Genomic DNA, 288,358 nt, shown 5'->3' on the forward strand with positions numbered 1-288,358 from the left:
GACGTCCATGGCTAGGTCCATCTTTGCAACCACGACGCCATGCAGCTCGGTAAAGATGGGCCCAACAACATGCCGAATGTACCGTTCAGGATTGGCATCACGTTCTTTTCACTGATGACTATCGCATATGCCTTCAACCAGACAATCGTCGGAGACGTGTTTGGAGGCAACCCGGTCAGGCTGAACGCCTTAGACATACTGTCCAGCAAGGTCGAGTTTCACTGCTGTTTTGGGGTGGCATTATGTGGGATCGACGTACGCCGCTGGTGGTCATGGAAGTAGCCGTAACGGCTGTACGATATGAATGCCATCCTCCAACCGATAGTGCAACCATGTCGGTAGCATATTAGCGACACATTCGCCTTCATGGACGACAATTCGCGACCCCATCGTACACATCTTGTGAATGACTTTCTTCAGGATAACAACATCGCTCGACTAGAGTGGCCAGTATGTTCTCCAGACATGAACCCTATCGAACATGCCTGGGATCGATTGAAAAGGGCTGTTTATGGACGACGTGAGCCACTAACCACTCTGAGGGACCTATGTCGAATCGCCGTTGGGACAACGTGGACCAACAGTGCCTTGATGAACTTGTGGATAGTACGCTATGACGAATACAGGCATTCATCAATGGAAGACGACGCGCTACTGGATATTAGAGGTACCGGTGTGTACAGAAATCTGGACCACCACCTCTGAAGGTCTCACTGTATGGTGGTACAACATGCATGTGTGGTTTTCATGAGCAATAAAAAGGGCGGAAATGATTCCAATTTTCTGTATAGGTTCCGGAACTCTCGGAATTGAGGTGATGCAAAAATTCTTTTGATGAGTATTTAACAGACTAAACAGTCCTTACTGAATCGATGGAGAAAGAAGGCAACATTTCGTTACCAAATTTTGCGTTTCCTAACAGGAAGAGGACTTCAAATTTATTTTTACAATGATGCAGTTTCAACCCTCAGGGCACAAATTCTCTGACTGGCCCCGTACACATTTAAGACAGGACTAAAAAAAAAAAGGAAAGGTACATTATAAAAGATGCAAAACATAAACTCCTAAGGCCAGCCAGAATCTGCAACGAATAAACTTGATAGTGAAGTTCTAAGGATTTCTTTTAAAAACTGACCAACAAGACGTTGAATAATGAAACCTTTAGGTTTAGCGTAAGATAACTGAAAAGGTTTTTAAAACAAGGAACCTTAAAAGAACTCAGGAACCAGTAATTTTTTAATTAGCTTTAGATAAGTAATAAATCTATGAAACAAGGAACCTTAAAAAATCATCAGCAAGTAAAATTCAAGACTTTTGGGTTTATCTGTAGTTAATGAACTGGACTGATAAGTTAAGGAATGAGGAGGTTCTGCGCAGAATCGGTGAGGAAAGGAATATGTGGAAAACACTGGCAAGGAGAAGGGACAGGTTGATAGAACATCTGTTAACAGATGAGGGAATGACTTCCATGGTAATAGAGGGAACTCCAGAGGGCAAAAACTGTAGGGGAAGACAGAGATTGGGATACATCCAGCAAATAACTGAGGATGTAGGTTGCAAGTGCAACTCTGAGATGAAGAGGTTGGCACAGGAGAAGAATTCGTGACGGGTTGCATCAAACCAGTCAGAAGACAGATAACCCAAAAGAAAAAAAAAAAAGAAAAAAAGAATTCCTTACGAACACTTCAGTAACACTGACCTGCTGGAAAACTTCAGCTTCATGAATTTAACTGCAGTAAACTTCACAGCAAACTCAGCTATTCCGCAGCTACACCACAGCAGAGAAATGATTTGTAGCAAACAGCACTCGCGGTAGAGTACAGCACTTCACAATGAGGTAAACAAGAAATTTGAATTCCACAACGTACAGTTCGTGGTAAGATTAATGTACAAATTAGAAGTTAAGCAGAGAGCAAATGACCATCAGAAACCGATAATTAAAACCACAATAAAATATACAAATGGTATTCAAGGTGAATGGTTAGAACAATAACACGCAGAGAAATCAGTCAAGGAAAACAGCTCGTTTTCAACGGAACAGCTCATGCATCAGACACAAGCGATGCTCGCCTTTTCCAAACAGCACCCTGCCAAACGATGCGCCGAGCGGTTTGGGTAAACAGTTTCCGCAAACATTTTCCGCACCTGCGGCCACGATACACAGAGTGTACCAGTTGACACCTCGTCCCAAAATAACCAAGAACTTTCGACGTCCAACAAGTGACTCAGCTCCAAGACACCATCGCATCTCGTAACCCACTAGTGGTGGCCGGCACGAGGAGACACAGGCTGCCCGTAGCCCAGTGAGAGTGGGCTTTGCACCATGCAGACTCGGACGTCAGTGCTTCCACGGCTGCGCCTTCATTCCTTACGAACTCTGCGCGCAACTCCATTGACTCCTGCCGACGAGAAGCCACAGCCATGAGGCAGAACTTCACTGTGTCGCTTCCTGGGCCTGCTCTACCCAAGTGCGTCAGCTCACCGCTAGAGGAAGCCTCGTGAGGACCATGGCACCGCGCCGCCACAGGAGCGAGCGCTGCTAACTTTAGGAGAATGACAGAACACTTAAAATCAAATCGAGCTATCGCACTCCAAATCGAGCCAGCACCAAACCAGCTCATCCTTCTCCGCTTAAACAAGGTCACGGGGAAGGGGGAGGGGCGAGAATATTCAGCTCTGAGCTGCCACTACCTCACCTTGGGGCCCCGCAGCCTTCATCTGGCTTGCATGAACCCGCGCTTGCTGCCCTGTAGCCACATTCTCAACCGCAAACGAGACTGGGGTGGGCATCCCAACAATTCGGAATGTCGCAAAAAATCTCTGGAGCATCTTACCCGTAATTTTGTCTGCGGCCCTACTAAACCTTTTAAAGTTTTTAACGAGGACCAAGTACCGTTTTGCTTGCCGGCTGTGAGCCAATTTAACGTTGTTAAGAGCCCTCTTCCAATTACTTCTGATGGTGGCGAATTTCATCTTCTCAGGGAGAAGGTCGATTATTTTCCACAAGTTGGAAATGGGAGAGTTAACGAGACAGGTTAAATCCAAGCTGGATGAGTGGCTTGATGTGCTTCGAGCACTGCCGTATTGGACGCAAAAGTTACGGAGTTAAGTGACTCATTGCATTTCTTTGGGATCTTTACTATGATAAACTATAAGGGACACCTTTAAGTTGCGATTGACTAGCTCGGGAAAGGAACGCTGTGGATAATATGGAACAATGGTGACATGTTTAACAGTATTCTGGAAGCAGAAATGCCTGAATTTCGTAGGATCAAAATCAGGTGAGTTATCACTAACTAAAACTCTTGGTAGACCAAAACGTGTAAATGCTCTTCCCAAATGGTGAGTCGTGACGCCCGAATTCATAGCCTTACTGAGTATCAGCCATGAAAAACGACTGAATGCATCGACGTCCACAAACACGCCCTTTGAAAAATGTGAGCATTGCTGTTCCCTTTAAAACGAGCTGTTTAACTGGGCCACAACACACAATTCATGTTATGTGTAAAGCTGTATCATCATCATCATCATCATTTAAGACTGATTATGCCTTTCAGCGTTCAGTCTGGAGCATAGCCCCCCCTTATACAGTTCCTCCATGATCCCCTATTCAGTGCTAACATTGGTGCCTCTTCTGATGTTAAACCTATTACTTCAAAATCATTCTTAACCGAATCCAGGTACCTTCTCCTCGGTCTGCCCCGACTCCTCCTATCCTCTACTGCTGAATCCATGAGTCTCTTGGGTAACCTTGCTTCTCCCATGCGTGTAACATGACCCCACCATCTAAGCCTGTTCGCCCTGACTGCTACATCTATAGAGTTCATTCCCAGTTTTTCTTTGATTTCCTCATTGTGGACACCCTCCTGCCATTGTTCCCATCTACTAGTACCTGCAATCATCCTAGCTACTTTCATATCCGTAACGTCAACCTTGTTGATAAGGTAACCTGAATCCACCCAGCTTTCGCTCCCATACAACAAAGTTGGTCGAAAGATGGAACGGTGCACAGATAACTTAGTCTTGGTACTGACTTCCTTCTTGCAGAAGAGAGTAGATCGTAGCTGAGCGCTCACTGCATTAGCTTTGCTACACCTCGCTTCCAGTTCTTTCACTATGTTGCCATCCTGTGAGAATATGCATCCTAAGTACTTGAAACCGTCCACCTGTTCTAACTTTGTTCCTCCTATTTGGCACTCAATCCGTTAATATTTCTTTCCCACTGTATGAAAGAGCAAATTACTCTTGAGGTAACAAATCCACGTCTATGTGATAGGACAATGAAACAGTGTAATCAGCCAAAAATGATAGGTGCGTGGCTGATCGCAATAATTCAGAGGGCAAGTACTTGAACATATATTTTATTCTCCCTTTTTGTGGTAATTATTATGGTCGAAATACTGTAAAATTACAGTTGTGATGTGCAACAATGACGCTTCAGTTTCCAAAAGTTGGTATTTAGTATGTAATGTATGTTCCTTTGGGTCTCCAGGCACTAAATACTGCTTCACGGTACATTAAATACATGTCTGAAAGCAAATAGTGTTCCATAATTGAAAACCGGTCATGAACTGCAAGCAATAGTGAATACCATATACGGTACCACAGACGATGACTGGGCATTATACAATGAACAGGGCAGTAATAATGCTAAGTGCAGTGAAGCAGCCTGGAAACTGGTTTGCGAAAGCGGAAAACTGTACAAGAATACGAGTAAAACTTACGTGAGCGCTTCTAGAGTTACATAACACAATAAACATTACACTGAAACGTTTCTCGTAATGACGTAAACTACTTAATTGACTGACATCTACAATAATCAAGGCAAAAAAAAAGAATGGTACAAGAAGGCGTATTGTAAAACTAAAAATCTCATCTCAGTGGGCGTAGACTACCAAATACAAGAAAGCGCAAAAGATGGCATTTGCTGACGTTTGTTGCTCAAATATACGTTCCAGCGATGTCCCAATTCACGTCTAGTTTGGGAGGGAACTGTTCTGTGAGCAAACCTAGTTATATATGACACACTACATTAATATAGATGTGTGACGGAAATGCGTTGACAGTGACAGAGAAACGAAATGTAATTTAAAGGTAGTATACAGCTGGACTTGAACATAATATAACATAAGCAATAACCAACTGTCTTCAAAACATTCAGCATTTCATAATTTACATTCAGAAGAAATAAATGTCTACTGAGGATGCCACATCCGTTGTGAAACATGTTTCGGTCAACACAAATATTTAATTTCATTTTCCTTGAAGGTAGATCCCGTTGACCATATATTACGCCAGTATGCACAAAGAGATGAAAAGCTTCAATAAGCTTGTGTATTTTTTTAAGGGGAGCCACCAACGTCGATGAGACCGGCAGTTGTTTGTTATGGAAAACAGGCAGCTTACAAACAAGTGCCTCACACGCATTGCTCATTCAGACCACGCACCTCCTGAATTATTCATTTCTGACCGTTGGACCCTAATCTTAGACCACGTAACTTCTGAATTATTAGTTCTCGATTATTGGTACCTGATGTGTAAGTACTCTCTTTCAGATCTTCTGCCCTGTGTGTGTAATTTCGATCCTTAAGCTTTGGCACATTTGGCATGTACTGTCATTTATAAATTGATTAATATTGATGACACTTAAAATATTAGCCCACCACTATTATTATTATTATTATTATTAGTTGCAAAGTTCCCAGAGCGTAAGACACTAAGTAAAGAAGACACTAAGTTGTTCTTCTGGTTCTTTTTATTTGCCCACCAGTTTTTCATTGTTTGCAAAAATCTAGCACACCTTTCTTCACTCCGTTTTGTTCCGTTTCTTCGAGCTTTTGTCTCTGGTGTAACCTTCGCTTTTTCTACTTTTATTCTAAAATTGTTCCTTATGTCTATTTCTTCTTTGTTAATTTTGGCTAATTCCAAGTCTTTTTTAACATTTTGGATCCATTCTCCTCCATCAGCGAGGGAATCTATGTATTTTACTATTCTTTTTATTAGTCTGTGTTCGGGCGTCTTTTCCTCATGTCTGTCTCTATGTTAGAATATTCTTCAATTTTGGACGTTTTCTGTAGTCTATATCCATTCTCGGTCCATCTTGGTTCCAAAATTTTCCAAGTTAATTTTGGCATTTAAAGATAAGCAGTTTTTATTATAGAGGTTTTGCACTAATCTTAACCTTTTACGAGCTTTATTGTTATTATTATCATTATTTTTAGTAGTAGTAGTAGGAAATTTGCTTTTACTTTCTACATTTAGAGGTTCACCTGCGATTATATCTATGTATAATGAACTATCAGAGACATTACGAGAATTCGAAATGTAGAAAAAGATCTTAATAGTTTTAAATATGGAGATTCAAAATAGGGAAGGCGTGAAGGGCTTTACCACCCTTGCCCTTTTGTCGGTGGTTTACAACTTCTTACCAATATTCTATATAACTGTTCCGAAAGCGGATATTAGACTTAAGACATATAAAATAAGCTTTTTGCAGAAGAAATGTTGTTACAGAGAGGAGGGAACTCTGCGGCCTCCATCTCTGTATGTGACGTACCTGTCTGGAGAAAGTTTTTCACTCCTTTTTTAAGGAATGTATTCAGACATCTCACATGAAACAAGGAATCGAAATTCTGTGTATTTTGTTAAAATTGTCTACTGTAAATCATTCCTTCAATGGAATTAACTGCCTGACAAAAAATGTGAAGCACCTGCAGGAGCAAGAGGAAAGGAAATGAAACTTTTCGGATTATTTCAGTGATACACAAAATTGAATTAAATTTACAAAGAAACTTAATTGTCAGCCCCTAATCAGTATGATGATGCACCCTCTCTGGCTTCGATGCATGCACTGATGCTGTTGGGAAGGCGTCATAAATCCTTTCTTGAGGCAATCTGTCCCACAACTGTTGTATCTGGTCCTTGGTATCCTGGATACTGGCAATTAGGGCAGAGTTGTCCCTGGTGGCCCCACATGCGCTCTATCAGGAACAGACCTGGGGATCTCACTGGACACGGGAGTATTCAGTATCATGCAAACAGTTAATTGTCACGTGACGTGTGTGAACGAGCATTGTCCTGTTGAAAATTTTTGCCACGATGCTTTGCCTGAGATGTAACGCATAACGATGATGTTTGGTTTATGGGTCGCTCAACTGCGCGCTCATCAGCGCCCGTACAATGTCCCAATTGTTACACAGTCCATCTTTTTACACAGTCGAATCAGGCCACTGTCATGAATGATTACAATGATGATGATGATGATGATGAAGTGAGGAGGAAACACAAACACCCAGTCCCCGGGCAGAGAAAATTCCTAATCCGGCCGGGAATCGAAGCTGGGACCCCGTGATCCAGAGGCAGCAACGCTAGCCGCTAGATGACGAGCTGCGGACAAGTAACGCATGAGGATGCAGCATATCCATGAGGTAGTGTTGTGCCATCAGAGATCCCTCAGTCGTGGCCTCGAGGGGCTGATGTCAGCAGCTTTTAATGCAACTGAGCGCTCGCTTCTGAACTAGGTTATATACATCTAGTTTGTGTTATAAATAGCATACGTGTGGAACAGTTATGTTCCCATAACTATCACGTTTTCTTCTTTCAGTTAGTAATCTGGACCTTTGAACCCCCCCCCCCCCCCCCCCCCCCTCCCTGCTGTGCCTCTTCTAAACATTGGAAGAATGGGCTATCTCCCAAAGTAATCGCCATAGTCGCTAGAGATTGTTGGTTGTTGCTACTTATCTGGATCACTGAGAAAGGATAAAGATTGTTGCAGGTAGTCCATTACTTCGTTTCGGATATTAGGCGCAGATGTGAAGCAGTTTCCATGTACTTGGTGCACAGTATGGCGATGCTCCCTTGTAGTTGTCAGACGTGGTCGACCGGAACTTTGACAAGTACAGCTGCCCACACGCAGGCATGCAGTCCGACATCGGGCCACTGTCACATCCAAATGCACCACAAATCTGGGTGCAACTCGGCCATCTGGTCAAATGGACACCGAGAACGGAGCCTCTTTCAGATTCCGTCAGGCGCTGATAACGCTGTCTCACTGAAGTACGTGGCCTCTCCACGTCCCTCGCATTGAACACACTACTTCTGATCCTGTTCATGCCACTTGTATACCCTGGCAGGCCTAGTAAGAGCAATAAACGCAAACAACACCGGTGAACTCTGGTAGCCATTCCACTTGTCATAGATAACTGCAGCTCTTATACATTACATACTCGTCGATGGCATGGAACGAAGCTACACTGACGTCCACCCATGGCTTCTGGATTGTTCACTTGTCTTTTATTAGGCAGTGTATATTAAGAGAATGGAAAATTCAGAATTGATGAGTGAAGTCTTATAGAAACTATTTACAATAATCTCGAAAGATGTTTTTAAAATAACTTATTTATTCCTGTCAAAAGTACAGGTTATAAAACAACAGAAGAAAAAGTACAAGTTAGGGAATATAATTGTTCTACTCGTATGCTATTTATAATACAATGTAACAATGTAACAGTGATGAAGAGCAGTCCAATGGAACCCTCCCACCTGTTGAAGATTTCCAGCGGATTTGGAATCCCTCTGGCCGCAAGAGCGAATGGTTCGTTACTGTTGCCGGTAGAGGACAGGTCGGAGGAGAAGGTAGTTAATGGCTGTGGCGACCTGGAGAAGAGGAGATTGTGACACGGGTGGCGTAGAGAGCCTGTATAGGGAGAGAGTGGCCAACGGGACGATACGGCTGCCATTTTTCTGCAAAACTGCGGGCGGGACTTTTGAATGGCCAGTAGTGGAGTAGTGCAGTACACACTCACCGAATCAAAAGCACAAGACAATATGGCGAAATCATTCGTTAAATCCATTTCTTTACAACTATAATATACTCATAGTAGCCTACTGCGTGCAGCACAGGAAAATTTGATACAGTGGCTGTAAAGATTATTCGTTACTTGCATTTATCTCCTTTGAAGTTCGTTTACTAGACATATTGCAATGAAAGTAACGTAAATAAAAAAAAAAGTGTATAGAATTTATTTTGTATCGGAAGTGCATAACGCTAAAGATTTAACGTACCTGTATTACGTCAGATGAATGAAAGTCGTAAGCAGTTCTTTACTTGTGACATGCAAAAAGTGTGTGACATATTAGTAGTTCTTGTCACGTCTTCAAACTTTTTGCATGTCACAAATAAACAACTGCTTATGACTTTCTTTCTTCATTGCTTGGAAATGCTAACATGCGAAATCCACCTCCGGCTCTATTGGAAAAACCAAATGCAGCACAACCTGGCATCGTTTACGAACGTCTGCAGAACGAATTACAGATGTCAAAAATAATACTGTACAGTTACTAATGTGTTTACTTCAAACATGTAGGCCTACCGACTTCATCACAAAACGCTTCATTATTTCAACTCGTATTTAAAATCACAAACGCTAATTACGCACTAAAAACGATATGCAACTAAATCGAACATGCATGCACAACGCATAACAAGTCTCTGAATAATTCAAATACCTTTTAGTCGTTTCCAAAAGTCCTCTGAACTTCAACTCAAAAGCACGGCGAACACAGGAAGCAAGAGAGACGTTTGGCAGAAAAATGGCGCCAAAGCTAATCAACCAATCACGGGCAATTTCACCTATGGCCACTCTCTCTGTATACAGGCTCTGTAGGGCGGCGAGGAGGGCAAGTGAGGTGGCGTGTTGTGGCCAAGCGACTGCCGTGGCCCTTTGGCAAGAGTGGTGCCTTTGGTGACTGCGGATTTGGCGGGGCATAGCGTTGGTCGCAGCCGTGAACGTGGCTCGTTAAAAGCTACTTTAGCAGGACGCACAGTATTCGGCGTGTCCACTGCTATTGAAGTTGCAAGCCGTTTGTGTCCGTTGTGGTGCCGGGTTGGAATCCAGTCTGATTTTTGCAAGTACAGGAAGCGGTGGCGTCTGCTGTATGACGCACGTGGGTTTACGACTACGAGTAATCTTGCCTCGGCGTCCTCTCAACAAGCGTTTGTCAATGGGCGCTGAATTTTATGAGAAATCACAGTGAGCATCCGATTAGTGTGCAAGTCACTTGGTGTCGCGTGGTGACTCCGTATCCTGGTTGCCCGTTGTTATGTATGTGTGTGTTATGAAGGTTTTGCCTGGTACTACTTGAGTTCAGTTCTGTTGGCTAGTACCACGAGCTCGAGCTGTTTACTAAATGGTCTGCATCTACAAAAGAAAACTGAAGAAGAATTCCTGTATTTGTTGTATGTTTAATTTTTACTAAATAACTAACGAGTTTTCTCTGAGTTACAGACAGGAGATTGTATCTCTTGTTAACTGTAGTCTTGTTAAAGATGCCTGAGTACCATAACTGAAATTTTTAATGAATGCGGTAGCGCCAACCACCGTCCTACGTTAGTGGAGAAGGAGGAATTGTTGCTACTGGCGTCGCCTCTGCCACCGCATCTATCCTAACCACTTTTGTCAGTCATTTTGGCTACTTAGAAAGCAATTCTTGGATTTTTGCTTTCTATCAACACTAATGAATTTATTTTTAAAAAGTAAAAATCCAAGAAATTAAAACGTTGGCTCCACAACTGTAAAGACTGAATTTCAGTAACACAACTATAGCAAACACCTCAAAACGGCAACAGTAAAAAATCACTTCCTTTTACTAAAGAATATTACATGAAGTAAAAATACTTATACATTACAAACAGCAAAACATATGATCAAATGAATATGTCATAAATATCGACCATCGGCTATTGCCAGTAATTATCAAAACGCCATTGCCTTCGAAGTTAACAAAAGTAACACAGAGACAACTCGTTGAATACTTGGTAAAAATTAAACATACTATAAATGCAGAAAAGCACGAACGCTACACAGGAAACTTTGACTTGACTACTGAGGCTAAAATTTTTCTTTAGTTTTTCTTTTTATCTTTTTTAGTGGATGCAAATAATTTAATAAACAGCTCGACCTCCTGATACTAGCCAACAGGTAACTAACTATAGACACGCCTCAGAAATAAGGTAGCTAGATTAAACAATTTTCACTGACTATAAAGTACAATTCGTAAAACATAAGAATTTCATCTGCATTTATACCCTTAGATTCTAAAATCAGTTTGGAACAGATACAGCCACACGCCCACACACACTGACTGAACTGAACTCAAGTAGTACCAGCCAAAACCCTCATAAATAACACATTTATACATGTAACAACGGGCAATCAGGATACGGAGTCAAAATAGCCACCACACGACACCAAGTGATCGGATGCTCGCCGTGATTTCTCGTAAAATCCAGCGCCCATTGACAAACACTTGCTTAGAGAGCGCCGACAGAAGGATGTAACGCAGATTACTCATAGTCGGAAACCCACGGGTATCATCCAGCAAACGCCACCGCTTCCTGTACTTGCAAAGATCAGACTGGACTCCAACCCGGCACCACAACGGACACAAACGGCTTCCAACTTCATTAGCAGAGGACACGCCGAATACTGTGCGTCCTGTCGAAGTAGCTTTTAACGAGCAGTGTTCACGGATGCGACCAACACTCGGCCCCGCCAAACCCGCAGTCACCAAAGGGACCACTCTTGCCAAAGGGCCACGGTAGACGCTTGGCCACAACAGCACGCCACGTCACTTGCACTCCTCGCCGTCCGTGTCACACTTTCCTCTTCTCCAGGTCGCCGCAGCCTTTAACTACCTTCTCCTCCGAACTGACCTCTACCGGCCACAGTAACGCTCCATGCGCTCTTGCGGCCAGAGGGATTCCAAAACCGCGGGAAATACGCGAAATTAAACGCGGGCGCACAGCACAAGTAGGCTCAAGTTTAAGAGATTAGCCAGGAAGAATCAGTACGCAAAAAACTGGGATATGGAACTACTAAGGAATGACTAGATACACTTGATGTGCTCTAAGGCTATAGGTACAGGAATAAGGAATAGCTTGAAAGGTGGCTACACTGAGTCACAGCGCCAGGGATCGCGCCAAAGAGTTTTATTCTGTCGCCTCCACTGGCAGTGCTTGTTCAGAAGTTGTGGTGGTTAGTGCTTTGCTGAGTGGATGTCGATAGCTGTACTAGTTGAGGCCATGTCGTATGCAGTTGTTTTGATGGGCTAGACAGCAGATGTTGTTCGAATGGAGATGTTGTAATGATCAGAGTGTATTTTTAGTCAATATACACTCCTGGAAATGGAAAAAAGAACACATTGACACCGGTGTGTCAGACCCACCATACTTGCTCCGGACACTGCGAGAGGGCTGTACAAGCAATGATCACACGCACGGCACAGCGGACACACCAGGAACCGCGGTGTTGGCCGTCGAATGGCGCTAGCTGCGCAGCATTTGTGCACCGCCGCCGTCAGTGTCAGCCAGTTTGCCGTGGCATACGGAGCTCCATCGCAGTCTTTAACACTGGGAGCATGCCGCGACAGCGTGGACGTGAACCGTATGTGCAGTTGACGGACTTTGAGCGAGGGCGTATAGTGGGCATGCGGGAGGCCGGGTGGACGTACCGCCGAATTGCTCAACACGTGGGGCGTGAGGTCTCCACAGTACATCGATGTTGTCGCCAGTGGTCGGCGGAAGGTGCACGTGCCCGTCGACCTGGGACCGGACCGCAGCGACGCACGGATGCACGCCAAGACCGTAGGATCCTACGCAGTGCCGTAGGGGACCGCACCGCCACTTCCCAGCAAATTAGGGACACTGTTGCTCCTGGGGTATCGGCGAGGACCATTCGCAACCGTCTCCATGAAGCTGGGCTACGGTCCCGCACACCGTTAGGCCGTCTTCCGCTCACGCCCCAACATCGTGCAGCCCGCCTCCAGTGGTGTCGCGACAGGCGTGAATGGAGGGACGAATGGAGACGTGTCGTCTTCAGCGATGAGAGTCGCTTCTGCCTTGGTGCCAATGATGGTCGTATGCGTGTTTGGCGCCTTGCAGGTGAGCGCCACAATCAGGACTGCATACGACCGAGGCACACAGGGCCAACACCCGGCATCATGGTGTGGGGAGCGATCTCCTACACTGGCCGTACACCACTGGTGATCGTCGAGGGGACACTGAATAGTGCACGGTACATCCAAACCGTCATCGAACCCATCGTTCTACCATTCCTAGACCGGCAAGGGAACTTGCTGTTCCAACAGGACAATGCACGTCCGCATGTATCCCGTGCCACCCAACGTGCTCTAGAAGTTGTAAGTCAACTACCCTGGCCAGCAAGATCTCCGGATCTGTCCCCCATTGAGCATGTTTGGGACTGGATGAAGCGTCGTCTCACGCGGTCTGCACGTCCAGCACGAACGCTGGTCCAACTGAGGCGCCAGGTGGAAATGGCATGGCAAGCCGTTCCACAGGACTACATCCAGCATCTCTACGATCGTCTCCATGGGAGAATAGCAGCCTGCATTGCTGCGAAAGGTGGATATACACTGTACTAGTGCCGACATTGTGCATGCTCTGTTGCCTGTGTCTATGTGCCTGTGGTTCTGTCAGTGTGATCATGTGATGTATCTGACCCCAGGAATGTGTCAATAAAGTTTCCCCTTCCTGGGACAATGAATTCACGGTGTTCTTATTTCAATTTCCAGGAGTGTATATGAAGGTAAGAAACATTTTTTTTTTTAATTTCCTAACTAACAGTGCCTCTTGGTCACAGGTTTAGTCAACAAAGCATCTGGCTTGTGTTCATGTATTAGATTGTAATTCGGGTTTCTATGTGCAATTATAGTATTTCAGTTTTATTTAATTAATTCAGTGTAAATGGTATTTAAAATATCTTGTCTTATTGAGGAAGATGTGTACGTTGAATCACACTTCCACACACAGCACAGTTACACTTGTGCTTTGCTGTTCCGTAGTTTTTGTTTCGTAGCTTTTATAGTTGCTGGGGACTTAATTAATTAATTGCGGTAACGGAAATTTCCTTTCATTCTTTGTTGTTATTCTATGCAGTCAGATTGCGTACTAATACTTGTCAGGGCCAACCGGTTACGAGACTTCGTAGCCGGACATACAGCGACTAAAATTAAAAAATATTTGCATTAAAAAAAATTAAGCCCCCACGCAAGCTCTCTAAAAAGGACAATCCAGCAAACGCCACCGCTTCCTGTACTTGCAAAGATCAGACTCGACTCCAACCCGGCACCACAATGGACGCAAACGACTTCCAACTTCATTAGCAGAGGAAAGAAAAACATAGCTACAAATCATCATCATCAGTTATCTGATATATTAGCAGGTCCTTTGCCTCTCCATTTTCTTTTGGAAATTTTGAGTAAAGACGAAGAGGTAGTGTACAAAGATCGTGACGATGTCCTCCAGAGATGGGAAGAATATATAAAAGAGCTATATGACACAAACAGCAAACCAGAAACTCTGGAACTTGAATCACACAACAGTGTAAGTGCTGAAGAGAAAGGACCGACCATCATAATGGAAGAAGTAAAGTCTGCCATTGCTGCAATGAAAAATGGCAAAGCAGTAGGTACAGATACAATACCGGGAGAAATACTAAAATGCTTGAACCACAATGGAATAAGAGAAATATTGAGGTTATGTAATAAAATATATGACAGTGGTGAATGGCCTGAGGACTTTTTGACAACAGTAATGATTCCATTACCGAAAAAACAAGGAACCAAGAAATGCAGCGAGCACAGGACAATCAGCCTCATTTCACATGCAAACAAAGTGATGTTAAGAATAATTAATAAAAGACTTGAAAAAGTAATAGAGGAGAATCTCGGCGAGGAGCAGTTTGGCTTTAGACGGAATACGGGCACCAGAGATGCAATAGGGCTCCTACGAATCTTGAGAGAAAGGTTTATTGAAAAAGGAAGAGACCTATATATGTGCTTCATCGATTTAGAAAAGGCATTTGACAATGTGGTTTGGGACAAGCTGGCGACTATTATGAGGGAAAAGAGAGTGGACTGGAAAACCAGAAGACTTATAAACTCATTATACCTTAATCAAAAAGTTTCAGCTAAAGTGAGAGGAGAAAGTACAAACTGGATCAGACTAGGGAAAGGAGTAAGACAAGGATGCTGTTTATCACCTACTCTTTTCAACCTGTACTTGGAAAATATGATTGACCAATGCTCATTAGATGACAAAGGAGTAGAAATTGGAGGAAGAAGAGTAGGGTGCTTGAGATTTGCTGATGACATGGTCCTTCTAGCCACAGGGGAAAAATGAATTACAGGATATGGTGGACACCATTGCAACTAACGGAAAAAATATGGAATGAAAATTAACACAAATAAAACAAAAGTATTGACAATAGGAGGAAATAAGGAAATAAAAATTGTGCTGAATGGAGAAACACTAGAACAGGTGCAATTTTTAAGTATCTTGGAAGCAGGATAGACACCGACTGGAAGTGCACCACAGAAATTAAAACAAGGATAGCAATGGCTAAAGAGGCGTTTTATAAGAAAACGCGGTCTGGACAGAGAACTCATAAAATGTCTTGTATGGAGTGTTCTTCTATATGGCGCTGAAACATGGACTATGAGGAAAAAAGACAGAGAAAGGCTGGAGGCTTTTGAGATCTGGACATGGCGGAAGATGGAAAGAATAAGTTGGATGGACAGAGTAAAAAATGAAGAGGTACTGAGAAGAGTGGGAGAGAAAAGACAGTTACTAGATGTAATAAAGAGAAGAAAAAGAAATTGGATTGGGCATATATTAAGAAAGAATGACGGACTGATAAAAACAGTTTTAGAAGGTTATGTAGAAGGGAAAAGGAAGCGAGGAAGGAAGAGATTCCAGATACTGGATGACATGATGGACGGTACAACATACAGCAGCCTTAAGAAGGAAGCAATGGATCGCAGAAAATGGAGAGGCAAAGCTACAAATAAGGCAACTGAAAAGAAACCAGGGGTAATAGAAGAAATGTTTCAGCTGTTCGCTGAAAGAAGGAATTACAAAAAATTTCAGGGAAATTCATAATTACAGAAATACAAGTTGCTGAGGAATGAAACAAATAGGAAGGGCAGGGAAGCTAAGACAAAATGGATGCATAAAAAATGAGAAGAAATAGAAAAAGAAATGATTGTCGGAATGAGTGACTCACCTTATAGGAAAGTCAAAATAACCGCAGGCGGCGGTGGCCTAGCGGTTCTAGGCACTTCTGTCTGGAACCGCGCGACTGCTACGGTCGCAGGTTCGAACCCTGCCTCAGGCACGGATGTGTTTGATGTCCTTAGGTTAGTTAGGTTCAAGTAGTTCTAAGTTCTAGGGGACTGATGACCTCAGACGTTTAGTCCCATAGTGCTCAGAGCCATTTGAATCATTTTTTTCAAAATAACCTTCGATGAAATTAAAAGCAATGGTGGTAACATTAAGAGCGGAACGGGAATTCTACTGTTAAGTGCAGAGGAGAGATCGGATAGGTGGAAAGACTGCGTTGAGGGCCTCTATGAAGGGAAATATATATGTGATGTGATAGAAGAAGAAACAGGAGTCGGCTTAGAAGAGATATAAGCATCCAGTATTAGAATCAGAATTTAAGAGAACTTTAGAGGACTTAAGATCGAACACTGCAGAAGGTATAGATAACATTCCATCAGAATTTCTAAAATAATTTGAGGAAATGGCAACATAACGACTTTTCAAGTTAGTTCAAAAATGGTTCAAATGGCTCTGAGCACTATGGGACTTATCGTCTGAGGTCATCAGTCCCCTAGAACTTAGAACTACTTAAACCTAACTAACCTAAGGACGTCACACACATCCATGCCCGAGGCAGGATTCGAACCTGCGACCGTAGCGATCGCACGGTTTCAGACTGTAGCGCCTAGAACCGCTCGGCCACCCCGGCCGGCTTCAAGTTTGTGTGTAGAATGTATGAGTCTGCGAGCATACCATCTGACTCTCGGAAAAATATCATCTGCACAATTCCGAAGACTGCAAGAGCTGACAAGTGCGAGAATTATCGCACAATCAGCTTAACAGCTCAAGTTGCTTACAAGAATAACATTACGAAGTATGGAAAACAAAATTGAGAATGTGTCAGATGACAATCAGTTTGGCTTTAGGAAAGGTAAAGGCACCAGAGAGACAATTTGACGTTGCGGTTGACAATATAAGCAAGACTAAAGAAAAATCAAGATATGTTCATAGGATTTGTCGACCAGGAAAAAGCATTCGATAACGTAAAATGGCGCAAGATATTCGCAATTCAAAAAATAGGGGTAAGCCATAGGGAGAGACGTGTAATGTACAATTTGTACAAGAGCCAAGTGGTAATAACGAGAATGGACGACCGAGAACGAAGTGCTCAGATTAAAAAGGGTGTAAAACAAGGGTGTAGTCTTTCGCCCCTACTATTTAATCTGGATATCGAATAAGCAATGATAGATATAAAAGAAAGTTTCGGGAGTGGGATCGAAATTGGAGGTGAAAGGGTATCAGTGACACGATTCGCTAATGACATTGCTATCCTGAGTGAAAGCGAAGAAGAGTTACAGGATCTGCTGAATAAAATGAACAGTGTAATGAGTACAGAACCTGAATTGAGAGTAAATCGAAGAAACACGAAAGTAATGAGAACAGCGAGAAATTTAACACCAGGACTGATGATCACAAAGTAGATGAAGTTAAGGAATTCTGCTACCTGGGAAGCTAAAAACCAATGATGGATGGAGCAAGGGGGACATCAGAAGCAGAATAGCACTGGCACAAAGGGCATTAGTGGCCAAGAGAAGTCTACTAGTATCAAACTTAGGCCTTGATTTGAGGAAGAGAATGTACGTTGGGAGTACAGCATTATATGGATGTGGAACATGGAGTGTGGGAAAGCCAGAAAAGAAGTGATTCGAAGCACTAGAGATGTGGTGCCTTAAACGAATGTTGAAAATTAGGTAAGGAATGAGGAGGTTCTACGCAGAATCGGAGAGGAAAGGAATATGTGGAAAACACTGACAAGCAGAAGGGACAGGATGATAGAACAGCTGTTAAGACATCAGGGAATAACTTCCATGGTACTAGAGGGCAAAAACTGTAGAGGAAGACAGAGATTAGAATACGTCCAGCAAATAATTGAGGACGTAGGTTGCAAATGCTACTCTGAGATGAGGATGTTGGCACAGGAGAGAAATACGGGGTGGGTCGCATCAAACCAGACATAAGACTGATGACTCAAGGAAGAAAAAAAAAAGCTGATGCAATGTGTCAAGCCTAATTAACTATTTGTAAAAGTGGTCTCATTACGTTGATAAAGGTAGGATTGTAGCCTATTGCGATTGCGGTTTATCGTATCGCGACATTGCTGCGCGCGTTGGTCGAGATCCAATGACTGTTAGCAGAATATGGTATCGGTGGGTTCAGGATGGTAATACGGAACGCTGTGCTGGATCCCAACGGCCTCGTATCACTAGTAGTCGAGATGATAGGCATCTTATCCGCATGGCTGTAACGGATTCTGTAGCCACGTCTCGATCCCTGAGTCAACAGATGGGGACCTTTGCAAGACAACAACCATCTGCACGAACAGTTCGACGACGTTTGCAGCAGCATGGACTATCAGCTCAGAGACCATGGCTGCGGTTATCCTTGACGCTGTATCACAGACAGGAGCGCCTGCGATGGTGTACTCAACGACGAACCTGGGTGCACAAATGGCAATTTTTTCGGATGGATTCAGGTCCTGTTTACAGCATCAAGATGCTCGGATCCGTGTTTGGCGACATCGCGGTGAACGAACATTGGAAGCGTGTATTCGTCATCGTCATACTGGCGTATCAACCGGCGTGATGGTATGGGGTGCCATTGGTTACACGTCTCGGGCACCTCTTGTTCGTATTGACGCCACTTTGAACAGTGGACGTTACATTTGAGATGTGTTACGACTCGTGGCTCTACCCTTCATTCGATCCTGCGAAACCCTACATTTCAGCAGGATAATGCACGACCGCATGTTGCAGGTCCTGTACGGGCCTTTCTGGATACAGAAAATGTTCGACTGCTGCCCTGGACAGCACCTTCTCCAGATCTCTCACCAATTGAAAACGTCTGGTCAATGATGGACGAGCAACTAGGTCGTCACAATACGCCAGTCACTACTCTTGATGAACTGTGATATCATGTAGAAGCTGCATGGGCAGCTGTACCTGTACACGCCGTCCAAGCTCTGTTTGACTCAACGCCCAGGCGTATCAAGGCCGTTATTACGGCCAGAGGTGGTTGTTCTGGGTACTGATTTCTCAGGATCTATGCACCCACATTGCGTGAAAATGTAATAACATGTCAGTTCTAGTATAATATATATGTCCAATGAATACCCGTTTATCATCTGCATTTCTTCTTGGTGTAGCAATTTTAATGGCCAGTAGTGTAGAATATGCTCAAGAATAATGCAGCCAACCGATTTTAAGGATATTCGCCTGTAATTCTGCAGGTAGACTCTGTTACCCTTCTTATATACAGGTCTTGAAGTATATTGGCCTGTAATTTTGCGGGTCCGCCCTCTTACGCTTCCTAGACAGGTGTCATCTGCGTTTGGGACTTATCGCTGGGCAGAGATTTGCGATAAATGCAAGTAAAATTAGGGGCCAGTACTAACGAGTATTCTGTGTAAAATGTAACTGGGATTCCAGCTGAACCCGGGACTTTCAGTTGCTTTTCAACGCAAGGAGTTTGTTCGATGGTCAAAAAGGAGGGGGACTAATGGCAGGACGTATCGTAAGGCATCAAGGAAACGTAATTTCACAATGTATGAAAACGAGAGGTCTAAGAAATGTTGAAAGAGACCATGGCATGGCTGTAGTACGCAGTGGCATGTGGACCTAGGTTTAAGTAGTTATACAGAGATGAAGAGGCCTGAGTGGGATAGACTAACAAGGAGAGGTGCATCAAAGTAATGTTTTGTCTGACGATCACAACAACAACGCAGGCCGTTTCAGTACATATGTCAGGAAATGGAAAGTGAAAACAGGCCGAAATATTAGCAAACAGTGGCATTCACACAAATGCAACGTCAACTTACCTTCACTTCGAGTGCTACAAGAATGTTCGAACGTTAAACTGACGAAACGATGGTCCCAAGTGATCTGATTTAGTGCAGGCCAATTCTCTCTCGCTATATAATGTATTCTCTTCGCTCTTGACTATTAATGGTCATTTTTACTACTTGCCATTCTCACACAATGTTTCGATGTAGCAGGTCCTGTACGGGCCTTTCTGGATACAGAAAATGTTCGACTGCTGCCCTGGACAGAACCTTCTCCAGATCTCTCACCAATTGAAAACGTCTGGTCAATGGTGGCCGAGCAACTGGCTCGTCACAATACGCCAGTCACTACTCTTGATGAACTGTGGTATCGTGTTGAAGCTGCAATATCTAAAAGAGAAATAATAATTGAACTTCACTGTAATCGAAATTCGTAAATACGTACACTGTGACATGTAAATAACGCACATAGGCTCGTGCAAAAGTTTAATGAATAGTCTCAGAAATGAAGCAGTTGCCATTTCTGTGATTTTCTGGTGTAGTTTTTAGATTTTAAAGGAAACTAGAGGCAAAAGTATGTATGTATGAAACTTCCTGGCAGATTAAAACTGTGCGTCGGACTGAGATTCGAACTCGAGACCTTTGCTTTTCGCGGGCAAGTGCTCTACCAACTGAGCTACCCAAGCACGACTCACGCCCCCTCCTCACAGCTTTACTTCTGCCAGTACCTCGTCTCCTACTTTCCAAACTTTACGGAAGCTCTCCTGGGCACCTTGCAGAACTAGCACTCCTGAAAGAAAGGAAATTGCGGAGACATGGCTTAGCCACAGCCTGGTGGATGTTTCCAGAATGAGATTTTCACTCTGCAGCGGAGTGTGCGCTGTTGTGAAACTTCCTGGCAGATTAAAACTGTGTGTCGGACCGAGACTCGAACTCGGGACCTTTGTCTTTCGCAGGCAAGTGCTCTACCTACTGAGTTTCACATCAGCGCACACTCCGCTGCAGAGTGAAAAATCTCATTATGTATGTGTGTCTTGCCTTCTGAATCGTCGTTCTCTGTGTTTCCAAATATTTTCTGGAGCTTATAAGGCACTGTCCTTTATACTCCGTGTCAGGTTGTATATTATTCTCCGTGGCAGTTTTGTCACAGACATAGATAAAGAATTTTTCTGCAGCCCTTAATAAATGCTGCTAACTACTACGATTCCTTTCATGCTTGGGCTAAATACGACCTTCCAGCTTGACATTCATTCATTCGTACAGTACTGAGGTATACGACGTGACGTATCCCTGACGTGGCTTTGCCGCTCAGTTGCATGACGATCCGTTGTCGCTCTTCATGAATCGACCTTAGGCATTTAATAGGTCGGAAGCAAGCCGCTGCCAGTGACACAATGCTCCCCATAATACTGCTGTGTTCAATCAAGCGCTCACCTTGCTGACAGCTTTCAAAGGCTAAAAATAGTCATGTGCTTGACGCTGTTTTTTGCCCTGTGGGGAGTAGGATGGGCATGCGTAACGTGAGGACAGGAAGTTGTGGTGTCGGTGCGATGCTGTTTAAAGGGGCACCTCGTCGCCACAGTGGCGTGTCGCCCGGGTAACCGCTTCCTGGCTGTTGCTGTTGCGTAACCTGCCGGAGCCGTGGGGGGAGAGCTGCTGTTGCAGCGGTAAGGGGAGCCCGTGTGGCTGGTCGCCATCTGGCTCATGCTGCCACGGGAACCCCCGTATTTCGAACGCACGGCACCAGGTTATCTGTGACGTGGTGCCACAAATACGGGATGCGACGTCATTTTCTTTAACCTGGAAAGTTTTCTCTTCTTGCTAACTTCTTGTTCGAGGAAATTCTCTGCAACATGTCTCTATAACTTACACTGAGTTGCAGGTAATAGCACAAAAACTAAGAACGTGAATGTTATGCAACTACTAGCATTACCATAATTCCAAACGGAAAAACCAGGGTGTATCGCAAACAATTCTTACATGAACCAAACCGTGTTACTTTTCCTACAAAATCTACACTGACGGGATAAAATCGCCGTACCAAAAAATAATTATTGTAGAGAATGAAATTTCGGGAATACATTTGTCTAGGTAACCTATGTACAGTAATGGAAATAAGTATTCATACACTAGAGCGTGGAAAAGTAAACTGCCTTTATTGACAATACGAAACCAAAAACACTAATTGGATATGCACTATACACATTGGCCAGTCGCCAATGCAGCTATGCTGGTATATAGAACGAGAATGAACAAGCCTTTACAAAACAAAATACAAAAACGTCTGCCAAGTTCTCTACTGCTCCGGGAATTAAGTAGTCATACACCAACAGAAAATGACTCTTCTAACAAAGCCAGGACATGTTTAATACTTCGTATGCATACCCTCCGATGTATTACTTCTCGCAACCTCTGTGGCATGGAATGGACCAGTTTTCTTGTACTTTCCGACGTGATACCTTCCCATTATCGAAGGAGAGCCTCTTTCAAAGAGGTCTTACTACGGATGTCGTGTTTTCTCACTCGTGTTTCCTTCTCACTCCACAAGTGTTCGATGGGATTCAGGTCCGGACTCTGCTCTGGTGTTTTAAGAATGTGTGGAGTGTTGCAGAGCAACCACAGCCGGACAGTTTGTGCCGTAAGTTTGGGATTATTGTCCTGTTGGAAGTAATAATTTCTAGGAAGACCCAAGGCGTCAACACTCTGTTGTAAGTTCTGTTTGAGAATGTTCATATACACAAGTCTGCCCATGGTACCTTCCACAAACACTAATTTTCCGACACCGGAGGCTGACATACTGCCCCATACCATCACTCCACCACCTCCGTGCTTCACCGTGGGTTAAATGTTGTTTCGGTCGAGGTCTATATTCGGTCTTCCCCAGACCAAGATCCTACCATCATTGTGCACGATGTTAAATTTACTTTCATCACTAAACAATACAGTATCCCAGGAGTCTGTTGTCTTGGATACATGATGTTTTATCGATTCCCATCCGCCATTTCGTGTTCTTTTTGCTGCTGTAGGGATTTCGTCTCGGGACCCTGGCTCTGTAGCCCGAACGATTGTGAATGGTACGAACTGCCCTTGGAGTGATGTCCTTTCGGTAGTGGTCATGTACATATGCGGACAGTGCCGACGCTGTCGTTTTCGGGTTTTTCTTGATGATTCTTAGTAGCATTCTAGTCTCTCTTGTTGTAAGGCTTCTGTGGACGACCGTGTCGTTCAGTGTTTATTACTACATGTCTATCCTTATATCGCTTGCCAGCTGGTGTGGCCGAGCGGTTCTAGGCGCTTCAGTGTGGAACCGCGCACCGCTACGGTCGCAGGTTCGAATCCTGCCTCGGGTATGGATGTGTGTGATATCCTTAGAGTAGTTAGGTTTAAGTAGTCCTAAGTTCTAGGGGACTGATGACCTCAGATGTTAAGTCCCATAGTGCTCACAACCATTTGAAGCTTATATCGATTAATGATAGAACATCGCTCGGTTTCGTCCTATGATGTTGGCAATTTCGGCATACCACTTGTGTTGAGGATATTGGGCGACAACGATGTTTCGTTCCTCAGTGGTCGTTTCCTTCCCCTTGCGGCCCATTCTGCTGTTCCATGGTACCCACGTCCGACGTGCTGTTGCTTCACGGCCGCCACATGACTACACAAGTGTGGCATGCACTCCGGGGCTGCGTCAGCCGTTTGTTTGGTTGAAAGTAGTCCGCTGTATGAATACATTTTGCCCTGTCGTTGACGGTGCGGAGTGTAACATATTTTATTTTCCCAGTATAGATTCATGGCATACGGGAAGCTTCATTACCAAGAACATGGTTATCCGACGCTATATCATCGTACTTATTCGTATCGGCGCTGTGTGTGATTTACTATCCCAACACACCATCGTAGTTCGTCTCCACCTACTGTATCAATACTTAATTCCATGACTGTAAGTAATTAAAATTGCATGATCACAGGTTAATGTAAGCAGGAGACAAGCCATTGCAAATGCGAAATGCTGCCCAATAATAACCTGCGCAACCGTCATACTGTTGAATGCAAGTATGCAAACATGCATGCATGGTGTTGCAAAAGTGCTGGATGTCGTTTTTGGGATTGAGTTCCATGCCTGTTGCACTTGGTCGGTCGGTACAGGGACGGTTAATGCTGTTAATGGATGATGCTGCTGTTGTCGTTCGATGATGTCCCACGTGTGCTCGATTGGAGACAGATCTGGTGATTGGACAGGCCGAGGTAACATGACCAAGCTTTGTAGAGCATGTCGGGTTACAACAGCAGCATGTGAGCGACCGTTCTCCTGTTGGAAAACATTCCCTGGAATGCTGTTCATGAGTGGCAGGACAACGGTTCCAGACACCAGACTGTCGGGGTGCTTGGGATAACGACGAGACTGCTCCTGCGGTCATACGAAATCCCATCCCAGACCATAATTTCAGGCATTGGTCCAATGGGTTTAGCACGCAGACAGGTTAGTTGCAAGTCCTCAACTGGTCTCGTTCTGACAAGCACACGGCCATCATTGAGGCAAATCCAGCTTTCATCAGAAAACATAACAAACCTCCACCATGCCCTCCAATGAGCTTTCGCTTGACTCCTCTGAAGTCGCAAATGACGGTGGTTTGGGGTCAGTGGAATGCATGCTACAGGGTGTCTGGCCCGGAACTGTGCTGGGAAAGTTCATTGTGTAACATGGTGCCAACTGCTGCTGAAATTGCTGTTGCGGATGCAGTACGATGCGACAGAGCAATATGCCGAACACAATGGTCTCTCTCGGTAGTGCTACCTGACCTTCCAGGGTATGGTCTTCTTGTAACCGTACATTCTCGTGATCACCGCTGCGAGCAGTCATGTACAGTGGATACATTCCTGCCAAGTCTTCCTGCAAAATAGCAGAAGGAACATCCAACGTCTCGTCATGCTATTGTTCAAATGTGTGTGAAATCTTATGGGATTTAACTGCTAAGGTCATCAGTCCCTAAGCTTACACACTACTTAACCTAAATTATCCTAACTGCAAACACACACACCCATGCCCGAGGGAGGACTCGAACCTCCGCCGGGACCAGGCGCACAGTCCATGACTGCAGCGCCTGAGACCGCTCGGCTAATCCCGCGTGGCTCCTGCTATTACACAACGTTATTCAAACTCAGTGAGGTGTTGATTATGGCATCTTTTCCGCCTTAAAGGAATTCTTCACTAACATCAACTCACCACGTCCACTCTCAAAGGTAACTGACGCTCACGACCGCTGCAGCGTGTAATTAAACCAAACCTGATTTGCCATCATCATAGTGGCGCTACTAGCGCCACTCTTATGCGACTGGCACGAAATTAGAGTAGACCATCATGTTTCAGATGTAGAAACCCGCCTACCAACTTTAGTTTATGCCGCACAACTCCTTGTCGTTGTGTTCCTCCCATCTACGAAACTTCTTAAGTAATCCTTTCTTGGATTTGATGTTATCACAGTATTGAGAACAAGTGAGATCTTTATACGTACACCAGGGCGTACTGAAAAGTAATGCCTCCGAATGGACGATTGCGTATGGTAACCGACGAGACTCGTCGGAATTGGTTGGTGACCTCATGACAGGGAATCGAGGCAGCCACCGTGCAATTTTCTGCAACGCAGCTCTGCAATGATGGCCTGTACAGGCTCTCATGATGTGCCACACTCACCTGAGATTTGCGTATGTGTCAGCCGAAGATTTCCTCTGATGAGTTCGTTAACACGAGTCTCGTCGGTTGCCGAGCTCGGTCGTCCACTCCTAGATCTGTCACATACGTTGAGGTTAGCACCATAGTTTCCTTCATTACCAGCACGAACAACCCAACGTCGAACTGTTACTGATATCGATACAATCATCGACGTACGCAGTTTTCATTCTTCTATCGATTCAGTTGGTGGTAGGCTTTGTGCGGTCAGAAACTAGATTACAGCACTCTGTTTCTCACGCACCTACATAGTTACGTTACACACCGCTATGTTGCACGCTACAATTTTGAGTCCTCTAAAGGCAGATGGTTGCAGCTTGGCTCAGTGAAGAGGAAAAGTCAACCGAGTAATATGCATGACATGAAATGCGACAACCGTAATTGAAAGCAGAATGAAAACTCGGAGGCATTACTTGTGAGCATGCCGTTCTATTTAGCCAGACGTTTTGCCCTAAAGGCCTATCTACTTTAAATAGAAATAGAGGACGCTATAAAGGTAATTGCTTACAGTGGTCAGATAACTGTAGCAAACATCTTGGGCCTTCGGCTGTACACGTGCAATATTATTTCTTCAATGGTTTCACTTATTACAATCATCATCACTGGATGAATTGCTGTACGATGAAAAATCAAAACGACGTTAACGTCAAATAAGGAAACTATCCTACGTTCTATATAAATAAATGTCATGACGAAGTGCATATGAACAAACAATAAAACTTCAGTGCGATTCATATCGGTAGTGTCACTCTTTTTTGGTGTTAGTGTCGTTTTGATTTTTCACTATACAGCTCGTCCTGGAGTGTCGATGCCTATAATAAGCTTTACATCAAAGAAATGAAGGCAGTGGGTATTTTCCGTCGTTTACGAATAATCAATTACACTCAGTGTTTTGCGGGATCAAACTTAAACATGCTTTAACTACAAATAAACGCGAATTAAACAGTCTATAACTTGACAATTTTGTTAACAAGTAAGTGCTCATTTTTCTTAATTGTTTAATCTTCTTCCTAAGATAATCTTTGTCAAAATAAACTGAAAGTTCTTCATTAAACAAATAAACAATTATCTATTCTTCTGGGACGGAAAACGAAAAGATTTCCAACAAGTGTTGTCATTTAAGTTAGACTTACAAAGAAATAACAGTAATTCGTTGTTAAGTATTACTGTTTCTTATGTGAACCCGCCTTATAAAGAATGTAATTTTTCTTGTAAATCATTTTCTGGAACTCTTGACAGGATAACTTGAAACTACATATCATCATCATCTCTGTCGATTTGGAATTTGTTTCATTCCTTTACCCATTGGGCGTTCATGAAAGAAGAGAACACCCTTTCGATGTTGGCATTAAGGCCTAGAATTGCTTAGTAATTATTCAGCGAATTTAAGTAATTCCGAATAAAATTCTTCGCCATGCTGCAATATGATATAAACTATCTACTTTTCATGTGCCAAAAGCTTTTTAAAGGCATGGTCGTCTTTGTTTGATACCTTGAGTACGAAAAATTTTGCCACTAATCAAACTTTACGTTTTTTCTAGACGAAATACCTATAACCTCTCCTCCTTGTTCCGAGATTGGAACATGAACGAATGTCATTCACTAAAACTGGTGTAACTGCGTTTTCAGTTTCCATATCCAAGATTTAAGTACCTTTGAAGTTATGCACACAGTTTTCATATTTTCTCTAAATTCTTCCACTTGATTCTGATGTACGGGGTGGTTATAATTAAAGTTGAACTTTCAAACCGCTGTAGAAATAACAGCACTGGTCACAATGACGTCAAATTGCAACGGAATATTATCGGAGAATGGGGAAAACGTACGGCTGGTTCAAATGGCTCTGAGCACTATGGGACTCAACTTCTGAGGTCATTAGTCCCCTAGAACTTAGAACTAGTTAAACCTAACTAACCTAAGGACATCACAAACATCCATGCTCGAGGCAGGATTCGAACCTGCGACCGTAGCAGTCTTGCATTTCCAGACTGCAGCGCTTTTAACCGCACGACCACTTCGGCCGGCAAAACGTACGGCAGAAGAAAAATAAATAGTTACAAAATATAGCAATAGATGGCGCTATAAGCATCATAATTTAATAGTGGTCGACTACAAATGACAAAGGAATCATCCAACAATGCCTAAGGTGTACGTTTGACGTTAAACAAACTGTACTACTCATATCACATCGGATTGTAAAAATCAGTTTTTAATTGTCCTGAGGCCAAAAACTGCGTAAAAAGCATCTATCAAAATCAAATCGAATGATTAATATCCGTGTGACTGGCGCAAAACATGTTCAATATGCTGTCCACCGTTTTCTGCAACAAGTTGAAATCGAAAAACAGCATGTTTCAGAACTGATGGAAGTGTTTCCAGGGTCATGTTCAGAATGTATTGCGCTATGCATGCCTTCAATGCAGCTAAGTTTGCAATCAGAACACTGAGTACAGCATCTTTCACATAGCCACCACAGCCAGAAGCCACACGGATTAAAATCAGGTGATCAGGGCGGCCAGGCTGTAGGGAAATGGCGGCTGATAATTCTAGCATTTCCGAAATGGCACTTCAGCAGTTGGTTAACTGGATTTGCAATGTGCGGAGGTGCGCCATCTTGCATAAAAATGATCCCATCCATTTGTCCACGCTATTAGAGAGCCGGAATGACGTGGTTGCGCAAATACACTAACAAGGTTACCAGTGACGGTTCAAGTAACGGTACTGGAAGCACCTGTCTCTTTGAAAGAATATGGCTCTATGATAAATGATTGCGTAAGCCCGCACCACACAGTGGGCTTTTCAGGATGAAATGGTACTGGTTGATTTGCGTGTGTATTTTCCGTTGCCCATATTCGATAATTCTGTGTATTGACATATCCTGTCAGATGGAAGTGGGCTTTGTCTGTCCACAAAATCTACGATGGCCAATCATAGTCCACTTCAACGTGAGCAAGGAATACTAAACCAAAGGTCTCTCTTGCTGCCAGGTCAACAAGAAGCAACTCGTGCTCATGGTCAATTTTGAATGGATAGCATAGAAGGATGTTTCGTACGATTTTACGCACCGTGCTCAAGGTTATGTCCAATATTCAGGCAATTCTCAGTGCACTACACGTTTTGCACACCACCACTCGTCTCCTCCTGCATTGCTGTGACCACTGCTTCCACTGACGTCGAATCAGTTCGTTTCTTCCCTCTACCAAGTTGCACACCAAAAGAACCGGTCTTTTCGAATTACCGAATCATTTTCTCCAGACCCGCGGCAGTCATCGGGCCAACGCTTTTTTCCAAACCTTTCAGTGTCCAGAACTTCTGCAGAGCGACATGTGCACAGTCATCATTCTTGTATACAGCTTTAGAAGCAGAGCGCTATCCTGCAGTGAGACAGTCATGGCGAACGTTGTAGACGCGAAAGGAGAAAAAGCCGTGTACTCGGCGTGTTTATATCAACTTCAATATTTCATGCACATGACAGGTGTTTTCATGTACGTAATCGTACAGCGCCATGTATTGATCAATTTTCACACTATTTTTTTCTTCTGCCATACATTTTCCTCCTTCTCCGATAATATTCCGTTGCAATTTGACATCATTCTGACCAGTGGTATTTTATCTACAGCGTTTTGAAAGTTTAATCGTAATCACCCTGTATATGTCGTAAGTTGTGTGTTCTGTCCTTCATAACTAAAAAACCTAAGAAAAGCGAGACTGGTCAGACATGTACATATTTGGCCACAGATGATCATAGAAATCCGGCCAGCACCTATCCCTCCCAGATGATGAGCTTCGCCCTGACGTCTACCCTTCCTACCAACTCTAACCCCACCTTCCTCCTGCCTGTTTCTCAGGGTTCTCCCTCCTCCCCCTCCTTTCTCCTGAGCAGCTTTCTCCTCCTACGCCCCCTCCCTCTCCTGTGCTCCCCTTCAATGTCTCTGCACTTCCTCCTGCCTTGTCTTCCCTCTTTATCTCCCATTCCACCCGTCTCCTGCCTCTTGGTGCACCCCCTGACGCTCCTACTCTTTTCATCCCGCCCCCTCCCCTGCTGCACCTTGCTCTCCCCTCCTTTTCCATCCTCTGAGACCTCTCCCTAGGCAGGTCCCTCCTGTAAGTTTTATTCTTCGTTGTGTGTGCTTCATCTCTTCAAGTGATTTTGATGTATCTTGTTCTGGAGTGTTTTGAATACCGTGGCCAACTTTTAACCTGTGCGTGTGACTTCAGTGCCCTGCCCTTTTCGTGCTCTACGAATCGCCAACTGTGTTTTTTTAACTTTATGTCGACTTTTTTAATTGTACCTCCATGAACGTCTCCATGTCAGTGTATTTTTACCCCCATTATCTCCCCTTACTCTGTTCTTATGTCCCCCTTTTTACCGTCTTTATATGTATAATTTTCTTCTTGTATTAGCTGTCATGTCACTTGGCTGAAGAGCGGCGGATTGTGCCGCTGACAGCCTTCCCCTGCCCATATGGAGCAGGGGAATGAAATCACAATAAAGGAAAAAAATCGTAGATATCAGGACATGTCTGGCTAAAGCTGGATAATGAGAGTTGGCAGCCTGCTGTCAGTCAGAGCGCCGTCGATGTGGATACAGGGCGTTAGAAACTAATTTCTAGTGGGACTGTACAGAGGCGAATGAATCTCATAGGTTTTGACAGTCGACGACTGACAGTGCCTTATTATTTCAAAGGATGTATTACTTTAGCTAATTTTATAATTAGAACGACTTGTTCCAACTGCTCTAACCAAACTGCGTGCCTATGGAGTATTACCTCAGTTGTGTGACTGAATCCGTGATTTCCTGTCAGAAAGGTCACAGTTCGTAGTAATAGACGGAAAGTCATCGAGTAAAACAGAAGTAATATCCGGCATTCCCCAAGGTAGTGTTATAGGACCTCTGTTTTTTCTGACCTATATTAACGACATAGGAGACAATCTGAGTAGCCGTCTTAGATTGTCTGCAGATGATGTTGTCATTTACCGTCTTGTAAAGTCATCAGGTGACCAAAACGAATTGAAAAATGATTTAGATAAGATATCTGCATGGTGCGGAAAAGTGGCAGTTGACCCTGAATAAAGAAAAGTGTGAAGTTATTCACATGAGTACTAAAAGAAATTCGCTAAATTTCGAATACGCGATAAGTCACACAAGTCTAAAGGCTGTAAATTCAACTAAATACTTAGGGATTACAATTACAAATAACCTAAATCGGAACGATCACATAGATAATATTGTGCGTAGAGCAAACCAAAGACTGCGATTCATTGGCAGAACACTTAGAAGGTGCAACAGGTTTACCAAAGAGACTGCTTACACTACGATTATCCGCCCTATTCTGGAGTATTGTTGTGCGGTGTGGGATTCGTATTAGTTGGGACTGACAAATGAAGTACAAAGAAGGGCAGCTCGTCTTGTATTATTACAAAATAAAGGAGATAGTGTCACAGACATGATACGTGATTTGGAGTGGTAATCGTTAAAACAAAGGCGTTTTTCGTTGCGACGGGATCTTCTCATGAAATTTCAATCACCAGTTTTCTCCTCCGATTGCGAAAACATTCTGTTGGCACCCACCTACATAGGGAGAAATGATCATCACGATAAAATAAGAGAAATCAGGGCTCGCACAGAAAAATTTAAGTGTTTGTTTTTCCCGCGTGCCGTTGGAGAGTGGTACGGTAAAGAGACAGCACGAAGGTGGTTCATTGAACCCTCTGGCAGGCACTTTACTGTGAATAGCAGAGTAATCACGTAGATGTAGATGTTATCAATTATTTGGCCCAGGCACAGCTAGAGCTATGTCGCAGAGCCCTGTAACACTTAAGCCACCACGTTATCAAAGTAGATCCTATTCAGCACCATTGTCCCGAGTACATAGTATAAATTCTCAGTGGCCATACACTTTTCATAAAGAATCAGGAGGTCACACGTATCCCTTGTGCTTTAGATTCGCTCAGTACAATCTCCATGACCTTTGATACCCAGTCGACTGCCTCTAATTCGACTTACTCAGAGAACTGTGCCATAACGCGTTAGCTGGTATGGACGAGCGTGCATTCTTTTTAAATTGCGTCATATCTAGTGGATATTTTGGGGTTTTAACGACAGACCTACACACAAAAGATTGTTCGCGTATCAATATTGGCTTATTTGGCGTAACACATGACATACAATAATGATGATTTAGAATAACAGAGATCCAAGAATAATCACCTCATCGGTATTGTACGAGCTACCGCTGAGAACTCCTTGTGTGTGTGCCACACATCCGGCGGCGTGTTTCAACTTAACACCAGTGACGAAATGGACCGGCGAAAGCACAATTGATACTGAACCCGAAAGGAATGGACGAATGTGTTTGATAGATGACTTTCACTACAATTTGTAGAATGATGCCTGTCACACATATTCCTGGTTGGGAGCCAAAACAATCACAGGGACATCATTTAACGATATACTGATCAGCCAGAACATTATGACCACTTGCCTAATTGCCGGTATGTTCACCTTCGGCCCGGATAACAGCGGTGATGCGTCTTGGAACGGGAGCAGCAAGGCCTTGGTAGGTCGTTGGAGGAAGTTGGTACCACATCTGCACACACAAGTCGCCTAGTTCCCGAAAAGTCCGGGGAGGGGGGCGATGAGCTCTGACGCCACGTTCAATCACATCCCAAAAGTGTTTGATCGGATTCAGATCTGGAGAGTTCGGGGGCCAGCACGTGAATAGGACCTCGCCAAGGTGTTGTGACATGGCACATTATATGGTTGAAACACATAACTGACGTTGGGAAACATAATGGTAGTCTGCAGGCAGTGCACGATATTCCTTGGTCGTCATGCTGCCTAGCACTAACTCCATTGGACCCATGGATGCCCTTGTGAATGCTCCCCAGAGCACAATGGAGACGTCGCCAGCTTGTCTCCATCCCGCAATACAGGTGCCAAGAAGCTGTTCCCCTGGAAGACGTCGGATTCGCGCTCTCCTATTGGCGTGACGAAGAAGGGATCCGTCACAGCATCCAGCGCTCTGCCACTGCGCCAGCGGCCAGTGCCGATAGTCATGTGCCCATTTCAGTCGTAGTGTTAACATTAGCACATGCATGGGTTGTCGGCCATGTAGGCCATCGTAGGAGCCGGCCGGAGTGGCCGAGCGGTGCTACAGTCTGGAACCGCGCGGCCACTATGGTTGCAGGTTCGAATCCTGCCTCGGCCATGGATGTGTGTGATGTCCTTAGGTTAGTTAGGTTGAAGTAGTTCTAAGTTCTAGGGGACTGATGACCTCAGCAGTTAAGTCCCATAGTGCTCAGAGCCATTTGAACCATTTTGAACCATCGTAGGAAGTGTTTGTAGCACTGTGTGGTCACACACACCTTTGCTCTGTCCAGCATTGAAGTCTGATGTTAGATCCGTCACAGTTCGCCTCCTGTCTTGCCCAGCCTACAATGTCTGACACATGTAATGAGGGGTGGCCGCCCAACCTCACAACATTTGGACCTGCTTTCACCTTGGTTTCTCCACATGTTGAAGACACTCACCACAGAACTCGTCGAACACCCAACATGTTTTACAGTTTCCAAAATGCTCGTGCCGAGCATCTGGGCCATCACAATTTACCTTTGGTCAAACTCTGATAGATCGCGCTCTTCCCCAGTCTACACACGGACAGCATGCTCACTGACAGTGAGCGCAGAGTAACGTGGTCGGTAGGTGCGCAAATGGCAGGACACATATGGGAAGTGGTAGGGGTTATGGGCAGGCGCTGTAGGGAAAATGCCGAGCTCTGGAGGGGAAGTGCCGTACTAAACTGAAGGCTATGCTTATATTTTCTGTAAATATTAAGTGGGGGCTTCGACACCCGCACTTGCATGGTGGCCATTCATAAAAATCTCTTGACACGTATGCTCTGGTTTGTGTGTAGAAAGAATTTCACCGAAAATGGAGCGATTTATTTTCGCCTGGCTTGTTAAACATTTCTAACTTCCAGAGAATCGTCATGAGTGGCGAGTTCGGCGTTTCTCATGTTAAAATTTTCCTCGTTTGCTAAAACGCAGCGTAGTTTACACAGTCTCACCTCACTAACATGTTGTGGAGATGCAGTTGCAAAAGAATTCTGAAAAAGTGGTTTATTAAGTTTATTAAGTGATGTACCAAGAAAAAGTGGAATCAGTGCCTTATGAAAAAGCATCACTCTTGGTACGTAATGAAAGTGTAATGTCTCCATTTTTGTTGTTCCTAAACCTACAGCATTTCTTGTTTCACCAGCTATCGATTGTTCTTAAAAATTGCATTCCTTAATCGAAAAAGTCTGTAGTCACTGGAGTAACATAGTGAATAACGAAGTTTTGCATAATAACCATATGGCAAAATACTGTCCTCTTTGCGTGCTATCATTTCCAAAATCTAATTTCGGTATCTCAAAACCTTTATGAAACACGTGGAATGTTTTGGATATTTCACTGTGGCTTTATCGCTGGCGCGGTGCGTTCGCTAATGAGTGTGCTACGTCAAATGAATTTTGTCGAGATTAGTGGCAGATAGAGACCTTCAACCAAGTCTAAAGAAAAATTCAGTATGCCACTAAATTTCATATGCTGCAGCACATTATGTAATATGCACCAAACACAAAGTTATAGCGACCTCTATTCTTCTTCGCAAAATTTTTCGAATTTCTCGCAATGTCTTACTTCCACATAAATCGCAAGAACTATGACCATTAACGAAATGATTGGCATGTCATGATGAGCCTGACATGTAAAGCTTAAGCGAAGCAATTTTTTTAACCGAATAGTTCCTGTAAAATTGTTTGAGAAACATTATAGAGCGTGCGCATCAATTCTCTCTCTCCGACCAGCTGGAAGGCTTTAGACACTGTCGGCCTCCCCTCCCGAACAAACGAATGAACTCGCCCAGCGCTTTGGACGAAAATTGGTCACTGTTCATCGGCCATCGCATCCTTCGCGGGCCATAGTACATCCACCGTGCATGTAGGTGACGCAGTCATTCCTCGCCAGGCGTCGCTGTTATTTGTATCGGTAGCAGGCCTTTGGTCATACTGTTCTGATTGATCACTGTGCCAGTTTAACCGTGATGAAGTCCCGGCGCAGACATACATTTTGCTGTATACGCGTGCAGAGTTACACATTTGATGTCGCAGGCTTACTGTTAAAACCGGAAAGTATTACAAACGCATGTGTGACATTTTAGAGGGGAAATTGGTCCTGGTTTCCTCTTCTATGACGATTTGAATCAATCACGCCACATTTTCGTCTGTCTTCATTATTTGTGGTTTGTCTCATTCCTCCTTTCTCTTCAATACCTTTTGTTATATCGCTTCTGCTACCGCTGACAGTTAAAATCTACTGCCTGTAATTTGTCTATATTGATGTGTAGTAATTTACAAATGCTGTGTTCTCCATTGTACGTAACTTATAACATGTGTATCGTAATGAATGTAAAGCACATAGAATTCCCGGCTAAATGTTAGAGAGAGAGCCTGATAGCTCCAACATCGCCAGATTAAATGAACGAAATACGAGTACATAAGCCTAAATACCAGATGGGTCCGCCCGCGATAGCTGAGTGGTCAGCGCTACAGAATGTCAATCCCAAAGGCCCGGGTTCGATTTCCGGCTGGGTCGGAGATTTTCTGCGTGTTGCGTTGTCCTAATCATCATCATTTCATCCCCATCGACGCGTAAGTCGCCGAAGTGGCATCAAATCGAAAGACTTGCACCCAGCGAACGATCTACCCGACGGGAGGCTCTAGTCACACGACATTTACAATACCAGTCGGCATAGAGGTGCTCTTTCTGCTCAAGATATCTCGCGTGACCACTAGCCAGCAGGGCTTCTATTTGAGCCCTACAGAGTTCATACTGGTGTAGGGGATATGTAATTCTTCGCGCTTTCCCAGCGATTTGTTAACACTCTTGAGGCTCCTGACGAAAGTGACGAGTCACATCACGGAAATAGTGTGCAAGACGACGGTCCTCAGCAGTACACCCGAAAAAACTATGTGCAGAATACATTTTGGAGATAAGTTGCTACGTATCAGTTGTCACAAGGACTCGTCTAGATGCATCCACAGATTTTTTTTTTTTTAACTGAATCAGTTAGTGGCGGGGTTCTCAGGATACTTCTCAGACACCATGCCATATATTTAAGTACAACTTTTTCAGCCTTTTTTCTTGTTAAGAAAAGACATGTCACGAAGGAACTATCCCAATGTGACGTGAATCGGTAGATGTGATGTACACGTTCAGAAAAACAAATGATGACAATTTCAGGAGAAGGAGCTTAACAAATTGAGCACGTCAATAAACGCATTAGTCCACGTCTGCCAATCATGCAAGCAGTTATTCGGCCTGGATTTGTTAGACAGAGTGGTTAGATGTCCTCGGTTCAATTGGCACGTTAGGTTGTCAACATCCCGAATTGGTTGGAGGGCCCTGGCCATAATATTCCAAACGTCCTCAATTAGGCAGAGATCCGGCGGCCTTTCTGGTCAAGGTACAGTTTGACAAGCACGAAGGAAAGTAAGAGAAACCATTGCCGTGTGCGGCCGGGCATTATCTTGCTGAAATGTAAGCTCAGGATGGCTTGACATGGAGGGCAACAAAACTGGGCGTAGAATGTCATGGACGTACTGTTGCTCTGTAAGGGTGCCTTGGATGACAACCAAAGGGGTCTTGATATGAAAAGAAATGGCGCCCCAGACCGAGGCGCATTTAATCCTAGGCAGACTACGCACCTGTCTAGGGCGGCGGATTTTAACGGCGATTTATAAGCTGTTATTGTTTTCTTAAAAAACATTTTATTTACAACCCTTAAAAAGAGAACGCGAGTTTACCTCACAATGAAACGGGTATGAACATGATAACAATCAGCTCAAATTTCATGAACGGTCTGGTCAGCCAACGGAAAAATGAAAGGTTTTTGTTTTAGTAATGACATTACTTCGTACAATGTGATCATTAGAGTCACTTTGTCCAGCGTCGTGCCTTCTCATGTGGTTTGCCTTAGGAAGGAAATCCTCATTGCTCGCAGTAAAGCTTTGTGATGGGAGGCGCAGATAACACTGTCATAGGAGCAGCTGGTGTTGACACTCAATAATGACAATTCAGATTGAAAGAAAACGCCTTCAATCATTCTAACAGCCGGCCGCTTGGCTGGGTGTTCAGTTCAATATGAAACGGTGAAGTGTGCAGCTGTTTAGTGTTGAGTCTATGATTTTTATTTATATCAGTTAAAGAAGTGACAGTCGGAGAAGAGAAAGTGGTTCTCGGTAACGGAATGTCGCGAAAGCTTAAGGCAATGAAGAAAGAGGAAATTATGAGAAAGAGCGCAAAAATCGATGACATTTAAAAATTAAGCAAACCATTTCCATCTCGAGTCTATAAACATCAGAGTGTAATAATGTGGACAGTAATAATGTGGCGAACAGTATCAAAAATAGTGCAACGTATGGTTTATCTGCGTCAGACGTTTCTGATATTAGAAATCATAACAATAATGACGCAAAACCTATCATTTCAGCTGACCCAAATGACGCATTTACAGCGAATGATTATAGTGATTCAGTATCTGACGATCCTGCGAACTGGATAATAAATGAATTCCTATGTGAGCATGTCGCTGATCAAGAGGTATTTAAAGGTTTGTTTTTTAGAACCATGACCAATGGCGAGAAACAACAAAGATTGCTTTTAGTATAACCTCAAAAAGTGTTCCATGTTTACTGTTATCGCAAAATTACTGTTTGCAGTACCTAATGAGGGCTTCGATGACTGGAAAAGCGGGCAATCTCTATTGATTGTGTACGAAAATCCAGCTGAACATAGGAAATGTTTGTTACCTCTAGAAGCTAGAGGACAAAAATCTCAGTTTGAGACGGAAGTAAAACATTGGAGGGATGTGTTGCAACGATTTGTTTCTGTGGCCAAAAGCTTTTCCGTGAAAGACCTATCTTTCAGGTGTCGCAACTATGACTTTGGCTCAACACATTGCGGAAATTTCGAGATCACACTACAGCTGACAGCAGGATTCTATCCTTTTCTAGCTAAACATATAGAATTTCATAGGGAAAAGAAAGAGACCACACCATATCCTTCTTTTCAAACGTGTTGAGAGTTCATATCAGTTCCGGCAGAAAGAGTGAACAAGTAGTGTACTGTAGGCGAAGTGAAGGAAACTACTTACTTTTCCACCATATTAGACGCCAGCTTCTATATTACACATGTGGGTCAGATGTCTTTTGCTACAGAGTATTTATCTAAAGGCGGATTTCTTGATCGAAGATTTATCTGTTTTGCCACAAACTCAGGCATAAATCCGAAGACTTACCTGACTCGTTAGTAAATTTATTAAGTAAATATGATTTAGACATTCTCTTACGCAGGGGTCTGCTTGCTCTGGCGTCCAAGTTAGAATGAAACAAATCAGCCCTCTTGCTGTGTACTTAGCGTGTGCAGCTCTCTCCCTTAACGTTGTTGGATCGTGTGCAACAGATTGTTGTCCTCAAGCTGTTTCATTTTTCCCTTTGTTACAGCAAATTTACACATTTCATCTCTGCTTCGACGAGCCATTTCAGTATTTTGCAATCAAAATTAAACAATTCAGTCTCCCGTAAAACGACCTTCTGAAGTATGTTGGTCTGGGCGTCACGATGCGTACTATAGTCTCAATGTTAGAAATAATATCAGCTTTGCAAGTTATTCAGGAAGCTAAAACTCAAAAGGCTTCACAAAGATGTGAGGCGACTGGAATTCTGAGCAGTCTGCAGAGTCCGTAGACTGCGATAATAACAACTTAATGGTCAGCGATACTGAAGCGATTTAATGTTACCAATAAATCGTTGCGAAGTGTTGATAGCGATATTGGGACTGTAATAAAGTTGTACACTTCTGTACTTGAATACCTTCGAGAGAATCGTTCTTTTTACGACGCACATGAAAACGCTGGCACTGGAAAGAGTAAGATAAATATTAACAAAACCGTCACAGAATGGAAAAAGTCAAGAAAACTGAAAGCGGACGAAACAGCCGAATTTGATACTGCTTCTGAAGGAAAGGAAGATTTTCGGGCGAATACATTTCTGGTTATTATAGACAGATTGATATCTGAATTGCAGGAAAGGAAAAAGTCATTGGAAGAGTTTTATAGCATTTTTGCGTTCCTAAGTAATTTTCCCTGACGAGACAACGCCGAATAATTGAAGTATGCTAGAAAACTGCAAGAGTGGTACAGAGAAGACATGCAAGAATCTTTGAGTGATGAGTTGCTCGTGCGGGCTCGGCCTTCTGTCGATTTCGCCCCTCTTTGACGATCTTTGTCTGGATAACTTTGTAGCTACGCCGGGGGCGCCATCGGTACGGACAACAGCCGCGAAGCGGGAAGTTTTTGGGCTGTGAGCCTGAACATGCGAAACGAGCCACTTGGCACAGCGGTTCACACAACTGTACAGATTAGTCTGGCATGCCGCCGGGTTCTGTACCCGGCCTCGGTATAAATTTTCACTTGGAGCTTCGGTCTGTATACATAAAATACCTCATAAACGTCCTTTTGTCAGGCACACGTCATGACACATACAAACGTATGAAAAACGTCAACATGTAATTGTGACCAATATTACCATTGAATGGTGCGTATGACCAATTCCTGTACCGAAAACTGGAAGTGCTATTCAGATTCTGATCTGTCACTGTAGCACCTAACACAGTAATAGACTATCAAGGGTCAGGATGGTCTGAGCATTAAGGACCACGTAATGAGTAGAGATTCCATTGCAAGGTGGTTGACAGAGCAGCAGGTAAGAGAAAGCAGTTCTTCGGCCGTCGTAAAACCACAAAAATAGTGGTAACAGTAACAGCTGTATTTAGTGTAGTTCATTCAGACGATATAGCCAGCATCCCAGTGGCGCTTGCTGGTCCTGGGCGGCAGCGTTAACTGTAGGAAAATTAGGTGGTGTGTGGCTGCGGCGTTAGTAGCTTCACTCAGCAGGGCATGGCAGTGGCTGACCTTGTGTGGTAAACATGTCGCTTCAGCTCTAAGTCATATGCTGATGCAGCACAGTGGGTCCAGCACACTGGTAGCGCTTCGGCAGTGTCAAGTGCTGACCGGTGTACCCTGGACCGTCAGGGATAGTGTGGAAATTAGGTGGAATTCGGCCTGGACGTGGGACGCTGGCAGAGAATGCAGCATCAGTAGCCCATGGACACGAGTCTGCGAGTGGAGGGACACCAGACGGCGCCCTAGACTTTGTTGATGTCAGTCAGCAGTAGGCCCCAGCTAAAGGGTCCCAGTTCAGTGGGATCAGGACTAGATGCAGCTCATAGACCAGCAGCTAGCAGAGTGGATGGCCAGCATTTATACTGACTCGACTCAGATTCAGTGCGGGGATGTGCCACTTACCCGCACCTACGAGGCCTAGACAGCAGATGGTAGGGCCTAACGTATGGTAAATATGCTCACTTCAGTGCCAGAGTGGAGGTTTTCGCAATGCCAGTTCAGCGCCAATCTGGCTGTGGCAGGCTGTGGTAGGCACACTGACAGCTCGCCTGCCACAGGTTGAGGAGCCGACTTGTGTCCAGTGGCCAGTATGCTTAATGGCTATCTCCTTTCTAAGGGTGAACCACTGGGTCGCTGTAGGTACATAGTGGGTGCACAAATGAGAAGCAGGATGAAGATAATACCTGAAGTTGAGACTCCTGTCACTATGTTTCTGCACTGGATATTACTGAGACGCCGTTGCACATGCTGAAGCATTTGCTCCGCGCTAATATTCCCATCATGTGCTGCTATCAACTCATCCTATGTGCTAAGTAGCTTGGAATGTAAGGAATTGTTCAGAAAGGTCAGGGTTTGGGGAGGTAGGATATCTAGAGATTTGTGAGGATCATACAGGAGAGGATATGTCATGTTCATAAATTTAGCCACTGTTACAGTTTCTGGCAGCAACGTGTACGATGGTAAACTCGTTGTACTGTTTATAAATATACAGTTACCTAGCAACTCCAGCTGTTCTCTACCCTTAGATCGCCCCTGACTGTAACAATTCACGAAAAGCAACAATGGGACATATTTGGAATATATCCGAAGTGGACCTCCTGGAAACAGAGTTGCAGAGCAAGGATGTACTGCAGGTACACTTCCACTTCTCTACCTTCTAAAACTAGTTCTACTTCAGTAGGGCAATCTGGATCTCTTAGGATGGGAATATTGTCACTTGCCCTCGTTGGCAGTGATGCAGGTTGTCTGCTGTCATCAGTGCATGTGTTTTCCCTTTTGGCTCAACCAGTAGTACTTCTTTTGTTCTGATTGGCATAAACTCTCCCAAAGCCTTCCCTCCATCCTCCCAGTCAGGGTGCTCATTCCGGGCATTTATACCCATACATGCTAACCTATACTGACGTGAAGTGGTAAAACTGTGAGAGAATTTTCGCCTATTGAGGAATATCTCCAACGTAGCTGTTAGTTCATCACATGCCTGACGTAAGCCAGCCAGAAACTGCGACGCTTGCAACAAAAGATAGAGGTTAATTGCTGATGCACCGCGCTGTGAATGGCTTCCTGCAACTCCTTTGTCTTAATGTGGCCATCTCTTACACTATCAGCAAACATTCACAGCCGACTGGGTAGACAATAGGTGCAGCTGGGGCTATTCTATACTCAAACATCAATTTACAGAGCTCTTTGCCGTTTTCACAAAAGTCGCTAGCTATGCCGTTAACCCCTGCAGCATTCTAATATTATTCAATATTGCTTCTTCTAGATTTGTTAGTTGTGTAATGTGCCATTCGATCAGGGTAGTGGTATCTTCTGCCTCCTTCTGCACATATACTAATATGCCTTTGAGGTTCCCAGTGTCATCGGTATTTGCCGTTCCAAATACCGCTTTCAGCAATTTGCAAATTGCCTCTGTCCATTCTCACCTCCACCGTTTTTTAACATGTGAAGTACCGTCCTCAGGTCTACGTCTTCCTGGAGACGCTCATACGAGAGATACAACACACAGAACTCCTCTCGTATCTCGCTTTCCCTGCTTCCAGGTATATCTCTGAGAAATCCTCATTTAGCCTTCACACTTCATTTTTTACCCGCTACGCAGTATAAATTAATCTCAGCATCTACTGGTTATTCGTCAAGATAATGTCCTCCTGCTTGGAGAGCACCATTCCCTTCAGTGGTCGTCCCTGGAACGCGATCAGCCGTTTGCAGCTGTAGAGGTGCACCATTGCAGTACTATGATGCACCCCTTTGTCATTGTCGCTAGTGGCATCACCTGGAGAAAGGAAAGTCGCTGTTACTTTCCCCTCCTTGATCGAAGTCCACCATCTAAGAATAATACCCACAATTACAGTCCCTGTTCAATAAACTAACTCCATCCTAGTCGTCCAACATTCTCCTGCAAACAGAATAAACCCCCAGATTACTACAAAAACGCTGCGCGGAGTGGCCGCGCGGTTTGATGTGCCATGTCACTAATTGCTCTGCCCATCCCGCCGGGCCGACCGCGGTGGCCGTGCGGTTCTGGCGCTGCAGTCCGGAACCGCGGGACTGCTACGGTCGCAGGTTCGAATCCCGCCTCGGGCATGGGTGTGTGTGATGTCCTTAGGTTAGTTAGGTTTCAGTAGTTCTAAGTTCTAGGGGACTTATGACCTGAGATGTTGAGTCCCATAGTGCTCAGAGCCATTTGAACCATTTGAACCTCCCGCCGGAGATTCGAGTTCTCCTTCGGGCATGTGTGTGTGTGTGTGTGTGTGTGTGTGTGTTGTTCTTAGCATAAGGTGGTTTAAGTAGTGTGTAAGTCTAGGGACCGATGACCTCAACAGTTGGTCTCTTAGGAATTCACACACATTTGAACATTTGAACTACAAAAACATGATTAATCAGGTGAACAACATACTCAGTATTCCCCAAGTTAATCATTAACCTATCACAACATAAAACTTACCCACAGATTATCATCCGCAACTAATATCTCAAAATTCTGCAACAATTTCCTTCACTATTTCTACAAAATTCAAATCTCTTTGTTAGTGTCACACATGAAACAACAAAAACGTCCAGTACATTGAGGTGACAAAAGTCACACATACTGATGGCGGTAGTGTCGCGTACGCAAGATATAAAACGGCAGCTGTCATTTGTACGCAGGTGATAAATGTGGAAAGGTGTCCGACGTGATTATGGCCGCACTACGGCAATTAATAGACTTTGAACGTGGAATGGTAGTTGGCGCTAAGCACATGGGACTTTCCATGACAGAAATCCTTATGAAATTCAATATTGCAAGATCCATTGTGTCAAGAATGTGCGGAGATTACCAAATTTCTGGAAGTATCTCTCACCATGGCCAACGCAGTGGCCGACGGCTTCACTTGACATCCGAGAGCAGTGCCGTTTGTGTAGATTTTCCATGTTAACAGGCAAACAGCACTGCGTGAAATAACTGAAGAAATTAATGTGGTACATGCGACGAATGTATCCATTAGGACAGTGCAGCGAAATTTGACGTTAAAAGGCTATGACTGCAGAGGACGGACGTGAGTGCCTTTGCTAACTGCACGACATCGCATATAGCGCCTCCCTTGGGTTCGTTCAAATGGTTCAAATGGCTCTGAGCACTATGGGACTTAACATCTATGGTCATCAGTCCCCTAGAACTTCGAACTACTTAAACCTAACAAACCTAAGGACAGTACACAACACCCAGCCATCACGAGGCAGAGAAAATCCCTGACCCCGCCGGGAATCGAACCCTGGAACCCGGGCGTGGGAAGCGAGAACGCTACCGCACGGCCACGAGATGCGGGCCCTTGGGTTCGTGACCACATCGATTGGATCCTAGACTGGAAAACCGTTGCCTATTCCGATGAGTCCAGATATCAGCTAAGAGGCGAAGACTCCATGAAGCCATGGACCCAAGTTGTCAACAAGGCACTGAGCAAGCTGATGGTGACCTTGTAATAGTGTGTACTATGTTTACATGGAAGGGACTGGGTCTTCTGGTCAAACTGAACTGATTATTGACTTGAAATGGTTGTGTTCGGCTACTTGGAGACCATTTGCAGCCGTTCATGGACTTCATGTTCCCAAATAGTTATGGAATGTTACTGGCTCACAGTTATTCGTGATTGATTTAAAGAATATTCTGGACAATTTGATCGAATGACTTGGCCACCCAGATCACTCGACAAGAATCCCATAGAACATTTGTTGAATATAATCGAGAGGTCACTTTGTGCACAAAATCTTTCACAGGCAACACTTTCGCGAATTATGGACGACTGTAGGGACAGCATGGCTCAATACTTCTGCAGGGGACTCGCGACTTGCCGAGTCCACACCGCATCGTGTTGCTGCACCACGCTGGCAAAAGAAGGTCCAACACGATGTTAGGAGGTATCCCATGACTTTTGTCACTTCAGTGTAACGCACCAATATATTAATACATTACTACTCCTGTGGCCTCAGTTCATACGGTAATGTGCGTGTAGGTTGCATGGGCGCAGCGTGTCTCTACTTCTTTCAATCATCCTCTACCTCTTTCGTTGGGAGTGCTGCTGCACCAGTGGCAATGCACCTGGGGCATCCTGAAGAGGACATGTACATCCGATACGTCCAAGCAATGTATGTGTCGGAAGCTGCAGTCTGATTTTCACTGGTGAGGTAACCTCAGTTACTTGGTATGGACCCTGGAAGTGGTTGAGGAATTTCTTTATTTTTCCCTTTCGTGTGCCTGCCAACATTACACACTGACCCCCCCACGATTCTCTGTAGTTTAGCATTACGCTGCCCCATTTGTTCCTATCGTTCAAGTACTATGCAGTCTTTTGCAGTTACTTTCACATCTCTCTCAACGTTTTCCCAAAATTTCGCAGTGGCTCATCTTTTTTTCACACCATAGGTTTGATTACTTCAAATGGTGATCGCACTTTGTGACCTCGTATGGCGTTAGGTCTCTGGTTTCATGACTTTTAAAAGCCACAACTACACATGACAGTAATGCACGCCAATCATTGTGACAGCTATTTAGATAGTGGCCTAACATTTTCCTTATCATTCTTTGTATACACACTGTTCTTCTGCTGGGTTGAAGATGTAATAGACTTGTTCTTAGCATAATAATATGCAGTAAATGGCACAGCTGCTGCACCAATTCTGACATCAAGTGGGTGTCCTGACGCGTGATTATCCTTTCTGGAACTCTTAATTTTAGTAACTAATTATTCACCATTGTATGTGCTGCTCTGTCATTTCTAGAACAATGCAGTTTAGTAACTAATTATTCACTTTTTTTATGTTCTACCACGTCAACTTGCTGATTCATTATAACGACCACTCCCATATAGTGTGAGAAATGATCTATTATGGTATTCTACTGATACCTGGTTAAAAGGTCCCAAATTGTCCATCAGTCATTCCAAAAGGTTTACTGGCTTTCTGGCAACGTTTGAAGAGTGTACATTGATGGCTTAAATCTACTCATTGGGCACATGGCATACAGATTGTCACACACTGCTTTACAACTTGTCTATGCATATGCTACCAGTAATGTAGCATGGTTCCATGCCCTTCATGACTGGTTAACACAACACGTCAGAGCAATATATTGAGTGCAACCTGTAGTCATAGCCCATGGTGATGCCTGTGGCCTTGTGCAGGGGAGAGTGGTTGTAGGTATATCCCCATAGCCCAGTGTGACAGTGACCAACGCCAAAGTCTCAGAACTCGCATTGAGCACAGTTACCCTTAGGCTTGCCCCAGAAATCTGTATACCCTGGATGGTGGTTTTTGTGATAAAGAGTAGACAGAAGTCCCAACAGCAACATGGAGGGTAGGCTAAGCAGCAGTCCCAGCATACAGCCAGTACAGAGGTACACACACTGCCAAGGAGTGGCGCCACCAGGTGCCAAGTTCCCAGGTCGAACAGCTTGCAGTCAGATAAATTAGTTCCTCTTCTAAAGAAGATCGGTCCAGGTTTCATCTTCAGTAAGTCACCATTGTGACCGGCAGGAATGGCAGCTCACAGAGTTGAAGTTTCCCCCCCACAACCGGATACCTATGGACTCTGAGAAGCAGACTTCAGACTGGCAGTGGCAGGCAGCCGTCATATGTCACCAGGTCATATGACAGCCAATGGAGCTGGCCTTCCGTTGGAATCAGTGATGCAGGCAGAACGATCAGACTCTGAGCCCTGAATGGAATGAAGGGAAGGGTCATATAGTGATTATTATGTGACTTTCCCAGACAGGAGACCAGATGTGCTCCAGTTTTTTGAATCTTTCAGTGTTCTCCACTGAACTAATGTTTAGTTCCAGAGTTTCAAGGCGTCCTTTTATGTAAGGTTTGCTACCTGAAAGGCTTTCTTGCATAGTCTTTAGGCAAAGTTACACCTCCTTTGCAGTAATGTCATGGTGCTGACTCAGGTCTTCTGGCGCTCTCTCTCGCACTGTCTTTGGCAATGTGCTCCTTGCTTGTTTGTGTTCCAGTGCCCCTGAGTGTTTATTTTGCAAAAGATTGTGTATCGGGCAGGCACACTACTTTTGGACATCATTCTAGACAGCTCAAAAATTTTATTCTTCTATCTAAAATTAATTTTCTGTGTTGTATGTAAGAGACTTCTTCTTGCAGCCTGACAGGAGTCAAACACCTGGCCCAAGTTTTGTCCTCTTGTATTTTGCACCATCACGTGTAATGGACTGTAGTTGCATTGCAAATAGTATGCATCCTGTGTAAGAGCCTTTCTCTCTTTGCCACTATGCAATTGTGTAATCTGCTGTCTATAACACAGCTATAATCTCACTGAGGCCATTTGCGTTGCCATGCTTTTGGTAAATCTGGGAGAGGCGCTGCATGTGGTATAGAATGTGCACCCCCCATAGTTTCGGTAAATGCCAACAAAGCGTGCGTGTATTGGCAAAACAGTTGCTCAGTAGACGCCAGCCTATAATAAAAGGATTTGCGTTTAGATTGCGTACGTTTTACATAAGCTCTGGAGCAATAACTGAAGTAAGTCTATAAACATCCCTTCGAAGCTTCTGAGCTTCTTAATTACTCTTTAGTCTATGATAAAGGGTCAAACATTTCCAAATGTTTGAGTAGTGTTAACAGCGAGTTCTATTGGGCGTGGTTCGATTCTAGCTTGGCCATCTTGGCTATCAAGGATCGGAATTTATAAGGTGCTGCATATCTCCTATATAGGTCAGGATATATGCTGCAACAAAATCTAGTACAAACGCTGTACTTTTTTCGCTAGGGATACTTCCCACACAACAACATTTCTGTTTTGTTTGTATTTGCGTTCAAATAACTTAGCATGCATTTTTGGGGTGTTCGCATATCTCATGAAGGTCAATGCGCAATATTATTCAATATGCCTGAATATATACATTAGCCAATTACTTACAATTTCTTCGCCAGGTACTGACAAAATAAGTATACTCAATTTGTAAATAAAATTATATTTTTAATTTTTAGAGTAAAACACTTATTCAACGTTTGTAAATATTACTTCTGTCTTTGATTTAATATTTCACTTGGAATTTTTCATTGTGTTGACTAAACATAACATATGCCTTAGTTTTAATGTTTTCAACTATCAATAAGTGCACTAGTTATCCAAACCAGTGAACTACTTAGATGCAGACATAAGATATTATTAAAATAACTACTGTTAACACTTCGTTGTCTTCTCTTCACCACACAACATATTTATAAGCATATATATATAGGTTTTCACTTAAAAAACGGGGTAGTTTTGCGGTTTTATAGGGTGTTGCATATCACCCACAACATAAGGGATAGACGCTGCAATGTAAAGATGTTTTCATTGTCAAATATTATGTTTAAATATTACAATGAAAAAAATGAAAAAAGTCGTATGTCATACACAACTGTTGTGTTCTGTAGTACAAAAAAATTACTGCAAGTGCACTACGGGACTTCATATAAGCGATTTTGAAGATATGCACCATCTCTACCGAATTTATACTATGGATTATTTTGAAATCAAAATCTCTTAATTTCAGCACCCAACATGTAAATCTACTTGACGGATCTGCTAACCCCAACAGTGTTAGGGCAAAACGGTTTCTGGCACACTGTGCATTGTTGCCAGATGTATCCAAGATGGCAGCGATGATGTCATCCATGATGGCGCCGTGTAGACCTGGCCACAGTGCATGACAACATCCAAGATGAGGGATGCAGATCCACAATATGCCATGCACTGGATAGGGTTTGAAGGTGGATCTGCCATGCACAATGTACTAAGTGGATCTGGGAAGCAGATCCACAATACACCACATCCAAGTTAGTGTTAGAGTGTGGATCTGCTGCGCAATATATCTGGACTGATGTTCGGAGGTGGATTCACCACATGACACATCTGTGATAGGATCTTCGGGTGGACCAACCACACGTTGTGTCTGTACAGGTATTCTATGTTCGAAGTTTGGTCCGCCAGAGGAGGGGACTAGGTCCTGGGAGCTGTCTGCGACACACACATATCCACTGACATACAGAAAACAGAGCAAATGCTCTCTAAATGCGACTGGACGCAATCGAGTACAGTGCTATACTACACCTCCCAAGCTGTGCATTTGGGCTAGGTGTTGGCAGCTGTGCTACATTTACAAACAGTTTTAGAATACAGAATGAGAGGTTATGTCACCATCGAGTGAATAGAACTGACATAGAAAAATCGATGGAATTGGGAAACATGGCGGGCGAATAGCTATAAATTGAGCAAATATACACCAAAATGTGGGGAACTTGAGGAAGTACTTGCACATCTTCTGGTTCGCACAGAACAGTTTGTATATGGGGACGAGTGATCCGAGAAAACGTCAACATGGAAACCAAGGGAATCGAGGGAGCATTCGATTTTTTCTTTGTCGAGGCAGCATTATACTGTATGTCTATTGAGGTAGCAGTGACACCCGTTGACTACTGTATCTGATGCTTTTCAGGAAGATCGAGAACCATCTGCCTCTAAACTAAAAGGATAATTCTCTCTTACCAATACCTTCCACGTACCGATTCTAGACCCCAGAACAATACTTTAGAGTTGATAGCTTGGTTGATTTAGGTATAAATGCATCGAACTCCATCAGTCTGGAGCAGTTGTAAGATGTATGGGGGCTGACTAAAATCAGATTGGAATTTTACTGTAGCAGACAGGTTCGAGAAAGGTGACTCGTTTCGAGATGTGGGAGTGCCAAAATATGATTGAGTAGTGGTTGTAAGGAATTGTCAATAGGATCCAATGCAGGTATGTGCTTGAATGGAAAGACCTGAGTCCAAATCATAGACATCATTTCTAGCGGATGGCGTAACACTAGAGATCTGAAAAGCTATTGTACTTTTTCTTACAACCTCAATCAGCACACCATCTACTACTGTTTGTGATCCTTCTCAGTCAACCATCGCCTATAGCTTATAGCCCAGTCTGACATGGGATCAAGAAAGAATGCACTGCAAATGCTCTAGAAATATTTAGCTGCGATGGTGTGAGGGATTCGAAAATACTGGTTTCATACCATGTTCCTTAGCCAAATCACTTTCTAAATTGGGTAATTTTATTATGAGGTTGCACCATCGGCGATGTGTAAGCGCACTGTTGGTCTGATACCGTATACTCCTGCAATCGCCGTCGTGGTATTTGTCTGGACAAAAAACCACCTCATTCAGAGGTAATGTCGTACCCCAATTTGTGAAGCAGGTATTGCTTTTAACGTGGATGCTTGTATGCATCTGGAGAACCAAGACCACTTGTGGCAGTAACATACAGTAGTTGTTGGGATCGCGTTTTTTTTTTAACATCTGGCGCTTTGTAAGACTGTTAAACCTCTCTTTCTAAGACAAAGTGGTAGCATTCGCTAGAAAAACTTATGAGACATGTCCACGCATGGTTCATTTTCTCTCAGTATTATATCTTATCGCCAGCGATCAGTTACTGACGAAGTATTATACTTAGTAGTAGGGGGTGCATGATATGTTCGCATTTGAACATCAGGCTTGTAAAATATGTGTTTGTGTTCTGACATGTGCAAAGGAAATGACTATGTCCAATCGTAAGAAAGGTATGTATTTGACGGGGGGGTACTGTGATAGCATGGGAAGAGTATGTCAAGTCATAAGAATGGGTACCAATATTTCTATTTCCAGAGGCACAGCCGTTAGCATGGTATATTTCCGATACTTCGCTCACTGTCGAGTGTCATTCAACTGAGACCGCAATGGTACCGTTTAGTTATAAGTACAGGGACAAAATATATATGTGAACGATTTCATAGGAGCATTCTCTCTATGCGCACTTGGCCTGTAGCACCAGTGACCTGTGCGAGAGTGATTCACGTTTCTGGCCACCCGTCAGGGATGGATGACTGCCGACCTCGCAGGGGACATCTATTGCTGTGAGGAGTATATACTGTGCTGTCTGTCATCGTGGTATATGTATGAATGATGTAAAAGGGGCGATTTTGTATGATTACTACATCGATATGGTACGCAATGATATATTGCTGGGTTGGAGTTCAGTTTCACTTGCTAATATTCAAGGTCCTGTTATCAGTCGGAGAGCAGTGTAAGCGAGTAAGAGTCTTTCCGTATTTGACGATATGTAGGGCTACTTCGAAGGGTTTAATTGTCGATGCAATATGCCTGTGTAAAATAGTTTCTTTCCCGCTGAATGTCTCGTCTGCAGAAAGAAAGAAAAGGTGGATGGTGCTTCCACAATAGTCCCGTCAGTAATTCAGAGGGTAAATTCGGTAAGAGCCAATCATATTGCTCGATTCATTCACAAGACATTCTTTTGTGCTGGGATATAGGAATCTCTATATAGTGGTGGGAATATTTGTGTGTGTTCAAAGCAGAAAGGGTAATACATGATGGACGAGGTACCATGTTCGGGCTGTGAGGAAGACTGCATTCAGTGTTATTCTGTGCTATTTTCGTAAACAGGTTCTGTTAGGGCAAGATTTCCGTGCATACAAGCTTAGACATCAAGAAAGCGAGCGTTAACTATTTCTGGGACACTATAAAATTTACGAGAGGTCGACTCGGTTGTTATTTTTTCACATAGCCATGTGACATCAGTATAAGACTGAGAACCTTGTTAGAAGTGCTTGTAATGATTTGTAGCTACGTGCATGCATTTTGCAGCATTGCGTCAGTCCCACTGGGTAGTTAAGCATGGTTAGACGAGTCTCGCATGTCGTGCTAGGAACAATGCACCCTGTGCTATTCAGTGATGTCAGTATCCCCAGGTATTGCATCAGCAACACGTGCTGCCCAGAGGTGTTTCGCATATGGGACTGGTGTGAGGGTGCATTGGAGATCTGTGACATTAGTCTAACACTCAGAGAACTCTAACTGTATACTCGAAAATAGAAGCAACTTTCACCATGTCACTGCAGGCAGCAGCGGTGTGAGAGCGATGGATCACACTGGCATGCGTCTGGCGGTGGCTCACGGCGGCTTTGGCATGCTTGGAAAATAGGTCTTCATTCCTGTCCATTCGCGTCAGCAACGGTGCATAGGTAAACACGTATTTCAAGAGGAATTTCTCAGGTAACAAGTATGAAAGGGATGTCGCCACCACATTCTTGCGGGACCCAAACGGGCACTTGTGCAAGGTCTGACAGCTGATGGCCGTGTCACTTAATGTGGGCTGCCTGCAGCTCCCTGTGCGCATTGATTGCGTGTCTGTTGCATTATTTTACGAGCAGGTCTGTAGGCTGTGCTATGCACTATTTGGACAGTTTACGAGTTGATTTCGTGTCTGGACATATGTGTACTGCAGTATTTAGGAAGAGTGTGCATGTCTTCACTGAAATTATTTTTGTAATTTAGGAGTTGTTTGAGTGTCTGCAGAGCATTATTTAGGTGTAGTTTACAGGTCTGTGGGCTGTGTGGCGTGACCTCAAACATGTCAGTGCGTGTGTTCTGTATCAGTGTGATAAATATACTCCATCCCTAAATATATTGTTTCAAAATAAAGAAAGTACACTCCTTCCTTACTCTCTCCAGAAGCCCAGCACAGGCTGAGTCATTTTCACAACATTTTCCCCATCCAGACCACCATCTTGGATTACATCACAGGAGGGACGACAAAGCACCATATGGTGGCAGTACTGTGTACTAGGTTAGTTGGACTCTAGATCTCATGGTGGAGACACTGCTTGCAAAATAAAGACTTATGTTCAGCACAGGCAGAGTCCTTTTCCTGCCATTTCCCCCCAGCCCAGACCATTATCTTGGATTATGTCACACAATGGACAACAGCACCCTCTGGTGGTGGTACTGTGTACTAGGCTCAGACCTTGTCATGAACACAAGGTTTCCCGCCATTTTGGATAACGGTATTTGCATCATCATCTGATGTCAAGGCAGCCATCTTTGATTATGTCATGGATGAAAGTGCCCTCTGGTGGTGGTACTGTGTACTAGGTCAGTTAGAGTCTGGACCCCTTGGTGACCACACTGGATGATGGTAGTGCCCCTAGTCTTTTAAATAAAATAGTGCATGCAAAATAATAAAGACTTACGTCAAACACAGGTCAAATCCTCTCCCCACCTACCCCTAGGGAGAGGTGGCAGTTGGATGACTTAGGTTAGTGGAGCTGGCCCAACTGCCCTTTCTTTTCTGCCATTTTCTTATGTTAGTAGAGATAACCATGGTGTGATGTATTATCCTGTTGGAATTTGAACTTCACGTCATTATCTGGGTGAAAGTAGGGGAGGGGTTAGATTAGTGGAGGTTGCCCAATTGACCTATCTTACCGCCAAAATCCGCCATCTTGAATGATGTCATAGCCGCCATCTTGAATGATGTCATGCCCGCCATCTTAGATTATGTCATACACTGTGGTCAAGTATACACGTCGCCATCTTGGATACATCTGGAAACAATGCAGAGTGCACCAGAAACCACTTTGTTCCAATACTCCCAACAGTTACTTTGACACTGTGCGATCCATTATCACACCAAATACATGAGGCTCAGCATCTCCTTTTGTATAACAGAATATTTCCCCTCTGCTTTGGTCAGTTGTTGTGGCGTGTAAGGGACCAGATGATCCTTATCTTGTACCTCTGGTCGTAAAACACAGCGTAATGCATGAAATGAAAGTGGTATGCAAAAGCAAACTTGCTCTTTGACTTTTGTCTTTGACAAAGATAAGACAGGTAGTGTGTTAAAAAAACTCTCTTTTGAATTTTTTTTTTTTTTTTTTTTGCCTAGATGCATTCATTATAAAATTTTTACCTGTCTAATACAAACAATCCGTGAAAAAAATTGACTATAGATGAATGTGTTTTCTTCGTGGTTGCTGTAAGGAGAGAACGGTTTAGGTACAGGATGATTTGGCGGTCAGAAGTTTCTGTTTCTCCAATTCTCAGAGAACGTCAGTCAAAGTCGGAAAAAACTGCTACAACCCGCGATGAGGACGCTGTCTCCCTTAGCAGCTACAATGTTGACAGTCGCCATAAGATTTTATTTTCTGGGAGCCCTTTCAGAATGATAAGGTTGAGCAACATTGGCAGTATGATATCTTCTGACTAACAAACTGGTCGCTTAGGGAACGTCTTGAACATACAAGCCGACGACGAAATATTGCGCGTAGTTCGGACCGTGATAGTAGCAGATTCGCCCAGTACTGTTAAATCGCGAAGAAATCACTGTGCACCGTGTTGCTAAACACACTAACAGTTTTTATGAAGGTCCGAGGATCCAACATCGAATAAAGGCTCGTAAAGATATTTACCTTCTTTTTTTCCACAAATTCAATTTATATTCTTGATAATCGCGATTAAATGTTGACCTTTGCACTTCACATTACTTCCATGTGCAAAACGTATCCGACCTCAAAAAGGCACAATGTCCAACCAGCGTTTCTTATCTCCAACAATTACAAGAAAACATAGATGCTCCTCTTTTTTTCAGCAAAGAGCGTTGTTGTCAGAGCAAAGAGCATTGTCGTATCAAATTACGGTAGCGCATCATCGCTGGTACTCGCAGCCAGAATATTACAATCATTTACATTATGCAGGGACAATATTTAACACTCTAATCTAAAATGTTTATACCCACTAGCAACATCATAGATTCGTCGTGAAGCCTTTAAAGATGGCACTGCGTTCTAGTCGCGCGGTTGGCCATGCGCGCTCCGCCTTTATCCAAGCGCAAGGCAGTTGCCATCAGTGAGACATTTATGCTTCAGGCGGACACTTTACGTAGACATGGGTAAATGTAAGGACGTGACAAGTATCAAGAAGGGCAAACGTGTTTGGTAGTGTCGATGGTCACAAATTGTGTGAAGTTGTTGGATTTGTTGGTGTTTCACAATGGACTGTTCAGCGTGTTTACAAGCAGTGGTGTAAAACACGTGGCCGAGAAATACAACGTCAGAGTTGTGGTTGGAAAAAGATCCAGACTGTGAGGGACCAGAGAAGCGTTGGACGGCTTATGAATCAAAATCACTTCCAAACCCAACAGGAATTACTGCATGTAGTGAATGAAACTTCATCCCAAGCTATTATCGAGAGAACGTTGCGACGGAAACTGCGTGCAGTGAACATGTGGAGTCGGTCACCTCGCAAGAGGCCATTGTTCACACACGCACATAAAGACGACAACAGCAAAGTTTGTCGGACTGAAAGAACATGTGACAGGTTTTCTGAACAATATTACATCTAGATTAACCTGAAAAATCATCTGACTTGAACCCCATAGAAAATCTGTGGGACATGTAGGAACAGCGTGTAAAACGCCGACAGCAGCATTTCCACAGTTTGGTGTAACTGCGTGGTCAAATCCTCAGCGAGTGGCTTTAACCAGCACAACCTTGTGGACTCACTTCCTAACCGAATCCAGGCGTAATTACAAGGTACTAAATGATGCTTGTAATGATTTCTCTATGGGTGTTTAATTGTTTGTCCGGTGAGCTTGCCAAGAAAGGGTAGGGAACAGTGACAAGTTGGCGCTGGTAGCACGAACAGGAGCCCTGGCGTAACGGGTAGCGCACTGCTAGTGAACCGATGTTAATCGATATTAGAAATAATTAGCTTTGCCTAAGTTTATGTGAGTTTCTAAATTAGCGTTGATAGGAATTACATCCAATGAAAGACTGAAGAAAATGAAATACTTTCCTGAAACAATTATGGCTTCTCTAATATAACTGTGCACTTTATGTACCCGTTTTCGGGAAGACAATAACATAAAAGCTGTTCATATTAGCAGCAAGCCTTTAAGTAAGATCGCTGCGTTATAAAATCAAGAAGATATTGCAGACCATTGCGGTTATCGCCCCATCGCAAAAATACATCCTTGTATCAAATTAATTGCAGCCTCTCAGTTTATTCGACACGTAAAACTACAACACAGATAACATTCTGTTTCCAATGAGAACCGAAACAGTGTTTTCCTTTGAGGTTGGGCATGCTATGAGAACATTCCTTTAGCAGTCACTAAGACGAAACTGAAATGTCTTCAGAAATAACATACAAAAGAAGGCAACTGGCGAATCTTAGTGCATACATTCGGCAGACGCTCGTTGAGCCTTTTTCGGGCAAACAGTGCCCTGCAGACGCCATATAAATTTTAGTTTGTCACTGTTTTATTATAGATGAGCTGAAACGATATGTATGCCTTCGGGGGACAGCCAACTCACCTAGGCACATATCAGGGGACTTAAGAAATATCTGAAGTTGGAGCCATGGCGTCATTAATCGCTTATTACAGTACTATTCGGCATTGCCACAAATATTCTAGGGCCCGTTACAGATTGATGTCTGGACGTAACGATTACGATCATCAAGGTTACGAACCGACACGTTCCAGGAGGAACGGGGCATAGTTCCATGTCAGCTGTCTCTTACCTTGGGCTAGCAAACCATTTCACTCGAACGCGCACATCAATTACTCTTCGCAGAATGTTGTAGGCTTTTCTGTGTCGGAGGACACATTTGTATTGACTTCGTTGCAGATGGCGTGATTAATCTTAACAAAAGAAAATTTATTCCGTTACTTTACGAGGAAAACATTTTAGCTCGTGACATTTAGATGGCTAAAAACTGAATGACAAGATGTGAAGAGAAAAAGTATATTGAGAGAAGCGTTACGTAAAAAGATTAGGAGCTATGTTATATAATGTGTGTAGCACGCTCACCCGAGCAGACCGGTACATTTTGTGCTACAGGTTCTGCTCACCTTGGTCAGGTTCATTTTCGAGCTCTATATCTCTTCTTTAAGTAGCGCCACTGGTGGTTGTGCGACAGGAAAGTAATCCAACTAAAATTGTTATCACTGTGGTACGAGATACTCGGCTACAGGCGGAAGCCATCCGAGTCAATAAACTGGGCGTCTTTACACGTTCCCATGAAAGGGCGCTAAGCCTGCTGGGAATTCGCCTAATGGCACGGTCATTTTAGACTGTAGAAGTGTGGTTGTGAAGCAAAAACCTTTTCAGAGTCGTCACACCAGCTGCAGACGCTTTCCACAGGCGCTGCTTTGAGATCTTTGGCACAGTGTCAGGGCCACGGCTTTGACGGCACCATCTGATACCGACGTACTGCTCGAGCTAGTTATGCAGTGTGTAAACCACAGAGGTAATACATGCAAGGTGGAGCGGAGGTGCTAACACCGTTCGGCCACCCCGAGCTCTAGAATTTCGTTCAATCACGTCCTGTTGAAAAGAAGATGCTTCCTATAAATATTCTACAACTGCTTATTCGTCCCATCCTTCATAAATTTAGTGCTCTGTCTCCATGAACCTCGATATCCATAGAATGGCAAGCTAAAAACACAGAGCAGCATCTTACAAATTGTACACCCGGTTTAGTTAGATTATTACGCGGGTTGGTTAACGTTCAGTTGACACCAATAAGCACTACACATCTTTATAAATGGTCGAACAGTTCACTGTAAGAATTGAATTAGAACCTAAGAAAATTACCATCATTCTGAACTGAAGTCATACGACTTGATAGTCCCTGTTACGAAATTGAAATGGTGTACTGAGAACAGCTTGCAGAGAAACAAAATGAAAAATGTACCAAGGAAATGACGGTATGGATTATATCATATCCTTGTTGGATTTCCAGCCGGATCAAACTGTCGTATGAGAACAATATTTCCGCGGTCCACCTGACCGCCATCATCAGGTGAGGAAAGCTACGCTACTCTCGTCTTTAACTGATTCTACTCGCAAATGACTGCACCTTTATATGCATCGGAAGTACAACAGCGCATGCGCTAGATACAGTACGCACGCGCTCAATCATTCCTGCTGCCCCCTGGCGCCAAAAAGAGTTGCAGCGCCTCCGGTGGTGAATACTGTCGAAAACGATATATCGTTACAAATGATTATTCATAGTCGGCCGGTTCAGATGCCGTTTCTTCATATCTGATGAAACAGGATTCCACGTTTTACTTAGCGGGTATCCATTATGACGATTAATGCTATTATCTGCTAGTCTGATTTCGACAGCTTCTTTTAGGACACAATCCCAGTACCGCGAAGCATTTGCAACTACTTGCGTCTCATTTTATAGTATCCCTCTGTAAGCAATACTCAGCCACCGCAGATTTATCTGGTTGTAATAATCACGTATGGCGATGATGTTCAATACACCTGTCTTTGACGGTACGAATAGTTTGACCAATGTAAATTTTCCCGCACTCACACGGTATTTTGTAAACGCCAGACTTCCTCAAACCTAAATCATCTTTGACGGAGCCAAGAAGTGCTCGAATCTTAGCTGGTGGACGAAAATCACATCTGATCTCATACTTCTTCAAAAGTCTACCTATCTTGGCGAACACATTCCCAGCATACGGAAGAAAAGCCACAGACCTAAAGGTGTCTTCAGAAGGTTCAGGTAGAGGTCCAAATCCAAAAGCACGTCAAATTTGTCGGTCTGTATAGCCGTTATTTTTGGACACTTCCTTAAGATGTTGCAGCTACTGTGGTAAATTTTCAACATCCGAAACAGCATATGCTCGTTTAACCAAGGTCCGAAGGACTCCTGTACGTTGAAAAGGTGGATGGCAACTGGTAGCATGTGAATACCTGTCGGTATGAGTCGGTTTCCTATAAACCCAGTGTCCGAGAGTCCCGTCTTCTTTTCTATAAACTAGTACATCCAAAAAAGGTAACTTTCCTTCCTTTACAATTTCCATCGTGAATTTGATGTTTGGATGAAGACAATTAAAATGGTCCAATAACTGGTGCAAAGAGTCTATTCCATGTGGCCAAACAAGATACATATCGTCAACATATCTCAGGAAACACGAAGGCTTCAAACAAGGTTTTCAAGACCATATCCTCAAAGTCTTCCAGTATGGATTCTTCGTGATAAGAAACGACTTAATGGAGGACGGTGAGAGACATAAGCAGGTACCCGCCAGGTTAGGCTAGAGTGCTAATGCGTTGCTTTCTGGACTCGGGTAGGCACGCCGGCCCCGGATCGTATCCGCCCGCCGGATTAACGGCGAGTGCCGATGTCCCAGCCAGCCTGGATGTTGTTTTTAGGCGGTTTACCACATCCCTCTAGGTGAATACCGGGCTGGTCCCCACATCCCGCCTCTGTTACACGACTCACAGACATTTGCAACACATCCGCACTTTTCCATGATTTACACTAGACGCAGACAGATGGGGTACTCTGATTCCGTCCTGGGGGGTACGGGGTGGCGGCAGGAATGGCATCCGGCCACCCCTTCCTATTAACATGCCACATCTGATTTAACCACGCCATCCCCGCGCTAAATGCGGGACAAAGGCACAAGCGATAGAAAAGTGAGGGACATAAGCAGGACAAACTTGGGAGCGAAAAACTCAAGATCGTAATTTATGGAGTACTCTGGAAGAGGCCTATATCCAGCATTGCATACTGTTCCCGAGATGAATTACGAACCCTGCAACAATCATCCACACTCAAAACAAGCTAAACAATCAAAAGAAATAATGATGTTGGCACATCGCTCGCAGCATAAATGAATTTATGAAGAATTGCTTTGAACTTTGAGGTCTAGATCGAATTGCTTCACGAGAACGATAAACAATGTACCGTTCCCTTCTGAGTACCACCATCGCCTGGGTTTAGCTAGACTAGGTGTGACATGACACGAACCTGGAATAACTACGAGACAATACCGGTAAATTTTGGGTTTTCTAAAATGGTTCAAATGGCTCTGAGCACTATGGGACTTAACAGCTGAGGTCATCAGTCCCCTAGAACATAGAACTAGTTAAACCTAACTAACCTAAGGACATCACACACATCCATGCCCAAGGCAGGATTCGAAAGTGCGACCGTAGCGGTCGCGCGGTTCCAGAGTGAAGTGTCTAGAACCACTCGGCCACACCGGCCGGCGGTTTTCTAAAGTTTTCCCAACATGTCTGATGGAAGCTAAACTTTAAAGTTAGCTGTTCCATTTCCCTACATTGACGACTGGCTTATAATGTTAGGCACTGTGGCAGCACGTGACTCTGAGGGATACTCAAGGCCCTAATTTCAACCTAAATGTGTTAGACATTCTGAGACAGCTATTTTTATGCCGGCGGAATTCACCTTCTCCAATTAGATTAAAGTGATGAGATATCTGAAAGATCTTCCTGCTATCAACCAAAGCAGTGACAAGCGCACAAGCTTTCTGCGTGAAATATTACCCGACCGGTGGCTGCGGCAAGGTCAAATCGTGTCTGGCCTAACACCACGTTTTATTCTTAAAAGCGCATAAAAGCAACTTTCGTGGTCGTCATAACCTTCGCTCGTCGTTGGCTGAACGTGAAGTTGTAAATTGTGAACGGTGTGAGCTACAAAAGGAAGCACTCGACCACCTGCAACTACAGTCGGTCACTGCATCTTTCTCGTTATTCCCCCAACTGATAGTGGCTCCCCCACGCGACCGAGCTGGAAATACTTCCCTGCCCAGCCCTCATTCACAGCACGAATTGTCGTTATCATACAGCTGTCTGTTGTATGTCGATTTTGCAAGCGCAGAGATGTTATCCTATCGCATCTGCGTAGCAAAACACAAATTTCATGTAAATTTCTCTACATTTGTATTATTGCTTTTGCTATTCTTCTCCATATCATAGAAATACGTTGAGTACTGTGGTTAATCTCTGTCATCACATAACGAAAATGTATAGTGAACAACATACGTGATTGTCCCATTCGTAGAAGCTTAGTGACACCGCTAATATTTGCATCACATAGGAAACGATGTCTCAGATAAAGTTGCCAATGGAATTCTAACTCTACTTCTACAGTCCGCTAGCCAACATACAGTGTGTGGTGGAGAGTACTTCCGCAACCACGTTCCTGTTGCGTTCTCGAATGGGGCGTGGGAAGAATGACTGTTGTTTAAGCTCTGTGTGACTAATTTCTCTGATTTTCTCGTTGTGATCATCTCATGACAAGTATGTGGGAGAAAGTAATATATTGCTCTATTCTCCTTGAAATGCACATTCTCGAAGTTTCTGCAGTAAAGCTCTCCGTGATGCGTAATGCCCCTCTTGTAGCGTCTGCCATTGAAGTTTGTTGAACATATCCGTAATGTTCTCGTGCCGAGGAAACGAGCCCGAATGAAACGCTTCGCTCTTGGTTGGATCTGCTCAACCTGTTCTATTAATCCTGTTTGATAAGGATACCAAGCTGATGTTGTCAAGAATCGGTCAAACGAGTGTTTTGTAAGGCACTTCTTGGTTAACGTTCTCCCACTGATTCTCGTCTGGCATCTGCTTTTCCAGTAATTTCCAAGAACGCTTGCAAGTGATATGTATCGAAAGCGCGACTGTCGCGGAGCAAGATATCGATTTTTGTGCAGCGATCGAAACTACTACGTTGAGATTAGATTAGATTAGATCAGTACTTGTTCCATAGATCATGAATACGACACTTCGTAATGATGTGGAACGTGTCAGGTTAATAAAAGGTGTCTATACAAGATATTACATTACACAAAATTTCACATGACACTTAATATTTTTAATTTTTTGTGGGTGTTGGGGAAATTACCCACTTACTATATCCAAAAATTCATCTAATGAGTAGAAGGAGTTGCCATTAAGAAATTCTTTTAATTTTCTTTTAAGTGCAGTATGGCTATCTGTCAGACTTTTGATGTTATAAGGTAAGTGACCAAAGACTCTTGTGGCAGCATAATTTACCACCTTCTGAGCCAAAGTTAGATATAACCTTGAGCAGTGAAGATCATCCGATCACCCTTTCTCCTAGTGTTGTAGCCATGTAGACTACTATTACTTTTGAATTCGTTCGGATTGTTAATAACAAATTTCATAAGTGAATAGGCTACAGTGAATATTTCTAGCTCTTTAAATAAGTGTCTGCAGGATGATCTTGGATGAGCTCTAGCAATTATTCTGATTACACACTTTTGTGCAATGAACACTCTTTTACTCAATGATGAGTAATCCCAGAATGTGATGCCATACGAAAGCAGAGAATGAAAATAGGCGTGGTAAGCTAATTTACTGAGACGTATATCGCCAAAATTTGCGATGACCCTAATAGCATAAGTAACTGAACTCAAACGTTTCAGCAGATCTGCAGTGTGTTTTTCCAGTTCAACCCCTCATCAATGCATACACCTAGAAATTTTGAATATTCTACCTTAGCTACCGATTTCTGATCGAAGTCTATAATTATTAATGGTGTCATTCCATTTACTGTGTGGAACTGTATGTACTGTGTTTTGTCAAAGTTTAATGAGAGCCCATTTGCAGAGAGCCACTTAATGATTTTCTGAAAAACATCGTTTACAATTTCACCAGTTAATTCTTGTCTGCTGGGTGTGATAGCTGTACTTGTATCATCGGCAAAAAGTACCCGCTTTGCATCTTCGTGAATATAGAATGGCAAGTCATTAACATATATTAAGAGCAGCAGAGGAACAAAGGCCGAACCTTGCAGCACCCCATTCTTGATTGTTCCCCAGTTTGAGAAATCACCAGTTTTTTGCATATTATGTGAACTGCTTATTGCAACTTTCTGCGCTCTTCCATTTAAGTATAATTTAAACCATTTGAACGCTGTCCCATTCACACCGCAGTACTTGAGCTTATCTAGTAGTATTCCATGATTTAAACAATCAAAAGCCTTTGAGAGATCACAAAAAGTCCCGACGGGTGACTTCCGGTTACTCAGAGCATTTAATATTTCGTTAGTGAAAGTATATACAGCATTTTCCGTTTAAAAACTTTTCTGAAAACCAAACTGACATTTTGTTAAAACTTTATTTTTGCAAAGGTGTGAAGCTACTCTACAATACATAAATTTTTCAAGAATTTTGGATAAGGCAGTCAAAAGAGAGATTGGACGGTAGTTGTTGACATCAGACGTATCTCCTTTTTTCATGCAGTAGTTTAACAATGGCATACTTCAATCTATGTAGATAAATACCCTGCTTCAGAGAGCTATTACAAATGTGGCTAAGAATCCCACTCATATCTTGGGAACATGCTTTTATTATCCTGCTTGAAATGCCATCAATTCCATGTGAGCTTTTATTCTTGAGAGAGTTTATTATCTTCCAAATCTCAGAAGGAGAGGTGGGCGGAATTTCAATTCTATCAAATGGTGTGGGTAAGGCCTCTTCCATTAACTGCCTTGCTTCTTCTAATGAACATTTAGATCCTATTTTCTCTACAACATTTAAAAAATGATTATTCAAAATGTTTTCGACTTCCGGCTTGTTGTTTGTCAAGTTTCCATTCGCTTTGATGCTAATGCCATCATCCTGTACTCTTGGTCGCCCTGTCTCCCTTATAATAATATTCCAAACTGTTTTGATTTTGTTATCAGAGGTATTAATGTCAGACATTATGCACATGCTTCTGACTTTTTAATAACTTTTCTTAATGTAGCACAGTAGTTTTTATAATATTTGGCTGTTTCTGGGTCATTACTCTTTCTTGTTGTTTGATACAGTTCCCTTTTGTGGTTACAAGATATTTTTATTCCTTTAGTAAGCCAAGATTTTAGCACGGTTTCTTATAATGAAATTTAACTGCTTTCTTGGGGAAACAGTTTTGAAATTCTCTTACAAGTGTATCATGAAATAAGTTGTATTTTAAATTAGCATCGGGTTCCTTGTATACGTCATCCCAGTCTAACTGCTGAAGATTTTCTCTGAAATTTCTAATTGTTGAGTCATTAATTGAACGCACAACTTTGGAGGGTAGTTTTAAATTACTGAATGGAGCTATGTCATATACTGTAACTAGCTGAGCACCATGATCAGAAATGCCATTCTCAACAAGATAAGAATTTATGTTTTTAAACTTATCTTGGTCTATAAAAGTGTTATCCATCAATGTGCTGCTGTCCTTTACTACTCGTGCAGGAAAATTAATGACAGATGTCAAATTGAAAGAACCGAGCAAACCTTCCAGGTCATTTCTTCCTATTGCCCTCTTTCAGTGAATCAACATTGAAGTCCCCACAAATAATAATTTGCTTTCCGCTATCTGACAGATAGCACAACATGGCATCCAAGTTAAAAGATCGACGATGTGGGTTTCGGTTATAGCATCGGAAACGACAAAAATAATAAATGAAAATTGTTCAATAAAGACATTAAATGTTATTTCACGTATCTTATCTTCGTCCTGTACAATTCCGCGTAATGTGTTTGCTGCTGCCGCTAGAGGTCCTTTTTCCAAAGCCGGGGTATATTCTGGCAATATCTCTTTAAAAAATTAGCAGTCTCACAGGGACGTTTTATACCAGGTAAGCGCAAATTGTGGAAGTAGATGTATTTAACATTTTTCGGTTCATCCCAGTCTCCCGGTCGTCGTCGTTCGCTTTCGATGGATGATTTCATTCCACAATCGCTCGATGTTCCGTGTGTGCACAGATGGATCATCAGAAGACACGAATTCGACAGAATGGTTTACAGACTTGTGGTGAAATCTCTCTTCCTTCAAAGTGTTCCACGGTTTCCATCCATTTGTAATGAGTTTGGTGCCAGGCAAGCTGAAGTTCTTAATAAGAGGTACTAAAGTTTGTTTGGTCGTGGAATACGTTTTCGGAATGTAACATTTTCCTGAATTTCTTTCTATGCCTCCGAATACCCAAATCTGATCAGTTGGGTTCTTGGGAAGTCATTCTTTCCCATATTTTAGCGTTATGTGTGACGAATCTATTTCCACAATATTCCCGTTGGACCACTGTCATTAGTCACAATTACGTAACACACGGAAGCCGTAATCGTCACAAACAGTATTAATCGACAGTGCAGTTTTCGACACTGTGTTTTCCACTATGTAATCTTTAATCCAGCAGGAAACCAAGATGATGCTCTGCTGTATTGTCAGTTTAGAACTATCAAACCATGTGCTTTTCCTTGTACTTGTTTCTTTCCGACTTTTTATACAACTGTAATGGGTACTCACAATCGCTACTTTTTGAACCAAGTTTGACGCAGTTCTCCCCATAACAATCCACGCAATTTCAGGTGTTATGATTCGACGGCAGATGGTACTCCCAACAGAAGTCCAAATAATTTTCAACGGTACTCAACTTAGGAATCAAATCACGCCACGTTAGACAAACACAACTAGGAACTGTAGATGCTCGGTTATTTCTATGAGACTACTGAAAATAAGTATTCTTTGCTACGTATTACGTGTCAGTGCTGTTGCTCGAACTAAGATTCTTTGCCGCAGATTACGTGTCATAGCTGTAAACAAAATCGATATCTCTCTCTGCGACAGTCGCGCGTTCGATATTTATTGCTTGCATGCATTCTTGAAAATAACAGCTTTTGCTACTATATATTTTATGTGGCCACTTCACTTTAGGGAGACAACAGAGAGTTTTTTGCTCTGTTTGGTACTCTCAGTACTCGCATAACTGCGTACACTAGGGGCGAATTTTTGCTGATAGTTACCGTCTGAAAGTTCCTTGTGAGTACTTTCTGTGGTAGTCCTCCACACAGCAGTGTGAGAGTGTCTGTCAAGGCTGAGAGTTCACTGTCTGCGATATTTTTCTGCCGTAATTTTGTGCATGAAAGAAGAGGTTGCGATGCAAGAGGATCAGGCTGCAGCTACATTTTTGGTGCTTTGAATGGCAAAGAAAAAACGTAAACGTCTTTGTTCCTGTTGGTAGGATACAAGAATGTCACGATCATATTTGTAACAATATCAAAATTTTACGGGAATGATCAAAGATGGAGGAGGAAGAAATACTATTTATAACTGGACACAATATTGCCGATCTATAGTCTGACTAAAATTACTTGATATTTGACACTTCACATATTCGAGGTGTCTTCCTCCGATCAGAGCGCTCATCGTCAAGCCCGATCTGTTCGTCCTTGCCAAACTGCCACAGCAAACTGCCAGTTCACTTCCATTTCCGTGTCTAGCTTTTTTTCTTGGTGTGTTTGGATCCTTCTATTTCGAGTTTCATCACACATTATAAACGCACCCAAGACAACACTTACAATAGGATGGAAACGAAATCACGCACGTTTCTGTCACATAACTAGCCAAAGACTACTGTATTCTTTCGTACGAGAGGCGATTGGGCTTCATATATTCGAATATTATCTTCGCAGAGATCAGCTTCAGAAGGTAAACTTCACACCACATGGTGTGAAACCGAACTTTTTGAAGGCAGCGAAAGATTGTCGTAACTGGTTCTAGAGATACATAAATGTAAGATCACAATTCCATGGTCTTTCGTAGCGCAATGTTGTTTGATTTAGAGAAGGTTTAGGGTTCGAATCCTGTTAGGTGACGACATTCTTTCATGAAAATGATTCTGATTATTACTATTTTCAGTCAATTGGTTTCAATGTAACTTTTTATTTTTAATCTTTTGTCACATAATTTTCGTCATCGTACTCGACTCTTTTTATAGGCTCTTATTTTTCTTCCTATCACCCTTTCTTCATTTGGAATCTGCCTTTGTCGCCTATAACTTGTAAATGATTTCTAACCAGTACTACTCATATGTCGGTATCGCATCAGCTCGCGTAGCAGAAGAGGGATGTTGCAGTTCGCTTTTAGCGCCGAAACTGAATTTTTTCTCTTGGGTTTCTTCGCACAGGTCAGTTTTAATCGCTGTGAGCAAAGCGGGCGTCATTGATAGCTTTGCCACAGGTTGGTGACCGCCGTTTTTCGCATATACTGCACATCAAGAGGTTGTAGTTGGGTTAGGACACGAATGATAAATTCAAGGCTACGAAACACGTTGTCAGCCGCAGTTCAGTCATTAGTTTTTTAAAATCAGTTGTGGACAGAGCATCTCCCGTACCCGCTGTACCTAATGGCAGCAGCTTCCACCATCGCTCATCGTTACGTGAACAGCATTTCAGCACTTCTCAAGCGATGCGTTGTGTTTGCATGTCGCCTTTAACTGAGTGGTAGGCGAAGTGGAAACACTGCAGCACCAGGTGACAGACGTCAACCATCAAGTAATTTTAAACGGATTATAGATACTATAATACTATCTGACTATAGATATTATAATACTATGTGTAAATCATTAGTTTTGAAGACAGATTTTTTACTTGTATTGACTTCAGGAACCACTCGTAAGTTCCTCAAGGTCTGTTCTTCAACATCCAATATGACAATATAATCAATAAATACCATGTCATATAAAATTTCAGATAGATCTATATTATATTGTATTGTATTGTATGTTAACCGGGCACCTAGAAACGACGGAGAGGCTCCGTCCCCGCCGCAGCCGCAGTGGTCCACAACCCCACAACCACAGTCCACTTCACCCCTCCGCCACCCCACACCGAATCCAGGGTTATTGTGCGGTTCCGCCCCCGGTGGACCCCCCAGAGAGCGTCTCACACCAGACAAGTGTAGCCCCTATGTTTGCGTGGTTGAGTAAAGGTGGTGCACGCATACGTGGAGAACTTGTTTGCTCAGCAATCGCCGACATGGTGTAACTGAGGCAGAATAAGGGAAACCAGCCCGAATTCGCCGAGGCAGATGGAAAACCGCCTAAAAACCATCTACAGACTTGTTAGTTCACCGTACCTCGACACAAATCCGCCGGGCGGATTCGTGCCGGGGATCAGGCGCTCCTTCCCGCCCGGAAAGTTGTACGTTAGACTGCACGGCCAACCGGGCGGGCTTACATCTATGTTACTTGAAGTTACATAACAATTTTCCAAGTTCCAAAACGATTACATTCAAACATAACTTCATTTTCGTACGTTAATCAATCCAAGTTATAAAACTGGTTTGCTGATTGCGTGAGTTGCAGGTATTCTGCTAAATTTCTTCTATCGATGAGCTGATAAACTATAGCCATTTCAGCCAACAAACATTGTTTCTGACTTCAGTTCCTTTCGTCCAGTAAGCGTACATTCACAATGCTCGTCTTTCCCAGTACAAAGTAATGAAATGCACATTTCGTACTGCGTCAATTTCCTGGTAGCTTTCTTCATTACTTTTTTGCGGAGATGTCAATAACATTCACTCACCGCGAAAATAGCAACCGTCCCGACAATGACGGTACACGTTGATAGAGCGACATGATGCAGAGTTGACGCCGCGCTGTAGGTAGCACGTTAATCTTCTATTAATATTTCCGAGTTAAGGCATCATAGAGTTTCTTCAGTAACAAAACTTTTATTTTCGTTTGTGACACTGGCTTTAGCGGCTACCCAGAGAGCACCTGTCGTAATTCAGATTACGGAGCGTGTGAGCTAGTGACTTAGAAGGGAAAGTCCCCAGCGCACTTCCCTTAGATTAAATAGTAAGATGGGTAGCCTGTCAAAAACTGAACACAGATCAAGCATGAGGAAGGGTACTGAACTGTGGAAAAAAAGCAAAAATAGAAATGGTCCTAGATTAACAAGTGCAATACTTAGCGTACACAATGAACTTGAGTGAGTGTCATGGGACGTCCGCCCAAACAAGTGTCACTAACAATAACGAACAAAATGAGATAAAAAGGTGGTCACTATGTTGGAAGAAAAATAGGTAGCTTTGAGAGATGAAACAGTGAAGGCAGCAGAGGATGAAGTAGGTAAAAAAGCCGAGGGCTAGTAGAAATCTTTGGGTAACAGAAGAGATACTGAATTTAATTCATGAAAGGAGAAAATATAAAAACGCAGTAAATGAAGCACACAAAAAGGAATACATACGTCTCAAAAATGAGATCGACAGGAAGTACAAAACGGCTAAGCAGGGATAGCAAGAGGACAGATGTAAGGATGTAGAGGCATATATCACTAGGGGTAATATAGATACTGCCTACAGGAGAAATAAAGAGACCTTTGGAGAAAAGAGTACCACTTGAATGAATATCAAGAGCTCAGATGGAAAACCAGTTCTAAGCAAAGAAGGGAAAGTAGAAATGGAAGGAGTACATAGAGGGTCTATACAAGGGCGACGTACTTGAGGACAATGTTATGGAAATGGAAGGGGACGTAAGTGATGATGAAATGGGAGATGTGAAACTGCATGAAGGATTTGACAGAGCACTGAAAGACCTAAGTCGAAACAAGGCCCCGGGAGTAGACAACATTCCATTAGTACTATTGATAGCCTTGGGAGAGCTAGCTATGACAAAACTCTACCATCTGGTGAGCAAGATGTATGAGACAGGCGAAATACCCTCAGGCTTCAAGACGGATATAATAATTCCAATCCCGAAGAAAACAGATGTTGAAACGTGTGCAAATTAACGGACCATTAGTTTAATAAGTCACCTTTGCAAAATACTTATACGAATTCCTTACAACTCTGCGATCATGGCAAATAAGATCAGAATATCGACATCACTAGAGTGCGATTTTCACTCTGCAGCGGAGTGTGCGCTGATATGAAACTTCCTGGCCGATTAGAGCTGTGTGCCGAGCCGAGATTCGAACTCGGGACCCTTTGCCTTTCGCGTGCAAGTGCTTCTGTGAAGTCTGGAAGGTAGGAGAGGAGGTACTGGCAGAACTGAAGCTGTGAGGCCGGTCGTGAGTCGTGCTTGGGTAGCTCAGTTGGTAGAGCACTTGCCCGTGAAAAGCAAAGGTCTCGAGTTCGAGTCTCGGTCGGGCATACAGTTTTAATCTGCCAGGAAGTTTCAATTGACATTACGTATCAACTTTTGTCCGGAATGTGCACGACCAAAAGCCTTATATGTGGTTTGTCTTCTCCGTGAGTAGCCGAAGGCCGCGCGGGATTAGCCGAGCGTCTCAGGCGCTGCAGTCGTGGACTGTGCGGCTGGCCCCGGCGGAGGTTCGAGTCCTCCCTCGGGCATGGGTGTGTGTGTTTGTACTTAGGATAATTTAGGTTAAGGAGTGTGTAAGCTTAGGGACTGATGACCTTAGAAGTTAAGTCCCATAAGATGTTTGAACATTTGAAGTAGCCGAAGATTCCACCATCGAAACTTCTGGCTGTCCATCTCGATTCTCAGTAACACCGTTTATATTAAAACGATTAATGACGCTACACTCCAGCGCGTTTTAAACGCGACCAAATAGGGACCCTGTGTCCGTCACGCTAACGGTAACGTCGGTGTAGTCGAACTGGAACATGTGAAATTAGGCATTAAAACTATTTGCGAGTTCGAACTGCGATTCGAAGTACCTGCTGTGGAGTTCATAGCGGCATTCCGCATATAATGTGTTTTTAATGGGGTTCGTCAGATCAATGTTGATCTATGCAGCTGTATTCCGTCTTATCTGACGATCGGTGGATGTTCGACCGTAATCATCTATGATGGACAGCCGTGTACTTCTTCTGGGTGTTGAAAAGAGGGCCACATAAGATCTGAATGTCTGCAGCGAAAGATAACGCAACAACCGGTTGGAGGATCGGTTCTTCCCTCGTCGTCTATGATGCATCCCATCACATAAGCGACGGCATTTAAGACGACGCCGCCTGCCTGCCCAGCGGCTCTCGGAATCATGTGAACAGCTGATGGGCAGTGTTCCGATCCTTTCTGAACAGGTTGTGGACGCGGTGACTGACAATGTGACTTCAGCCATGCCCTCAGTTCCGATGGTTGTTTCGGCTGCGCCCGTGGCCGACGCAGACGTCGAACGTGATTCCTTGATGGACTCGCTGGTTGCGTGACCGGCGCGACTCCCATTTTTGAACACGAGAGGACTGAACCGTGATTTATTTTCAAAGAATATTCATAAGAATTTATTTTATTTACTAGCGATTCATTAAGAACATTAACACATTTAATCACACTATGTAAGCATGGAAGAAGTTTCCAGGGAGTAACTGATGAAATCATAACCAAATTCCTTTTAACAAATGGGAATTTTATTCACTTTAATAGTGCCTTAAAGCATTATAATCAGAAAGCACCCTCTAAATACCAAAGTTACAATTTATTCAGAGGCAGAAAGAAACAAGTTTTGACTGTATGAGCTTCCGGGCAGAGAACTTTGCCGCTCCCTTTTGACATGGCCGTAGTTACGACCGCTCACAACAGCCTCTGAAAGACTACACTGGTGCAAATCTGCAACACACCAGATAACTTTAAACTAAGAGTTTTAACAATTTACACAAGCACACAAACTGTGCACCCCCCGTAGGAGGGATGGAAATGGTACAAAACACTAACAATTAAAATATTAACCTTGCCACCGATGGTGGAAGTTGATTGGAACTTCTAAGAAAAGTCTTACGGTGAAAGGGTGGCAACTTTATGTACTAAAATGATCATTTAAATAAAAGCCCATGAAATGCAAGCTTATATAAAATTCTACAAGGTTGGCCAAACAATAGTTAAGATGCTCTACAGTGCACAGATACCGCTTCTCAAAATCATAGGCAATAATATCAAAGTTTCCAAAGATCAAAACATATTTCAGGTATTAGGCCGTTATACTCCAAGTAATAAATTCGTTAACACACCGAATCCGACAAACATGACAGAGGCAGCTACTAACGTACGGTAGATTGATAGGGAGATTACCGAACAACCCGAACCGCAGGTTGCTCTAACCCGCCCCTACTCCACAAGGGAAAAACGGACCACCCAATTTATAAACAACCACCTTCCCGCGGGTGGGCAAACGGAGAAGAATGGTGGGACGACCCCAAAGCAAAACGGCTGGTGACCTCACCAAGAAAACAAGTAGAATTTAACAAGAGTAAATCAAACAAGATATCAACAATCACTTAACTTCTAATAAACTGCGATTTCTCGAGAAGACCTGGCGCAGCACCCCCAAATCGCTCTCCCGAGCCGTCCGCTGCCAGCCGCTTCAACGGACGCAGGAAGGCGCGCCGATCTGCAGTCTCACGGCGTCGCAGCTCGCGCTGGCCAGACCGATGTCGTAGGTTGACTCCTGTTGCTCTCGTGTCGACCGCGAAGCCACTACCCCTCGCTATACGCTGCGGCCCACTGGACTCATGTGGCGACCTCAGATGCGCCGACGCTCAAGACGGAGAAGTCATCATGTGTCTCAGTGCGCAACCGACCAACCGGTCGATCCAACCGCCAATGACCATTGGCTGAGCAAACTCGAGCAGACCGGCGGCCTAACGCGCAGACTCAGATGCGGGAAGTAAGCCCGACCGGACGACCACTCGCTGAGTTCTCTTCCTGTCGGAGTGGAAAGGCTCTCATTCTGCCGGCTTTAAAGGTTGATCCGAACGACTGACATACTAGCACTCCGAAGATAGACAGACACTAACTGCCTAACAAATGCGGACGAGAGACAGACTAGCAAGCTGGGGACGAGAGACTGAACCAGACCGACTGGCGAGATTTTTTTTTTTATTGTGATTTTTATCACCTTACACAAGGCGGGCTGTCAGCAGCTGAGTACGCCGCTCTTCAGCCTTGAGATTTACAGTAAGTAATGAATAGAGGGGGCACAAAGAATACAATCAAAACGGCGGGCAAAACAATGTAGACACTAAGAAACAAAAAACAGGAAGCTGTTCACGCCTGACGAGAAAACATCATTGACACTAGTTGACACGGCGCACAAAACATGGATGATGGCGACGGTACACGTGAACAGTGGCGGTGTGACGGCGAACAAACACTAAACACAAACGAAGGCACACACACGAGACACTGATGGCGATGACCTCCGGCGCGCGAATGTTCACTGTGCGTGTGCGAGTCTGGGGAGGAGGAGGAAGGGGAGTGGGAGAGCGAGAGGGGAGAGCAGAGATGCCACGGGCAGGGGAGATAGGGGGAGGGAGGAAGGGGGAGGGAAAACCCGGGGGAAGAGGGGTGGAGGGAGAGGACGGGGGAAAAGGAAAGAGAAGGGAAGGGAAGAGAAGGGAGGGAGGGTGCCTAAAGGAAAGGACACCGGAAGTGGGGGGGGGGCAGGGTCAAAGTTGATAGGAGGGGTAGATGGAGGGGAGGAGGACATCATCAGGGAGGGGGAGCTGGTGGAAGCCACCTTGGGAGAGGGTAAGGGGGGTGGAGAGATGGAGACTGGGTGGGACGTGGGAATACAGGCGCGGCAGTGGGCGGGGGTGGGAGAGGATCGAGGAGACGAGCGGGTGAGGAGGATCGAGTTTACGGGAGGTGTACAGGATCCGTATCCTTTCAAGGAAAAGGAGGAGGTGGGGGAAGGGGATGAGATCGTACAGGATCCGCGTGGGGGAGGGGAGACAGATGCGATAGGCGAGGCGGAGAGCATGGCGTTCAAGGATTTGGAGGGATTTATAAAAGGTAGCGGGGGCGGAGATCCAAGCCGGATGGGCATAACAAAGGAGACTGGCGAGCTCAAAGCGCCCCTTAAATGCACGTGAACAGGCAACCTTTCCCACCAGAGGGAGACACCAAAGCTGCGATTGCCATAGCGGCGCCACCGCCAGAAACGGAGGGCGACTGCTTCACACTACGCGCTGCGGAGCGCTCTTCAAAACAGCAATTTTTAACACGGCTCAAGGACGATTGCGTGAACAATACTCCCCTAAACGGCGCGAAACGAGAACCGTACGTGATACCACGGTGATGGAGTCACCGCTGACGCGGAGGGTGAGGATTTTGAAGAAACAGCAGATCCCGTACAGGAGTCCCCGTCGTAAGGGGAGGCTACTTGCTAATGTCACCTTCTGCGCCGTACGATGAGTGGCTGCAGCGCTTGCCACCGAGTACCTTCGCATCTTCACATGAGCGACCTATAGCCATCCACACCGGTAGGAAGTGAATTAAAACTGAACAAAGAGGGGGTGCAGCACAGCCATATGGGTGGGCCTCGGGATTCTGCACCTTTCTACCCTGTCTCCTCCAACCTGAAAAAAATAGAGCGAGAGAGAGAGAGAGAGAGAGAGAGAGAGAGAGACAGAGAGAACTTGTTTTACTTGTTTCAACGCACTGAGAAATTATAGTTAGTTTTCCACTTGAAACACTTGAAAATGGTTCAAATGGCTCTGAGCACTATGGGACCTAACTTCTGAGGTCATCAGTCCCCTAGAACTTAGAACTACTTAAACCTAACTAACCTAAAGACATCACACACATCCATGCCCGAGGCAGGATTCGAACCTGCGACCGTAGCGGTCGCGCGCTTCCAGACTGAAGCGCCTAGAACCGCACGGTCACTACGGCCGGCTGAAACGCTTGAAAACCGCTCTCGAAGTTAAAAGAAAGCAAAAGAAGGAAGTTGGTAGAGCACTTGACAAAAAAAAAAAGAAAAAAAAGTTGATAAAGCAAGTGTCTAGAGAACCAAAGATTTCAGGTAAAAAAAAAGTGGAGCTGTGGATAGCGCGTTAGCCCTTCATTCATGTTTGAAATTAACGAGTGATCGAGTCTCTTCGGAGACAATTTTTTTATTTTCGTTTGTTAATTGTATGTAATATAGGTATTAAGTTATTGTATGTTATTTGTCATACAAAACTGTTTATGTCCAAAACTTTTCAATCAGGCTACAGGCTAGTGCTGTGCGTCGGAGGTAAAACGGGAGATTTCTTCTCTCAGAAAAGTGCTACGGCCACAAATTACGGTCAAAACACCCAGATTCGTGAGTAATTTTATTTAATGAGTGCAGGAGTACGGCGATGTCGTGGTGCACAAACTGTGAAACACGGCATAAATCTTGGGACTCAGTAGGGCCGCTCAGCACTCTCCAAGTACACTCAGCTCTCCTGACAATGCAGGTATAGTTTTTCGTGCCTGCAACATACGCGAGCAGCTTACGAGAGGTAGATTCTGCCATCTACACGACAGGTCTAAACTCGCAGAGTGTGACTATCTGAGACCTTAACCCACTCTCGGACACTGCCGCTCAGATGATTCTCAGCATTGTTTACACGGCACATATTACTCACCTAAGCTCTCTGAGAGTGAAAAAACTCTCGCGTGTATACCTAGCTTTACGCGGTTCCTAGGTATTTTAGGCTGTTTACTTTTTCGAGATATCTGTCGTTAATAGTGTAATCGAAGAGCAGGTGATCTCTTCGCCTGATTATGCGTAGTACGTTACATTTATTTACTTTCAGGATGAATTGCCAGTCTCTGCACCAACTGTCGGTCCTCTGCAACCTTCCTATAATCAACAGCGTCGTCCACGTGGAGCCCTTCGGAGCCTCCAGTGACATCCAATAGGCCATTACCATGAATTGTAACCAGTAGCGCCTCCATAACATTCCCGAAAATATCTTTAGATTTTGTTCCGTTAAGAATGACGTGTCGAGTTCTATCTGCAATGAAACCCTGTGCCGAAACACAATTCCGATTCGATACTCGGTAAGGCCGTATTTTCTTCACTAAACGACAATGCGGAACCGTTAATACGAGTACATTTATCCCACTGTGAGACAAGACGGTCAACGTTTCACAGAATTTGTTCGCGTTTGCCTACCGAACGTTGGTTGCAACCTGACTTGTACCGCCTCGTCCGAAGCAAATCGACAGCCACGAATGTCTTCCTGCAGGGCTCCAAAAATATAGAAGTGGCATTGGGAGGGATCGGACTGCATTTAGGATGTGTAAGAGCTTCCCAGTAAAACTTCAGCAGCGTATTTCAAACAACCTTGGTAACACGTGAGTGGAAATTACCTGTAACAGAATGATGTCGTCCGTCAACATTCCTAGGCGTCTGGACTTGATGGCGCTCTTCAGTCAAGTTTCGCTGGGAGAAATGCCAAAGATATACTGGTCATGTGTAAAATACACTAGCGGTAAGACCCAATAAATCGGTTCTCTGTGCTACAGTAATGGTAATGTTACCGATGACAGTGCCATTAAAATGCAGTTACCAAACACGGTCTTTCGAAATTCCTTCACCAGAGAAGACAAAGTAAATTTTCCAGAATTCGGATCACGAACAACTGCCAACGTGAGTAGCTTAGAAGTTGATACCCAAGGTGTAGCAAAGCAAATTGAGTCACCTAATAAGGACAAGTCTTTCGGTCCAGCCTGCATACCGGTCAGTTCCTTTCAGAGTATGCTGAGGTAATAGCCCCATACTTAGCTATCTTATACAACCGCTCGCTCGACGAAAGGTTCGTACCTAAGGATAGGTAAGCTGCACTCGTTACACCAATACACAGTAAAGAAAATAGAAATTAACCGCTGAATTACAGACGCATATCACCGACGCCGATGTGGAGTAGCATTTTGGAACATGTGCTGTGTTCTAACACCATGAATTACCTCGAAGGAAACGATCTTTTGTCACACAGCACGGATTCAGAAATATCTTTCCTCTGCAACAGAACTGGCTTTTTATTCATACGAAGTAATGAGTGCTATCGAAAGGGGGTCGCAAAATGATTCCATATTTCTGGGTTTACAGGAGGCTTTTGGCACCATTCCTCACAACTGACTTCTAATCAGATTTAGTGCCTATGGAGTAACGTCGCGGTTATGCGACTCGATTCGCGATTTCCTTTCAGGAAGGTCACAGTTCGTAGCAACTGACGGAAAGTCATCGAGTGAAATAGAAGTGATACCTGGCATTCGCGAAACAAGTATTAAGTACTTTCTGCTGTTTCAGACCTGTATAAACGGCTTAGGGGACAACCAGAGAAGCCCTCTTAGATTTTTTGTAGATGACGCTGTCATTTACGGTCTAATAAAGGCATCAGCAGGTCAAGACAACTTTGCAAAACTATGTAGACAAGATACCTGTATGGTGCGAAACGTGCCAATTCACTCCCAACAATAAAAAGTGTGAGGTCATCCACCCGAGTACTAAAAGGAATCCTTCACATTTGGATTATACGATAAACCACATAAATCTGAAAGCTTTCAATTGAATTAAATACCTAGGGATTACAATTACGAACTACTCGAAACTGGAACTGTGACCAAGAAAATCTTCTGAGGAAGGCGAACCAACGGTAGCATTTTATTGGTAGAACACTTACATAACGCAACGGATCTACTAAAGAATCTGTCTGCATTATGCTTATCTGGAGTATTATTACGCGGATGGGATCCTTACTAGGTACGATGGACGAAGAATATTGGAAAAGTTCAAAAAACGGCACCTCTCTTTGCATTATCGCTGAATGGGGGAGAGAGGCTACTGTTTATGATACGAGATTGGAGTGGCAGTCATTAAATCAGAGACCTTATTTCGTTGTGGCGAATGTAGTGGGACGCGAAATTGAAGCGTCACCAATCCACCAATGTCAGCCCAGTTGCAGGTGAATACAGGTTTAATTTAGTTTTTGTTTATGTATTTTTTGTAATATTTGTAATGGTTGTGAATTGTCTAAAGTTTTGTATTTATTTTTTATGTTTCATGTACGGAGAGGGCGGCGCAACGAACGTCGTGCTTCTAAAAATCAAATAATCGAGAATTTGTAATGTTTTGCACAACAATGATATCATAGGAAGTTTAATCTTATTGAAAATGTTAGTTTTGTCTCGTCAAGGCTCAGGTTCACGTCTGTATGTAGGAAGATAATAAACTAGAGAAATCTTCGCTGCCGGGACCAGAGAGAAAATTGCTGGCCACTATACGTCGCTGGTCGACAGCCAAAGAGCAACAGAAGATCCTGAAACCGAGTTGTTGCGTCGTGCTTCTAAAAATCAAATAATCGAGAATTTGTAATGTTTTGTACAACAATGATATCATAGGAAGTTTAATCTTATTGAAAATGTTAGTTTTGTCTCGTCAAGGCTCAGGTTCACGTCTGTATGTAGGAAGATAATAAACTAGTGGATGCTACTAAAGTTGAAATACGTGTTCCGAGGATTTATTTATGAAGAATTATGTGAATGAATTAATAATATATTTGACAAGATTATTGAATTTTGACAGCGTTCATCGCGACTTTGAATCTCAAAAGGTTTATTCAATGTGGTTCTAATATTGATTAAATCAGATAACGTGTATCAATATAATTTCTGAGGAGAAACAAACGACATCTAAAATTGAAAAAGTTTACGCAAACCAATTGGACCGAGTGACGTAATTCTGCACATACGACTCAAATGATGTTTTACAGTTTCGTTCAAGAACCATTCTGAGACAATTTAAAAAGAATATAAATAATTTTTAAGTGGGTTGTAACTGACGTAGGTGACGAAGTCTACACATGGTCATATGTCGAAAGAAAATCATTTATAAGAAACTTACGTCGTTACACTACACCGTGGCGACCGTGACAGGACTTGTGTGCATCTAAGGCACACAGGTACGAAACAAAACATCAAGAGTCCTTCGGAAGTCAACGCGAGTCTTCGTGGAGCCTTCACCAGCCAGCGGCGACTTCGCGGTTGTGGGCAGCTGACGGAGCGCAGCCAAGCAGTACGGTCACGCAGTTATTCTACGAGAAGGCGCATCTGTTGGGCAGCAGCTGAACGCTGCAAACCCCGACAACCTTTTTCTCCTAAACTAACAGGCCCAGTACGTCAGCAGAGGGGCGTTCCTCCGGCTGGTATTAGATGTGTTGCTGAGGGCTTCGCCTGTCAACGGTGGGCCGGGCGTGGTTGCAGCCAGTGACGTCTCCGGTGTTCGACTCAGCGTCCTGCCGGTTGCGGAAGCGGGGTCGCAGCATCTCAGCGGCTGCATCGACGGCTGTTACATCTGCAGCCCACAGCAGCACACTGACCATCGAGAACTACAAATTACAATACTAGTGTCCGGTGAGTCTGTTTCAAGTTGGAAGTGGAGTGTTGTACATAGGGAGTGTGCTTTTACAGGATTGTTGATTACAAGTCAGCGTCTGTAACTAGTTAATATCTTACAATAATGTCGGGAAGTGAAATGTCAGACGAAGAGCAGTCCATGTCCGATAGGAGCATGAGATCCCTTTTTAGGGCGATCGCTAAATTAAAACAATCTAACGGGGATTTTCTAGCTGAATTAAAACAGTGTAACGAAGAATCTGCTGCTAGATTAAAAGAGGAACTAAAACAGGAATTAAAACAGTCTAACGAAGAATGTATGGCTAGATTAAAACAGTCTAACGAAGAATCTATTACTAGATTAAAACAATCTAACGACGAATCTACGGCTAGATTAAAAGAGGAACTTAAAGGGGAGCTAACAGAATTGATAGACAGGTTACAGGAACATCTTAATGAAACCAGTCGAGAATTAAGTGATAAAATAGAGGCTTCTAAAGTTGAAATGCAGGAAAAACTAGTAGGACTTAGTAATAAGATTGCTGGTAATTGTAAAAGGTTAGAAGAACATATCCAGGAATCACGTGAGGAAAAAGCTCGCATGCGAAATGATATTACTGACTTAACCGAGAGACTAGATAATGTCAATATCTTAGTTGTAAATGAAATACAGAAAAATAACGATAAGTTACGAGATCAATTTTCTATGCAAACAGAAACTGTTCGTAGAGAATTATTAGAATCTATTAAAGAGGTTTCTACCAAACCTGTAGAGATTTCTTCAATAGATAATGTGGAATTAGAGATATTAACTCATCGAGTAGAAAAAGATCATACCGAAATAGAAAACATGAAATTTTTAATTACTGAAATATGCAGTAACCTTGAGACTGCCAAAGATAATAACATTGACGAAGGTACAGAGCGTTCACATCGTGAACACAGTGAAGATTCGATATTAGCTAATCGCGTATCCAATACAGAAAAGCGAATACAGGAAATTACTAAACGGTTATCGGAATTAGATAATAATGAAAACATTTCAAGTGGTAGAAGTAATAACGTAATCAGAGACAAAAGTCGCATCGAGTTTGCTAGCTCGGACGACAACAATACGAATAAAGAAATCACGGCAAGCCAATCCGATGCAACTCCGTCTCTGCAATCTAAACAAAATCCAACTATGTCTCTCGCAGAATGTTTGGATGATATAACGTCAAATTCAAATGTAGCAAGTCGATTTCCTGTATTCAAACCAGGAGGCGAACTTCACCCTATAATCATTATAAAAGCTTTTGAAACATCATTATCTCCTTAATGGAGTAATGAAAAACGGATTCAATTTGTAATAGGACATTTAGAAGCAGAAGCTGCGGAATGGACAGTACTGCATAGAACTGAATTTAGGGACTGGGATGATTTTGTTAAGCAGTTTAAACAAAATTATTGGTCAAGAGGAAAACAACAACACTTAACTTTAGAGTTGTTAGACCCTCCTCCATATTTTAAACGGTGGGGAGGTTATAGGAATTATTTCGAATGGCATTTAAACCGTGCTAAATTAATTGAAGAACCAATTATTGAAAGTCACCTAATACGAGTCCTAATTAGTAGGTTACCGTATTATGTAAAGGAAAGAAAAATGTTATTCTACGAATTGTCCATCCGAACGAGAAAAGGAAGATCTTGTGTTAGTACGATCTCATCCTAAAAGTTCGAAGATCAATAAGGAATGTAGAAAATTCTTCTTTATCTTTGAAGGTCCATATTTTGTACATAAGATTGTACATCCCAAAGCGTAACTTCTTATGGAACCTTCATCAGGTGTAATTAAAGGATTATATAGTGTTGATCAAATGAAAACCTTCATTCCTAAATAAGTTAATATTTAATATATGTTACATACGGAAGAGCGTTCATAGTTTATTCATGTGAAGTTTTTCGTGATAGTTACGTGTTATTTTAAAGAAATGACAGGAAGTTTAAACAAGTGCTCTACAATAATCTACCGGTACTTCAACAGGAGAAAGATAAATAAAAGGGGATTTATATGGAAGAAATACTGTTAGTAGGTCAGAAGGAATTTTGTATATTTTATATTTACTGGGATAGTAGGAACCAAAGGGGATGGTTAATAATTTTAGGGACCATGGGCGTCCAAAGCTATATGGCTCACGAGAACATAGCAGAGTGCCTTTAATAGAGATTTGTAATAGTGTTATATAGAACACACCAAACGGGGCTCTCTCGCTTGTTTCTCCTAAATAAATTGCCATTACCCAACAGAGTGTCCGAAGGTAAAGAAGGCCGTGCCGAGATTCTAAAGAAAGGTTTGCTTGATTTCTTCTTGACCTCAGGCATAAATAGGGCACTAGGGAAAAGAATGACGTAAAGTAAATAGTACTATTAGTTATTGTGAGAAACTTATTAGTAATAACATTTTTGGAAAGAATAACTCTAGTAAATGAATAAAACTGAAACTAATCTATCACAATTTGAACGCTCTGTCCTAATGTAACAACGTTAAAGAACGTACTAAATTAAATGAAAAGGAGTAATCTCCATATATTCGGATATGAATTACCATAATAGCACAATTAAGAGTAAATGACAAATAGTCACCACAATATCGTAGTAAAAGGATTAAATCTATCTAAGAGCAAGGACTCTAGATTACGTAAAATGTGAGGAAAATGTATTAACAGTAAAATATTGTATACAGAAAAAGCTTTATTTTCGGTTAAAACCTGACAAACTGCGCTTGTGGGTGGGGTATGTAGTGGGACGCGAAATTGAAGCGTCACCCATCCACCAATGTCAGCCCAGTTGCAGGTGAATATAGGTTTAATTTAGTTTTTGTTTATGTATTTTTTGTAATATTTGTAATGGTTGTGAATTGTCTAAAGTTTTGTATTTATTTTTTATGTTTCATGTACGGAGAGGGCGGCGCAACGAACGGAGACAGCATCTTCGCTGCCGGGACCAGAGAGAAAATTGCTGGCCACTATACGTCGCTGGTCGACAGCCAAAGAGCAACAGAAGATCCTGAAACCGAGTTGTTGCGTCGTGCTTCTAAAAATCAAATAATCGAGAATTTGTAATGTTTTGTACAACAATGATATCATAGGAAGTTTATTCTTATTGAAAATGTTAGTTTTGTCTCGTCAAGGCTCAGGTTCACGTCTGTATGTAGGAAGATAATAAACTAGTGGATGCTACTAAAGTTGAAATACGTGTTCCGAGGATTTATTTATGAAGAATTATGTGAATGAATTAATAATATATTTGACAAGATTATTGAATTTTGACAGCGTTCATCGCGACTTTGAATCTCAAAAGGTTTATTCAATGTGGTTCTAATATCGATTAAATCAGATAACGTGTATCAATATAATTTCTGAGGAGAAACAAACGACATCTAAAATTGAAAAAGTTTACCCAAACCAATTGGCCCGAGTGACGTAATTCTGCGCATACGACTCAAATGATGTTTTATAGTTTCGTTCAAGAACCATTCTGAGACAATTTAAAAAGAATATAAATAATTTTTAAGTGGGTTGTAACTGACGCAGGTGACGAAGTCTACACATGGTCATATGTCGAAAGAAAATCATTTATAAGAAACTTACGTCGTTACACTACACGAAGTATTTTAGAAATTTCAAACTTTTTCCTCAGAATGCGAACATATTTTGTTGACGGTCAGCTACATAAGGATAAATGATCATAACACTAAAACAGAGAAATCAGTGCCCGCATGGAAAGGTTTAAGCGTTCGTTTTTCGCAAGTGCTATCCGAGAATGGAACGGTAGAGAAGTGGAAAGGCAAGGCAGTAACTCAGAGAAAGAAAACAGCAGAATAAAATTAAATGTCAGTGATAAAACTTCCACAGTGAAAGTTTACAACAGCAATCCCACGAACCCTCTGTGAAGCACTGAAGTGTGAATTGCGTAGTAGTCATGTAGATATATATACGCAGAAATATGATTAGTAGTACATATGAGCGCCTCCACTCGCCTTCTTCCCAAGTCAGTCGTGATACTGAAACAGTAAGGTATAGTCAGAGATTTTGAAATATTGTTCCCAGTTTCAATATGCACTAAGAACAAGAAGCTGCAAGAGAGTATCAATATGCCTACAACAGCAAACAACAGAGATCGGAGGGCGAGAAATCGGCAAGAACTTGTACGCTGGACATTGTAGGTCATCATTCAGTTCACAAGAATCCATATCAACCAAGAGCTCAGAAATGAATCAACACTTACAGTGTAGCCGGCCGGTGTGGTCGAGTGGTTCTAGGCACTTCAGTCTGGAACCGCGCGACCGCTACGGTCGCAGGTTCGAATCCTGCCTCGGGCATGGTTGCGTTTGATGCCCTTAGGTTAGTTACGTTTAAGTAGTTCTAAGTTATAGGGGACTGATGACCTCAGATGTTAAGTCCCATAGCGCACAGAGCCCTTTCTGAACACTTTCAGTGTAATATTAAAGCAGTTGACCAAGGTCCTTGGTATATAGGTGAAACACGTCTGGCTGTAGTCAGCCTGATGTTTCATTCTCAGTAAGCACTTCAATTAATTCTGTAATGTCATATGCAGTTTTTCTGTCGTTAAAGTGATGCAGGCACAATGTAGATTTGATTCGTATATGGGGTACAAATGATGACGGATGAGGTCACTCTTTCCTATTTTGTAATGTTTCATGCTGAGCTACTATTTAGTTACTGATCGTAGCGGCTGATGAAGGTGATTCCATTATGCCACCCACGCACAGACCAACGAGCTGGCCAATCCTCCCGCCGAGCAGGTCGCCAATCAGTCTGATTGTGTGTGAGCACATTGCGACTATGGGGCAAATCATATCTGCCCCCAGACGTGTGGGAGCTTTCTCCATACCAAAACATAAGGGGAAAAAGCGGGGGGGGGGGGGGGGGGGGGGGAGAGTGCGGGCTGGCATGTAGCGATCGGGGATTGCAGGTAGCAATGCAGTGGTGGAGCCATTATAATAGTAAGAGGGACACTTGGGACTGGGGAGCCCGAAAAGGGCTGAGACCTGGGTGCTGTGTGGTAGTTGCCCACTCAAGTGGGCTGTTAGCAAGCTGCATTTGAGGGGATTAATGTTTTCGGCGATATTGGGACGTCTAGTTAGCGCAGTTCTCTTAAGCTGCCTATTCAAGACCTCTAACAAGTGTGTCTGCCCCAACATGTTCACCTTTGTGTGGGCGATTTTTTAGCAATTGGATGTGTAGTCTGGGTGTGTCGGCTTCACTGGCACACTGTTACCTGCTGGCCATGACTACTATCTGGTACCGCAGATTGCGCCCTACGTTCTCTTTTGGCACGATGATGCCACATGACCGGATGCAAGCAGGGTTCGCCACACAATCATAGTGGGCCTACAAACAGTGAGACAGATCGGCGACCCGCTCAGTGGGGAGCGGGGAGGGGACTGGCCGACTCATCGGCCGGTGATTGGTTTCACAGTCAAAAGCACGTCCATCAGTTTATGACATTTATCAGTGGTACGCCTCATGATTGCAGACCACCACACGCAAGTTGTGTAGGGCATCAAGAATCTGGCAGTGAACAGCGAGCGCCTGTAGCCTGCCCAGCATGGTAAGTATGGTTCAAAATATGGGAAATGCATAGCGCCACTGTTAAAGAACAGCTTTGTAGTCTGCTGACACGTTGCTGGCGTCGCTATTTAGGGACTGTCCACATGTAGTTCTGGACACAAACCAGGCCGCATTGTGCTTAATCGGCATTCGCAAACTTTAGAACCAGAGTTCTGTCATTTGCTTGATCTCGCAAGTTTCCGAAACAGTAGTCTCCCACCACTTGGTTTTTCTTCTTTCTTCTGAGCTATAAATTCTGCGTAATGGAGAGAAACATTAGAGTCATAGACTCTATTCGCCAGGGTTGTGACATTCCTTCGGACTTGCTTAAGTGCAATTTTGGCAGCATCGCGAGCCGAGGTACTACAGAGTGCAAGTTCTAGCCTCATTGTTGGTTCTCGAATCTAGTTTCATTCATGATTCTTGACTCACGATTTTCGCTTTCTACATAAATTCACAATTTGTGTTAGAGTGTTGGGCTTGGTGGCTGGTACGGCTTCCACGTCCGACATTAGAGAGATGCATGACAACTAGGTATGTCATGAGTTTATTATCAGAGTTTCTCCCATTTCTTCCTGGGGTATCCATTCTGATCAAATATCATAACAAACTAATTTACATGGATTAATATTCCATCTCTCACTCATCTCCATTTAGTAATTTTATGCCTGTGTTGTTTTGCATGTGGTCATACTTTGTCAATAAGTCATGATTGTAATGAATTCCACTTTAATTTCAGTAATGAACGTACCCTCCCATACAAAAACAATATTATTAATTTAGTCAAGACCCAAAGCCGAGATTCATTTGTCACGGCCACCGACCTGTTCGCTTCTTGCGCATACCTCATTATCACACATCTGAATTGTAGTGGGCCAGCAACATACTGATAGCGGATACTCGATACAGAACACTGATTTAATATGTACATGTTTTCCCACAACGCCAGTGGCATCTTGCATTAAAATGGCGACCCTTGTCGACTGGTTGTCTTCCGATCAAGTTAGAAAACGACTTTTTTTATTTTGATGATCATTCCTACCTATGTAGGTTGGGCTCAACAAAATGTTTTCGCATTCGGAAGAAAAGTTGGCGACTGAAATTTCGTAAACAGATCTCGTCGCGACGAGAAACGTCTTTGCTTTAATGACTTCCATCCCAACTCGCGTATCATATCTGCCACACTCGCCCCCCTATTACGTGATAATACAAAACGAGCTGCCCTTTTTTGCACCCTTTCGATGTCCTTTGTCAATCCCACCTGGTAAGGATCCCACACCGCGCAGCAATATTCTAACAGAGGACGAACGAGTGTAGTGTAAGCTGTCTCTTTAGTGGACTTGTTGCATCTTCTAAGTGGCCTGCCAATGAAACGCAACCTTTGGCTCACATTCCCTAGAATATTATCTATGTGGTCTTTCCAACTGAAGTTTTTCGTAATTTTAACACCCAGGTACTTAGTTGAACTGACAGCCTTGAGAATTGTACTATTTATCGAGTAATCGAATTCCAACGGATTTCTTTTGGAACTCATGTGGATCACCTCACACTTTTCGTTATTTAGCGTCAACTGCCACCTGCCACACCATACAGCAATCTTTTCTAAATCGCTTTGCAACTGATACTGGTCTTCGGATGACCTTGCTAGACGGTAAATTACAGCATCATCTGCGAACAACCTGAGAGAACTGCTCGGATTGTCACCAAGGTCATTTATATAGATCAGGAACAGCAGAGGTCCCAGGACGCTTCCCTGGGGAACACCTGATATCACTTCAGTTTTACTCGATGATTTTCCGTCTATTACTACGAACTGCGACCTTCCTGACAGGAAATCACGAATCCAGTCGCACAACTGAGACGATACCCCATAGGCCCGCAGCTTGATTAGAAGTCGCTCGTGAGGAACGGTGTCAAAAGCTTTCCGGAAATCCAGAAATACGGAATCAACTTGAGATCCCATGTCGATAGCGGCCATTACTTCGTGCGAATAAACAGCTAGCTGCGTTGCACAAGAACGATGTTTTCTGAAACCATGCTGATTACGTATCAATAGATCGTTCCCTTCGAGGTGGTTCATAATGTTTGAATACAGTACATGCTACAAAACCCTACTGCAAACCGACGTCAATGATATAGGTCTGTAGTTCGATGGATTACTCCTACTACCCTTCTTAAACACTGGTGCGACCTGCGCAATTTTCCAGTCTGTAGGTATAGATCTATCGGTGAGCGAGCGGTTGTATATGATTGCTAAGTAGGGAGCTATTGTATCAGCGTAATCTGAAAGGAACCTAATCAGTATACAATCTGGACCTGAAGGCTTGCCCGTATCAAGCGATTTGAGTTGCTTCGCAACCCCTAAGGTATCTACTTCTAAGAAACTCATGCTAGCAGCTGTTCGTGTTACAAGTTCTGGAACATTCCATTCGTCGTCCCTGGTGAAGGAATTTCGGAAAACTGCGTTCAATAACTCAGCTTTAGCGGCACAGTCGTCGGTAACAGTACTATCGGACTGCGCAGCGAAGGTATTGACTGCGTCTTGCCGCTTGTGTACTTTACATACGACCAGAATTTCTTCGGATTTTCTACCAAATTTCGAGACAATGTTTCGTTGTGGAACCTATTAAAGGCATCTCGCATTGAAGTCTGTGCCAAATTTCGCGCGTCTGTAAATTTTAGCCAATCTTGGGGATTTCGCGTTCTTCTGAACTTCGCATCCTTTTTCCGTTGCCTCTGCAACAGCGTTCGGACCTGTTTTGTGTGCCATGGGGGATCAGATCCATCTATTACCAATTTATGAGGTATTAATCTCTCAATTGCTGTTGTTACTATATCTTTGAATTGGAGCCACATCTCGTCTACATTTGCATAGTCAGTTCGGAAGGAATGGAGATTGTCTCTTAGGAAGGCTTCTAGTGACACTTTATCTTCTTTTTTAAATAAAATTATTTTGCGTTTGTTTCTGGTGGATTTGGAAGAAACGGTATTGAGTCTAGCTACAACGACCTTGTGATCACTAATCCCTGTATCAGTCATGATGCTCTCTATTAGCTCTGGATTGTTTGTGGTTGAAGGTAAGCTTTGGTTTTGTCAGCTTGCGAGCAGCCGAAATATTAGGTTGTCATGGTATCACTACGAGTCTTAATTTGTGTACCAATTAGCAGAATGTGTAAGTGCGAAATAGGGCGTGATAAGCAAGCACCTGCTGATAGAAGCCCTAGGTTATCAACTGCAAGCAGAAACAATATTGGGAATGCTCAGATTACAGCGATCAAAAATTTCCTTGGATATAGAACAGTTTGACCACAAGTGCTACTTGCCAGATAGAAAGTTTCAAACATTCAAGGACAGTGGAAACACGATGCATCCAAATGCTTGGCTTGAACAATTAAATCGATGTTTTTTACCAATGTGGTTGTTAATGCATTGATTAGAATCTTTCTGCAGACTTCTGGGGGGAGAGACTGCCCCGAGAATGTGAATGACCATGCAGCAGTGCTTGACGTACAGAGTGCCAAGATGAATTTTTAGGCAGCTATTGATTGAAAACTGTACAAGAGAGGGTGGAGGTGGGGATAATTATGGGATGTGACTTCGAGAGATGTGGAGCACGTAGCCCATGAAATTCCTGGAAGGAAAATCGGTTCCTAGAATTGTCTCACAGTCCCTCAGAAATAATCAGGTTTTGCTACCAAACGTTATCACCACACTTTCAGCAGATTCTTGCAGGACATAGAGCGGAATTCGTGCAGCTAGGAAACTATAGTTGAAATCGGCCCTATGATTCAGGACGCAATTCTGAAGATCCACAACGACCATATAATGAAAGTAAGAAGGAATGGATTCAAATGAATGGAGGCGACAATTTCCAACAGCCTCAACTGCACCACAACGGATGGAATCGAACTCCACAGCAACAGATTTAGACCAGGAGAACCGCCGCAACCGTCAACGGAAGGTCGCTGAAATACGTCCACCCAACCCACCATTTAATCCTGTTGCTGGCTCGTCGTTAAGACACTGATGATCAGCTTGCACAAGTCAAGCAGAAGAAGCTGCCATGCCAGGTGTTTTAGAAAATAAGGATTTACAACGCGCTGAGAAGAACAGATAGGAGTGACCCAGTAGGAATGGAAATTGGCGACAAGATCATGTGGCCAGAAGGTGCTTATCAAGTAGCTTAAGCGGTCCAAAAAGTAAAGAGATTTATGCCATAAGTTTTTAACACTGTATTATGGGCCATTATGCATTCATCGATTCATGCATGCTGATGTCTTTGAGGTTGAATCTCTAAAGTGTTGTCATAGCTCTGTAGATGCCTACTGCTTTCGCCTGCAGCCATAAGCACTTCACAGTCGAAAGCTGGCAACAATACTGCAAGCTGTCATGGATCTTGCTATGCCTTCTTGACAGTAGGTATCGTACAGATGCACTGGGGAAAACTATTTTACTGAGGGAGACAAGGTGAGGCAAGCGAGTCCATAAATTACTTCTTCAGCAAGCATTCAGATGGTTACATACTTGCCTCATGTTGCAGTTTCCACTAACGATGTCTCTAGCAGTCGTGGCCGTATCGTGCTCTAAACCAATAAAGTGTGACTTCTATAGGATTGTGGGTAGCCACCATTAATCAACGCAGAAATTTGGATGCCATCATGGTGTATTTACTGTAAATAAACCACACTAATAAGCTTCCGATATTAATAAACATATTTAAATTGGAAAAGACTACGCTTCTAGCCAAACTGGGGTGTCGACTGATTCCCACCTCATTAACCTCTGACTCGGTGCACTGTAAAATTTGTTACGTAACTTTGTACTACTCCGTACTTCCTCGTATACTCTCAGATGTGACTGCTCCAATCATTGGAAGAGACTTAGCCTGATATTTTCATATAAAAATTTATTGTGACATCCAGTCGCTTAGAAGAATTTCGAGTCCAGAAAGCCTGCCATTTATACCATTACCCAAAATATTAAGTGCCATGTTTGATATACCTCGGAGAGTAAGCCACAGCAAGAGGGCCACAGGATGTTAACCAGCAAACCTAAAGCAGTAACATTTATCGACTTCAAGAAAACAGTTGATTCGGTAAATAGAGAAACAGTAAATTAAATCATTAGAGAATTTGGTTGTAAAGCAAAAGTACGAAAAACTCTAATAAATACGGTATCTGATGTTAAATTTTTGTGGGAGAAGCATCTCGGTATCTTGTGGAACCCATCATTTAAGTGGAATAAATATGTTAGAATTAAGCGACGAGCATTTAAGGTGCTTTGTTCCTGTGGGTGAATGGGGGTTAATTAGTGTAAATGCTGATTGAAGTTGGTGGTGTGTGTGGTAAAGTATATGTTCTTCTGATTGAGTTAGGTGACGAGTTTTCAAGAGTATTTCGACTGACTTCTGTTGCTGGCATAGGCGGTGAAACCGACAGCAATTGTCCAGTCTCGGATGACGTATGGATATTAAAGTTGTGGTGTACATGTCACAAAGTGATGTAAGTAGTAAACTGAGAAGTGTTCAAGTCGCACAATGTGCGGTTTTAATTCAGTTTTAGAATGTCGCAAAATCGCGGTCATTCTTTGTCAGAGGTGACTAGGAGGTGTGCTCGAAAAGGTTAACGGAACGAGAGTTTAGCATTGGTGTTCTTCGTGGAACAGGGTAGTCTTCGCTGGCATGATAGCGCTTTTAGTATTTGGATCTCATCAGTTTATTAAGTTTCCTTTAATTTATGTCTATGGTCACAATCTTTTCTGTTTAACAGATTACCGGTTTCGGTCTTTAATGACCATCATCAGATCTGCAGCAAAAATGGGAAAAATATAAATACACTCGCAAACTGTATTCAGCTTAAGAACAATACATAGAGCATATTGAAAAGTAGTACTGAGGAACTAACAAAATTTACATTTGTGAGCTTTAAAGAGGCATAAAAACAAAGTCCTAATGCACTGCAGCCATAGTGGCATAGTCAACTGTTAAATGCGGAATCAGCACCAGCATCGTCAAATACATATAAATCACATCACGTGCACGAGTCATGTAGTCAGTAAAACTACTGTTTAAAACAAGCTGCCGTACAGTAGGCACAAGATGTTTGTGTGGTAAGTTGACCAGATGTCGCTAATGCACTAATTTTCAATAATTAATTGAAACAGCGAAAATAAAAGGGGGATACAATGGTTAAAGTCTGTATGAAGCTTATAAAGTATAAAAAGTGTTACAGTAATAAAAAGCTATAAAAAGAAGAACATGACAGAAGTAATATTGTTAAAAAGACGAAGAGTTAAAAAACAGTGGTTGGCATATGCTCTAGTGCCAATATTCTAGGCAATGACATAAATATTAAACACCGTTGATATCATCAGTTTATGTCCCTGAAGTATTAGAATTGGATGCGTAAGTTAAAAGTTCGCCCTACGTTATTATCTTCTTTCACGTATAAGATAAATTATTGAAATAGGTCGAATTTTGGTGAAACACCTTGTAATATGAGCAAGCTTTCTGCCTTTATTCTGGCAACACGGTACTATTCGCGCCTCTCGCCCTTACGTAACCGTCGCGAGTGAACAGAACACGCAGCTCCTGCAGGAACTTGTCTGCAGCTGCAGAGGGACTGCTTCGGCGTGGACCGGTACTGGTTCTGGGTGTCGCGAGGAGAGCCATTTATAGCGCCCGGTGTCGGCCGCTGGCATCGACGTGGAACAACTCCGCGGGAGGATGTGGCTACCGCCTAGCTGATAACGTGAAGCACGGTTCCTGTTGCGGGAGGGAGCTGTTGTGGAATCTCCAGAGTCCGGACCCGGGGCCGCTGCTGCGGTGGCGTCACATCTGAGGTAGCTGGCCGCAGCTGCGGTGAGCGGCCGATGTAGTACCATCAAGAAGAAAAGGGACACGCTCTGAAAGCGAGCGGGTTTCAAATCCCCATGCGGTAATTGTGATATAGGTCTCCCTTCGTTTCCCTATATTGGACAAGCTGAAGGTCGGAATTATTCTGTTGAGAAGTGAACGACCAATTTCCCGAGCTTGTACAGCGCCTCTGATGGTCGTGTCGCCAGCGGGACTTGAATCTTCATATACCGGAATATTTATATGGTGAAATTGTTTACCTCAAGGCCTGGGGGGAGTGGGGGGGGGGGGTTTGGGGAGGAGACCAAACTGCGAGGTCATCGGTCTCATCGGATTAGGGAAGGATGGGGAAGGAAGCCGGCCGTGCCCTTTCAAAGGAACCATCCCGACATTTGCCTGGAGCGATTTAGGGAAATCACGGAAAACATAAATCAGGATGGCCGGACACGTGATTGAACCGTCGTCTTCCCGAATGCGAGTCCAGTGTGCTAACCACTGGTCACCTTGCTCGGTCAAGGACTGGGCTTCACAGTAAACGTGCTCCGCGAGCAGTCAGTGAGAGCGGACCTGCGAGCAGCGAGTACTGTGCATTCCCTTCATCGTCACAGCGAACAGGTTGGGGAGACTACTGGAGACTCGTGTGAAGGACGAAATCGACCCTGAGGGAAATGCTTGGAGAAATCTAGGTGTATGCACACTCACTGTTGCCTTACAAATCAGTTACTTCAAGCTGCAGACCAGCGCTAGCTGGTTACTGGTTAGCTGCTCGATTATCCCAACCAGTTGTGCTACGAATCCTGATCTTTTTTCCTCACTATTGCTAATGGTCCGTCTGTAGACACATATACCAATAAATTCCGTGGCAAACCTACATCTTTTACTCTTTCTGCTTTGCTACTAAGAACGTCACATCAAGCTGTGTGCATCTAATATCTACACCTTCATAAAGCGCTAAACAATATCCAACAAACTCTTTATAACGATTTTGCAACTAACTCTGAACGTAGCCTGCCGTAATCTGGGTGAGACGTATGATTATCATTTCTGATAACGACACCAAGCGAAATTGGTCTACCGGAAGTGGACATAAATCTTCAGCTGCAAGTACCAAATACACTACTGGCCATTAAAATTGCTACACCACAAAGATGACGTGCTACAGACGCGAAATTTAAGCAAGAGGAAGAAGATGCTGTGATATGCAAATGATTAGATTTTCAGAGCATTCAGACAAGGTTGGCGCCGGTGGCGACACCTACAACGTGCTGACATGGGGAAAGTTTCCAACCGATTTCTCATACACAAACAGCAGTTGACCGGCGTTGCCTGGTGAAACGTTGTTGTGATGCCTCGTGTAAGGAGCAGAAATGCGTACCATCACGTTTCCGACTTTGATAAAGATCGGATTGTAGCATATCGCGATTGCGGTTTATCGTATGGCGACATTGCTGCTCGCGTTGGTCGAGATCCAATGACTGTTAACAGAATATGGAATCGGTGGGTTCAGGAGGGTAATACGGAACGCCGTGCTGGATCCCAGCGGCCTCGTATCACTAGCAGTCGAGATGACAGGCATCTTATCCGCATGGCTGTAACGGATCGTGCAGCCACGTCTCGATCCCTGAGTCAAAAGACAGCACAACAACCACAACAACCACCTGCACGAACAGTTCGACGACGTTTGCAGCAGCATGGACTATCAGCTCGGATACCATGGCTGCGGTTACCCTTGACGCTGCATCACAGAGAGGAGCGCCTGCGACGGCGTACTCAACGACGAACCTGAGTGCACGAGTGGCAAAACGTCATTTTTCCGGATGAATCCAGGTTCTGTTTACAGCATCATGATGGTCGCATCCGTGTTTGGCGACATCGCGGTGAACGCACATTGGAAGCGTGTATTCGTCATCGCCATACTGACGTATCACCCGGCGTGATGGTATGGTGTGCCATTGGTTACACGTCTCGGTCACATATTGTCCGCATTGACGGCACTTTGAACAGTGGCTCTGCTCTTCATTCGATCCCTGCGAAACCCCACATTTCAGCAGGATAATGCACGACCGCATGTTGCAGGTCTTGTACGGACCTTTCTGGATACAGAAAATGTTCGACTGCTGCCCTGGCCAGCACATTCTCCAGATATCTCTCCAATTGAAAACGTCTGGTCAATGGTGGCCGAGCAACTGGCTCGTCAAAATACACCCGTCACTACTGCTGATGAATTGTGGTATCGTGTTGAAGCTGCATGAGCAGCTGTGCCTGTACACGCCATCCAAGCTCTGTTTGACTCAATGCCCAGGCGTACCAAGGCAGTTTTTACGGCCAGATATAGTTGTTCTGGGCACTGGTTTCTCAGGAACTGTGCACCCAAATTCCGTGAAAATGTAATCACATGTCAGTTCTAGTATAATGTATTAGTCCAATGAATATCCGTTTATCATCTGCATTTCTTCTTGGTGTAACAATTTTAATGGCCAGTAGTGTCTTCTTTCAATAAATTACCATCCGTGAAAGGGTTCAAGGACTTTGCTAAAAATAGTGCAGTTTTGTAACCCATCCCAAAGGCATTTGATATTTCTTTCTTCCCTTCTTCCTCGTCAACTCTTGCACACGTTTTGAAGTTGTAAGGGTTGTGCGTCTTACACCACACTAAAGATTTTTGTGTGTAAAATGATAAAGTTCGTCGCACGCCAGATTGAAGAGCAATGATACTGTCGCTGTTACACAATGCCGGCAGTCCAATCTGACCCTCCGTTATTCCACAGTTGGCACCTCTCTCCTACTGCCGCGACAGCAAGATACGCGCGCATTTCCTCAGTCCCCACCGCGCCGCAACTGGTCTGCTCGCGAGCAAGAGCGTGAGTGGGCGCGAGTACTGATGCTCAAAATCAGCGAGTTGTTGATCACTGCCTTGGGAAGTGTATTTCCCTGGTAATGGAAGCAATGCTTCGTTATCAGGCAGTGCGCCAGCGGTAAAAATAAAACCTCAAATCGCTCCGCAGAGAATAAGGGAGCGGTAGTCTGTAACACTTACGATGGTTATCTGTCTGCAGATCGGGATGTTAAAGCTTGGAGGTCTCTGCGTGATCTAGCGGTATGGAGATCTAGTAGTTTACGTAGTAAGCTGCCACTCATTTTGCAACTACATGTATGTGTTCATACAAGATTCTGATCACAGTTTTATGCCCTGAAATATACCCAGAGACATTGAATATGATGCACTGAACCGCACTCTGACTTTTAGCTAGCAACTGGAGACGGCAAGCTTACGAAAAATGGGGAATACCACAGAATGTTGGGCATGTACATGTCCAAAGTAAAATAAATCACACCTTACCGGTCCGATTTGTGCAAGAATAAATGTCTTTTCGTCTTTTATCTACATTACCTAATAAACCTAAAACATTGAGGTTGTGTGGTGAATGTGATGAACTGGAATTACGCCACCTCGGTGGCAGATTAGCTTGGGGGACTACATCAGCATCAACTTACATGGATTGCTTTAAAACATATTTCAAAACAATAAATACTAGCGGGGCACGCATGTGCAATGTATCCCGTGTCCAAATGAAACGTAAGAGTAAGAAACACGTTTCCTTTCCAAAACAAATTAACGTGGATGCAAATACATGAGCTGGAAATGGTACTACTTTGAAATATAGAAAGGTCTTGATAGCCCAATTCATTATTAAGGTTTTCGCGTTTCAAACTTTCGTCCTCAGACTGAAGCTGCGGAATAAAGCGTGCAAGAAAATTAACGATAACAAATATGTACATAATAACATAAGTATGCCATCTTAGCATTCCATGTACAGAAATTTCAATCAGTATCGTACTTACATGAAATCAAACTTTGGCACAAAGCTCACGAAAGTGAGCGCATCGACTTAATACAATACAGCTCTCAACTCTTGTAGGCATATTTGACATTGCCGTTGTCTATTCGAGTAGAACCAGTGCCGAACTAGGTGTGGCGATTAAGATATAAAAGAAATAAACAAAGGCCGGTGGGTACCGCTAGCATTAACCATAAAAAGCAAATCAAAGAGTAACTTTACAAAGAACTATACATTGCGATTAAGTCACGTCAGGACCTCATAAAACAACTTGCCAAAGGTACATTTATGCTACTTTTATGGAGAAGAAATTTATATACTGACAGCATGAGATGTTCGTCGTTAGATAGCACCGTGAACGACGGTACAGTAATCAGAACAGAAGACAATTTGCAACAAATAACAGATAAGGTACAATATAAACATTGATGGTTACCATATGGACCTATAGCTGTACGGAATGCACTGCGAACATATATAACAGTATGGAAATGTAGAACTATATGTAATAAAGTAACTTCTTTAAATCGGTAGCGAAACACAAACGTTCAACTTTCGTAAGGTTAACCACAATATAATGTACATGTAATGCAGCTATATTCGATACGAGAAGTTAAATTTGCTGTACGCACAATGGGGAACGCATGGCGAAAATATTTGTTGGCTTCTGTCCTGCATCATACCTTTATCGCCTGCGTAAGTTACCTCTGGTCTTAAACGAAACATTGATATTAGCCTTTTTCAACCTTTCGTAATTTTGTCACAGTGGGGGCCATTGTAGTTCAGACCAACGAAAAGACCTTTTTTATTCTCTTTTTTGACTATCTTGTATTTTCTCTTCTGTACAGTATAAAACAACTTACGAATACGTCAGTTTTAATAGTGCAATCAAGATCTTTCTTTGTACCAAATCTGAATGAATGGTCGCCTGCCTCTACCATGGATGTATTTCTCCATAAACTAATGGAGTTTGTGCCTCGTTGCCTGTAAATGAGGTGAAGAGGTGGTATCTTTTTAGGCTGAAGGCATCGAAGGCCTTCATATAAGTGCGATTTAATAAGAAATGTTTATCTTATAGTATCACACCTAACTATGCAAAAATTAAGCTTAAAGATCGTTCAGGAAATTTTCCTAAGATAATACGTAGGCCTCAAGTCAAAAGTTATCTTCGTGATGCAGATAGGATAAAAGCCATTATGATTCAGAAAGCGTTCGCTCTTCAGTGTTATCTAACCGACTCTGGGAGAGATTTTGGAATGCAGATTTAACGAACCACATTCAAAGTTCGTACCAAAAATTAAAATATATCATTTGATGTAGATGGCATATTGCTATTGTATGAGGGGTGTGATTAAGATATTACTAACTTTTGCGCCATTTTAGTACTGTGCTCCCTAATATTAAAAATTCACTTTCCAAGTGGAAGTTAACGAGTCACTAAATTATTTAGGTATTTCTACTACAAGGAAATATAATAATCTGACTTCCCGATTGTTTCACAAACCCACTTGCACCGATGATGTAATAGACAAAGATCCATGTCATCCGAACACCTGCAAATGGGCTATTTTTTCTCCATGATGCACGGAATTTTGAGGTTAGATATAAATGAGGAAGCAAGGTATAATAAATTGCAGACGATTATTTAAGTATTTGTAGAAAATGGATAAAATACTAAAAGTATTCATAAGTTGTTTTATTCTATACAGAAGAAGAAATTTAAGATAGTCAAAAAGAGGATGAAAGAAGTCGTTTCGTTAGTCCAACCTACAATGGCCCCGTGAGAAAAATTGCAAAAGTTTTGAAAATGGCTAATGTCCATGTTTCGTTTAAAACGAGAGGTAGTTTACACAAGCAATTAAGGGGACCTGGACATGAAAGAACTGAAATTTTCGAAAACATTTTTGTCACCATCTGAAAGACAATTTCATCCCGTTTCAAAAATTTATTTTTTATCTACTTTTCAGTTGTTGATCTAGTCTTAAACGCTCGTTTAACAAATGTCTGCAAACCAGCCACACCCATGCAACAGGCAAGGAATATCACCATAAACATTTCTTCCCTGCCACAGTAATGGAAACGATGAAGCCAATACACAGGGACCTTGCAGATACAAAATTACTTAGCAAATGTCTACATAGCCGTACATAAAATTCTAATGAGAGTTTCAACAGCTGCTCGTGGCAACGAGTACCAAAAACAGTGTTTGTTGGATGGACAGTACTCAAAATGGGTGTGATTGATGCTGTCAAATGTTTCAATGATGGTGTAATCAGCGGCACAAAAGTAATGGACAAATTAGGCATCCAGCCAAGAAATAATAGATGCTCTGACTGCCATAGATCGTCAGTGGATAGTTGAAGCTGAAACAGCTGTGGAAGCCACCACTAAAGAGTCCAGAGTAAGGATAAGGCTCCTGAAGAAGTCTACAGAGGATAGAGAAGCAGCTGGCCAGCAAGATTATGCTGCTGGAATGTTCTGAAAGAGGCATACAGTGAGTCAAAAACACTGTGAACATTCTTTTCCCATTTTCTCGAAACTACATTTTCAGAACATTAGGTACATATAACTTCACAATGGTTTTATCCATGTTCACCAAATTTCTCTCAAATGAAGAATGGGATAGTATCTTTGTATTATGCCTAATACATCGCAGAAGTCATCTATGTTTGCCATTTTGTATATAATTTTAGCGGTATTTTTTAGATAAAATAGTAATGTGGTATAATAAGGGTTTTTCTATTCCCTCAGATATACTTCAAACCACAAAACGAGAGACATAATGTGTTCCTATGAATGTTAACAGCACCCTGCCACAGTTTGAATGCTATTAGACTGATGATTGTCCAGAAAATGGCACCAGAATGGGAACGCGTATTATAGAAACATCTATTAGGCAAAATACATATTTCTTAAACTATAACAGATATTTCAATAAATTTCCTTTTACAGCTTGAGTTAATGTCATTCATTGTTAGTAAAAAATGACAACTTCCTCCGCATTGTAGATCAAGAGTAATGTGCACTGAGAGAGAGGTATAAAAATACAGCCCGTTCACGTCCAGGTCCCCATAAGGCATGAGGTAGGACAGAAACCAAGAAATATTTTTAGTAAACAAGGTGTATATAAAAACAATGTGAAGAATGCGATAACTTATACGTTGGTAAGACGGGGAGAGATTTCAGTACTAGATACAGGGAGACTAATATACCAATAATGCCAGTGCTTTTCAAAAGTATAGCTTGTTGGCTATAGTCTAAGGACTTGAGGTATTGCACGTCGCCCCTCATAATCGTCTCGTAGTTGAACCTGGTAGTCAAGGGAAGGCAGGATACGGTTACGTTTGTGGACGGGGCCGTAATCAGTTAGTATTGGTTGCCTTTTACAGTGACACACAATTTATTTTAAACCAGTAATTCCAGACACAACAATAAATAAAAAATACCACGCGTTATTAATGAAGGAATAAACAATTGCGTAAATGAGAGTGATTTCAGTAAGTTACAATTTAGAAAATCACCATTAAATACAGCTACAGCAGATAATGTTTTAAAGCAAGCCACTGTGATGGCAGTAAATTAAGAATTGTTCAAAACTTGCTGCAATTTACAAATTAGGTATTGAAATATTAAAGGCAAGTCGCCACAAACAGAACAGAAGGAATCAGACGCCAGGAATGGCAGTAAATAAGGTTTTAAAGGCTTACTACATAAATACAAATACCAAATTAGAATTTTAAGGCAAGTGACCACAATCACGGCTGAAGGTCTTACACGCCAAGAATGATAGCAAATTAATAATTGTTTAAGAACCCGCTGCAATTAACAGCTTACAGGTGCTGAAATATTAAAGGCAAGTCGCGACAAACACAGCAGAAGGCATCAGACGCTGGCAGTGGCAGTATATAAGGTTTTAAGGCTTATTGCTTAAATAGAAATACCAAATTTGAATTTTAAATCAAAAGACCACAATCACGGCTGAAGGCCTTACACGCTAGGAACGGCAATAATATAAAAAATTTAGAAACCCGCTGTAAAAACAGCAAATACAATAGCAAAGGTTAACTAAAAAAACAAGCAACTGATCATCAAACGAGTGAAATAAGATTGATGGTAAACTTTGTAACACAACCCTGAACACTACACTGCTATATTTACTCCAGAAGGCGACCAGAACTACTAACTAGACATATATAACAATTAATGTAGGCATTACAAGGTATTGTAATAAATAATACAATAAAACACAAAGACCAGTACATAAGTTCCTTAAAGGGTACTGAGGCAGATTATACCCGCAGAAGGCGTGGACTGAAGGAGCGTTACACTGAAGTACTGGCCGAGACCTACTTGGATTGAAATGAACTCATCTTTAAGCTTGCTGGATCCTGTTTATGACGAGGTCATGCACCCTCGTAACCACAGCCCTCCCATCCGGCAGTCCACGAGTGCCGCCAGCGGTCCCGGCGTGTTGCCGCACTGCGAGGACCTGGCTCCTCCTGAGTCGCCAACCGAACTCGCCCACTCACACGACCCGGAAAAACAATAACGTCGCCCCAAAGACAGGGCAACCGATAACCACCGCTGCTGCCACTAGCGGACAGGACACGCTTGCGAAACTGAGGGGCGCCAGTCAACACGAGAAGACAGATACCAACAGGTGCCAACCTAACGAGACTGTCTGGCCTCCAAGAGAGGGCGGAAACCTACAAACAGCACCAACGTGAGCTGCAGCTGTAGACTTTTTTTTCTTAAGGGAATATACACATTTTGGCGCTAACACACAAATATGAAGACATAATGACAATGATTTTAAAATAATGATGAAATTTGAGGGTTGTGGAAGACTAACATAATAAGGCTGGCTGAACAGTTTAAAAGTGATAAATACTTGGCAGGATGGCACAGTTAAAAAACCACGTGAGGTACATTAAAATACTCGACAATGCACTGGAACGACACCGAACATCACAGACGAGACACTGGCTGTTAGAAACGGAGCACTGCACACTTTTACTAAAACTCGAAAGACCTGCCGTGGGATGGTAGACGAAAGGAAAAGTAGTTACGAAGGAAGAGAGGAGAGTGACAGGGACGGGAACTGAGAGCTAGTGAGAGATGGCAATGACAGTGAGATAGGGATAGCTGCTTGTGTGACAGGTGAGAGGGGTAGCTGGCATTGGTATCTGTCAAAAAGGGAACGACTGGGAGGGGGGAAGAGGAGGAGGTGTGGGACGGGGAAGAGGATGAGGAGGGAGCTCTGGGGGGGGGGGGAATGGAGGGGAGGATTCAGAGTTGGTAGGAAGGGTATATTTTGGGTCGGAGTTCATGATCTTGCAGAGGGAGACGATTGGAATTTCTTTGGGAGAGGATGTGGAGGGCGTGCTGATGGAGCGTTGGTGGGATGTGTAGGTAGAGGCATGGCTGCACCCTAGGATTGGAGAGGAGAGTGGACACAATAGGATTGTTGGAGTCGAGTTTGCAGGTAGTGTAGAAAACCGAAGGTGTCATATGTAAGTGAGAAGAGGAAGAAATGTGACGAATTGGAACAGTTTCCTTCTACATCTACATTTATACTCCGCAAGCCACCCAACGATGTGTGGCGGAGGTCACTTTACGTGCCACTGTCATTACCTCCCTTTCCTGTTCCAGTCACGTATGGTTCGCGGGAAGAACGACTGCCGGAAAGACTCCGTGCGCGCTCGAATCTCTCTAATATTACATTCGTGATCGCCTCGGGAGGTATAAGTAGGGGGAAGCAATATATTCGACGCCTCATCCAGAAACGCACCCTCTCGAAAGCTGGACAGCAAGCTACAACGCGATGCAGAGCGTCTCTCTTGCAGAGTCTGCCACTTTTGTTTGCTAAACATCTCCGTAACGCTATCACGTTTACCAAATAACCCTATGACGAAACGTGCCGCTCTTCTTTGAATCTTCTGTATCTCCTCTGTCAACCCGATCTGGTACGAATCCCACACTGATGAGCAATACTCAAGTATAGGTCGAGCTTGTGTTTTGTAAGCCACCTCCTTCGTTGATGGATACATTTTCTAAGGACTCTCCCAATGAATCTCAATCTGGTACCCGCCTTACCAACAATTAATTTTATATGATCATTCCACTTCAAATCGTTCTGCACGCATACTCCCAGATATTTTACAGAAGTAACTGCTACCGTTCCGTTATCATATAATCATACAATAAAGTATCCTTATTTCTATGTATTCGCAATAAATTACATTTGTCTGTGTTAAGGGTCAGTTGCCACTCCCTGCACCAAGTGCCTATCCGCTGCAGATCTTCCTGCATTTTCCTGCAATTTTCTAATGACGCAACTTCTCTGTATACTACAGCATCATCCGCGAAAAGCCGCATGGGACTTCCGACACTATCTACTAGGTCATTTATATATATTGTGAAAAGCAATGATCCCATAACACTCCCCTGTGGCACGCCAGACGTTACTGTAACGTTTCTAGGCGTCTCTCCATTGAGAACAACATGCTGTGTTCTGTTTACTAAAAACTCTTCAATCCAGCCACACAGCTGGTCTGATATTCTGTAGGCTCTTACTTTGTTTAGCAGGCGACAGTGCGGAACTGTATCGAACGCCTTCCGGAAGTCAATGAAAATGGCATCTACCTGGGAGCCTGTATCTAATATTTTCTGGGTATCATGAACAAATAAAGCGAGTTGGGTGTCACACGATCGCTGTTTCCGGAATCCATGTTGATTCCTACAGAGTAGATTCTGGATTTCCAGAAACGACATGATACTCGAGCAAAAAACATGTTCTAAAAATATATAACAGATCGACGTCAGAGATGTAGGTGTACAGTTTTGCACATCTGCTCGACAACCCTTCTTGAAGACTGGGACTACCTGTGCTCTTTTCCAATCATTTGGAACCTTCCATTCCTCTAGAGACTTGCGGTACACGGCTGTTAGAAGGGGGGGGGGGGGGGGGAGGGCAAGTTCTTTCGTGTACTCTGTGTAGAATCGAATTGGTATCCCATCAGGTCCAGTGGACTTTCCTCTGTTGAGTGATTCCAGTTGCTTTTCTATTTCTTGGACACTTATTTCGATGTCAGCCATTTTTTCGTTTGTGCGAGGATTTAGAGAAGGAACTGCAGTGCGGTATTCCTCTGTGAAACAGCTTTGGTAAAATGTGTTTAGTATTTCAGCTTTACGCGTGTCATCCTCTGTTTCAATGCCATCATCATCCCGGAGTGTCTGGATATGCTGTTTAGAGCCACTTTCTGGTTTAACGTAAGACCAGTACTTCCTAGGATTTTCTGTCAAGTCGGTATATAAAATTTTACTTTCGAATTCACTGAACGCTTCACGCATAGCCCTCCTCACGCTAACTTTGACATCGTTTAGCTGCTGTTTGTCTGAGAGGTTTTTGCTGCGTTTAAACTTGCAGTGAAGCTCTCTTTGCTTTCGCAGTAGTTTCCAAACTTTGTTGTTGAACCAGGGTGGGTTTTTCCCGTCCCTCAAAGTTTTACTCGGCACGTACCTGTCTAAAACGCATTTTACTATTGCCTTGAACTTTTACCATAAACACTCAACACTGTCAGTGTCGGAACAGAAATTTCCTTGAGGGGGACGTAAGCGGACGCAGAAGGCGAGTCAGAAAGCATGGCGTTCAAGGATCTGGAGGAACTTAACAGAACTTGGGGGCGTTGGGGACAGATATCCAGGCAACATTGACGCAGCAACGAATGAGGCGGATCAGGAATTTGTATCTGTGAACGATAGTGGAGGGGTGTAGCCTCCTTCTTCGACCAATTAGTAGTTTTAGTCTATTATGGGCTTCCTGTTGAATGGTTAGTAAGTGAGGTTTCCCTGTTATTTGCCGCTCAAAGGTTAGTACAAGGTATTTTAATATGTTAGTGCGCTGGATAGGATGAAGAATAAGTCATAGAGACAGAAGGTGTATGTGGTACGTCCTGTAACAATAGCTGGGTGGTGCGTTCTATAACTATTGCCTGGGTTGTGGAGAGGTTAATCTTGAGGAGCTATTGGTTACACCAGGGGGTAAACTGATTAAGGTGGAGTTGGAGGGATATTTGGGAGTCTTGGAGCGCATTATAGAAAAAAAAGCAGTGTCACAACGTATACTGAAGAAGGTGGACAGAAGGAGGTGGTTTTCGCCCGTCGACAGTATATAATAGGTCAAGGAGAGGGGAGAGAACAGAATCTTGTGGCACTCCTGCGGTGGGGTGGAAAGTACAGGAAACAGTGTTGTTAACAGTGACGATAGGCAAGTGGGGAGAAAGGATGCTTTAATGTGATGTAGTTGACTGGAAGCGCATACACTATGTGATAAAAAGTATGTGGACACCCGCAAAAACATACGTTTTTCATATTAGGTGCAGTGTGCTGCTATCTACTGCCAGGTATTCCATATCAGCGACCTCAGTAGTCATTAGACATCTTGAGAGAGCAGAATCGGTCGCTTTGTAGAACTCATGGACTACGAACCTGATCAGTTGATTGGGCGTCACTTGTGTCATATATCTGTACACTTCTAAACATCCCTAGGTCCACTGTTTCCGATGTGATAGTGAAGTGGAAACGTGAATAGACACGTACAGCACAAAAACGTACAAGCCGACCACATCTGTTGACTGATAGAGACCACCGACAGCTGAAAAGTGTCGTAATGTGTGATAGGCAGACATCTATCCAGTCAATCACACAGTAATTCCAAACTGCATCAGAACCCACTGCAAGTACTATGGCAGTTAGGCAGGAGGTGAGAAAACTTTGATTTCGTGGTTGAACGGCTGCTCATAAGCCACACATCTCGCCGGTATATCCCTTGGTGTAAGGAGCATAAACATTGGACGATTGAACAGTGGAAAAACGTTGTGTGGAGTGACGAATCACGGTACACAATGCGGCGTTCCGGTGGCAGGATGTGGGTATGGCGAATGCCCGGTGAACGTCATCTGCCAGCGTGTGTAGTGCCAACAGTAAAATTCAGAGGCAATGGTGTTACAGTGTGGTAGTGTTTTCCATTGGGGGGGGGGGGGGGGGTAGGGCTTGCACCACTTGGTGTTTCGCACTATCACAGCACAGGCCTACATTGATGTTTTTAGCACCTTCTTGCTTCCCACTGTTGAAGGACAATTCGGGGATGGCGATGCATCTGTCAACAGGATCGAGCACCTGCTCATAGTGCACAGCCTGTGGCGGAGTGGTTACACGACAATAACATGTCTGTAATGGACTAACCTACACAGAGTCCAGACCTGGATCCTATAGAACACCTTTGGGATGTTTTGGGACACCGACTTTGTGCCGAACCTCGCCGACCGACATTGATACCTCTCGTCAGGGTAGCACTCCATGAAGAATAGGCAGCCACTCCCCAAAAAACCTACCAGCATCTGATTGAAAGTATGCCCGTGAGAGAGGAAGTTGTCATCAGGGCTAAGGGTAGGCCAACACCATACTGAATTCCAGCATTACCGATGGAGGGCGCCACGAACTTGAGAGTCATTTTCAGCCAGGTATCCGGATACTTTTGATCACATAGTGTAAGTCTGGAGCTTGAAAATGAGTCCAGAGTGCGACATGCGGTCATATGCTTTCTCTAGGTCAAGGGAGACAAAGATGGGGTTTTATGATTGTTGAGCTGTGGGGATAGGAAATGGGTGAGTTGGTCATCAGTAGAAAAGGAGGGACGAAATAGGAAGCAGATGTGTTGGTGCAAATGGCAGTAGATACGTTGGATGTGAATGGATTCCAAGACCTTGGTAAACACTGAACTTGGTGTATCACTGAACCAAGAACTAAACTGTAGTTGGTTGGCAATAGACTAGGGAACCTAACTGGAATTTACGTGTAAATGAGACTGGCTGCTGTGATTGGAAGAAAGCCAATTTAGGCAAGTGCCCTCTGCTGTATCGTTCCATTGATTGGTCTCTCGTGTCAAAATATAATTCAGTATGCAATGGATTGCGAGTACAAGGCTGCTATGAAAAACGATGGTCATGAAAACGATTGATAGGCTTCTGAATTTGGCGAAGCTGGGCAACGTTGCCAATATAGCCAGTGAAAAATGAGATGCTGTTGTCTGCGTGCTGGTGCTGCCAAAGTGTCGTACTGCAGGAGATGACCCCACGTCCCCCGTTATTTGTCTCATGTTCACGAAAATATGAAGTTTCGCCTGGGTATCCGGACGTGTTTATAACTAACTACCCTCTCTGAAGAAACGTAAGAGCCATAACAATTGTACTCTGCGACGATCGAGAAGCAAATATATGATATCATGGCCCAGCAATGGTTACCGTGCCAATAGTGTTTTCTAGCAAGAGACTTCTGTTCTCAAAAAAAAAAAAAAAAAATGCCTGGAAGTCCTGCAGCCAAACCCCTGTCTCATTTCACAAGATGAGGGAACCTTCCTAGTGAAAATAAGCTCCGTCTCGTCCATAAAACGATTTAGTGGGCGCTCTTTAGGCGGCCCACGGCGGCGCCTAAGAAATGCGACATTCGAAGAAATTCGTCGCCCCGTCTCACAAGGTACACTGTTCTTGTAACAAACACATTAGCTTGGCTCCAGCCCAACGCAGCTTTACCTAGACCCGCTCATGGGATAAGGAGACCAGACACATCCACTAATTAATAAAGCGGTTAGGCTGGCGCCAGAATGCCCAGCGCCGCCAGTTTTTAAGAGTCATTTTGCATTCAGCCACGGTGTTCCCACCCTCTTACTTGGCCGCTAGCGGAACAAGGCCGTCCGCCAAATGGTGGCCCATAAACCACTGCCCTCCAGGGCCCACGGCCAGCTTTGGTGACTACAAAGGAATCCATGAACTTGCTTGCTGCTCGGGGAAAGTTCTAATGCTGCCCCTAATGCAGTGATCTCCTCCAGCGTTCAAAAATATGTCTCTATAATCGAGTCTAATTCTACTACTGCCACTCAAGTCTTGCAAGTATTGTGAGATCGGTCAGTGGTTTACCATAACCCTAATAGTTCATCAGGTTAATATCAATCAGGGAAAATTTAGATTCATCAAAGGTGAATAAAACTGTATGATAATCACCAAAACAAAATTAAAGGGGAAGTGCGTGACAGACAGATATTACCACGGCAGTGGCCTGCCCGGAAAGCAACGCCATCTTTCAGAGGTATCAGTGGCTTACCCACTTAATTGTACTGGTCACGTGGCAGTGCTTAAGGAGCAGCCAGCTGGCTTAGAAAATAACAAGTTTCTTCTATAACACAGCAACCAAACTCTTAGAACATGTCCCATTAAACGCCAACTGTAAAGCCAGACAACCTTTTGCATACAAGATGTCAAATCAGATATTAAAGTACAGTCTTGCAAGTAGCCAATAAGCCCAAAGTTAGAAAGCAAATTTCAATGCTTTAAAGCATGTAAGACTTTTCATTGTAACTTTAACGATCAAATGATTTAAGTAGGAAGCTTACTGAATACTCTAGCAGAGCGCAAAGCAGTAAAAGCACAGCTCTTTATAGGGTTAAAATTACACCTTTAGAATATAACTAATGGGGCATTGTATAATCTGAGCTGCTTGCCCACCCAGTTGATCAGAAGTAACCAGTACGTAATCAAGTACTGCAAGAACAACCTTTACCAGTAATTTGGTTGACTCACAATTGAGTCTTAAATAAACGAATATTATTCCAGAAAAATTTCTGGGATGCAAGCTCTACACAGTGTGAACACTACACACGGCCGGCCGCGGTGGTCTAGCGGTTCTAGGCGCACAGTCCGGAACCGCGTGACTGCTACGGTCGCAGGTTCGAATCCTGCCTCGGGCATGGATGTGTGTGATGTCCTTAGGTTAGTTAGGTTTAAGTAGTTCTAAGTTCTAGGGGACTGATGACCACAGATGTTAAGTCCCATAGTGCTCAGAGCCAGCCAATACACACGGCTTTCGTAAGGTAGAGAAAGTAAATTACGCAGTAGACAAAGGTAGTATTTTTAAGAACAACGGCGCTCACAGGGCGAGGGACTCCCACACACAAACGCGACAGCACATTTGAGGTACCACTGCTCAACGCAAAAGTCGTAAAGGGCCACCCAGCAGTTGATCGTACAAGAACGATCCTGAATGCGAAAAGATCTTACCCATCAGAATTCACACAGTTGAAGGTGGCAGCGCCCGATAGGATTCTTGTCACTGTGATAGGATGCAGACCGTCGTATTCAGGCCTCTGCACTGTCCTCTAGACGTAGCACTGTCCTCTAGACGTAGCAAAGTGAAGTCTCACGCCACGTCGCCCACTCGGGAGCATTGCTTCCGTACTCGGCCAAAATGAACTGCGGGCTCTCACGGCCTACCACCGACCACGACACGACCAGTAGTGCAAGGCCGATGACTGACAGGGTCGCTGCCCTCTGGTGCCAGCGTAACTTCCACTGCGTCTCACTGCTGCGTCGACTGCGCCTAAATAGATGATCGAAGTTATGACTAATGGATTGGAGAAGATGTTCGATAGGACGCCAAGTGATTGACTTTCCTCAGCTTATCAGGTAAGGAAAGATTGTCTTGAAGGATCGGTTAGTGAGGGACGGTGTGAGAGTCAGTAAGTCGGTGAAATGCTTTCCAGTACTTGGAAGAGTTAATGGGGAGTGTAGCATTGAGACTGGTGCATGCCTGTCACCGGCCCCGGCGTTTCTTGGCATTGAGTAAAGTGTCGCTGTAGCTGCCGGTGGCGTGTGTTTCCCGGTCTCGAGGCCATAGGAAGGAGCGACATAAGCAACGGGATTCATGGAGGAGGAGTACAACCTGTGGTGAGAGAGAGGCGCGATGAGTATATATGACTTTAGCGGGGATATGTGCGAAGATAGCATCTGGCAAGATCTGCTGCAGGGAGGCTGTGGCATGCGTTAGATAATTGGGTTGCTGGAAGTGGTTTCCTATCTGGGGATATCCAGTAGGCATTCCATTTGGTATGGGAATAGTCATGGACAAGTTCTGCATGGAGACTGCGGTGCGATTCATAGATTCATGGGGGGGGGGGGGGGGGGGTAGGATATGGTGAGGAGGACGAGTAGGTGGTCATTTCCAGTTGGGTCGAGGACTTCTGCAGTGATGTGTCCAAGGAGGTTGGGAGAAGCTAGGTAGCACGACATCCAGGGTGGTGTTGCGTTCAGGACGGGTGTACTGTGGATTGGGAACAACATCACCTTGGATGCAGTCCACAAACTGATGCCACTAAGGGAGTTTTGCGGGGGGTTCGACCTTGGAGGTCGGCGACGATAATATACACTACTGGCCATTAAAATTGCTACACCACAAAGATGACGTGCTACAGACGCGAAATTTAACAGACATGAAGAAGATGCTGTGATATGCAAATAATTAGCTTTTTAGAGCATTAACACAAGGCTGGCGCCGGTGGCGAAACCTACAATGTACTGACATGAGGGAAGTTTCCATCCGATTTCTCATACACAAACAGCAGTTGATCGGCGTTGCCTGGTGAAACGTTGTGATGCCTCGTGTAAGGAGGAGAAATGCGTACCATCACGTTTCCGACTTTGATAAAGGTCGGATTGTAGCCTATCGCCATTGCGGTTTATCGTGTGGCGACATTGCTGCTCGCGTTGGTCGAGATCCAATGACTGTTAGCAGAATATGGAATCGGTGGGTTCATAAGGGTAATACGGAACGCCGTACTGGATCCCTACGGCCTCGTATCACTAGCAGTCGAGATGACAGGCATCTTATCCGCATGGCTGTAATGGATCGTGCAGCCACGTCTCGATCCCTGAGTCAACAGATGGGCACGTTTGCAAGACAACAACCATATGCACGAACAGTTCGATGACGTTTGCAACAGAATGGACTATCAGCTCGGAGACCATGGCTGCGGTTACCCTTGATGCTGCATCACAGACAGAAGCGCCTGCGATGGTGTACTCAATGACGAACCTGGGCGCACGAAAGGCAAAACGTCATTTTTTTTGTATGAATCCAGGTTCTGTTTATAGCATCATGATGGTCGCATCCGTGTTTGGTGACATCGCGGTGAACGCACATTGGAAGCGTGTATTCGTCATCGCCATACCGGCGTATCACCCGGCGTGATGGTATGGGGTGTCATTGGTTACACGTTTCGGTTACCTCTTGTTCGCATTGACGGCACTTTGAACAGTGGACGTTGCACTTCAGATGTGTTACGACCCGTGGCCCTACCCTTCATTCGATCCCTGCGAAACCCTACATTTCAGTAGGATAATGCAGGTCCTGTACGGGACTTTCTGGATACAGAAAATGATCGACTGCTGCCCTGGCCAGCACATTCTCCAGATCTCTCAGCAACTGAAACTGTCTGGCCAATAGTGGCCGAGCAACTGGCTCGTCACAATACGCCAGTCACTACTCTTGATGAACTGTGGTATCGTGTTGAAGCTGCATGGGCAGCTGTACCTGTACACGCCATCCAAGCTCTGTTTGACTCAATGCCCAGGCGTATCAAAGCCGTTATTACGGCCCCGGGTGGTTGTTCTGGGTACTGATTCCTCAGGACCTATGCACCCAAATTGCGTGAAAATGTAACAACATTTAGGTTCTAGTATAATATATTTGTCCAATGAATACCCGTTTATCATCTGCATTTCTTCTTTGTGTAGCAATTTTAATGGCCAGTAGTGTAGGTGGAAAAGGTATGGACAGTGTGGGTGACGAAATTATGGGCGATTGGATTATTAGGTCGGATGTAGATGATGGCACAGGTAATGGTTAGGGTTTTTGAAAAAGAGGCTGAGGATCAGATATTGGTGGGATTATGGAGTAAAGGTTGTGGCTGAACGTGGATATTCTTGTGATGGCCTAATCCGCCCAGGGCCATGAGGAGGGGGTTATCACTGCAGTGAAGGAGATCAAACGTTTTGGAATAATACAATTACCGTTAAACTTTCAAAACGCTCTAGAAATGACACCACTGGTCTGAATGACGTCAAATTGCAACGGATTGTTGTCGGAGAATGGCGAAAACGTATGGCAGAAGAAAAAAAATAGTGAAAAAATTGATCAATAGACGATGCTATATGTGTCAGAATACGTAAATGAAAACACGTGTCATGCGGACGACCCACTGAAGTTGGTACAAACTCGCTGGGTGCATGGCTCTTCCTCCTCCCGCATCTGCGACGTTCGCCGTGGCTGTATCAATGCAGGATCGCGCTCTGCTTGTAAAGCTGTATTACCTGAATGATATTGCACACACGTTGCTCTGCAGAAGTTCCGGACACTGAAGGGTTTGAAAAAAGGCGTTGGTCCGATGACTGCCTGGGTCTGGAGAAAATGATTTGGAAATTCGAAAAGACGGGTTCTTTTGGTGTGCAACCTGGTAGATGGAGGAAACGAATTGACTCGACGTCAGTGGAAGCAGTGGCAACAGTAATGCAGGAGGAGACGAGTGGTGGTGTGAAAACTTGTAGTGCACGGGGAATGTCCGGAATACGCTGCGTAACATCCTACGAAACATCCTTCTTTGCTACCCATTCAAAATTAACCATGTGTACGAGCTGCTTCCTGTCGACCTGCCAGCAAGAATTTCTTGCTCGCATGAAAGTGGACAACGATTGCCAGTGGAAGAATTTGTGGACAGGCGAAGCCCATTTCCATCTGAGAGGATATGTCAATACACAGAATTGTCGAATAGTGGTAATGGAAAATCCGCACGCAAACCTACCAGTACCACTTCATCCTGAAAAGGTCACTGCGCGGTGCGGGTTTACGGCATCATTTACCATATGGCCTTAGTTTTTCGAAGAGACAGGTGCTTCCGGTCCTGTTACTTGTACCGTCAGAGGTAACCTTTATGGGTGTCTTTTGCGCAACCACGTCATTCCAGCTCTCCAACAGCGTGGATGTATGAACATGTTTTGCGTCAGTCACATGGAAATTAATAATCTGATTTGATTTTGATTGGTGCTTTTTATGCGGTTTTTGGCCTCAGGACAATTAAAAACCGATGTGAATGATGCTTCTTATGCGATTTTTGGCCTCACGACAATTAAAAATCAATTTTTCCCATCTGATATGATTGGGCCTTGCCATCGTGGATAGGCGTACGTAACTAACAGTATCACACCTGTACTACACTCATGCGTACTGAGTATAACAGTTTGTTTAACGTCAGACGTACACCTTTGGTATTGTTGTATGATTCATTTGTCATTTGTAGCTGACCACTATTAAAGTATGATGTTTACAGAACCATATATTGCTACATTTTGTAACTATTTATTTTTCTTCTACCATTTGTTTTCCCCCTTCTCCGATAATATTCTGTTGCAATTTGACGCCATTCTGACGAGTAGTGTTGTTTCTACAGCGGTTTGAAAGTTTAACTTTAATTATAATCACCCTGTGTATACAAATCGAATCTATCAATCTATCGGTTACTTAATGAGCAGAAGTTTATCAGTAGGAACTGATTCTTAGATTTATTTGAAAACGCTATACGAAATGTATCTCAGATTTGACCCACTTGACCTAGGGTTGCTTAGATTAACCATTATCATCTAGAATTTGTGAGCCGTATGCGATGCGACCATTATAGCTGAATGTACGTTAATATCTCCCGCCCTGTTAAATGGTGCCACCATTTTCGTTGGAAGATCTGATGTGGCTGTCTTGCCAGGCTTCACCTATAGATTTCCTAGACCCCAAGAGGGGCAGCCACTTCTCCCAGGCCGCCGCCAATGCAACGTACCTGCTTCGATGTGTAGCTCCTTTAATTACAGACGATACACTGCTTTGTTCTTTGTATTTCGCCAACATTAATACTTCATGCTATTCATTTGACTTACTTCATAATTTTATCGCGATACGCGCATGCTTCCTCGCCATGCTTTCCGCATTACGGGTATAGTAAATTTAACTTCTCATGTCGAGTATAGTTGCATTACATGTACATTACATTGTGGTTAACCTTACGAAAGTTTAACGTTTGGGTTTAGCTACCAGTTCAAAGAGGTTATTTTGTTGTGTATAGTTCTACATTTCCATACTTTTATACGCGTTCACATTGTATTCCGTACAACTACATGTCTAAGCGGAATCCATCAGTTCCGAAATATTATGACCACTATTTCAGCATTACGATTGTCTAGGCAACAGTTTTTGACAACCAATGACCCTAGCTTTAAATCCTCAACCACAATATACTAAGGTGTACTTTGGATGTTGTCATGCATCTACTTCAAGCCGAGCTGTTATACATTCTGATATTATACATTTATATTTTCTGACATAAAACAAAGAAAAAATTGTTATGTTAGCTTCTGTTTCATTTCAAACCATTGCCACTCATCTAGGCTCACCTAAGTGGTCTTATTGTATGTCAACCATTGTTAGTTTGACTGTTGTAATAATTACAGTTGGTCATACTGATGTAACATTTCATTTTGAGGTGGCTGTAAACTGATAACAGCAGGACAGTTGTACCATCTAACACTACACCATTGAGTTGAAAAAATTACAAAAATCCCTTTTATTGATATAATGGTTCCTTTTTATTTCAAGCTGTTGGCACTAATTTGGGCTTACCTAAATGATACCGTTATATGTCATTGATTATATTTTTGTCATTTGTAATATGACTATTCTTGGTGATAATTAGTAACATTTTATTTTGTGATGGTTGTGAACTTATTTCTACACAACTCATATTTTATTTTTTATCTATGGCGATTGTAGATATGTATTGAACAGTATCAGTTATTGGGTGCAAATACATCTTCTGTTCTATTAGTGACTAACTACCCTCTCTGTAGCGTCGTCAACGATGCTAACCTATTGACCAAAATTATGAGTTTCTCCCCCATAAAAGTAGCATAAATGTATACTCATGCTCATAAATTAAGGATAATTCTGATACATGCTGAAACAACGCTCTGGTGGGCATTTTGCGGGCTTAAATCACCTCGGGGTATGAACATGCGGCGCTTTTGACCTGCGGTCGTCGCACGGTGGCGCTGGCAGCAGTCCACATACGCAGAGGTGTGTTGGTGCGTGTCAGAGTACGGTGCAGCGAGTAAGTGTGCAGACGTTTTCAGACGTGGTAATGGTGACTGTGTGTTGAAAATGGCTCAAAGAACACATATTGATGACGTTATGAGGGGTAGAATACTAGGGTTTCTGGAGGCTGGTCAAACACAGTAGGTCGTAGCACAGGCCCTCCGTGTGCCACAATCTCAAGGCTATGGCAACGATTCCAGCAGACAGGAAACGTGTCCAGGCGCTACAGTACAGGATGTCCACAGTGTACAACACCACAAGAAGACCGATATCTCACCATCAATGCCTGCAGACGGTCACGGAGTACTGCAGGTACTCTTTCTCGGTAGCTTACCGCAGCCACTGGAACAGTTTTTCCAGACACAGAGTCTACAGACGACTGAACAGACATGGTTTATTTGCCCGGAGACCTACAAGGTCATAGGAGAGCCCGTAAAGCCTGGTGTCAAGAACACAGTCCATGGTCATTGGAACAGTGGTCCCAGGTTACGTTCACGGAAGAGTCCAGGTACAGTCTGAACAGTAATTCTCGCCGGGTTTTCGTCTGGCGTGAACCAGAAACCAGATACTAACCCCTTAATGTCCTTGAAAGGAACATGTATGGAGGTCGTGGTTTGGTGGTGTGGGGTGGGATTATGATTGGTGCACGTACACCCCTGCATGTCTTTGACAGAGGTACTGTAACAGGTCAGGCGTATCGGGACGTCTTTTTGCACCAGTATGTCCGCCTTTTCAGGGTTGGATGATAACGCACAGCGCCACCGAGCTGCCATCGTGGAGGAGTACCTTTAAACAGGAGATATCAGACGAATGGCGGGCCTGCCTGTTCTCCAGACCTAAACCCCATCGAGCACATCTGGGATGCTCTCGGTCGACGTATCGCTGCACGTCTTTAAACCCCGACGACATTTCAGGAGCTCCGACAGGCACTGGTGGAAGTGTAGGTTATACCCCAGCAGCTGCTCGACCACCTGATCCAGAGTATGCCAACCCGTTGTGCGGCCTGTGTACGTGGGCACGGTGATCATATCCCATATTGATGTCGAGGTACATGCGCAGGAAACAGTGGCCTTTTGTAGCACACATGTTTCGGGACGGTTTTCTCAACTGATCAAGAATACCATGGACTTACAGATCTGTGTCGTGTGTGTTCCCTACGTGCCTATGCTATTAGCGCTAGTTTTGTGTAGTGCCTCGATGTGTGGCACCACATTCTGCAGAGTGTATATTTGGCAAGTTGTTTTACGAAGTTCTGACGTGTACTTAATCGCGATGCATAGTTGTTTGTAAAGTTACTCTTTGACTTGCTTTCTATAGTTAAAGCATGCACCACCTACTGTCCTTCTTTATCTTCTTTTATATCTTAACCGCCGCATTCAGTTTGGCACTGGTCCTATTCGGACAGACAACGGCATTATAAATACGCCTACACGAGATGAGATTTGTAGTGTATTCAGTTTATATACCCACTTCCGTGAGCGTTGTACTATGATTTCAATGTAAGTACGATGCTGATTGAAATTTCTGTATATGGAATACTAAGATGCTTCATTACATTATTATGTACATGTTTGCTATCGTTAATTTTCTTGTAGACTTCATTAAACAGCTTTAGTCTGATGTGAAATTTTGTGACGCTTAACGCTCCATAATGAATGGAGCGATCAAGACTTTCCTGTACTTCAAAGGTGTGCCGAATCTGAATGATCACTTGTCTCTAGCATGGATGTGTTTCTCCATCAAGTAATGGAAATGGTGTTTCCAGCAAAAAAGTATAAGATGATAAATTCACGAAGTCTTATCAGAAAACCAATATGATTTTCAAGCAGGTTAGAAATAAACTGAGGTGACAAAAGTTATTTGATACCTCTTAATAGGCCGGCCGGTGTGGCCGTGCGGTTCTAGGCGCTTCAGTCTGGAACCGCGTGACCGCAACGGTCGCAGGTTCGAATCCTGCCTCGGGCATGGATGTGTGTGATGTCCTTAGGTTAGTTAGGTTTAAGTAGTTCTAAGTTCTAAGGGACTGGTGACCACAGATGTTAAGTCTCATAGTGCTCAGAGCCATTTGAACCATTTGAACCTCTTAATATCGTGTCGGATCTCCTTTTGCCCAGCGTAGCGCAGTAGCTCGAAGTGGGATAGACTCAACAAGTCTTTGCAGGTCACCTGCAGAAATACTCGTATTCAGCCATGGTGTCTCTATAGCCGTCCATAATTACGAAAGCGTTTTCGATGGAGCATTTTGTGCACAAACTGACCCTCGATTATGTCACATAAATGTTCAATGGGATTCACATCTATCGATCTGGGTGACCAAATCACTCGGTCGAATTGTTCACAATGCTCTTCAAACCAATTACGAATAAATGTGGCCTCGTGGCAGGGCATTTCCACTGAAATTCCATCGTTGTTTGGGAACATGAAGTACATCGATGGCTGTAGATGGCCTCCAAGTAGCCGAACATAACCATTTCTCGTCAATGATCGGTTCAGTTGGACCAGAGTACCTAGTCCATTCTATGTAAAGACAGCCCACCCCATTATGGAACCATCAGCAGGTTCACAGTGTCTAGTTGACATAGCTTCGTGCGGACAGTGCCACACTCGAAACCGACCATCAGCTCTTACCAACTGAAATCGAGACTCATCTGACCAGGCAATGGTTTTCCAGTCATCTAGGGTTCAACCAATATGGTCACGAGCCCAGGAGAAGCGCCGCAGATGATTTCGTGCTGCTAGCAAAGGCACTATCGCCTGTTTTCTGCAGCCATAGCCTATTAACGCCAAATTTCGCCACGCTGTCCTAACGGATACGTTCGTCGGACGTTTCACATTGATTTCTGTCGTTATTTCAGGCAGCGTTGCTTGTCGGTTAGCACTGACAATTGTAAGGTAATGCCTGAAATTTGGTATTCTCGACACCCTCTAGACACTGTGGACCTCGGAATATTGAATTCCGTGACGATTTCCGAAATGGAATATCGCAGGCGTCTAGCTCGTACTACCATTCCGCGTTCAAACTCTATTGACTCCCGTCGTGCGTCCATAATCACGTAAGACACCTCCTCACATGAATTACTTGAATACAAATGACGGTATCGCCAACGCATTGTCCTTTTGTACCTTGTGTACGCAAACTATCGCCATCTGCATATCCGGATGCCAGCTCAGTGTACAGTTTTAGTATGGTGGCGGTGAACAAACAGTGAATCGGAGTGTGACTCCCTTCCGAACAACATCACAGAAAGACAAAACGGTAACGCCACAAGTCGCTTCGAAACACTATCACGAGTGAGAGAAGCTGCTTGCAAGTCAGTTGACCTTACAGAAGCCAAGCGCACTGACAGATTCAGATCGCCATATGTTCTTAAGTAACTGAAAGTGAGAACAAAGACAACGCGAAAAACACACATCTTTACCTAACTTGAATGTTAGCATAGATCCCATCCATTTGAATACTACTAAAGTGCTCGTGGTTTGCTGTGGTGCCACTATTACATCGAAGCATGCTGGTTGAATGCGTCCACATCCAAACGTAAATCATGTGTCTGAAATATGAAATGAAACTGTATGGTTTTTCAGATCTTATCAAGTCTCAAACACCTATGATGTATATATACAGACTGAAGCGACTAATGAAAGTTTGTACCAAGGCCAGGATTCGAACCCAGGTCTCCTGCTCTCTAGCAGATGCGCTAACCACTACGCCACCCTGGCACAGTGCCTTTGTAGAGCTACATGGACTACCCTATCATGTCTCTCTCCTCAGTTCAAATTCCCATTCACACCTGGACCCACTTGGTATTCCCACTAAACTCGAGCACCATTGCAGAGGCTCCCCATCTGAGTAGTACCTCACCATATAATGAAACGGGGAACCCTGCTTGTACCCCAGGCATAGGTGCTTTGATAAAATCAAACTATGTGGTTCCAAAGACCTTATCAAGTCTCAAACATATGTAACGTATAGTAGGAGACTGAAGAGCGGAATGAAAATTTGCACCAAGGCTGGGATTGAGACCCAGGTCTTCTGCTCACTAGGCAGATTACAAACCACTACACCACCCTGGCACAGTAGTTTTGCATAGCTGAATGGACTACTCTAGCACGCATCCTTCCTCAATCCAAATTTATTCACGCTTCAGTTCACTTTGTATTTCCACTACAAGCGAACAACTTGGAATCTGGATTGAGGAGGGAGGCATGTTAGGGTAGTCCGCGCAGGTGTGAAAAGCCACTGTGCCAGGGTGGCGTGGTCGTTAGTGCATCTACCTAGAGAAAAGCAATCCCGGGTTCGAATCCTGGCATGGGTACAAATTTTCATTCGTCGATTCAGTCTGCACATATACATGTTTGAAATACTGCTTGCTACAGGGAGATGACGAGGGCGAAGGACGAGACAGGACAGTTGGAAAGCTTGATAGCACTGAAACGAACTCTGCTGCCTAATGTTCACATTGGCTGTATCCGGTCAGAGTTTTTGGCCTTGTAGTAAGGTAAACCAGCACTTACTTGCATTTCGCAAAGTGTCCTTCATGCGGTAAGGTCGGTTTGTGACTGACTGTGTGTTGATCAACAAGAGACTTAACTGAGCACTGTTCACTTCTGCGATGCACAAAAGATGCAACTAAGGAAACAGTTCCATTTGAACTTCATTATAATTTTCATGAGTTACATTTTATGACGTTAACGATTTAATTCGTTCAAGAGTACGCTAATTAAGCTTTGTAATCGTCCGCACTACCCTCAATGAAGGTGCGTGGGTAAGAGCTATTCAGTGTTCAGCAGGGTCGAAAATAACTCACTGAGTGAAACAGAAAAGGAGTTTTATGCCATCTTGGAGAGCGATCGCCGCAAAAAGAAAAACTTCATGCAGTTTCAAATAAACTGAAAGAAAAGCTAATATCACGTTATATTGCAAGAGAATCGTAAATCTTTTGTACCGGCTTCTCCGTGCATTTAGAATTTGCCGCTGGGCCTATACTCTCGGCTGGCCGGAATGGTCGTGCGGTTCTAGGCGCTACAGTCTGGAACCGAGCGACCGCTACGGTCGTAGGTTCGAATCCTGCCTCGGGCATGGATGTGTGTGATGTCCTTAGGTTAGTTAGGTTTAATTAGTTCTAAGTTCTAGGCGACTGATGACCTCAGAAGTCGCATAGTGCTCAGAGCCTATACTCTGAGGGAATCGCCATCTGCCGACAAGTCTCGTCAATGTACGGTGGACTGACGTAAGATGGTACAAAACACTTAACAGTGACTTTAGTCTTCAAAATTATATTCTCCTTCACAACTTACGACAGTTTGCCAACGCTGCGGTAAATTTTCGATTCCGCGAAAGTAGAAATCGTGTGATTTTGAGGCGAAGAACTCGTCTAACCATGTTCAGAGCGCATTTTCATCCGGAAAGGATGTTCCTCGAACACGAGCGGGAAGGCGTGCCGGTCCCCGGCACGAATCCGCCCTGCGGATTGGTGTCGAGGTCCGATGTGCCGGGCAGCCTGTGGATGGCTTTTAAGGCGGTTTCCATCTACCCCGGCGAATGCGGGCTGGATCCCCTTATTCCATCTCAGTTACACTATGGAGGCAATTGCTGCGCAAACACTTTCCCTACGTACGCGTACACCACAATTACTCTACCACGCAAACATTTTGGATTACACTTGTCTGGTATGAGGCGTTCCTGGGAGAGAGGCGGGGGGGGGGGGGGGGGAGGGTGTTCAATGGGGGCCGAACCGCACAACAGCCCTGGGTTCAGTGTGGAGCGGCGGTGGGATGGACTGTTGTGGCCTGTTGTGGGGTTGTGAACCACTGAGGGCTACGGAGGGACGAAGCCTCTCTCTGTCGTTTCTAGGTTCCTGGTTTAAGTGCACAATACAATGTTCCTTGAAGGTTGGCCGGACGGTGTGGCCGACCGGTTCTAGGCGCTACAGTCTGGAACTGCGCCACCTCTACGGTCGCAGGTTGGAATCCTGCCTCGGGCATGGATGTGTGTGACGTCCTTAGATTAGTTAGGTTTAAGTCGTTCTAAGTTCTAGGGGACTGATGACCTCAGTAGTTAAGTCCCATAGTGCTCAGAGCCATTTTGAACCTTGAAGGTTGTTCGATACAGAGTGGAAAAAATCTGAGGGCGCAAAACCAGGTGAATAATGTGCGTGCGGAATGACTCTCAAACTAAAATCCTGTATAGTGTTTTTTGTCTTTAGCAGAATGTGGGCAGGCGTTATAGTGGAGTGGCGTCATTTCACGCAGTCTTCCTACTCGTTATTCTGCTAGACATCTCAGTAGTTAATAATAAATGTCAGCAGCGATTGTTACATTTCGGCGAAGCAATTCGCTATGCACCACACTGTCACTTTTCCAACATAACATTATCTTTTGTGGATGCACGCAGGTCTCTGTATGGGGAATTGCTGCTTTATTTTGGCTCAATCATTCCTTTCTTTTCCGTATGTTAGCATAAAGAGACGATTTCTCTTCACCAGTAACGATTCAGGATAGGAATGGTCGACATTGTTCACGAGTCAATTGACGACGAGGAAGCATAGATGCACATATAGCCACCTGCTGATTTGTGTGATTTTCGCTTCGAGCATACATCCGATTTTTCAACCCTCAGCATCACATGCAGATGTCGCACGATGGTGGAATGATCGCAGAACATAAAATTTGTCGGTTTTGGATTACAGTAACGTGGATTATTGTGGAGTAATGCGTTTAAACGATCTTCACCAAATCCCGAAGGTCTTCCTGAACCTGAAGAGTGATGTCAAAACGATATTCCTTAAAACAAGAAAAGCATTTTCTTTCCGTGCTCGGTCCAGTGGCATTATTCCCATACAGGGCGCAAATCTTTCTGGCTGCCTCCCCTGCTGCCACCCCTCAATTGAATCCAAACAGAAGAATATATCAGAAATATTCGGATTTCTCACCTTGGCATACCATTTTCTAAAGTCCACAGCTCCACTTATTATCTTCAAATGACAATATGTAAACTCAAACAGCAACAGTGAACAAAAAATAAAAAGTGAAAATCGATAAGTAAACCTACAGCCACCGGAATACCAACATGCGTCCGCAGCTCGTGGTCGTGCGGTAGCGTTATCGCTTCCGACACCCGGGTTCGATTCCCGGCGGGGTCAGGGATTTTCTCTGCCTCGTGATGACTGGGTGTTGTGTGCTGTTCTTAGGTTCATTAGATTTAAGTAGTTCTAAGTTCTAGGGGACTGATGACCATAGATGTTAAGTCCCATAGTGCTCAGAGCCATTTGAACCATTTGAATACCAACATGCAAAACAAAAACAAACTAATAGTGGACGTCGTTTGCGGAGGGGTGACAGTTTGGCTGTAGGCCACTACGCATCTCCGTTTGGAAACTTCCTGTGGTTGTAACCTACGTTCGTACTGGAGAGAATGAGCGCGGCGAACGCATGGACGTAGAAGCTTTTAGTCGCATTGCATCGAACGGATGATTGATTGTATTCGAAGCCGGAGTAATATTTTGTGGAGGTTCGTTCTAGGAGGAGAAGGAGGAGGAGGAGATTAGTGTTTAACGTCCCGTCGACAACGAGGTCATTAGAGACGGAGCAGAAACTCGTATTAGGGAAGGATAGGGACGGAAATCGATCGTGCTCTTTGTCAAAGGAACCATCCCAGCATTTGCCCGAAGCGATTTAAGGAAACCACGGAGGACCTAATCAGGATGGTCAGACGCGGATTTGAACCGTCGTCCTCCCCAGAGCGAGTCCAGTGTGCTAACTACTGCACCGCCTCTCTCGGTGAGGCCCGTGCTGATGGCGGCTGCTGTCTTAAGGACGTTGGGGCACGTTCTGTGCTCGGTGTCTATGAATTACAATACCCTGAACTGCAGCTCTACTCTGCTTTCCTTAAGTGAGATCTGCTATTGGATTTATATTCAGAGTTCGGATGTTGATGGCTGCGATAGTGAAACCTATTACAGACTTTGCAATGTTTTATTTGGATTTTCTGGTTGCCTCCCCTTCCGCAAAATAACGTAAGCCACAGCCATACCGTGAGTCACATTTTGCACAGCATGTTATTTTTGGACGGCTACTGCGCACTTCCTGTTTGCCGAATACGTTCGCCTTTACCTACAGCGCGAGCTGTATGTGCAGCCGTCAGGCATTACGGACGTGTGGGCGCTCTGGTTATTTCGCATATTAGAGGGGGACCTCCTCGGGTTAATTTCAAGCAAAGATGCAGATTGTAAGCTATTGGCTTAAGTGGAGTTTGGCACCTAAGTTATTAAATCTTAATGCGGGTTATTAATGCTAGTTAATGTCCAGACTTCCGTGTAATTGTTAACCTGCTTTACCTTTGTCAGAGATGAATAAGGTAACTGAATACCATGGAAGGTTTGTCACCGTGTGTGCCAGTGGTCAGAATTGTTTATATTGGTTTCGTGGAGGCCACATGTCTGAGATGTATTTGTTTTAAATTTGTACTTCTACAAGATTTCTATATCTGTATTCATCAGGATATTTACATTTGTTCTCCTACAATATTTTAATAACCGTATTCATCTGGACGCTTTAGAGAATAACTAATTGTTGTGATAAATTTGCAGGAACTTTTTACGTTTAAATTACTTGCGGTTTGGTAACTGTTTCTTAATTGGGAATGGATTTTAATTCTGAGGACTTTACCATTTAAATTATTGCATTGTGCTGTTATTCAGAAATAAAAGTGTAATGAAAAGTGCAACCAGTATGTAAATTAGCTCAGTAACCACTTCATTTTCGCCGGCCGTTATGGCCGAGTGGTTCTAGGCGCTTCATTCTCGAACCGCGCGACCGCTACGGTCGCAGGTTCGAATCCTGCCTCGGGCATGGATGTGTGTGATGTCCTCCGGTTAGTTAGGTTTAAGTAGTTCTAAGTTCTAGGGGATTGATGACCTCAGATGCTAAGTCCCATAGAGCTCAGAGCCATTTGAACCATTTGAACCACTCCATTTTCCCCTAGTAAGCTCGATGTTCTGAGTTGGTGTTTTGCAGGAGAGGTCAGTATCTCGAGGTCCAGTGAGTTGTGCGTATTTTTTAAATACCACATCAATATCGAGGACCTACTAATTGACTTACACAGACAACAAAATAGCAGAGCATCAGTAAAGAATTAGGCATTCCCATGATTAAGCAGGAGAAGAGAGAGGTATGAGAGGGGTAGAGTTGGGCTGATGCGGAGTTTCTCTGTTTATTTCCGTTGTCATCCACAGCACCACACATACAGTCCCATACCGTAGAAACTCTGAGCGTAGAACAATGAATAAAATGCATGATTCCGAAAGAGATTATCAAATGGAGTGTCACCACGTAGTTGAAGGTAAGTACTGTTGTTCCGTGCAGAAAAATACTGAATCGTTAGTGTGATGATCATGAGTGCAATTGTCGGAGCGGCGTTGGTAGCGGTACAGCAGTTGCTGATAATGGTGGTGTGACAATGTTTCGTCACTTTACCTCATTACTCAAAAGTGCAAAGTATGTTGAGATGTACTGGCGCAATTAAAAATAATGAACTTCCTGATACCAAAATTATGAACTCTACAATGTCAACACTGTATCGTGCTTTTCTTGTCTTTCCTTGTAAAGTAGCCTACTGTGTCTGTATATGTATGCAATAAACACGAATATCCTTTAAAACACGAACATTACTTGTTGGATTTGCTCGGAACTACGAAATTTTATAGCCAATAATGTTGCACTTATAATTTATAATAAATTGTTTAAAGACATGAACTCTTAAATGAAAATACTATTTGGTAAAACAAATTTTTAATTAAACAAAACAATGTTAATCAAAACTATGTAAATCTTAACAACTATGGTAAGTCTGAGTACAACCATTATTCCTTAGTAAACCACAGACATTTTTCCATGAAGGTGTTCACCAAAGTGTCTCACAGTGGGATAAATATGAGAGTCACAACCGATGCAAAAGAGTTACGTGTTTGCACCGTTCCTGTCCTTCAAAGTAGTCATTAGCGTTGTGTAGAACCCGTTGCCAGCGATGTGGAAGGCGTAGTATACCGTTAGCAGAGCCTGTTCTATTGATGGTGCAAATAGAGCGATCTACTGCCTGTCAAATCTCTGGGACAGTTCTGAAGCGAATGCCACGAAGTGGTTCCTTCATCTTCGGAATCAAATCAAAGTCACAAGGTCTTAAGTCCGGGGAGTATGGTGGATGGTACAGTACTTCCCAGTCCCATCGACCGAACAGAGCAGCAACAGTTTGCGCTGTATGCGCCCTCACATTGTCGGGCAAAACGATGGGTGGGTTGCGCAGAAAGTGTCGCCGCTACTTTCGCAATGCTGGTCGCAGCTGATGCTCCAAAAACGAACAGTAATACGACTTAAGTCTTTGTGACTTTGATTTGATTCCGAAGATGAAGGAACCACTTCGTGGCATTCGCTTCAGAACTATTCCAGAGATTAGACAGGCACTGGACCGCTCCATTCGCACCATCAACAGAACAGGCTCTGCTAACGGTATACTACGCCTTCCACATCGCTGACAACGGGTTCTACACAACGCCGGTGACTACTTTGAAGGACAGTAACAGGTGCAACATGTATCTCTTTTGAATCGGTTGTGAAAAAATAGTTGCCACTATTGAAGTTCCAACCCTCGAATTACCAGCTATGGCAATTACCTTTGAAACAATAAACAGTTTACCTGGTTTTTCCCATCTTTCTCGTTTTCATTTGACTGACCATTATAATTAACGTATGATACCAGCAGCACACCGTGTGTGAAATATTATTTTACTCTCAGAAAATTCAGAACATCTATTTCAAATTCTACAATTGTCATTTGCCATAAGAAAGGTAGTGATTTCTTTGTAACGAGCGTTCAGTGTGTAAGCACTAACGGGAAAAAATCGCAACACCAAGAACGAGTTGCGCGTCATAAACGAAAGTTGATAGGCGTGTTTCTACATCTGAAAGATGATGCCTGTTCAAATTTCGTGCCAGTCGCATGAGCGGCGCTTGTAGCTCCACTATGAGGATGCAAATCAGGATTGACTTAAATACACGTTGTAACAATCGTGAGCGTTGGTATCTTTGAGACTGGACATAGAGAGTCGCAAAAAACCGGGCTTTGGATGGCCTCGTCGCACTACCGAAAGGAAAGACCATCGTGTTCGGTATATGGCTCTGTCGCATCGCACTGCATCTGCAGCAGCAATTTGAGAAGCAGTTGGCACCACACAACGAGCTGTTACAAATCGGTTATTTCAAGGACAGCTCCGAGCCAGTCTCCCATTCACGTGCAAAATGGTTCAAATGGCTCCAAGCACTATGAGACTTAACATCTGAGGTCATCAGTCCCCTAGACTTAGAACTACTTAAACCTAATTAACCCAAGGACATCACACACATCTATGCCCGAAGCAGGATTCGAACCTGCGACCGTAGCAGCAGCGCGGTTCCGGACTGAAGCGCCTAGAACCGCTCGTCCACGGCGGCCGGCTTTCACGTGCATTCCACTAACCCCAAACGCCACTACCACGAATTTATGGTGTCAAACGAGAGCTCATTGGAGGGCATGGGGGAAGTCTGTTGGGTTTTCCGATGAAAGCTGGTTCTGCATCGGTACAAGTGATGGCCACATGTTGGTTAAAAGAAGGCCAGTTAAGGGCCTACACCCAAACTGTCTGCGTGCTAGACATACTGGGTCTTCACCTGGACTTATGGTCTGGGGTGCCGGTTCGATGACAGCAGGAGCACCATGACTGCAAAATAGTACGTCAGTTTGGTGGTTCTACCTATTGTGCTGGCACTCATGAGCAGCATTCCAGGAGGTTTTTCCCAAAATGATAACGCTCGTGAACATAACGCTGTTGTAACCCAACATACTCTATGGAATGTCGACATGTTGCCTCGGCCTGCTCGATCACCGTATATGTTTCCAATCAAGCACTTATGGGTCATTAACTCCAGCGTCATCCACAACCAGCATTAATCGTCCCTGTATTGCCCGACCAAGTGCAACATGAGTGCAACTCCATCCCAAAAACTGACATTCGGCAGGTTTACATGCTTGCATTCAACATCCGCAATGGCTTACCTCTCGCTTATATTAACCTGTGATGTTGCAATGTTAATTACTTAAATATGTTAACTAGACAAACGTATTCCCCAAATTTTCATTGCTCTACATTTTTTTCTGTGTTGTGATTTTTTTTCCATCACTGTGCAAAAGGCATACAGCTTTCCACCATTCATAAATGTTACATGATAGAAACATCACTCACAGATTAAGCTGCTCTAACACGGGACCAGTTAACGTTAATGTGGAACTGTAGGTTTTTGTACCGTCGCTTCCTGTTATTTCGCGTTGAGGACCTATTTCCTCGTGCGAAACAGAAAATATTTTCTGCAGTATTTCGGCAACGTGAACCAATAATAGGCAAGAACACTCTCTACATCAGAAGTAGAACTTGCGAGTCGCCATATTGTATTTGTAGTTTCAGTTGAAGCATATATTTCTGGATTATAACATGCAACTTATGAATATTTGGTTTTCCTAATCAGAAGTACATTGAGGATCTCTCAAAAACGCGACGCTGTTGATGCAGTTCGCCGTAATAAAATGACGAGCAATGTCATATTGGTGGTTAAAGAATTTTTGTATTTACACCAACTGCGACATAATAGCGTGTACAACAATAATTTTACTTGGGTAACTGCATTCATCTTTAATGTATCGCAATTGGTTTCTATGATAGTCATCAATTTTAATAAGTCTGCTACATGCATTTTATTTAATGTGCTTTTATCAGATTATGTATTTGCGTAAATGATGACTACATATAAGCAAGCCCACAGTAGCGACATCTAGGGAAGGTGTAGGCAAACAGGTGTCTGGATGCTACTGTACCTCAGTAGCTAGTTGGCAATAACCACTTTGTGGACGATGCGGCCTATTCTACACCACATTTTAAATCTATGTGACGACGCTATGCTGATTATATGTTTTGACGATGCCATTATGGCCTTATCACTTTAGGACATGGTGTAAAAAAGGTACGTTATACCATATTATATCTGTACATTTCCCTGGTGTATGACAGCATATTGTGATACATATTGCTGTTTTATGTTAAAAGACACACTGCTCACTAGATGTATATATTTATATATTTTAGATCTGAAGATGGTCATTACGGACTGAAACCGGTCACCGTCTAAAGAATTCATTTGTGATCAGAGACTGGAATAATAAAGCATTTTTGTATTTAGTTATTTTCATGTTATGACTCGCATGTTATGAAAGTACACAGCAACAGTACATTGAAGATGCATCATAAACAGGTCGTTCTTGGTAGGATTTGTTATAATTAAATATCAGTTAATAATACATCAGCTGTCTTAGCTTTCAGAAAGTTGTTACATAAAATACAGACTCGTTTGCTGCAGATGTTCAGCGTGGTGCACTCGTAGTTGGTAGCGGTGCCACGTTCTGAAACCATGGGCAATGGGTTCGCGTCTTGCTATATCCAACTTTTTTTTCTAAAATTTTGCGGGACTTCCCTGCTAAATTAATAGAAATATTTTCTGTAATAGTCTATGCTATGTAAACACTAGTGCGCTCTGTTTCAGGAGTGAGTCTGTCCGTGTTTGCGAAGTTTTATATGTGATTTCCTTACTGATTGGACATGAAACTTCTCTTTTCGTCTTATAATATGTTCTTGTTATTATTTTTGTATGCTACAGACTGAAAAATATGAGTTGTATATGGACAAGGGAGGAAATGTAGGTTTTGGTGGAGCTAACGTAGAAAGTTTGCACCTGTGCGTTTTCGTAAACAAACGGTGTAGTTTGCGATTCAGACACGGCCGACTGCTACCACTGGACTACAGCCACAAATCACGTTAACCGGCAAGTCCCGTGGGACGAGCGTGCCGTGTCTCGTGACGCTGAATTTCCCGTTCCCGTCCACGTCAGCGTTAGCTGCCTCGTGCCGAGTGAGGACAGCTAAACAGGTCTTTTCCGACTGGCCGACTGCTGCCTACGAGGTGCCAATCCCCGTCTCTTCTCCCTCAAACACCGTTATTGCCAGAAGACGTAAGCTGATGGTGCCGGTGCTTCTTTGCTCAAGCACCTCCTCATTTGGCATCAGGAGATGGAACGGGCCCCATTCCACATCTGTCTGTCTCACTGAAGTCCGAGAAGATGCCAGCAACCGAACCCGGGTCTTTCCACACCGAAGGCAGTGACGCTAACCAATCGGCGAGGAAGGCGGTCTAAAACATTACGTCAGGGATGCCCAAACTTTTAGATCACTTGGGTCGCACGTATTGTGCTTAACACTGACAATAATATCTGAGCAAACAGACGGGGGCCCGGGGAGGACCAATGACAGAATCGCATCTTGGGAGTTGCAGGCTGAAATATTTATACATGAAATGTATTCACATTTGCGACTGTGGACAACGATCAGCTGTATAATGGAATGACGACAATGAAACTATGCGTCGGATTGGGATTCGAACACGGATTTCCCGCTTATCACAAGCTGTAGGCTATGTGAGCACAACTCACAACCATATGTCGTCAATCAAGTGTCTACAAGCTGCGCTCGTACATTCATTATGTAGATTCCCTTACAGGAAAACATTTTAGTTGATAGTCGGTTGCGCGGTGTCGGCGGATCCTTCCAACATACGTGCACGTGTACAGATGGCTGTACTATTGCGTACACTAAGTACAAAAGATCACTGCATTGACGGAGCTGTAATTTATCGGCTCAGTTTATGTAATGAATGTACGAGTGTCGGTTATAGAAACATGGTTGACGACACATTGGCAAAAATAAAAAATAAAAATTAAAAAAAGAGAAAGAAAGAATGAAAAGGGAGAGAGCGGGAAATCCAGGTTCGAGTCCCGGTCCACCACAAATATTCATTGTCGTCATTCCATTATACAGCTGATGATTACGTATTTCATAGCGGCTGTAGTCACAACAGTGCCTGTTCCTTCGGTCAGGCATACATGTCCGAAGAAACTGTGCATCGTACTTCCGAGCGATACAGGCAACGAAATATCGTACTCCAGGCTGAAAATATTCAATTAATCATAAATTTATACAAATGAAATTTTATGGATTATTTTTAGCGATCGTGTGATGGCCGCATGCGATACGCTGGCTGCGAGGTGGATACTCCTGCATTACATAATTGCTTATTTTTAGCAGATACCTAGGATCTTAAACAGGGAGTGGCTGGAACGTAAATTTTTGGTGGAGGTCGAGTAATGTTGACTGGAATGGCAAGAGAGCTTCTACATCTACATCTACATATATAGTACGCTAGCCACCAAGCGGTGTGTGGCGGAGGGCACAATTCGCGCCAATGTCATTTCCCGCCCTCTCTGTTCCACTCGCGGATCGCACGAGGGAAAAACGACTGTCTGAACGCCTCAGTACGAGCTCTAATTTCCATTATCTTTGAATTGTGTTTATTACGCGATTTGAAGGTTGGTGGTAATAATTTTGCACTACATCCTCGGCGAAGATCGGACTTCGGAATTTAGTGAGCAGTCCCTTCCGTTTAGCGCGTCGTCTGTCTGCAAGTGCGTCCCACTTCAAGCTTTCTATGAGATTTGTAACGCTCTCGCGATGGTTAAATGTACCAGTCATGAATCTTGCCACTCTTATTTGGACCTTCTCAATCTCTTGAATCAGACACAACTGGTAAGGGTCCCATACAGACGAACTCCAGTCTACGACTGAACGAACTAACGTATTCTAAGCAATTTCCTTTGTTGAGGGAGTGCATCGCTTCAGAATTCTACCAATAAACCGCAACCTAGAGTTCGCCTTTCCCGTTATTTGTGTAATCTGATCATTCCATCTGAGATCATTTCGAATAATCACACCTAGATACTTGACGGATGTTACCACTTCCAAAGACTGGGCATTCATTTTTTACTCGTACAGTAACGGGGACATTCGCCTTGTTATACGGAGTAGGTTACATTTACTAATATTGAGAGATAACTGCCAGTCAATACACCACACATTTATTTTCTGCAAATCCTCATTGATTTGTTCACAACTTTCGTGTGATACTACTTTCCTGTAGACTACAGCATCATCGGCAAACAGTCTAATGCCGTTGTCCTGACACTCGTTGCGACCTTTCGATACAAGCACGCTAAAATTCTCAAATCGTTATTGAGAAGTAATGTATTTTCTGTCTGTGCAAGAGGGAGAAATAATCAACAGGGCAGGTGATCTTTTCATGACGATTATGAACGCTGTTCGAAGAGATAAAAATGCACGGTAAAAAGTAATGAGCGTGCGAAGGAAGGAAGGAAGATTGGGATTCTCAGATAGGGAACTGAACTACCGCCCGCCCGAATGCGCTTGGTTTCGAAGGCTACTATTTTTTAAACTTCATTGTTTTTGCATGCAATCGGAGTTTAAGACGTGGTATTAATTTGCTGGGATGCACTGAGAAGTAAAGACAAGGTAGTAGCCGATTATTAAGCACCAATATTGAGGAAATGTGCATCAAACACGGATATTGTGACAGAGACTTTCTGGGATATCCGCCCGGGCACGTCAGCTACAATTTTACGTAACAGTCACGCGTAACGAGCTTCACATCTGAAACTCGGAGCAAGGTCGGAAAATGAGAAATCGCACTTTGAATGTCCTCGATATTAGGAGAAACCGGTCGCTGGCACGGCAGTGTATCTAGTTTGAAGAGAACAAGTTTGGAATCAGAAAAATTGCCGGAATGGAGAAAACGTAACATCCAGATATACCGGTTGCAATGTGAGTGCTCTGAAAACACGTTACGTAAACGAGAACAACTGGCTGGTCCGCGTGACAGGTCCAATGCAGCGCTCTAGCCTGCCCTGGCTAGCGGGGGCGTGCAGAATCTCCCACTGCAGCAAACTTCTCACTTGAGTGTCAGACCTGCGCACCGAAGGACTGAAAAAAAGCTTTTACGTTCTAGCTGATAAGGTATTTCGTGCAGATTGCGCTGCTCTTCATTAGAGATAACAGAACACATTGAAAGACACATTTTATCCTGAAAATAGTCTATGATGATGTTTGGTTTGTGGGTCGTCAGCGCCTGTACAAATGCCCAACTATTTTACAGTCCAATTTTTTTCACAGTGCAGTATAGCCACTGTCATGAATGATGAGGATGATGATGAAATGCTGAGGACAACACAGACACGCAGTCCCAGGTCAGAGAAAATCCCCATCCCGGCCGGGAATCGAACCCTGGGTCGAGAAAATCCCCAACCTGGTCAGGAATCGAACCTGGGACCCCGTGATCCAGAGGTAGCAACGCTATCCACTAGACTACCGAAAGTGGTCTAGAACAAATTTATTTCTGTCAAAATACGATTGTTACTTTGGCTACAGGTATGGATTTCGACAGGTGCATGAGGAAAAATACATGTTTTTCAAAAAAACAAATTAGTGTCTCGGTGTTTCTGTTGCACTTGGTTGTAACACCTTCCCCTTTTAAATTTTTAGGTAACGATAAAAAGCCATGTATGGAAGTGAAACATGGACGATAAATAGTTTGGACAAGAAGAGAATAGAAGCTTTCGAAATGTGGTGCTTCAGAAGAATGCTGAAGATTAGACGGGTAGATCACATAACTAATGAGGAGGTATTGAATAGAATTTGGGAGAAGAGGAGTTTGTGGCACAACTTGACTAGAAGAAGGGATCAGTTGGTAGGACATGTTTTGAGGCATCAAGGGATCACCAATTTAGTATTGGAGGGCAGCGTGGAGGGTAAAAATCGTTGAGGGAGTCCTAGAGATGAATACACTAAGCAGATTCAGAAGGATGTAGGCTGCAGTACGAACTGGGAGATGAATCAGCTTGCAGAAGACAGAGTACCATGGAGAGCTGCATCAAACCAGTCTCAGGACTGAAGACCACAACAACAACATCAAAAAGGTCTAGTGAAAACTCTGCAAGCGTAAGCTTCCGCGGCCCTTGTCACAGTCAGTAAAATCCTAGGTACGTGACCGCACTGTGTATGTTATACTTCCGACATTTAGGCCACTATTGCAAATGGCCTTCATCAGGGTGTTTTTGCTAGCATTGTCAGCATGTAAAACTTCCAACGTTTCGGCCACTATTCAGATAATCTTCCTAAGGGTGTTGTTTCTACTCGACAAAAACACCCTGAGGAAGGCCATTTGCAATAGTGGCCGAAACGTCGCATCTTTACGCATTGACAATGCGGTCATATCCAGAAATTTTTATTGACTGAAAACCTTGTGTTTGGCGCTCCGCAGCTTGTTGCGCACCACGAGCTCCATGTAAAATATTTGTTTTCTAGAGCGGAATTCGGGCATAGAGCCCATATGGTACAGAGGACAAACATACAACTGTATGCATACCGATCTCTACAATGTAATAACACTTGTATATGTAACAGTGGAAATGCACGCTTACTTAGACATACAGGCGCGCAAAAGTAAAGGACAGGAGTATCTTTGTGATGATGTGTCACTTCCAAGTAACATAGCTCGATGAAACTTGGACCATACACAGAAAGAACCGCTACAGTATGGTGAATAAGGTAACTCAGAGGGATATGCAATGAGACGAACAGAAATGATACTTTTACTCAAACAGAAAAATTACACATAAGTCACAAGGTTTAATGATCATTTCCTGGAAATTACAAAAGGCGGGAAATTGTCCTTAATAGGGCATGTGATCCCCACCGACGGGAATGTACGCTCTGCAACGTGCTCCAATGCTGGCAACAAGATTGATAAGGAGTTCTTGTTGAAGGGCCTTCGGTTCCTCCACCAGCGCTGTTAACTACAGTTGGATTGTCGTTGATGCTCGTGGATGTGCTTCAACACGTCTCCTCAAGGCTTCCCAAACGTGCTCAATGGATGTAAATCTGGAGAAGTCCATTCGCCGAATATCCTTTCGTTCCACAGCTCATCCACCTGCGGTCGCACGTTATCATCCTCGAAAATCAGGTCAGGGCCGGAAGAACCCCTGAAAAGATGCATGTGGGGAAAGTTTACAGTGTCACAATAGAGCTTCTAAGGTGGCAGAATAAATGAAGGTCAATTTCGCACCTTACGTAAGAGTTTTACACATCATAACGAGAAGGTGTATATGGCACCTAACTTACTTCGGCAGTAATAAGCAGATTTGCCTATAAATATGTAATGCAAAAGGGATGACACTCAATCGACGCTATGTAATGCATGTCAATGAGCAGAAGGTGAACCAAGTAGCGAGAGGAAATGTGTGTGGAAGCCAGCGTGGGCAGACACAGAGGCCGCACCCCGGAAGGCTCTACGGGAAGCTCTTAAAGGGACGTCCCGCAGTGGGAGTCAGCGACCGGACAGGTGAAACATACTGCAGAGACGGTAAAGGGCCACCGGAAGTAGGACAGAAAGAAGCTTTAGAAAACTGTGTTTCGGAATTCCAAATGGATACGAACAAAACCAATGACGCAGTTGATCACTTGTATAGCGAATGGTGCACATATGAGCGGGCACGAAACATCCTATTGGCGGAAACGAACTAAGAAAGAGTAAAGTGCTGAGATTTAGATGCAGTTCAGTGGTAGGGCCCTTGCGATTGGTGGAGAGAGTTTTCACAAACGCTCCTATTGGTCGAAAAAAGCCGTGACTTGGAGAACGAAATAACCCAGGTGGGGAGAGAGTTCGGCTATGAGAAAGATGAGAGCGAAAATTTTCGTGGACTCTTCTCTGAACTGGCGTCAAGTGCAGAACGGAGCGCATAAGGCTCTGTACGACCCAGAGGACATATCTGAGTGAACACTTTGTTTACCGCGGCTGACATTCAACTAGATATTAGCTGTAGCATTGTTGAGCTCCTCCCACTGTGTAGAAACGAACCAGCCAGTTAGTTAATTGCGAGGACTGAGGGCATTTTAATACGCACGCTGCTCCAGCCATGCACGTGCACATCGCCATATTCCAAGACTAGGGATGAGTGCGTGTTTTCTCGCATCATGAGAAACATAGGGAGAATTTATGCTGAAAAAAACAACAACAGAAAAGGCTTAATTAGATTTTATAGGAATTACAGTGGGCGAGAGCAGCCTTGCAGACGACAGCTCCTCACAGCTAAGATAAATACCGTGCGCAGAGGCGTAAACTTGTTGGTTCATCAACTTGCGTCAACTGTAAACTCGAACGACCTTGGGTAATCTTTTGCTCAACTTGTCACAAAACTAAACATCCTCCGTAGACCTGTCATCCTAAATAGTACCGAATTTTGAACCGGAATCGGATGATTTATCGTAGTACTGGCCAACATCATGATGTAGCTGTGAGAATAATTTTGTAAAAAAACTTCTAGTTAAAATTTACCATTGTTGTCTTTAGGATTATTTCACTTTCTGAGGACGAGATGCGTTCGTTTGACAAGTGTCGTAACATTGTCACATGGTAAACTGTGTAAATGCGTGTATTTCTGTGACAAGTTTGCAACATTAAACGAAAGTTATTTACAGCTTACACAGTTGTTGTTGATCAGACACGAACCTCACAAGCTGAGTGGTGAGCATACCGCGTTCCAAAGTTAGGTCAGTAAACACATGCAGCATTATGACCCGGATCACCAAACTGTCGTCGAAAGCACATTATATCCTGATATTCCTTTCTTTGCTTTACATCGCACATTACAGGGTACAAAGACTAGTATAGGGAAAAAACATGTAGAAGATCTCAAAGCTGTAGAGAACTCGTTGTTACAAGCCAGTGAAGGAGCACCAGTGTGTAGAAAATCACTTGATGCGACTGAATACCACTTGTGAACAAGGCACCAATCAAGCATATGATATGGCGACGTCTCTCAAGGTGAAATATAGAGAAGAGTAGTGTACGACTATTTGGAGCCATTTATTCGTTTATGGCGCAACCTGTTCCTTGACTAACTTGTAAGACAAGTACCACTCCTTCGCGCACGAATTAAACGGTTTGAGGACCATTCCGTGGAGACGACGTTACTTGAATTGTACCTCATCGTGTCCCATCGTGTTTCATTTGGAACGCCAACGAGTGCAATTTGCGCTCACTGATCGAAACTTTAGGTAGTCTCCATATAACGTCGCCGGCGGCTGAGTGGCCATGAATCAGGGTGGTCTCCCACTGCGTCCGATGTCTCGCAGAGTACAAGCTTCTGCGTGTAGCCTCAGTATCAACGGGAGGTAAGCGCCGCTGTATTACTGTCTTATTCGATTGCTCATTAGTGTATGATTATTTTTGAACACGCCGTGCATCGTCTCGATGGAGCTCCACAACAACTGAGGCGTGTGTTCGTGTTGCGATTATTAGCCGTAGATAACCACACTGTTGAACCATAAACTCCCAGAATGAAACCATAATTCTGACTGCAGTGGATATGTGAGTATGGTTGTTGGTACGTAAAGCGATGAAACGGAATTTCTTAATTACATAAATCTCCTTTCTGTGGCATCTCGCAGAAAGCTGCTCCAAAACTTGCTGTCATAAAGAAGAGCGCATGTTCAGTATATTCACAGTAGTACGTGCGCTGACTGGTAGCGGCAGTGTAGAACTGCGGGGGACCTCGGGTTACTGAAGAACACACCATCAAAGCACTGTATTATTGCAATTTTATTATTGCACCACGGCCAGGATCGTGCTGTAGTGATTAGTAGCAAGTCTATGAATTACATTTGATATTCCGGCTCTGAGATTACGCGATGTCAACATGTTTTGAATGCCAGCAAGTGGCAGTTGAGAGGTAACAGACCATATATGAGAAGTCTACAGCTGTAGCGTGAACCGCGTGCGGACATTTAGTGCCTTCTACCCATCTACCTCTGGGCACTTTCTGAGGACTTCTAACGTTTACAGTAAGATGAAATACAATCATTTTGTAGGCAAAATGTAATACAACTTAAAACAGCCAAAATGTATTGAAAAATATTAATATTAACTTCTCGACACACTTAATCGTAAATCATCACTACGTTGACGAATATTATCAGATAACGTGGTGGGGAGAGGACAGGGGGATCGGGGTGGGGGGTGGGGGCGGTGGGGGTGGGGGGTGGGGAGGGGGGCAACAGTTCGTTGACATAAAAAATAAAGGCATGATACAGTCCACTGTATGAAACGCCGTGGATTTACAAAATAGTTTATCGTCAACAGGGAACAAGGTATGAGCTTCCATTTTAGACAACATAAGTGGATAAATATCGGAAAACCATAATACCATTAATACTGTTGTTGTTGTTGTTGTTGTCTTCAGTCCTGAGACTGGTTTGATGCAGCTCTCCATGCTACCCTATCCCGTGCAAGCTTCTTCATCTCCCAGTACTTACTGCAACCTACATCCTTCTGAATCTGCTTAGTGTATTCATCTCTTGGTCTCCCTCTACGATTTTTACCCTCCACGCTGACCTCCAATACTAAATTTGTGATCCCGTCATGCCTCAGAACATGTCCTACCAACCGGTCCCTTCTTCTTCTCAAGTTGTGCCACAAACTCCTCTTCTCCCCAATTCTATTCAATACCTCCTCACGTTAATACTACAGAGCCATAAACTGGTTCATATAGCTGAGTAGAGTCCAATCATGTGTTACAACTATTCATTATAGGCTTCAGTCTGGCGAGACAAGTGAAGATAACCCCACGCCAGAGGACACGCCAACACTCAGAGTCGTTGTCGGCTTGATGATGACTTAAGACCGAAGCTAGACAAAAATAATAAACTATCTGTATAAAGGCTTTCGGCGGCTTTAGTATGAATTTTATGATGTTGAATTACAATCAACGATTTAATTACGTATTTAGACCCTATTTATCATAAAAATATTTTCTGGGATCGCGATGCTACAAACTGTGTGAATGTCAGACAACGTCCATCTGACGCGATCTAGATTAGTGCTCCAACACAGTCCTGTAGTAAAGGTCAACATTTTAAAATTCAGTGAGATAATTACGCTGAAGAGCCAAAGAAACTCGTACACCTGCCAAATATCGTGTAGGGCCCCCGCGAGCACACAGAAGTGCCACAACATGACGTTAAAGGAACTGGACTAGCGTCTGAAGTGGTGCTGGAGAGAATTAACAACATGAATTCTATAGGGCTATCCATAAGAGTACAACGGGATGGAGATTTCTTCTGAGAAGCACGTTGCAATGCATCCCAGATATGCTCAATAATGTTCATGTCTGGGGAACTCAGAAGAGTGTTCCTGGAGCCAGTCTGTAGCAATTCTGGACGTGTGGGGTATCGCATTGTCCTGCTAAAATTGCCCAAATTCGTCAGAACGCACAATGGACCTGAATGGATGCAGGTGATCAGAAAGGATGCTTACGTATGTGCCACCTGTCAGAGTCGTATCTAGACGTATCAGGTGTGTCATACAACCCCAACTGCACACGCCTGCATCATTACAGAGCCTCCTGCTGACATGCAGGGTCCATGGATTCATGAGGGTGTCTCCATACCCGTACACGTCCATTTGATCGATAAAATTTGAAACGATACTCGTCCGACCACGCAACATGTTTTCAATCATCAACAGTCCAGTGTCGGTGTTGACGAGCGCAAGCGAGTCGTAAAGCTTTGTGTCGTGCAGTCACCAAGGGTACACGAGCAGGCCTTCGGCTCTAAGCCCATATGGATGATGTTTCCTTGAATTGTCGATGGCTCAGTATTGTAATCTGAAGCAATTTCCGGAGGAGTTGCACTTCTGTCACGGTTAAGGATCCTCTTCAGTCTTCGTTCGTCCCGTTCTTGCAGGATCTTCTTCCGGACGTAGCAATGTCGAAGATTTGATGTGATCTCACGGGAACCGGTGTATCTACTGCTGCAAGGCCGTTGCCACAATGTGCTGTGCGCTCGTTTAATAAACATTATGCAGAAAATGTAAAACTAGGTCTCTTGTCATGCGGGTTTTCCGAGAAAATAACAAACACCAGCCAACGTAGTTTATGATACTAAGAGTATCATGATAGAGTTACTTGTAAATATACATGTATAACAGATCTTTTATTAGACGCACACTTACTGTGTTGATATGTGTGAAATAACTGGTGTGTATTTTAGAATTTGCCGGCCGAAGTGGCCGCGCGGTTCTGGCGCTGCAGTCTGGAACCGCGAGACCGCTACGGTCGCAGGTTCGAATCCTGCCTCGGGCATGGATGTGTGTGATGTCCTTAGGTTAGTTATGTTTAACTAGTTCTAAGTTCTAGGGGACTAATGACCTCAGCAGTTGAGTCCCATAGGGCTCAGAGCCATTCGAACCATTTTTAGAATTTAGGAGATCAGAATGCATGCACGTCTAAATTTCAGAAATTTCACACACGTTCTAAGAAGGAAAAAAAAAAGACATACGATTAGGGGATTATCCGAATAGGACGGAAGTCGGAAGATGTGATGTTCAATACAAAAATTACGATTTCAGGAAAACATGATTATTTATTCAAGAGAAAGAACTTCACAAACAGAGCAAGCGAATAATGCGTCGGTCCACCTCTGGCAGTTATTCGGTTTAGTATTGATAGTGTTGTTGGATGTCCTCCTGAGGGACATCGCGCTGTATTCTGTCCAATTTGTGCGTTGGGTTCTCAAATTCCCGAGACAGTTGGAGGGCCATGCCGATAATGTCCCATGTGCTCTCAGTTGGGGAGAGATCCGGCGACATTGCCATCCAATGTAGGGTTTCGTAAGGACGACGACAAGCAGTAGAAACTCCATGCGGGTGGACGGGCATTCTTACAGGACTGCCATGAAGGGCAACAAAACGTGGCGTAGAATGTCATTGACGTGGCGTTGTGCTGTAAAGGTGTCGCGAATGACAAACTGAGGGGTCCTGCGCCGGCCGTGGTGGCCGAGCGGTTCCAGGCGCTGGAACCGCGCGACCTCTACGGTCGCAGGTTCGAATCCTGCCTCGGGCATGGATGTGTGTGATGTTCTTAGGTTAGTTAGGTTTAAGTAGCTCTAAGTTCTAGGGAACTGATGACCTCAGAGGTTAAGTCCTATAGTACTCAGAGCCATTTGAACCATTTTAAGGAGTCCTGCTATGAGAAGAAGTGGCACCGTGGATCATCACTTTTCCGGTTTGATATCCCACTGCTGTCCGGGGCGCCTCCAGACCTGTCTTAGGGCTGGAATCTCATTGTTGGAGTAGAACGATCTTCATGTTGTAAAGTTGCTCTTTGACTTGTTTTCTACAGTTAAAGCTTGTGCCACCTACTGGCCTTCTTTTTCTTCTATTATATCTTAATCGCCGCCCTCAGTTTTGCACTGGTCATGTTCGGACAGACACGAGATGAGATCTGTAGTGTATTCAGTTTATATACTCACTTCCATGAGCGTTGCACTAAAGTTTGATTTCAATGTAAGTACGATGCCGATTGAAATTTCTTAGCAGTGAGCACGGATGACCAGTGAATACGTGTCTGAAGGCGCCCCGGTCAGCAGTGGGGTAACAACATGACTCGCCCGCCATGCGGCCCGATGTCCAGGAGTGATGGTCTGGCGAGTCACTTCATTGCATAGCAAGACGCATTTGGTTGTCATCCGCGGCGCCCTGCTGTAGCACAGTGGTGCGTCGACGATATACAGGGTGTCCCAAAAAGAATGACGCGATTTTAAATAGATGTATTTATTAGGAAGAAGGGCTTAATACCACCAAATTGCATACTAAATTACTCAGAAAAGACAGAAGTTTATAAAAATCCGTCATAAATGTTCAATATGTCCTCCATTGGCTGCACGGACGACATCTAGCCGATGGCCGAATTCATCCCAAACTGGGCGTAAGGTGTCTTCTGTCACTGAAGCTACAGCGGCTGATATTCTGGATTTTAGTTCATCAGTGTCTCAAGGTAAGTCAAGGACAAGCCGAATAACTCCCCAGAGGCCAAGAGTGTAAAGCCTGGTCTCGTGGTCCTGTACCCCCTCTCCAACGTTGAGGCACCTTGGCACTGAGGTCAGCGCTCGTAGCGACGTCTAGCGGATTTTTTCTGAAACTCTAGACCATGCCGATTACATCTAGCGCTGTTTCAGTTACCTAGTGACATTTGTCTCAATATTATTACAAGTTAAAATCGAGTCGTTATTTTTGGGACACCGTGTACTACGACCTGTTTGGTTGCCCTTCATGGCAAGGCATCTCAGCAAGATAATGCCCGCCCATATACGGCGAGAGTTTCTCCTGCTTGTCTTCATGCTTTCCAAACCCTACCTTGGCCAGAAATGTCGCCGTATCTCTCCCTAATCGAGAACGTTTGGAACATTATGGGCAGGGCCCTCTAACTATCTAGGGAGTTTGTCGATATAACGCGCGAGCTGGACAGAATCTGGCACGATATCTCTTAAGGGGACACCCAACAACTCTGTCAGTCAAGGACAAGCCGAATAACTTCTTGCGTAAGTGCCAGTGGTGAACCAGCGCATTACTGACTAGCTCAAATCTTGAATAAATCATTCAATTTTTCTGAAATTTTAATCATTTGTTTGTCTGTGTATTCGCTTTCTGGTAGACATTATGTTAGCTTGAGGAAGAACTTAATGACTCTACATGATTAATTATTGTGATATACTATTATTATTAATGAATGTAAACTGTAAGATGGCAAGAACTATGCCCCTTGCATGAAGTCATTAAAGATCACCTAACTAACGTTGAGCGAACAGTAGGGCTGAACAAAGATGACTGACAAGGCACAATGCATCTTGTAGAGGGTATAGTATGGACGTATTGGAATAATTAATGTCAGTTGATGGTTTTAAAGTAATTCACACGACATGAAAACTTTGTGGAAACTAGTCGATTTACTGGGCGCTAGTTTACCCCAGGGAAGTATTTAGAGTTGACCATGGCCAGCTCTGGAATGGCAAAGGGAAGCGACAATAGGCAGCTGAAGGCAGCTCAAGCCCTGAGAAAGTGGTAACGTGGTGCGGCCTCCAGCCGCCTTAAGATGAGTGACAGTGAGTGAGTGATTGACCCCGACTCCATGCTGGTGTACCGGGAAACAGACGGAGAACTTGTACACCTGTTGATAAATGTCCGTCGTCCCGTTTTCTGTGAAACATGCAAGAAAGCCGGGCAAAGCTATGGTGGAGTGGTCAACAGAGGTCAAAATATACGTGTTCGTGACTATAGCAACTTCACGCTGAATTCATGGTTCGCAGAGTCTGAAGTAAATCAGGTGAAGAGCGACAGAATGAAATACGCCGGCCCCCGATGGGAATGTAGGACCAAGGAATTTGAAGTACTCCCCTGGGAGTCAGAATTCCGGAAAACTTGGTGTTGTGCAGACGCTAACCTTGATGGGTGACCTGGGTGGAGCTACATAACAGAAGTTGAGAGGAAGGGAAATTTTGTGGGAATTTGTTCACTTCCCAGAGCAGGCATTGGTCAGCAGTGGGGAGCGACGCATAATTGACGCGACTTGCACTGCAATTGGCGTAAGTGATTTTGCTGGAGGGGAAACCGAGGCGAAGAGCGGACTGTGAGAAGTCTCCGTAGAGGTCTTCCGTTCCCAGCTTGCTTAGAGTGCGGACATGGCGTTCTTTACTCAGCTTGCCTGAGAAAGAGTGAGCTTCTCTGCAGTTTATGACTTAGCAAATGGGACGATTGAGCTTGGAGATAGAAAGTTTTGGTTCAGATATGTATTGTGCAAGATAGCTAGGAGTGAATAGACGAGCGCAACCTTGCAGCACCACGAGGTCGGCCGACGTCCACACAACGACGCCGCTCCGCCACGCTGTATTCAGTGATATTGCGCCCGCTCCGGCCACTGATTAATTTCTTGGATCACGTCGGCAAAGTTTCCACGAGGGTTTCATGGGCCGTGTATTGTAAAATTCTTCTCGCACTTCGTATTACGCCTGAGTCAGTCGATAGGAATTACTTTTGAGTTATCGCACTTTACTCCACACAAACGCAATTTGTTACCAGTGTCACATAGGAGAGTCCTGTAATGTGATGATTGAAGGTCGGGAGTTAAAACAAATTTGTGCTAATCGACTGCATTTGTTTTCAATCAAGTAGTTGAAATACCAACTCACTTTCTTAATTAATTTTATGTTCAACATTTGCATCTGGTGTTCAATAGCTGAATATAACATCAATGTGCACCCCATTTTTAATTAAAAGTGATCAATTCTGAATAAATTAATGTCAACACTGCCACTGCGGTTCAATCAGGAGTCACAGGGCCATAATACTTTTGGGCGTTATCCGATATTGCGGCAGTTTTGCACTCTCTGTTGATCTGTTAGTCAATTAGTTGGGGTGAACACACGCCAAAACCAGCTAAGTGATGGGTGGGGTGTTACAAAACATGGTCTGTAGTAGGCTGTATTGCAATTTTTATTTAATCGTGTGATTAACTAATTTCGACTATGCGTCATTATCAAGCAGATTTGTTGTAACATTTGTACTTCACGTCATTTTCAGATCATTGTTAATTACAAGTAAAAAGTAGCCATATTCCGTCATTTTACGAAAGAACGGAATATGGCTACTTTTTACTTGTAACTAAGAATGATTTGCAAATGTCATGAACTACAGATGTTACAATTGTCCTTGGCGATGACGCGTAGTCGAAATTAGCTAATCACACGATTAAATGAAAATCGCATTACAAAAATGGTTCAAATGGCTCTGAGCACTATGGGACTCAACTGCTGAGGTCATTAGTCCCCTAGAACTTAGAACTAACCTAAGGACATCACAAACATCCATGCCCGAGGCAGGATTCGAACCTGCGACCGTAGAATCGCATTACAGCTTACTACGGATCATGATCACGTTTTTAAACATATGGAGGCTGTGAATCCCCAGAAACACAAAATTTTAAATTTTAACTACACGTATAATGCCTCAAGTAATTATGTCACCTTTTTCGACCGATTTGTTATGTGTTATTGCAGTTAGTACGTGCAGCTATCGATTCAAAATTTCTGCCGCAATTGTCGTCCACAGCCTTCACGTGTTGTACTGTCATACCTATCCATCCACAACTATTCCCGCTTTTCCTCTCCAAGGTTGGCTATATTTGGACTTCACAGGGAAGTGTGTTAGCAGATAATTCTTTTGCAAGAGTTGTTGTTGTTGGATGTGCAACGAGCAGTTTAACATAAAGGTGTCCCACAACGCTTACACGAAACATCTGAACGACATGAAGGATACACAATTTCTTGCGCATATAGTTTATACTGTTCAGTAGAGCGGATAATCGATTCAGTTTTACTTACGCATCGCGGTAACCTTGAAGCACGTTTGACATGCTATAATCATCGAAGAAATGATATACGCTTTCAGCAGAGTCGATCATAATTACAGGCGCCTTTTGCAATGGAAATTGCTCATCTAAATCAGGCTGCACTTCTTGTAAACAAAAGTACAAGTCAAGTAACGATGAAGGTACGAGCTGCGGAGATATTCCGAACTGTTTTAAATCTGTAACGGAAGATGTAGCTGTATTATATATTTAGTGGAACAATTAAAGCTTGACTGACATCTTGATTCCCATCTCGTCCTTCAAGTGATGAAGATTTTTTTAGCTGAATAGCAATTACCAATGGACATACTTTAGTACATAATAAAAACAAAACGCATGTTACGGGTACTAGCACTGCGACAGAGTTGACATAAGAGAAATATTGTGCTGATATGCAGATACACGCTTGCAACAAAATAAGTCAAGGGTAAATTTAACTGGAGGAATAATTATGTTTGTACAGCTGCTTAAAGTAGTGTTGTGTGTGTTTACTTCAAATGAATCAAGTGCAATACCCTGCTGTCATATGAATCTTTGCTTAGTAAGGTTTATCAGGAACAGGAACTCTAAGGTTTGTGCAGTTTTATAAAGAGAGTGCTCCTTCGTTTTGAACTGCTTAAAAATGGTTCAAATGGCTCTGAGCACTATGGCACTTAACTCCTGAGGTCATCAGTGCCCTAGAACTTAGAACTACTTAAATCTAACTAACCTAAGGACATCACACACATCCATGCCCGAGGCGGCATTCGAACCTGCGACTTTAGCGGTCGCGCGGTTCCAGACTGCAGCGCCTAGAACCGCTCGACCATCCCGGCCGGCTGAACTGCTTAGAACATGATCATCTTGAAGAGGACCCTCGAGAAAAAAATTATAAGACTGCATCGACAGCACACAATGAGGCGTTAGGCGATCGACCGTTAAAGATTACGAAACATCTGCCGGCACTTGAAAATATATAGGACTAATGTTTTGTTGCTCTGAGTTTCTTTGGAAATCGAAAATGTGTAGATATAAAATCTACGTCGTCCTTCTTGAGCCCCTTATTGGTTCCAAGAGCCTGTTCTGCCATTATAAATTTGATCATCTTGGAACGATACGTGGTGCATATTACAAAACAAGTAAGAGGAGAGAGTGCTAGGAGTCAATGTGGAGGACGAATTTAAAGCAGTCAAATATGGAAACATTGTAATTTATTATTCATCGCATATAAGGATTCCCTGCAGCTGTTAGTGCATTGCTAAGGCGTTATAAATCAATGATCTACTAATGACATGACTGGTCTGGTAGTCTGTGGTAATAATGAAATTCCCATGTGGAGGTTAAAAATGACATTCATGTGAACAGTAGCCCAGTACAAGCTGACACATTTCCTTGCGAAATGAAACGACGGATTAGGCCGGCTGATGTACAAAGAAAATTTTCCAGACGGTCCAGGAGAGAAACTACGAGCGTTGAAAGTCATCATTCGGTACCTGAAATGCTTCGTACCGTTGTTGCTGCTGAGACAGATGCTTGATCATTCTTCCTTCACTTCAGTGAAAAGATAGTTTGTTGTTGTTGTTGTAGCAATGTCAATTGCTGTTGACATCATTCCCTCTGTTTTTAGAGGTGTTCCAAAAATTCTGTGTTCGTGATATACGTGTTATGTTTTCACGTCCTGTACGCTATTTTTGTGTCGGGCTTAGGGATTTTTTCACATTAGTGGAATGTAATTAATGATCGTCATGTGATAACGAGTAATTTTAATTCCATAAACACTGAGAAAATCATAGGTACGAAAAACAATGAATTGTAGGAAACACCGAAGGCCATACGATGGGCTGTACCAATCGTCATCACAAGAGATCTCATCACTGAGGTGTGCAGAAGTCTGACAGATAGCTTGGTGTCGGCTCAAGGTACGCTGAAGGCCTCCAACCCCCACCCCCCTCGCCTTACACACACATTTCATCTGGAACGTGCTCTAAACAATTTACATCCAGAGCATTCGCTGGCCAGCCTTCTGACTTCCGACAAATGCATCGATGAGAACAGCTCGATGTGGTCAGAAATGGTCGCTAATTATAACGAAATACAGACCATATGTACCTCAAAAGCCGCAGATGTGATTAACAGTATTTTTTTACGATGTAATTATACCAATTATCAGTTTCCCTCCATATGAATGTGTCTCGAGAATACTTTTGGAAGCTGAAGTGGGGGTCATCTATAAAGAACACAGCCACTTTCCCACTTAACGGTGCAGTCTCGATGTCTCTCACTTCCGGAACAAAAGGGTGCACCTCAACGTCTGCCATACACACCAATTGCTTTGAGCTTCCGATACACAGTTGGCTGGGAAACTTCAGGCAGTTTTTAGTAACGTCTGCAAACAGTTGCAGATGTTTTTAGAATTATTCCTGCAGTTAATGCCAAGTATTGGCTCTGTCATGGAGTAGACTGAAGTCCAAGAGAATCATGAGGAAGAATCAACACAGTATAAGGTAGGCTACTGAAATACTGAGACATAACGATGTGCATTCGACGTTCTCTGGCCGTGTACGTACTGCGATGCTGAATATCACAGCAGTTAGTTTATTTCAAGAGGGTCTGTGAGCTCTGAAAACATAATTACAGAAGTGGAACAGACAAGTATCGATTTGAGAAACGTTACTGTAAAGAGACCTTGTGTAATACTTCACCTTCCTGTCGGAGGGAGGATATACAAAAGTTTTCAGGGAACACAAGAAATACAGCAATATGTGTAACCAAAAGATGAAAATGATAGAAAATGTATGGAATATAAAGCGAAATGGCTCCGTGCAAAACGCTAAGAAATGGAACATGAAGTAAGCGTACAGAAAAGTCAGTATACAAAAAACACAATTCAGGGTTGTATGATGATATTGACCGCTATTTTCAGCAGATGTACGCCGTTACTCTTCCTATTTACGCTTTTTCTCGATTATGATTAATCTTTGGACATTACTGTATAAGTAGAAATTCCGCGGATTCGGTCACCGTAACTGTTAGGAATCTGGATCAATGACGTGGGTTACAGTGGCCAAAGACGTTCGGTGTGAGTAGTTACTAGTTACCCAATGGTCTCTCCTAAAGAAGGCGGTGGAGAAAATGGTCGTTCGCTCGTCTTCATGTCATTAAAGTGTATGACAGCCCCTAAAGGCTATAATTATTTATGAAAGAATGGAAAGAAAATTCGAGCGGTATTGGAAGGTTGCCAGCTTGCATTCAGAAAAAGTAAGTAAGTCGCAAAAGCAATTCGTACTTTGTGGCTGATAATTAAGCGTTGTATAAAGAAGCATATAGATATTTTGACAACCTTTTGGAACTACCGTAGGCCTCCGACAATGCAGGCTGAAATAAATCTTTCAAATTCCTGAGAAGAGTGAATGAAGCAAGGAAGACAAGAGTTTAATGTACTGCCGACATCGTGGCCATCCTGGTATTTACCTGGAGCGATTTAAAGAAACCACGTGAAACCTAAATCAGGATGGCCGGATGTGGGCTTGAACGATCGCTCTCCAGAATACAGGTCCAGTGTGCTAGCCAATGCTAGTCAGTGAGCAGTCTCGCTCCGTCTGTGAAGAATGTGTTAAAACATACAGGTACAAGAACAATTTACTGTTTCTGTAAAAACAACTCGTATGTACGAAATGGAACATATAAAAGTGTAAAATGAAGAAAGGAAATAACGCTGTCAAAAAGGATCTAAAGAAGGATTACAATACATCGAGTAAGCAATCAAGCAAGTGAAAGGAAGTACTACAAAGGGAACAAAATTGCTAGAAAAATATTCATAAATGTTAAGGTTCGAGCAGTCCTCTTTCCTGCAAGCCACGATGACTTAAAACTGTTAGATAGAACTCCAGTTTATCTGAGAGAACAGACAAAGAATAAATAAGGGCGAGCATAGGAAGGAGAAAAATAGAACGTACGGGAAGTACAGAGGAGAAATGAAAAAAAGCGAGCAAATTCTTCTACACAGGAGGCAGAATAACACATGAAGTGTAGACTACCTTTAACTGCACCTTGGCCGAAGTTGGGAACTGCATATTGCCACCAGTTCGTAATTCGTTTTAACGGAAATGTCAAAAACCTACCTGGGTATTAACGACTAACGAATACGATCCTTGTAATGGTTGGTCAGTAAGCCGACTCACTATTTGCTTTGTTACGACTAAGCACGCACTTGTACTGTAGACATTGTCTGGAGAGTGCATCCTCAGGATAACTGCCAGTCATAGTCGCTGAAGAGCAAGATAATTTATGCCCGACGGGTCATAAACTACGAGCCACTATGAGAGACTTGTAATTCGTAGGATACATTTTCTTTGCTGGCTTTTCCCTGAATATATTTCCTTTTTAATTGGAATTATTCAACTTTACTATCGCTTTTAACTAAATGAAGTGTAAGATTAGTGTCATTTAGCGCTTCCTAGACGATTTGTCTCAGTGAATATTACCGCTAGCGGTGCTTCAGGCCTTGTGCAGTAGTGGTTCACGTCGCTCATTTCCGTGTTGCGGGTTGCCAACAGATACCCGATCACCTACAAGTATCTGTTATTTAGTATTTATCATTCCTGGAAGGCAACCGAAATTTCTAAAGTCTGTAACGTTTGCATATTCTGGAATATTCTGTTTGTATAAACAACAGCACATTCCGTCCAGGATCTCTGTTCTGTTTGTATCTTAGTGTCCGCAATAAATGTGGTTTCAGTTCTCAGTGCTGTTTTTCATTGCATTTGGATGTGGAGATTATGGTTACCACATGATATTATTGGGTACAGGTGCCGGATACTTCAAAACATTTATATCGCTAAAATTTGCTAAGAACAGTCTTGATCGATACGATCTATTGTACGCAGTTCATCTTCAGACCTTGATGGTGACAGGAGCTGGGCTGGCTGGAAGGGAGTTCTAGAGAAACGTCACGTCCCTGTGACTGCAGTGGCTAACGTAAAGGACAGGAGGCTATGGCAAGTATATTCAGGAGACCAATGGATTCCAAAACAACAGTAACTCAGGCACTCATCAGGTATACGTCAGTGTTCTCCAGAGACGCTGGTCAGGACCCGAAGAAATGGCTGAAAAGGTTCGACCGACTAGCCAAACATAACATAAGGAGTATCCAAATTAAAAGGGGACTACAATTATATGTAAAGACATTTTAAAACAATATTACAATTACAGTTAATGTGGAACAACACAATTACACGTAATTGCCATTGACATTGATACACCGACCCCAGCGCTTGAGACCGGAGTGGATGGCTTCGGTGTAGGAACTTCTGTGTTGCTGACGGTTCCAGCTTTCCACAGTGTCCAGCACTACCTTGTCACAAGCCAACCTCTGGTCTTCCAGAGATTGTTTTAAGAGCTGAAGTATGCGAGTCACACGGGGAGATATCGAGGCTCTAAGGAACATGTTCCAGGACCTCCCGTGGAAATTCTTGTAGAAGCTCGAGGGTCTGCTTGGTCAGATGCGGTTCTGGAGAAGGAGAGTCCCGTTTGAGAGTTTGCCCCTGCACTTGTTCTTGGTGTCCTATTTGAGCCACATCAACGTGTTGCAATACTGCTCAGCGTTAAATGTTGCTTCCCGTAGTAGGCAGTCGATGAGTAGATGTATTTCTTCGTCGAGAAAGTAACTGAGCATCACTTTTCCGGCTCTCAGGGCAGACTGGGCTTTCTCCAGACACGGGGTGCCGAGGTGCCGCCCCTCCATTCTCGTCCGTTTGGAGGCAGAGTCGAAGCTGTGACACCCCGTTTCATCGTATGTCAAAATCACAGCAATGAAATCCGTTCCTTGCTCTGCTTATCTCAACAAATGGATCATACAATCTCAGCAATGAAATCCGTTCCTTGCTCTGCTTATCTCAACAAATGGGTCATACATACGCCCTTTCTCGCCGTCTTCCAATCCTTTGAAAAATTTTTGAGCACCCACTGTGCACAAACTTTGCCATTATGTAGCTTCCCATAGATTATGTCATGCACAGTTCCTTATCTTATCGACAGTTCAATAGTAATGTCACGTGTGGTGATCCGACGATTCACCCGTAAGAGGTCCTCCACAGTAGAAATCGTGGTGACAATATGCACCGGCCCAGGGTGTGGCATGTCGAAATTCACGCGGCCCGCCTCATAACGCTGACACCACCAGAATATACTGCGCCACACGAGACACTTCTCTCCGTACATTCTACGTTAAATTTACGAAGCACACTTCCCTTCTCCGTGAAGAAACTGGATAACTGCCCTCTGAGCTGATCCGGAGAAATCCATCACTCAACGAAGTGCGGAAACAGCTCTGCAGAAATGAGGTAATTATTGTGAAGCCGTTAATTACGGCTTGTGCAACTGGAAATACCACCACGCCATCTCTCGGCAAAGACATTCACCCACTGGGATTACATACAACGTCGCTACATCGAAGCTCTCCTTTTCAATTGGGTACACCTTATACAACAGGTGGGATGATGTAATGTTTTTGGTAAATGTGCACTTTAACTTGGACGACACAGCCCAGCAGTCGTACAAGAACCTTCCAGAGATAATAAATACCAAATAACAAGTATTTGTTGGTGATCGGGTTTGAATCAGCTACGTTAACCGCTACTCCTTAAGCTCAGGGCCGGCCACTGCGTGCCGAACTCCACGCGTGCAACGTGTGGAGGCGTGGACGGGGCAAGGCCCGACCTGTCACTCGGTTTTGCTCGGTCCTTCTCGGAAGTTCCCGGAACAGCGCGACATTTCATTTAGCCGTGCGGCATTTTTCGGTCAGCACAACTGAGTCCCGCAGAATCATGGTATCAGAGATGTTTACACTTCGCTATTTGTTCACGGTGTGAACGACGTTCACAGGTTCAGTGACTGTTTGTACAAAAAGTAGCAGTCTAGCGATCTATCATAATAATCGTTTAAAATGAAGGGAATGACAGAAGAGAGGGATGAGAATTCTCAATTCGCATAAGTGACATGTTATGTTTATTTTCTACGAAACGACATTATAATACCATCGAAGGAGAATTTAAACATTTAGATATCAATGAAAGTCCAAAAAATTACAACGGCAGGCAGCCGGGATTAATTGTTCTTTACGTGAAGAACGACATTGTCATAAATTTGTAGGCATGGGGCACTTGAAAAACGTGGTGGTATGAACTATAAAATTCCTGAAGTTGTACTCATTATTCCACAGTCAGTTGCAACAGTTTTCAATGGAAATGAACGAAGAGTATGCAGACATTATATATTTTTGCAAAGTACGTTGGTTAATTTAAAGGGCATTCCTGCAACGATTTTACGGTTTAATACTCGATATTGTTGGATTTATGAAGGAAAAAGGAGTACTGGAACGAAAATTATAACATCCGTAATGGATTGCAGACTTAACAGTGCACTTGATTGCACACTGCCCGCAGTATAGCATTGCAAGGTTTTTTCTTTCCGATTTGATGGGGATGTATCTAAAAAGAAAATCGCGTTGTGGAAAGGAAATATTCTGACAAAGACAATCCAGTTCCCTAAGGTCACTGGCATTAACGAAAGTGTGAGGTTTGAAGAATCCATTGTGGTCTTGCAAAATTACAGCGACAGGTTCTGAGGACACTATCAGTCTTACATCTCTTTTCGGGCTGTTTACAAGGTCATTTGCCGTTGCTGATGAAAGCGTACCTGTGCATGTGCAGACATAACTGATTGACATGTAAGGTAATTCCAATTTCAATGACGGTCTGGGACATCTATATTGGTTACCTCAGGTAAATTTTCCAAGTCTCTGACATGAAGTTGCAAAAGTTCCACAACATTTCGAGGCACATACTTGCGTGAAAGATTTTTTTTTTTTTTCGATTATGAAATTAAGTCAGTCACGATTACATTGCAACTTGTGTATGAAGAACTGTGAAATTGTCTGCATCTATACGTCTGCCGACAGTTTGCACTTGATAAAAATTATAATATGTTTTCAGTGCGCCAAAAATAATTAATTAATACTGAAAACTAGTTTTGTTTGTGATGTGTGTTGTTGAAAAATTTGAAATATAAAACCCAGTCGCATGCAGCACGATTTCACTGCCATTTAAATGCGGCGCGTTCGCTGTTTTCCCCTCTTCCCCCTCCTCACGCTAAGACAGTGTGGCGTGGCGTGGGGGAAATGTGAAGCGAGGTTGAGCGCTTTGGCATTGAGACTGGGCATAGTCTATGAGCCCAAACCTTGGCCGCCCCTGCCTGAAGGTATGCAGCACATCTCATGGCATTCACACCGTTCTTTGTGCTTCAAGGTCGCGAGGCCGAACGAAAATGGATACACTGCTCCTATTTCAACTGATGACTACGTGAAACACGTCATCGCCAGAACAAATGAGGCAACATAGCTGCCTCGTGTACGGACGTCAGACGACAAGAAGAAGGGTTGAGAGAAATATAACACCGGGCACCGACCAGTGAGAGTTTGTATGGATTTTTACATTTGTGTGTCAAACAGCGCTGTTGGAAAATTACTAAAGCGCTAATTTGGATTTTATCGTATACTTCAATGTTTTTCTACGTCGAGGGTTATGACACTTCACCAAGAAGAAAAAGCTCAGATACGTCTTCTGTGTCCTCTGTATGAAGCACTACTACAGTCCTGCGGTGTTTAATCGTCTGTGGGTTCTTTTCATTCAAGGTAACTGAAGTCCCACTTGATGCTCCCAAAGCTTCGAGGGGGGAACTACTTTCCATGCTGATCACAGTGAAGAGAATGTAAGAACGCGATCAGAATGCGAGGATCTTCTAGCTTTGCGACGCAGAGGACCCATAACAAGATCTAGATTCAGGGTGCTGTAGTCGGCTCCAATGATAACTGAAACAACGACGTTGCGCGTTCTAATACATGCGCTGCGGAGTAGCAGTTTGCGTCGCTGGGTGCCATGCTACGTGTCTTTGTTTCAAACACTATCGCCAGCAAATATTTAGTTTTTACCTTTTATAAAAGGTTCTCTAACTTTCTGATGTTTGTAATGCTTACATATTTTGGAATAATCATTTATTATATTAATAACAACACACTTCGTCCAGTTCTTCTGTTCTGACAGTACGTCGGCGTCCATAATACATGTGCCTTCAGTGCTAATTGTTGTATTTCATTCACGATCCTGCTTTAGGATTTGGACTTTGTTATACTGACGACATGACAATATTATTCCTCTGAAAGTCTCGATGGTAGCTCCAGTCGCAGAGTAATGTTTACAGCCAGTGAACTCAGTAAATCATTGTGTTCGGCGATCCATTTTGAGAAAAGTTTCTGTGCTGAATTTTCTGTGGTTTAGTGACTACCAGCTGCAGTCCATTCATCATGCACGCGTGTTACCACTGTTAACTAAACCAGACCTAACTAAAATCTTATACGAACCAGTGACTTCTTTCGTTTAGAGCAGTCATCTTTAACATCTCCATCGTCAGGCCTCACTGTTTCACACTTCCTAATAGATTTATTTTATATTTCTCGTTATGTCATATCTTACCCTTGTTTTGTTTCTTACGTCCAATATTGTGTGTTAATGCTGATGTTTCCGAAACGCTTTGTCTTCCATGTCGATAATTTAAAAAAGGAAAGTAATCATTTCATACTGCATCACTTTTTAAATTCTTGTTGAGTGTACTATGCAAATCACGGAAAAACACTGCAAACTATACTACGGTAAGCGGTTTTTTGAACCGGAAAGGTGACTTCTCGTCGCTAGTGATATGTAGATTCGGAAATACAGAGTGTATCAAAAACATGAGGTTTCACAAGACTATATGTTTTTGCGAATTTTAACTTAAAAATAGGACTACATTTTCAGTAGAGCCGTACGATTTTACAAGGTTATATCTTTAACCTGCATGCACATACATACTTGGCCTATTTTTACAGTAACGTTTAGGACCAAAAGTTTTCCTCTACCTGTCACAGACATTCAATGTGTTCTCTACCCCGGTTCTAGGCGCTTCAGTCCGGAATCTCGCGACTGCTACGGTCGCAGGTTCGAATCCTGTCTCGGACATGGATGTGTGTGATGTCCTTAGGTTAGTTAGGCTTAAGCAGTTCTAAGTTATAGGGGACTGATGACCTCAGATGTTAAGTCTAATAGTGCTCAGAGACATTTGAACAATTTGTTCTCTGCCGGACACACAAAAATCAAGTTGATGCTAGTCACACTCGTCCCATATTTTTCGAGTATGACATTCACTGCTAATGATATGCGGCGTCGGAGTTCATACATTGTCATTGGCAGGGAAAGCACGTAGACGAAGTCTGTCGCAAACAAACCAACGAGGAAACAAAAACAAAAACACTGCAAGAAAAAAATGGTACAAATGGCTCTGAGCACTATGGGACTTAACATCTTAGGCCATCAGTCCCCTAGAACTTAGAACTACTTAAACCTAACTAACCTAAGGACATCACACACATCCATGCCCGAGGCAGGACTCGAACCTGCGATCGTAGCAGTCCCACGGTTCCGGACACTGCGAGATCGGGCGACCTTGAGGACTAGAGATGCAATACCGGACCCGTAAGTGCCTTGTGCTGTAGGGTGTACAGTGCTGTACTCTCTAGGAAATTCACACTCTACAGTTTGGCGAAGGGCATTCAATAAGAAATGCAACATATTTTTTTCTTCAGCCAGTTTCGATTGCAAAAATGAGGAATTTATTAAGGTATATCGTGAAATAAACATAGTATTAAACAGCCAACCGGTTGAACATAAACGGTAGGTACATTGACCTAGGTTTCGAGATCTACTAGGGGTGTGTTCATCAGAATGAAATGTTACTAAATCGTAGCGTTACATTGCTAAAAAGCAGTAGTCAGAATTTGGAGCAGATATGCGCAAGTCAACAGTAAAATAAAACGGTCTAGTCTTTGCCACGAGTGCCTAGCTGGGAACAACACCAAAAGCAATGTAATTTTACGCTTTAGCAAGTTTTCATTCTGATGAAGATACTCCTAATAGATCTCGAAACCTAAGTCAATGTACCTACAGTTCACGTGCAACCGGTTACCCATTTAATCCTTTGTTGAAACTAGTATGAGGTTGCTGAGTAACAGCCATGATCAAAACTGTAATATCGTGAATTATGCCGGCTACAGCCCTTATAGATGCACGAATTTCCGATGCGTAGAGGCGCTATGCGTAGCTCTGAGTCGTTGGGCGAGGCATCTGTTACTATCGCAACAAGGTCGGGCAGATCTGTGCAATCTCCAGCGTGCCGGCTGGCCGCACACAGCTGTGATTCATGCAGTGTTGGGAATGTACGGATCTCTCATTCGAGGTGGGCCACGGATCGCAATCAAACACTTCGAGGCTCAACTGGGCGTCTCTGTTGGTAGTGCCGATACACTCGTCGAACAGCTGGGGTAGTCAAAGGTGTCTGCCCGCTGCGTTCCTCGCCACCTAACAGGAGACCTCAGAGACCATTTCTGCGGCATTGCTTGCGCGTTACGAGACTGATAGTGAAAACTTTTTGTCGAACATCGTCATAGGGGTGAAATATGTGCTCATCATTTCGAACCGGAAACAAAACGGCAATCTATGGAGTGACTCCACACCACTTCTCCTCCGAAGAAAAAGTTCAGAGCCGCACCCTCAGCTGGTAAAGTAATGGCGACGGTCTCCCGGGACTCGTAAGAGATTATTCTGTTTAATGTCCTCCCTCATGGAGCAACGACCAACTATGATGTGTACTGTACTACCGCCAGGAAACTGAAGATACGACTATGGAGTGTTGGCCACAAAAAAGCAGAAGCACTTCTCCCTGACAACGCAAAGCCTTACGCAAGTCTGCTTACCCGGGAGAAGCTCAAAAAACGTCATCCAACCTACAGCCTGGATCTCACACCTTCTGACCTCCACCCGTTGGGCCCAATGAAGGACGTACTCTGCGGGGAGCAGTACGTGAATCATGTTGGGGCGGGCTTACCGACGCAGCAAGACGCTGGCTCCGACGTGGCCAGTAGGGCGGTACCATGCGGACGTATAGGCACTCTCAGTAAGGTGGCGTAAGGCCGTCGCACTACGCTGAGATTACGTTGAAAAATAGAGATTTGTAACCAAAACAGTGGGGAATAATATGGTGCGTTAGAATCTTAAATAACACCAACCTATTTTTAGAGAAAAATGTGTTGCATTACTTATTGGACGCTCCTCGTCACTGACTTGCATCTATTGAAACGGAATACGCAAAATGCCTTTGCTTCTGTGTTATCACTATGTCAACTCAGTGCACGTCTAGTAATAAATGAGCAAGAGCGGGCGAGCTAGCCAGCTTCTTAAGTGAGACTCCTACCAGCAACCGTATGAACTGGAAACTTACAGCTGGCGTCAAGGTGAACTTGAAGGTTCGATACGTAAGCTAAAATTTACTCCAAGTTTCTATCTTCATTTGCATAGAAGGTAGAGTCTTGTGACGTCGGACGGATCTATTCGTAACACAATATATGCTGAATGTGTGTGGTTGCTTTCGTTGGTTGAATGTCAACACAGGTTTTGCAGTACTTCCGCGGCATTTTCCGACTTGTTCAGAGGATGACAATGATCATGATGGTCTGTGGGGTGCTCGACATCATGGTTATCAGTGCCCGTACAATTTCCAAACCTTTTCATTTCCAGTCTCGCCACTTCCCAAATAATGATGAGAAGATGAGGACAACACAAACACCTTGAACTCCGGGTGGAGAAAATCCCCGACTCGGCCGGGAATGCCGGCCGTGGTGGTCTAGCGGTTCTAGGCGCGCAGTTCGGAACCGCGCGGCCGCTACGGTCGCAGGTTCGACTCCTGCCTCGGGCATGGATGTGTGTAATGTCCTAAGGTTAGTTAGGTTTAAGTAGTTCTAAGTTCTAGGGGACTGATGACCACAGTAGTTAAGTCCCGTAGTGCTCAGAGCCATTTGAACCATCGGCTGGGAATCGAAACCGGGACCCCGTGATCCAGAAGCAGCAACGCTAGCCACTGGACGACGAGCTGCGGACTGTTCAGAGGAGCCGTAGCCGTCCAAGGTGTCCTCGCTAGCGTTTCTTTGATAGCAGAACCTGTTACGGATATCACATCCTCAAGCAGTTCACAACAAGCGTAAGTCGTCAAGCCTAATTTGTAAGCAGCCTCTGGCATAAATCTGCAATTTTACTATTTCATTATACTTCGTGGAACCTATAAAACCGTGGATTGCATTTGCACATAATTTCTCTCACGTATATATATAGTCCGGGTATGGATCATTAATTTTACATTTAGTCTAATGCTATCTTTACAGCATTGCTAGAATACAGTGTATCACAGATTTGTTTATTTAGAAGACTGAATCACACATACTTTAATAACTTTACAAAAGGTTCAGTTGTAATCAGTATTAGCGATCATGTCCTTTACTTAAGTACAGTAAGGACACTAGTGATCGTAAAGTACATCCTCGATTGACACCCATGTTACCTCTGCGCCTACTGGACTCTCTATACAAGGTAACACAAATCTCTGTCTCTCAGGAAATTCTCATCTCAATCAAATTCCGTCCAGATATCTCGAATCGAAGCATTTTTTTCGATAAGCCTCGGCGTTTCACCCGAACGAGCGTGATGTAGTGGAGAAGGCGTTGATTTCTTTTTTACTCACACGGATAGCATTATCAAGTTATCGTGATGTTCCTAAACCACAACATCGTTATGTGCAAAAGAATGTTCAGTTCCCACGAAAAGGGCGCTTTCTATTTCATCGTGTATTCTTTCTCATGTGTAATAACATTGCTGTCAGCGAGACATTAAACTACGAACATAGCGGCTTTGCACGTATGTGTTATAGAGAAAAAAGGTGAGAACATCCCTAATACCAGTCTTCAAAAGAATACTGTTTCTGAACCGACGGGAAAATGGTTCAAATGGCTCTGAGCACTATGGGACTTAACATCTCAGGTCATCAGTCCCCTAAACTTAGAACTACTTAAGAGTAACTAACCTAAGGACATTACACACATCCATACGCGAGGCAGGATTCGAACCTGCGACCGTAGCAGCAGCGCGGTTCCGGACTGAAGCGCCTAGAACCGCTGGGCCACAACGGCCGACACCGACGGGAAAAAAAATCGTAACACCAAAAAGGAGTTGTGCCACATAAACAAACATTGGTAGACGTGTTTCTACATCTGAAAGATGATCGCTATTCAAATTTCGCGCCAGTCGCATAAGAGTGGTTGTAGGTGCACCTCTATGAAGATGCAAATCATATTTGATTTAAATACACACTCTAACGGTCCTGAGCGTTAATTACCTTTGAGATTGGACGCGATGAGTTGATGTCAGTCAAGAACGCTTTTAAGGCAACAAACACACCGTTATCAACACATCACTGAGTTTAAACGAGGTCGTGTAACAGATGGGTGTTCCTGCTGCGATACTGCAGAAAAACTTGGCAGGAATGTAGCCACTGTACATGACTGCTGACAGTGGTGGTAACAAGAATGTGCTGGCGCAAGAAGACTGATCTCCGGACGGCCACGTGGCATTGCCGTTAGGGAAGACCATCGCGTTCGGTGTATGACTCAGTCGCATTGTATTGCATTTTCAGCAGCAATCTGAGCAGCAGGTGGCACCACAGTGACTCCACGAACGGTTACAAATCTGTTAATTCAACGGTAGCTACGAACCAGACGCACTACAGTGTCATTCCATTGACCCCAAACCACAGCCATATGCGACTTCAGTTGTATCAAGCGAGAACTCAGTGGAGGGCAGGGTGGAAATCCGTTGTGTTTTCTGATGAAAGTGGTTCTGCCTCGGTGCCAGTGATGGCCGTGCGTTGGTTTGAAGGGTGCCAGTTGAGGGTTTGCAACCAACCTGTCTGCGTGCTGGACACAATGGACCTGCACCTGGACTTACGATATGGGGTCGATTTCTTATGACAGCAGGAGCCTCTTGTGGTTATCCCACGCACCCTGACTACAAAATTTTACGTCAGTCTGGTGATTCGACCTGTTGTGCTGCCATTTCTGAACAGCATTCCAGGGGGTGTCCCAATCGAACACATACGGGACTTCATCGGACGACCACTCCAGCGTCATCCATGAACAGCATTACCGCCCCTGTACTGGCCGACCAAGTGCCACAGACATGGAACTTCATCCCACAAACTGACCTTCGGCCCAATGGGGCACTGTTAAATGGGGCGTTCCCCAAGGGTCGGTGCTGGGGCCACTGCTGTTTCTTATTTATGTAAATGATATGCCTTCTAGTATTAGAGGTGATTCAAAAATATTTCTGTTTGCTGATGACACCACCTTGGTAGTGAAGGATCTTGTGTGTAATATTGAAACATTATCAAATAATGTAGTTCATGATATAAGTTCGTGGCTTGTGGAAAATAATTTGATGCTAAATCACAGTAAGACTCAGTTTTTACAGTTTCTAGCCCACAATTCAACAAGAACTGACATTTTAATCAGACAGAATGGGCATGTTATAAGCGAGACGGAACAGTTCAAGTTCCTAGGCGTACGGATAGATAGTAAGCTGTTGTGGAAAGCCCATGTTCAGGATCTTGTTCAGAAACTAAATGCCGCTTTATTTACCATTAGAACAGTATCTGAAATAAGTGACATTTCAACACGAAAAGTAGTATACTTCGCATATTTTCATACGCTTATGTCATATGGTATTATTTTTTGGGGTAATTCTTCTGATTCAAAAAGGGTATTTTTGGCTCAAAAACGGGCTGTTCGAGCTATGTATGGTGTAAGTTCGAAAACCTCTTGTCCACCCCTATTCAATAGTCTGGGAATTTTGACATTACCCTGACAGTATGTATTTTCTTTAATGTCGTTTGTTGTTAGCAATATTAGCTTATTCCCAAGAGTTAGCAGCTTTCACTCAGTTAATACTAGGCAGAAATCAAATCTGCATGTGGAATGCACTTCCTTGACTCTTGTGCAGAAAGGAGTGCAGTATTCTGCTGCATCCATTTTCAATAAGCTACCACAAGAACTCAAAAATCTTAGCAGTAGCCCAAACACTTTTAAGTCTAAACTGAAGAGTTTCCTCATGGCTCACTCCTTCTATTCTGTCGAGGAGCTCCTGGAAGAGCTAAAAAATTAAGCAAATTCCAGTGTTACATTCTTGATTTCTTTATTTAAACTAACGACTTGTCGCCTGAATATGTTTCTTATATTTCATTTTATCTGTTTCTACAATCCTGTTATAATTTCATGTATTGACTCGTTCCATGACCATGGAGACTTCTCCTAAATGTGGTCCCACGGAACAATAAATAAATAAATAAATAAAAATAAAATAAAATATACGACACTATGCATTGCCGGCCGGGGTGGACGAGCGGTTCTAGGCGCTAAAGTGTGGAACCGCGCGATCGCTACAGTCGCAGGTTCGAATCCTGCTTCGGGCATGAATGTGTGTGATGTACTTAGGTTAGTTAGGTTTAAGTAGTTCTAAGTTCTAGGGGACTGATGACCTCAGACGTTAAGTCCCATAGTGCGCAGAGCCAACACTATGCATTCTCGTCTGCATGCTTGCATTTAACAGTCTGGAAGTTACGCCGGTTATTAATGTACCAGCATTTCCATAGCTGCAGTAGCTTATCTCGAGCTTACATTAACCTGTGCTTTTGCAATGTTAACCACTTAAATATGTTACTTTGACAAATGTATTCTCGAAATTTAATTACTCTACATTGATTATTTTTTGGTGTTCCGACTTTTTTCCGTCAGTGTATTTACACGTAGAGAATGGTTCGAGAAGCACATAACCGGTTCATGAATTAATAATCCGCTGTAGAACTTGAATAACAATGTAATTTATCTTTCATGTTTTTTTTTTCAAAATAGCTGATTTTCATTTATTATTTCGCTGATGACGTGCTGAATAGGACTGCAACCTGCATGATGTCGCAAGACAGTAGCTGTTCCAGCTACACAGTCGTTTTACCTTTGTGTGGATACGTGCTGGTATGTAAATTGTTTTCCTAGCAGCGTTGTCTGTTTTTCACTGTGTTGCATAAGTCACGTACATCAAACAGGATCGTCCTAAGCCACATATATGTCTTCAACTGACATCACGATTGGTCGTCGGAACAGGCAGATCTATAACTCAATTGAAAATGATACTGGAAATGGAGGTAGCTGACGCGTTTATTAGTAGCGACCACCTGGGCTGAGCTGAGCTTGCGTGACTAGGTGTTCGTTGCGGTGCGGCGATATAAAGTATTACGCAGGTCTCAAGTAGACACTCTGTGAGCAAGGAAGAAAATTATGTTCCGTTCACTGTGCTCTCTATAACTTACTATTATTATTGAATGAAACGAGATAGCGACTCCTAGGAATTTTGAAATTTAAGGAAATGAAAAGTTTTTCTCTGGTGATAGCTTTTTAGTGCAGGGACTGTATCTCGAGTGACATGAACAGAAAGTTATAAACCTGTTATAGACCTGATTTATGACTACATCGAACACGACGTGCATTGGCAGTGTGGCAGTACCATCCAGTTAAGGACTAGGAATCATTTTACGCTGGGATCATTAATTTCAAGAGTGAATCCGGTGCCTGAAAAGAGCAGCACGCTGTACCCTGCCTGATCAGAAGTGCTAATATTAGACGTCTCCACCTTTCGCTTTTATGAATGTTTGACTTTGCTGGGGAACTTTGAATGTGTTAATGGTTGTGGATGAATGACGGCCCATCCTTCCTCAAGAGCCGAAACCGGAGAAGGTGGTGATGATGGACGCTGGGGTCGGGAGCAAAGTTCATAGGTGTTCCATTGGATTGAGGTCGGGGGACTGGGGAGGCTAATCCTTTTCAGTAATGTAATTGTCCACGAACGATTGCCTCACAGATCCTGCTTTGTGACAGGGTGCATTGTCATGCTGGTACAAAAAATCACCGTTTCTGAACTGTTCATCTGTTGTACGCAGTACGCAGTGCTGGATGTGTTCATACCTTAGTGAATTTAGCGTTTCCTTAATGTCAATAAAGGGACCACGTCATAACCACCTTCTCCGTACTTCACTGTTAGCACTAAACATGATGGCAGGTAACCCTCTCTAAGCATTCGCCAAACCCAAACCCTTCCACCAGATTCCAGCAGGGTATAGCATGATTCATCACTCCAAATCTTTTGTTTCCAATCGTCCCCATCCAGTGGCACCACTTTTTACAGCCACTCCAACCGCCACTTACGCATTGACCAGAAATATGTGGCTCATGAGGAGCTGCTCGACTCTTTTACTCCATTCTTTTTAACTCCCTGAGCGTAGCCACTGTGCTAGCCATACTGCTGGTAGCCCTTTGGAACTCACGAGTGATCCAGTCCACTGATTTCACGCGATTTTTCATAACCATTATCAGCAATGCCCGACGGTCCCTGTTCTTCAGTGGATAAGGTCTTCCTGGTCCCGGTTTAGCTGTGGTTGTTCGTTCGTTTTTTCACTTCACAATCATATCAGCAATAGTCAACTTGAGTAGCATTATAACGGTCGAAGTAATCCTGAGGGATTACTCTGGCGATATGCAACGTCCAGTCCACAGTAGAAGTTAGTGAGCTCTGCTGACCGAGCCATTCCTCTGTGATTGCTTCTCTACTGACAACACAATATTCCTCGCCTCCTTTTATTCAGGCGTGATGACTGCACGGCACAAAGCGTTACGCCTCGCCAGGGCCCGTCAACACCGACATTGGACTGTTAATGACTGGAAACATGTTGCCTGGTCGCACGAATCTCGTTTCAAATTGTATCGAGCTGACGGATGTGTACGGGTATGGAGAAAACCTTATGAATCCATGGACCCTGCAGGGGACTGTTCAAGCTGGTGGAGGCTCTGTAATGGTGTGGAGCGTGTGGAGTTTGAGTGATATGGTATGCCTGCTACGTAAGGATACGATTCTGGCAGGCAATACGTACGTAAGCATCCCATCCGATCACCTGCATCCACTCATGTCCATTGTGTATTCCGACGGACTTGGGCAATTCCAGCAGGACAATGCGACAGCCCACACGCCCAGAATTGCTACAGAATGGTGCCAAGAACGCAATTCTTAAACACTTACGCTGGCTTCCAAACTGCCCAGACACGAACATTATTGAACATTTCTGGGATGCCTTGCAATGTGCTGTTCAGAAGAGATCTCTACCTACTCTTACGGATTTATGGACAGCCCTGCAGGATTCGTGGTATCAATTCCCTCCACAGCAATATTTCAGATATTAGTCGAGTCGATGCCATGTCGTGTTTCGGCACTTCTGTGTGCTCGCTGGGCCCTGCAGGATATTAGGCAGATGTAACAGTTTCTTTGGATCTTTAGTGGGTGATAAGACTAGCTGATAAAACCCGGTGTTGTCTGGATATTTATTTATTCCAACTTCTATTAGTCCATCTCCTCCTTCCTCCCCTATGCTCCACCCATTCTCCCTCTCTTTATCCACCTATCCTCACTCCTCCCTCTATCCATTCTCCTGTCCCTATCCATGAGCTGCACCTCTCCCTCTCTCTGTCCATTTCCACCACCTCTTCTCTCTGTCCATCTGCACCACTCCTCACCCCTCTATTTCTTCCCTCTTTGTCCATCTCTTTGTCCCACCTCCCATCTCCTCCTCCTTCTTTCTCTCTCTTTCTCAATCTCCGCCTTCTCTTTCTGGGTTCCCCCTTCCTCTATCCTCCTCGTCCTCCCCCTCTTCACGTTCATCTCCTCCCTGTTCCTTTGTGTGTTCGTCTCCTTCTCTCGCCTCGCCCTGTTCATCTCCTCACCTTCCATTTCTCTGCCCATTTCCTCTCCCACCTCATCAATGTTCATCTCCTTCTCCCCCCATCTTTCTGCCTGTCTCTCCCTCCCCCTACCTTTTTCCATCTCCTCCTCTTCCCTCTGCCTGTCCATTTCTCTGTCCCCTACCTCTGCCCGTCTGTACCTGTCTCATCCTTTCCTCTCTACGTCTGTCCATATCCTCGTACTCCCTTCTCTCACCCACCACGTTGTCACACTCGTCCCAATAGTCTCGTGATTGTTACCTCTAAAGTATTCCTTTTCAGATTGTAACATATATATATGCACCAGATTTGACTGAAATACTTTCCAGGGTTAAGGATGTGCTTTTTATCCACGGATTTTCTCGCATACTCACGTATCACATATATTTCACACATATTTAACACATTTCACACGTATTTGTGCACATATTACACCTGTATGTTTACTGGATTTCACACTGCAGTTTTATTTCCACGCAGCTTAATGTTCATGACGTCGCACCTCCTAAACTATGTGCTACAAAATGATATAATTTTGCTGGTACATCCAGTGGTACATACTGTCTGCGAAATGTGCTGTGAATGGGGGTAGCAGTAAAGCAGTAATAAACTAAATCGCCAGGCACGACGCGGCAGTTTCTCGCGCACCTCAGTGTTTATCACGTCATATTTCCTGAACTATCTGTCGCAAAATGACATACTCGTATTTTTGTAGCCATATTCAGCGGCATATGTGCATATTGTCTGCGAAATGTGTTGCGATTAAAGTAACAAATTAAGATGTCATACATGATGTAGCAGTTTTTCACGGTACTCAGTACTTAACGTCAGGCCTCCTGCGCTATGTATCGTACAATGATGTATTCTTTTCTAGGTACATTCAGCGGCAAATTTCTGTAATGTCTGCGGAATATGTTGCGAATGTAGGTAGTGCCAACGAAGCAATAAATTTAAACGACTAGCATGATGCGGTAGTTTTTCACGCATTCAGTGTTTATAACGTCGTAGCTCATGAACTAAGTGCTGTTCAATTATGTAATTTTTCTGGCACATTCAGTGGTTTATGTGAATACTGTCTGCAAAATGCGTCACGAAGAAGTAATAAATTAAAACAGCGTGCTTCATGTGACAGTTTTACTGGATGAAAAGAGAAAATGCAGCAAGCGAACAGCTTTGCTCCTGTCTTTATTTTGCAGGGACTGTCAGAGAGAAAATCGTACACATTTGAAATTAAGTGAAAAGCTGTTTGCAAGCCTGTAAGTGCTCTCATTCTCAAATAATGGATAACTAAGGTACAGCTATTCTCGCGTCGTGGGCTATACTGCTTCTTCACTCGCACTCCTACCACCTTGATAGATGAGTGGTTGTAGCCCCGAAAATGATTCTTTCCCGACGGCACTTGTTACGTATACAAAGACTGGTTGAAATCGGTCTAGTGGTTTAGGAGAAGATGTGGAACATACATACACACATACATTCGTGCGCGCACACACACACACACACACACACACACACACACACACACACACACACACACACACACATTTTTGCAATTTGTATGGATAAAATAATGAAAGGGAAAAGGTATTTATGTATTTATATATAGGCAGCCTAGAACTGCGTGAGTGGTCGTAAAGAAATCATAGCCGACAATAGCCGGAGACAAGTGTCACGCCTTGTGAGTGACAGTCTGTTTCGAACTTGACAGCAGTGACTTTGAGACTGCAGGTTCACGTCAACCAGTTTCAGAGCGGACGTTGGACATTTTGCGTCCGGTACGCCAAAAAGAAGGGAAAATTGAAAGGTGGAAAGAGTATATAGAGGGTCTATGCAAGGGTCATGAAGTTGAAGACAGTATTGTAAAGATGGAAGGGGACAAAGATGAAGATGAGATGGAAGATATGATTCTACGATAAGAATTTGGCAGAGCATGAAATACACAAGTCTAATCAAGGTGCCGGGACATACCGTCGGAATTACTGATAGGCGCGGAGAGCCAGTCATGACAAATTCACCATTTATAGTGGAAGATGCATCAGACAGGCGACACACCGTCGGACTTCAGGAAGAATGTAGTATTTCCAAGTCCACAGGAATCAGGTGCGGACAGGTATGAATATTACCGAACTATCATTTTTGATAACTGTTTCTTTTTAAAAGCTATAATTTGTTATAAGAGGGTTGGAACTTTAACAGTGGCGACTATTTATTTACAGTTCGTACAAAATAGAAACTTGTTTCATAGTTTTACTGACCTTTAAAGCAGTCATCAGCATTGTGTATAACCCGTTGCCAACGATGCGGAAGTCGTAGGATACTCTTAGCAGTGTCAGTTGCGTTGACAGTTCGAGCGGCGCGGTGTATTCCCCGACGAATTTGTAGCAGTTCTGAAGCGAATACCGTGAAGTGTTTTCTTCAGTTTAGAAATCGAGTTGAACTTACGAGGGCTTAAGTCAGGCGAGTGCAGTAGGCGGTGTAGCACTTAGCAGCCCCATCAGTCAAACAAATCAGTAACAGCTTGCACTGTACACGGTAACAGCTTGCACTGTACGTGCTTGAGCATTGTCCTGCAAAATGACGGTCAGGTCCTGCAGAAAGTGTGCTGTTCATTTTTGGAACACAACCTACGACCAGCTTAGAGATACTGGCAGTGCTAAGAATATCCTACGACTTCCACATCGCTGGCAATGGGTTATACGCAATGCTGGTGACCACTTTGAAGGCCAGTAAAACTGTCAAACACGTCTCTATTTTGTTCGAGCTTTAAATAAATAGTTGCGACAATTAAAGTTACAACCCTCGTAAGTCATGTTTGCAAATTACTGACACGAATTCGTTGCAGAAGAATGGATAATACTGGTAGAAGCCGACCTTGGGGAAGCTCAGTCTGGATTAAAGAGAAATGTAGGATTCACGAAGCAATACTGACCCTACGACTTACCTTAGAAGGTAGGTTAAGGAAAAGCAAACCTACGTTTACAGCATTTGTAGACTTAGAGAAAGCCTTTGACAATAGTGACTGGAATTCTCTCTTTGAAATTCTGAGGTAAAATAAAGGAAGCGAAGTGCTGTTCACAACTTGTTCGGAAGACGGCAGTTATAAGGGGTGTAGTGGCATGAAAGATAAGCAGTGGTTATAGCTTATCCCCGAAGTTATTCAATCTGTACATTAAAGAATCAGAAAAGGAAACCAAAGAAAAATTTGGAGTAGGAAATTTGTGGTAAGGTCTTATGGGACCAAACTGCAGAGGTCATCGGTCCCTAAGCCTACACATTACTTAAACTAACTTACACTATGGACAACACATACGCCCATGCCCGAGGGAGGACTCGAACCTCCGACGGGGGGAGCCGTACGGACCGTGACAAGGCGCCTGAGACCGCCCGGCTACCCCGTGCGGATTTGGTGAAGGAATCTAAGTTTAGAATAAGAAAAAAAAAACTGATGTATTCCGATGACACTGTAATCTGTCAGAGACAGCAGAGGACTTGCAAGAGCAGTCGAAGACAATGGACAGTGTCTTGAATGGAATATATACACTGATCAGCTAGAATATCACGACCATCGACTTACTATCGATAAAAACCCGTCCAGACGATAGCAGCGTCACCTGATGAGGAAAGACTGCTAGTCAGACACACGCACGGTACATGTAGAACCAGTGAGCGTTCTGTCCGTGTGTAAAATGGGGAATCCGCGTGATCTATCTGAGTTTTACCAAGGGAAGATTGTAATGGACCGGAGGCTCGGCATGAGCATTTCGGAAACTGCACGATTTGTCGAGTGTTGGAGGAGTGCTGTGGTGAGTGTCTTCAATACGTGGAGAAACCATTGTGAAACAACGTCCACATGTGGTGGGGTTGAGTGGCTACCCCTCATTAGAAATGTCAGACGTCATAGGCTGGGCAGACTGGTAAAAGAGGACAGGCGGCGAACTGTAGCGCAACTAACATCACACTTTAATGCTGGACAAATTACAACCGTTTCTGAACACTCAGTGCGCCGAACACTCCTAACGATGGACCTGCGCTGCCGATGATCCATGCATCTGCCAATGTCAGCAGCATGTCAGCGCAGTAGCAGAGCGTTGCTTGGTCTAATGAATCCCGATACGTTCTTCATCATGTCGATGAGATGGAGCGAATCCGTCGTCTTCCGGGGGAACAAGTCCTGGACACCTGTACTGCGGGCCGGAGACAAGCTAGCGATGGCTCCATTATACTCTGGGGAACATTTATGTGGCCATCCTTGGGTCCAGTGGAGCTCGTACGAGGCACCATGACGACCAAGGGGTATCGTACACTGATTGCAGACCACGTAGACCCCTTCATGACGATCATGTCTCCCAACGGCAGTGGCATTTTTCGGCAAGATAATGCACCCTGTCACAAGGCCAGGAGTGTGATGGAGTGGTTCGAGAAACACAGTGACGAGTTCCAATTGATGTGCTGGCCCGATCGAACAGATATTGAATGTGATTGAACGTTGCGTCAGACTCATCGCCCCTATCCCATTCCCGGAATTTCCGGGAATTAGGTGACTTGTGTGCGCAAATGTGGTGCCAACTTCCTCCAGGGAACTACCAAGGCCTCACTGCTTGAATGCCACAAATCTTCGTCGCCGTTCTTCGTGGAAAAGGTGGACATACAGGCTCAAGAGGTAGGTGGTCATAATGTTTCGGTTGAGGAGTGTAAGATGAACATCTTTTTTTTTTTGTCTGACTGGTTTGATGCAGCCCGCCACGAATTCCTTTCCTGTGCTAACCTCTTCATCTCAGAGTAGCACTAGCAACCTACCTCCTCAATTATTTGCTTGACGTATTCCAATCTCTGTCTTCCTCTACAGTTTTTGCCCTCTACAGCTCCCTCTAGTACCATGGAAGTCATTCCCTCATGTCTTAGCAGATGTCCTATCATCCTGTCCCTTCTCCTTATCAGTGTTTTCCACATATTCCTTTCCTCTCCGATTCTGCGTAGAACCTCCTCATTCCTTACCTTATCAGACCACCTAATTTTCAACATTCGTCTATAGCACCACGTCTCAAATGCTTCGATTCTCTTCTGTTCCGGTTTTCCCACAGTCCATGTTTCACTACCATACAATGCTGTACTCCAAACGTACATCTTCAGAAATTCCTTCCTCAAATTAAGGCCGGTATTTGATTTAGTAGACTTCTCTTGGCCAGAAATGCCTTTTTTGCCATAGCGAGTCTGCTTTTGATGTCCTCCTTGCTCCGTCCGTCATTGGTTATTTTACTGCCTAGGTAGCAGAATTCCTTAACTTCATTGACTTCGTGACCATCAATCCTGATGTTGAGTTTCTCGCTGTTCTCATTTCTACTACTTCTGATTACCTTCGTCTCTCTCCGATTTACTCTCAAACCATACTGTGTACTCATTAGACTGTTCATTCCGTTCAGCAGATCATTTAATTCTTCTTCACTTTCACTCAGGATAGCAATGTCATCAGCGAATCGTATCATTGATATCCTTTCACCTCGTATTTTAATTCCACTCCTGAATCTTTCTTTTATTTCCGTCATTGCTTCCTCGATGTACAGATTGAAGAGTGGGGGCGAAAGGCTACAGCCTTGTCTTACACCCTTCTTAATACGAGCACTTCGTTCTTGATCGTCCACTCTTATTATTCCCTCTTGGTTGTTGTACATATTGTATATGACCCGTCTCTCTCTATAGCTTACCCCTACTTTTTTCAGAATCTCGAACAGCTTGTACCATTTTATATTGTCGAACGCTTTTTCCAGATCGACAAATCCTATGAAAGTGTCTTGATTTTTCTTTAGCCTTGCTTCCATTATTAGCCGTAACGTCAGAATTGCCTCTCTCGTCCCTTTACTTTTCCTAAAGCCAAATTGATCGTCACCTAGCGCATTTTCAATTTTATTTTCCATTCTTCTGTATATTATTCTTGTAAGCAGCTTCGATGCATGAGCTGTTAAGCGATAATTCTTCCTGACTAATGTCTTGAACTTCAGCCTACTCTTCATCACTACTGTATTGTGATCTGAGTCTATATCTGCTCCTGGGTACGCCTTACAATCCAGTATCTGATTTCGGAATCTCTGTCTGACCATAATGTAATCTAATTGAAATCTTCCCGTATCTCCCGGCCTTTTCCAAGTATACCTCCTCCTCTTGTGATTCTTGAACAGGGTATTCGCTATTACTAGCTGAAACTTGTTACAGAACTCAATTAGTCTTTCTCCTCTTTCATTCCTTGTCCCAAGCCCATATTTTCCTATAACCTTTTCTTCTACTCCTTCCCCTACAACTGCATTCCAGTCGCCCATGACTATTAGATTTTCGTCTCTTTTTACATGCTGCATTACCCTTTCAATATCCTCATACACTTTCTCTTTCTGTTCATCTTCAGCTTGCGACGTCGGCATGTATACCTGAACTATCGTTGTCGGTGTTGGTCTGCTGTCGATTCTGGTTAGAACAACCCGGTCACTGAACTGTTCACAGTAACACACCCTCTGCCTTACCTTCCTATTCATAACGAATCCTGCACCTGTTATACCATTTTCTGCTGCTGTTGATGAACATCAACAAAAGCAAAAGAAGGATAATTGAATGTAGTCAAATTAAATCAGGTGATGCTAAAGGAATTAGATAAGGAAACAACACATTTAAAGTAGCAGATGAGTTTTTTTATTCGGGTTTCAAAACCCCTGTGACGTAGGCCAAAGTAGAGGGAATATAAAATATGTAGTGACAATGACAAAAATAGCGTTTCTGAAGAACGGAAATTTTTCGACGTCGAATACAAATTTAAGTGTTAGGAAGTTGGTTCAAAGGGCTCTGAGCACTATGGGACTTAACGTCTGAGGTCATCAGTCCCCTAGAACGTAGCCCTACTTAAACCTAACCAACCTGAGGATATCAGACACATCCATGCCCGAGGCAGGATTCGAACCTGCAACCGTAGCGGTCACGCGGTTCCACACTGTAGCACCTAGAGCCGCTCGGCCACCGCGGCCAGCAATTTTGGGATAGTTACTGGTTTTTGCTTTTCAAACAATGAATAACAGATGTTCCGCAACAACTAGTACTGACTTATCGAAGTTTAGGTTATGAATTATAGCACAGTTATGTCGTATTAGTGTAATCTGAATGGTCGCTTGATAATAAGACGAAGCGGACATGGCAGGGATTGATGCTGATTTAATGTGCTGAAGATCAGATAGGTAGATGGCGTAACTAATGAGGAGGTGTGGAACAGTACTGGGGAGAAAAGAAATTTGTTGCACTAAGAAGGAATCGTGACAGGACACATTCTAAGAGATCAAGGATCACCAATTTAGAACTGGAGCGAAGCGTGGGTGGTAAAAATCTCTTGAGACGGAATGCAGTAAGCAGATTCAGAAGAATGTAAGTTGCCGTAGTTATTCGGCGATGGTGAGGCTTGCACAGGATGTAGTATAATCGATAGCTGCAGCGAACTAGATTTCCAACTGAAGACAAGAATAAAAAGACCTACACCACAAAGGGCCTTTGCTAATAGCGGTACATTAAGCTGCCCGTCCTAAATGAACCAAACGATGCGGAAACTGGACAGTAACTGACCATAGGCGTGTACTGTACTCCGACGGATCGTGATTTTGGCTGTCTAATGATGCAAGGCGTCCGTTCACCTACTGCCCGATGAGGCGTTTACCCAGCAGTGTGTGTGTGTGTGTATGTGTCTGTGTGTGTGTGTGTGTGTGTGTGTGCGTTGGTGGGCAGCGGGACGATACTTCAGGCTGAAGGTGGTTCTGTGATGTTTTGGTGCTGTTTTTCGTACCATGACTTTCCCCACGATTTCAGGTTACTGTGATCATGAACCAGGATGGCTATTTCAACATCCTCCATGACCAAGTGCTGTCCTTCCTTTTAATTCTTCGTGGTGAGTGTGTTGTGGACACTCCCTACTTCAAAGATGACAGCAGCCGTGTTAACACAGCTACACGCGTTCCTTTCTTATTTGCAAGACACTCAAGGACCGTATTACATCTGACCTTAACTCCACAGAAACTGCCTGGGACTGTTTGTGAAAGTGGATGAAACGTAGTAGTTAGCACACGACGATTTGATAGCTCTACGGAATCTCCCTTTATCATCTATGACTGGATTACGCTGTAGATGACATGCCGGAAAAAAACTTGAGAACTTTCATTCTCCATCCACTTTAACGATCGCCGTTGCGCAGCAGTTAAAGTTTTGGACTCACTTTAGAGTTGGATCAAAATTTCTGTGTAGTCTTCCTGATTTCTTCTGTTTTGTGGCTTCCCTGAAGTGTTTCACGCAGTTACCGGGACGATCATTTTAAGAAGTCTGCACACTCTTCAAGCCACCGCACGGAGAGTGGCGGAGGGTACCCTGTACCACTATTACTTATTTCCTTTCCTGTTCCACTCGAAAATGGAGTGAGGGAAAAACGACTATCTATATACCTTTGTATGAGCCATAATTTCTCTATCTTATCTTCGTGGTCCTCACTCGAAATGTATGTTTGCGGCAGTAGAATCGTTTTGCAGTCAACTTCAGTTACCAGTTCCCTGAATGTTCTCAAAAGCGTTCCTCGAAAAGAATGTCGTCTTCCCTTTAGTGATTCTCATTTGAGTTCCCGAAACATCTCCGTAACACTTGCGTGTTGTTCGACTCTACCGATAACAAATCTAGGTGCCTGCTTCTGTGTGGCTTCGATGTCTTTGTTTAAGCTGACATGGTACGGATCCCAAACACTCGAGAAGTACTCAAGAACAGGTCTCTCGAGCGTCCTCCTTTACAGATGAACCACTCTTTCCCAAAATTCTCCCAATTAGCAAAGTCCACTGTTCGCCTTCCCTACCACAATCCTCAGATATTCGTTCCATTTTATATCGCTTTGTAACGTTATGCCCAGATATTTAAACGACGTGACTGTGTTAAGCAGGTGACTACTAATGCTGTTTCCGAACGGCTTTGTTCCTCCACTCATTCGCGTCACCTTACATTTTTTCTACGTTTAGTGCCAACTGCCATTCGTCGCACCAATTATAAATTATGTCTAAGTCATCTTGTATCCCCTTACAAACACTCAAATTCGACACGTTCTCATACACCACACCACATCAGCAAACAACTGCTGATTACTGCCCACCCCTTCCGCCAAATCATTTATGTGTACAGGAAATACTAGCGGCCTTATCACTCTTCCCTGGAGCGCTGCTGACGATATCCTTGACTCTGATGAACACTCACTGTCGAGGGCAACATAGGGGGCTCATTACTAAAGAAAAAAATGAAATGAGCCTATGGCATCGTTGGCCGGGAGGCACCAGACAGGGGAGTTCGGCCGCCAAGTGCAAGTCTTTTTTCAGTTACACAGTGGGCGACTTGCACGCCGGTGATGAGGATGAAATGATGGCGAGGGCAACACAACACCCAGCCCACGAGCGGAGAAAAATTTCCAGCCTGGCTGGGAATCGAACCCGGGCCCACTTGCACGGGAACCAAGCACGTTACCACCTTTTTTTATCTCATTTTGTTCTACATTGTTCGTTGAATTTGTTCGGGGCGGATGTCTGCTGACACACGTTTAGGTTTGTCGTTGATTAATTCACTTAGTTTTTTTCTTACAGAGGGTAGCTAACCCTCTGACCGAACAGGCTGAACTACCGTTCCGGCTTGTTTTGAAGTGGAAATGTCTTGTGGCTAGGGTAGACCTGTCACCTGGTGCAAGTCTTTCGAGTTGACGACGCCACTTCGGCGACTTGCGTGTTAGTGGGGATGAGATGACGATGATGAGACAACACAACACCCAGTCCCGGAGCGGAGAAAATCTCCCACCCACCCGGGAATCGAACCCGGTGCTCTTGGCATGACAGTCCGTCGCTCTGACCACTCAGCTGTCGGGGCGGACGCATCCAGCTAAGTAGACGGACAGTACTTGAGAAACCTTGAAGCCACTCACATTCCTCGGAACCTACTGCATATACTCGTACCTTCGTTAAAGGCTGCAGTGGGGTATCGCGCCAAACTTTTTTCGAACTCTAGAAATATGGAATCCGCCTGTTGCCCGTCATACATAATTCGCAGTCTTTTCCAACTGTACTACAGTAATTAGTCTCTAATGGCCTCAATAATTATGGGCTGTTAAACATTGATTTTTGCGTTCTTTTCTCATTTACCTGCTGCTGCTGAACAACGTTTGTCACTCACATACCCCCCTGTATAATATTTAATACGAAAAATTTGTACAGAAACCATCAGGGCTGTACTGTGGGTGTGGCAGATAGTCACTTTTTGATGTTTTGCAACAGAGCTGTTGACAGTGTGAGGGAACATTCTCGTGGTACAGCCATCAAGCAACTGTATGCTTTTGCCACTCTCCGAAACCGACAAGTAAAAGCGACCGGCAACCTTTGTACCTGGGACGACTACGTGTTCCTAATCCATTCCACGTTCGTCAAGGAGGAACTTCAACTGCATCCTGAAGAAATACTGCACCTTGGTCTACATTACCGGAGGCGAAGCACCTGATTTCCAATTGATGTGTATCTTTCAATATCGTTATCGTAATGAAGTGAGCTGTGTGTCTGATTTGTTCACGCACCTTGTTGACTAGGCAGGTGCGAAAGTGATAATTAGCAAGCGTGAGTTTCTGCACACGACATTCAAAATTCCCGAGATTTACGAAACGTTGTAGTCTCTCAAGAGAATGAACCGCCTCATTTTACAGGTCACAAGTAGTAAGAGAAAGGAAAAAGGGCACAAGGCATGGGGAATTATTTCCGAAACGCGTCATGTGCTAGATAATTTAAATTAATATTAAATTCTGAGTTGAAGCAAAAACGTTTTTATACTAATAACGAATCCTTTGTTTTACAGTCGCAGACTTTTATAGGCCTTTCATAAAGGGTGGAATACGTTACCCGTCAAAAGTTTTCGATCACCCACAAAAAAGCTGTATAATTTATTAAAAACACATCGTACAAGCTAAACAGACCAACAATATAAATATTTTCTCTTTCCAGCATTAACTACAATATAATATGGTTTAGATTTTAGCTGTTTCAGAGCGTCCATTCTTTGCCCTGACAACAGCGGCGAAAACTCTCGGCATTCTGGATTTAAGATTTTGATGTCCAGCACGTCTGTAAATTATTTCTTAGTTCATCATTTGCTTTCTGACTCTCTGTCAAATTCGTCACATAAGAGTTCAATGGACAAAATAATATTCTTCAGTTTCCCGTATTTCTCTTTCCTACAGACATATCCTGTCCATAGTTTAGTAGTATGTTTTGGATCACTGACCTGCTGCAGAACAAACCCATCGTTTAATAAGACTCTTGCCCGACGGAACTAGATAGTTGATCAGTATCCTTCCTTCTTTAATGTCCCATTAATTGTTATTAGATCACTGACTTTATGACCCGTGAAACATCCTCACACGTTGACCGACCCTCCACCATGCTTCACCGCTGGCGTTGCACACTGGCTCTTCATATGTTCACCAACAAGTCGACGAGCAAACATTTGACTATGGATTTCAAATACTTAAAATATAGATTCGTCCATGAATAACACCTTCTATTATTGCTGTACGCTCCAGTTCCTATGTTGCTGTGCGCGCTGCAATATTTTCACCTTATTTCGTTTGTGTAATAAAGGTTTTTCGATCGGTATGGACTTTTGTTGCTGTTGTCTTAGTATAATAGCCTTCTTGATGCAGAGCTGTAATTAGAGCACGTTTTTCAATTCCCATCTTCTGCTTCCGTCCCATTAGAAGGTAGTGTGGTACGGGCCTGATCAGGTATACAAACACAGTGCTAGACGTATACAATATATTGAAAACTAATGCGAACTGATTGCCGCGTAGGCAGCAGAAGGAACGAGGCCAATTCGAATGGAACCGTCTAAGGTAAAGGCACATCACAGTTGTTGGGGTTACTCGTTAGGCGAACAACTAAATACATAACAGAGGTGCTTAGTAATCATAGCGTGTAGGCTTTCACGGCCGGCGTCTTCAGTAATTAAAACCTCCGGGCTAAGAGGCCGTGGTCCAATAGTAAAAATACTTCTCCCTGACGTTTCGTTGCAAGCTGCGGGCAACATCATCTGAGGTGAGTATACGACTGGCTGCTAGGCCGTGGAGGTCCTGTTTACAAAGAGCGCGTAGAGGGCGCCACAACTCGTCACGTGTTGTCAACAGTAAAACTATCTCTGGCTGGCGTCATTACTCTCGATCGAAGGTAATCGATTGTCACATCTTTGGTACAGAGTCGATCGCCATATCTTATCTAGCTTCAAGCCTTCTCCTTTCCTGTTAAAATTATTGTGGTGTTTAAAAATCTCTACAGCCTCTCTATACATACGTGCATAATAATGCGATGTCTTAGCTAGCACGCTCGTCTCACTAAATTTTATTTCATGGTCACCCGTTTCAAAAACATGTTCCGCTACAGCCGATTTGTCCGTGTGTCCCAGTCGACAGTTCCTTTTATGTTCAGTTAGGCGAGTATTGATACTTCTGTCGGCTGTAGCGGAACATGTTTTTGAAACGGGTGACCATGAAATAAAATTTAGTGAGACGAGCGTGCTAGCTAAGACATTGCATTATTATGGACGTATGTATAGAGAGGCTGTAGAGATTTGTAAACACCACAATAATTTTAACAGGAAAGAAGAAGGCTTGAAGCTAGATAAGATATGGCGATCGACTCTGTACCAAAGATGTGACAATCGATTACCTTCGATCGAGAGTAATGACGCCAGCCAGAGATAGTTTTACTGTTGACAACACGTGACGAGTGGTGGCGCCCTCTACGCGCTCTTTATAAACAGGACCTCCACGGCCTAGCAGCCAATCGTAGACTCACCTCAGATGATGTTGCCCGCAGCTGGCAACGAAACGTCAGGGAGAAGTATTTCTACTATTGGACCACGGCCTCTTAGCCCGGAAGTTTTAATTACTGGAGAGGTGCTTAGTCTTTACATGTTTACACTTTTTTATCAGAATGGGGATAAGGTAGAATATTCAAAACGAAAACTCTGTTTTAGCCAAATGTCCATAGTTGCGACAAGTAATCGAAAACGCTGGCGGGTTGTGTAAAACAACTATGTCTGAAGGTAGAGAATTTAGTACGCTGTAAAGCAGCGGACTCTTCCCGAACGAATTTCTGAGGGAAGAGAATTCAGTACACTTTAAAATAGAAGACGCTCTGAGTACTCTCATTCCTCTGACAAAGTAGCTAACGAAGCATGAGTAGCATTTTGTAATTGTAAGAGTCATTGAAGAGTGAATGCGGTAGACATGGATTGTTTTAAAATTTTGACTAATAATTCATGTAAATTAATAAGCTACTTTCGCAGCAACTTTAGTGATTAAAAATCTACTAGCGACACAATTGTGCTCTTGAGGAACATGAGAACTATCTTACTGGTTTCTAAATCGACCACACTTTCAAGTGTTAAAGTTACTAATTAATGTAGCGGCTGGTTCATTTAAATAGCCTTGAATGAAATTTTCACTCTGCAGCGAAGTGTGCTCTGTTATGAAACCGCCTGGCAGTTTAAAACTGTGTGCCGGACCGAGACCCGAACTCGCGACCTTTGTCATTCGCGGACAATAGACTGAGCTACCTAGGCACGGTGGAGCACTTGCCCGCGAAAGGCATAGGTCCCAAGTTCGAGTCTCGGCCCGGCACACGGTTTTAATCTGCTAGGAAGTTTCATAATAGTCTCATCTTTCTTGGGTACGTCAGAACACGACGAAACGACCATTGCGCTCAGGGATCTCCTGGCAGTGCACTGAAAAGAAGTGACAAAAGGTCCCTTAATGAGTACGCTTTAGCGGCCGCTGAGTCTATTTTTTCTGTCTATTAATCTTAGAAATCAGACTCATGCCTAAACTAACCTATAAAAGAAAGAAAGTTGCCGCCTCATGCTATTCGGCACTTGTGTTGGCCGAGAGGAGGACTGCTTACGTCACTCTTTTAGGGCAGAGGTGTTAATTCGCGCTCATTAAATTCAGATTTCTCAAGAGTCTCTCCTGGTAATGATCACGCGCTCTGTCTGATCAAAAGTATCTGGTCGGCTATTAGTGGATATTACTAAGGGATTTGTCCATCCTTCGACTTTCTGACGGCTTGAACTCTGCCTGTGACACTTTCAAGGAGATACGAGCCGGCCTGTGTGGGCGAGCGAATCTAGGCGCTTCTGTCTGGAACCGCGAGACCGCCACGGTCGCAGGTTCAAATCTTGCCTTGGGCATGGATGTGTGTGCTGTCCTTATGTTAGTTAGGTTTAAGTAGATCTAAGTTCTAGGGGACTGATGACCTCAGATGTTAAGTCCCATAGTGCTCAGAGCCATTTAAACCATTTGAAAGAGGTACGAGAATAGCTGGAGAGGAATGATGGTCCATTCTTCCACAAGAGCCAAAACTAGAAAAGACAGTTATGTTGGATGATGGGATCTGGAGCCAAGTCGGCGCTCTGACTCATCGCGAAGGTGTTCCATTGGGTTCATGTCGGGACTCTGAGCAGGCCAGTCCATTCCAGGTATGTTATTGTCCAGAAACCATTCCACATTGTGAGTACCTGGCGGTATCCTATTACCTTTGTTCAGATAGTGTACATTCTGAAGACGTGATGTCATGTTAGCACAGTGCTGGACACCAGCCCTTGATGTTCCGAAGTGGTAGGAGTACGCAATAAATCGGATTGCTTTCGGATTCTGGGCTTTGCTCCAAAGAGTGCACGCTAGGATTTGGTAACAATGTCCGAAACTTTATGAGCTTACATGGTAGTTGGTCACCAGTTCCCTTTCCCTAGTAATTCTGTCCATGCGAGCTTTGCGCAAAAATAATTTCCTTACCCATGTGGCTAGTCGATGCTTTTTCGCATTCAACTGCTTAGTGTAAATAATTATTCTTCCATCCATAATCAGTATTCGTTATTGATCCTACCGCAATAGTTTTATTTTTAAATTCCTAAATAACTTATGGTGCCGAAGTGAGAGGTAGTAGCAGGTCTGTGGTCTTCCAAACTTTTGTAAACTAAACAGACATATATAATAATTGCATTCAAAGGAAAAATTAGTTAGGGGTCATTAAGTGATTGTGCAGGGGTAGTTTCCTCCTTTTGTTATTGTAAGCATATGTAATGTCTGATTTGCAGAAGAAATGACCTTATTAGGCGCCAGCAGCACAGTTGTCTGATGATTAAGACACGCAATCTGTATTTTCCATTGTATCAACTTCTGCGTTAACTGATCGGATACACCTTCCTCTGGTATTAAAAAAATCGACCCAAGGGTGATCAAGTGAGTTCCCTCGCTCTTACAAGTGATAAATCCACAAACCAGGAGCCACATCCCCACAACTTCGAGAAAGAATCTTTTACTCTGTAGCGAAATGTACGGTCTTTTGAATTGTGGGCGGGAGCGAGGCTCAAAAGGTCGCACTCTGCTGTTGCTGACGGTGCTTTCCAGGCACGCCTTATTTCTGTAAACAAGGATTCAAAATGTCAATGTCGTTCGCTTACTGCGAAGCTCCTCCGAATACTAATCCAACATAGGAACTTCTCCTCTATCTTGGTTGGTTTCCAACGATGAAATTTTAGTTTTGTTTTGTTGATATATGTTCTGAAATAATATGAGAGAGGAGGTAACTTGACCGGTGGAAGTAGTCTGACTACACGGCTTTTTAAAGTAGAGCTCCTTCATAAAATTGCTCGCCCGACGGGGACTGGTAATGAATTTTCATAGATGTGGCCCTTAATTTTCTACATTATGAAATTCTTGGCCAAATTCAGAAATATCTATTTTTCTCTTCAGGATTATTCACATGAAAAACATTCCAAAACAGATGAAAACCATCTGGCAACGCGGGGTAGTGGGTTAGACGACTGAAAACTGACGGTTAGTTTGCAGTTGCGTTGTCTGAAGTTTCAGAGCATTTATTATAGCCAGTGCATGGTTTCTGCATCTCGCAACACAAATCAAAAGAGCAGCTATAGCAGCTGATCTCTAGGTAAAGTGCCCTCCTTAACTCTAGTCCCCCGAGCAGTATTTTGTCCCTGATCAGATGTTTATAAAGTATTCTCACAAACGTGTTACAAGAAAAATTGGCATATTTCTCTTAAAAATTAGTTGGTAGAAAATTTTGTTCCAGGTGGGTATCGTTTGCCTTTTGTTCTCCGCTGACCAAAGCAAACGCGGAAAAGAAATTCTCGGCAACATTTAGACGATTTTTAATAGAACACACCTGATTTTTGTGACAATTTATTACTGTGGATGACAAATTGGTTAATCACTTCACGCAAGAACGAAACAAGGTTGAGGAAGCTTTTTTCCTTAACTCAGAAACGTGAATTCGATTTGTGTGTTGGAGAGATTACAGATAGCCTTTCTGGAAAGTAAAGGGGTCGTTCGTATTAGAAGTTTTACATGATAAAAGAGAGACAATTCGAAAACCACCGGTAACTATCGTTTTTTAGGCTCTTCCTTGAGTAGCTGTTGGGAGGAGTTTGACTGGGCAACGTGTAGCCATTGAACCCCCGTGAAATTAATATTCAGAACCAGTTGTGTGTGTCTCCGTTTTACAATCCTCCATCATCATGATCATCATCGTCACATCCTATTTCTACTGTTAGCGCAGTCAGGAAAGTTAGATGCATCACGTATATGTTCCGAATCATATCTCACATTGAAATAAATTGCACATAAATATTTACATCCTCTGTTAATTGGGTCTGTGAGAGTAACAACTGTGTCGCTATTGTGATAAGATTAGAATCAAACTGAAAACAGTTGGATCGCCTATATAGCCTCATTGCGTGATATTATAACTGCTCAGTATAATAATGTAGCAATGAACAATCAGCAATAATTACTTTCGCTGAATCGACTACATAAGGCGAATGCAAAAGTCTATGAGGTATTATTTATTCCAATGAAAGGCATTTTCCTTGCAGCTGTAGTTTGTTATGTTATGTTGATGTTTATGTGATATGTACTATTGATTTTTTAAACAATTTGAATTCTTTCTTTATTTTGATGATTTCATGTACGTACTACCTATGTGAAGACTGCCGGCCGGAGTGGCCCTGCGGTTCTAGGCGCTACAGTCTGGAACCGAGCGAACGCTACGGTCGCAGGTTCGAATCCTGCCTCGGGCATGGATGTGTGTGATGTCCTTAGGTTAGTTAGGTTTAATTAGTTCTAAGTTCTAGATGACCTCAGAAGTTAAGTCGCATAGTGCTCAGAGCCATTTGAACCATATGTGAAGACTATCCTCTATTTTTTATTTTGTTTTGACGTTTATCATATCCGTGTGATAATCATATTTATCTGTGTGATAATCATATACGAGAGAAACGTCAAAATAAAATGAAAAGTACAGGTGGGAGGCAGTTGATTTTCAGTTGAATGAATCAGCAATAGTTTGTATATCCTACAGATGATATCTGAAGGAATAGAAAAACGTTCGTAGTTTTGACTGATATTATCCCGTCAGTCCAAAAACAATTCGTGATTGAATTAATAAACAAATAGAGAGAAGTTAAGATGGCGGTTTTAATGCTTCAAGTGTTCTACAAAGACTCCCTCCGTTTGAATACAACGCACAGGACATTCAGAATTGTGAGAAAAGCCCTTCTTTGGTATGTTGTCTAACTCACGTGTTACGTTGGCTTGAATGTCGGTTATGTTATCAAAGCGTTGACTCTCAATATGAATTTCTGTCCTTTTTCGTTTTGCGGAGGTTGATATTGATAACACCAAGTGTCGTCACCCGTCATGATTTTTTCCAGAAGGAAATAACTGCGTTTTGCATTTTAATCAAGTCGCTGCAGGTACCCACGCGTCGTTGTTTCTGTTTAGGTGTCAAAGTGTGCTGCACAAACATCGCTCACGCTCCTGTCTTTTCAAAACATTCTGGACGCTGACACATTAAGGCTGCGCCTCCGCTGCTTAACACTGCCTGCTCAGAAGTGATTGGCCGAACGCACGTCTGTTGTTTACAGTTCTTAATCCAAGCTGCCACCGTTGTTACTGCTCTGACGTCGCTTGTACGACATGAATAAAATCAGAAGAAAATGGACGGACGGTGAAGATAGCTATCTTTTTACGGATGACTACTGAAATCTGGGAGCTGAATCAAATACGTTTCGTTCATCTAAGGGCATTATGACTCTAACGCAACAAGATGCTGAGCCTTCAGAAATAATCCAACCAGAAAATAAATCCACGAAGCTCGACGCACGATGAAGTCAGCCACAGCTGAGCAACCAGGGGAGTGTTATGGGACCATTGCTTTTCACAATATATATAAATGACCTAGTAGATAGTGTCGGAAGTTCCATGCTGATTTTCGCAGATGATGCTGTAGTATACAGAGAAGATGCAGCATTAGAAAATTGCAGCCAAAGGCAGGAGGATCTGCAGCGGATAGGCACTTGGCGCAGGGAGTGGCAACTAACCCTTAACATAGACATATGTAATGTCTTGCGAATACATAGAAAGAAGGATCCTTTATTGTATGATTATATGATAGCGGCACAAACACTGGTAGTAGTTACTTCTGTAAAATATCTGGGAGTATGCGTACGGAACGATTTGAAGTGGAATGATCATACAAAATTAACTGTTGGTAAGGCAGGTGCCAGGTTGAGATTCATTGGGAGAGTCCTTAGAAAATGTAGTCCATCAACAAAGGAGGTGGCTTACAAAATACTCGTTCGACCTATACTTGAATGTTGCTCATCAGTGTGGGATCCGTACCAGATCGGATTGACAGAGCGGCGCGTTTCGTCACAGGGTTATTCGGTAAGTGTGATAGCGTTACGGAGATGTTTAGCAAACTCAAGGAGCAGACTCTGCAAGAGAGGCGCTGTGCATCGCGGTGTAGCTTGCTGTGCAGGTTTCGAGAGGGTACGTTTCTGGATGAGATATCGAATATATTCCTTGCCCCTACTTATACGTCCTGAGGAGATCACGAATGTAAAATCAGAGAGACTCGAACGCGCACGGAAGCTTTCCGGCAGTCGTTCTTCCTGCGAACCATACGCGGCTGGAACAGGAAAGGGAGGTAATGACAGTGGCACGTAAAGTGCCCTCCGCCACACCGTTGGGTGGCTTGCGGAGTATAAATGTAGATGTAGATGTAGATGTAGAATTCTAGCGTGACAGCTTTTTTCTTAGTGAACGTCGACTGGTCCGTGGGTTGTGCAATGCAGTCCCTATGGCGACTTGGAGAGAGGGAACCAGATAGTAGTCGCGGTCACCGAAAATCTGAAGCCGCGTTCTCGTGGAAGTCCTTCGAAGCAGGTTGCGGGACGATTTATAGGCGGAGATGCACCGCCAGCTACAGTGACAGCGTGCGTGTTGTATTGCGGGCCATACATCGCGCCTGCTTATCTGTGCAGCGCGGCCGCTAGGCCGGCCCTGTCAAATGAGCCCATTAATCACGGTCTGCAGCCTGCCGCTTCCTCCATAATTACTCCACGTCGCCCAGCACGAGCCACGGGCCAAGCCCCCCCCCCCCCCCCAACCCCTCAACAAGTGCCGGCGTCGCCTTCAGCAGCTGTCTTTGGGTTCTCATCCTCTGAGGGCAGGCTGCGTCAACATCTATTGAAAAGCGTGATAAAAGAGGATTCCGTGACCACAGTTACAGCTTAACTGCGATTACCCTGATGTGACGTAAGACGTGGGATACCGATATGCACATATACAGATGGCAGCACTATCGCGTACACAAAGTTTTAAAAGGCATTGCGTTGGCGGAGCTGTCATTTATACTCAGGGGATTAGTATGTGGAAAGGTTTCCGACGTCATCATAGTTGTCAACGGAAATTAAGGGACTCTGAACGTGGAGCGGTAGATGGGAGCTAGGTGCGTGGGACATTCCATTTCTGAAATCATTAGGAATTCAGTATTCTCGAATACAGTGTCAAGGGTGTGCCGAGAATACTAAATTTCGCACTTCATTGTCGCCACGGACAACACATGGGTCGACAGCCCTCACTTAACGACTAAGAACAACGGCAATTGCGTAGATTGCAGAAATGGTATGTCCCAGGCGCCTAAAACCCATCTACCATTCCGAACAACATCCTTCACTGGCTGCACTTTCGCAATTATGGACGGCTGCAGAGGCAGCATGGCTCAATATTTCTATAGGGGACTTCCTACGACTTGTTGAGTCCGTGCCGCACTGAGTTGCTGCACTATGACAGGTGAAAGGAGGTCCGACACGATATTGGGAGGTGTCTCACAACTTTTGTTAAGTTAAAGTAAAACTCAGCGTAGCTTTAGCTACGAGGAATTTGAGAGGGGTTAACTAAATATATTACAAAGGAAGGCGCCCATTATACACTCAAAGGTAATGACAGTCGCTGTCTTTCGTACTTACTTCTAACCCCCTTAGTACTTACGCATGCTTTTCAGTTTGTTACTGCGCTATTGCGGGGCAAGAAAAGTAAGTCGAACTTCTCGATATTTGAAACTAATATCCTTTTAGAGTTGATCGGCTGTAATGCGAAACTTTTAGAATGAAAATAAAAGGCGTAGTATAGTGTTAGGGAGAAACTGGCATTGCGGCCAAATACAGCAACACAATTTAATTCCACATCAGGCCATCGAGCAACGATGTCCAGTATTATTAAACTGCGATCAATGATGGTTTGGTAGGTAAACGAAAAATATGACTTTCTGTTGCATAAAAGCTCCGCTTTATACCCCCAGGAGATTGAATCCTTGTGTGAGTACAACCCACTATACCAGTGAGTCCAGGAAATCCACTCAGTACACTGAACCCATCAATCGCGGAGTGTAGTTCTGTTCCAGAAGGACACTTTATGTATTGTGGAGATCTTGCTGATATGATTCCCGAGACATCACGGATAATTATTTGCGATGTGTTACTGTGGCCATTATCACATTAATTCAGGAACCATGTTAAATGCAGAAGCTGCATATGCCCTTACCAGAAGTCTGCTCATGGGCGAGACAGGGTTACTCCAGTAAGTATATTCCAACAGCTCGTTGATTTGACCTATTAACCACCACACTGCTTCTTTAAAAAGATGGATTCCCTCTACAGATTTCCCGTCCCCTTAATGCTCGAAAGGATTTCCCTTTCCACACCAATATGGTCAGGGCGACAATTTACATTGTCAATATATAACATTTCTTCATGTCCAGTTCTATCTAAAACAGCACAACGCGGTACGTGTTTACTTTATTTGAGCCATATTATGTAATCGTCAGGTTCTTTTGTACCTGATAGTTTACTTTTGTTTCAGTTATCGTGACTATATCAAGTTCTTTTAATTTAAATAATGACACATAATTCATGGAAATCGAAACTATTGGTCCATTTCTGTGACTCTGAAAGAATTGAATCTGTAAGATTAAAAATATAAGTGGCACTCAAATGAAAGTGACAGATGCAAAGAAAGTAGGTAAACTGCCTATAATTTCAAAAGTAATTGCTACAGGTATGAATAAATTTATCCCAATGTGAGACAAGATGGCCAATGCCCTCATGGAAAAATGTTTGCTGTTGATCGTAACCAGTCGTGCACTTTTTCATCCAAAGCAAATCGGTGGCCAAAAATTACTCTTCAGGGCTCAAAAATATGGACTCTATGGAAGTTGTGTCAGGGCTTCCCAGCGAAACTTCTACAGCGTGCTCGGAACAGCCTTGAGAACATGAAGTTGGGCATTTTGTTGACAGGTTGCTTCGACCAGACTATGGAAGTTTCACTGGGAAGCCCTGGAGCCCAGAAAAAAAACATTCGTAGCTGTCGCTTTGCTTCCGACGAAGAAGTGCATGCCTGGATACAATAATGGTTCTGTAGGCAACCGCAAACATTTTTTCTATGAAGCGAGTCTCCGTCTTATCTCGCAGTGAGATAAATGTATTGGCAGTCATGGCGATTACATTTGAAATAATAAAGTTTACTCATTTTTTTCTGTCTGCACCGTTTTCACTTGACTGCTCCTTTTAGGTAGCTGCCATATGGCTATTATGAGCCTTATGCCCCAGAAAAGGGAAAAAAGACGAAACGATAATATTCGATGACACACTCCAGAAGGTATCGAATGAAATAGTAGAAACTTATCATTTCTGCGTTGTGGGAGAGTGGGAAAAGTTTCCATTGTTGAAGTGGTAGTTACCTTTGGGGAAGTTTTAAATAGAAATACTCATGCAATTCAGCAGTTCGCATCATTTCACCAACTGAGACTAACAAATACCCAGCAAATATAGGTGGACAGCGATAGGTCAACGATCATTCATTGTTTATATTATTCTCAACAACGAAATTTGTGATCTGGGTAAAATGCTACAGTATTTAGAGGCTCATAAGTTGTATCAGGTCATGTTCCGTGATTTCAGACATTAGAATGTTAAGAACATGGGAAAAACTAATTACAACGTAATAACAATGTAGAAGTATACTTAGCTGAAAATATCATGAAGAATGTGAAAGGAAGAGGATTAGAGTAAAAGCGTTTAATAGAGTAGTTCAACAACAAGCTTGAGAGAGATATAAAAGCAATATGGAATATAATATCTGTGGCTGAAAATTAATAACTAGTAGCTTACAAAGTATTAAAACACCTTAAACAACAGAAAAAGACAGTTTAAGATTAAACTTAATCGACGATGGAATGTGGAAACTACTACGAAGGTTTATAGTTTAGGCTGTCAATTATGTAGAACATAACATTGAAAGAGGTAAAAGAAATAGAAAACTACATTGATAGAAATTTAAATACAGGAGACTCAATAACACCACCAGGATTAAGAAAAAGCATTAAAAAAACAAAGACATATTAGTTTTTGGTCTAGATGCGAAAACTCTCAGTAGCTAAAATATGGTGGTACATTTCTTGAACTATGATTATTACAATTGATAAACGACTGTGGAAAGACCTGTGACACTCCATCAGAATGGCTTACAGCTCTCTTTAAGAATAGAGAACTGAACCTAGAAACTTATCTCGCATTTATGGACTTTCAAAAAGGCTTCAGTAAAGTAAACAGATCCAAACTATGGCAAATTATGAGCCACTTCTGGGGTCTAGGAGCAGTTATAAGTTTCAGAAAACATCAGGATACAGAAACTAAGATTACATTTTTAAGCACCTGTATGGTACTGTAAACATAATGTTGAATAATAATCCAAGTGAATAATAAAACAAGAAACGGTACCAGAAACATACTTAATAAAGCAATTGCAACACCAGATTTAATGTACGGAAGTCTGGGAGTGAAACTTGGATGCTACACAGATGGACATGAGTAAGATCGAAAAAATGAAAACAAGATTTTTGATAAAAGTTAAACGACGCTCAAAATTAGACAGAATAATTTTGTTCAACATACTTGTAGATATAAATGGCATGATTGAAAAGTAGGAAATGAACAGGACCATTGTGTAGAAACATTAATGTACACTGACAATCAAAGAACAAGAACCACAACAAAAAAGGAATTTTAAATTAAAGATATTGGTCAAAATTATAATTATAAAATATGTAGTCAAAACAAAAGCAATGACATTCCAAGGAAAACAATAGGTCCTATTAAAAATTGTGATAGAAAATAAAATAATTGAGCAAGTGTCATTTTAACCACCCAGGATGCAACATTTCTTTTGATTATGATAACCATACAAAAAATAAGACACCAAAATTTCAGCTGTCTGTCAAACAATAAGAAATCCATTAAACGTTAAGGAAACTAAAGAACTGAACTGAAATTCTGCTAAACGCTATTTTATTGTTACTTTACAGATCTGAGGCCATGGGTAGCAAACGAGGACGACATAAATCGAACAGTGGCGTCAGAAATGGAATTCCTAGGGCCAGTTAAACGATGTAAACCAGAAGGCGGATTAAGAAACGAAGATAACAGAAATGAGCTTACTTTTTTTTTTTCAAAAAAAGGAAAACCGACACGTGTAACCAGGAACATATACAGAGACTGCAAAAAGGCAAGTATCTTAAAAGAAAAGCTTTGCAATAGAAATATCAGAGGGCCAAGGGATGTAGGTCAAACCAAGAAACGATGGTGCTAAGAAGCTGTAGCTAGAACAGATTTCTTGAACCTAATCCATGAATATAGATGATGACAATATTTGGGAAAGTGTGAACGATTATAGAAGAAAATGAAAAGAACATATTAACAGAATGAATGAAGATATAGTTCCAAAACAGATATGGTTTTATAAGCCACAAGAAAGAAGAAATCCTACAAAACCTAGAAAACTATGGAAAAAAATCTGAATGTGAAGTCAGAACTGGCATTTTGATGTGCTATGAAGTGCAAAAGAAACAGATGAACATTTGCGCTGAAACTCGATGTGTGTTTCTTTAACTTCAAATGGCAGTTGGTTTTATTTGGGTACTCTACATAACGAAACGCTGCCACAGTGAGAACAACCATTGAAATATATAGTAGGGTATATTTATTATTAGTGGGTCGTCTAACTATGGAAAAGTTATAGAACAATCAAGGATCTTGAAACCCAAGTCCTGTCTGAGTCTAACAGATGCTTTTTCGTCTTAATGATGCTCACAATTCACACAAAACTGACAGAGGGCAAAGTTCTTAACAGATGATAACAAAATGACGATAGCACAGTGGAGGGAGAGGGAGGGGTTCTAGATTTTGTAGAATACTATGTGGAGAAAATGCAGCAAGATTTCATCTAAGCAGCTTGCGAATTAGAAGTTTATGAGGCAAAAGAGACCAAAAATTATAATAAAGTAGGCAAAACAAGTTGCGTGGCAGAACAATTAATTTGCAAGCAGCTCAGAATGTGGCTCGTGCTATCACAATTGAGACGCTTACATTCCCGAAAATCAGCTAGGGTGTCCCTATCAACACCAGATTGTGGCTAGGAGACGAATAGCCCAGAAACTCCTACCTCCAGCATCAACTCCCAACTTAACACAAAAGGAATTCCACATGGAGGGGACAACTGAATGCTGTAGCCAGAATGACAAAATGATATATTGTTTATTTCATAAACAAAAACAGGATAACACGGCAAAAGCTTCCTACTCATTGTGTAAAAGACGCACATTAACAAACAAGAGATTAAAATTACCAAATATGCAGCAACCAGTCGCAAAATCATGTTTTATTTATTCACTTTTGCAAATCGATTTCAACTGATTAACAGCCATCATCGGTGCTTTCAACCAATATGTGCCCTACGTATTAATACTGTCTTAAACAGTTTCAGACAGTATTACTACTCGGGGCACATATTGGTTGAAAGCACCGATGATGGCTGTTAATCAGTTGAAATCGATTTGCAAAAGTGAATAAATAAATCACGATTTTGCGACTGGTAGCTGCATATTTGGTAATTTTATGGTTTACGGTCGCTGCACGACTTGGGAACCAAATGGAGCCCACCATTCACAAACAAGTGATTCGTACTGGCCTGGAGCGGTGTGCCACCAATTGGTTTACCTCTTTGCGCCAAGGACAGTGGTGGGGGTCACTCATTCGACTGCATACACAAAAAATTAGAAGCGAAAGTAACCGACTTTCTCATAGGCGGCACTAAGACGTTCCATTCTTTAATGTCTGTACAGAAAAGGCAAAAATATCAACTATTCTCTGAGGACGACAGTGGTGTCATAGCGGTCTCTACCCTCAGTGAGGACATACACCGGCTCTAGCCAAGAAAAGCATGGAGACTGCCTCGACTCCACTTCCGCGAAACTGCTCAGCTTGATGAGGAGCTCGGCTCCTACTAATGAGACTCACTGACTGCCTTCTGCCGACAAAGAGGAACTATTGACCGCACTGGGAGGGTTCCTTCCAAATCTTGCCTCTCAAGCAAAGGTGCCCAGTACTCTCAATAAAATAATCATGAAAAATGAAACAATAGGTCACAGAAATATGCGATAGTCATGAAACACGGTATAGGAACCAAGCAACCTTCGTTTAGCCTGATGTAACGTTAATCCGTGATTTGAAGGTGGTTACCTGATAATGGTGCCACTCTTTCAATACAATGAATCTGTGCAAACCAGTTTAAAGAAAACATTTTGCATAAAATTGTTGGCTATGAATAGCAGCTCAAGGAGCTCATGTCGCAAAGGCTCTCATAGACTTTATCTGCTGCCTGCAATACAGTAATTCACATTGGTGTTCCATTCATACACGAGTGGTTTACATCTGTTGTGGTGCATGAAACATCTGAAATGACCATATGTTAATGAAAATATTTCATAATGGAGCCAGAAAAAAGGTAAAAATGTTGTTATTACTAACAACATTACCATCGCTACATCCTAGTCAAAATAACAGTATTTCATCAACAGGATAGTCAAAATGAAATAGTGCTTACTGTTAAGACACACTAGGATACAAGGACGAGGAACATAGAAAGATAAAGGTGCCTAACATACACGACGTCAAACGATACAATGTATCTCGTCATGGTTACCACGTTTAGGTTACAGGTAGTTACCGTCAGGTACACTACTGGCCATTAAAATTGCTACACCAAGAAGAAATGCAGATGATAAACGTGTATTCACTGGGCAAATATATTATACTAGAACTGACATGTGATTCCATCTTCACGCAATTTGGGTGCATAGATCCTGAGAAATCAGTACCCAGAACAACCACCTCTGGCCTTAATAACGGTCTTGATACGCCTGGGCATTGAGTCACACAGAGCTTGGATGGCATGTACAGGTACAGCTGCCCATGCAGCTTCAACACGATACCACAGTTCGTCAAGTGGAGTGACTGGCGTATTTTGACGAGCAAGTTGCTCGGCCACCATTGACCAGACGTTTTGAATTGGTGAGAGATCTGGAGAATGTGCTGGCCAGGGCAGCAGTCGAACATTTTCTGTATCCAGAAAGGCCCGTACAGGACCTGTTACATGCGGTTGTGCATTATCCTGCTGAAATGTAGGGTTTCGCAGGGATGTATGAAATGTAACGTCCACTTTTCAAAGTCCCGTCAATACGAACAATAGGTGACCGAGACGTGTAACCAATGGATCCCCATACCATCACGCCTGGTGATACGCCAGTATGGCGCTGATGAATACACGCTTCCAACGTGAGTTCACCGCGATGTCGCCAAATACGGATGCGACCGTCATAATGCTGTAGACAGAACCTGGATTCATCCGAAAAAATGTTTTGCCATTCGTGCACCCAGGTTCCTCTTTGAATACACCATCGCAGGCGCTCCTGTCTGTGATGCAGCGTCAAGGGTAACGGCAGCCACGGTCTCCGAAACTGATAGTCCATGCTGCTGCAAACGTCGTCGAACTGTTCGTGCAGATGGTTGTTGTCTTGCAAACGTCCCCATCTACTGACTCAGGGATCGAGACGTGGCTGCACGATCCGTTACAGCTATGCGGATAAGATGCCTGCCATCTCGACTGCTAGTGATACGAGGCCGTTTGGATCCAGCACGGCGTTCCGTATTACCCTCCTGAACCCACCGGTTCCATATTCTGCTAACAGTCATTGGATCTCGACTAACGCGAGCAGCAATGTCGCGATACGAGAAACCGCAATCGCGATAGGCTACAATCCGACCTTTATCAAAGTCGGAAACGTGATGGTACGCATTTCTCCTCCTTACACGAGGCATCACAACAACGTTTCACCAGGCAGCGCCGGTCACCTGCTTTTTGTGTATGAGAAATCGGTTGGAAACTTTCCTCATGTCAGCACGTTCACACCGGCGCCAGCCTTGTGTGAATGCTCTGAAAAGCTAATCATCTGCATATCACAGCATCTTCTTCCTGTCGGTTAAATTTCGCGTCTGCAGCACGTCATCTTCGTGGTGTAGCAATTTTAATGGCCAGTAATGTATTAAGGTCTCGTTTACAAGGCACTGTATTAGAGATTGTCTCCGAAATCCGGTATATAGCACTTGTGCAACGAGAAATATCAGTATATTGTTCTTAAAATTTTGTATTAATTTGTTTTTCCTATTATGCTTCGACTTTGCAGTGTTTCCTGTTTGACTTTGAACGACGTATGATACTTGATAGCTGCGGCGTTCACTGTGTCATCAAGTGGGTATTGTGGATATACCAGGTTAGGTTAGTGTTGTTTAACGACGCGTCGACAACGACGTCATTAGAGACGGAGCGCAAGCTCGGGTTAGGTAAGGATGGGGAAGGAAATCAGCCGTGCCCTTTCCAAGGAACCATCCCGGCATTTGCCTGGCGGATATACCACGTGTTTATTTATGCCTAATTGCACAGTTAACGTATTGAAACACCACGGGACACAAGAGCCGCTTGTACAACCAGAGAACAGGTCTTAAATACAAGACGTTGTTAACATACCAATAACTACAATGTTGTGACGAAATGTTATGCAAAGTAGTCATTATTTCCCCTATCAGGAGTTTACGTTTATCCCATGCTACAACAAAAAATATCGTTTCATTTTGAGCGAAATTATGACAGCGGACGGCCGAAGCTAGTTATATTTAAAGTATAAAATATAAAAATATTTGTAATCTAGGCTAAATTCATTAACAAAACTTAATCACTTTTGTTAATTATGGCTCTAGTTTGACGGTCTCGCCTACGTGTGGCAAATATTTTGAAGATGCGCTGAATGTGAAAAGACAGTCAAAATAACAAATAAGTTGTTACCTACTATTTCTGCAATAATGTGACATTTCCTTCTAAGCTGTAATGATATCTCAACTATACTACAGTCCCCACATAATTAATTTTTATAATTCATTTGACCGCCTTTGTCTATATATTTAGCGTTACACTGACAAATTATTTCTGAATAGTTAAGTTCGTTATCAACTGGAACGTCGGTTTGAACACACTAGTGGTTTACTAGGCTTGACAGCATTACATGAACGGCTCACCCAGCAATTTGTGGGAAAAATTGAATTTAACATGAAATCCGAAATACTGTACAAGTTGTTATTATGCTCATACTCGTGGCCTTGAATGCGGTGAAGTTACCTTAGATGCGTGATCAAAATAATCTTTCAGTCGACAGGTTTGTTTTTAGATTTCCTCATACGTTATCAAAGCCGGAAAACGGCGTTGCCCTAGAAATACTCTCACTAAGTCAATGATCCAGGTTAACTCACAGCCTCCCTACAGCTCGGTCTGTGGATAACTTCCTCATTCTTACCAGTTTCCGTAGAGGCTCACTCACATAATGTGGTTGTAATTGAAGATTATCGTCTTATCGACTTAGTGATGAAGAGACGATAGAGGGAAGTTAGGTTGTAATGCGCTAATGACGTTAGTATGAGTTTGAGCGCCTTAGCAACTCTGCAGAAAACCGAAATGTGGATGACTAGTTGATGATTTGAACATCGGTAGTGGGTGTCAGAGGCGGAATCCAACCTCGGGTGGATAAATATGGTACAAGAAACGGATAGTAGTGTTATAGAAAAACCGCCCAGCCATTATTCTGAACGTAATCGTGATGACTGTACAAGAGTCACCCCGAACCCCTAACTACTGCAATCTGTATGAGTTGTTGACCAGTTTTATATTCATCTTCCGTAACGCCAAGCCAGTCTTTTTGGGCGTAACTGATGTCTTTTGTTGGCGGAAATATTTATCCAATGTCGTGGTCGATTTTTTAAACATGTTTCTTGCTTCGGTAGCCTTGTATTTTGACTTCTACGAAAGATTTTCTGTTTTTTGAGTAATTAGTCATCTTTCTGGTTTGATACAACCCGCCACGAATTTCTCTCCTATATCAACCACTTCATAGCAGAGTTGTTGTTGTTGTGGTCTTCAGTCCTGAGACTGGTTTGATGCAGCTCTCCATGCTAATCTATCCCGTGCAAGCTCCTTCATCTCCCAGTACCTACTGCAACCTACATCCTTCTGAATCTGCTTAGTGTATTCATCTCTTGGTCTCCCTCTACGATTTTTACCCTCCACGCTGCCCTCCAATGCTAAATTTGTGATCCCTTGATGCCTCAGGACATGTCCTACCAACCGATCCCTTCTTCTAGTCAAGTTGTGCCACAAACTTCTCTTCTCCTCAATCCTATTCAATACCTCCTCGTTAGTTACGTGATCTACCCATCTAATCTTCAACATTCTTCTGTAGCACCACATTTCGAAAGCTTCTATTCTCTTCTTGTCCAAACTATTTATTGTCCATGTTTCACTTCCATACATGGCTACACTCCATACAAATACTTTCACAAACGACTTCCTGACACTTAAATCTATACTCGATGTTAACAAATTTCTCTTCTTCAGAAACGTTTTCCTTGCCATTGCCAGTCTACATTTTGTATCCTCTCTACTTCGACCATCATCAGTTATTTTGCTCCCCAAATAGCAAAACTCCTTAACTACTTTAAGTGTCTCATTTCCTAATCTAATTCCCTCAGCATCACCCGATTTAATTCGACTACATTCCATTATCCTCGTTTTGCTTTTGTTGATGCTCATCTTATATCCTCCTTTCAAGACACTGTCCATTCCATTCAACTGCTCTTCCAAGTCCTTTGCTGTCTCTGACAGAACTACAATCTCATCGGCGAACCTCAAAGTTTTTATTTCTTCTCCCTGGATTTTAATACCTACTTTAAATTTTTCTTTTGTTTCCTTTACTGCTTGCTCAATATACAGATTGAATAACATCGGGGAGAGGCTACAACCCTATCTCAATCCCCCCAAACCACTGCTTCCCTTTCATGCCCCTTGACTCTTATAACTGCCATCTGGTTTCTGTACAAATTGTAAATAGGCTTTCGCTCCCTGTATTTTACCCCTGCCACCTTTAGAATTCTAAAGAGAGTATTCCAGCCAACATTATCAAAAGCTTTCTCTAAGTCTACAAATGCTTTGAAACGTAGGTTTGCCTTTCCTTAACCTTTCTTGCCTCACGTGTTCTAACATTTCTACGGAATCCAAACTGATCTTCCCAGAGGTCGGCTTCTACCAGTTTTTCCATTCGTCTGTAAATAATTCGTGTTAGTGTTTTGCAGCTGTGACTTATTAAATTGATAGTTCGGTAATTTTCACATCTGTCAACACCTGCTTTCTTTCGGATTGGAATTACTATATTCTTCTTGAAGTCTGAGGGTATTTCGCCTGTCTCGTACATCTTGCTCACCAGAGGTAGAGTTTTGTCAGGAATGGCTCTCCCAAGGCCGTCAGTAGTTCCAATGGAATGTTGTCTACTCCCGGGGCCTTGTTTCAACTCAGGTCTTTCAGTGCTCTGTCAAACTCTTCACGCAGTATCGTATCTCCCATTTCATCTTCATCTACATCCTCTTCCATTTCCATAATATTGTCCTCAAGTACATCGCCCTTGTATAGACCCTGTATATACTCCTTCCACCTTTCTGCTTTCCCCTCTTTCTTAGAACTAGGTTTCCATCTGAGCTCTTGATATTCATGCAAGTGGCTCTCTTTCCTCCAAAGGTCTCTTTTATTTTCCTGTAGGCAGTATCTATCTTACCCCTAGTGAGATAAGCCTCCACATCCTTACATTTGTCCTCTAGCCATGCCAGCTTAGCCTCCTTACTCTGTCTATTGCGGGTTTTTTTGCTGCCCATGTTGCAGAATTCCTTAATTTTGTCTACTTACGTGATCCCTAATTCTGATGTTATGTCTCTCGGCGTTCTCATTTGAGCTACGTCTCATCACCTTAGTCTTTCTTTAATTTACTCATAATCCATAATCTGCAAGCATGAGACCGTTATTTCCATTCAAGAGATCCTGTAATTCCTCTTCACTTTCGCATAGGATACCAATACCATCAGCGAATCTTATCACTGGTTATTCTTTCACCATGAATTTTAATCCTAATGTTGAACCTTCCTTTCATTTCTGTGTTCTTCGGTGTATAGATTGAACAGTACAGCCAAAGGACCACATCCCTGTCTTTTTAATCCGAGCATTTTGTACGTGGTCTTCTAGTATTGTTCCCCCTCTAGTCTTGGTCCCCCTTTGCTCTCGTGCATATTGATTTTTAACTGTCTTTCGTATAGCTTACCATTATTTTCTCAGAATTTCGAACATCTTGCGCCATTTGACATTTTCGAACCCCTCTTCCAAGTCGACAAATCCTATAAACGTGTCTACGATTGTCCTTCAGTCTTCCTTCTATCATCAGTCGCAACGTTAGAACTGCCACTCTGGTGCCTCTACCTATTCTGAAGCCAAACTGACCGGCACATAACAGATCCTCAACTTTCTTTTCCATTCTTCTGTATATTATTTCTGTCGGTAACTTGGATAAATGAGCTGGAAAGCCGATTGTGCTATAATTCTCACACTTGTCGGCTCTTGTTATCTTCGGAATTTTATGGATGATGTGTTCCGAATGTCTGATTGTATATCGCTAGTCTCACAGATTCTACAACCAACAAAAACAGTCGTTTTGTTGCCACTTCTCCCACTGATTTTAGTCCGATGGAATGTTAACTATCTCATCTGCCTTATTTGTCCTTAAGTCGTCCAGAGCTCCTTTTTATTGTGATTCTAAGACTGAATCTCCTGTCTCTTCCCTATTGACTCCTGTTTCATCTCCATCACTTCATCAAAGATGTCGCTCTCTCCCACTGCATTTAACAGTGGAGTTCCCATTGCAGTCTTAATGTTACCGCTCTTGCTTTTAAATATACCGAAGATTGCTTTTAATTTCTTTGATGCTGAGTCAGGCCGTCGACAGTCATATCTTTTTCGATTTCTTCAATTTTTTTCATGCAGCCATTTAGCCATAGGTTCCCCGCTCTTCCTGTTCATTTCAATCCTACGCGACTTGTACTTCTGCATTCCTGGATTTCCCTGAACATTTTTGTTCGTCCATTTTTCGTCGATAACTAAAACATTTCTTCCGTTATCCACGGTTTCTTTGCAGTTACTTTCTTTGTTCCTGTCCGCAGCTCGTCGTCTCACGGTATCGTTATCTCTTCCCGAGCACGGGGTCCCGAGTTGGATTCCTGGCGGGGTCAGGGGTTTTCATCTGCCTCGAGATGACTGGGTGTTGTTGTGTCGTCTTTATCATCATCATTCGTCCCCATTACGGTTGGAGGAAGGCAATGGCAAACCACCTCCACTAGGACCTTGCCTAGTCGGCGGTGCGGGTCTTCCGTACCGTTCCCCTACGCTCTGTCAAGGAGTATGGGACTTCATCTCTATCTTTGTTCCTACAGTTTTCTTTCCAGCTTCTGTCTCTGCCTGACCTAGAGATGCCCATTCCTCTTTAACTGAACCGCTATTAATTTTTGCAGAGAACTTCAAGGGTATTACTTCATTCCTCAGTACCTCCGTAATCCACAACTTTGCGCACTGATTCTTCCCGATAAGTCTCTTAAACTTCAGCCTACTCTTCATCATTACTAAATTGCGATCTGAGTCTATATCTGCTCCAGGGTTCGCCTTACAATTCAGTATCTGACTGGAAACTTTGCCTGACCATGATGCAGTCTAACTGAAATCTTCCCGTATCTTCCGATCTTCTCCAAGAATACCTCCTCCTCTTTTGATTCTTGAACAGAGTATTCGCTGTCACCAGCTGAAATTTATTACAGAACTCAATTACTGTTTTTCCTCTCTCTCTAACAACCTCATGTGTTCTGGTACCACTTTGTTCTACTCTTTCTCCTACAGCCGCATTCCAGTCGCCCATGTCTATTAGGTTTTCCTTTACGCTTTGAATTACCCGTTCAGTAGCCTCATATACTTTCCCTGTCTCTTCATCTTCTCTTGGCGTCACTGTTGGTTTACTGTCTGTTCTGATGAGAACAACCCGATCACTGAACCGTCCATAGTAACTCACTCTCTGCCCTAATCTCTTAATCATTCTACTTCCACCGCGCGGTCTAAGGCGCTACAGTCATAGACTGTGCGGCTGATCCCGGCGGAGGTTCGAGTCCTCCCTAGGGCATGTGTGTGCGTCTTTGTCCTTAGGATAATTTAGGTTAAGTAGTGTGTAAGCTTAGGGACTGATGACCTTAGCAGTTAAGTCCCATAAGATTTCACACACATTTGAACATTCTACTTCCGTTATATCATTTTCTGCTGCTGTTCTCGTTTGACCAGAAATCCTTGTTTTCTTTCAATTTCACTTCAGTGACCCCTTATATATCTAGATTGAGCCTTTGCATTTCCCTTTCCAGAATTGCTAGCGTCCCTACCGCGTTCAAACAGCTAAAAAAACCGCACTCCGACTCGCAGGAGATGATCCGCCCTTTTCGATGGTTCCATCTTTTTCTCGTCTTCACCTATCTGTTGGCAGTCTGCTTCCGGAGATCCTAATGGTGGGTTAATCCAGAATGTGTTGCCAGTAGAAAGATTATCATGACACTTTTTCAGTTGCAGGTCACATGTCCCGTGGATACAGAGTATGTGTGTTTAATGCAATGGTTTCCATTTCCTTCTGCATCCTTATGTCGTCGTTAATTTCAGATTCTTCTGTCTTGCAAGGACAATTATTCTTCTCAACGGCAAGAAAGGGTCCCCTATCCCTGTCCGCTCTTCCGCTCTCTATGAGGAGGCCTTTGGCAGTATAAGGGTGACTTCTTATGCAGGAAATCTGCAGTCACCATTACTGATGATTTTTATTCAAAATTTAAGCTGTGACGGGGTTCGAACATAGTTTTTTCTTTTTTTTCCCCAAACGGGATCTTCCTGACCCGCAAAGGGAGGAGTGGAGGCAAAGTGGGCCCCCTCCCTCTCAGTACCGAAAGCAAATGTAGGGAACGTGGAGAAGAGATACGAAGAACATCAGTGATTTCTTTCTTTCTTTCTTATTCTTTTTCGTATAGCACCGAGAATACTAGGACACCGGTACTGCTAGGTGGAGTGAGCGGCGAGTCGCCAGACTGGGTGAGACTGACGAATGAGTTTTTGGAGAACCGCAGAATGACCAGTTTTAAGAGTTGAAAAGGGGTGGATCAGCTCCTCACTGCAGAAAAACCCCAACTCTTTGGTGGGTTAAGGAGGACAGTGGAAAGGAAATTTGAGAAAAATTGTCTGTATTTGTGATTGCGGACAGCTGTACAATAGCGTTCATTAAGTAAGTGCCAAATCAAGGACATTTTTCTCGCCGTCAGCAAACAAGTAGTGAACTGCGTGTGCCCAAATCCACTTCACGGGGTTTGTCTTCGTTTGTGTGAGGTACTCAGAGTCCGGAAAGAGGAGCGGGTGTGGTATCTGATGGGAGAATCGTACGGGTAATTGGAGCCGTAACATCTGTCGCCCTAAGAACGAGACACCTGTCCGCACACCAAACGATGTCGTCCATGTCAAAACTATTGCAGGCGGCACACAGTGAATCCCATGAAGGTGTGACCGGAATACTTGCTTCCCATTAACCGTAAGGTATCACACACACACCGGACGTCATTGGCAAGATAAGGAGCGCGTTTCAATCGCCACACGGCACGCCAGTCGACGTGGAGATGCTTCACCTCAACCACATTCGGTGACCTATACAGCTTACGAAAGCCATAGGTCACCTTCGTGGATGTCAGCTACATTGCCAATATCGCAGTACAGACGTAGCTCAATTCGAGCAAAAAAATGGTCGAAGTAAAAGAAGGGTGGCGGGATGTACGGAAGTTGGATAGGAACTTAGAAAAAGCGTGGTGCAAAGGCCTCCAGCAACAGGCTGGTAACGCAAGTAGGAAAACGGCGCCACAGCACCACTTGAGAGCTGACGGAAAGGTCGCTTGATATAGGTCTAAACTGCCTCTGAAGCGTGGGAGGGTGAGGGTTTTGTACCTTATCTTGAACACTAGACCGTGGAAAACATATGAACCCAATGTCGCTGGAATGCGGCGGACCATGAATCATGGAACTGGAAGTGTCTGTGTCACGTGGGTGATACGTGATGCTAAATATGCGTTTTGATATTGTGTCCATTGCAGAAGATCGATGGCTCGTAAACGATGATCTATGGGCCGAGCTCATTTTATGGAGAGTAGCCGCCGGCAGCTGAAGGCAATCGTACGCCACAGATTTCTTGCGAAATCGAATCCTAAACATCGAATAGCAGCAGCCCCACACCTGGGACTCGATTTGCAGACGTTAAGACAGATACCAGAAGCTTTGCCATAGGTGTTAACCGATGCCAGTGACTACCCGACCTAAGCGCTGCTACGAATAACGGTGACGAGATCTTTCTCGTAAGCAGTGCAGCTGAATACATGACCCCTGAGAGAGATCCCAGATAGGCGTTGACGGACGCCACAGAGCAAAAGTTCCATGGCGAAATCATACAACAGTGCAGAGAGCAGGTAGCCATGGCGCACCGAATGATGGATCAAGATGGCAGGAATAAGACGGCCATTGAAGAGATTATGGTATGTAGCTCCACAAAGGAGACACATTACGACGTCGATGGTGGTATCAGGGTATCCCACATTGCGGAGTACCCCTTCCAGGTAGTCGTGATCGAGGCGATCGAACGCCTGGCTGCCAGTAATCCAAGCACACGACGAGCGAGAGCAAGAGCGATTGTGTCCCGGTAGCAACAGAGGGCAGTGCGGACATTATTGACACCTTCCAAACAAGTTTGATCAGGGCATACCACGTACTGGACCATCCGTTTAAGCCATGCAGCCAATAGCCAGGTAAATATTTTCGTGTCGCTGTTGAGCAATGTCACTAAGTGATAATCTCATATCCCTGAAGCTTGTGGATGGGAATGAGAAGACAGTCAAGGAAACCGTCTTGGATCTGCACGAGAGGTGACATAAAGCCCCGACAAATTTCCGTCCACACAGATGACATTAGCGGACGAAATGTCCGATAAAACTCCAGTGGGAGGCCATCAGGGCCAGCGACATGTCTGTGACGTCACCTAGCAGGTTCATCGTTGCATCCCCAGAAACCGAGCCAAAGGCAAATCGGGATACCGCCGTGATGTCAGCATGGTGGTGACGTTGTGCAGAGTACAGCAAACATAATGTGCGTGGAGAACGGTCCCTATAACGCATGGGGTATGTAAGCGCCACCCATCATCAGTCGTAAGACAACTAATCAAAGTCTTCTGTCGGTGGCGCCATTCGAGACTGTTATGCATCACGGCGTCGGCCACAAGCTGTCCATGTGGCCTCAATGAGATGCCGGCATTCAGGTGAAGTAAGATGGATCAGGTTCTGTTTCCATGGTTCTTGGCCGCGCCACACCCTTTGGCGTCAAACGTTGATGGCAGTTAAACATACTTCATGGTCAGAGATCGCAATTGCCCATACTGCAAAAGCCTGCACCTCACCAACAATACCACAGGAGACATAAATACGATCGAGGCGACTGGAAGAATGGTTAGAAAAGCATAAACCATGGACGATCACCATGAACATGCTTCCAGGAGTCCACAAGGTTGAGTTACTGGGAATTACCGCTAGCGCCGTGCACGGAGAGTGATGCAGCAGTTGGTCTGTGGGATTGAAATCGTACCTCATAATCACTGCAACTTGCCGACCCAGGAAGAGAGGATGACCACCTCAGAGAAGGAAACGTAACGTTTGCGGAGGCCACCCATGTCAAATGGCACATAAACGTTAATGATCCTGACATCACTAAACGGGAGGGCCATAAGGCCGGCATCAGGGAGAGAGGTAACTGCATCAGCGACGATACCGTCAGACAGGAGAGTCGCCACACCACTACCAGTAGAGGAAGCATGGGGAGCACAAAAGGTTCCAACATGAACCTCCTGAAAAGGGAAATGTAAAAGTCCACAGCATACAGCATTTCATGGAGTAAAGCCAGTTTGTGGCGTGCGCGAATGGTGTTCATATTGGCTGTGACTATGCGATAAGTTTGAAAAACTGCCATTTCCAGGTGGACAAGCGATTCAAACGTGAGGGAAACATAGTCCTGCTGGGCCCCTGTCAAAGGGGACATCACTGTGACCGTGAAGGAGCCGAACCTACCAAGGGGGTTCCATCGCTCTGTACACCTCTAGAACGTCCATCATCAGCATCTACGCCGTCCATATAGGAGATAGTCGTCTACTGGGCTGGTTCAGTGGAACACTATCAGACAGGCGGGGGAAGGTCGGTGTCCATAGTTGGATGCTGACTGGAGGCGGAGGCGTGGAAAGACTTGCGTCTTCATGTGCCAGGGCATCACAGGACAACACATCATCAGTAGGAAAGTCATCATCCTATACACACATCCTTCAGAAGAGTACGATGTTGTATCTTCCGTTTCCTCGGCAACCGTTGCTTGCTAATGAACCGTAATTTTACTTTCAAAATCTTTCTTAAAGAATTTACTTTATTTAATAGCGATTCACCAAGAACATTAGCACATTTAATCACACTAGGTGAGCGTGGAAGTAGTTGCCAGGAAGTAACTGATGGAAAATAAAATTACCTTTAATAAATGTGAATTTTATTCCTAAAAGCCTTTTCAAAAACAGAATTAAAATTACAATCAGAAAGCACCCTCTAAATATCAAGTTACAATTATTACGGCTAAGAAACTTCCGCTGCCTTTCAACACGGCCGCAGTCACGGCCGCTCACAACGACCTCTGAAAAACTACACTGGTGCAAATCTGCAACACACCACATTACTTTAAACTAAAAATTTCAACAACTCACACAAATACATTAACTAGGCACCCCGTAAGAAGGATGGAAATGGTACAAACGCTCACACTAAGAAATTATTTGCCACCAAAAGTGCAATTCGTTTTTAAAAGGGCTCTTAGGGTGGAAGCGTGGCAACTTCATAAAAATGACTATTTAAATAAAATCCATGAAATTCAGACTTACATAAAGTGTACAACATGTTCTACATTACACATAATCCGCCTCGCAAGATGATAGGCAAGATAAAAACATATTTCATGAATTCGGCCTTTACCTTAATTCTATAAATTCGTTAACACCGAATCCGACAAACATGACAGAGGCAGCTATTAACGTACGGCAGACCGACAGACAGACAGACAGAGGGACACTAACTGCCTAACAAATGCGGACGAGAGACAGACGAGCAAGCTGGGGACGAGAGACTGACGAGGAACACAAGTAGAATTTAACAAGTAAATGAAACGACACATCACGAACCATTTACTTTTAATAAACTGCTATGTCTGGGGAAGACCTGGCGCAGCAACCCCAACGCTTTCCCGAACCGTCTGCTGCCAGCCGCTTCAACGGACGCAGGAAGGCGTGCCGATCTCCCGTCTCACGGCGTCGCAGCTCGCCCCGGCCAGCCTGATGTCGTGGTTTCACTCCTGTTGCTCTCGTGTGAACCGCGAAGCCACTACGCCTCGCTATACGGCGCGGCCCACTGGCTGGCGCGTGGCGGCCTCGCATGCGCCGATGCTCAAGACGGACAAGGCATCTTGTGTCTCAGTGCACGACCGACCAACCGATCGATCCAACCGGCCTTAAGGTCGATCCGAACGACAGACATCCTGGCACTCCAGACGGCAGACCGACATTTACTAAGCGATCACTCGGTCGGACCCACCCCTGCAAAGGAAACATGCCCTCAGGCTACTCGACATCCCTGCCCCGGGAAGAGACCGACCTACCGATCAATCCAACCGCCAATGTCCATTGCCTGAACAGACTCGAGCAGACTGGCGGCCTAACACATACTAGCACTGCGGACGACAGACAGACACTGAATGCCCCAAATTGACCCGGCTGACCAACTGACCGACTCGCCGAGACTGACAACTGCCCGCAGACTCACTCCGACTGACCGTCTCAGACTGACTTGGCTGACCAACTGCCTCCGACCGACTCGCCGAGACTCACAGACTGACTGACAGACTCCTCCCTGGCGAGCTCATAGCGCACCTTAAACGCTCGTAAACAGGCAACCTTTCCCCTTTCCCACCAGAGGGAGACACGAAAGCTGCGACTGCGACAGCGACGCCACCGCTAGCAACGGAGGGTGACTGCTTTACACTACGCGCTGCAGCGCGCTTTTCGAAACAGTAATTTTTATTACGGCTCAGCTAACATGATGTTCGATGTTGGATGGAAGGCCGTCATCTGGCATGTGGCCAAACGGCATAAAAGCGGAAGTCAGTACAGCTCCATAGTCAGCAACCTTGGGGTTGGGACAGATGGCTTGCGCCCGCTGACGGTCATTGTCCGTTGGTACTGCCTCGTACGGCAGTGCAGGAGAGACAGGCAAAACGTTCATTACGTCATCGAGAGGAGTCGACGCCGGCTCCGACTGGTTCAGAGTGGGCGCAGCAGGCAGCCTCACTGCTAACACGTGGGATAGAGGCAACACAGTGGGAGAGCGACGTCTCCGATCTGCGTCTGAACCAGTCTACGTCGGAGACATTCAGAACAGGCATGGCCTTCGTGGTCACAACCTGAAGTAGTGCGCGGCCGGCCAACGTGGTTGACGACAATTTCCTCTATATTACTGTGGTACCTTGTAAACAATGACAATGAATAAAACAGAAAATAAATAGATATGTACAGTAAAAGTGTTCTATCTCGGAAACCATTCGGAATAGGGCATATGTCCAAATCAAGTTTTTTTGTTTTAGAATCAGTAATGCTATCATTCATAAAAGCACGCACCTTTCCTTCTGACTCACCCTGTATGTTTCAGATACTGCAAAACTCCCGCGCATGAGATGTTACGCCAACCCAGGAACCTAACTGTGAGCCTGCCACGCCTTTAAGATCTACACTAAGTGTTTAAGGTTTACATCTTACCTCGATAACACTTATTTTTGTGACCCTAGCTAAAGATACTAACGTGGAGATTTACACTTAGAATATTTAATTTAAACACTTTAATTTAGTCACTGAAAACATAAATAATGTGTATAAGTAATGAGAAAATGTGGAATGGTTTGCAGACACAAAGACTAGAGTGACAAATAAATAAAAACACCTATAGCCGTCCATATGATTTTATTTTATTTTGTCGCTACCAGTTTCAACGCCTCAGTACGTCATCTTCAGGCTGTTTTTGATGCGATACAGTTTGGTGTGATCCCCATGCATAAAACATCAGTTGCCAGCTTTACTGGATACGCAGATAATGTGTCAGCCTCCAACACTCCGACAATAAAAAAAAAGTGTATGCCCTGCTGATGCTAATGTCGATCAGAACATCGGTCACAAAGCTTGTTAACCCCACACGAAAAACAGTGACTGTGAGCCTGCTGACTTATTGCAAAGCTCACACATACAACGCACCAAGAATGAAACTGAGACAGATACTCGTACAGAATATCCCAAGTGCTGGTCAAGAATGCTCTGTGACTCCAGTGCTGCTACTTACGTTCACCGTAATTATACACAGCTACAAGAGTGAACGCTGCCTTCATGCGGATGGCTCTCGATTGAAGACGAGGGCGCGCTTCTACTGCTGCAATTGTGCTCCCTGCTCGTCTGCTAAAATGCGCTGATCCTTCACTCGCAGTTGAAAGGCACAAGTTGTGTACAGCTCTGATTCCCTGTAAGAAGTCTAGATGCAACACTCGTCCGTGTCTCTGCAAGAAGGCCCTGCTACCTTTTCCCACCGAAATATGCCTGCCTGCCCATAAAAGAAAATGCAAAACACAATGGTCCAATCGCGAGGCTTTTTCTATGTACGAAATCTGGCCAAAAGCAACGCATTGCTATCTGACACCAGTCACACCACAAAACCTCCTCCTGCTACTAAAAAATCGGCCGCTTCATTGGCATATCCGTGACTAATATACTGATGACACATGTTTTGACCAGCAACTAGCCTTGAATCAGAGGTCCTCTGAAATTCCAAGAGCAGCTCGCTAGGCCATTATTTTCTGCCGGCCATATTTTCGACCTGAAAGCGTCAGATGCCTATCTGCGAAGACCCTCCGAAGAACATGAAAGAGCTCCGCACTACCGCTGTTTAGTACCGCCACCCCGACCCATTTTGGTCGCTGGGCAAGGCGAGGCAGCAAAAATACACAACAGCCGCTACCCCTGACTGGGTCCTGGCTTCCTCGCTTCCGTAAGTGAACATCTGCCATTAGCACGGCAACTTCTGAATCTCACGTTAATGAGATAGAGTACACTTTTCCCAAGTACGCTTGACAGCCACTGTAAGGCGACTGAAGTAGTGAAGTGTGTCTGATGGATCTACCTGCACGTAAAATCGCGTCTACTGTGTGGCGTTCTCAGTCACCTATACGTCGTGAACTTTGACAGAGAACCTTCTCGACGGCGGTTTGATCAAAATCGAGTTAATTAACTGTACATCCTTTATACGGTAGCCAGAAAGTGGCACAGATAAATGTTAATTTGGAGGGAAGCAGGCACGAACTGTTTTGCTGTTCTGACGATGACTAGATCCGCTGAACTGCCTGTGTTTCCCATCCTTCTGCGACCGCGCAGGTCTTTAGTGCAGGGCTGCCGACATCAGGGTCACGAGACAAATACATCAGTACTTTCTCTCGGTGACACAATAAATGCGTGAACTCTGATTCTTTTTTAAAGGGAAGTCTCCCTAGTGAACAACAGCACACAAAGCATCTGTAGCAAAGGGCCAAGTTTCGTTGTTACTGTGCGACCTCGGAATAACACTGTGTGCCGCACCGAGACTCGAACTCGGGACCTTTGCCCATCGCGAGCAAGTACTCAACCATCTGAGCAACCCAAGCACGACTCACGCCCCGTCCTCACAGCTTTAATTCCTCCTGTACTTCGTCTCCTACCTTCCAAACATCACAGAAGTTCTCATGCAGACTCACAGAACTAGCACTCCTGGAAGAAAGGATGTGGCGAAGACATTTATCTGTGCCAGAGCTAGACTCGAACTCGGGAACTTTCCCTTCTCGGGCAAGTGCTCTACCATCTGAGCTACCCAAGCACGACTGACCACCCGTCCTCACAGCTTTAATCCCGCCATTACCTCGTCTCCTACAAAGGTCCGGAGTTCGAGTCTCGGTCCGGCGCATAGTTTTAATCTGCCAGGAAGTTTCATATCAGCGCACATTCCGTCGCAGAGTGAAAATTTTATCCTAGAAAACATTTCTGTTCTAATGTGGATCTCACCAGCACTACAGACGTAGACAGTGATAGGAGAGCAGGTTCGGACCCTAATCTCAGTCGCATGTATCACATGTTAATTCTGAACCTTCTTTCGGTGCTTGGTAGAATAACTTCATACGTGTAATGGAAACATCCCACAGAACATCAGCGTTTTGACTTTTTGATTTTTAAGTACTTTCCAGAATCTGGAAATATAGTCCATTCCAGACATAAACGGGAGATAAAATTTTCGAATGTATATGACTACTGTGTGCTCTGTTACAGAAATCAGACTAAGGTGATCTCAGTTACATAGGAAACCTATTGCAGAGATAGGTGGGTCAAAGCTTGGACATTTGTATGTAATGTTTAGGCTGTTGCTATAATTACTTCTTCCTCAGATGTCCCGAGAGTCTACCTCTGTTTCCAGAATCAGCCTTAAAATGGCTTATGACGTCTTGGAGGTGCGGCACATTTAGGCACGCTGTTTTTCATGTTCTGTACAATTGATGTGTCGCTGAGATATACTGGGAACACTGCTGTCATACGTACTAAGCCGATCTTTAGATATTATTTTCCTACATTCTTTCGTCCCCATAAATCATAAAATAGGTTATTTTGTAGGGCCTGTTGTGTCAGTTATTCGAAAGCTCTGTTCATTGGTTGAAGCTCTATTGCAGAATATACAGTCTTGTGTCCTGGCCATGAGGTATTCTTTAGTAAATCTTGTGGGGTAGCTGCAAGTTTTTCGATGCAAAAACATTGTTAAAATTAAGTCAGGTTGGATATTGTATCATAAGAACAGATATCGTTGGTAGACTAAAACAGTAGACCACTGAAATGGTTTTATGGAATCTTCATTTGTTCATGCAATAGAGAATCTCATAATATTTCTACGTTTTAGTGGCGCAGTTGTTATAAATGTTCACTGCGCCCCTCTTGACGTTTTACGCACACCAGTAGATATTTCAAGGTTTTCAACATGTTGGAACAACCTGCACGTTTCAGGTGGATGAGTTCTATGACATGTCGAATCTCAATGTATTTCGGACAATATGACCGAACTGTACTGCTACTGTTTCATTCAACAAATCTTGGCGCTAAACCATGACTAGTGAGATAAACGGAAAATTATAGTTGTAGCAGCTGCACTATAGCAACCATGAAAACCGACGACTCTAGGCTCCCGTGAGTATTGTCCCTCTTTGGCACCGTAGATTAAAGACTGAAGCTATGATAGTACAAAACAGTAAATCATTGCTTTTAATTGCCTGTAGCATTTGAATATGGTGGCAGCAGTAAAATGTTATTCCCGCAGATCTCTTCAAGATATATCGCATCCGAAGTTTGCCCTTCTTCTTGTCTTTTTAGCCAAGTCCTTCATGTTGTTCAAAAGCATGGGCGCTGAACTAGTACGTTGATTGCCAACGGATTCTGCAAATTACTTATGATGGCTGGCGAAAGAATTCTTTCAGTCAAATCATCAACTCTTTTCCTCTTTCTTATCCGGTGCGCGGCAGGATGTCTTTCTATAGCGAATTGTTCATGGATTGATTGATCCAAGTCTCACATTATTCGTTTAATTGTTCCTACAACCTGGAGAAGTAGTTATGAAAAGCAGACTTTAGCTTTATGATGGACGACCTTCAGAAACTTGTTGCTTCCGCCGAACGAAGCAGGCAGTTCGATAATCGAAATGGAAGTCAACTCGACGTGCCATAGACATTTCAGTTCGAAACGGGTTATGTCCTCATAAGAACAAAGAAAAGTAAACCGCGTATCTTGCAATACACAATGTAGCGCACCACCTGCCACCGTTATCTGGACGACAAACAGAAATAATCCCCATGAAATCTAGCAAACAAGTTGCGACACGTGTGTTATGAACGCAAACAGTTTGGTTAGTTTCAGCAGGGAGTACAGTAAACGGAGCGCTATGTCTGTTCGAACCACTGATTTTGGCTGTAGTGAACTTTTTGTGAAGCGGTTTGCACTTCTCCGGTGTGTATTAGCGTGTTAGCTTAGTTTATGTTGGCAGGTCTGCAGTGTTAACAGATTAAATACTTTTGGCTGATGCAGTAAGTTGTGAAAGTTGTAGAATATCGTCTCACCTCGTTTTTCAAATCAAAATTTTAAATAATAATTTTGGATCCTTGAAGAATATTTCAAAGCGCGGTAGTTCGTCTTTATGAGCTCAGTTCTGAAGATCGTTGCTTCCTAAATACATTGCCTGCGGTCCAAAACGTTACTTTTGTTTATTTCTACATTTACTGGTTATCAGTACTTTAAACATAGCTGCGCTACAGCAACGGTTCCACGTAAATCAGACTAAGAACAGCCGACCAGTTGCAAAGGATAAAGTAATCTTTACCTAGGTTTCAATAGATATAAATCTATCTTCTTCAGAAGACGGCAGTATTATAACATGAAGTGATATGTCCTTATCGTTTAGGCAAACATCCGCGTAGTTACATTAATCATATAAAATATAGCCCTGAAAACAGGGTTTGTCAAACAAATAAAATAGGTACATAGAAGTTGCAGAGCGCCTAAGCGACACTCTGCAACTTCTATGTACCTATTTTATTTGTTTGACAAACCCTGTTTTCAGGGCTATATTTTATATGATTAATGTAACTATGCGGATGTTTGCCTAAACGATAAGGACATATCACTTCATGTTATAATACTGCCGTCTTCTGAAGAAGATAGATTTATATCTATTGAAACCTAGGTAAAGATTACTTTATCCTTTGCAACTGGTCGGCTGTTCTTAGTCTGATTTACTGGTTATGTGACTTGCTTGCACGCAGCAACTATACAGCCTCGTCACAGGCCAATCGGGTCAGGCAACATCTCTGGAAAATTGACAGCAACACAGATTAGCAACAACTTACAATAATTTATTAGCAGAAACTTTACAAATAGTTAACTGTAGATACTGTCTGTGTTGAAACAGTGTGAGAGGTGCTGTGTAACAATTTGGATCCACGTTTGGTGGATGGAGTGTACTAGAGAACTTTAAAGAAATTTTTTATAGCGAAGATCTTGTTCCAAACTGTTTTTAGTTGGCCAGTTTCGACAAGTAAATGTGTCATCGTCAGGTGTTTAAAAATTTTTGGCTGTGCATCATGTTCCATTATGCGTTAATTACTCATTCCATGTTAACATTTCAGTGGAGTGTGTATTGAGAATTCCACATGGATTTATCAAAAATAAAATTACAAACCTATGTGGAACGTGCAGCATACACTGCACTGCTCCACTGAAATGTTAAGATGGCATGAGTAATGCAACATGACGTAAAAAAAAGAAAAAATCTGAAGATGACAGTCTTACCTGCGGAAACCTGTCATTAAAAAAAAAACACAATTTTGAATGTGATCTTACCTTTAAAAAATTTATTTAAGGTACATACAGATTGTTCCTTCTCATTTCAATTAGGAGAAGCTTTAGTCACTTAGGAACTATTTGTGAGATGTAAGGTGGAAGCCTTGCGCCCCCTCTTTTGGAGGCGAGCTTTAAGTCTGTTACACTTGAGTGCCAGGTGGCTCGGCGCTTTTCTATGTATGGTTAGGTGCAGTGTCGTCTGGAGGAGACATTAGTTTAGATTTAATGTTGTGGCGAATATTTTATTCGGTTAGCGTCAATGTATGTCTCTCACTCCAGACAGCGACTAGGTACGCTTTTAAGAAATGCCCAAGTTGGAGTACTTGGCTTCACATTTCATTTGCGAGACAAGTATTCCCAGTTTCTATCTCGTCTGTGGACGTGACAAGCTATGAAAACTTGTGTAAGTGGTACAACGCGTTCTTGATAACCCTACAGTCAACCCACCGCATTCTATTTCACGCGACCAGGGCGGTTGAACGGTACCATTTTGTTTCTTCAATGGGGTTTTGTTTTTTTGTTTTTAGTTCGACAGCGTTAATAATTTAATAAAATTTAAGTCTAATTGTAAAGTACATTGTTCTTAATATACGTGGACGCCCCATTGATAGGGGGGGGGGGGGCGGGGGCGGTATTACATGTACGTAGGAGACTTTATTACTTAAATAGGAGTCAATAAATGAAGATTTTTCGATATTGCTTACGTCCATCATGGTGTAAGGAAACAGAAACAGTGGAAAGAAATTTTAGTCCAAAATGAAGTTGAGAAACTTGTAACTAAATTCATGCGTAGCTTGCTGCATCGATATTAGGAGCATTAGCACCGAAACCAACCACGCAGGACTTAAGAAACTTCTTGTTTCGTGGCATCTCATAAAACGTTAATGGAAATTAAATAGGTGAAGTATGCAGTAAGGGAGTAATGTATATTCGTGATATAGATAGATAATGTGCTGTTCAAACGACAATTGTGTAGGAGCTTAATTATGAACACATTGAAGCGCTAAAAAATGAGTGTGAATTGCTAAGCGACCAAACTGCTGACGTCATCGGTCCCTAGACTTACACACTAACTAAACTAACTTATGCTAAGAACCACACACACACACACACACACACACACACACACCCATGCCCGAGGGAGAACACGAACCTCCGGCGGGAGAAACAGAGTTAAAGTTTCAGCTTCATATGAAGGTGAACACACACTACCACGCAGCATGATTAGAGCTTCTAAGTGTCGAGCGAGTTTTGCTGTTTTCGAGATGGTGACTTTGTCTAACTTCTTTTGTACTTTTTGGATCGTGGATGCCACAAATTAAAAACAAAAAAGAAACAAGAATTTCTGAGAACACTAAAAATTGACATGTAAGTTGAGTAAGTTGCTCAGAACCATCGTATCAAAAGCGGGCGAGAACACTGGCAACTCAAAAATACTTGAGCAAACTCGACTTAAACGATTAATTCAAAAAAACCTATGTTGAAATAGTATAAGCTTCCTTTAAATTTCAAAGAAGTATTCTTGGCATAAATTACATTATATTTTTCGAGCACGTTGGGGCACTTTACATTAATATTTCAAACATAAACTAAAGATGCTGTTTTACAATGTGTCACTTTTTTCCGGGTTGTGATATGCAAAATCGCTGCTCTGCAATTTGTCAGCAATATCTGTTTCCAGCAAGAGGCTGGTTGTCCGACGGTAAGGTGGCAACTGATTCTGCAAGTGTTACAAAACACCTGCGCCGTCGGTATTGATCGAAAGGCATCATTTACTGGACGAACGACCGTAGACGGAAACCAGTAGACTGGAGACATACAAAACTTTTTTAGCAAGACCAGACATTGCCTGCAGGGACTGAGCAATTGTTGAAACTAACTTTCTGAAAACAGCCGCAAGTCGCACTTGATATTTTTTATTTATCGACTTAGCTCTTCAAATGAACAAGAGAATCATCAGAATATACACTGTAAAAATAACAAATTGAGATAATATGGAAAACTTATACAGACATAACTTAAAGTACCTATTATATTTCCGGTATGGTGACCTACTTTTCAAGTCGGCTGACAGCACTGAAGACTAAACTGGCTGTGCTATAGTACTTAAACTTACCTTTCAAGCACGTTTAAAGTGCAGTAGTAAACAATGACATTGACAACACCACACAAAACTGACTGTACAACAGTACTTGTTCTTCGTACATTGTGTCCAAAGATAATTTGCAACTACAGAAAAAGAAATTTACATTTTAATTTGCGTCTTTACAAAGACATTTGAACCGGCCTGGGTGACCGAGCGGTTCTAGGCGCTACAGTCTGGAACGGCGCGACCGCTACGGACGCAGGTTCGAATCCTGCCTCAGGCGTGGGTGTGTGTGATGTCCTTAGGCTACTTAGGTTTAAGTAGTTCTAAGTTCTAGGGGACTGATGACCTTAGAAGTTAAGTCCCATAGTGCTCAGAGCCATTTTTGAAAGACATTTGAAATAATTATTTTTTATAATGTATTTTGAAAGATATTCTAACTTTTAAAGATGTATTTTGAAAGACAAGCAGACATGTACAGATATTACGGTATATTGATAATTTTTACTTATGGACCGTCTGACAGCAACTGAATAAAACACAATTTTAGTGCCATACGCGTTTCGCCTTTATTTTCTGCAAGGCATCATCAGTGGCCTGGAATATGTACATATGTTAGCTATTTTATTTACATTTCTGTCACTGTGCCTATAGGTTATAAACAGTTCTGGTGGTTGGTATTTCCTATTAAGTAGTAATATTTTGAACTGTATTTACAGGTTGCGTGGACAATTTCTTACATATTACGCTCCTGTCACATTTTTGGTGTTGTTCTTCTTCTTATGAACGCCAATTTGCGATTTTTTCCACATTCCACAGCACTATGCACTGAACTCTTGTTTGAAGATGTATGTACAGACATGTCTATAATCACCCCCATGAAAGAGGCGATTAAAATATGGCCGGCCGAAGTGGCCGTGCGGTTCTAGGCGCTGCAGTCTGGAACCGCGAGACCGCTATGGTCGCAGGTTCGAATCCTACACCGAGTGAGGTGGCGCAGTGGTTAGCACACTGGACTCGCAGTCGGGAGGACGACGGTTCAATCCCGACTCCAGCCATCCTGATTTAGGTTTTCCGTGATTTCCCTAAATCGTTTCAGACAAATGCCGGGATGGTTCCTTTGAAAGGGCACGGCCGATTTCCTTCCCAATCCTTCCCTAACCCGAGCTTGCGCTCCGTCTCTAATGACCTCGTTGTCGACGGGACGTTAACCACTAACCACCACCACCACCATCGAATCCTGCCTCGGGCATTGATGTGTGTGATGTCCTTAGGTTAGTTAGGTTTAACTAGTTCTAAGTTCTAGGGGACTAATGACCTGAGAAGTTGAGTCCCATAGTGCTCAGAGCCTTTTGATTAAAATATAAATTTCGTTTTGTGTAATCGTAAATTACCTTTGGACACACCATACAATAGACGACAGAAGTACTACTGTGTGTAATCTTTGGCGCTGTCATTATCATCTACTACTGTACTTTAAACGTAAGTTTATGTACCATAAAAAAATGAAATTAAAAAAAGGAAGTGCGACTTGTGGCTGTTTTCAAAAACTTAGACGTATAAAATTGCGGAGAAGGGAGCTGGTGACCTAAAATTCGTCTTTCTGGTTCGGTAAATAAAATATTCAGGGAAAGACGGTAAGGGACCGGAATAAGGTGAGATTATCTATATTTGCTGTTGCGAATTAAAAGCATTGCGATCCCTCTCCCAAACAGCGTTCTGCCTTTGATGAATACTGTGCACTGAAAGTTTCATTTAGTCGGTGTTTTTTTTTGTGTAGAATTCGACATATATTGCATTATGGAGCTCATCTGTTCTGGTCGTCTAGCAGAAAAGCGCGTGCTTGGAAGCCGAAACGTCGCGAGCACAAACCACGGTCGCGCGATGGATTTTTTCAGTCTGAGTGTTAACCTAGCCTTCACCTCTCACTCATACGAAAAATTCCAGAAAACGACATGTCGTTTCTCTTCCACTTTAAACTGTAGGTCCCCTTTGCCCGGTTGGATAGCTGTATTATGTTAGTGACACGCAAGTCATCGAGATACCGTCCAATTTATAGGCCTCCATAAAATGTTCAAATGTGTGTGAATCCCTAAGGGACCAAACTGCTCAGGTCATCGGTCCCTAGACTTACACACTACTTAACCTAACTTAAGCTGAGGACAACACAGACGCCGATGCCCGAGGGAGGACTCGAACCTCCGGCGGTAGGGGCAGAGCCATTCGAGACATGGCGCCTCTAACCGCGCGGCCACAGCGCGCATATTATTATTATTATTAATGGCACTGCAGATACAGGATACATTATTACATCCGGTTTAGTACAAGGTGTCTTTCTCAGGTATCATTGGAACACCGGAAGAATTGCAATATAGCTGCTGCGTTTGCCCTTTAAATGATGGTAGTACCGACCGAACTTGTAATGTAGTCATAGGGGAGAGATTAGACCCATGTCAACGTTTCTCCATGACAGGCACCGTGTCCCGTACTGTACACTGGACTGATCAGGTAGTGGCATGGAGGCAGTAATTTTTCCTTCATGTATGTCGATTGTGTGTTCCAGAGCACCCCTGAACATGGTGTAGGGGATGTGCTTCCATATCTACATCTACATCGATACTCTGCAAATCACATTTAAGTGCCGGGCAGAGGGTTCACCGAACCACCTTCACAATTCTCTATTTTCGCATTCGGAGGAGAAAGTTGGTGATCGGAATTTCGTGAGAAGATTCCGTCGCAACGAAAAACGCCTTCCTTCTAATGATCTCCATCCCAAATCCTGTATCATTTCTGTGACACTCTCTCCCATATTTCGCGATAATACAAAACGTGCTGCCTTTCTTTGAACTTTTTCGATGTACTCAGTCAGTCCTATCTGATAAGGATCCCACACCGCAGAACAGTATTCTAAAAGAGGACGGACAAGCGCAGTATAGGCAGTCCTTTAGTAGGTCTGTTGCATTTTCTAAGTGTCCTGCAAATAAAACGTAGTCTTTGGTTAACCTTCCCCACAACATTTTCCGTGTTCCTTCCAATTTAAGTTGTTCGTAATTGTAATACCTTGGTATTTAGTTGAATTTACGGCTTTTAGATTAGACTGATTTAACGTGTAACGGAAGTTTAATGAGTTCCTTTTAGCACTCATGTGGATGACCTCACACTTTTCGTTATTTAAGGTCAACTGCCACTTTTCGCGCCATTCCGATATGTCTTCTAAATAATTTTGCAGTTTGTTTTGATCTTCTGATGACTTTATTAGTCGATAAACCACAGCGTCATCTGCAAACAACCGAAGACGGCTGCTCAGATTGTCTCCCAAATCGTTTATATAGATAAAGAACAGCAAAGGGCCTATAACACTACCTTTGGGAACGCCAGAAATCACTTCCGTTTTACTCGACGACTTTCGGTCAATTACTACGAACTATGACCTCTCTGACAGGAAATCACAGATCCAGTCACATAACTGAGACGATATTCCATAAGCACGCAATTTCACTACCAGCTGCTTGTGTGGTACAGTGTCAAAAGCCTTCCGGAAATCCATAAATACGGAATCGATCTGAAATTCCTTGTCAATAGCACTCAGCACTTCATGTGAATAAAAAGCTAGATGTGTTTTACAAGAACTATGTTTTCTAAACCCACGTTGACTGTGTGTCAATAGACCGTTTTCTTCGAGATAATTCATAATGTTCGAACACAATAAATGTTCCAAAATCCTGCTGCATATCGACGTTAACGATATGGGCCTGTAATTTAGTGGATTACTCCTACTACCTTTCTTGAATATTGATGTGACCTGTGCAACTTTCCAGTCTCTGGGTACGGATCTTTCGTCGAGCGAACGGTTGTATATGATTGTTAAGTATGGAGCTGGTTGTATATGATTGTTAAGTATGGAGCTAATGCATCAGTATACTCCGAAAGGAACCTAATTGGTGTACAGTCTGGACCAGAAGACTTACTTTTATTAAGTGATTTAAGTTGCTTCACTACTCCGAGGATATTTACTTCTACGTTACTCATGTTGGCAGCTGTTCTCGTTTCGAATTATGAAATATTTACTTCGTCTTCTTTTGTGAAGGCATTTCGGAAGGCTGTGTTTAGTAACAACATAGATGTTGATTGTAGATCCAGACACTTTTCGAATATTGTAGGTAGTACGTGTGATGCCCGAAGTCGTCTCCTGGCTTGCTGGTAAGGTTTCCGTCATCATTTTGATCGCAGTTCAATTTGGAGGTGCATAAAGCAGCCACTTACGACATAGATTATGAGCAGCGTACAGTCTCAACGCCGCGCATCGGTGCCGGGTGACTACCATAGCGACTTTGCATTGAAATGGAGACGTTTCTACAATTGTATTAGAGACAGAGCGCTAGCTGACATCAGACTTTAACAGCATTGAAATGCTAAACGCCGATTGGAACGTTAATCGCAAAGGCAGGCTGACAGCTTGGATATGTGTTTATAGCCGTGATTAATGCGGTAGTAAGGCTAATGCGGATTCCGTATGTGAAATAATGTGGTGGATCAAACATGGTAATCTGTTGCTCTTCTAGGCCCCTTGCCTCAGGAGCAGCAATAATGGAACATTTCAGGGAAAACTTAGAGAAAATTGTGCGTAAATTTCCTCGTCAAGTTTGAGTACTAGGGAGAAATTTCAATTTATTAGCTATACACTGGGAGACTCAAGAGATTACGGTTGGTAGTAGGGAACGAAAATTACCTTGAGCAGTTCGTTAGTGAACCGGCTTGTGAGGTTCTGGTTATCTGGTTATTCACTGATTATCAACCAGCCAAAACGTTTCCACTCAGTTAACGTAAAACAGAGAATCAGTGGTCATAAGGCCGTCACAGAATCACTGAATTAGGCTGTAAACAGGAATACAAAGAAAGGTAGGCAGTTATTTCTACTTATTAGGAGCGCCAAGAAACAGATTTCGTATTAACTGAGTAGTCAGCACGAAACATTCGTCTCCGGGACTGTAAACGTTGAGCATAAACTCGAGCAGTTCAAGAATATTCCACAGTTCGCCTAAGACATCTATTTACCGAGGAAAGTAGAAAACAAAGAGAAATTCACTGCAGATATAAACATTATTAAAGCCTCATAGACAACAAAAACTGAACATATCCAAAATTACAATAAGGAAGGCCACCTTGAAGCGATCAATGAATTCGAAAAAAGTTCCATTCTTATATTATATCAGTAAGCGGAGCAAAACCGTTTGTCCAGACAATTTGCGCCTATGATGGTATTTGAACGGAGAATGGCAGAGTGGAGGCCGAGATACTAAACTCCTTTTTTCAAAACTGTGTCACTGAGGAAGATCTGCTGGTGTTCCTCCGTTAAATCGTCCCACGAACGTCAAAATGATAGTGACAAGGGGATAGAAATTCAGTTAATATCCCTCAACAGATGAAAGGCCACCGGGCCTGAGAACATGAACATAAGATTCTACGTAGACTATGTGAAACAACTTGCTCTTCTTCTACCAATTGTGTATCGTAGGCCGCTGGAGCAGATTGGCAAAATGCTCAGGGCTTCCCATTTTCAAGAAGAGTAGTCGTACAGGCGTACAAAAGTATAGACTTAAATCTCTAATGTCGGTCTGTTGTAGAATTTAGGAACACGTTTTAAGCTCGCGTAGTATAACATTTCCTTAGATGCCGGCATGTATTCCTCAAACAGTGATCCTGTGAGTCCCAGTTCGCTCTGTTCATCCAGGAGAACCAGCAGGCTGCAAACTCCGTCGTGCAGGTAAATGCCGTGTTTACTGACTTTCAGTGAGTGGCAGATGGTAACATGTTCGCATTGAGCGAGGCGGAAGGTCAGTGTGGAGGCTGCCGTATGAGCTTACCGATCACCCTGGGAGTGGACAGGTGGCCGCTCCTTTCTGCACGGTCTGGGCAGCCACATGAGGAGACGGGTGTGCTAGTTATCCTTTGGTTTGGAGCAGAGTGGAGCGTCTCACCAAGGGCTCCGTCGACTCTGTGACGGTCTTGGCAGCAGATTTCTGGACCTGCTTCACCAGTTGGAGAATTGTAGGACTCATTTGGATAAGTTAGAGGTGTACTACACAAAGGAAGGAGTTACTCGGGTAGCAGAGTGCTTTGCAGTTCTTGTGGAGAACACAGACGTCTTTTTAACGCTAGGCTGTAGTTTTGCAGTAGTTTGAGGTACTCTGATGAGCACTCGACATGCTGACAGCGAAATTAGAAAGTGTTCAGTAACGTCACTTCGATTGTCAAAATTTTGTCAGTAAATCATCGAAGGATCCGAAACAAAGTTCTCGAATTTAATGTCTTCCAGGAAATTTTTCACGCTCAAATTACTCCAGGTACCAAAATCTGGCTGATACCTGAGGTAGAAATCTCTGGAATATTTATCGAGTCATGGAACGTATATCGGAAAGACAGAATGGATGCCATAAGATGAGGAGTGTTCACTGCAGTCGACAAAAATATTGACTCTATTGAGATCGAATTTGACTGTGACTTGCGATGGTACCTAACGGTTACCGCTAGTGTAACTTCTCTTCTAAACACCATTCAACACAAGCAAACCAGTTGCGTCTTTACCTGTCGCTACTCGTTCCTTAGGTAGTTGGACTCTGCACGGTTATGTTTACAAAAATAGCTTGACATAGTCGTAGGGTCGAACTGTGGATGTCTGCTTTCATGCTCCACAGCTAATTCACTGCAATTAACAACCCGTAGCTGCGAAAAAAATTGGAAAGTTGTGGTATGATCTTATGGGACAAAACTGCTGAGGTCATCGGTCCCTAAGCTTACACACTACTTAATCTAACTTAAATTAACTTTATGCTAAGAGCGACACACACACCCATGCCCGAGTGAGGATTCGAACCTCCAACGGGGGTATGTAGCTGCGATCTTGCAGTCAAATAGTCTGTGCTTTGGCTAGAATTGCGAGTTAATAAAATACACAGAAATACAAAAGAAAAGTTAAATGAACAACTTAATAAGAAAGATTCTGTGATGTAGACGAGAGAGAACATTATGAAGTACCTCGAAGAAAACGATATATTGACATATAGTCAGCACGGATTCAGAAAATATCGGTCTTGTGAAACACACCTAGCTCTTTATACTCATGAAGTAATAAGTGCTATCGACAGGGGATGTCATATTGATTCCGTATCTTTAGATTTCCAGAAGGCTTTCGACACCGTTCCTCACAAGCGACTTCTAACCAAACTGCGTGCCTACGGAGTATTGCCTCAGTTATGCGACTGGATTCGTGATTTCCTGTCAAAAAGGTCACAGTTCGTAGTAATAGACAGAAAGTCATTGAGTAAAACAGAAGTAATATCCGGTGTTCCCCAAGGAAGTGTTATAAGCCCTTAATTGTTCCTGATCTATATTAACGACATAGGAGACAATCTGAGTAGCCGTCTTAGATCGTTAGCAGATGAATTTTCTTGTAAAGTCATCAGATGATCAAAACGACTTGCTAATGATTTAGATAAGATATCTGTATGGTGCGAAAAGTGGCAATTGACCCTGAATAAAGAAAAGTGTGAATTTATTCACATGAGTGCTAAAAGAAATCAGCTAAATTTCGATTACGCGATAAGTCACACAAATTTGATGGCTGTAAATTCAACTTAATACTTAGCGATTACAATTACAAATAACCTAAATTGGAGCGATCACATAGATAATATTGTGGATAGAGCAAACCAAAGACTGCGATTCATTGGCAGAACACTTAGAAGATGCAGGAGGTCTAACAAAGAGACTGCTTACACTACGCTTGTCCGCCCTATTCTGGTGTATTGCTGTGCGGTGTGGGATCCGCATCAGGTGGGACTGATGGATGACATCGAAAAAGTACAAAGAAGGACAGCTCGTTTTTTATTATCGCGAAATATGGGAGATAGTATCACAGACATGATAAGTGAACTGGAGTGGCAGTCATTAAAAGAAAGGCGTTTTTCGTTGCGACGGGATCTTCTCATGAAATTTCAACCACCAGTTTTCTCCTCCGATTGCGGAAACATTCTGTTGGCATACACCTACACAGGGAGAAACGGTCAACACGATAAAATAAGAGAAATCAAGGATCGCACAGCATGAAGATGGTTCATTGAACCCTCTGCCATGCACTTTTTTGTGATTAGCAGAGTAATCACGTAGATGTAGATGTAGAAATATGTTGAATAATGTTTCTTCATGAAAGGACATCTCAAATAAATGGCAAGTGGTCCTAAAGTATTCATTTAAAATGAAGTCAGAAAATACCTTTATCAAATGCAGTAACGTTACGTCGAGAGCCTTATGAAAATGGCAGCAGAATCCCCTAACTGAATGGTCGTCAAAGATCTGGGCAAATTAAGCCCGTTTCGTAAATACAATACACGAAATATTCATCAGCTAAAAAGAATTCGGTGTTCAGCATGATGATTTATAAATTAACACACGTGATATAAAGAACAGTAACTCATACTCTATCCTCAGTTCCATAATGCAAGCTCGTACCCTGGAGCACATTCAGATCTCTCGAAACATAAAGTCCCTTGAGGAGATAAAGTATTGTAGTGGCCTTTCACCGCCCTGAGTCTATCACCGACATAAACGAATATCACACGTTATCACAGGCAGGTCTGCCTGCTCCCAGAACGACATCCAAGTCTCGCGAATCTCTCCCGGTCTCCACTTTACTTCCATAGTGTTCCGCTACTGTCTGTTTTTCCATTGGCTGAAGGTTCTTAAGTTCTACAGACATCATTTGACTCATGTTGACCACTTCCTGAACTAAATCAATACATTACAACAATACTGAAGTAGACAAAATGTTATAAGCATTCGATCATACTCAAAAGATTCACAATAAATATAAATATAGGTTTGTCCATATATCGATAAGCCACAATTCTTGCACAAGTGCCGGCCGGAGTGGCCGAGCGGTTCTAAGCGCTACAGTATGGAACCGCGCGATCGCTACGGTCGCAGGTTCGAATCCTGCTTCGGGCATGGATGTGTGTGATGTCCTTAGATTAGTTAGGTTTAAGTAGTTCTAAGTTCTAGGTGACAGATGACCTCAGAAGATAAGTCCCATAGTGCTCAGAGCCATTTGAACCATTTTCTTGCACAAGTTTGCATATGATAAATGAGAACAGATTTTCGTTAAGTACTGATTAAACAATTATCTAAGGTTGTACGTCAGATATTTCTTTTGGCATTCTTTTATAAACTTGGCGTCAACTAACACATGCCTCTGACCACTTCTTAAATGACCACGATTTCGTATTACCAGTTGTAAGAGACATTTAAATACAGTTACTGGAAAAATAGCAATCATTAAATAAGTACATAAGTATGACAAAATGTGAGGTATTCATGCTGTATTCATTTGCTACAATTGTGGAGGATACGATTTTCTGACAAACATTTGCATAATGAAAAGATATGAAAAACACAATGTATTTGTTCTTCTAATAATTTCCGGGAAAATTTCAGAAGTCACATCAATGTATTTGTTGTTATTAATTCAGAAATTCATTGGGAAAATGTTTATTCACTGTGAAATATTAACTTCTGTAGTTTTAAAATTATTGAAAATATTGTGGTAGCATTGGATGCGCCTCATTTGACCCTCCAGGGTAGCAGACAGCGCTAACGCGCTGCTTCCTGGACTCGGGTAGGCGGATTGACGACGAGGGCCGATGTGCCGGCCAGCCTGGATGTGGTTTTTATGCGGTTTTCCACATCCCGCTAGGTGAATACCGTGCTGGTCCCCATGTTCCTCCTCAGTTACACCGCTCGCAGACTCTGAACACTTTCGCACTATTCCGTGTCGACGCAGACAGTTGGGGTACACTAATTCCGTCCCGGGGGGTACGGGGTGGCGGCAGGCAGAGCATCCGGCCACCCCTTAAAACATTAACATGCCAAATCCGATTAGCCATGGCTGACCCTGCGTATCTGCGGGACAAGGTTCAAGCGATAGATAGATAGAATTGGATGCTCCTCATTTACCTTAGGTCACCTAGGTATTCAGATTTGCGTTGATATTTGACTGTGAATTATTGTCGAATCTCAAAGCAGCTGCAACTCTGCCGTCTTTAAGATTGTCTGTGACTCCGCCATCTCCTGGACCATCTCCTGCACAAAGGCCATGTGAGCAAGAGCTGTCAAAATTCCCCTACAGAACTGGCCACGTAGCAGGGCTGGCCGTGGCGTGCCTTGGGCCCTGGTTCCGCTAGCGTTCAGCCGTGCAGTAAATTCACCTTCGCTTGTACCAATTGTGGGCATCCCAATCGCTCTCTTACCTATGCGTAACGCTACGGACAGGAGTTATGTGGTCTAGGTGAAATCGAGTTAATTGTTGGATGTTTCTTTTGGCCACCCGATTCCACCGTGACAGCTTCAGAGTCATTCAATGAAAGTCTATGCTCAGTAGCGCGGAAATACCCAGAGCATGCAATGTTAGTTCGAGGCGACTTAAACCTAACGAGTGTAGACTGGAAAGTCTATGGATTCATCGCAATGGGTGTGGACAGACAGCCTTGCGAAGATCTTTCGAACCAGTTTTCCGAAAACTGTCTTGAGCATCTAGTTCGAAAGCCAACGCGAAATGGTAATATTTTGGAGCTTGTAGCTTCAAACAGTCCGAACTTACTGACGGTGTCAGTGTTGAGATAGGTATTAGTACTCACGATGTCATAATAGCAATGATGGTTACAGAAGTTAACAAAACAATCAAAAAGGCTAGGAGAATAATTTTGATAGAAATAGCAGATAAGCAGATGTTGGGAACACACATAGAAAATGAATGGACATCATTTCGTTTCAGTGTGATGGGCGTAGAGGAATAAAGGGGAAAGTTTACTCGGACTGTAAATCACACCCTGGAGAAGTATGTGCCGAGTAAGTGGATTAAGGATAATAAAGACCCACAGTGGTCTAATAACAAAATTCAGAGAATGCAGAGAAAGCAAAGACGTTGCACTGTCCGCTCGAAAGAGAACTTGGAAATGAAGACAGGCAAAATTTAGTAGAGATTCATGCGTCTGTAAAAAGAGTGATGCGCGAAGCATACAACTACTGCCGTCATACCTTAGCAAAGAATCTTGACGAGAACCCGAGAAAATTCTGGTCCTACGTAAAATCACAATGCGGGTTGAAAGCTTCTGTCCAGGAGGTCGTTTAACAATCTGCTGTGGCAATAGAGGATACCAAAAGGAAAGCTGAAGTTTTAAATTTACTGTTTAAGAAATCGTTCATGCTGGAGGATTGTTCAAACATCACTGTCTGACCATCGAACGGACTCCCATATGAAGGACAGGCATCCCTGGTGTAGAGAAACAACTGATAGAGTTGCAAATAAATAACTCTGCTGATCCGGACGAAATGGCATTTCTGTTTTACCGAGAGTACTCTACGACATTGGCCCCTTACTTAGTTTGCAGTTATCGCGAACCTCTCGTTCAGCGCAAGGCCCCAAGTGATACGAAAAAAACTGGAAGTGACTCCCGTATAGTATAAGAAGAGCAAAAGAACATCGGTTTGCTGCAGAATCCTTGAACGTATTCTTAGTTCTAATATAAATTTCCTTGAGACGGAACAGCTTGTGTTTACAATGCAGCACACTTTTAGAAAGCATCGCTCTTGTGAAATTCAGCTTCACCTTTCCTCGCACAATATCCTGCGGGCCTTGGATGAAGGACAACAGGCTGATTTCATATTCCTAGATTTCCAAAAAGCTTTTAACACAGTGCCACACCGCAGATTGTTCACGAAGGTACAAGCATAAGGGATAGGTTCCAGGTACGTGAGTGCCTCGAAGACTTCTTATGTAATACAGTAGAACCAGTGCGTTGTCCTCGACGACGCGTGCTTACCAGAGACAAGGGTATCGTCATGAGTGCCCAAGGGAAGTGTGACAGGGCCGCTATTATTCTATATCTAGATAAAAGGTCTGACAGACAGGCTGAGCAGCAATCTGCGACTGTTTGCTGAAGACGCTGTGACGTACGGCGAGGTGTCGTAGTTGAGTGACTAAGGAAAGACACAAGATGACCTGGACAAAATTTGGTGTCATGAATGGGAGGTAACTTTGGAAGTAGAAAAATCTGTGAGTAGGAAAAATAACCACGTAATGTTCGAATTCAGTGTCAGTAGAATGCTGCTTGACACAGTCACGTCACTGAAATATCTACGTGTAACGTCGCAAACCGATATAAAATTGAACGAGTATGCAAGGAGTGTAGTAGGGAAGGCAAACGGTGACTTCGATTTTTTAGGAGAACTTTCGTAAGGTATGGTTCATGGGATAAGGGAAACCGCGTACAGGACATTAGTGAAACTGAATTTTGAGTACTGGTCGAGTGTTTTAGAGCCCCACTATGTCGTATTAAAGGAAGATATTGAAGCAATTCAGAGGTAGGTTCGATCGAAACGCAAGTATTACGGAGACGCTGTGGGAACTCAAGTGCGAAGCCCTGGAGGGAGGGGGAAGGCTACATTATTTCTGAGGAACACTATTGAGAAAATTAGAGAACTGGCATTTGAAGTTGACTGCATAACGATTCTACTGCCGCCAACCTGCAGCTCACGTAAGGACCACAGAGATAAGAAAAGAGAAATTAGGAGTCGTACTGAGGCATATAGTCGGTTTTTCCCTCGCTCTGTGACTATAAGGGATATAACTATTAGTAGTACAAGGTACTCTCCGCCACGCACCATACGGTGTCTGGTGGAGTATGTTTGTGAAAGTAGATGTAGACGATGGTGATGTATACAGAGAAATTGATATATACAGAGAAATTACAGTGAAATGCAGTCAGATCTGGAGAGGATGCTGGGTTTCGCAGTCGACCCTCAACAAAAAGAAATGTAACGTATTGCACTGAAAAAGGCAGAAAGACAATTATTATATAATTTCACAATTGCATTTCAATTACTGTAAACGGTCAAATCCATTAAATAACTGGGAGTACGTGTACACGGTGATTTAAAGTGGAACCACGAAATAAAAATAATGCGTTCTAATCGCAGGTAAGGCAGATGCCAAAATGAGACCCATTGGAAGAATCCTTAGTAAATGTAATTCACACACAAACGATGTACCTTAAAAATCCTCGTTCGACCTGTACTTTAATATTGCTCATCAATCAAGGATCCGTACCAACAGAATTGATGGAGGAAATAGGGAAGATCCAAACAAGCTCAACGCGTTTCCTTTCAGGTCATTTATCAAGCGCGAAAGCTCCATAGAGATGCTCATCCAAGTCCAGTGGCAGGCATTACAAGAGGTGTTCCACATCACGATGTAGTTTACAGTTAAACTTCAGAGAGTGTAGACTTCTAGAAGAGTTGACCAATATATTACTTTTTCCTACGTATTACCATCATCATCATCATCATCATATCCGACATCGTTCCGTGAAGGCTCGGTGAACACGGAGTCTCCACCCTTTACAGTCCTTAAACTTTCTCTCCGGTACTGTCCCAGGTCCTTGTACTTGATTCTTCTCTTCTTTTTGATCTTTGCGCTAATCTTAGTGGGTTGTTAGCATCCAAGCTTCGCGTATGTCCATACCATCCCAACCGGTGCGAGGTTATTTTGTCTTGTAGTCTTACAACTTTAACCTGTTTTCGGAATTCCTCATTCCGGACCGGTTCCTGCCACTTCGTGCCTTTCCGGCCATGCTAAGAATGAACCTCATCTCAGTTACCTGAATTGTACTTACGTCATTACTTCTCATGATTCATGTTTGACAACAGTATATGAAAATGGCCACTTAATACGATCCATTGATGACTCACTTAGATTTTAGTCATATTTTCTAGTTCCACAATAGGTTGTCAACTATTTGATAGAAGTTACTACGTGCTAAATGATTTCATTGCTTATAGGACCGGTAACAGAGACAAAATTGCCAGGTTGTTTGAAATGATGGGTCATCTTTAGCTGTTTCCACTCCATTACGACATGACCCATTAGTTGCATATATGTTTCACGACCATCACCTCACTATTCCTCTTGCTGAAGATGAGCTTACATAATTCAACAGCTTCTGACCAAGTGGTCACTTCATCTTGAAGGCCTTCTTTAGAGTATCGCCAGAGACATACGTCATTAAATAACATGGTTTTCTTTTTTTTCCGTCTCCGATGGTCTGGGATTCCTCGTTGCCTCCTATATATATATATATATATATATATATATATATATATATATATATATATATATATATATATCGCATGAAGGTAAAATTGGAGATACTCTAGCTCACTCTGAGAATGATCAACAATCGTTTTTCCAGAGCACTATTCGCTACTGGAACAGGAAAGGGTGATGTAACAGATGTACACAAAGCCCCTTCCACTACAAACCATACAATGGATAACAGAGTACAGATGTAGATTCGTGGCCGTAGATGTGGGCTGGAGAACGCCCAGCAGTTTCTGCCCTGCCCTTCTGTGAAGTACCTCTACTGAGCTCTTGCTGTTCTCTCTAGTGCCTCCATACAGGCTCAAAACTGCTGTGAGCGTTTCCGTGGAAGCGTTTCTCAAAGCTTACTGTTAAGCATTTCAAATGTTCTCGCCATTCCGTCGGTGTCGACGTTCGAAGTTCAGTGGAACGGTTGTCCTAGGGGTTCTATCTTTAGAAAATATGGATGTTCCTGTCAGATTAATGCTAACGGAACATAACTCGAGCATGAAACCTTGCATTTGGTTGACAATGCTCTTTTCGACTAATTTACTCGGGCACAGTACACAACCTTCCTTAATACACTACTGGCCATTAAAATTGCTACACCAAGAAGAAATGCAGGTGATAAACGGGTATTCATTGGACAAATATATTATACTAGAACTGACATGTGATTACATTTTCACGCAATTTAGGTACATAGATCCTGAGAACTCAGTACCCTGAGCAACCACCACTGTCCGTAATTACGGCCTTGATACGCCGGGGTATTGAGTCAAAGAGAGCTTGGATGATGTGTACAGGTAGAGCTGCCCATGCAGCTTCAACACGATACCAAAGTTCATCAAGAGTAGTGACTGGCGTATTGTGACGAGCCAGTTGCTCGGTCACCATTGACAGGACGTTTTCAATTGGTGAGAGATCTGGAGAATGTGCTGGCCAGTGCAGCAGTCGAACATTTTCTGTGCCAGAAAGGCCCGTACAGGACCTGCAACATGCGGTCGTGCATTACCCTGCTGAAATGTAGGGTTTCGCAGGGATCGAATGAAGGGTAGAGCCACGGGTCACAACACATCTGAAATGTAACGTCCACTGTTCAAATTGCCGTCAATGCGAACAAGAGGTGACCGAGACGTGAAACCAATGGCACCCCATACCATCACGCCGGGTGATACGCCAGTATGGCGATGACGAATACACGCTTCCAATGTGCGTTTACAGCGATGTCGCCAAACACGGATGCGACCACCATGATGCTGTAAAAAGTACCTGGATTCTCCCGAAAAAGTGCCGTTTTGCCATTCGTGCACCCAGGTTCGTCGTTGAGTACACCATCGCAGGCGCTCCTGTCTGTGATGCAGCGTCAAGGGTAACCGCAGCCATGGTCTCCGAACTGGTAGTCAATGCTGCTGCAAACGTCGTCGAACTGTTCGTGCAGATGGTTGTTGTCTTCCAAACGTCCTCATCTGTTGACTGCACGTGGCTGCACGATCCGTTACAGCCACGCTGATAAGATGCCTGTCATCTCGACTGCTAGTGATACGAGGCCGTTGGGATCCAGCACGGCGTTCCGTATCACCCTCCTGAACCTACCGATTCCATATTCTGCTAACAGTCATTGGATCTCGACTAACGCGAGCAGCAATGTCGCGATACGAGAAACCGCAATCAGACCTTTATCAAAGTCGGAAACGTGATGGTACGCATTTCTCCTCCTTACACGATGCATCACAACAACGTTTCATCAGGCAACGCCGGTCAACTGCTGTTAGTGTATGAGAAATCGGTTGGAAACTTTCCTCATGTCAGCATGTTTTAGGTGTCGCCACCGGCGCCAACCTTGTGTGAATGCTCTGAAAAACGAATCATTTGCATATCACAGCATCTTCTTTCTGTCGGTTAAATTTCGCGTTTGTAGCACGTCATCTTCGTGGTGTGGCAATTTTAATGGCCAGTAATGTAGTTTCACTTCTGATTGTACCGCTCTCCTACATTCAAAATTCACAGTGATAGTACCGCCCAAGGAAGACGAGGTTGCAGCATAGGATTGTAACGTATCTTACGATTCTGGTGGATAAAGAAAGAGAAATACTTAAATCATGTTAAAATTATGCAGTACATGAATAAAGGTTTACCTTGGGGAAGACACGCTACAAATGCATTGGCACGATGTAGTTAGATTTGTAATACACATCTAGCAATAAGTTTATGGATTCTTTTAGTTCCTGTTATTTCTGATGTTTTCGTGCCATCGCTCGCGATGTATCAAGCCCTGGTAGTTGTTGTGATTCATCACTGGTTGAAGGCGTAATGACCGTGAGAAGACTGTTATTACTACTAGATAAAAATTTTAAAAAATCTTGAATCGGACTACGTGAAGGAAAATATACAACTCTGACTTATGGTTGATTAAATATTTAAATGACACGATGCGATGTTTCCGTTTTCAAACAATGTGTGCACTATATCTCGATAGATACATCTGGAAAATAACAACTTATAAACATATTAAAATATATTTGTGACATTCAAAAGGAGTACTACAGTAATTCGTAGACACCATTTAATTAAAATGAAAGTAATCATTATTCATGGAAATTTCGGCAGTTTACCTGTTCATCTTATGGCAGCCAAGACAGAAGTAAATCGGATAAGAGGAAGTCGACGTTACCGTCCTTCAATCGCTTCTTTTACAGAAAAATTGAATGTATCGCTATAGAGACGTTTTTTAACCTTGTGCAAATATCATCGGTGGATTGTTTTTCACCACTTTCTATATAAATGTTTTCATAGCGTATTACGCAGTATATGACAACGTTTGTAGGATGTAGTTTGTTGCTTTAAAAACGGATTTTTGCGACGCGCTTTAGAATGTGAGTCCGGCAAACAGTTCTAATACGACAGTAGCTTTCAAAACAGTGCACACTCCGCTGCAGAGTCAAAGATTCGTTCTACATCTTGGAAATATTTTCTCCAGATGTATGAGATATTTGATAGTGCGTCCAACAGGCTAAATATTATGGCTAACTAGAAATGCGTTGCAAAGCCTATACCCACTTGTAGGAGCCTAAAAACTGCGTTGAAATTATATATTGTTTACAAACAACAGATAATTTATTTAGATTTTTTTAAAAGACGGTTTTTGTTTTTGATTAATTATGTAAATTCTAATGTCTTTTTGTAATTTTGTGAAACTGTCGGTGGTGCTGCCTAAGCGCGAATTTGTGATTTTCAGACGGAAGGAAGGAGAATGGGAACTGTTAATTTTGAAGGTGAAATTTGCAGTGGGTGATGTGTGTTTCGTGGGAGAGTGAAAAGAAAATGTGGTAGAAATTATGAGGGACGGTATCCTGAACCTAGCAGTTTGAAATGGATGCAGAGGAGTGTGTGGAAAAGGATTCGTCTCTTGGAGGAGAGGAAAAGTCCTGTCAGGTAAATCTGGAAGGATGAGGAGATAAATAGCACTATGGGTATACACCATGGTCAGGAAGAGGAGGCTGGATAGACATTGATAGAGGATATTGAGTGTGTGTAGGAGCGCTAGCATAAAATGAAAGGAATGTGGCTCTACAAACCTAGAATAATAAGAAAGTAGGCAAACAGGGATGCAATTAATAGGTGGTTCATGATACAATAGTTCTCAGTGTTGAACATGAGAGGGAAATTAATCAGCCGATTCAGGTCTCGGCGGGAGACCATAGATTGATGCGGAAAGCGAGCCAGAATGTTTTTTTTCTTTATTGAGTTTCGATTCCCCCCGAAGGGGGCGGGCTGGCAGCAGCTTAGTATGCCGCTCTTCAGCCTAAAGAATTTGTTTTAAAAAGATGAAGATAATAAATAATAAAAGCTGGCGATAAAATCGGTGACTTAAATGGTAAAATGGCGGAAAACTATGGAACTTAAAACGTAAAACAAAGGGTTGATGATGCTAATAAAATACACAGGAAGCAGAAAAATAATAAACAGACAATTAAAAAAACACGGCGACAGTCTGGTTTCTGTTCGCAAGAGATATAAAATTCACACCCAGCGACAGTCTGGTTTCTGTTCGTAACTCTTTGAAGGACGCACAACACTGAACTCTCACTTGAACACTGCACTAAAAAGTTGGTACAAATATGACATACCACAGCTGAGGGCAGATGGGCAAAACCTGGACAGATGTTGGGAAAGAAAAGGGGAGAAGGAGAGGAAAAAACGAAATGGGGGGGAGGGGAAGGAGCCGATGGAAGACGAGGACCCATAAGAGGGGGCGCGGGGGAGGGCTGGGCAGACGTGACAAAGAGTGGGGAAAGGCAGAGAAGGGGAATTCAAAAGGACTCGGGGGGTGGGAGAAGGGAGGCAGAGAGTGGTTAAGCAGGGAGAAAACAGGATGGAAGGGTGGGGGGGGGGGAGAGGGAGCCCAGGGAAAGGACAGAGGAATGGAGGGGGAGATGTGGATCAGAGTTGATAGGAGGGATAAAGAGGGAGAGAGGGCATCATCCGAGAGAGGGAGTTGATGGGAGCCACCTTGGGAAAGGAGATGAATAGTGTAGAGATGGAGGGTAGGGGGGGGGGGACAACAGTGAAGGCAGGGCAGAGGGCGGGGGTTGGAGAGGAGTGGAGCAACCAGGGGATGAGGAGGATCAAGGCGGCGGGAGGTGTAGAGGATGTGGATATGTTCAAGGAATAGGAGCAGATGGGGGAAAGGAATCAGGTCGTAGAGGATCTGTGTGGGGGTCGGGAGGCATATATGGAAGGCGAGGCAGAGTACATGGCGCTCAAGGATCTGGATGGAGTTATAGAATTTGGGTTGGAGGCGGATATCCAAGCGGGACTGGCATAACAGAGGATGGACAGATTAAGGATTTGTAGGTGTGGTGGATGGTAGAGGGGTTTATCCCCCATGTCCGGCCAGAGAGGAGTTTGAGGAGTCGGAGGTGGTTGTGGGCTTTGGATTGGATGGAGCGGAGATGAGGGATCCAGGTGAGGTGACGGTCAATGGTGAGGCCAAGGTAGATGAGGGTTGGGAGATGGTGGACAGGATGGGCGCAGATGGTAAGGGAGAAATCCAGGAGCCGGAAGGAGCGAGTGGTACGACCTACGACGATTGCCAGGAGACAGAATGAGCGCAGAAGTCTTTTTATGCCATTACAACATACACTGCGTGTGGATTTTTGTTACTTGTTTTCTTGCGTCTGTCCGTGAGAGAAGCAGTTGTCACAGTGTGCAGATGAAGCCGGTGAAACCTCCTTTGACAACTCGGTACCCATGTTAGGAAAAAACTACACGGAGACAGTTCAGTGGGATCTCCCGTAACAGGAACGCGAGACGGCGCGGACAGGAGTTAACAGGAACTAGAGCGGCGCGTAACGGAGGCGGAACAGCGGCAGCGGGAGGAGGCAGTCTGCCGGGTGCCCGCTTCGACCCCTGGAGCGGTATCGCGGGCCGGCGTGGGAGCCGCGCCTTACGTAAGGCGAGCCGGGACAAGGGCGTGTACTTGTATCTGCCGCCGCGCCGTAGCTGTACCGCGGCGCGGCGCGGCGTTATGTAAAATGCCGCGCACTCACCGTACGGTACACGCTGTCCGCTTATATAAGGCCCGGGCTTGCACGCTTTCGCGTTTACATCACCTATACCAAATATTGTCGCATTCCATTTACGTGGGACACAGAGTCGCTTATTTTGGAAGCTGCATGGCTTATTGCAGGACTGCGAGCGGACCGCAGTAGCTGAATTCGGAAAAGCACCAACAGATCCCCCGCTGACAATATAGCTCGAGATGTTGTCTTGCACTTTTAAAGCGAACACCTTTGGCCTCCCTGATCCGAAAGAGGACGATTATCTTTGCTTCGAAATGGTTCAAATGCCTCTGAGCACTATGGGACTTAACATCTTAGGTCATCAGTCCCCTAGAACTTAGATATACTTAAACCTGACTAACCTAAGGACATCACACATATCCATCGCCGAGGCAGATTCGAACCTGTTACCAGAGCGGTCACGCGGTTCCATACTTAAGCGCCTAGAACCGCTCGGCCACCTTGGCCGGCTCTGATTCTAATACTCGATCCTCTGCCTCTTCACTATCGACGCCTGTTTCTTCTCCTCACCAACGTCAATGTTCGCTTTGTCTCCCAGTGACTCGAGAAATTCCAATGAAATTTTAACTATCCCTTCTGCCGTCGATAGCCCTTTTAGATTCTGATTCTAATTGTTCAAATGGCTCTGAGCACTATGAGACTTAACATCTGAGGTCATAAGTCCCCTACAACTTAGAAATACTTAAACCTAACTAACCTAAGGACATCACACTCATCCATGCCCAAGGCAGATTCGAACCTGCGACCATAGCGGTCACACGGTTCCAGACTGAATTGCCTAGAGCCGCTCGGTCACAGCGTCCGGCCTATCTGCGCTTCGTCTCATCATCATCATCATCTACGCCAAGGATTGGGCCATTTGTTCCGTTCGATGTCCTTCAAAATCGATCAAGGCATCACTTCATTGGTCTGCCTAAAGATCTTTTGCCACTTGTTTTATGTTCTTTTGTAGCTTTAGTAAGTCCTGTATCTTGCATGCGGTCTGTATGTTCTTTCGGTCTTAACTGATACCATTTTATTATATCAGTTATAATTTGCATATTCAGCTCTGCTCGGATGTCATCATTTCTCTTTTTATCCATCAAAGCATATCCAGCCACGTATGTAACGAAATTCATTTCACATGCTTCTACAGTTTTTTCATCTCTCTCCCTGAGGGTCCACTTTTCGTAACCATACATATAACCATATAGAACTTTAGTAAAGTTCTCTGTGGACTTTCTTTCACAACTTTCTGTGTAGAGTTCCACAGAAATAATTAAACAGTTCTAACTGATTCTTTATATCACTGTTTTCCTTGTATGTAATAATACTGCTTCCTAAATATTTAAATCTATTAACTTGCTCTATGATCTGCTTGTCAATTTAAATCTTAATTCGCATTTGCTGGTATTCTTAAAATGCTATTGATTTTGTCCTTGTGATGGAGACGTTCAGATGATATTTTCTGACTGTTTTACTTAAGTGAAAGACAGCTTCTTCTACTCATTTTCATTCTCACTAACAATTACATGGTTCTCAACAAAAAGTAGTGTATTAATAATCATATCGTTAATTTTAAAATGTTTTAATTTCTGTACTCAAGTTTTGGTTACATCAATATATATATATATATATATATATATATATATATATATATATATATATATATATATATATGTTAAAATACTGAGTGAGAGAGGCCACCCTTGCCTAACTCCTCGGTTTATTGCAGACATTTATGCCTGCTGCTTACTTTTACTACTTTTATCCATATAGAAACTCTGTATAGGTCTTACAGGATTTGTGGGATCCCTCTGCTTGAAAAATTATTCTCTCTTCTCCCTCCGACGGTGGAAGCCTAATCTCTGCTGCTCTTTAGCTCGGCCCACTGCTGTACTGAAGCTCCATATTCCATGCCTGTCAACAAAAAGTTTTATTCCTGGTACTGAAGATTTATTTTTCAGCCGATAAAAATTCTTCTGTCAGCTGTTGCAGATGAATGTCATAACACACTACCTGACCCAGACGGTACACTCGGGCGCCGATGTAACTTCGAACATTTAGATAACAGTGGTGGATATTTTAAACTTTGTATGTGGCTGGAATAGCAGCCGTAGGATGAAATCATCGTGAAGAAAAAATAAGCAGCGGTCAGTTAATTTTGATGATATTCTTTATTAATGATAATGTATTCCTCGAGGTTTTGATGTTCACAGTTTCTCACATACTTTTTTTTAATTACATACGTGGTTACCATCTTCTCTCTTCCCCCCCTCCCTCCCCTTGATATTATTGTATAGTACAGTATTTACGCTGTCTCACAGTTTGCATAGTTCGTTTCTTTCTACACTACAATAACTTATTATTTATTGCCATTTTATTAATTTTACTTGTGTGCATAGCTAAATGTGACCTAGTTTTTATTTTCACAATTTTAATTTCAAGTTTTTGAAGCAAGTTTAACGTAATAATGTGTATTAATTACTACACAACATCCTCGTACATATTACTAGTGCTCTCTCTAGCTGGAAGCTTTCCTTAGCCAAAGCGTTAGGTATGCGATGCCAGTGCATGAGCTGTACACTGGTGAAGTATTAATCAATGACGACCACCATTTTGGGCATATTTTTAATATTATGGAGGTGAAAGTTTTTATTTCGCTGACGCCTTTCGGCTATTTTTTAATGTAGCTCCGCTACAACATGTCACCCAGTAAGTAACACGGAAATGGATCAACTGTTATTTTAATATGTAGATACTTGAGTAATACGTACAATTTAAATGATATAATTGTTGTTAAGATTAGGTGAAACAGTACCTGTAATGAAAATGATGCAATTGGTAATTAAAGTTGGATTGGGTTTTACCTTACAGACAACACAAACACCATGCACACAACATGTAGAAATAAGGAAGTCGAAGGTGCACAAATAATATAGCGATTATGCCCTATGCAAAGCACATACGACCGCTAACAAATGTAATATAAGCGTAATACAAATACACATTTGTACACATAAGTTTATCAAATGAATATTAGAAATATTTTGTACGCTGCCTCGAATGAAACAGGATCGATGATTTGCCCAGCCCTCACGTCCGAAATAGCTAGGTTGTGGGATCTCTAAGACAGATCTATTTACTTTCCTATTCTCTTTTATGTATTATTACTGGCCGGCCGCTGTAGCCTAGCGGTTCTAGACGCTTCAGCCGGGAACCGCGCGACCGCTACGGTCGCAGGTTCGAATCATGCCTGGCGCATGGACGTGTGTGATGTCTTTAGGTTAGTTAGGTTTAAGTAGTTCTAAGTTCTAGGGGACTGATGACCTCAGATGCCTCCCGTAGTGCTCAGAGCCATTTGAACCATTTATTCTTATTAAATGCAAGATTTTCGTTATTTTAGAAAATTTTTCCGAATTTATAATGTCATAAGGTGGTATGTCACAATCTCTTTTCATCTTCCTTAATTTCTAACTTCTATTCATAAACGGATAAGTTTAAGATTTTCATTTCTTAATTATTTGTAAGTCTATAAGTATTTAAAACTGCATTATGATTAATCCTTATTACCAATAAGTTTCACATTCTGTACATGTGCAATTTCATACCTTAGTAACTAGACAGTGAGTCATTTGTAGATGGTAGAAACGATTAAAAAACAAACCAACAAACAAAAAAGCAATAAGTTTGAGTTGTTCCTGTGTACACAAACACATGGTACCCGTGGTCTAGGGGTAGCGTCTTTGATTCATAATCAAAACGTCTTCGGTCCCGGGTTCGATCCCCGCCACTGCCTAAATTTCGATAAATAATCAGCATTGGCGGCCGAAGACTTCCGGCATAAGAAGTCAGCCTCATTCTGCCAACGGCCTTGTCAAAGAGGGCGGAGGGGCGGATAGAGGTTCAGGGCACTCTCTTGTCCTAGGGGTGGGAAATTGCCCCTAAAGGCGGAAGAATCGGCAATGATCAACGACATGAGAATGCAGAAGGCAGTGGTAACCACTACATTAAAGACACGTAACGTGTATCCACAGGACATGTGGCCTGTAATTGAACAAGTGTCATGATGATCTCTCCATTGGCAAAAGATTCCGGAATAGTCCCCCATTCGGATCTCCGGGAGGGGACTGCCAAGGGGGAGGTTACCATGAGAAAACGATTGAATTATCTACGAAAGGATAACGTTCTACGAGTCGGGGCGTGGAATGTCAGAAGCTTGAACGTGGTAGGGAAACTAGGAAATCTGAAAAGGGAAATGCAAAGGCTCAATCTAGATATAGTAGGGGTCAGTGAAGTGAAGTGGAAGGAAGATAAGGATTTCTGGTCAGATGACTATCGGGTAATATCAACAGCAGCAGGAAATGGTATAACAGGTGTAGGATTCGCTATAAATAGGAAGGTAGGGCATAGGGTGTGTTACTGTGAACAGTTCAGTGACCGGTTTGTTCTAATCAGAATCGACAGCAGACCAACACCGACAACGATAGTTCAGGTATACATGGCGACGTCGCAAGCTGAAGATGAACAGATAGAGAAAGTGTATGAGGATATTGAAAGGGTAATGCAGTATGTAAAGGGGGACGAAAATCTAATAGTCATGGGCGACTGGACTGCAGTTGTAGGGGAAGGAGTAAAAGAAAAGGTTACAGGAGAATATGGGCTTGGGACAAGGAATGAAAGAGGAGAAAGACTAATTGAGTTCTGTAACAAGTTTCAGCTAGTAATAGCGAATACCCTGCTCAAGAATCACAAGCGGAGGAGGTATACTTGGAAAAGGCCGGGAGATACGGGAAGATTTCAATTAGATTACATTATGGTCAGACAGAGATTCCGAAATCAGATACTGGATTGTAAGGCGTACCCAGGAGCAGATATAGACTCAGATCACAATATAGTAGTGATGAAGAGTAGGCTGAAGTTCAAGACATTAGTCAGGAAGAATCAATACGCAAAGAAGTGGGATACGGAAGTACTAAGGAATGACGAGATACGTTTGAAGTTCTCTAACGCTATAGATACAGCAATAAGGAATAGCGCAGTAGGCAGTACATTTGAAGAGGAATGGACATCTCTAAAAAGGGCCATCACAGAAGTTGGGAAGGAAAACATAGGTACAAAGAAGGTAGCTGCGAATAAACCATGGGCAACAGAAGAAATACTTCAGTTGATTGATGAAAGGGGGAAGTACAAACATGTTCCGGGAAAATCAGGAATACAGAAACACAAGTCGCTGAGGAATGAAATAAATAGGAAGTGCAGGGAAGCTAAGACGAAATGGCTGCAGGAAAAATGTGAAGACATCGAAAAAGATGTGATTGTCGGAAGGACACACTCCGCATACAGGAAAGTCAAAACAACCTTTGGTGACATTAAAAGCAACGGTGGTAACATTAAGAGTGCAACGGGAATTCCACTGTTAAATGCAGAGGAGAGAGCAGATAGCTGGAAAGAATACATTGAAAGCCTCTATGAGGGCGAAGATTTGTCTGATGTGATAGAAGAAGATACAGGAGTCGATTTAGAAGAGATAGGGGATCCAGTATTAGAATCGGAATTTAAAAGAGCTTTGGAGGACTTACGGTCAAATAAGGCAGAAGGGATAGATAACATTCCATCAGAATTTCTAAAATCATTGGGGGAAGTGGCAACAAAACGACTATTCATGTTGGTGTGTAGAATATATGAGTCTGGCGATATACCATATGACTTTCGGAAAAGCATCATCCACACAATTCCGAAGACGGCAAGAGCTGACAAGTGCGAGAATTACCTCACAATCAGCTTAACAGCTCATACATCGAAGCTGCTTACAAGAATAATATACAGAAGCATTGAAAAGAAAATTGAGAATGCGCTAGGTGAAGATCAGTTTGGCTTTAGGAAAAGTAAAGGGACGAGAGAGGCAATTCTGACGTTACGGGTAATAATGGAAGCAAGGCTAAAGAAAAAAACAAGACACTTTCATAGGATTTGTCGACCTGGAAAAAGCGTTCGACAATATAAAATGTTGCAAGCTGTTCGAGATTCTGAAAAAAGTAGGGGTAAGCTATAGGGAGAGACGGGTCATATACAATATGTACAACAACCAAGAGGGAATAATAAGAGTGGACGATCAAGAACGAAGTGCTCGTATTAAGAAGGGTGTAAGACAAGGCTGTAGCCTTTCGCCCCTACTTTTCAATCTGTACATAGAGGAAGCAATGATGGAAATAAAAGGAAGGTTCAGGAGTGGAATTAAAATACAAGGTGAAAGGATGTCAATGATACGATTCGCTGATGACATTGCTATCCTGAGTGAAAGTGAAGAAGAATTAAATGATCTGCTGAACGGAATGAACAGTCTAATGAGAACACAGTATGGTTTGAGAGTAAATCGGAGAAAGACGAAGGTAATGAGAAGTAGTAGAAATAAGAACAGCGAGAAACCTAACATCAGGATTGATGGTCACGAAGTCAATGAAGTTAAGGAATTCTGCTACCTAGGCAGTAAAATAACGAATGACGGACGGAGCAAGGAGGACATCAAAAGCAGACTCGCTATGGCAAAAAAGGCATTTCTGGCCAAGAGAAGTCTACTAATATCAAATACCGGCCTTAATTTGAGGAAGACATTTCTGAGGATGTACGTCTGGAGTACAGCATTGTATGGTAGTGAAACATGGACTGTGGGAAAACCGGAACAGAAGAGAATCGAAGCATTTGAGGTGTGGTGCTATAGACGAATGTTGAAAATTAGGTGGATTGATAAGGTAAGGAATGAGGAGGTTCTACGCAGAATCGGAGAGGAAAGGAATATGCGGAAAACACTGATAAGGAGAAGGGACAGGATGATAGGACATCTTCTAAGACATGAGGGAATGACTTCCATGGTACTAGAGGGAGCTGTAGAGGGGAAAAACTGTAGAGGAAGACAGAGATTGGAATACGTCAAGCAAATAATTGAGGACGTAGGTTGCAAGTGCTACTCTGAGATGAAGAGGTTAGCACAGGAAAGGAATTTGTGGCGGGCCGCATCAAACCAGTCAGTAGACTGATGACCAAGAAAAAAACACACAAACACACACACACACACACACACACACACACACACACACACACACACACACACTCTTAACATGTATTCACTGTTGAAGAAGTGATGGGAGAAGACCAGTTTGGCTTCAGGAAAGGGAAAGGGACCAGAGACGCCATTGGCATGATGAGGATATTGTCAGAGAGAGTTTTGGCCGTTAACGAAGACATTTGCGCTTGTTTTATAGACTGGCAGAAGGCCTTCGACAGAGTCAATTGGAATATATTGATGAACATCCTTAAGGAAATAGGAATCAACTGGAGAGGTCGGAGACTTATAAGGAACTTGTACCTGGGACAAAGGGTAAAGGTGCGACTGAACTATGGAGAAACGAACAGTGTGGAAATAGGAAGGGGTGTGAGACAAAGATGTTGTCTGCCGCCAAGTCTCTTCAACCTGTATGGAGAAATGCTGGCGAGAGAAGCGCTGAAAGGATGCGGAAACTTCAAAGTAGGAGGACGTCTCATCAACACCATCAAGTATGCGGACGACCTGGTAGTGCTCGCCAAAAATCAGACGCAGCTGCAACACATGATGAACAATTTGGTGAAATCGGGAAGAAAATATGGCATGGAAATCAACATCGAAAAATCAAAAGTGATGCGCATATCAAAACGTGAGAAACACTTGAAGATAACTGTTGACAATCGGGAACTGGAAAATGTGAATCAGTTCAACCACCTGGAAAGTTTTATCACAAAGGATTCCCACTGCACCAACGAAATCCGAGCAAGAATCGCCATGGCCAAAGCTGCTTTCAACACGAAGAGGACTCTGTTGACCAGCAAGTTGAGTTTGGCATTGAGGAAAAAACTGATAAAGTGCTACATCTGGAGCATTGCACTGTATGGAGCAGAGACATGGACCATGAGAAAGAAGGAGGAAAAATACTTGGAGAGCTTTGAAATGTGGTGCTGAAGGAGAATGGAAAAGATCAAGTGGACAGATCTCATAAAAAATGACGATGAACTGCGAAGAGTAGGAGAGAAGAGAAGTATTCCGCGTACAATTCTTCAGAGAAAGGCCAACTGGATTGGACATGTACTTAGACACGAGGGACTCATACACGATGTCATCGAAGGAAAACCCAGAGGAAACGTAGGACGAGGAAGAAGAAGAATTCAACATCTGGACGACATGAAAGATGGAAGGAGATATAAGAGACTGAAGGAAGAAGCTGAAGACAGGGAACAGTGGGATCAGAAATTCTCCGTACGAAGACATGGACCTGCCACTAGGCAGAATACTACATAATAATAATAATAATAATTCACTGGTAACCTGTTTAGGTTGTTGGTGATATCCTTCAGAAGAAGACGTTTTTTTATAATGGTTGAAACCATGGTCAAGCGTATTAAATAAACCTATAATTTTGCAACTGATTGGCTGCTCATTTTTTTCTTCGCAAACCTTAGTAGATATGTAAATGACTAAGAGATGCAGTTCTCTGCGACGGTTAGAACGAGCGTCAGGGTGCATTAGTGTTGCTCACCGTTAACAGGCTTGGTTGGGTATGAAGGGCGTGAATAGCGTTAGATGTTAAGTGATCACTGTGAAGGGCAGGCATGTTAGCGATCAGGTTCTGGTCGATCACGTCTGCACAAGGGAGGATTGCCATATTGTCCACAAGCACAGCCCTTCAGTTAACACCGCAAAACAAATGCCTGCACTTGGAGTGGTACTGTGAGCGTAAGGCATGAACTGCTGATGAATGACATAGCAATGTGTTCAACGATGAACAGGGGATCTGCACTACCTTGAGTAACCATCGTCAACGAGTATGGCGACAACCTCTTGCAATGTTTTGGAGGGGCACAGTAGCGTGGGGAGGCATCGTGTATGACTTCAGGTGACGGCTGTTGACGATTGAAGGAACTCTGACGGATATACTGCATCCTCATTGCTACATGTCGTGCGAGAATATTTTGAACAGGAGAGAGCTCTTCTACAAGAGTTACGTGTCTATGAGCTGTGTGCCGTAGCCAGCAAGATCCCCAGATCTGTCCCCGATAGAATATCTGTTGGACCAGCTCGGACGCCATCTCCGTCCCACTGTGAATACTGGGGATATCAAGGACCAGTTACAGTAGTCGTCGGCTAGTTTGCCTCTGAAGAGTGTACAACGATTTCTCGAAAACCTTGAATCAGTACATTCATTCAGGACAGATGAAGTGCAACGTCATACTAATAAATGGGCTCATAGTTCCAAGTTATTAGTAAATTTGACTCAATTTTTTATTTACCGAAATATCAATACCTACTCAACCAGTGAAGTTTCCTATCATTTCCTCCTCCTCCTCCTCCTCCTCCTCTTCTGTGTATTCGCATGCCATGTATCACATTGGTAAAGGGTGAGAAATGGACTACTAGTTCTCAAGGACCAAAGCTGTAATGCTCAAACGGACCAACAGAATGTACCACCAGAACGCTACTATCCTTCTTGTCAGGAACTTCTTTTTAATGTGTTAATTTTTGCGGGAAATTTACATTTTCCAATCAGAAAAGTTTTAGTACATCCATGATTTATTTATTTGCTCTATTCTAATCGCTAACGGGTATTCGTTACTCGCAATAAGTGGTGTTTGGTTATTTGGTGCATCCCGTCGGCTCAGCGGTCATTTCAGAGAAGGTTTTAAAAGAATCCGTTACCGACTTCGTTTATTTATCTTTGGACGGCAGAGTTTGTCCTCAATTTTTCTCATGGATGCTCTAGTTGCAGGAAAGATACCCTCGATTTTGCGATATCTGTGACACGGTCCGTTGCCGTGATGACGACCCGACTCACCCTGTTCTGTCGGTTTCCTTGCTGTGCGGACGGATGATCTAGCGGCCCTGCTGATCCTGTTGCACACGGGGAACAAGTTAATTCAGATGATGATGTGACTCTGAAACCTTTATGTACACAGAAGCAGAAATCTTGACAATGATGTACCAGGCTGACTTGTGGTACCAAATATCGTAACATGTTTTCTGAGTCAGTTGTCGCTCAGCACTAACTACGTCCATTTACAGAAGGCATTCCCATATAATGTGCTCTGTAGTTCCTCCTCCTCTGCATGCAAATACGTTTCTGTCTTGTCTTACGACTGGGTGAAGATATATAGTATATGGACCCCACAGCACTACAGATATATGGTGAACCCAGATGAGGGTTAGTAATTATTTTCAGGTCGAAGAAATGTTTCTCAAATTGCGAATACGATTATACGTAAGCTGTATAAATGACAAATGACTCATGAAAATTTGTGTCAAGCTGGGACTCAAATCCGGATTTGTCGCTTAACGCTAGCGGTCGCCTTAACCACATTGGCTATCCATGCACGCCTTCCGGACAGAAGCAAACTTCCATTTATGTAATTAATCATTTGACAGCTGACGTATATATTTGTATTCGCAATTTGTGAATATATTTCTTAAATTTACTACGTCTGCAAGTCATCGGCAGACAATGAAAAATACAGATACGGCTAAGCCTATATTTTCGGGTTATAAGTCCTCAGTCTGGTTTGATGCGGCTCTCCTGTTCACATTATTTCATCTCAGAGTAGCATTTACACCTAATGTCTTCGAGTATTTGTTGGATATATTCCAATCGCTGCCTTGTTCTACCTTTTTTGCCCTCTACGTCCCGTTTAATTATACGTAGGTCACTTCCTGATGTCTTAATGCATGTCTTATCATCCTGCCCTTTTTTCTTGTCATTGTTTTAAACGCATTACTTTCCTCCTCAATACTGCGAAGGCTTTCTCATTTCTTATCTTATCTCTACACTTTATTTTCAGAATCCTTCTGTAACACCACACCTGAGACGCTTCGATTCTCTTCTTCTCCGATTTTCCCGAAGTCCATGATTCACTTCAGTACAACAGTGTGCTCCAGACGTTTTATTATTTGGCCCTCACGTTAAGGCCTAAGTTTGGCATTAGACTTCTTTTAGCGGAGGAATCTCTCTTTGTCTGTGCTAGTCTGCTTCACACGAACTCCTTGCTCCGTCCTCCAAGCGTTATTTTGCCTGCAGGGTAGCAGAGTTCTTTCGCTTCGCCTACTATATTAATTTCGTCGCTTGAAACTCGTTACTGCTTCTCTTAGTTTCTTTCCTCGTTTTAAAAGTTTACTTTTCACAACGTCGATTGTAGCGAAATGCCTCGACGTTACAGAAAATGCCTACGAATTCTCTACCTGTAAATAAAGTCGTGGTGATTTATTTCTCTTGGACATCAGGGGTTTACTTCAGACCGAGGGTATCTGAGAGGTACTGACGAAGTGCCAAAATGTGCATGAAACAGACGAAAATTAGTTTTAGTTTGAATTATCATGACAATATAGTTTATTTTTTGTATACTCCTGTGTTTCAGAAAAAATTACAAAAGCAGTTGATCTAGAGGACTGAGCGAATGGACTGAAGATGCGTTGATGGCAGCTGAACAATTTGATGAAAGCTAGTGATGTCGCAAAACTTTTTTATCTACCAAATACTGAAAATTATACTACAATAAACATTAAATTCTAAGCGCAGCTTAAGACGTCACTCTTCACTGAGAAATGATAATGAACAATTGCTCGTTAGGTCGCGGAGTTTTTCTCAGGCGTTCTCCGCAACATAAAGTGCCTGGAAATGAGTACCTTCATCTATACAAAAATGCACTTACGTTAGTCTGATTGCTGGTACAAAAAATTCATCCTCCTCTTCTTAAACTTCGAGCTCTACGATGATGCTTCACTAATCTGATTCTAAGCGACGGTTTCCCTTCATCCTTAATATGGAGCTTATCTTCTATCTTTAGGTGAGAGAAAGTTTCCCTTGGTCTTTTATCCGAATTTTCACATGTTTTGCCTTCTAAGGCTAGCCACAGTACACATAGGATCTCACGTCATCAAACTCAAAACTGCACACCAATTCATCTCACGGAACACAGTAATGTCTGGTCACCGTGTTTGTTACTGGAACAAATGAGAGATAACTCTTGCCTTGAGTTACTGATTAGACTATTGCTGTTATTACAGCTCTGTAAATATATTTTAGTGACCACTGACATTGCAGATATTACAACTGATCCAGGAGTAGCGGCTTTGATTACAAATCAAAACGTCCTGGGGACCGGATTCGAACATACCACTGCTTACATTGCGAATAAAAATCATCAAGATGACGTTCTAAGAGTTCCAGCATAAGAAGTCACCCTCATTCTGCCAACGAGCTTATCAGTGTGGGCGGAGAAACGGACAGAGGTTCAAAGCACTCTCTTGTCTTTAAAGTGAGAAATTGCTCCTAAAAGGCGGAAGACTCAGCAATAATCAACGGCTGGAAACCATTATATTAAACACACATCATCTGTCACGGGACATGTGGCCTGAAATTGAAAAAGTGTCATGATAATCTCTCCACTGGCAAAACATTCGGGACTAGTCCACCATACGGATCTCCGAGAGGGGACTGTCAAGGGGTAGGTGACCATGAGAAAATGATGGAATAGCAACGAAAGGCGACTCGGGGCAGAGAATTTCAAAAGTTTGAAAGCGGTAAGGAAGTTATCGAATCTGAAAAGGGAAATGCAGAGGTTCAGTTTAGACATATTGGAGGTCAGTGAAGTGAAATGGAAAGTAAACAAGAATTTCTGGTCAGAAGAGTATAGGGAGGGATCAATAGCAGCAGAAAATGATATAAAGTGAATATGACTCGTTATGAATAAGAGAGTAGGGCGGAGAGTGAGTTACTATGAACATTTCAGTGATAGGGTTGTTCTCATTAGAATCGACAGCAAACCAACAGTGACAACAATAGTTCACATATGCATGCTGATTTTGCAAATATAAAGTGAAGAAAGACAGAAACTAAATGAGGACACTGAACGGATGATTCAGTACGAAAAGGGAAATGAAAATTTAAAAGCCATGGGGAACTGGAATGGGGCTGTATGGGAAGGACTGGAAGAAATGGTTACAGGAGAATATGGATATGGTAGCAGGAATGAGAGAGGAGAAAGGCTAATTCAACTTTTTAATATCTTTCAACTGGTAATAGTCAATTCTCTGTTCAATAATCAAAAAGAAGAGGAGATGTAATTGGAAAAGATCGGAGATACAGGAAGATTTCAGTTAGACTACATCATAGTCAGGGAGAGATTCGGAAATCAGATACTGGATTTTAAGGCGTACCCAATAGCAATTACGGACACAGATCACAATTTAGTAATGGTGAGTAGTAGGCTGACGTTTCAGAGACTAATCGAGAAGAATCGATGCACAAAGAAGTGGGATATGCAAATATTAAGAAATGAAGAGATACGCTTGAAGTTCTCCGAGTCTGTAGAAAATCCAATAATAAATAGCTCAGCAGGCAGTTCAGTTGAAGAGGAATGGACATCTCTAAAAAGGGCAATCACAAAAATTGGAAAGAAAAACACAGGTACGTGGAAGGTAACTGCGAAGACACCATGGGTAACAGAAGCAATACTTTAGTTGATCAACGAAAGAAGGAACAATAAAAACGTCCAGGAAAATTCAAGAATACAGAAATACAACTCAGTTACAAGTGAAATTAATGGGAAGCGCAGGGAAACAGGCGAAATGGCTACAGGAAAAATGTGACGACATCTAAAAAGAAATGATTGTCGGAAATACTGAATCAGCATATAGGGAAGTCAAAATTTCGATCGGTGAAATTAAAAGCAAGGATTGTAACATAAAGAGTGAAACGGAAATTCCACTGTTAAATGCAGAGGAAAGTGCAGACAGGTGGAAAAACAACACTGAAGGCCTCTATGAGTGGGAAGACTTGTCTGATGACGTGATAGGAGAAGAAACAGGCGTCGATAGTGAAGAGGTAGGGGCTCGAGTATTAGAATCAGAATTTAAAAGGGCTTTCCAAGGCAGAAGGGATAGATAAAATTCCATTTGGAATTTCTCGAGTCATTGGGGGACAAAGCGAGTATTCACGTTGATGTGTAGAATGTATGAGTGTGGCGATATACCATCTGACTTTCTGAAAAACATCATCCACACAGTTCAGAAAACTGCAATAGCCAACAACCGCGAGAATTATCGCACAATCAGCTTAACAGCTCATGCATCAAAGCTGCTGACAAGAATGATATACAGAAGAATGGATAAGAAAATTGAAGATATCCTGGATGAAGATCAGTTGGGCTTTAGGGAAGGTAAAGTCACTAGAGAGGCAGTTCTGACGTTGCGATTGATAACGGAAGCAAGACTGAAGAAAATTCAAGACACGCTCTTAGGTTTGTCGACGTGGAAAACGCGTTCGACACTGTAAAATGTTGCAAGATGTTCCAAATTCTGAGAGAGGTAGGTATGAGATATAGGGAAAGACGGATAATATGCAGCATGTACAAGAACCAAGATAGGACAACAGGATTGGACGAACAAGAATGAGTTGCTCGAATTAAAAAGTGTGTAAGACAGGGAGGTAGTCTTTGGCCTCTGTTGGTGAGCCTATAAATCGAGAAGCAATGATGGAAGTAAACGTACAAAAGTCGAATTAAATTTCAAGGTGGATGTCAATGTTAAGACTCGCTGAAGGCATTGCTGGCCTCGGTGAAGGAGAAGAAGAATTACAGGGTCTGCCGAAAGGAATGAATAGTCTAATGAGTACAGAATATGGATTGAGAGTAGATCGAAGAAAGGCGAAAGTAGTGAGAAGTAGCAGAAATGAGAACAGCGAGAAACTTAACATCTGAATTGCTGATCACGAAGTAGCAGAATTGAAGGAAATCTGCTAACTAGGCAGCAAAATAATCCCTTACGGGTGGAACAAGGCGGTCGCAAAAAGTAGACTAACACTAGCAAAAAGGACGTTCCTGACCAAGAGAAGCCATTAGTATCAAACGTAGGCCTAAATTTGTGAAAGAAATTTCTGCGAATGTACGTTTGCAGCACAGCATAATACGGTAATGAACTGTGGGAAATCCGTAACAGAGAGGATCTAAGGATGGGAGATGTGGTGTTGTGGAAGCATGACAAATTTTACATGGACCGGTAAAGTAAGGAATGTAGCAGTTCTCCGCAGAAGCGCGGAGAAAAGGAATATATGGAAAACATAGACAAGAAAAAGGGACATGATTACAAGACATTTGTTAAGATATTAAGGAATAATTTCGATGGCACTAGAAAGAGCTGTAGACAGTAAAAATTGTAGGGGAAGGCAGAGATTGAGATACACTGAGCAAGTAATTGAAGACATGGTTTGCAAGTGCTACTCTGATACCAAAAAGATGACGCGGGAGAGGGTACACGGCGAGCCGCATCAAACCAGTCGGAAGACGGTTATTTTAGAAACGTGCTATGTATATGTCCGATTGGCGTAACGTCCGGAAAGGAACAGAGGAATCCCGCTCTGGCGAAGCTCAGCAGCAGCAGCAGGGGAAGGTGATACTGCTGGATACACGCTGGAGCGTTGCTCCAGTTGTTACAGTAGGAGTCACCTCCTTCTCCGCTCCTTTCTTCACACCTTGCCACTGAACTACTGAGCTGGAATACTGGATCCGGGTTGCACAAATGGGTTTAGCGTACGGGTTGAGCAGAATGGGTAACATAGGACCACTAATGTCAAACAAGTATTTGGAAATCTATTTGTTCTATCAAACAATTTGTCATAGAGGCAGGTGAACTCCTTGGGGAGTATTATGTAAGTAGGAAATATTTCGGTGGTGGTTCATTGGACAGTTGGACAGTTGTGTCACAAGAGGATCCACCACTGCTAATTGAAGTAATTTAATCCTATCTTAATCGTAATCCTAAGAAAAGAGAAGTGTATCTGTCGTCCACGCCAAAGGGATGAAACATGAAATTGTAATTTGTTAAAATGCGAGCTGGTACAGCTGAATAACAAACGTGGCACAGCTTTAGCGTTCAAAATTTGAAGAAATGTTAACGTCGTCACACATATTGGGAAATAGGAAAAAATTTCTCTTCTCTGCTGTGCAATGGAAGGACAGGGGATTCATGGATAGAAGGCCATCTCGTGCACTTGTAGAGCGCAGAAAAAAGATTATTAGAGTTTAACGTATCATCGATATCGGGGTCATACGTGAAGAAAAAATGCTTAAAATTATCAAGGAATGGGAAGGAAATCAAGAATGTTCTCTGCAAACCAACTGTCGCACCATTGGTGTTAAACGATTTAGTTAAGCCTTGGAAAGCCTAACTATCGATTGACAGACGGGGCATGAACCGCCGTCTTCCTGAATACGAGCCCAGTGCCTTGCCATTGTGTCATCTTCATCAACATAACAGGACTAAGCACTTTACTTTACGCAAAGTGGTATGTATGTTTGGCTTGCATCATGCTGCACTCTCCGAACGGTTACACAATCTGTCCGCAATACGTGTTGTGCGCGTGTCTGTGGATGGGATTGCGTTGCATCTCTTCAACATGTCCTCTTGATATTTCTGTGTACATACGACATCCATCTCTTTGAAAAACGTCATTTACTTTGTACTGTGACATAGTTGAAGCCTGTAAGTATACCTGAAACAGCAACCTAGTTTCCTTTGGCTTTCTCGCAAACGAAATACACTTTACGGTACTCGGGTGAAGTGAGGCCCAGTAACACGTGCCAAAAAAGAAGCAGGTCTCTAATTCCCACTGGATATGCGTTTGTAGTCTGCCCCTCTCAGCAATGCAAGTGGTGATCTCTAAAGGCTAAATATCTACTGCAAAGGAATTCGATTTCATCATAGCGACTTCATATGCGACGAATACCACCTGCAATCCGTCATGGCTTAATTTCAGTGTCGCGCGGAGCTGGTACCCGCTGGTAGGCCTTGCTCCGTCTCCATATTCCTGTCTTATGTAACATGGCGTTGCCGAATATGATTTCCTGTCATAAGTGGGTTCCTCTCTGGGCCACCTGCACGAAATTTCGATTTAATTTTGAAATATAGGGTATTTAACTTTATTCGCCCAATTATCACATGGCAGACGTGTCGTGGAAAACGATCCACTAATCCTCGATTTCTGTTAATCATAGTCATTAAGTATCAAAATGCTCCTCCGCTTGATTTTCCATGACACTATTATCTCATGATACCTGGAGAGCTAATAACCTGTTAGCGAATACTGATACACCAAAAGACTTATAAATTAGCACTTCCATGCTCGCGACGTAATGCAGTTTTACATCATACTCTGAGGTGACAGAAGTCGTGGGATACCCCCTAACATTGTGTCAGACCTCGTTTTGGCCGGTGTAGTGCAGAATTCGATGTGGCATGGACTCAACCAGTCGTTGGAAGCCCTTGTAGAAATATTGAGCCATGCTGCCTCTATAGGCATCCTTAGCTCGGTACGAGCTTTTGTTGAAGTTTCGAGAACATACCTTCACAGAGGATTCGAGCAGTATATTGCTCCCTCCTACGTATATCTCTCGAAGAGACCATGAGGATAAAATCAGAGAGATTAGAGCCCACACTGAGGCATACCGACAATCTTTCTTTCCACGAACGATACTAGACTGGAATAGGAGGGAGAACCGATAGAGGTACTCAAGGTACCCTCCGCCACACACCGTCAGGTGACTTGCGGAGTATGGATGTAAATGTAGATGTAATTATGGAAGAGTTACCGGTGCAGAATTTTGGGCCACAACTGACCTCTCGTGTATGTCCCATAAATTATCTATACGATTCATTTTAGGTGATCAAATCATTCGGTCGAACTGTCCAGTGTGTTCTTCAAACCAATCGGGAACAACAGCTGTGGCCCGGAGATATGGTGCATTGTTATCCACAAAAATCTCTAGTCAAGGATCGTTTCAGTTGGACAAGAGGACCCAGTCCATTCCATGTAAACACAACTCACACCATCATGTCACCACCGCTAGCTTGCACACTGCCTCGTTGACAACTTGAGTCTATGGCTTCATGAGGTCTTCACCACACTCGAACCCTACCACCAATTCTTGACAATTGAAACCAGAAATCATCTGACCAGGCTACGGTTTTCTTGTTGCCAAGGGTCGAACCGATATGGTCATGAGCCTAGGAGAGGCGCTTCAGGCGATTTTGTGCTGCTAGCAAAGGTACTCGCGTCGGTAGTCTGCTGCCATAAGGCATTAACATTAAATTTCAGTCTGTTGTCATAACTAATAGATACTTCGTACGTCCCACATTGATTTCTGCGTTATTTCAGGCAGTATTGCTTGTCTCTTAGCACTGAAAACTATTCACAAAGGCTGCTGCTGTTGGTCGTTAAGTGAAGGCATTCGCCTACTGTGTTGTGCGTGGCGAGAGGCACTCTCTTGACACTGTGGATCTCGGAATATTGAATTCTGTAACGATTTCCGATAGCAATGCTCCATGCGTCTAGCTCCAACTGCCTTTCCACGTTCAGTGTCTGTTAAATCCCTTAGTGCGGCCATAATGACGTCGGAAACCTTTTCGCATGAATCACTTGAATGCAAATGACAGCTCCGTCAATGCATTGCCCTTTTATACCTTGTGTACGCGATACTACCGCCATCTGTATGTGTGCATAACGCTATTCCATGACTTTTGTCACTTCCGCGTAATGAAGTCACATATCCAGGCACATATAACACGGCTTCAAATCAAGGCGTGAATATCAGTATTTCCACATGCTATACGACATGCACAACATTCACAAATATATGAGAAGATGGTCACTACTAGCACTGATATTTCATCATGAAGTTGAACTAATATTCTAATAGACACCGACTTTTAATTTTTCTGTGTACTATCCCAGTCATCAGTTTTGAACGTATCAGTCGTAATGCTGATTGTGCGATACTATTTTGTCTTACGCAGTAGCAAAGGTTGCTTCATGCCAACAGGGCTCCCAGAACACATAAATTTCTAAAGACTATTTCACACGGCTTATGCATACTTAAAACTTCTCATAAACATGTGACCATTATACGAATATATGAGCAGTATTCTTCAGCTGTTTACTTTTGACAAATTCATTACAGTATGAAAATTCGTGGCAGATTAAAACTAAGTGCCGGTCCTTGACTCGAACTCGGGATCTTTGCCTTTCACCGGCAAGTGCTCTAGCATCTGAGATACCCAAGCACGATTCACGACCCGTCCTCACAGCTTTACTTCCGCCCTTACCTCGTCTTTTACGGGACGGGGTGTGAGTCGTGCTTGGGTAGCGAAAGGGAAAGGTCCCGAGTTCGAGTCTCGGTCCGGCACACAGTTTTAATCTGCCAGAAAGTTTCATATCAGCGCACACTCCGCTGCAGAGTGAAAATCTCGTTCTGGAAACATCCCCCAGGCTGTGGCTAAGTCATGTCCCCGCAATATCCTTTCTCCCAGGAGTGCTAGTTCTGCAAGGGTCGCAGGAGAGCTTCTGTGAAGTTTGGAAACAAGGAGACGAGGTACTGGCGGAAGTAAAGCTGTGAGGACGAGGCGTGAGTCGTGCTTGGGTAGCTCAGATGGTACAGCACTTGCCCGCGAAGGGCAAAGGTCCCGAGTTCGAGTCTCGGTCCGACACACAGTTTTAATCTGCCAGGAAGTTTCATATCAGCGCACACTCCGCTGCAGAGTGAAAATCTCATTCTAATTACAGTATATTTTAACAAATGACGCTAAATTACAACGGAAACTACTACTGTTACTTTCCAAATTAATCTTCTTCTGCAATACTATTTTTTTTTATCATCTAGCTTCTGTTTACTTTGATGCATTGATGCATCCTCCCTTACATCCGATTACGTGTCACTTCTTCATTTTAGAGTATTGCTTTGACGAAACGACCTCAATCGTTTACTGTACATATTTCAGTCTCTGTCGGACTACCTCCCTATATTACACGCTTTCTAAATTGTGCAGTTCAATCTTGGTCGTCCAGTCCTCTTGTTCCATTTTGGTTCTTGTACATATTGCAATTACCCGTCTTTCCGAATATCTTTCCTCTACCGTTCTCAGAATTTGAAAAATGTTGCAACATTTTACATTGCCGAACGCGTTTTCCAAGACAACAAATCGTATGAACGTGTCTTCAATTTCCTTCACTCTTGCTTCCATTATCAACCGCAACGTCAGAACTCGCTCTCTGATAACTTTACCTTTCCTAAAGGCAAATTGATAGTGGTCCAAGAGATTTTCAGTTTTGTTTTGCATTCTTTCGCATATTTTTTTCAGGTACTTTGATGATGAGCTGTTAACCTAATGTGCGATAATTCTCGCACTTGTTGGCTCTTGTAATCTTCCGAATTGTGTGGATGATGTTTTTCTGAAAATCAGGTGGTACATCGCCACGCTCATACATTCTACACACCAACGCGAATAGTCGCTTTGTTGCCACTTCCCCAAATGATTTTAGAAATTCTGGTGAAAATTATCTATCTCTTCGGCCTTATTCCATCTTAAGTGTTCCAAAGCTCTTTTAAATTCTGGTTCTAGCACTTAATTACCTATTTCATCTATGTGGACTCCTGTATCCCCTCCAACCACGTCATCAGACGAGTCTTCCCCCTCATAGAGGCCTCCAATGTACGCTTTCCAGTTGTCTGCTCTCTCCTCTGCATTTAACAGTGTAAATTCCATTGCACTCTTAATGTTACCACCCTTGGTTTTAATTTCACCGAAGATTGTTTTGACTTTCATATAAGCTGATTCAGTCCTTCAACAATCTTCTCTTTTTTGATTTCTTCACATTTTTCATGCAGCCATTTCGCCTTAGCCTACATGCATTTCCTATTTATTTCATTTATAAGTGACGTGTATGTCTATGTTTGTACTTACTTCTTTCATCGATCAACTGGAGTATTTATTGTGTTACCCAAGGTTTTTACTTCTTTATCTTCTTTGTATCTACGTTTTTCGTTACAGCTTCTGTGTGTGCCCTTTTTAGAGATGTCCATTTCTCTTCAGCCGAACCGCGCTGAGCTATTCCCTGTCGCAGTGTCTGCAGCCCCAGAGAACTTCAAGCGTATCTCTTCATTCCTGAGTATTTTGTATCCCACTTCTTTGGGAATTTGTTTTTTCTCACTAGTCTGCTAGACTTCAACTTACTCTTCATCACTATTAAAATGTGATCTGAGTCTATATCTGCTGCTGGGTACGCCTTACAACTCAGTATCTGATTCCGAAATAATCTAACTGAAATCTTCTCGTACCTCCCGGCCTTTTCCAAGTATATCTCTTTCTCTCCTGATTCTTGAACTGAGTATTCGCTACTACCAGCTGAAATTTATTGTAGAACTCGATTAATCTTTCCCCTTTGTCATATGTGGTATACCCATATTCTCCTTTAACCTTTTCTTCTACTTCTCCCCCTACAGCCGCATTCCAGTCCCCCATGACGATCACATTTTCATCTCACTTTACATACTGAATTACCCTTTCAATATCCTCATATACTTTCTCTGTGTCTGCATCTTCGTACTGCGATGTCGGCATGCATACCTGAACTATCGTTGTCGGTGTTGGTTTGCTGTCGATTTTCATAAGAAAACCCTGTCACTAAGCTGTTCACAATAACTCACTCTCTATCCTGTCTTCCTATTCACAACGAATCTCACTCCTGTTATACTATTTTCTGCTGCTGTTGATAGTACCCTACACTCATCTGACCAGAAATCGCGGTCTTCCTTCCATTCCATTTCACTGATTCCAACTATATGTAGATTGAGCCGTATCATTTCCGTTTTCAGATTTTCTAACCTCCGTATCACATTTAAAAATCTGCCGTTCCCCTCCCGACTCGTAGAACATTATCCTTCCGTTGGTTAATCAATATTTTTTTCGTGGTCACCTCCCGCTTGGTAGTCCCCTCCTGGAAGTCCCAATGGGGGACTAGTTCGGCGGAATCTTTTGCCAATGGAGAGATAATCATGACACTTTTTCACTTACAGGCCATATGACCTGTGGATACACATTATGTGTCTTTAATGTATTGATTTCCATTGCCTTCTGCATCCTCATACCGTTGATCATTCCTGGTTCTTCTGCCTGAAGTAGTAGTTTCCCATCACCTGAACCTCTGTCCGATCCTCCGCCGTCCTCGACAAGGCCGTTGGCTTAAAGTGGATGACTTCTTACGCCGGAAGTCTTCTACCGCCATTGATGATTTGTCGGTAATAGTCTCTTTCTCGTGTGTTCCTTGCTTTGTCTGTCATGCGGTAGTTTGTTTTGAGATTAACAAAATCCCTGCACGTCATCCCTACGGGATCCATAATTGTTTTGTAAAGTTTATCGTTAACCACATTTCTGCTGATCTTCACTACTTTATTCTTTATTCACTCCCTATCTTTACTATTTGGTCAGTACCCTGTTCGTTCCACTAACGCATCCTTCAATTCTTTGATATCCTTTCACCATGAAATTTAATCCTACCTTTCTTTTATTTCCTTAATTACATCCATTTACATACTGGCTGAAGAACTGATGAGAAAGACTGCATACTTGCGTTCACAGTTTTCATTCCGAGGATTTCTGTCTTTGCCTTCCAGTCTTATTACTCCATCTCGGCACTTGCACATAGCATATTCCCGAATGAAAAATGCTCATATCACTGCATGAAAAAGGCGAATACGTCCAGAGCAGAGTTGGAAATGTAAGTGTAGGGAACTAGCTTTTCGACTTGTCTGGCAGCTTCAAAGACATTTAAATCAAAACATCTTTACATATTCGCGCTTATTTATTTTAGTATTAGGACTCATGTTGTGTAAGATAGTGCACCATGCCAAATAAAGTAACATCACATATGATGTCATGTCGTATAATATGATGCCTGTTATGTCATCCAGCATAGTATTTGTCAAGCCGCGCAGTATGAAACAAAGTGTCATTAAAGTTTAGGATGCATGAACTCTAGGATACTTTCTATTATAGATGTACCCTATTCACGGATACTTCCTATTGTAGAGGTGTCCTTTTCTGTAGAAGGATTATAAGTTTGTGTCTGTTCGTTGTCACACCTCTCACCATATGTGTAATAGGGGTGTCTTTAGGGGAGAAAGGATCCCCTTCGGGAAAATTCAACCCCCCCCCCACCCTACCCCACAGAAATAAAAGAAATTGTTTTAATGTACTCCTCCTGCCAACCCCCCCCCCCCCCCCTCCTCATAACAAATCCATCCCCAGAAATTTTAGCCCACTCTTCCCAAAAAAAGTTTTTAGCTATTACATACATGCTCTTCAGCTTTATAATAATAAAAATCGTTTACTATGGCTGGCGAATCTTCTGAATTTTGGGCACAGGATGAGAGACATTAGCCCATAAATTGAAAGATGCAGGTGTGCCAATATCTAGCAGCTAACAGAGCTTGCCACGCTGGGAAAGTAGAGTTAATTCGTAAAAAGCGCGAATATGTTAGGATGTTTTGATCTAAATGTTTTTAAAGTTGCCAGATACGTCGAAAAGCTAGTTCCCTTATTTTACATCCCTTTCTCTACTCAGGACATATTCGCTTCTTTTGTGCTATGATAGTAGAATTTTTCATTCTGGCTCCCAACTTTTACTCTGCCATAATTTTCACGTTAGACCGCCACAGCTTGACAATCGATGTAAATTTTCGTTGACTCGGGCAACGACTGATCCGGCATAGGTTTTCTGGTGTCTCTTGAACTTCGTTGTTATAATTCGGCGTCGTTAGTCTGGAGCCTCTACGTTTATTCGCCTGGGATGGCTGAACCTGCCCGGTATAGCGTTCTGTGTCCTCAGAGCAGACAAAGTCACATGCTCACAAGAGGCTTTTGGTGTAATGTTCTAATTTTTGACATTTTTATTGTATATTTTTGTTATTTTTATTATTCTGTTATTTTATTTCATATTTTTAATTTTTTAAAATTGTGAAAAATAACCACAAATCATTACAACACTGAATAAAGTAACAGCAAACATAAATATTATACCGAACGAAATATTAAATACTGTACGGAGTTTATGATAATAATGTATGTAAATAGTTTATATTACGTAGATAATCTTACGATACGACCAGATTACAAAGCTGAAATTTTTTAAAAGCTTACTGTATCGCAAGCTGAACAATTCGCTCAGCAAATAATCAAACTATTGAAACGCATACGTACATCTTGATATTATTTCTCATATTAAAATTCTTGTCACTGTTTAAAGTATGCAATAATAAAATTGAAAAGTAAAAAACCGGCGCCAACTCACGCGACTAATTATGGTGCGAAATGTTGCTACAACCAATTCGAATTAAATATGATTGGCTGAAATAAACAGAAGAACTACGAAACAATGTATGCACGACGAAACATAATTAATTTTTCAGTCATGTACGACAATCGACGAACTTAAGCTAATTTTGCCCGAAAATAAATTTTCTCCAAAATAGCATAGCAGTTTTTGAAGAAAACAGAGTAAAACATTTTCTATTGATTAGAAATTAGGTGACTTTTTCTGACAATTATTTCTATAGCAATTTTCGCGATTGTTTAATTTTCGCCGTGACCCATCGATAAAGCTTTAAATGCTCAGTCAAACAATATGTCAATTTGTACTGGGCTAGGCATAATTCTGGTACGGTACATGCATTGTTTTGCACATCCAAAGGTTTTTCGATGATTTTAAGCCACTAGTCAAAAAAATTTCTAATGTATAAAGAACGAAAGACAATCAACTGTAATAATCAGTTTTTTTAAATTATATCCAAATGCAGCGCTTAAAATGTAACGCATTTCTTCGAAACAAAGTTTCATGTGCAAACGCATGAATTTTTCGCACCTAGAATATGTACTACGATTTTGCCAACGCTTCTTATAATTAACGTAAGAATACATTTTTTATCATCGTCTGTATCACTTTAAAGAGTCTCAGAACGTGCTATTCGCTCAAAACCAGATTTTACGTGTAAATTTAGACTGCTGTATCGTGGCAACGGATAAATTTTTTCAAAAAGCAACACGACGACCATTATTTACATGCGTTTGTTTACCTTCTCACAAAATTGGAGCCGATTCGCAGAAGTCTGAAACGTAGAAGTGGTGAGCGTAAACTAACAGAAATGTTTTTGCCTGTAAGATCCGAATGGAGCTAGATTTTGGAAAGCAAGTTTTGAATTTTAGCGTTGGAATGCATTTTTTTAAAATTTGATTCACTTTGAACTGTTTTCCGGCATTCAGTCCTCCTAAGAACGAATTTTACATGTTACATTTAGCTCGACTGTAAACCATCATATCTCCACAACAGATGAAGATTACTGGATGGATAAATTTCGTTTTACTTTGTCCATTTATTTACCTTCGTGCAAAGTTTGAACCGATTCGTACAATTTTAAAGCACAGAAGCGGCGCGCTTCAAAAACCTCCATGAAAAACATATTTTTTTCACGTAAATTCCAAACGAATCAAGATTTTTTCAGATGGCTAAAGCTTATCTTAGACCAAGGCCTATTACACCGATGCACCAAATTTGAACCACCAGTCTCGCTCCAGTTCGGAGTTTTGTGCGTAAAATCCACGAGGTTGACCGCTACTTGCTCGTGAAATCGGAACAGTGCACATACAAATGGTGCCATTAGGTGATCATTTGCAAAAGGAATTAATCGATTCGCTTGATTTGTCTGGGCGCCAGCTCCGATTCGTTATTCAAACCTTCCTTTGTATTCTGTAACATTGCTACAGTAGTACCGAATGGTTAGACGAATGGCCGCTGTTCCGGGATAAACCAAGAACTTTTCGCCCTCTGTTCCTAGCTCAAATAGGAACAAAGCACCACGATTTTGCGAGCGGCCTTCTCATATATGCTTGTCAAAACATTCCCGCGTTCTAACGGTTACTCGTCTTACCCTGTAGCGTATACATTTTCTTTCTGATGGTTTTCACATATCTCGCGCCATTTCATACTGTCTAAGGCTTTTTCTAGGACGACTAACAATGTGTAGTGTCATTATCCTTGTACGTCCATCATGTTGGAAGTACATCGCCAATCTGTCATGCAGCGAAACATCTTGTAAAACATCGGTAGAACATTTTGTAGGAAATCAGCATACATTACACCATTTAGATTGCCATCGATAAAATAGGGGCCAATTATCCTTCCTCCCAGAATGCCACACCATACATTAACCCGTCAAGGTCGCTGCTGTTCCACTTGTCGCAGTCATCGTGAATTTTCCGTTGTCCAATAGTGCATATCATGAAGGTTTACGTTACCGCTGGTGGTGAATGACGCTTAGTCGCTAAACAGAACGCGTGCAAAAAATCCGTCATCGTCCCGTAATTTCTCTTGTACCCAGTGGCAGAACTGTACGCGACGTTGAAAGTCGTCGCCATGCAATTCCTGGAACATAGAAACATGGTACGGGTGCAATCGATGTTGATGTAGCATTCTCAACACCGACGGTTTTGAGATTCCCGATTCTCGCGCATTTTGGCTGTTACTGATTTGCGGATTAGCCGTGACAGCAGCTAAAACACCTACTTGGGCATCATCATTTGTTGCATGTCGTGGTTGACGTTTCACATGTGGCTGAACACTTTCTGTTTCCATAAATAACGTAACTATCCGGCGAACGGTCCGGACACTTGGATGATGTCGTCCATGATACCGAGCAGCATACGTAGCACACGCCAGTTGGGCATTTTGATCACAATGACCATACATCAACACGATATCGACCTTTTCCGCAATTGGTAAACGGTCCATTTTAACACGGGTAATGTATCTCGAAGCAAATACCGTCCGCACTGGCGGAATGTTACGTAATATCAAGTACTTATACTCTTGTAACTATTACAGCGCCCTCTATCACAAAGCGAAAAAAGTGGTCCAACTAAAACATTCATATTTCTTTACGTACTACACGAATACGTAATAAAAATAGGGGTTCCTATTAAAAAAAAACGCAGTTGATATCCGGTTGACCTATGGCAGCGCCATCTAGCGGGCCAACCATAGAACCATCAGTTTTCTTCAAGCTAGACGAGTTTCGTTCTTTGTGGTTTTTTCGTTTGAGGCTTATTTCGTGCGATATTTGGCCCGGTCACTATCAATGGACCACCCTGTATAGTTATTCTATTTCTCGCTCTCCATCATAATACTATTTATTTTGGTTAATAACGTGTAATATAATTATTAAATTGTTGTAATTCTTCAGACTTTCCAGACGATCTATTGACATTTTGTGGTGTTGGGTATTCCGCCAGATATCAGCGTCGTTCTAGAAAAATATTTCAAAAACATGACTCTGTTATTTTCATCAGGTATTAAATTGTTAGTGTAAATAGTAAAGTAGTTAATCCACTGAAGATAGCTGCTTATCACAGATGCAACAATTGGTAAAATGGTAAAACACAATGCACCAAACAGGACAACCAGAATTAAAATCGGATCCTAACTGCTGTACATCATAGGATTCGAATCCAGACCATTACCTTATGCACATAACGTTCTTTGCAACTGAACTGACAACCTCTTTATTTCCTAACGCTGTAGACTGTGCTGTTTAATGAAAGATCAATTTTCAAATCGAAAGCCCTACTTTGCTACGCAATTCACTATATGCATTACTTTGTTATTCGATAGCTATAGACGAAAGACTAGAGACATCACCTGCGCGACAAAGTTGTTTCTTGTAAGTTTTTTAGTGTGTCCTGTCTCGAGGATATTTTTTTCCTTCCTTGGTCATCTAGACAGACTTGTCTGTCGCGAAGTAATATTGTCTTCTGCTTTAAAAATATTATTTATCGAAAAAGATTGACATTTATATTTGGCTGCATACTGAGCGATGTAGCCTCTTTATCTTGTTTCATAAGTGGGTAGACCAGATCAAGAAATCACTAATATTGATACAAAGAAACGTGCGCCCTGTAGTTGAAAGCTAAAATAGTTACTGATCGCACCTGAATGTTGCATCCCTGCTCCCACGCTGCGTCGGCATGTTTTCGAGTTTTGCCTGCACCGAGTGAGAGAAAACCTACACACAGAGCCAGCTGTACATTTCCTGTAGATATTACTGTTGTGGACTGGCAAGACAGCCAATCCACTATGACAGGAAGCCGAAAGGCACGCGTTTAAGCTCACGCAGCCTGGCGTGAGGTCTGGAACAGGTCAGGGAAATGAGACTAGCAAAAATAGTACGTATCTGTTGGAATACTTAACATTAATCCATAATTGGTGAACATCGCTCTTGACGGTACATGTTTTACAGCATCAATAGTAACTGGTAAAGGCGCCTTGCTAGGTCGTAGCAAATGACTTTGCTGAAGGCTATGCTAACTATCGTCTCGGCAAATGAGAGCGTAATTTGTCAGTGAACCATCGCTAGCAAAGTCGGCTGTACAACTGGGGCGAGTGCTAGGACGTCTCTCTAGACCTGCCGTGTGGCGGCGCGCGGTCTGCAATCACTGATAGTGGCGACACGCGGGTCCGACGTATACCAACCGACCGCGGCCGATTTAAAGTCTACCACCTAGCAAGTGTGGTGCCTGGCGGTGACACTACAATTACACCTCTGTAGGCCATTTGCCCTTCGACTAATGTTTGGCTCAGTAAGTCAGAAGGCAATACACGTTCCGAGCAAAATGTATTTGATTCTAATGATCTTACATTAAGCATCTGATATTATAATTAAAATTTTTAGTCCAGTTATTGAGAGATCCGTCAAACCATCTGAGACGCCCTGTTAAACCCGCAGGACAGGACGAGTAGTAGGAATTGTGAAAGGGGGGCAGAATGAGCGGCTGTCAGTTAAACTCCAAACGTAACCCTTTATTTAGATGTCCAAACATTACAGCGCAACTTATAACTTGACTATCGACAGAAAACGTCTTTAAATCTAAAACGGCTGAAGGCCCATGAACTAAATACAATTGCTATAAATATATTTTTTTGAGTCAGAAGGCTCTAGGCTTTAACCTTAAATAGTATTTAAAGCCAAGCGATGTAAAACTTGACTAGTCAGATAGATAGAGTTTTTTAAAAGCGGCTGAAAGCAGATAAATTTAAAACAACATAACTAAAATAACCTCTCAATAGGCAGAAGGCCCAAGATTTATGACAAATAAGAAACCTTACTCCAAAACGGCTGAAGGTCTTTGTTTGAAAAAAAAAACTGCAACCAATTTTCAAAGGCAGAAGGCCCAAAGCTTTTAACCTTAAATAGTATTTAAGCCCAAGTGGTGTAAGACTTGATAAGTAAGAATCCAAAATTTTAAAGTGGCTGAAGGCCCATCATTTTAAGAACAACTACAATAAATTATCAACAGGCAGAAGGCCCACAGCTTTACCTTGAAAGAATGTAATACTTGAGAAGTAAGAACCTTAAAACTTAAAGCGGCTGAAGGCCGATGCTTTTAAAAACAATACACTACAATAAATTTTCAACAGGCAGAAAGCCCAAGCTTTATCTTCAGACAATGTAAGACTTGCCCAATTTAGAAAAACTTACTTTTAAAACAGCTGAAGGCCTTTGATTTTAAAAACACAATTACAAACATACATGTTCCAACCCTCGGCTATGAGCTATTAAAAATACACAATTAAAGCCAACAAGAAAGGCAGTATAGGCAACGGCGCTTAGAAGTTTCCAGGGGGCTCGGTTTGCCCTTGAAATCTTAACGTTCGCTTAGGTGAGACAAGAAGTCGCCCCAGCTATACTCTATCCACCGGCAACACAACCAAGAGACAGTCAGGGACCCACTGACAAGACGACTTGCTTACCACCGACCAGTATTTGAGAATTCCAAAGTCAAAACATTACAGACATAGCCGCCCACAACCAAAAATACATTGAGCTGTCAAAAACTACACACCATGTTGGACAGCTACAACAGGTGAGGAAAGGACACTGCCTGAAATTACGTCAGCGACCAGGGCAGGTAACCGGAACATCAGCGGCCACAAGGCAAAAAATTCCGCTAGTGTACATGAATTTCAAACCGACAAATATAGTTAATTTCACCACATGGCGGCTAAATCTTCACCAACTCTAACACTCGGTTTTGCTCCCAGGAATACCGCCAACAGCAAACCCCCATCCAAGGAGACAACATGAACAGACGTGACTCGGGTAATTAAATCACCACTCAACTTTAATGTACTGGGTCGGTGAGCCACGAACCTCGGAGCACTTGGAACAGACCCCACACGCTCCGACACTGCATAGAGACCGCCAGCGGGCCTGGCCGACTGCGCCGCGCGGAGACTTGCTTGCTGATCCGCTCCAACCGACTGACTCACTGCCAGTTCGCCGACAACATTTAAAACAAGTTGTCAGTGGAAAAAACACCAACTACACACACTGTTTGACAAACATTTGCACGAAGACTTGAACGACACTCAGCAGTGGCTGTGCAATCATGAAGACAAATCGGGAGTCGAGACACACACACACGCACAGCCAACCAATAAACGATCGGAGAGCCAATTCACGTCGTCCAGTAGGACAACCGACCGACGATCCACGAAGACCGTGCCTGGCTCAAGTTTTCAAATGGTTCAAATGGCTCTGAGCACTATGGGACTTAACATCTATGGTCATCAGTCCCCTATAACTTAGAACTACTTAAACCTAACTAACCTAAGGACATCACACACATCCATGCCCGAGGCAGGATTCGAACCTGCGACCGTAGCAGTCGCGCGGCTCCAGACTGAGCGCCTAGAACCCCTAGACCACCGCGGCCGGCGGCTCAAGTTTTGCGTGGCGGCATGAGTCGGGCGAGCCATGGACATCCAGGCCTCACTGCTACTCCAACCTCACTGAACTAGTGCCTCGTTCCAATTCCACGACTGGCAGGTCCTAACTGCCCTCCTGGCGCGTTCCTATTGCCTCCACGACAGGCCACAACCGGGAAGCCACAGCAGTGCAGCAATGATAACACGTGAGGGTTATATCGATAGGCGCTGCTGCTGCCGCTGACGGGCAGACAAAGCAGCAACTCAGGAAAACAGAAACTAAAACTAACAAAACGATGTGGCAACATGAAAAAAAAGGATGTAAAATAAGAGATGGCACGAGCGTGGAGTAGTTACAATTTTTTCTAGTTGAACAACCCATCGTAAAGCTAGTTACTATATATTTATATTAAACTAAATTACAGTTATATAGTGCTCAGTCAAATGAAAACGAAACACGAGGAAAAAAGTAAATAAACTGTTTTTATTCCAAAAGTGATAGTTATAACTGTTAATATACTTATCCCAATTTGAGACATCAGGTCACTGCCTTCATAGAAATATGTTTGTCGACGCCTACAGAACCATGATTGCACCAAAGCGTGTCCTTTTCTTCGTCCAAGGCAAATAGACGGCCACGAGGGTCCTTCGTCAGGGCCAAACATTTGAAAATCGCATGGTGGGACATCGAGTCTGTGTGACGGATGTCTGAAGGCTACCCACCGGAACTTCTGCAGTGTGTTCGAAATAACAGACACAGAAGCTCCGGGAAAGTCATGATGTGCCTTTTTTTTTTAAGTGCAAGGACCCGCTGTTCATTAACTTTTTGGAACAAGGCGCCAAAACTACCGCACAGCTTTACAAAAATTGAAGCTTGCCATAAAGTCCAAACGCTAAGGAATGTTGACAGACAGCATCACTGTGATGCCCGCCCACATTTTGCTAAGGTTGTTAATAATACACTGTCAAACCTTCGTTGGGAAGCCCTTACAAATCCTCCATATGGTTTCCTGTTTAATTTTCGAACGAATAAGTCTCTAGATTCGTCTCGTACGCCAAAAGCGCGTTGATTCCGACAGCGCAGTCTCCCCCGAGATGAGATGTTTCTATTCCGCCCATCTTTCTTCTGGAAATTGGTCCGCATTCGTCCAATCGTCCTAATCGAAACTTCTGTTGTGTTTAGTCAACTGAAAAATGGAAATGGAAATGAGCGTTTGGCGTCATTGGCCGGAAGACCCCTTGCGATGCAGGTCCGGCCGCCTTGGTGCAAGTCTTATTACATTCGACGCCACATTGGGCGACCTGAGCACCGGTTGGGGATGAAACGATGATGAAGACAGCACAACACCCAGCCAGGAATGGAACCCGGGCCCGTAGGACGGCAGTCCGTCACGCTGACCACTCAGCTATCGGGGCGTACAGTCATCTGAAGTTAAGGCCACAGTTAATCCCGTTCAGCAAACAATCCCAACTTGTGTTCCACTCCTTAAGTCTTCAATGTTGACTTAAGTGATGTGACGTCAACAATACAAACCCAACCCACCCGTCCACACACACACACACACACACACACACACACACACACACACGCACATACACATAAATCGGCTGTCGCTAAAGATGTTCACACCACGGCAATGAAAATGACAGGGGACTAGGGTCGCTGAGTGGGCGCAGAAGTTCCGTGAGAGCTTACAGCACAGTCTTTAACGCCGAACAAGCACTGCGGGGGCGGAGGCGAGTAGGCGCTGCGTGAGGTCGGGCAGGATGCGTTACGCAACAGGCGCGAAAGCCCGCAAGTGAGGATCACGCGCCCCACTGCTATCCACAGGTCGCCCCGAATCGGCTGTCAGCGGCGGCCCGCTCAGCCGAACGCACGTTCTACTGGTAGCTGGCACACGCGCGACCTGAGACAGGCGAATCGGCGCCGTGCCTCGCCGTTTTCCTTTCATTCTTTCCACTGGTTGCCGTGTCCAGTACTGATGTCTTCAACTCTGCAATCAGCCAACATCCATTGTATGGATAATCTGTGCTACATAATCCATCCCCGTTGTCCCTCGTACTTTTTCACTCCTCGTCACTCAGATGTAGTGCGGAACGTCTCATCGCGATCTGTGAGGTACAGCGAAGGCAAACCAGATAAAGGAGCAGGAGAACAGCTCCTTGTTACTCGCTTGCCTTAAGCCGTCGTCACGTGGACCGTGCGTTTGAAGGCTGAACGTTGAGCGTGCCGACTTTATGATGCCATAGTATAGAAAAAGCACTTTTGTGAGACTTTCCGAATGTGCAGAGTAATATTCAGCTTGTCAGATATTCTCAACGTGCTTCTGAAAGTAGACAAATGACATGGAAGAACGCCACATGCTTCACATGACGCCATCTCTCTTGAGTACAGGGTCGTGACACGCCATATTGGCTTTCATATGAAGTTCATATGTACATAAAAACATGCCGTTTTTATGCACCCCGCTACGGTCGCAGGTTCGAATCCTGCCTCGGGCATGGATGTGTGTGAGGTCCTTAGGTTAGTTAGATTTAAGTAGTTATAAGTTGTATAGGACAGTTCATGGCTCTAATATGGCTCTGAGCACTATGGGACTTAACTGCTGTGGTCATCAGTCCCCTAGAACTTAGAACTACTTACACCTAACTAACCTAAGGACATCACACACATCCATGCCCGAGGCAGGATTCGAACCTGCGACCGTAGCAGTCGCGCGGTTCCGGACTGAGCGCCTAGAACCGCTAGACCACCGCGGCCGGCTAGGACAGTTCACCTCAGAAGTTAAGTCCCATAGTGCTCGGAGCCATTTTTAAGCACCAGCAAATTGAGGAGCTCTCGAAAACCCGTCGTTCATTCTACTATTTGCTGTAGTAAAGTAACGGGTAACGCCGTATTGATGGTCGAAGAATTATTGTATATTATGGAAGTATGGCGTTTCGAGGCAACGGCACATTCAGCATGCATGAAAAACGCATTATTCTTGGTAAAATTTCTTGCAATCAAAGATCCGTTAATAACGTACCTACGATTAAAGCTTTCAGGAGATTGTGAGATGGAAAATATGGTCGTAGAGCAGTCATCGTCGACGGAGCGTAATGAGTAGACACGCAGAGTTGTAGGCAAATGGGTGATGTCTTGCTGTTTCGTATCTCACATGATCCAAACATTTTTTTACTAACCTTCTTGTTTTCTTATAGGCTCTGACACTTATTTCATATTTTGTAAAGATTCAGCTGTTGACTGGCAACAGTGATCAACTAACGACGATCTCAGGGTTTTACTAAATGGTGAAAATGATGAAATAATTTTTATCTTATGAAGAACAATTGTAAATTTGTATCGCACTATTTGTAATGTGACTGTATAAGCCGATACCTGGACATGGTAGTCTCCTTTTTGTTTTGTAACATGTTCATGGTTGTTGCCGTTTTTATTTATACACACACACACACACACACACACACACACACACACACACACACAAAGAAAAAATAAGACTACCATGTAGACAAGGGACGAAATGTGTGTACAGAGTCATTTGCAAGTCAGATACATCCGTCAACTGCGACCGCATATACCACTTTGAGGTACACGTACCGTAAGCAAAAGTCGCATCGTTTCCAAACGTTCAGAGGCTCGTAGAACTCCACACGCTCAACGTTGACGTTCGAAAGCACAGTCTATGGTCATACGGCTTTACCTGATAGCCATCAGCGGCAATGCGGCAACGTGCTGTGCCACGGGCGATTTAAGCCCGTAATTCCAACCGGCCGCAACATCTAAGAGCTGCTAATGTCCACAAAGGATTCCGTAAATGTTTTCCATGCTACGACGGAACTGAGAGACTGATTATCACTCGTTGTCGCTACGTATGTGGCAGCGGAAAATAACAGAAGCTGCTGAAATCGATATGCATGCGACGGTATGCGTACTTGATATATTCCAAAACGCCGCTCATAGAAACGGTATTTTCCGGTGCTCATACCGCGGATTGTATTGGTGCTAAAAAGGTAGTCAAGAGTTTTGAATCTCCTTTGGGGTACGGACTATTTGTATTTCCAGCAGAAGGATCGTCTTAGTGTCACTATCCTAGGGTACAGGGACAAAATAGGAATATTACATATTTTGTCCTGCTTAGGCAAATGGAGTAAATCGGCTGGTTCTCTCTGCATTTGACGAGGTCAACGGCGGGAGGCACCATGAGCGGTTCCTTGGAGAACGCCCAAAAAGAGTTTTTTTAAATTATATTTTCGTCATCAGCAGCGTACCAAAACCCAGCCGACGATTTGAAGATGACTATGCTCAGCAAGTGGCTGCAATTTTTACGAGATATTCCTAAGATCCCGATCCCGAACAACCTCGAAAATTTTCTTGATATCTTTATCCGTTTCCAAGATACAGTGGTCCGAAGTTATCCTACTTTTACGAGTAAAAATCCACTACGAGGCGAAATCTGAATAATAAGCAACCACACCAAATTGCTCAATTTTTAACGGTTTCTCTGCAGACATTTGTCTAGAAGAGCCATCTCCCCATTTTGAAAAGTCTGTATGCATTATCTAGAAACACGCCAAAATCTTGTTTTTTGGGTTGACGTGGTCAACGGCGGGAGGCACCATGAGAGGTTCCTTGGAGAACGCCCAAAAAGAGTTTTTTTAATTATATTTTCGTCATCAGCAGCGTACCAAAACCCAGCCGACGATTTGAAGATGACTATGCTCAGCCGCGGATTCCGAGACGGCTGTGCACAGCAAATGGCTGTAATTTTAACGACGTAGTCATAAGATCCCGCACTCGAACAACATTGAAATTTTTTTCATATCTTCATCTGTTTCCGAGATACAGAGGCTCAAATTTACCCTAATTGCACACGTAAAATCGAATGCGAGGCGAAAAATTAGTTTATGAAGTGACGTAGCACGGAGAAATATGGTGTAAAGTATCTCTATTATCATCTGAGCACACCATGAACCACATGCAAATTTTTTTTGTACGTAAAATCTGGTATGTGGTGTAAAGAGAGTTCTGCGTTATTTCAATTTCACACAAGTAAACTATCCAAATTTTAGTGACCAACACATTTCTTTCCATATGAGTGACATACCCAGGTGCAGCAGGGAAGAGAAGGGAACCAGCGGGAGGAATGCTAATATCGGAGCACAATTTGTATTTTTTATTTTTTAAAGACTCTGACTGAGAAGGCTTTACTTTTACCAGCTGCCTCTTTGTGTCTTCCTCAGTCATTATGAATATTTTCTCAACAATTTTGGCGTTAGAACATATTCGCGCTTTTTTGTACTGAGAGAGAAGACAGTGGCAGTGGAAAAGAGACAGAAAAATAAGAAGTACTGGAAGATAGTAGATAGCGGTTGTGTTATAGAAAGAGCGAAGGAGACAATGACAGTGCGAGAGAAAGAGAGGGACACACTGACAGTCACAGAACAGTGCTAGGAAAAGAACAAAAGAGACAGTGTCCAGTCAGGGGAGGGAAAGGGGAGGGGAGAAGAGAATAAAGAGGAAGAGAAAGTGGAAGTGAGCGAGAGGCAGTGATAAAGAGAAAATGTCAATCACAACGAGGAAGAGAGAGATAGTGACAGTGAGAAGCCGGCCGGTGTGGCCGAGAGGTTCTAGGCGTTTGAGTCCGGAGCCGCACGACTGCTACGGTCGCAGGTTCGAATCCTGCCTCGGGCATGGATGTGTGTGATGTTCTTACGTTAGTTACATTTAAATAGTTCTAAGTTCTAGGGGACTGATGACCTCAGTTGTTAAGTCCCATAGTGTCAGAGCCATTTGAACCATTTCTTTGACAGTGAGAAACGACAGCAGCAGTAGGAAGGAAGGAATACTAACAGTAAGAGACAGCAAGAGGAAGCAGTGACAGTGAGAGGATACAGTAGTAATAGGACAGAACGGAGTGACAGGGAGACACAAAGAGATAAAAAATGGTTCAAATGGCTCTGAGCACTATGGGACTTAACAGCTGAGGTCATCAGTCCACTAGGATTTAGAACTACTTAAACCTAACTAACCTAAGGACATCACACATATCCACGCCCGAGGCAGGATTCGAACCTGCGACCGTAACGGTCGCGCGGTTCCAGACTGAAGTGCCCACAAGGAGATACTGGCAATGAGTTGGGCTGAGAGTGAGTGAGCAAGAGCAACAGAAAGTGGTGGAGCGTGAGAGACTTACAGCGATGGACTAGTGAATGTGAGTTAGATTAGCAGAATTTGAGGTGAGTTGCATGTTAAAATAGCGCGAATATGATGAAAATCCATAATTTTTGGGAAAAATTATGTTGGTTTTGAGGAATGTAGAATGAGACAGCCGGTTCCCCAGTTTTAAATAAACAGCCACATATTCGCATTTTTTGTGCTCCGATGGAGCGTTTTTCAACAGCATGAAGAGCGAGACCTGGTTGCGAGCGATCCTATTCTAAAGCGTCGCGTGTGTTCGCCTGGCAGCTTTACAAGATCTGCACTCAACAGTGTACACAAGCGGCTACAAGAGAACTGCCGTGCGGTATCGACATCTCCTTGCACTGAAACGCTGCCCCTGAGTACAACCCTCCCTAAGGCGCTGCAGTCATGGACTGTGCGGCTGGTCCCGGCGTAGGTTCGAGTCCTTCCTATGGCATGGGTGTGTGTGTGTGTTTGTCCTTAGGATAGTTTAGGTTAAGTAGTCTGTAAGCTTAGGGACTGATGACCTTAGCAGTTAAGTCCCATAAGATTTCACACACAGTACAACCCTCCATTTCGCTGTTGCCCACCAATCAGCTGCTAGAGTAGCGCAGGTAATAGTCTACCGTACAGCCACCCCACCACAGGCATCTTGACTACGAACCGTTCACATACTATAATTGTAATTTTTACGTTTTTTAAAGCGTTCTTAAGATTGTGCCAGTGCAGCTGGGTGTAACTTTCGCGCTATAGCTTTGCTATCTGTGTGAGTGTAACATTTCAAAGAATAATTTCACTTTTGCTTCTCAGTGAAGCCTTTGGACTGCAGCCTGACTGTGTACGTGATGTAACATTATGCCCGCTAGTGGCCGCACGAACCGTGACAAGGCGCTATTGACCGCGCGGCTAGGCAGATTGGAGAACATGAACCACCATACATTATTACACTTTGATGTGAACAACTGCAAAAACTTTAAATATTGTTCATAAATTTCGTAATATTAGGTTTTTAAATGAAACTTCCTTTAGGACGATTACTTAAAAGAAGAGGTTAAGTTTTGTATCCCACCTGGAAGACGGCGCGTGGGTTGTATCAGGAAAAGGTAAAACGAGTCGGTACTGCTGTATGAATTTAATCCCCTATACACAAGCAATAAGATTACATAACTTGGAAGGTGGTGTGAAGCTGAAGCGAAGTGTCCTGGCTGGCTGCACCTGATGAAATGGGGTGAAGCAGTCGCGATGCTCGTAGAGTTGCACAGCACCAGCTAGAGGGCACTGTCGTCTGTGTCTCGTGGTAGTGCCAACCTTTGAAACTATGCCGTGGCATCGTTGATACCACATTAAGTGTGATGTCAGTACAGGTACATTAGACATTACCTGAAACAACAGTACCAAAGCGTCAAAAAAATGGCAGTTTCTAAACATACGGACCAAACCGGAAAAGACTCCAAAAGCGCGACACCTCACTTTCTGCCGTGAAAGCGCACGTCATGTACTACTTTATTTGATATTTGTCAAACTGAAGCAACTGCATTTCGAAATCAGGCCTCTACACCAGCACACATACACACACACACACACACACACACACACACACACACACACACACACACAGACTTCAACCAACGCTCGCACCGAAGTGCTTGCCTGCGTGGAATGATCACTCACAGACTGATGACAATAATGTAAACTCTGGAATCCAGAGAGCGTCCCTTACATAAGGGCATTGCTGCAGCGTATATGAAACGTAGTGCTACTCCGATGCAGGTGTATAAGAACCTGCACGTAGGCAAGGAATTAACCCGTCATTCACGTCTTTTCAACCTGCGCGTGCTAAATGCGGCAACGTGAACTATAGCGATGTTAGTAGAAAATGCCTCCAAATAGGACTAACGTGCCGTTATTGGTTCAAATGGCTCTGAGCACTATGGGACTCAACTGCTGAGGTCATTAGTCCCCTAGAACTTAGAACTAGTTAAACCTAACTAACCTAAGGACATCACAAACATCCATGCCCGAGGCAGGATTCGAACCTGCGACCGTAGCGGTCTTGCGGTTCCAGACTGCAGCGCCTTTAACCGCACGGCCACTTCGGCCGGCGTGCCGTTATTCTTTTCTCCGCTGCCGAAAGGCTAACACTGAAAGAAACTCATCGGAGAATACAGGACGTATATGAGACAGCATGTCTGTCCAAAACCACCATTGTGGAAAGGTACACCAAGTTCCTTGTGAGTGGCGATTCGACACAGGACGAGCGTCGATCTGAGAGGCCAGCCTCACTGAAGTGGGAGACATTCGTGCACCCGCCCTATAGTCCTTATATCTCCCCATGAGATTACAGCGCCTTCGGTACCTCAAAAAAAGCCTTGAAGGTTTGACAATTCCTGCCGGGCGAGGATGTTCAGTAGGCAGTTAAGGATTTCTTTATGCAGCAGGACGCGGTGGTTTTACCAAACGGGTATCTTCAACCTAGTATGTGGTGGAATGTTTGCCTCAATGCTCACGGTGATTTGCCTGATTAGCGTACCAATTCTGGACTGTTCGGCCTTTGAACGTGTACATGCGAAAAGTGTTTACTGTGGCAAATATCAAAAACAAAACTGCCACTTCTCATAATGTGACAAACTTGCATACCGAGACGTCAGTTGTCACCTGATAACAGAAATAACACGGTATACACAGGGTGTTTCAGAAGTGATGGTAAATATTACGGTATATGACAGAAATGATCATTCGAAAAAGTCAAGTAAACATGCTCTCTAAAATGTATACCTTAAGAGCTGTGAGCACTTTTTCTTCTTCGCTGTTTTGAAACACAACTCTTCTAATGAACAATCGCTCACAACTTTTAAGGTAAGCGTTTTAGAGTACATGTTTACTGGATTTTTTTCTTTCTTGTTTTGGTCCATACTATCACCTCCCAAAATACAGAGAGCAAAGAGCTTGCAGTAGAAGAGATTTGTTTTACAGCATCTAAGATCAAGAATTGCTCATAGCTCTTAAAGTATGCGTTTTAGTGCCCATGTTTACTTGAGTTTTTGTTTCGAATGATCATGCCAGTCATATCCCTGAATATTGACCATCACTTCTGAAACAGCCTATATAGGGAAGACCATCCCAATTAGATAAAACTTCTAGGCCTGCTAACATGACGCTGTGGGGTCTACTTTCTTCTACCACTGACGTCACCCGTGAATTTCTCATCCTAACCGTCCAAACACGTGCCAAATTGCTCAGATCTCTGCCTTTCCTGATTGAAACTTTGGAAAGACATGTACTCCACCTCCACTTCCCCATTCGCCCACATCCCTCAACGCGTAAATTGTTTAAATTCATCCACTTTCCACATCTTCATCTCTTCTTGGAGCACCTTCGGAGCCAATACATTGACCGAACACCAAATATCCAAATCATAATTCCCTATGGGTCAAGGTCCGAGAGCAAGTCTTTCAATTGGATAAAATTTCGGCGTCATCCTTTCTTTAAACCTGCATCAGTCATCCAACTAGCGGAAGGGAACCTACAGTGCAACGTGGAATCCGAACCACATGTAGTCCCTGGTGACTCTTCACATCATTGAAAGAGAAAGGCAAGATTAAACGCACACTGAAAGTTTCCATGATCCGACACCGATTCGATCCCGCTACCACTCCATTTGCAGCCACGTGCTTCACAGCTTGACCATCATGACACAAAGATTCCTGTCCACTACTCCATTCCATGTACATCACAGATTTCATGCATTTAATCCCTTATCCATTCTCTCCCGCCGGAACTTCATCCATCTCCCACCACTGAACGATGAAATCAGCGCAGAGATGTATACTGCGAGTCACAACGCTCCGCCGCATATTTCTATTTTCCAGCCTCCTCCCGATTCACTTTTAGTCGATACTGGGGTTCCCCAAGGTCCCATAGTCATGTTCTACATCCATCCAAACACGATATTTTCATGCAGCACAAAAATCATCTTATTTAATTGTACTATAAAATTACATAAAAACATTTAAAGTAAAAGTTGTCCATCAAATTGTTCTAGGAACATTTATTTCCGTTTTTGTATATTTTAAAACTTCTATTAAATGTATACAACCTCTGCCTAAAGAACGGTTTAAATGCTGCCAGCCCGCTTCCATTGCGGGGAAGTGAAATAACAATAATGGGAAAAAAAACACCCAGAACCCAGCAGATAAGTCGCCCTGAAGACGACCACCGGAAAAATGGAAGAAACATCATCTCTATAGCTTTTTAGTGCTGTGAACTGTTTGTGGCGTAAAGTTTAATTCTTATCTGAAGCCTACCACAATTTTTCATAAGGTTATGTTGAGGTGCCTTTAGTCCCTTTAGATGCACCGCTTCTTTGTTGATGAAACTGGATTTAACGATATTTGTAGGCCTTCCGCGGCATTCCTCGCTATGAGTAAAATCCTCGACGATTTAAATATTAACAATAATGCAATTAATAACGAAATATGCGCAGTCTGATGGCTGCTGTTGGGGATGCCATCGTCGTGAAGCATCCCAAAACTTTTACTTTGTTCCTCTAGTGTAGTAGATCAATCGAATCTCAAAAAATATCTGTGTCATGTCAAAGGTTCTTGTAAGGAACATGGTATGTGTTACAGGTGATTACAAATCACTTAATACAAATACAGACTCTTTTGTGGTCATTCAGTTTTGTAGAATAACAAAAGCACCAAAGAAATTTTACGAAGCTGCGACCTATGTCATAAAAGACGGACCTGTGTGTTTGATTGGTAGTGAGTTGACGTTCTGTATTACAGACTGTTTAGGCGTTAAATTTTACACGCAGCTGAATAAAACGTGAAGGATGCCATATAATCCCAAATCAATGTCTTACAGTCAACGGTTTTTGCGTGATTTTTTTTTTTTTTTTTTTTTTTTTTTTTTGTAATTTACGTGCGATAACGCTTCTTCGGTGATTTTGCGGATTTCCCGCGTTGTTTCGACGGTAGACGCAGAATTTTTATCGGAGATCAAATTTTTGGAGATGTTAAGGTACTAGGTTTTATCGTAAGCTGTTGCATGATCTCCATAGCTCTTCGTGACAAACTACTTCAATGTTCGATATTTCTCATCATCAGAACTAGATTTCATCCATTATGTTTCTTCGGCGATCATGTCTATTCGCCAGTCCTGTACTATTTCGTCTTTTAGCTGTTCTCGATATTCCGAACGTATCACCAGTTTTTGTTACACTTTCAAAGAACTGCACGCCACCAGTGCTGCCGTGTTCAAAGATAGACCGGTCTTGCCTCGTCTGCACCTGGTTTACATCACGGACGAAGACTTAAATACATATCGTGAAGTGTTGCAAACCAATTCTCGCCACGCAGCAACTGTAAATGGCAGCCACATGGAGCGACTCCACAGGTAGGTATCGTGCTCTGGAGTATAGGCTGTTTCTCTATTTCGATAAAGACCTATTTTTCAAATATCTGACGTGGCTAGACTCCTGAAATTCTGTTAACTTGTGTCATCGGTAGAGTGTGCTTCAGTAGCATAAAAATTTCACTTTTTAGCATACCAAATAGGCTTTCCTAGTTATAAATGTAAATCAGAAGTGATAATACATATCATGATTTTAAGTTAGAAAACAGTCCTTACGACATTACGTTGCAGATTTCACGCTAAATTCCTATCAACGTAGCTTAGCTTCTCTGAAGAACGACTCATTATGCCAGATCATCTTGGCTCACATCTGAGGTTGTCACATTTTTCAGCGGATTTACTGAAGGTGAAGGCATACGTGAGCTTTAACACTCTTCACGAATACAGTAGCTTAAAGCTCGCCAAGTGTACAATTTACGAAGCATCAAAGTCACAGTCAGTGTCAATTTCTTCAATGTTCTGTAAGTTACTTTCTCTTCAGTGTTAAACATTATCGCCTCATTAAGATTACACGAGAAAGCTGTCTTCTCGTCAGAACATAAAAATCTGAATGAACTGAGCGTCGCGTTTATTACGAGTCCTTGTGTTGCCAGAGCAGCGTCTAGCTGATTGCCTGAAGGTCGCGCAGCGCACGAGCCACCGTCCTCTGCGGAGCAGTGAGTATGGGGAGGAGGGGCGTCGATCCTTGTATTCTAACAGCTCACCAAATCAGCTTTCTTTGTATAACCTTTGATACAATTCTGCGACATTAAGTACAAGTACACTCGAGAAGAGTACAAGGCTGCACTAAGAGACTATAATGACGCAGACTCTAACGGCGTCGGAATTTGAGCAATGAAGTTTAGCTAGGGCAATTAAAGCTCAGGATTCCTTTGAGGGCAGAAATAACATCCAAATTTATATTTGTATTGTAATGTATTGTAGGTTAATCGGGAACCTACAAACAACGGAAAGGCTCCGTCCCCGCCGCAGCCGCAGTAGTCCACAACCACACGACGACTACCGCAATCCACTTCACCCCTCCGCCGCCACACACCGAACCCAGGGTTATTGTGCGGTTCGGCCCCCGGTGGACCCTCACGGAATGTCTCACACCAGACGAGTGTAACCCCTATGTTTGCGTGGTAGAGTAATGGTGGTGCACGCATACGTGGAGAACTTGTTTACGCAGCAATCAAAAATGGTTCAAATGGCTCTGAGCACTATGGGACTTAACGTCTGTGGTCATCAGTCCCCTAGAACTTAGAACTACTTAAACCTAACTAACCTAAGGACATCACACACATCCAAGCCCGAGGCAGGATTCGAACCTACGACCGTAGTGGTCACGCGGTTGGAGACTGAAGGGCCTAGAACCGCACGGCCACACCGGCCGGCACGCAGCAATCGCCGACATAGTGTAACAGAGGCGGAATAAGGGGAACCAGCCCGCATTCGCCGAGGCAGACGGAAAACCGCCTAAAAACGATCCACGGACTAGCCGGTTCACCGGAGCTCGACACAAAACCGCCGGGCGGATTCGTACAGGGCACCAGGCGCTTCTTCCTGCCCGGAAAGCCGTGCGTTGGACCGCACGGCCAACCGGGAGGGCTAACTTTTATTTAATAAAGAATGTTAAATTTAAAAAAAAATTTAGTCTGCAATTAGAGGGCAGAAGAAGGATAGTAAGCAGCTAATGATGATGAATACAGAATGTCCACAATCAAAGTTCCAGTTTGAAAAAGCTGTAGACAGAGAACCACAGCTCAGAATTAAGTCAAATTTGAATAGCATATTGTTGACGCAGGGAGAAATGTCATGGGAAAAAAGTAACAAAAATTTGACCAATAGATGGCGCTGTGAGCGTCAGAATATGTACACAAACAGGCGCGCGGCACACACCTATTTCTCAGTTTGCGTAGGAGACGTCTAACATAACTGACGCCATGAAGAATCGCGCGCTGCTGGCTAAGCTCTCTTAGAAGAACGCTGACTGCGTGCCAGTAGCCCAGAAGAAGTTCCGATCACTCAAAGCTATGAAAAAAGCACTGGTCCGATGTCTGCTAAGGGTCTGGAGAAAATGGTTACAAAATTCCAAAAGAGACGTTCTTTTGAAGTGCAGTGTGGCAGGGGTAGGAAAGCAGTTGATCCGACATCTCTCGAAGACGTGGCCACAGCATTGCAGGAGGGGTCGAGCGGTGGTGTGCAAACGCGCAGTGCACGGGGAATTCCCCGAACGTTGGACGTGCCTGCGGGCACGGCGCATAAAATCCTGCAAAACATAGTGCATCGCTATCCATACAAAATCACCCATGAAACTTCCTGGCAGATTAAAACTGTGTGCCGGACCGAGATTCGAACTTCGGATCTTTGCCTTTCGCGGGCAAGTGCTCTACCAACTAAGCTACCCAAGCACGACTCACGCCCCCTCCTCACACCTTTACTTCTGCCAGTAACCTCGTCTCCTACCTTCCAAACTTTACAGAAGCTCTCCCGCGAAACTTGCAGAACTAGCATTCCTGAAAGAAAGGATATTGCGGACATATGGCTTAGACACAGCCTTGAGGATGTTTCCAGAAGTTTCATATCAGCGCACACTCCGCTGCAGAGTGAAAATCTCATTCTAAGATCACCCATGTTCAGCAGTTGCTTCCTGCTGACCTATCAGCAAGACAGACGTTCGCTCTGCAATTTCCTGCTCGCATGGAGATGGACAATAAACGGCCATGGTATTCTCTGTGGACAGACGAAGCCCTTTTCCAAGACATGTTAACAAGCAGAACTGCAGAATATGGGGAACGGAAAAACAGCACCCTCATATCGATGCCTCTCCATTTTAGAAAGGAGTCTGTGTGGAGCGAGTTGACAGCCTCGTTTATCGTGGGGCGTTATTTTCTCGAGGAGACGAGTCCTGCGGGACCTGTTAACTGTACCGCCACAGGTGAACGCTTTTTTTATCAGGCGTTATTTACTTACAGCATGGCAACCAGATCTTCTGATCTTAATACGTGTGACTTCCGGTTGTGGAGTTACCTGAAAGAATTGAAGGCACGCGTTGCGCAACGCATTCTGGACGTGATCCCCGAGATACGTCGATCTGTTGTGGAACATGCTGTTTCCTGAGTGCAAATTGTAGCAGAAAACGACGTACACACACTGGACATGTATTGCGCCAGTCTCACGTCAATTAAAAACCTATGTCATTTTGCTTTTTATGCTCTTTTTGGCCAGAGAACAACTGTAAACCGATTTTTCCCATCCTATGTGGTACGACCTTGCCATGGTGGAGGGACTTACCTAGCTGTGTCCCAACTGTTGACTTTCGAGCATGCTCAGTCACACACAATGAACAGTACGTATGGTGTAATGTGTAACTCAAAGCACAGTGCTGTGATTCCTCTGTCAGTCTGTAATCCGTAGTCGACCCCATTTACGTTAAGACGCTTACAGCGCCAGACGCACAAACTAATTACGAGAAACAAAAATTTTAACAATATAACATCGTTGTTGTTCTGTCAAAGCTGACAACAGTAGTAAAAGACTTGTAAACAGGAAAAAGGCCATAGCCAACAGAAAAAAAAGTTTCGACTATAACAACATTAACGATCGACACATTGCAGTATAGCTGCCAGTCATGTGATCAGGGCACCTATAAGACACAACAACCAAGTCATCAGACAGTGACAGCACCAACCGATGTTTTATGATCGATGTTTTATGGACTTCAAAAACAGCCAGAGGCAAGTACTATTCTATAATCATCCAATATTGTCAATAATGTGCTATTCGCAGGCAGCTAGAAAATGGCACTGTAGCCTAAAGAGACCTATCGAAAACAGATAAAGCACTAAATACCTTAAACAGAGCCGGCCGAAGTGGCCGTGCGGTTAAAGGCGCTGCAGTCTGGAACCGCAAGACCGCTACGGTCGCAGGTTCGAATCCTGCCTCGGGCATGGATGTTTGTGATGTCCTTAGGTTAGTTAGGTTTAACTAGTTCTAAGTTCTAGAGGACTAATGACCTCAGCAGTTGAGTCCCATAGTGCTCACAGCCATTTTTGAACCTTAAACAGAGCAGCGATCTAGATTTCTCTACTTATAATGTCTCTGCAAGAGATGTATAATTCTGCAGGCCATCAAGAACACAAACGGTTAATTCTGTGTGAAGCAACTTGCACTTCGTTCATAGACCAATAGCAGCTCAGCTTTCATCGGTTACATTATGAATTCAGCCGTGCGTGAGATATGGGAGCGCGCGGGGCATACAAATGAATAAGCGTACTAACGGTAAACGTCTCCGGTGCTGGTGCAGAACTAGACAGGAATGCGTTGGTAGGTCATTCGCAGTAATAAAAGCCTTCGTCACGCGCGAACAACAGTCGTATCTGTGCTCTCACATCTGAGTCTCGTAAATTGTAGCCCACGTACTGCCAGAAACACTCTCTGGCGAAGCTGTGCCCACACAAAGTGCTGCATATAATTTAGATATGTCGGAGAAGGTCAACGCTTTTCGGTCTTAGTACATCTGCACAAGGCTCTTAGATCGTCTTGGCATATTCAAAGTTAGGAAGACCACTTTTTTAATATTTTCCATACGGGTTTCTTTACAGACTAAATTTCTTGTGTGTCCCCACTTCCTATTATATTTTTAATATAGAAGCCCTTTTCTTACATCACAAGTGGTCGTGTGCTGCCGCATATTAATAAAGGTAAAGTTACAAATGATTGTGGGAAACTTTACCGTTTGATAAAATCGGCGTGTTAATTTCTAAGTACTTTCTACCCCTTTTTATTACTATCAAATATCCGGTTCAGTGTCCCTGTTCAAAGTTTGTCTTGTGATGTGAAACTAATATTTTGTTAGTTTTCATTCTCCATGATTCTTTTCTTCTCTATAATATGAATGAGCCGTGTGCGGCTCGTGTTGATGCCGTTCATAGCTTGGCAACTTGTAATAGTGGCGTCTCGTTTTCTTAGTGCGTTCACTGGCGCCACTACGTTTGGTCTCCTTGTCTGTCCGTGAGTGGCAGCAGCAGCGCTTATCGATAGCGCGTACTGTGGTACCATCTTGGAGCGGCCTCTAGTATTTCCGGGTCGTGGTGTGTCGAGTGAGTTGAGTTGGGACGGATCGGCAGTGAGGTCCGGACAGCCAGTACTCGCCCTACCACTGGAGACACCCATGCACTGTCCGACGAAAGAATGAGGTCGCGAGAGTGCACGACCACGTCAAGGACCGGATTCAGCGAGTTTTAGGTGAATGGACCGTGATATTCGAGTAGTGCAACTTTCACCTGTGTGTGTGTCCGCCCGTCGAAGTGACCTCATGGCAATAAGTTGTCAGTCTACGATTTATACTGGGATCTTTCCCGTGGCTGACTTGAGTGGGGACGACCGTTGTTTGGTCGTTCGGTCCGTCGTCGCAGCGGACGACGTGCATTTGGTCTTCCGACCGCTTCTGGCTTCTCTGTGTTTGTGCCGACTTATGGTTCGTCCGTGTTGTTTCATAGTGACTGGTTTTAGTATTCTGAGTTGTTGGATCCGTGTGTATCTTGTGGTTCTGAATGAGCAGTTAATTTAATGCTGTTTGCGTGCTGGATTTGGTGAGAAGTTGCGAACGGACATCAGTTCGGTTGGGGCGCAGCAGCGAGCAGGTCCGTGCAGCGCGTGAGCAAGCCGGGGCCCCTGGCGGCGTGCTGCCATTGCCGGATCGAGGAGGGGTAGCAGCGAGAGCGACGACTTCGTTGCACACCGAACCCCGGACGTTTGAGTGAAGAATTAACTGCTAATGCAGCCTCAACTATTCTGAGATCTCGCCTTTGGTCAGCGGGTTGTTGAATCCAGGGCCACTGAGCCAGGCGGCAACGAGTGAAGTGTTTCGAGGTCGTGAAATATTGCAGCTGTCTTTCTCTATGTGTTATTCATAATTGAATTTAGTATTATTCTTATTAGTGAAGTGCAACCAGAGGTATTTTCTACCTTGTGGCCGCTAACGCCCCAGTTACCTGCCCCAGAGGTTAGCATACTTTTCTAGCAGTGAACTTTTCCTCATCGTGTTGATGCTGTCCGACACGGCGTGTAGTTCGACAGCCTCTTGTATTGTACTGTGCATAATTTTTGGGGGTCGACCTTGGTTCTAGTGTTTCTTTTGGCCTCCGGTGTTTTCTGAAGACGTAGTGCTGTCTGTCTCTTCGCCCTTGCCTAAAAATATTCCATCGTTGTACCGGTGATCGGACTGAGTTGCCATCCTGTTAGGTGAACATTACTCTTGGCTGCCTGTCTCAGCGCTTACACAGCTGTAGTCACCTTCCTCAGGTCGATCCAGGGAGCACTGTCTGTGAATCACTCCGTTTTATTTGGACAGATTGTCATATTTGTTTAAAACATGTATTGCTGTCCCCACTTGTAATTCAGGCCTTCAGCCCTTGTGTATTCTGAAATTGCTTGTTGCCTTCAGCCCACGAATAATTTTCAACCTTCTTAATCAGGCCTTCAGCTGTTCATTCTGTGTAACATTGTTTGTGGCCTTCAGCCAACCAATAATTCTCAATATTTTCTTAATAAAGCCTTCAGCTGATACTATAGCTTGTTACCATCTACATCTACATCTACATTTATACTCCGCAAGCCACCCAACGGTGTGTGGCGGAGGGCACTTTACGTGCCACTGTCATTACCTCCCTTTCCTGTTCCAGTCGCGTATGGTTCGCAGGAAGAACGACTGTCTGAAAGCCTCCGTGCGCGCTCTAATCTCTCTAATTTTACATTCGTGATCTCCTCGGGAGGTATAAGTAGGGGGAAGCAGTATATTCGATACCTCATCCAGAAACGCACCCTCTCGAAACCTGGCGAGCAAGCTACACCGCGATGCAGAGCGCCTCTCTTGCAGAGTCTGCCACTTGAGTTTATTAAACATCTCCGTAACGCTATCACGGTTACCAAATAACCCTGTGACGAAACGCGCCGCTCTTCTTTGGATCTTCTCTATCTCCTCTGTCAAACCGATCTGGTACGGATCCCACACTGATGAGCAATACTCAAGTATAGGTCGAACGAGTGTTTTGTAAGCCACCTCCTTTGTTGATGGACTACATTTTCTAAGCACTCTCCCAATGAATCTCAACCTGGTACCCGACTTACCAACAATTAATTTTATATGATCATTCCACTTCAAATCGTTCCGCACGCATACTCCCAGATATTTTACAGAAGTAACTCCTGCCAGTGTTTGTTCCGCTATCATATAATCATACAATAAATGATCCTTCTTTCTATGTATTCGCAATACATTACATTTGTCTATGTTAAGGGTCAGTTGCCGCTCCCTGCACCAAGTGCCTATCCGCTGCAGATATTCCTGCATTTCGCTACAATTTTCTAATGCTGCAACTTCTCTGTATACTACAGCATCATCCGCGAAAAGCCGCATGGAACTTCCGACACTATCTACTAGGTCATTTATATATATTGTGATAAGCAATGGTCCCATAACACTCCCCTGTGGCACGCCAGAGGTTACTTTAACGTCTGTAGACGTCTCTCCATTGATAACAACATGCTGTGTTCTGTTTGCTAAAAACTCTTCAATCCAGCCACACAGCTGGTCTGATATTCCGTAGGCTCTTACTTTGTTTATCAGGCGACAGTGCGGAACTGTATCGAACGCCTTCCGGAAGTCAAGAAAAATAGCATCTACCTGGGAGCCTGTATCTAATATTTTCTGGGTCTCATGAACCAATAAAGCGAGTTGGGTCTCACACGATCGCTGTTTCCGGAATCCATGTTGATTCCTACAAAGTAGATTCTGGGTTTCCAAAAACAACATGATACTCGAGCAAAAAACATGTTCTAAAATTCTACAACAGATCAACGTCAGAGATATAGGTCTATAGTTTTGCGCATCTGCTCGACGACCCTTCTTGAAGACTGGGACTATCTGCGCTCTTTTCCAATCATCTGGAACCCTCCGATCCTCTAGAGACTTACGGTACACGGCTGTTAGAAGTGGGGCAAGTTCTTTCGCGTACTCTGTGTAGAATCGAAATGGTATCCCGTCAGGTCCAGTGGACTTTCCTCTATTGAGAAAATATCTTAGTATCTGTTAATGTGTAACTTCCTTTCTCACTTGTAATTCAGGTCTTCAGCCATTGTATATCTGAAAGTGCTGCTGGCCTTCAGCCGTTAATTGTTTGTAACATTGGTTGTCGCTTTCAGCCGACAAATAGTTCCAGAAATGTGAAGTGATCACCGAATGTCACCTGAGTAACAACTCAGTGGTGAAATACCAACTCTTTTAAAGAAGTCCAAGTCTGCTGCGAAGTGTAAAGGCGAAAGAACAACCACAGCTAAACCAAGACCAGCCATACTCCATGTAGTGACAGACAGGCATAGCAAAAGTTCGTTGTAAGAAACGACTTGAAATCAGCTGATGTAATAACTTGTCATTCCGAAGTTCTACCAGCAGTCTAGCTAGCACAATGATTTTTCTTAGAGATTTAAAGAGAAATGGGCACAACGGTCGGGCATCTCCTCACAAGCCACTGTAGCAAATGTTTAGCGACGCATGACTTGACTTAAGAGCGATGCCACTAGACTGTGGATGAGTAGAAACCAGTGATGTAGTGTAATGACTCGCACTGCATCATTTGGAAATCCAATAGAAAGTTTAGGGGTTTGTGAATACCTTGAGAACAGTTTCTGCCGTCACGTGTACTGACAAGAGTGAAGTACGGAGGAGATAGTGTCACGTCATGGGGGTGGTTTTCGTGGTAGGGTGTCATCCCCTTTTTACACTTAAGAAATCGCTATATTTGAAATGATATGAACACATTTCGGAAGCGTTGACTGTATCAGCATGACAATGCATCCTGTCGTAAAGCCGCATATAAGAGAAAGTGATTTGTGGACAATAAAATTCCTAAAATGGACTAGTCTGCCCAGAGTCCCAACCGGAATACCCTTGGGGTGACTTGCAACGACGACCTCTACAGACTCCAGCTTCCAATATTACTAGCTTCTCTGGTTTCGGCTCTTGAGAAAGAGAGGGCTACCATTTCTTCACAGACTTTAAGACATTTCGTTGCTGCCACCAGAGTTAAAGCCATCATAAAACAGACTGGAATACTCTCTTTCCAATTCTGAGGGAGGGAGGAGTCAAATACAGGGACCGAAAGGCTATTTACAATTTGTACAGAAACCAGATGGCAGATATAAGAGTCGAGGGGCACGAAAGGGAAGCAGTGGTTGAGAAGAAAGTGAGGCAGGATTGTAGCCCATCTCCGATTTTATTCAAATTGTATATTGAACAAGCAGTAAAGGAAACAAAAGAAAAATTTGGAGTAGGAATTAAAACCCGTGGAGAAGAAATAAAAACTTTGAGGTTCGCCGATGACATTGTAATTCTATCAGAGACAGCAAAGGACCAGGAAGAGCAGTTGAACGGAATGGACAGTGTCTTGAAAGGAGGATATAAGATGAACATCAACAAAAGCAAAACGACGATAATGGAATGTAGTCGAATTAAATCAAGTGATGTCGAGGGATTTATATTAGGAAACGAGACGCTTAAAGCAGTAAATGAGTTCTGCTATTTGCGGATGAAAATAACTGATGATGGTCGAAGTAGAGAGGATATAAAATGTAGACTGGCAATGGCAAGGAAAGCGTTTCTGAAGAAGAGAAATTTGTTAACATCGAGTATAGGCTTAAGTGTCAGGAAGTCGTTTCTGAAAGTATTTGTATGGAGTGTAGCCATGTATGGAAGTGAAACATGGACGATAAATAGTTTAGACAAGAAGAGAATAGAAGCTTTTGAAATGTGGTGCTACAGAAGAATGCTGAAGATTAGATGGGTAGATAACGTAACTAATGAGGGGGAACTGAACAGAATTGGGGAGAAGAGGAATTTGTGGCACAACTTGATTAGAAGAGATCGGTTGGTACGACACGTTCTGAGGCATCAAGGGATCGTGAATTTTGTATTGGAGGGAAGTGCGAAGGGTAAAAATCGTAGGAGGAGACCAAAGCATGAATCACTAAACAGATTCAGAAGGATATAGATTGCAGTAGTTATTTGGAAATGAAGAAGCTTGCACTCGGTAGAGTATCACGGACAGCTCCATCAAAACAGTCTTTGGACTGAAGACCACAACACCAAGAAAGCGAACTGTAGACACGTCCTATATTAATTTCCACTAAAAGGTGCACAGATATTTAATCAAATAACTGAAACCATGTGGAATTTTTAATATTCTGTTAAGCGTAACGTGTGCTAAATAACGCAAGGAGGGTCACTTCTGTTCTGGAAAGTGAGACTTTCAACTTCCATTTTTCCAGAAGAGTAGACCAGAACATTTTGTAAATACCAATAGCAAAAAATATCAGGATAGGCGTGAAATTATCTCTTATGGAAGCCGCGCTGTTACATCACCTTGGCTCTCGTTAAATTAATGCCTCCATTCCTTACATAATTCAGCCGTTCCGTGGCTGATGCAATAACATTGGGCTAATAATAATAAATTATACGGAAAAGTGAGCTAAAAAATTTGTAATTCGTGAAAGAAAGGATTTACCAGTACTTCATCGCAGTTACATGACGTGACGTCCGTTGTCGAAAAAGTATAATGAGCAGCCGTGTTACGCAATTTCTCATTAAGACCTGTGCGCAATTAGCACAACTTTTGTGAAGCGAACGTAACTTCCTCGTGACAACAACGGGATCAGATTTTCAGGTGCGTGATGACAACCTGCGACAGCGTTCGGCACTATACTGTGTTACGTAACGTGTAATGTGTCACTCCAGTCCACGCAGTTAGTGTGAAACTCAGATCTACTCAACTAATTGCGATTTTTTTATTTGAGTGAATGGTCTGTAATAATCAGATGCCCTTCGTTACTGATGATCTGCTAACTTGCATACACTTTTCCTGTTACGTTTACTAGCTGATTCCATTTTGTTACTGGACATAAATTGTTTGAGGGACGTAAAATCAGGTGAAACACAGGCTTCTGCCTCTTATACGTGCTCAGTTTGTTCCTGGTTTCGCTAACTTGAGATAAAATGCAGGGAATCAGATCATAGTAATACAAGTACACTGTGGCACACGAGGGAAATTTGGCAAAAATGCAAACATATGTTCCTTACTCGACTCACATGTCATTATAAAAAAAAAAACTAAAGTAATCCCGAACAGGCCATGAATGCCCAACGGTACGACCGGTCGCCGTGTCATCCTCAGCCCACAGGCGTCACTGGATGCGGATGTAGAGGGGCATGTGGTCAGCACACCTCTCTCCCGGCCGTATGTCAGTTTCTGAGACCGGAGCCGCTATTTCTCAATCAAGTAACTCCTCAGTTTGCCTAACAAGGGCTGAGTGCTCCCCGATTGCCAACATCCCTCTGCAGACCGGATGGTAACCCATCGAAGTGCTAGCCCAGCCCGACAGCGCTTAACTTCGGCGATCGGACGGGAACTGGTGTTACAACTGCGGCAAGGCCGTTGGCTGTCTTTATAAATGATGTTTCAGAAAGGTTCATCCGATTTCACAAATGTGTGTGTGTGTGTGTGTGTGTGTGTGTGTGTGTGTGTGTGTGTGTATGTAAACTGAGGTAAAAGAAGTCATGAGATAGCTCCTAACACCGTATCGGCCCTCCTTTTGCCCGATGTACTGCTGCAGCCCGACATGTCATGGACTCAACATGCGTTGGGAGTCCCCTGCAGAAATTACGAGTCATGATGCCTCTCTAGCAGTCCATAATTGTGACAGTGTTGCCTTTGCAGGATGTTGGTCACGAACTGACTCTCGATTATGTCCCATAAATGTGCGGTAGGAATCGTTTCAGGCGGTATGAGTAGACAAATCATTCGCTCGAATTGTCCAGAACGTTCTTCAAACCAATCGCGAACTACCTTTCCCGGTTACATGACATCGTTACTTGGGAACACGAAGTCCGTAAATGGCTGCAAACGGTCTCGAAGTAGTCGAACCTAACGTTTTCCAATCAATGATCGGTTCATTTGGACCAGGGCACCTAGTCCATTCCATGCAACTCAGCTCACAACACTGCACAGGACTTGTTGATAATTTGGGTCCTTGGCTTCATGGGGTCTGCACCACACTCGAACCCCGCCATCAGCCCTTACCGTTCAGTGAAGGCCGTCGGCCACTGCGTTGTCCGTGGTGAGAGGTAAGTCTGAAATCTGGTATTCCCTGCACACTCAGGACGCTGGGGATCTAGGAATACTGAATTCCCTAACGATTTCCGAAGTGTAATGTCCCATGTGTCTAGGTCTAACTACTATTCCGCGTTCAAAGTCTTTAAATTCCCGACGTGGGGCCATAATCACGTCGAAACCTTTTCACATCAGTCAGCTGAGTGCAAATGACGGCCCTGCCAACGCATTGCTCTTTTATACCGCTTGTTTGCGATACTACTGCCATCTGTATATGTGCATATCTCTATTCCATGAATCTTCTCACCTCAGTGTATAAGCATGACGACGGAAACTTGGGGTGAATTTTAACTTACATGTCGGTATTAAAAGTTTACCATGGCGCCAGTTGTATCATAAAGGTCCATGTGGCTGGCGGCGGGTGTTACCCTGGTACATACAGGTGGTTCGCACGCTCTCTCTTTCATTACCCAACCTGCGAAAGTCATGATAGCGATAAAACAACAAAAAAGTGCGTTTTGGGTCTCCGTTTCAGCAGGTGCAACTCAATCACAGCCTTGCGGCTTAATATTCATAACAAGTACGGGACTACACCTTCTACAGCTCGAAATATTCGGCGTTGACACCAGCATTGCAGCGTACAGCTCCAAGAGCATCTGATCAACATGATGATTTGTGGGGGTTTCTCAAAGACTTCGTCTTTATGCTTCCTCTTACAGCGACTTAGGGTGAATTGTGATGCTGCTTAGCAACGGTACGGACATCAATAACGCCAGACACGCAGCTAAAGTATATGCGTTCGGTGGAGGGCACATGAAAAATTTGCGAAAGTTCAGTGAAAGATTTGTTGATACTGTACGTAACTGTAAAAATGTACCCAAAGATTGCTCGTACATGCCCATGAAAGATACGCATTTGTAAAATTGGACTTTGGTTTCGAAAATGAAGAACACCAGAGGATTGGTGTGAAACTTTCGCACTTTTATGATTTTAATTAATAACAATATTTGGAATAAATGTAGTCATTCAGATAAGAGTAGTTGTGGAAATAAAGAAAAAGCGACGTGAAATAATAATGATGAATTTATGATACATCCTTGTATAGACATTTCCATGTGTACAAAAATGTGTTTTGCATTCTGAATGCTTGTGACGGCTTTAACGACGGGTAGAGAGAGAGAGAGATCAGGCACTGTGAATAGGACGACGTGACTTATAACTTGTCCGTCTGCTTAACTGAGTGATAACGTGCTTTCCACCCATGCAGCGGGCCCGGGTTCGATTCCCGGCAGGGTTGAATATTTTATCCACCCGTGGACTGGGTGTTGTGCTGTCCTCATCATCATCTCATCGTCATCGAAGGGCAAGTCGCGCAGTGTGGCGTCGGATGCAGTAAAAATTTCCCCGGACGGTGCCTTCCGGCCAACGATGCCATACGGTCATTTCATTTCATTACTTATAACTTTACCCCAACAAACATTTCCTATTACAATAAGCACGTTAGGCCGCAGTATCAATACGTAAACCACAATTCAAGGCCATAATGGCAAATATGTTTGTCATTTCGGAAAGCACATTCGTTTAGAAAAGTCAACTTGTACGACGAGCAGAGACAATGGTCGCGATGGTCACCGTTATTATCTATGTAAATGCTGTATGCATAGTACCCAATTAATAAGTAGGGGAAGGCGGGGCAAGATGGGGAAGCTAACTTTAAACCCTTACAAAAGGGACAAACATAAAGAAATTCAAGTAGGTTTGATTATCATTTGTTTACTTAACCATTGAATTACAATAGCAAGCAAAGAAACCTGCAAATTTGTTACATTTAGTTAGAAATATCTCGATTTGAAACATAAACTACCAATTCCCCGTCTTGCCCCATATGCGGGGTAAGATGTGGAACTAGCATGAATTCATCTCTAAAGCTTAAATAAGGACTGGGATAACGAAATCATGTGACGATAAGGTTTCGAAACATGGTTCTGCGAATTGTAGAATCAGGTATTACGTTTTATTTAGGCCTCTTACCTTCACATAGTACACAAGTGTGGACAGCCTCGTCATCATCACTTTCTATCCCTGCACAAGTGTCGTGGGCCCAGCGTCCGCAGCTAATGCACCGTATCCAGCCTCCTTCAGAGAAGTCATACCAGTATAAACATTCTTCACTCTCTTCCTCGTTGTCATTCGACCTCAGTTTATTATCAAAAATGGCTCTGAGCACTATGGGACTTAACATCTATGGTCATCAGTCCCCTAGAACTTAAAACTACTTAAACCTAACTAACCTAAGGACATCACACAACAACCAGTCATCACGAGGCAGAGAAAATCCCTGACCCCGCCGAGAATCGAACCCGGGAACCCGGGCGCGGGAAGCGAGAACGCTACCGCACGACCACGAGCTGCGTATTCAGTTTATTATCCCTTGAGCATGAAGGGGTGGTTAAGACGTCAGTAACGTTCGACACTTTTTCGTTGTCATAATATCCTTTTGGTGGTATCCCAGGTTTATGAAACATCTTTGAGAAGAGTTTTCGTTTACATTCAGTACATTTGGGGACTCCTTTTCGTTTAATTTCTTCAGATAGTTCACTCCTATACGGAGATTCGATTAAAACAACGAGTTTTCCACGCCTGTTAGATGGTTTCCTTTTGTTTTTTTTATCCACCTTTGGAATAGCTAACATCATTTCAGGGCTGGTAACCTGAAAGTTAGACGAAACAGAGGCGTGATCGTCAGTTGTTAATTGTTCAGGTGTTTTACGTCTTGACAACATCTCTGGTATTTGGTCTTCCGTTTCAGTAACTTTAGATGTCTGAGCTTGATGAATGTCTGTAGTTGAACAGGGATGGTAATCACTTTCTTGAAACACATTTCTGTTTACAGGCCAAATGCCTGTTTTCCGAAACCCGTTCACTGTTGTGGACATTGTAGCTGAATGAATGAAGGCTTTGCCGAATAAACTTGCGATCTGATGCAGCGTAACAACTTTTCCAGGATGGGTGCGAAGCCACGATCTTACTTCATCTTCGTAAAATTTACTGAGAGGTTTCATAAATGCCACGTCCAATGGTTGAAGACGGTGTGAGCACTGTGGTGCAAACACAGCAAGACAACCCAATTTTCGCGGGCCACATCTATCAGTTCTAAATTCTTGGTGTGCGTTTTGTGGCCGTTCAATATGAGAAGTATTGGTCTTTCCTTTGACGCTCCAGTAAATGCAATAAACTTCTTAAACCAAGTCAAAAATAGTTCTTTCGTCATCCAACCAGTTTCTTGGACTTCTGCCCAGGCACAAGGTCTTAAACGCTTGTTGCATTCGTTTTCGAGGATAAATTAACATAGGTGGTACGTAGCACGCCGACGCTGAAACACAGATTTCTGCAGCCACAGTCTGGCCTCTTTCTGCCGAAGTAACTGCTCCTACCTGTCTGCGCCCTTTCAAAGCGACCACCTTTGTGTGACCTTTTGGAATGACTGTTAAGCCAGTCTCATCGCAACTGAAATTTCTGTCTCCCGTAAACTTGAATGTGTCTAATTGACTTTCTAACACATCGAAAAACCGATCTACAGCAACTCGATTAAACCCCATTGCTCGTGGGATTGATGTCGCCTCTGGTTTTCGTATTGTTAAGGTAGGATTAATGCAAGAAACCCATTTAACCAGTCTCTTCCAGCACACTTGGTTGCAGTATTAAATGGATGGTTGATGATGTTTCGCTCAGCTAGCTGAAAAGCAAGTTCACAAAGTTGTTTAAGTGTTAGGCCAAAATACTGTCCTTCCATCTGTGTTAAGTGGTCTTTAAGTTCTGCCTCTTGTTCTGGGGTAAACACGCTAGTGATTGGTCCTATCCTTTTCACAACTGTATAGCCAGGATTAGCACGTTTCTTTGCCACATGTCGTTCAATCGTTGTCTGTGGCACGTTGAACTGTCGAGCTGCCCTGAAAGAACCCATATGACCTTCTATAACAGCATTTACAGCGCCTTCCATTGACTCCAGTGACCAATCTTGCCTAGACGTTTGTCGCCGATACTTGCGAACCATATGAAATAAAACGCGTGGAACGTACTATTGGCGCCGGCCGAAGTGGCCGTGCGGTTAAAGGCTCTGCAGTCTAGAACCGCAAGACCACTACGGTCGCAGGTTCGAATCCTGCCTCGAGCATGGATGCTTGTGATGTCCTTAGGTTTAACTAGTTCTAAGTTCTAGGGGACTAATGACCTCAGCAGTTGAGTCCCATAGTGCTCAGAGCCAATTGAACCATTTCGTACTATTGGCTCTGAGCACTATGGGACTCAACTTCTGAGGTCATTAGTCCCCTCGAACTTAGAACTAGTTAAACCTAACTAACCTAAGGACATCACACACATCCATGCCCGAGGCAGGATTCGAACCTGCGACCGTAGCGGTCTCGCGGTTCCAGACTGCAGAGCCTAGAACCGCACGGCCACTTCGGCCGGCGGAACGTACTATTGAGTCAGATCATTCCTGGTAATCTATATTATATAGTAAACACCATATTTCCAATAGTCAGTCGTTAATGCATAGCAAGATTACTGACTTTTCACGTTTTGTGTATTTTTATTCACCATATGGCCTAAGGCATACTTTGTAATTAATTAGGAAACGTTGGAATAACGAATACCATTCTATTTACAATTGCACTCAAGGTATAATGTACGTGTTCAAAACCCACAGCGAGGTAAA

The sequence above is a fragment of the Schistocerca serialis genome, chromosome 1 (genome assembly GCF_023864345.2).
Source record: "Schistocerca serialis cubense isolate TAMUIC-IGC-003099 chromosome 1, iqSchSeri2.2, whole genome shotgun sequence".
NCBI lineage: Eukaryota > Metazoa > Arthropoda > Insecta > Orthoptera > Acrididae > Schistocerca > Schistocerca serialis.